General features: G+C 43.9%; 2 protein-coding genes and 1 non-coding gene across 3 annotated transcripts; 2 read left to right on the top strand and 1 right to left on the bottom strand.

Annotated features, from left to right (window-relative positions):
- The first annotated feature begins 29294 nt into the window (after window positions 1-29294).
- Window positions 29295-74331, top strand: Adamts7 (ADAM metallopeptidase with thrombospondin type 1 motif 7). The gene is made up of 24 exons (XM_041677284.1): window positions 29295-29364; window positions 38552-38907; window positions 40543-40708; window positions 41164-41342; window positions 43895-43978; window positions 44256-44380; window positions 45315-45464; window positions 46570-46716; window positions 60570-60714; window positions 61293-61385; window positions 61664-61809; window positions 62946-63115; window positions 63423-63556; window positions 64377-64497; window positions 65434-65678; window positions 65961-66096; window positions 66443-66569; window positions 67005-67218; window positions 67499-68875; window positions 69676-69828; window positions 70191-70364; window positions 70443-70589; window positions 71399-71561; window positions 74063-74331. Exons 1-24 carry the CDS (start codon window positions 29295-29297, stop codon window positions 74218-74220), a joined length of 4980 nt encoding a protein of 1659 aa, XP_041533218.1. The 3' UTR covers window positions 74221-74331.
- Window positions 74332-76230: 1899 nt separating this feature from the next.
- Window positions 76231-144280, bottom strand: Tbc1d2b (TBC1 domain family member 2B). The gene is made up of 13 exons (XM_041677272.1): window positions 143862-144280; window positions 122265-122418; window positions 112697-112865; window positions 102154-102317; window positions 100602-100837; window positions 99323-99706; window positions 95049-95159; window positions 93537-93730; window positions 90467-90961; window positions 87031-87148; window positions 83926-84111; window positions 81968-82089; window positions 76231-79362 (listed from the first exon to the last, which is right to left on the bottom strand). Exons 1-13 carry the CDS (start codon window positions 144222-144224, stop codon window positions 79167-79169), a joined length of 2892 nt encoding a protein of 963 aa, XP_041533206.1. The 5' UTR covers window positions 144225-144280; the 3' UTR covers window positions 76231-79166.
- LOC121464589 lies at window positions 131691-131794 on the top strand. The gene has a single exon (XR_005976533.1). It is a non-coding gene; the product is annotated as a U6 spliceosomal RNA (small nuclear RNA).
- Window positions 144281-259564: the final 115284 nt, after the last annotated feature.

Here is a 259564-nt window from a genome sequence, read left to right as displayed (position 1 = left end):
TCAGGAAGACAAGGGGTTATTGAGTCTGCTAAGTTGCTCTAAGGGCTGGAATTTTGAGAGCAGGTCTTTGTGGAGTTTTTGAGGGTATTGACATTAGTTTCAAGCACATTTGACTCATTTACATAGAAACATTTCTCCTCCAATGCCAAGCAAGTCCCTCTCTGTCAGCAGTTATTAGAGCCAGTGCTCTTCTGTTTTGGAGCACAGCCCCAGCAAGAGTTCATCTGTCCCTGGGGGGATTCAAAGCTGTCAGTAGGCGGATATCATTGCCTGATTGAGTTTGTCTATGAAGTCCTCAGCCAGATGAGGTGTCTGGACTACGGTCTTTATTGCAGGCCTGGCAGATTCAAGGGAGATGACAAGTCCTCTTCCTACCAGCAAAGGAAGGGATATCCCTCAGTCATCGATAGTTTGTAGCAGCAATGGTGCCTCTTCTTCCTCACGTAGATAAACCTGTGGAATAATCACAACATGGGTACAGAATCCTGGCAGCGGGTTGTCTATGCAGGGGGCTATCTTTCTCTTACACCAAAGGAAGAAAGGAGGTGGTGTACAGGTTAGACTGGTAATGGTTTGATTGACAGTAAATTGGTGGTCTGGAGGTATAAGCTGGAGAGAAAGATGGAGGGGTATAGTAGGTATTTGGTCAAAGAGGGGAATATCATGAAGGTTCAGGTGGATGCCATCTCTCTTGGCTGACATGGTTAGTGGTTTGTGGGTACTGCTGCAAGTAGGGGGCAGGCACTAGCGCAGAGGAGGCCTTGAGAGGTGTTTGGATGTTTGGTGAATGGGAGAAAATCAACAGTATATTGAATATATAGACCCCAGGATGTTGTTGGTATGTTTGTTTGTTTTTTCAGTTTTGCGAGACAGGATTTCTCTGTGTAGCTTTGGTGCCTGTCCTGGGAACTAGCTCTTGTAGACCAGGCTGGCCTCGAACTCACAGAGATCTGCCTGCCTCTGCCTCTTGAGTGCTGGGGATTAAAGGTGTGCGCCACCACCACCCGGTGATGTTAATCTTATTTGTTCCTCCATTTGCTTTTCCTGGAGAACAATGTTATGATGAATTAAAACAGGTTTAGTGGTGCTGGAGAGATGGCTCAATCCAGAGGACCCGAGTTCAATTCCTAGTACAGGTTTAGCTGCAGGTACAAGCTGTAAGGGGATGTGAAAATCAGCAGAGTGGTATCTAGTGAAGGGGAGGCCACCTTGATAGTATTTGTCACTTACCCTGTGCATCAGTCATGCAATGTGTATGCTGCATAGTTGGTGAGGAAGGTACTTAACCTTCATTATCTATTAGAACAATGGATCTGGCCTGGAGAGATGGCTCAGCAGTTAAGAGCACTGGTTGCTCTTCAGAGGGTTTTTTTTTTTGTTGTTGTTGTTTTGTTTTTTTGAGACTGAATTCAGTTCCTGGCATGGCACCTACATGGTGGCTTACAACCATCTATAATGAGATCTGGTGCCCTCTTCTGGCCCACGGGCATACATGCAGGCAGAACACTTTATACATAATAAATAAATAAACCTTTAAAAAAAGAAGAAAAATGGATTTTCCCTTTTTGTGATTAAAATGACCTCGGGCATACTTTCCCTCCCCCTAGTCAGCAAGTATAGTAGCGGCATCCCCCATAAGTATTGACATCTTTGGGACATGATGGCTCTGTCTATCGGAAAGGGAGACAAAGTCATCTGGGTGATTATATATATATATATATTTGTGTGTGTGTGTGTGTGTGTGTTTTGAGACATGGTTTCGCTTTGTAACACTGGCTGTCCAGGAATTCTTTCTCTAGACCAGGTTGACCTTGAATTCAGAGATTTGTCTGCCTCTGCCTCACCAATGCTGGGATTAAAGGTATGGACCATCACAACCCAGCTTGTCTTATTTATTTTTAAGATTATGTGGTCATTTGAATGAAAATGATCTCAAAACTCATATGTTTCAATACTTGTTTCCCAGCTGGTGGAATCTGTCGGGGTCTCGTGGCAGCCCAGACCATAAATTATTTCTCTGGACCGGACCCCAACATAAACTATCTCTCTGGACAGGCATGGAGGCATGGCTTTATCGGGAGGGAGATTCTCAGAGATCCCTCATGGAATCCTGAGCTCACATCCTGAAAAATTCCTTTCGTTTTATTCTCCAAACAGCCTTATATATCAAAACATAAACCGAGGGGGAAATTCATTAGCATTCTGTTTCTTAAGTAACAGGTAAAAGGCTCTTAGTCATGTCCACATTTACCTGTGTCTCCTCTGTCTCGTCTTCCTGGTCAGTATGCTAGCTCAGTCATGTAGGTTTGAATTAGCATCTCTATTCAGGCATCCTCCAAATTACAGAAAAGGAGCAGAACAACATCCCGATAGCGACAGCCTGTCTGAAAGGTTACATGACTACTTCAGGTACTATCTATGGCCTGAGACCCTGGCTGTAACACCAAGTAGAAATATGGGTCTACAGGAGTTGTTTAAGAAGGATTAGGAGGTGTGGCCTTGTTGAAGGAGGTATGTCATTGTAGGTGGGCTTTGAGGCTTCAAAAGTCAAATGCCATGCCCAGTACACTCTCTACTCCCAGCTTGTGGTTCAGTTGAGATATAAGCTCTCCTTTGTTCCTGCCACCTTGCCTTTGGTCCACTATTGTGAATTCTAACCACCTGGAACACTAAGTCCAGTTATATTCTTTTATAAGTTGCCTTAGTCATGGTGTTTTATCATAGCCACAGACAGGTAACTAATGCAGGCTACTTATTACATTCTAAATTATGTTTTTATTTTGTGTATGGGGAATGGTTGTGCCATGTGGCACTCAGAAGACAACATCTGAGAGTCAGTTCTGCCCTTTCATCATGTGGGTCCTGGAGCTCCAACTTGGATCATCAGGTTTGGAAGCAGGCAACTACCTACCTAACTTGTCCACCCTAAACTCATTATTTATTTGTTTAATTTGGTTTTTGAAAACCGGGTCACTGTGTAGACCAGGCTGGCCTTGAATTCACAGAGATCTACCTGCCTCTGCCTTCCGAGTGCTGGGATTAAAGGTGTGCACCACCACTACCCAGTTAAACCTGTTATTTTTATTTTTAAAGAAGATTTTTTTTTAAATTTATGCCTGTGTGTTTCTATGGGTTCATGTGTACCACACGTCTTCAGGAGCCTGAGGATGGCCAAAGAGGACATCAAATCCCCTGGAACTGGAGCTGTGGGAGGCTGTGAAGCACCTTATATGGGTACTGGAAACTGAAATGGAGTCCTCTGCAAGAGCAGGAAGTCTTCTTAACCACTGAATCATCTCTCCAGCCCCACATTGTTATTTTAAAAGAAAGAGGGCTGGGCAGTATTAATCCCAACACCGGGGAAGCAGAGGCAGGCAGATCCCCTAGTTTGAGGCCAACCTGGTCTACAGAGTGAGTTCCAGGACAGCCAGAGCTACACAAAACAAACCCTGTCTCAAAAAACAAAAAGCAAACGAAAATGGCCTCAACTATATTATAGGAGTTTAGATGTACCATAAATATTTAAGTTGTAAGATAAATATCTGCTTTTTTCATTTTGTTAAGCTATTCATTGCTAATATACACACCTTCCCTTGGATAAAAGGATAATTTTCTGATGTGTACATGTTTAAGATGTCCTTTGGGGATGTAAGCCCTGGTGTGAGTAGGTCACCACAGGAAGTTTGGGCTGCGGCCTCCACACCACCTTTAGTTGGCCCTAGAGGACCAGGCACGTCTCTTTCCCATTCTGAGCCCCCGAGTCTTCTATTTAAAAAGAAGATTTCTGTACAAGGATGCTTCAGGTTGGTCCCTCCTCTGTCCACCCTCAATTGACTGGCAGATGGAGTTCTGGGCTGGCTCCCAACGTCTTACCACCCAGGCCTGGAATGACATTCCTTCAGGTTGAAAGATCAGCAAGGAAATTATGAGCTGCATGGCTCACAAAGCTGCCATTGTGCCTGGCAAAATCTCTTTGTCTTTTCGATCAATATCCATGCCCCAGCCTTGGAAGGGGTGGGCAGCAAGCTTGAGAAGCTGTGGAAGCCAGGCAACAGCATCGAGCAATGCTTTAATGACTATTCTCTTGGAAGTCTCCACTATGCAGAGGCATTTCCAGTACTACAAGGGCCTCAGCATAGATGATTCAAAGGCTTTGTCCAGGAACTTGCAGTGAGCAAATGGCAGAGTTGGGCTTTCTCCACAGTCCTGGGTACATTCAAACCCTCCAGTTACCCACCGTCCTGTCTCCTATTACCCGCTTTTCATTGTCCACATCTTAGGTACCTCACTCATCACTGTTTTCATAGCAAGCGGTCTCATTGTAGTCCTGGGAGGAAGGTCATATTATCATTGGGAGGGTAAGGGAAGTCTGGGGCAGGCTATTAAGTGAATTGTTCTAGGTCACACGGCTAAGGTATGGCAGAAGCTACCCTGGGGAAGGCAATCTGGCATCCATCTCTCCACTCTGGTTATTATGTGCAGTCCAGGTACACGTTTTTCAATGCAACCTTCATTTTGGAGGCATTATGAAGTATTGCTTGGTTGATTGGAAGGGATTTTAAATGCAATTCTAAGAACTCTGATGTTCAGGTCTGCCTGATGGGCAGCCAGATGGGCAAGCGAGGAGGCCAGAGGAGCCTATGAGATTGGCTTCTGAGGAACAGCCATTGCTGGGCTCAGTCCTTTACTTAGAAAGGTATTAGAAATCTGAGTTTTAACTCAGACGGAGGAGGTAGCTTGTTGGTAGAGCGCTTACTCAGGAAGCTGAAGACTGTACTTCTGTATTGAATTGTTTGCAACCTGCAATCCCCCGCCGTGTGTGTGTGTGTGTGTGTGTGTGTGTGTGTGTGTGAATTCTTGCAATGTGACCAGCTGCTTCAGGCTTCTGCCATCATGACTTCCCATGATGCAAATGCCGTGACGTAGAAGCAATGTACGTTACTGTACAGCTAGTATAGTGTCAGGAATAGAAATCAAGACACAAAGAATTAACACAAAGTTGAGTTTAAAAAATAAATCACTGATTCTGACTTAGCTATCTCAGAGAGAGGGAGGCTCAGAGGAAAAAAAAGCCTCAATTCACATTACATGTTAAATAAGAAACAGAGGAGGTGAGGCGCTGTATCCTGATGCCTAGGCCTGTGACTTTTCTCTCAGTCCAGTTCCTTTCTGTGTGTACCACCTCCACCTGTCTTCGCCAGCCCCTGGAGCAATGCCTGGGGTCAGAGGTGGGGGTGGGGAGCGTTACAAAGACTTGAACGTCCTTCAGCACTCCGCCTGCCAGCTTTGGTCTCATTTTCTCACCTCCACCTGCCTGTGCTGCCCACTACCGTGATACTTCTGAACTGCAGGAACCGAAAGTTTGAGTGTCCTCCGGAGCTCCGGCGAGGTTCTCACCATTTCCTGAGAAAAGTGGCCCTAAAGCAATGCCTCTCCAAGGAAGCTCCTACATATTTATGAATTCAGTTGAGTTATAGGGTCAGGAGAGAGAAATCTTACATCTCCATCCACTGGCAAATCTGTGTCCCCATTGGCCTCTGGCTGACTTCCCCAGTCTTTGGAAGAAGGCGTAGACTAGACCCAGAGCCATCAGGGATGGCACATGACAACTTCTTCCTGAGCACTCGCTGTGTGCCAGAAGAATCTTCAGTGCTTTCTCTTTCAGATTCCAGAGCTAGTCTATGAAGCAGATTCTAGCACTTCCCATGTCATACATGGGTAAACCAAGGTACACGGATGTTTGCTCATGGTCACATAGACGGCTAGGGACAGAGCTGACTGGACCGTCCTAAACTGCAGAACAATCAGGAGGCATGCCAGCATATTGCTGAACAGACTCTTGAAACATACATCACGTGAGGGTCTGGTACTTATCAGAAGAAATGTTTGTAGAGATCAAAGTCAAACAACCCCAACAGAGCTTTGAAAATTGTGCCTTTGGTGTAAAGAAAGCAAAGCTGCAGAGGGGGAAGTGTCCACAGCAGGGTGGTGGAAGTGGCCTCGGCAGGGCGATGGCTGGCAGCCCGGTTCCCTGCCAGGCCAAGCCACAGCACTGATCCCAGGGGGTTCATCTGACGCCCACATCTGGGCCTCGGATAGTTTTTTTTTGTTTTTGTTTTTTTCATTTTCTTCTGAAGCTTGGCTGGAGGCTTTAGAGTTAGGGAGGAGAAAGGAGCCATGACCCACAGCAATAGGGTGACGCCACCGTGGTTTGCCTAGGACTTTCTCAGTTTTAGCACTGAGTGTGTGAGATGCTGAGAAACCTCTCAGTGCCAGAAAAACTAGGTGACTGGGCACCCTGCACCAGAGGCTAGGAAGTTGCCATCCTGCTAAGACTCTGCCGGAATGGTGGAGGCAGGTTGGAACATTCTGCTTGCATGATCTAGTGCTCTTCTCTAGACCTTAATGTTGACATCCCCGAGACAAGGCCACTGGCTTCAGAGCTCATACATTCCATGGTTTATGAGTCCATGTCTTGCTGACCTAATTAAGGGCAGTTTTGGTCCCCTGCCTATGTTGCTGCCTCCACAGGGGAAGTGCTGAAAATTCATTTGGGACAACTAGATCCCTGCAGAAGTGACCTCATAAAGACACCAACACACACACACACACACACACACACACACATTTCTCAGCTCACGAAATGTGTCACTTGGGAGATCCATGTCAACAGCAGAAGGGCCCCTTCCCAGCCCCCACCCCAGAGAACCGAGAGCTGGTTGGCAGCTCCCTGTTGACTTGACATCTTAATCAGGAAAGGAAGAGCAGAGACAGAATGTGGAAAGGTCAGAAGACACAGCCACACACATTTCCGTTTTCATGAGGAACCTTGGACGCTGCTTCAGGCCCAACAGTGCTGTGGAGGGGGCTACGAACAAATCAGATTGGACTAACAGAAGCTTCTACTCAATGAAGGAAGGTGAGCCTGCCCCTGAGAGAGAGAACCACTCAGTACCTGAGGGGAAAACAACTCCTGACCCCAGATGTGGGGGAAGTTCAGATGAACGACAGCTGGCCAGCACAGGCTGGAAACTCTTTTTTCAGTCAGACCTCTGAGTGTTTCATTTACTGGTTTATTTTTGAGGCAGGGTTTCACGTTTCTCAGGTTGACCTTGAAGTTGCTATGAGTCAACGATGGGGCTCACAAGCGTCCACCATCACACCCTTTTAAGCAGTGCTGGGGTCAAAACCAGAGCTTCAAACATGCTAGGCAACCACTCTAGCCACTGAGCTATACCCACAGTCTCTCTCAGGGAGCAAGACTTGCTTGGAGAGGCCGGAAAGAGGGAAGGGATTCTAAAATGTAGAGGCAAGGGATGGCCTGCAGGACAGAATACGCAAGAGGTCGTGGAGGCACAAGACATGCCCATTCTAACAGGATGTGGGTCTGGCACTCCAGGGAGATATAGCAGCATGAGTGGACATGTTTGGGGTACACGGCATGAGAGGGTTGGCTAGGAAGACTGAAGTCACACAGAGGCATGGGAGAAGCAAAGTATTCTGGGCTTTGTCCTGCAAGGTCTTGGTTATCAAGCAGCCAAACAGGGTGTAATAGATTAAATAAAAATGCTGCGGATCCCTGAGGGGCTCAGAGGCAGAAATGCTGCAGGTCCCCAAGCGGCAGTAGTGGGCAGCTGGTCCCGAGAGCAGCCAGTCCCAGGTAGAGATGGTGCAGTTCCCAAGCTGGCCTTGAATTCACAAGAGGTCGTCTGCCACTGCCTCCCGAGTGGCATTAAAAGCATACACCACCATGCCTCTGCCTTCCAAGTGCTGTGATTAAAGGTGCGTGCTCCCACTGCCTGGCATAAACTCTTATTTCTGATTTAAGAGCTTGCAGCTCCTAGACATATCAACTGTTCAGTTGGGAGGGAAGCCTTGATCTTAGGTCTTAAGGTAGGTCCTAACTCAGAGGATGGGTTGCAGAAAGATAAAGAAGTTTGGTTGGAACATGAATTTCATTGGCAGGTCTTTCGGTAGATTTTGGTCTAGCTCTCTGAGTCTCCCGAAGGGACATGTGTTGAAAATGCACAGGAATGGAGGTTCTGTTTTCGTATAAGAAGCAAGCCTTTCCTACCACAGAAAGGACTGAAGTTAGCTGTCCTCAGATGCACTTGGGGAGCAGGGGTGATACCTACTGCTGAGGCACACATTGTGCAGATAGATGCGAACTTTATGCTCCACTTGTTCCGTATCAGCTCCAAGGTCTCCAGGTTAAAAGGGATTGCTGAGTTAGTCACTCTACACCAGTGGTTCTCAGCCTTCCTAAATGGCTAATGTGGCCCTTCAATACAGTTCCTCGTGTTGTGGTGACCCCCAACTATAAAGTTATTTTTGTTGTTACTTCATAACTATAATGTTTGCTAGTATTACGAATCGTAATGTAAATAGCTGTTTTCCGATGGTGACCCTGTGAAAGAGTCCTTTGACCCCTAAAGGGGTCATGACCCATAGGTTGAGGACCACTGTTCTACATCCTGCCAGATGCATTAATTTAACCTTCAGCAATGCGTGTGACCAATCAGTCCCTGCTAGAATACATACTAGGACAGGAAACTTCCTTCCTCATGAGCCCCAGGTGTAGGAAATCCGGAAAGATCTTGCATAGTGCCATAGCTAGGGGCTGAAACCTGTTACTACCTGTCCCAGTTCCTGTCACCTGTGGCTTACTAAGCCACTGGTGCTCCACCCAGCCTGGAGACAAGATGACCAGTTCACCCCATTCTCCAAGCAGCAAGGCATCAAGACCTTTGATTGCTTTCATGGCTTCCTTTTCTGCAGCATTTAGCATGCTCAGGGATAGTGCTGATACTGTTTGGGATCAGCCATGCCTCAGGGATCTGGAGGAGATGAAAGGCAAACCGCCTTTAAAGATAACAGGGTCAAAATACAGTGTACAAAAAAAATGTAATTTAAAAAAAGATTAAAAATTCTGAAATCAGGGATGGAGAGGTGGTTCAGAGGTTAAGCACACTGGCTGCTCTTCCAGAGGTCCTGAGTTCAATTCCCAGCAACCACATGATGGCTCATAACCAGCTGTAATGAGATCTGGTACCTTCTTCTGGTATGGAGGCGTACATGCAGGAGGAACATTGTATACATAATAAATAAATCTTAAAGAGCAAAACAAACAAACAAGAAAAAACTCTGAAATCTTCAGCCATTCACAGGGCTTCTTGAGCCCATGGGTCCTCAACTCTAGTCTCTTAAATAGGGCTCAGACCTCTCCTTTTGCAGCTCCTTTGCGAAATTAAAGGGAATAGAGTAGGAGGCAGAACTAGGAAGGCAGTGAGTGAGCTCAGAGTTTCCAGAGGCTGTACCAGGAATTGATAGGGCCACGCATGCAAGTTCCCTTGGTTTTCTCATCCTCGCTGCTCTCTATAGGGAGTCAGGAAAGAAGGAATTCACCCTGCCTCACACAGAAGGCAGGAGGCAAAAACCCATTTTAAGTTATCTCCACCAACTAGCCATTCACATTTCTCCAAGAGACCCTAGAATACTGGTTCTGAAGTCACCCAACCCCAAATGGCGCTCTGATAATAGCAAGCATCTGGTAGGTCTTATTGCATTTCTGGCTTAGGCCTAGTTGGAGAACAACGGTACTGGGACCCAGCTGTCAGAGTCAACTTACAGGTTTCAGGGATTCCCTGGACTCACACACAATTCCCTCTGGCCCTAGCAAAAGTCGGGCATAGCAGGCAGTTCAAGGTAGCTCTAGGAAAACCAGGCAGAAGGAGACAAGAAAGAGGTGGGCCTGTGCTGGCAAGTAGCTTCAGACTCAAGGCTTGCCATTTAGTTGGTGAACACCGGCTTCTGGTCTGCCCCAGACCCTTGGTTAAGCAGGTAGCAGAGCACAGGGCCAGCGGCCAGCACGGAGTGATTCTGAATGGATCAAGGCAGGCCGCTTGACTGCCGGCAAGGAGGTCTAACAGCAGCCCTGAGCAGGTTTCAAGCAGGGCCAGAGGCAGCAGGAAGGCAATTGTCATCGTTTGCAGGTGACAGTATCTTTTGGCCAACCATTTGGGAACACCATTGTGGGAGCACAACAGATACAAAGGCCCACTCCCCACTTTAGTCAATGGTGATGTGCCCAGAATAAGCTAGCTGTGCTTGGCCTGGGTTTGGTGCACAAGTCACCATACAATAGAGAATCACATTCACTGTGCCGGCATGAAGCTCCCGGCACGCGTGTTGAGTACAACGATTCTAAGCAAAACCTTCTAAACGGATCTTCGGAAGGACCTGCTGAAGACCAGAAGGGCGGCATCAGTGTGAACTGCAGGCTGGTGGATGCCAGGTTGAGTAGGAAATAATTGAGCGGCTAGTGACATCGCTGCTACTGGAACTGCACCAGCCCTTGGCCCACTAGCCGAACAATGCAGAGGGTCTTCTAGGTCCTAGCGGTCAGCATCAGAACGACTAGGGCCTGCTACTGCTTCTAGGCTCTCTGAACTGCAGGGACTCCAGGTGCAGAGACAGCTGACAAGAGGAAGTAGCCTCCCATCCCCCAATATCTTCTAGCCCGCAGCATGTTAGTATGATCCTCAGGTTGCCTTTGGCGGATGTCATCGTCATTGGGATTCTGTTGCTGCCTGCTGGGGAGCGGTAACAAAATGAGTAGAGTCTGTATTACTTTGCCCCAGCTCATTTCAGGAGTTGGAAAGCGGCTCCCCTGCCCGCTGTGCACATAAGGACCACTCCAAGTGCCTTCAAGTGTGTCTCTGTCAGCTGATTCTTCGCTCCTTATCGTGCTGGGAACTGGGAAGCTTCTGCCGGTGAATTTGGGACCCAGAAAACCAGGCAGAGCAAACATTTGCGAGGCATGGCATGTTCAGCCTCATCTAGATTGACGTATTCCCAAGCAGCTGATCGGGAAGGGTCAAGGAATTCTGTCTTTGAAGGCAGGGACCCTTCCATCTCCATGACGGGCCTGAGAACCACAAAGATAGAGGGTAGCTGTTCAAGTTCAGACTCAAGGGGCTGGCAAGACCCTCTGCCTTCCAACTTTGCTTTCTTGTGCCTGCCTTTACCTGTTTCCCAGTCTAGATAGATACTCCTCTTCCTCTTCCCTAGCCATGGCACCTCCCACCATACTCTCCTCTTATTCCATTCTCCAAATATCTGTGAACACGATGTCTCGGAAGGAGACATCGGACAGTTCTAAGACTTCCTTCTAACTTCCACACCAGTTCCATTCCTGGCTTGATTCACACTGACTGGTCCTACTGACCCTCAAGTGAGCAGCTCAAGCATTTCCTATCCCCAGGAGATCTGTTGGAGATCTCTACTCAGAGGGCCTTCCTCCAGTTTACCCGAGGACTGACTTTTCTACTTCAACTCTGTGATCAAAAGTCTCCCTTGACCTTTCAACTATGTCACCTAACCATGAGTGTGATGTAATTTCCATCCATTCATGCGCACACAGTACAGTTGATAACCATAGCCCTTACTTCTAACGGTAGCCCCTGGTTGTGGTTCTGCTTTTCAGTATCTACTCCAAATGTGTGGAACTCATCAGGTCACGGTGTGTAGCAGGTCATCCTTCCTCATTACTGTGTCATTTCCCTCTTCCTCGTTTCCTTCTTCTCAGAGTGCTTGGGAATCAAGCCTAAAGCCTCACACATGCTAGGCAAATGCTCCTTCGTGGAGCCACATCTCCAGCCCTCATCCTGTGGTTTTTGTTATGACGCTCATCACAGAATCTGTGCATGGATTGGTATGTTTATTCTGCCTGTCCCCACTGGAACGTTAGACCCATGGAAGCAGGCCCTGCGTTCATCTGGTGCTCAGCGAGGAAGTGGTGGTGAAGGCCCGTAGGCTGTTCTACACATGACGTTTGATGGCATTGTGATGGAGACAGTCCTAGTTGGCTGTGGTTGCCAACTTGCCCACCCTAGAGTCACCTGGGAAGAGGGACTAGCAATTAAAAAAAAATAGCCTCCCTGAAATTGGTCCATGATCATGTCTCTGAGGCATTTTCTTAATTGCTAATTATTGATGTAGAAGGGTCCAGTTCTTTGTGGAAGGTACCATCCCTAGGTAGATGGGCCTGGACTGTACAAGAAAAGTAGCTAAGCAAGCCAGGGGAAGTGAGCCAGGAAGCAGCATCCTCATGGGTCCTGGTTCCATCTACCTTAAGTTCCTGCCTTTGTTTCCCTCAATGACAAACTAATCTGTAGATCCAAATAAACCCTTTCTCCTTGGAGTTGCTTTTGGTCATGGTGTTTATCATGGTAACAGAAGCAAACTGGATAGAAATTGGTACCAGGAAATGGGGTGTAATGTACATGTAGGTTGTTCTGAGGTTGGATTGTGTAAGTGATTGGAGCTTTGGGGGGGGGGGGGGAAGCTATTGATTGCTCAGGGTTTTAAGGGTTGTTCTGTGTGGACCTGGAAAAAATTGTTGAGAGACTGTGAAGTTTGAAAGTTCCTCAAAGAATCCACCAGGGCCATTTATGTCATATTTTGGATTAAGCACCCACAGAAGTGAAACCTTTGCTTCAATGGGATGATAGACACTGGTTAGCTGAGGCCGAAAAATCAGCTGTAATTAATAAGAGACCAGCATCATTCATTCATTCGTGAAATCTTCTGGGAAGTGTGTTTTCCCAGGATCAACACACAGAAGCTATGTTCCAGTGTGTATGTGCGGTGGTGGTGGTGGGGCTGCGTATCAAAATGGCAGAAGAACTTGGCAAATAATGTATGAGTACCATATGGTACTGGTTTTGAAGGCTGAAAGGGTCATAGAATGAAGCTGGGGCTTGGCACTCTGAAACAGGGTCAGAGCCTCCTTGAGGAGGCCCAGGAGAGGCCATTGCTGAAGGTGCAGCTTCAGGTATAGAAGAGATTTCTAGGAGACTAGAACAACGACCAAGGAGAGTGGTGGGTGCAGTGTAGAGCCCTCTTGAGCCTAGGAGACAAGCTGTGTGTGCTGTGGCTAGCAGACCTGGACAGGTTAGGTTGCCCAAGCCCTTTGAAGCCCAGAAGTTCATGAGTGAGTCTTGGAAGCCAGACACTCATGTAGTTACACCAAGGGATTTGGGTTTTGCTTTTCTCTGTAACTGTGTCCTGATTTTCCCCTCTTGGAATAAGAAAGTATATAATTTGTTTTTTCCCCTTCATTTTACAGTAGCCCACAGTTAAGAGACCTTGAATTATTTTTAAAAGATTTTTATTATTTTAAGTTATATGTAAGTAAGCCTGCCTACACATGAATGTGGGTGCCCTTGAAGACCTTGGATTCCCTTAGAGCTGGAGTTTAGATTGTTGTAAGCCACCTGGCCTGGATGCTGGGAACTGAACTTGGATCCTCTGGAAGGGCAGCAACTACTCTTAACCACTGAGACATTTCTCTGGCCTTGAGACTTTGGACTTTTTACATCGTTGAAAGTTCTTAAAGACTATGGAACTTTTAAAGTTGTGCTGCATTTTGTATTATTATATTAACAGGGAATTTGGGGAATAAGCAAGAAAGGAAAGGTTATGGTGTAAAGACATGTGTGTGTGTCAAAGTGGATAAAGGCGAAATGTCACAGTTAGCTTCAGCTGCCAATTTGACACAATCTAGAGTCCCCTGGGAACAGGGAACCTCAGCTGAAGTATTACCACGATCTGATTGGTTCGTGGCTATGTCTGTGAAGCATTTTCTTAATTGCTAATTGATGGGGGGGGGCTAGTCTCCCACTAGGCAGGTGGTCCTGCACTGTGTAAGAGAAGTAGCTAAGGAAGCTACTGGACGAGTCAGTAAGCAACATCCCTTTGTAGTTTTGGCTTCAATCTCCTGCCTTTAATTTCCTCGATTACTTTTTTTGGTGATCTCGAAGCCAAATAAATAAGCAAATAAATCCTCTCCTCCCTCAGGTTACTTTTGGTTGGGGTGCTTATGTCAGCAATGGAGGAGGAAACCAGGACAGAAATCAAGCTGGGCCAGTCGCATTCTTAGCCTCAGGACTTGACAGATCATAGAGAGCTCAGCAGGCGGTACTGGGACAGAGGCCAACTGGAAGAGTTTGAGGCTGGGCAGGGAAGATGTGTCCTGCAACACTTGTGGGTGAATCCTGGCTGTAAAGACAGAGGCTCTGGCTGGGACCCAGGAAGGTAGAGTCACTAGCTAGGGCACTGGACCTCACAAGGGCAGATGAGTCAAGGGATGTCATGGAGATAGTTGCTGGAGCCAAGGAAGGGGACAGCACTAAGGCTAACTAAAGTGCTGAGGGGCTTTAATGGAAGGCTGCCCCTCTCCCCAAGCAACGCATCCACAATACGCTAGGCTGCTCAGAATCACCATCTTTTCCAACACTCAGGGACACACAGTGAGCAGAGAATGTGATCCCCATGGACACGGGGAAACTGAGGCTCAGATAGTGTGCTTAGTGAGGATATAGCCCACTAGTACAATATTTCCTTAGTGTACTGAAAGGGCTTTGGGTTCAGGGGAGACAGAGACAGGCAGGGGCCAGGCAGGAGAGAGAACAAACAGGGATGTGCTAGTTCCCCTAGGGAGTCTGAATCTGACTACTGATCTCCCAAAGCTGAACAAGGGGATTCACCTAAGAAGAGGTGGCTCTAATGATGGAAAAGGGATGCAGGCTTTTTTTGTTTTATTTTTATTATTATCGTGCATGTGTGAATGTGTGTGTATGAAGGGCATGTAAGGACAACAGTCTATCACTAAGCCATATCCCAGCACAACCATTTTGGTTTAAATCTTTGCTTTTATTATTACACACCATAAAGCATTCCCACAAATAGCTCTGTGTATATCACGCAGCCAGTGCTGGGCTTTCCCTTGGGGATAATCTCTCCACTGTGAGATTACAAATGACTGTGTCAAAGGGCAGTAAGTTCTTTTGGGTTCATTCTGCATACCCCCGCCCCCTGTCCCTACTCTCCATTCCCTGTCCCAGTCTGGGCCTGTTCCTTGCTTTGCTGACCTTGAATGATTACAGACATCATCAAGACAGCATTTCCCAGAAGCCCTGAAGAACTCAAGGGTTGAAAGACAAAGGACAGTAGGCCAAGGCCATGGTGGAGAAGCTGGACTGGCTCAGGGGCTGTCTTCAGAGTGCACCCTATCTTCCTGAAGAGCAGTTTTGTAAGTGTGTGTGTGTGTGTGTGTGTGTGTGTGTGTGTGTGATGCTTTTCAGCTGATAGGTCTCAAAGACTCAGACTGTTCTTTTCCTGTTTAACTTATTTATTTATTTATTTATTTATTTTGAAGACAGGGTTTCTCTGTGTAGCTTTGGAGCCTGTCTTAGCAGGCTGTAGACCAGGCTGGCCTTGAACTCGCAGAGATCCACCTGCCTCTGATTCCCAAGTGCTGGGATTAAAGTGTGTGCCACTACCACCTGGTTCTATTTAACTTTCATTATATAAAATAATACAAAAAAGAGTTACATTGAAATCTTTTTTTTCTTTTAAAAATATGTCCATGTCTTTAAGGCACACACACATATACATTATACATATATACTATATATGCGTGTACATATATGTTTATGGGAGAGATGGTTCAATGGGTAATACCATTTTTGCAGAGGACTTGGGCTCGGTTCTCAGCACCCACATGGTGACTCAAAACTACCCGTAACTACACTTCCAAGGGATCCAATGCCTTCTTCTGACCTCTGTGGGCACCAGGCCAAACACTCATGTACATTACATAACCAAAAATGTATTTAAATAATATACTATATAAATTTTATGTGTGTGCTTATACATGGGTACATGTTCATGTGTGTGGGCATGCATGAAGATCCGAGGTTGGCTAGCTGTAAAGATCTTCCTGTCTCCTACCCCTACCCTGGTGCTGCAATCATAGTCATATGCCAACATGCCTGGCTTTTCGTGTTGGTACTGGAAATCTGAACCCCATGTTTACACAGCAAATACTTTGCAGGTTGAGCCATCTCTCCAGTCCATATTTTTAAATCGTGGTGTGTGTGTGTGTGTGTGTGTGTGTGTGTGTGTGTGTCCCCGTGTGTGTGTATGTACAGGAGCGTGTGCATATGTGTGTGGAGGCCAGAGGACAACCTTAGGAGTCATCCTTAGGAATGCAATTCACTTCTTTTGAGAAAGGGTTTCTCATTGGCCTGGAACTCACCAATTAGGCTAGAATAGCTGGCCAGAAAGCCCTTAGGATCCCTCTCTGCCTCTTCAGTGATGGGATTAAAAGTGCTTGTTATCAAATGGGATGCTGAGGCTCTTGTTTAGGTCCTCATGTTTGTGGGGCAACCACATGATTGACTGATTCATCTCCCCAGCCCCTTGGTGTTTTGAGATAGAGGTTCATGTAGTGGAGGCTGGTCCTGAAAATCTGATCCTGCTGTCCTGGGATTATAAGTGTGTGCGACTATACCTAGCTCACTCTGCTTCTGTTAACCATGAATATGTATTATTTTATGTAATTCAAGTTAAATAGCAGCAGCAGCAGAAGGAGAAGAAGAAGGAGAAGGAGAAGGAGAAGAAGAAGAAGAAGAAGAAGAAGAAGAAGAAGAAGAAGAAGACTTTTGCAAGCTAGATACAACAGAAAAGCTCCCTGACTGTTTGGCTTTGCATTCTTTCATTTCTGGCAAGAATATACATTTCTCAAATGTTTCTGCACCATCTGTGTTTTCTCGAAGCTCTCTAGCCAAAGAATAGGGTCATGGCTGTGAGCCTACGACCTGCAGGTTGTGAACTCTACCTTTAAGGTCCAGCCCTGCTGTTTATTAACAACTGACCAAATGACCAAATGACAATGCTTGTCTTTTTTCATTTATAGAGCAGAGGTAGTAACAGCCTCCCTCATAGAGGTAGACAATCCCCATGAAGAATCAGTCTTTTCATAAGCACACAAGTGACCGTGAAGGACTGAAGAACACTTCAATTAGACCTTGAGTAGCTAGAATGCGTGGACACAGAGGAACTCCGGGGCTGACAGGTTAAATAGCAGGAGTATGCTGCCCTAGTCTTTCACCAGGACTGCTACCCACAGAGTGCTCCAGCAGGCAAAACCCCAGGTATTGAGGTAGGTGTGGTAGTATGTTCCTTTAATCCCAGAATTTGGGAAGCAGAGGCAGAGGCAGGCAGATATCTGTGAATTCAAGGCCACCCTGGTCTGAAAAGCAAGTTCCAGATCACCTATTGCTACATAGAGAGACCTGTCTAAAAACAAAACAAAATCCAAGATAACAGAGCTTCCCTGTAAGTCTCCCCAGACTGAATTCTAACTATAAATGATTGTTTTCAGCAAATCACTGTGATTATATAGTTCCAACACTAAATTATTTTAAATATTTTAATATTTATTTTATGTGTACGAATGCTTGCCTGCTTGTATGTGTACTACATACACCCAGTGCTCACATAGGCCAGAGGAGGGTGTCAGATTCCCTGGGGTCTGGTTAACTGGAAGAGCATCCAAGTGCTCTTAACTGCTGAGCCATCTCTCCACCCTCTCGACTTGGTCTTAATGGAAACAATAACTCTGCTTTTGTGATTTGGGCTTACTTACTTAATTGAGTTTCATAATTATGATAATAGGAACCATTGTAGAAGCCAGTTTGGGAACAAACCAGGGAACTCTTAGAAAGTCTGCAATTCTTTTGGTGGGAAAGGAATGTAGAGGGCTTACATGCTTAAAGTGTTCACCAATCACCCCCAGATTTGAGCAAACACAGATTCGTTTTTTTAAAAAACAGATTCTTATTCTGTAGATTTTGAGAGGACCTAAGAACTATCTTATATTTTAAAAAACTCTTAGGTGATGTCCCAAGACCAAGACCAAATGGCCACAAGTAAGGACAGAACTAGTCCAGAATGCCACAGGTCCAGGGCAAAGGGCCAGCGGGGCTGTTGTCATGACGGCAGGTCTCTCGGTGGTCTCCGCGAGCGGGTGGCGAGGTCGCGGGTCCGGAGACTTCCTCCGGCTGCAGCTCAGTCCAGCTTGTAATGACCACTCTTTCTATAGCCAGAGTGTCTCCTTCTAGTACTGGCAAGTCAGCACACTGTGGATACTGGACCAGATATTTTGCCAGAAGTATGGTGAACGTATGGTGAATGGGGTTGCCAGGGCATCGTGAACTAAAAGCAGGAAACAGAGAGAGTGAACTCAAAACGGTGTGAAATCTCAAAGCCTGCCCCCAGACACACACTTGCTCCATCATGGTTGTACCCCCTAAGCCGCCCACACAGGGCCACATACTGGGGGCCAAACATTCAAATGCCTGGACTATGAGGGACATCTTATTAAACTATCACCACCCACCATGCTCAGCTAAGCAGACCTGGGTCTTGAACAAAACCACAACCTAAATTTTCCATGCATTCCACTATTCTATAGAGTTCATTTGAGAAAATACTGCTCATGAATCCAGCTCAGGAAAGCAGCTGGGATAGTCCAGGTTTTTGGAGTCTTTTCTCTATGATAATAAGGTATTACCATTGGTCATTCTAATGGTTCCCACTTAACCCTTTGTGGACTTCTTTATAGACTTCAAGTAATCTTCATTTCTTTTGTTTTTTGAAATACCCCCCGAGGAGCTCTGACTTCCTGTTCTAATCTGCACTGGTGGTCCCCTCAGCTGTAATCCTTGAACTTCCCTTGATTATTATAATAGAAACTCATTCTACCTTATGTTGTGTTGGATCATCCATTTCCTTTCCTTTTCCTTTCTTTTTCTTTTTCCTTTCTGGTTTTTTTGAGACAGGATTTCTTTGTGTAGCCTTGGTTATCCCAGAACCCGTCTGGCCTCGAACTCTTGGAGATCCGCCTGCCTTTGCCTCTAGAGTTAAAGGCGTGCCCCACGGCCAGCTGGTTCATCCATTTAACTTTTTAAATCTTACTTCTTCATTTTGGTAGAGTTCATGACCCCTTCGGTTTCTGAGAAGGGGTGCAGAGAAAACGAATGCTTTGAGATCTTTCGTGCCTTAAAATGACCTTATGCCACATTCCCACACTTGACTGAAGAATTAGAAGCCGGAAAACCACTGCTTCTCAAATTTGGAAGGCATTCTTTTTTTTTGTTGTTGAGTTTACATTTGTGTCATGGATGGAGTGGACTCTAGGGCCATTCTCATTACACTTTCCTTCCCTTTCTGAAAACTCTGAGAAAAAAATTCTCTAACGGTAAGAAAATCCATGAGCTTCTCCCTACAGATTTTACTGTTTATTTCATCTTTAAAATATTCTTCCTCGAGCCGGGTGGTGGTGGCGCACGCCTTTAATCCCAGCACTCGGGAGGCAGAGGCAGGCGGATCTCTGGGAGTTTGAGGCCAGCCTGGTCTAGTTCCGGGACAGGCACCAAAGCTACAGAGAAACCCTGTCTCCAAAACAAAACAAAACAAAACAAAACAACAAAAAAATATTCTTCCTCATCCCAGATTATAAAAGCAACTCCATCTGAAATGTTCAGACAGTAATTTCATAAGCAGTCTCATGCTATGTTTATTCATTTAAGCCCCAGTGCAGGCAGTACAAATGAGGATTTGTTAGATAGATGATGGAGCGAAATGACTTAGTGATTAAAAGAAAGAAAAAGAAAAATGGCCTATGCAACCCATTTATCCAGTCCTTTCTTACAAGCAATGACTGTGGCTTTCCAATGTCAAAACAAGCACTGTCATTATAAACATTAATACAATACACAAGACAATTGTTTCAAGGCTCTTTTACCAATGATTTATCCGTAACACTAAATAGTACAATAGAAAAGCGTAAAATGCTTTCAAACCATTTCCAGACATGAGCCCGTGGAACATCCATTGCTGAAACAATGGCATAAAAATGAAGAAAAACATAGCTTAAAACAGAAAAGTCGCTAAGGCAATAACTATCCTGGGGGACTAGGGGCAGTCAAAGTCTCAAAGACAGTCATGTCTGTACTGGTGTAGGCTCTGCAGGCAGGGTGTGCAGTCTCCCATCTGACCTAAGGTTTTTCTCTCAGACAATGTCCTGAGATCCTACTGAGTGGCAGTCCACCAGATACAGCTCCCAGCTTCTGAGAGTTCATTGGCCAGAGGCGAGGACAATATTTGACTGCATGATAGCCATTACTAAAGATTCCTTTGAAAGCCAGCATGGCTCTTAGCGATTGACACTTACACCATCAACCAAGACATTGCTTGATTCCTAGCGAAGGACAAGTGATCCACCTCCCGCACACCTTGCTGTCCGACAAAGTGAAAGGCTTTAAAAGGCAAACCCTTCAAGAAATAGATCTTCAAATGGCAGAGCAGTGGTGGAAACCTGAAGGGTAGCGGTGTGGAGTGGTTGGGATCTGGACACTGGGATTAGGGCAGTCCACTCTTTGAGACCAACAAAGATGGACATGAGACAAAGGACCCAGCCTCTCCATACGTCACTCCACCTCTAAGCCAAGGATAATAGTATCTACTTTATATTGAGAGGAATATTACTCGTAACGCTGCATGGAAGACACATGCAGGCACTTACTCATCATTCTTGGTGTCCAAGTGGCAACTGAAAGGCAGACCCCAGTCTCCAGCCTTTGTCCTCTCAGCTGACTGATGGCTTCAACATCTCAATGTGCACAGTAAGATAAGGCCCTGTCATTGGCATGGCCATTTACAGTAAAGCAGGCCATCCTTCTAGTCTGCAGTGGTAAGTGGGGCTGCTGCCCTAGCATCGGAAGGCTGCAGCCCTCTACAGGGTGGGAATAGATTGAGAACATCTGTGTCTCCAGGACTTCCAGAACAATGGCTAATTAGGCCCAAGGTGGCAGCTCATATCCTGTCCCAGGCCAGTCATCCTAAGCAATTCTAAGGCCAACTCTTACACATGTTCCTCTCCTGTCAGGGGCTTTTTTGGGGATGTCTTTGTTTAGCAATTGGAACTGAACCAACATTTCCAATGATTTTGCAAATTTCCAACAACAACAACAACATGCTATCTTAAATTTATCAATATCTGTCTATCAAAGCTAGAAATGCATACAACAGGGCTGGAGAAATGGCCCAGCAGTTAAGGGTATTGGCTGTGCCTGGAGGTTGTGGCCTTTAATCCCAGCATTCAGTAGGAAGAGGCAGGCAGATCTCTGTGAGATAGAGGCCAGCCTGGTCTATAAGAGCTAGTTTCAGGGTTTCAGGACAGGCCTCAAAGCTACAGAGAAACTCCATCTCAAATATATATATATATATATATATATATATATATATATATATATATATACTGCTATCTATAACTCCAGTTCCAGGGGATCAAATGTCCTATTCTCCTCTGTGGGCACTGTAAGCATGGTACAGAGACACACATGCAAGTAAAACACCCATACACATAAAACAAAAATAAATTCAATAAGGAAAAAAATGCATATGACCTATCTGACCATGACTGCATATGCCTGTAATTCCAGCATTCAGGAAGCAGAGACAGGAGATACAGGGGTTCGAGGTCAGTGTTGGCTACATATAGAATTCGTACGTAGCTAGCCTGGTTTACATAAGATCCTGTCTCAAAACACACACACACGCACACACACTCAAGCACGCACACACGCACATACACACTTCACGTATTCTTACCAGCAATTCTAGATCAAGCACTTCACCCTACACAAGCGCTCAGGTGAGTGAAGTGTACAATCACCCCAACAGATGGGAAGCAACCCAAGTACTCACCACTAGGAGGCAGGACTAGGGCATATACCCATATTGGCATGTCAATCATGCAACATTTATCTGTTTATTGAAAATCTCTCTTTAATACACACTATAAGTCAGCCATTGTTCTAGGTACTTAGCCATTATCATTGTGAATGAAACAATGATAGTTTGTTATCATGGAGCTTAGTCTGGTAAGCATGAGGAAAGTTGCAAAACTGTTCAAAGGTTGCAGCAGTCCTTAAGTAAGGAAACCAAACAATCTCTAAGTCACACACACACACACACACACACCAAACAATCTCTAAGTCACACACACACACACACACACACACACACACACACACCCTGCTAAGAATTGAACCTGGGCTCTCATGCATGCCAGATAAGCGTTCTACTACTGAACGACAAGCCTCCCCAGACCAAAAACCTATATTATCAAAGACAAGCCAGGTGGTAATTGCGCACGCCTTTAATCCCAGTACTTGGGAGGCAGAGGCAGGTGGATCTCTGTGAGTTTGAGGGCAACCTGGTCTACAGAGTGAGTTCCCAGACAGCCAGAGCTACACAGAGAAACCTTGTCTTGAAAAAAATAAAAAAATAAAAAACAACCAACCAACCAACCAAACAAACAAATGTCAGAGGGTGAGTGTAGTGGCATATACCTGGAATCCTAGCACTCTGAGGAAGAGGCAGGAGGATCTCAACTGAACTATGGAGTGAGACCCTATCACAGCAACAACACCAGACAGACAGTGTGTATAAAATGTATCTTTGGACTTGAATAGAATTTTTTTTCTGGAAGGAGTAATGTGAAACTAAACTAATGATGCCCCCTGGAAAAAGGGGGTGAAGGGTCACTTTAAGAAGAGAAGAATTGCTTTTTAGAATTAAGGATTTATTTTTTAAATTATGTTGATATATTTCTGGTCTCCAGACCTGTTGAGACCAACTATCTTATCACCCAGGATCTGGAGTTACAGAAACCAAGCTCAGGTCCTCTGGAAAAGTGGGAATTGCTCCTAACTGTGGGACCATCATCTCTGCAGCCCCAAGAGTTTCTTTTCAGTATGTGTAAAGTTTGAAATTTCTTCTGTCTTATCTCAAGAAATTTCTTGTCTTATCACAAAATACAAAATGAAATGTAAAACTCTGCCAGTTGCCTCCAAACTCTCTCTTTAACCTGGAGACCAGGATTTCTCAACCTTGATTCTTTAGACATTTGGAACTGGATCATTTTTGTTGCTGCTGACTGTCATTCAACAGCACCCCTGGCCTCTACCACTAGATGCCAGTAACGCCACTCCTTGGTTTTGGCAACCAAAAATGTCTTCCAACATTGTAAAGTTTCCATGGAGTCAAAAGCACCTCTAGAGAAGGACAGCTGCTTTAGAAGAGCTGGGGAGCCTGGGAGCGGGGATTACTGTCCTATTAGACAGGTAAGAAAATGAAGGCTCAAAGAGGCTACGTTGTTCTGTTTGTGTGTTTTGCTTTTTATTGTTATCTTTTTCAGGTATTATTTTATTCTCTTATTTATTTGTTTGCCTTTTCTTTTTGAGGGTGTGATGGTGGTGTGTGTGTGTGTGTTGCATGAATGTTTGGACACTCTTGCTTTTGCGTGCATATTTGGAGGCCCAGAGGTTGACGTTAGATGTCAGACTCTATTGCTCTCCCCCTTTCGTTTTTGAGGCAGGGTCTCTTAGTGATGTAGAAGCTTGTCATTTTGGCTAGATGGACTGGCCAGTAAGTATCTGCCTATCTTCGTCTCCTCCCATCCGGTACTAAGGCTAGGGAAAAACACCACCACATGACTTGATGTGTGTGTTAGGGATCCAAACTTAGACTTCATGTTTGTGCAGCAAACAGTTTATTCTCTGAGCCATCTTGCCAGTCTTTTTTTTTTTTTTTTTTCCGAGCAGGGTCTCTTGTATCTCAAGTTAGCCTAGAACTTGCTGTGTAGCTAGCTATCCAAGGATGACCTTGAACTTCCAATTCTTCTGCTTCTGTCTCCCAAGTGCAGGCATTACAGACTGTATCAGTTACTTTTCTGCTGCTATGATAAAAACACCGTGACCTAAACAACTTATAGAAGGGAGAAATTATTTCGGCTATGATTCCAGAGGGATAAGAGTCCATCGTGGCAGGGAGGCATAGCAGCAACGGTGAGCAATGGCATGATGAGGAAGCAAAGAGAGAGTGAACTGGAACTGGGGTGAGGCTGTATACTCTCATATGTCCCCAGTGACATGCTTCTCCAAGCTACACCTCCTAAATCTACCAACACAGGGCCACCAACCGGAAAACAGGTGTTCAAATATCTGAGCCTATGGGGGACATTTCTCATTCAATCTGCCACATTCCACTCCTTGGCCCTGTGGTCTCATGGTTACTTAATGCAAATGTACTTAGTTCAGCTACAAAGTTCTCATAGTCTTCAACATTTTTTTAAAACCCCGTTTAAAAGTACAAAGTCTTATTTGAGACTCAAAGCAATCTCTTAATTGTAACCCCTTGTAAAATCAAAAAGCAAATTACATACCTCTAACAAACAGTGGCAAAACTATGTATTACCCTTCCAAAAGGAAGGAATCAGGGCATAATGAGGAAATACTGACCAAAGCAAGACCAAAACTGAGCCTGGAACTCTCTCAATCATATAGCTCTATGTCCCTGTACCAGGGCTTAGACGGCTCTGCCCCTCCTGGCCTCTGAGACCCCTCATAAAGGGCTCTACCACACACTGTCTGGCCTCAGCAGGGTCTAAAACCACAGAGGAAGAATCCACAACCCCTTCACTCTTATGTCCTTCATGTTTCTAAAGACAGCACCATGTGAGTGACATTGCCAAGCTCAGTTGCAAGCATAGGGTGAACCCTGACCCTTTTGGATTACGTTAACACCAGGTTTTTTTTTTTTCTTCTTCTTCTTATTCAGCTGTTTTCTAGAAGCAGAAAACACCCCAGACTTTCAGAAGCTTAGCTGTGTGGGATCTTCCCCCTGAGGATACCCTTTCATTTGTTCCAGAGGAAAGCAGACCGCTCCTTAACGACACTAATCCTTTCAATAACCCCAGCCTCTTCCAGCATGTATCTTGGCTGTAACATTAAGCTTCCCAGTGTTCTTTTTCTTTCAAAACTGTACAATTATATTTCTTTCTGCCCTATTGCTCTTTTTCATTGCAAATCTGCATAAACATTATCATTTTAAAAAAAAAACACACAACATAGACCCAACATTATATAGCCTTCAAATTTCCTCCAAAGAAATTAGTCCATTGCTTTTAAACTTAATCCCAGGCAAGTTCTCAAGACATTGGCAGAAGGCTTTCAGATTCTTTGCCACAAAAGCACAGGAATAGCTTCTGAATAGCCCTTTGAACTCTGCTTTAAGCATCCAACCACTTTTAAATCTGAGATTTCAAAGTCTTCCACATTTCTCCCAAAAGCAACATGGTCAGATTTTTCACGGCAATAGTCTTCTTTCTGGTAGCATCTTAGTTACTTTCCGCTGCTGTGCTAATCCATCATGATGAACACAATTTATAGTAGGAAGAGTTTAACTGGCCTTTGACTCCAGAGGGATCAAGTTCATCATGGCAGGGAAGCATAACAGCAAGCGGCAGACGTGACGCAGAAGCAGGAAGCTGAGCAATCACATGTTTAAGTGCAATGCCTGTCCCCAAGGACACAACCCTTCCAGGAAAGCCATAGCTCATAAACATTCCCAAACAACATCACCAAATGGGGTTGAACTCTCAAAATGACTGAACGGGGGGGATGAGCTCATTCAAACCACCGCACAAGCATGTGCCATCCCATTCAGTTTACTGATGCATAATTTTAAATACATAGTGCTCCACTGTAATTTTCTACTTTTAACAATCTAGCAATATACAAATTTCTGTACAGAAGCAGGATAAATAGGTTTCTTTTGCAACTTGATCAATCATTGATAATGCTTTAGCAATGCCAAGCCATTTCAAAGGCATTGGGCTAGCCAACACACCAATCATTTAAGAGAACAAACAAAACCACCCCCTTTAAGACTTGAAGCAGGGGTTGGGGAGATGGCTCAGCTGGTTAAACACTTGTCGCACAAGCCCCAAATCCCAAGGTCTGTTCTCAGAACCCACAGCGAAGGAGAATACCAATCCACAGAAATCGTCCTCCGACTTTGACATGCTGCAGCAGCATGCAATACCCACCTGCAGCAGGAAGCTGAGAGATCACATCCTCAACTGCAATCATGAACTGAAGGAGGGCAGGGGAAGATGGAGAGCGTGGGAGTATTAGCAAACGGGGAGTGGGGTGAGATTATGAACCCTTAGACTATGAACACTTAGTCCCCAGGGATGTGCTTCCTCCAGTAAGGCCACACTGCCTAACCTTTCCAAAACAGTGCTACCAACTGGGGACTAAGTGTTCAAATGCCCAAGCCTGTAGATACACAACATACACAGAATAACAACAAAAAATAAATTAAATTAGAAAGAATTAAAAAGAAATTTACTAAATAGATGCATGGAGTCTGAACAATGCATCGAGCATGTTAGATGATCAAGTCTCTTGCTTTGTTCCGATATCCACTTTGCCCTCCAACACCTGGAGTTGGCTCAGCTTGCTTTTCCGGTTAGATTATCACTCGTCATTAGGGCATGACTCAGCCTTCTCATTCTTTTGCATTCCATTGTGCCCAGTGTAGTTCCCAAGGAGGTTTACAATGAAGGCACTCAGCAAGATATGGACAGAGAACAGTCTAGGAGCTGGGACACAGAAGGAAACAGGAGGGTACTATTGACATCCAAGGACTTTGAAGAGAAATTCAAACTTTAGGGGGCTGGAGAGATGGTTCAATGGTTAAGACCTCGGGCTGCTCTTTCAGAGGTATCAGGTTCAATTCCCAGTACCCACATGATGGCTCACAACCACCTATAACTCTAGTTCCAGGGGATCTGACTCTCTGGCGTCTGTGGGCACCAGGTACCCCATTGGTGCGTAGACATACATGCAGACAAAACACTCAGACACGTAAAATAAGAATGAAACAAACAAAGACAACAGATACAAACTTTAATGCGGCATTTCCTCCAATCCTCTAATATGTTATTGGCCTTGAAGGCTGTCCAAAGAAATAAGGGAGGCAGGTTATGTTGGCCAGGAAAGGCTCTGCTATGTCGGTGCAAGGATCACAAAGAGTAAGTAGTAAAGTCAGCCTTAGGCGCTCAGTGGTGGGACTGGCAGGTCCCTACCAGGCGGTGGCAGGTTAGTGTGATTGGTGCCATGATAAGGTATCCTGGAGCCCTAAAAGGGGTTGTAAAAACTTTCAGGAAAAGATGACATAAAAGCTAGGCCCAAAGGTTTGACAAGTTGGTGCCCATCTTTTTCCTCTCATGCAGGTGGCTCTGTCTAGTCACTGTGATACACAGATCGAATGGATATGTTGTTCTGACAGCTTTCCATGACCGACTCGTAGAAAATAACAGACCTCTGCTTTCACACAGTGTATTCTCTTCAATGTGCTTCTCAGGGGCAGATTCTATATTTCCCTATGTGCTTGTCAGTGTGGCCTTCTTCAGAGCCCTAGATGCCTCCATTTTTCACAGCTGCATCGCCTGGTCCTGCAGTGAAACCTAGCGCTTGCTAGCTGGCTTCAACAGCTTGCTAAGAAAAGGGCATGCCCAGGATGTAGTGGCTTACCAAAGTAGAGATCTCTAGCATTGACGCTTGGATGAGGGTCAACCATAAGGAGAACTAATATAAACGACCCCTCTGGAGAAGCTTGAGAAGAGGGCGGACAAGTAGGTAGGAGCTACAGGAAATACCTGTCCACAGAAGGGCATGTCAGTGTCTTTATCAGGAGCAGTGTGTTTTAGACTGAGAGGCAGGAGCTCTTGGAAACCACGGACAGAGGAGGATTTCTGGACTGAATCCCTTGGGGAAGAAGGAGGGAGAGGGTCACAGAGGGTCAGGGAAATCGCTGTTTTCCAACACTGCAAAGGGTCTACTCTACATGTCCTGGGGAAGAGAAAGCCATTGAATGGCAGTTATAGGCACCTTTGAACAGGGTGGGAGGTGTTCGGGAAGATGGAGTAGCCTTAGTTGTTTGGCCACTGAAGAGCAAAACTAGCAGATGTCAGAGGTGGCAAGAGAGATGAAAGGTGGAGCCAGAAGAGGCCAGAGGGTAGGGAGAAGGAAGATGACAAGGGGCTAGAGGGGAAAACAAAACAAAAAAACAGTGCAGAAGGTTAAAGGACAGCAGGATTCTCTTCTGTGGAGTTCAGCCCTAAAGGATGGCACTGCCTCTTGTGGTCCCATGACCTGGAGGAACTGAAGCAGTCACTGAATATGATTGTGGATGGTTACGCACTACACAGGTCCCCCTGGGGGTCAAGAGAGCTGCTGTGTGGAGAGATAGACGTGAGCTCTTAGGTATGTGAGAGACTGCAAATGAGCTGTGTGGACCCTTGTGTGCCCTGGTGGGCTACACAAAGAGTGACCAAGGGAGAAGCAGAACCAAGGAGCTGCAGCTGCGCCGACCCTTGTGTACTGTGGTGGGCTACACAAAGTGGCCAAGGGAGAATAGGACCACACAAGTCCATCACTTTCAGGGAAGAACCAGGCACAGTGAAGGCAGTAAAGTAAAGGTGTGTGTGTGTGTGTGTGTGTGTGTGTGTGTGTGGTGTGTTCTCCCGAGTCGCTCCTGGAAGTATATAGGCTAAGAGGGATGCAGAAGCCAGAGCCACGGTGGGGACCACCAAAGACAGAAGGCAGGCATTTGAGATGGTCTGGTTTTTGGGATATGAGGTAGGGCTGGCTGGCCTCCCGGCTCCTAGGGCCCCTTCTGAAAGTCTGGGGGTACTATCTTGGCCCACCAGAGTCTTCAGGCTATTGGCTGAACTCCGTGCTGATTCTAGAGGAACAGACATGGGAAAGCATCTGGAGACAAGGCATCAGAGGACTCTAGACCTTGAGTGGGAAACTGTTGTCCGGTCTAGGAGGGCCTAGGAGGGCCTAGGCTTCTCTCTTGAGTCAAACCCCCAGGCCCTGCTTCCTCGCTGTGCAATCTTGATCCCTTGGGAGGTTTCCAGGTTCTCTTTTCAGAAGGCCTGCTTATCCTGGGAAGCACACCCAAGGCCGTCTCCTGAAGCACAGATTAGTGACAAGGCAGAAACCTCAGTAACTCCAGATTCTCTCGGGGACCTCAGAGGGTACAAGCAGCCTGGGCTTGCTCCACCACCAGGGGACGCCTGCAGCCCTGTGGGAGGTCGGGAGCCTAAGTTGGTGGGGTGGGAACTGCGGGCCCGGTCCCCAGCTCGGCCTTGCAAGTGGTGGCCCGCCTGCAGGGCTCAGAGGCCCGGCGGGGGCGGGGCGAGGTCGGCGGGGGCGGGGGTAGGAGCTTGACGGGCGGGGCGGGGGTGGGCGCCTTGCTCCCCCTCCCTCCTTCCTTTTCTTTCTTTCTTTCTCCACTTCTCGCTCTCTTTCTTTGCCTGGGCAGCTGGCCGAGGGGGCGGTCCTAGCAGTCTTTGTTGCCGGAGGAGCGAGTGCAGCTGCCCGCCGGCTAGAGTTGGGACCTGGACCTTGGAAGCTGCATGCGGCCGGGCATATCCTGAGTGGGACCCCGGCCCCGGCTGGGACGCAAACGCGACTGACGAAGGCGTGAGCTAGGGGTCGTCGGGCGGCCACCCAACTCTGGCCATGCACCGTGGTACGAGTCTCCTCTTGATCCTGTGCGCTCTGGTGTCCGACGTCCCGGGACCTGCATCAGGTGGGTGGCTGAGCCTCTGGGACCCGCCTGACCCTGTCACCCTCCCCACATCCCCAGCCGCTACTCTGTGCACCCTGCCACCCTGCGCGAGACGGGTTCCGCCTGGGGTTAGGAACGGGCCAGGGTCGGGTAGACACGTGAGCGAAGCTGTACCCACCGGGGAGCCATCCCTCAGAACTCGACTCAGTTGTGTCCGGGACTTTCCCCTGGAGTGAGCTTGCACTCGTCGGACTCCCTCCTCCCAGCCGCGCAGGCAGCCTTGCGCGCACCTCTCCGTAGAGAGCGCTCATCTGACGGGACTGGACGGATCCTGAGGGACTTTTGCTTCTTGCCCTTTCCTTTGGGTGACTCTTCTGGAAAGCAAGCTGGCCGGGACGCTTTCGGGGATCACGCCAGGTCGCAGGTTTACTGGGGTGCGCCGCTGCGCCTCCCAACTTGGAGGCGCAGGGGTCCTAGCCTCCGCCGCCCTTGCATTTCCTGCCTCCCCCTCCCCCAAGTGTTGAAGGCACTAGGAGGAGAATGGGGAGCCGGAGCTTCTTCCTCCGCCCTGGGTTAACTCTCCCAGCCCCGCCCGGCCGGCCGGCCTCAGACGAGCCTCTGGCTAGCGTCCAGGTTCTTGTTTGGCGGCGACCTGCGTCGTAGCACGCTTCTGGAGAGTCCGGAGCTGCCCTCCTGGGAATATAAAAGTCAGGGATGTGGGAGACCCCAGGCCTATTTATTTATTTATTTACTTACTTATTTATTTATTTAGAAAACTCCAAGTCGACTGGGGACTGGTCAGGTATTAGGAAATATATCTGCAGGTAAGGGATTCAAGGATATTGCCGGCAAGGATGAACTGGAAGGATGGAAGAACCCTGGGTGGGTTGGACCAATATGGAGCGCACAGGAGTGACTTCGAGGAAAATCTGCCCAGGGCGGGATTAGGCTACTTGCCTTCCTAGTGAAGATACTGTAGCTGTGGCCACGAATGTCAGTAACATTTAAACCACTGAACAGAATGGCTGAGGAGAGCAGGCAGGGCGTGTAGGGTGCGTGTGTGTATATAAAGACATTTAGTGAGCACCTACTAGGACCTAGCCTTACTCATCCTTATTTTCCATCATCTCTTATTAAACCTGAAAGGAAGCCGACTCCTCGTCTATGAGAAAACAGGTTCAAAGACTAGTGTGATCTGCTGGTGAGCGCAGTGGAAAGAGAGGGCAGAAATAGGCCCTGTGCCTGGACCCTTGGGAAGTGTGTGTGGTCGGGGAGAGGTGCGCCTTTCAGGATTTTTATGAGTACGGAAATACTGAAAATCAGTTGCTTATTACTGGCAGTAAGTGCTGTATTGTCATTATTTTTATTACTCTGCTATACAAACTCCATAGGATTCTGTGAGGCTTTGATGACTTGCTATTTGGACTTGTTGCCTGGGGTACCAGCAGGCCATCCACCCTCCCTTTATTAAACTGGGGACACCACCAAGGCAGAGTGTGTCTCTGGAATCCCTCTAGATAGGCAGTGTGGGACCCTCCTGTTTCAGCTCTCAGGATTTCTGACTCTGTGAACTTTTTTGTCTTTTTTTTCTTTCTAAATCTGAACTCTTGCCACTGAATGGTACCTCAAAGAGCATGTCCTAGGCTCACTTTTAGAAAAATGCGTACTATTATTTTTTTCTCATGGACCCCAGGGTTGCCAGGCTGTATTTCCCTCTGCATTGCTGTGTGAGCCCTGTGTATATGAGTTGGCTGTGCTGCAGGTCATTTGAAGGGCTGGATCGTAATTTAGGTTCTTGATAGGGAGGTGAGGGTTAGCACAAGGTTGGCATTTCTCTGGCAGAGAGACTCTGAAGTGAGAGCTGTCACCTACCAGTGATATGAAGAGTTTTTAATCACAGGAGTGTGTGTGGTGTGGCAGGTGCTTAGTCCTAATGAGACAGACCTTCTGACCTGGCAGGACACTTGGCCGCGAGCCACTGGCATCCTGCTGGCTGGTGCCAGCTGCTATTCCAAGGGAATTTCAGCTCTGATGCTCTGCTCCTGTGTAGATCCAGGTCAGTGAGTGCATTTGAACCTGAATTATCTTTTATTGCCACTAGGTGCTGATGGTTTCAGCCACCAAAAGACCCTGGAAGCTACCAGGGTCTTCTGGTTGGCATTACTGAAAATTACTTTTCATTCACCGTGCTTATCTTTTGATACTGTTTAAGGCTGGGGAGATGGCTCAGTTCATAAGATGCATGCTGAGCATGCCTGAGGACCCGAGGTTTTCAATGGCAGTCTTTGACGAAGATTTCTTTATCACAACCAATCCCAGTATATGCAAGGGGCATCTCCTTCCCATGCTTGGACGTTCTCTATACTGTGTCAGGGTAGGTGTGCCCATAGAATGGAGGTGGGACTGTGAATGCCTTGTGCCAACCTCTCTATTTTGAGGGTAGGGTAGTGCTTTTTGCATTTCCCTGGGTTTTGGATCACCAAATGATTCCAAACAATTAGTAGCCGAGGGCACTGTGGCTACACCAGGCATTGTGAACCCAGCATTTCATAAGAGAAATGCGCGAACAAGGCTGGTGGAGAGATGTAGAGATATATTTGTTTATAAACAGTTCGTTCTCGGCCTGTTTATTGTTTTTTCCCAGTTTGGTTAGAGATGAAGTTTTTTACCGAATGAAGGAAAATACACACACGATGCAAACCGGCAGCCTATCTATACTCAGACTGAGTGTTGGGAACAATAGTCAGTCATAGGGACAGTGACAGATGGGGAACATGAGCCCTCTAAGACGGACTTGCTGCTTTCCTCCAGCCACTTTTGATAGGTAGGAATTTAGATCTGATATGTGTAGATGACAAGACTTCAAGGAAGGCTGGGATTGAAACGTTTGTGTAAGGATCATATAATTCTTAAACACTGGAAATTGACTTAACTCTTTTTTCAATATCTGTGCCAATAAATAGAATCAGGCCTGCAGTTTATGGTCAGGAGATAGTAGTCTCAAATACCTTTATTAGGATGCCAAGCTAGTAAGCATGCCAGCTCCTGCAACGACCCAGCGAGAATCCCTGGTAAGGTATGAAGCCATAGCATATGCATCTTGGGGCCCCAGAGCCCAAGACCTACAGAATAGCAGTCAGTGGGCTAGGTCCCAGGTGCCTCTAGCTTTTCAAAGCTCTGTAGGTACTGCTGATGGTCAGTTAGCCAAGATCACTCCCAGTGGGAGATTTCCACACTTCCTTCAAAGTCCAGTTCCCTGAGGATCTTGCTAAAAAAAAAATGAAGCTTCCTCATCCTCTTTCTTGGAGATGCTGATTCAGTGTGTCTGGGATGGGGCCTGGGAATTTGTTTTTAAGAAAGTCTTGTCCAGGAAGTCTGGGAACTCTTTGCACTTACCCCCCACCCCCTGAAGTTCATTGATTGGAAAGCCTTGCTCAGAGCTGCTACACAATCCTTCCCAGCTCACTTGTCCCATGACTCTGAGAAGCCACTTGCTGGCAGGGCAGGGTCTTGAGCAGAGGCACACCATTGGCATGTGAGGGGCACGCTGCGTGAGTTCTGGCAACAGATGGAGGGAGGATCTGGTTCTGTAACATGGCCACAGTCAAGCCTCTGAGTAGGCGTAGCCTTCCAACTTGGCAGGTGGCAGCAAAGAGAGCTCAGGATCTCTCTGCAGAATACTTGAACCAGAATATTTCTGTGGGCCTGTGAGGTCACTGCTGTGAACAGCCAGATATTTAAGGAGTAGCACCTGGACTGGATGAAACCTCGGTGAATCAGAGCAGTAAATTTTCTGGGTGTGCCTGGAGTCTAGGCCCTTCATAGAGGGGAGGGGCCGGAGGACAAGAGCAGGGGACCCAGAGCGCCAAGGTAGGCAGGTTTGCACAAGAGAGTTTTTTGTTGTTGTTTTGAGAGTCTAAAATAGCCCAGTCTGACCTCAAGCTCCCCGTGTACTTAGGGATGACCTTGGATTTCTGATCCTCGCCCCTCCCCTTCCTGAATGCTGGGATCTGTGTGCGCCACCAGGACAAGGTTTTGGCAAAGTTGGCGATTGCACTCCGGGCTTCCTACGGATGCTCCTCATCAGTCTACCATCCAAGCCGTCTCCTCAGCCCTCCGAGTTTTCTTCTGAAGTCTAGTTATTAACTTCTAGGAGACTTATCTAATCAAATGTCTCCATAGTGACGGCGGAGGAACAGGCAGGTCACTGAGAGCATAGAGTGATGTTACTGAAGAGAAGCCATTTGGGAAATGGGGTCAAGTCTCAACTCTCTCACTCTCAGTGTGCGGCTTTAGCCCACTTTACCGCTCTGAGCTTTTGTTTGCTTCCTTACCTGAAAGTTCTTGGTATGTCAGGCTACAGTCTTCAGCCCAAGGGACCCCTAATCCCAGGAAGCTATGAACCTGGATTGGAAAATATTACACCTACAGTTTTTATAACATCAAGTGATATTTAGCACTTTCTTTAATTATGAATATGGCCAACACATTTAACTTACGGAGTATGAGTATTTAATTAAGAACATTACCAGTGGATCTCAATATTAGCACATGTGTGTGGAGGCCTTGGGTGTCATCTTTAGGAATGCCATTCACCTCCACTGAGACACTGTTTATCATTTACTTTAGCTAGGAGGGCTGGCCAGCAAGACCCAGGGATCCTCCTGTTTCCACCTCTCCAGTGCTGGGATTACAAGTGTGCATCACCTGGCCTGGGTTTTTATGTGAGTTCTGGGGGTTGAACTCATGTTTGCAGGGCAGGCACTTTACTGACTGGGCTACCTTCCTCAGCTCCACAGTAGTTTAGTTGGGTGGTGGTGGCTTATGCCTTTAATCCCAGCACTTAGAAAGCAGAGACAAGGGGATCTCTGAGTTTGAGGCCAGTTGGTCTGCAAAGTGAGTTCCAGGACAGTCAGGGCTGTTACACAGAGGAAGCCTTGTCTCAAAAGGCAAAACAAAACATCAACAAAAGATTTATTTTATTTTGCATGTATTAAGTGTATGTATGTGTATTACACGTGTGTAGGAGTTGAGGAAGCCAGAAAAGGGTGTTGGATCCCCTGGAACTGGAGTTACAGGTAGTTGGGAGCTACTATGTGGGCTCTGGGAACTGAACCCAGGTCCTCTGCAATAGCAGTATAGGCTCTTAACTGCAGAATCTTCTCTCCAGTCTCACGAATAGATTTCTTTTTTTTTGGTTTTTCGAGACAGGGTTTCTCTGTAGCTTTAGAGCCTGTCCTGGAACTAGCTCTTGTAGACCAGGCTGGCCTCAAACTCACAGAGATCCATCTGCCTCTGCCTCCTGAGTGCTGGGATTAAAGGCATGCACCACCACTGCCCCGCTCCACAAATAGGTTTCTTGTGTCACTGATGCAGATGCTTTGAAATAAGCCTTGATGCTCACTGCTGCTTCAAAGTCACTATAGTTGCTAACACCATGGTTAGACCTTGCTTAACGAACCAATAAATGACCATGGAATTCTGTGCTCTGCTTTCTAAGGTTCTTTTGATAGCTGTGTCTCCCTCCCTACAGTAGACTTCCTTGGTCTTCCTTGTATCTTAGGCATTTACAAATGTTTTTCTGAGAAGGGATGCCTGAGAAACAAACAAACAAGCTAATAAGCAATATGAAGAATCTTTTTTCTCTCTGGGCAATGTAAGGGGACAGTGATAGAGAGAGAGAGATTTTCAAACCCCGAGGGCTTGAGCTGAGTGAGGTCTTTTGACATGGACTCTTTTCAAGACAGAGAGTCAAGGGTGTTCCACTGAGACAGGAGTAGAAAGGCACCAGATAGCCCCATCTAGGTGGCTGTCCTCCCCATCCCAGGAGGCCAGCAGACACTTGTGTACCCCACAGGCAGATGAAGACACATTTTCTAATCCATGAGGCTGGTAACAATCCTAACAATGTCTGCTGAGTCCAGTGGGTCAGACATTGCTGTGTGAGAGCTGAACGTACTGAACCACCCTACACACAGCCCCTGTAAGTTCTATTGTTATTCTGTTCTACACATTCATTCAACAAATATTTCCTAAAAAACAATGAAGTTCCAAACACTTCTAGCCCTTAAAAAAAGATTCCTCAGCAAACAATATAAAGATGCATACTTTGCTAGAAGTGATGACATTGGAAGGAGAGAGAGAACAAAGGGACGGATAAAAAAATGTTAAGTGATGGGGTGTATCATTGCTGTGGGGAAAATAAAGCAGGGAAGGCAGACAGAGAAACCCAGTGAGTCACAATATTAAAATAAAATGGCCAAGAGAGGCCTCACAGAGAGACGTTTGAGCAAGGACTTGAAGGAGGCTGTCTTGCGGGAACCATGTTAGACACAGACACAATGTAAGAGATGACATCAACTTTCTTGGCCATAATCCACCGAGTGTTCCATATTTCCCTTGGTATTCATGGTCATCAGCAAACAGGTTTGCTCTATGTGGGGTGGACATGTACTTGTTAATGTATGTGTGTATGGTTGTCTGTGTATTTGTGCATGTGGAGGTCACAGGTAGATATTGTCTTTCTTCGGTTGCTTTCCACCCTAAAAGACTGAGTGAGATTTTCACTGAACTTAAAGCTCATTGATACACCTAGTCTGGCTGGTCAGTGACTTTCAGGGACCTGTCTTCATACCCCTTTCCTCAGAGTTGGGGTTACGGGTGTCTGCTACTGCACCCACCTTCATATGTGGGTTCTGGGGATCCAAACCGAAGTTGACACTTTTGTGCAGTGGTTTCCTTACCAACTTAGCCTTCTCTCCAGCCTGCAAGAAACAGGTTATTTTATTCTTGTTATTTCTTTAAAAATATGTAGGTGTGTGTGTGTGTGGCATGTATGTACATGACCAGAGGTCAGAGGACAACCTCTGGTGTCATCTTAAGGATTGCTGTCCACCTCCTTTGAGGTGGGGTCTCTTGTTGTTGGCGTGGACCTCATGATTAAGCTAGGTCAGGAAGCCTGTTTGCCTGTCTGCCTGCAGTTCTGGGATTACAAGGACATGCAACCACACTTGGTTTTTTTAAATCTTAGTTTTGGAAATTGAACTCTTGCTTGCACGGTAAACACTTTACCAATGGAGCCATTCCTTCCAGCCCCTATTCTCATCTCAACTACCATATTAACTCTCTGCTGGTACATTGTACTTCACACAAAAATGTATACATGTCACAGAATACCTTAAAGAGGCAGCTACCTTTAAAGCGGGACCAAGTAAGTTTCATGAACGGCAAGACTACTAGCCACAGAGCTGTTCAGGCCTCAGAGTTAGGAAATGCAGGTCAAGGTGGCAGCGGTTTTGAGTGTCAGTTTGAATGTGCCATATGTCCCTGATAGAAAACAAACAAGACAACAAACAAACTTTTTGAACTGAAGCTCCAGGACAGGTGAAGATCCTTCATCATAGCAGTTTTCCTAGACAAGGCTCATGACCTACGTGGTGGTTGGTCAGTGTGCCTACTACATCTTAGTCTTAGGGCTCCTTTAAAGTTCCAATGAGAAGGATCCACCTGATCTGACAAGCTCCCAGGTCTGCTGTTTCTGGCATCATTTTGGTATAGTCACGTGCTTCTTTCTTTATTGGCACAAATAAGTTAGTTATCAGCTAGTCCTCAAGCTGTGCTGGCAACAGCAATTGCTCACTTGTATAAACAGGAGGTAGAGTCAGTCTATCTTGACATTTGTACTCAAAATGGTGTGAGTCATGGTGAAGACTGTTGGGCTAACGAAGACCGGGTTTGGCAGTTACTGTTCTGACAGCACAGTGTTGTAAGGAGGCCGCTTGTTCATTTCCCGGATGCCCAGACTCCTGAAATAACCACACAGAAACTATATTAATTAAATCACTGCTTGGCCAATTAGTTAAGCATATTGCTATCTAGCTCTTACATCTAGAATTAACCCATCTCCATTATTTTATATTTTACCACGAGGCTCGTGGCCTACCAGCAATGTTGCAGCATGTCTGTCTCTGGTGGCGGCTGCATGGGTTCTCCCTGACTCCGCCTTCCTTCTCCCAGCATTCAGTTTAGTTTTCCCTGCCTACCTAAGTTCTGCCCTGCTATAGGTCCAAAGCAGTTTCTTTATTCATTAATGGTAATCACAGCACACAGAGGGGACTCACACATCAACCCAGTACTTCAGAGCAGAGGTAAAAAATGATGGTAGAAGGCAGAAGGAAGACTATTCAGACACAGAGAACAAACAAAATCCTGAGGTGGGGACACATCTGGCCTGCTGAGGGACATCAAGGGACTGGGCAGTCCAGCAGAGGGAAGCAAGGAGTGGTTGAAGAAGGTCTCCTTGATGAGGGCCTTGTGCGCCACTGCGGTAACGTTATATTTTGTTTTAAGTGAGACGGGAGTAGCCACGGTAACAAGAGCGGAGTGAGATCATGAATCCTCTGGTTGCCGTATTGAAAATGAGTTGACAGAGTGCTCCTGAGGTGTAAACAGGGAGAGAGATGGGTTACCACAGGAATCTGGGCAGTAGTGCCTCATGCCTTTAATCCTAGCACTCGTGAGGCAGAGACAGTTAGATCTCTGTGAGTTCAAGGCCAGCATCGTCTACATACTGAGTTTCAGAACAGCCAGGACTGTTACACAAAGAAACTCTGTCTCCAAAACAAAACGAAACAAAACAGAAAATAAAAAGTTACTGTAAGAATTCAGATGGGGAAACTGAGGCACTGGGTGATGAAATAGCAAAGCTGGTAAAAAGCATGGAAAGGGGTTTGGTTTTGCTCTTCTGAGACAGGGTGCTGTTGTGTAGTGGGGACTGCCCTCCTATTTCCTATGTGGTCTCAGTCTCCTGAAACCCCTCAATGCTGGGACTACAAGCCTGCCTCATCAGGTTTAGCTGTGGTAGGGATTTAAGTCTAGGCATTTTGACCCCAGCTGCCATTTCTTAGCTGCCCCCTTCTCTAGTCTCTGGTGATCATCTAATATAGTGGTTCTCAGTCTGTGAGTTACAGCTCCTTTGGGGTTGAAGACAGGGGTTGCCTAAGACCGTTGAGAAACATAGATACTTACATTATGATTCATAACAACAGCAAAATTACAGTTACAAAGTAGCAATGAAAATAATTTTGTGGTTGGGGGTCGCCACCACATGAGGACCTGTATTCAAGGGTTGCAGCATTAGGAAGGCTGAGAACCACTGCTCTAGAACTTTGAGTCTGCCTCGGACCCGAATGTTGCTTTCTCTCTGCAGGTCTCGTAACCGAGGGCCGGTCGGCTTTGGATATTGTGCACCCTGTGCGAGTGGATGCTGGGGGCTCCTTCCTGTCCTATGAGCTCTGGCCACGGGTGCTGCGTAAGCGAGATGTGTCTGCCACCCAGGCCTCGTCTGCTTTCTATCAGCTGCAGTACCAAGGGCGGGAGCTGCTCTTCAACTTGACCACCAACCCTTATCTCCTGGCACCCGGCTTTGTGAGCGAGATCCGGCGTCGCAGCAGCCTAGGCCATATGCACATCCGAACCCGTGCCCCCACCTGCCACTTGCTTGGTGATGTGCAGGACCCTGAGCTGGAAGGTGGCTTTGCAGCCATCAGCGCCTGTGATGGCCTAGTGAGTTCTCTGGGATGCGTGTGGGGAGGGCCTGGGATTGGCGTGACACTGACTCTGCCTGGTGGCTTCGGTCAACATATCTTTCCTTTGCTAGCTTCTGTGTTCATGAAGGAGACAGAAATGACAGTGCAGACCTTCTTGTTCTGAAGGGCAGAAAGCTTGAAGTGAGTCAGATACCTGTTGGCCTTGGTTTTTGCCAAGGTTTAGACCCAATTCTTGAACTTCTGAAAATGTCCTGGGTAGGATAGAAGCTGCCCAGAGACCCCCATATGGAAGACAGATTGCAGAGGTCAAGTAAACACTGGGTGCTTACTTCTTGGGGGGGGGTCTGAAGACTCACTTAGGTACCCCTTGCCTTTACTTGGAGCCCAGACCAGAGGTCTCCTGCAATCCCTCTCTTCTCCCTTTGTCAGCCTCTAAGACAGTTTTGCCGTTGCTACAGCCTAATTGCCTGTGAGATTCCACTACCAGGGGCTAAAGCAGCTTCCATTCCAGGCAGTGTTCATCTGCTTTTTGTAACTTCAAGCACCCTAGTGTGTCTAGCAGGAGTGCAAGTGTGCACACACAGTCTTCCACTGCTTTCAAAGGGCTCTCAGGCAGAATGGCTCAGGTGAAAACTATGGGACCAGCAACAAGTGGCATGCACTATTGGGCTGCCTAGGCCTGAGAGCCCTCTCTGTGCAGTAATGTATTCTGCTTTAGGAGCCCATGCCTGCTTCTCAGGTGTAGTTCCTCTCATTGAGCCTGCATGGAGGCTGAGCAGAGATCACTTTCCCATTCTATAAATTAAGAAACAGGCTCTGAGAGGACCTTGCGCTGGTCACTAAATCCCAATCATTCAGGGAGGCTGATTCAAAACCCCATCTGTAGTCCCTAAAGCAGATGTACTTTCTAGTACTCTGTGTGACCCAAGGGGTCTAATTGGTGGTGCTAGTGGGAACGTCTTAAGGAGGTGACACCTTCTCTCTTGGAGTCCCACGCTTGCTCCAGAGATGGTGGGCTGCCTGGATGCTTCCCATAACCCTCTATTCTCTGAACTCTATGCCAGGCAGATGTACCCAAAGCGCTCTTGCCAGCTTCACTTCTCTGGCCAGCTATGAACCCATGAAGCAGGATATCTTGGTGGTCATGGCAACTGGGTGGCTTGGGTATGACAGAGCTGCCTTTGGAGTGATTCATTGCCTCAGGGAGACTGAAGAGGTTGATGAGAAGCAATGGCCAGCTGGGAGGGGACATGGTGGCTGGAGAAAACTGGCGGGCAAAGGAGATGCAAAGCATCCCGAGGGCCTCGCCATGGGCCACCCGACTCAGGAGGGCTGTCTGGGACTGTGTAAGACGTCATCTTGTCAGATTCTGATGCAGATCTCTTTCTCCCTTCTAATGGTGGTGAAGCAGAATCCTTGGAGATGTTTCAAGAGACTTCTAGTAAGGGCCAGAGCTTTGCTTTGAAGTCTTTGGCTGTGTGGAATGGCGAGGAAAGAATTAGCAATAGACCAGCAGGAGGGAGCCGCCCTGTGTGGCTGTGGTGGGTTCAGATTGGGGAGGTGGGGCCCAGCTGAGTAGGGCAGGCCTCTGGAGTCTGTGGAAAGGCAACCAGGTACCAGCCCTCCTGTGACCCTGGTGCATCTTCCCCAGAGAGGTGTGTTCCAGCTCTCCAATGAGGACTACTTCATTGAGCCTCTGCCTGGAGTTCCAGCTCAGACTGGACATGCCCAGCCCCACGTGGTATACAAGCACCAAGTCCCTGAACAGCGGGGCCAGCAGGATCACTCAAGGGCTCCAGGCACCTGTGGAGTACAAGGTATGTACCTCCCTATGAAGCTGTGGCTAGGGATGATCTTCAGATACACGTCCTTTCTAGAAGCCTCTCTTAATACCCTCATGGCCAGATTCCTTGGACTAGAGGCATGCAGCATTCAAACTGACATTTTATCATAGCCTTGGATGTCTCATTGACTTGTGGTATGGGCTTGACAGGTCCCCTGGAGTGTCCTTCCTGTTGCTACTCACCTCCTCTGTTCACTTTGACACTTCCTCTTCCTCCGCTCTCTCTACATATTGCTTAGGGTGTCTCTGACTCCATCAATCATTCCTCCTCAGCTGGCTGGGCTGTCCATAGCCAATCCCAGCAGGGATACTGGTGAGGAGCCTCCTGCCCCTCTTTCCTGCTTCTACTCTAGACTAACTAACCTGTGTTATTGGGGCCTTCTAGCTCAGTACCTGGGGGATCTCACCCACTCCATCTCTGCCCATCAGTGTCCCCAGAGCTGGAACATCGGCGAGAGCGTTGGGAACAGCGGCGGCAGAAGAGGAGGCAGCAGCGATCAATCAGCAAAGAGAAGTGGGTGGAGACCCTGGTGGTGGCAGATGCAAAAATGGTAGAATACCATGGGCAACCGCAAGTGGAGAGCTATGTGCTGACGATCATGAACATGGTGAGGTTACTACAGTTGCTACAAGGGAGGGGGGTGGCAAAGGAGGGGGCATTGAAATGGGACACAGAAGTAGATATGGGTAGGAATGCTGACAGGCTGGCTTCCAGATATTGGATCAGGTTTCAAGTGTGAAGGAGGTTTCCAGGCCCCAAGACTAGAGAGAAGACTGGGCCACTGCAGCCCTGTGCCTGCCCAAGAGCACATGGTCTGGTTGGTTTACACGCTCTGCCCAGGACAAACCCATTCCTGCTTTATGTCAGGATCTGTGCTAAGTGCTGGGGACAGACACACCTCACCAGAATAGCTCCACCCAAGACATATTCATGCCTTAGAGATGGGACTGTCTGCTTAGTTTTAGAGTGTCTTAGCTTAGCTGGTGACCTTGGGCAGCTCTATGAGCTGCGGAGGGCAGGAACACCTCGTGGGCTGGACAAACTGCTCTTGACTCCACCTGACAGTTGAGATGACAGAGACTTTGGGGTGCATGGGCTTAGCAAGTCAAAGTGAGGCGAGACAGAGGTAGGCAAGGCAGTCTAGGGTCTCCAAAGGGCTACCCGGTGGGCACTGTGGCTGATCTATCCACTCCCGTGGGGGCCATAGGGTCAGAACCTCCCTTCCTAGATCTCTCCTTGAGGGGCTACCACGCTGATCCTTGTTGCTTCCCAGGAGAAAAGATCTCCATACAGCTCTGTCTGTCCCCAAGGCCAGGGTTTGCTTGCTGCCACCGTAGAGGAAGTGCCTCTGAGGGCAGCTAGGATGTATGGCTGTGAAGTCGGGGCTCAGAAGAAGGGACTGCAGGCATGGCTGGTGTCCACCTGCTAACATCACAGTCCCACTGTGCGAATCCTCGTGAGCGAGTGTAGTTCTGAGGTAGCCTTTCCTGATTTGAATACCATCATCAGCTCCTTGTTCTTTAGGGATCAAAGGCTTCTGAGGCCTTTTGCTTCAGGGGCCTCATTCAAGCCTCATTTGCTGAACCTGGTCTGCCCAGGGAGGTGGCCACTGATCTGTCACTGCTGGGTGGGGGTGGTGTGAGTGCAGGGGTGGAGAAGTTCAGGTGTATAGATGTGCAGGTGTGGAGTCGGGCAGGTGTGGAGTCGGGCAGGTGTGGAGATGTGCAGGTGTGGAGTCGGGCAGGTGTGGAGTCGGGCAGGTGTGGAGATGTGCAAGTGTGGAGTCGGGCAGGTGTGGAGATGGGCAGGTGTGGAGATGTGCAGGTGTGGAGTCGGGCAGGTATGGAGATGGATAGGTGTGGAGAAGGGCATGTGTGGAGACGAGTAGGTGTGGAGATGTGCAGGTGTGGAGTCGGGCAGGTGTGGAGAAGGGCGTGTGTGGAGATGTGCAGGTGTAGAGACGTGCAGGTGTGGAGAAAGGCATGTGTGGAGATGTGCAGGTGTGGAGTCGGGCAGGTGTGGAGACGGGCATGTGTGGAGATGTGCATGTGTGGAGACGGGCAGGTGTGGAGATGGGCATGTGTGGAGATATGCAGGTGTGGAGTCGGGCAGGTGTGGAGTCGGGCAGGTGTGGAGATGTGCAGGTGTGGAGTCGGGCAGGTGTGGAGATGGGCAGGTGTGGAGATGTGCAGGTGTGGAGTCGGGCAGGTGTGGAGATGGATAGGTGTGGAGAAGGGCATGTGTGGAGACGAGTAGGTGTGGAGATGTGCAGGTGTGGAGTCGGGCAGGTGTGGAGAAGGGCGTGTGTGGAGATGTGCAGGTGTAGAGACGTGCAGGTGTGGAGAAAGGCATGTGTGGAGATGTGCAAGTGTGGAGTCGGGCAGGTGTGGAGACGGGCATGTGTGGAGATGTGCATGTGTGGAGACGGGCAGGTGTGGAGATGGGCATGTGTGGAGATGTGCAGGTGTGGAGTCGGGCAGGTGTGGAGACGAGTAGGTGTGGAGATGTGCAGGTGTGGAGTCGGGCAGGTGTGGAGACGGGCATGTGTGGAGATGTGCAGGTGTGGAGACGGGCAGGTGTGGAGAAGGGCGTGTGTGGAGATGTGCAGGTGTAGAGACGTGCAGGTGTGGAGAAAGGCATGTGTGGAGATGTGCAGGTGTGGAGTCGGGCAGGTGTGGAGACGGGCATGTGTGGAGATGTGCATGTGTGGAGACGGGCAGGTGTGGAGATGGGCATGTGTGGAGATGTGCAGGTGTGGAGATGTGCAGGTGTGGAGACGAGTAGGTGTGGAGATGTGCAGGTGTGGAGTCGGGCAGGTGTGGAGACGGGCATGTGTGGAGATGTGCAGGTGTGGAGACGGGCAGGTGTGGAGAAGGGCATGTGTGGAGATGTGCAGGTGTGGAGACGTGCAGGTGTGGAGATGTGCAGGTGTGGAGATGTGCAGGTGTGGGGATGTGCAGGTGTGTAGATGTGCAGGTATGGAGACGGGTAGGCACATATGTATATATATAACCGCAGTAATGTGAGCCGTTGGTGTGCCCCCGAGAGCGATCTTGTGTGTGATCAGATGTGCATGCTTCCTGGGTGGCTGGGGTAGGTACTGGGTTCCATATCCTATCCTGGTTGTGGTCTGATCCCCTCTCGCACCCTCTTGCATAGGTGGCTGGCCTGTTTCACGACCCCAGCATTGGGAACCCCATTCATATCACCATCGTGCGCCTCATCCTGCTGGAAGATGAGGAGGTGAGAAGTTATATAGTCCTAAGCTGTCCCCAGCAAGGGTCTGAGCTCTCCTGCCCTACATGGAAGGACAAGCATAGGCCTCCTTGACCTTGATAGTAACATGACACCTCTGGCCCTTGAGACACTTTTTCTCAGGTCACAGACAGAGGGGTGGAGGCTGGGGACCCTCGTTGCTCTGCCCCTTAGATATCTGACTCCTGTCTTGGTGTGGAGGCCAGTTGGGCTTGTCCCTCAGAGCTCAGTATGAGGCATGAGCCACCACTCTTTCCGTCTCCAGAAGGACTTAAAGATCACGCACCATGCAGACAACACTCTGAGGAGCTTCTGCAAATGGCAGAAGAGCATCAACACGAAGGGGGACGCTCACCCGCAGCACCATGATACTGCCATCCTGCTCACCAGGTACCTACCAAACCAGGAAGGGTGGAGGGCCTTAGGGTTGAGGAATCTCGTGTTATTGTCATAATTTATACAGAGACACCTTGTAGCCACCCAAACTCCCCATAGTAACTTGCCCAGTGAAGTTTAGATAACACAAGTAGGAAGTGGACAGACGTGTTCTACATGCATGTGTGTGTGTGTGTGTGTGTGTGTGTGCATGTGTGTGAATGATGTATGGTATATGTGTATATGCTGCATGTATGTGATATATATGTGTGTGTGGAGTATGTGTGGTGTGTACGGTATGTGTAGAGTGCGTGTGTAGTGTTGCACTATTCTGTTGTGTATGTTGGTGGCCAAGGGTCCGTTTACAGAGCACTGGTTTTCAAAGTCACTCTTATGCTGCTTGCTTTCAATTGCAGTTCCCTCCCTCTCTCCTACATTCTGGGGCTCTATTTTATTTTATTTTTCCCAACTTTTAAAGTTTATTTATTTGTGTGTGTGTATGCGTGTATGTGCACATGCATGCCACGGCACATGTGTGTAGAACTCAGAGGGCAACTTGTAGCCATTGTTTCTCACCTTCCATGATGTAGATTCCAGGGACCTAAGTCAGGACATCAGGGTGGCCACAAGTGCCCTTACCCACTGAGCTATCTCTTTGGCTCAGAGCCTGTGCTGTTGTAGTCTACCTGGAGTTACCTTTCCTCTACTGGGCTACAGTAGCTGGAGTGGTACCAATGTAGTTAGTTCTAGATACACATCCTTTCCAGGTCCCAGTGTGTTGGAAAGGTTGTGTGTGAGCAAAGTACCTGCTTCTAACATGGCCATTGTGGGTCCAACGTCAGAGTGATGAGAAGTGACACCCTCTCTCTCCGGACCTGGGGTGGCCCGGGGTTCCCCCGCCCTCTTGGCAGTAGACTAAGCCAGCCTGTGATCAACTCTTTCTTTGCAGGAAGGATTTGTGTGCAGCCATGAACCACCCCTGTGAAACCCTGGGCCTGTCTCACGTGGCTGGCATGTGCCATCCTCACCTCAGCTGTAGTGTCAGTGAGGACACTGGCCTGCCCCTGGCCTTCACCGTGGCCCACGAGCTAGGACACAGGTAACTCAACTGTCCCCACTGCCAGTTAGGAGCCCAACTTTACCTTTCTACTTTTGGGCACCAGCCAGGAAGGATCATGGGTCACAAAACCCTAGGGAACAATAGTGTCTGTGATGGCGGTCTTAACCACAAAGCCCCGGCACTGTCCCTGTTTTCCTCAACAAGACTGCCCTTCCGTAAGCAGGAGAGAGGCATGCTGGGGCATCACTGAGACCCAGCTGCAGCGTGTCATGGGAGAGGAGTGAGGATGGCTGGTCAGGGTACGGAGCCTTGGCCACCTCCGTTATTGCCTTTGGTGCTGGCATCTTTGATTCTTATCACTCTGCTTCCATGCTATGTCCTTTCTGGACTTCCGTGTGTCCCCATAGACAGAGGGGGCTGGATGTAGTAATGTCACCTGTCTGTGACTCCCGTGTAGCGTGGCCTGGACCTTTTGCTGCCTGTGCTAGGGTTGGTTAGCTTGTGAATCGGCTTCATGGCAGGTTCCCAGAGAGCTCTATAAGTAAGAGGATCTGGGCTACGTGACAGCCATGCCTGTGCTGGTGGCCCCAGTCCTTCTTTCTTGGCTGTGTTTTGCTGGTTAGTTCCTTGGCCTCTCTGAGGCTCTCTGGGGTGATGAGGGCTAAGTGAGTTAGTAGTTGGCACAGTTCCTGGTTCCCAGCTGGTGCTCAGGAATGTTTTCTTGGTCCCTTCCTAGGGATGGTTTCTTGAGACCTTCCTGGGAGGTGGTAGCACAGATATCTTAACTCAAGTTCACAGCCGGAAGTCATCTTGGGGTCAGGGAAGATGCAGGGCCACAAGAGACTCGCATCTGTGCCTCCTGGATTGCCATTTTTGGCTTGCTCTGGAGCAAGGATGGGGTTCTGAGGGTCTCAGAAAGTCATTTCAGGCCCAGCCTGGTACACGTAGAGGGAAAACCCAGGGAACACACTGTTGTCCCCGTGTTGTGCATCAGAGGGTGTGTGACTACCTCAAGGCCACACAGCCAGTGCATGACAGAGCTAGCCCTGGGAATTGGGACTGTACCCCTTGCAGGCCTCCATGGGAAGGAGGCCTGGTGGCCTCCTGCTGCTCACCTGCCCCTGGGGCCTGTGCTCTCACGCAGTTTTGGCATTCAGCATGACGGCACCGGCAATGACTGTGAGTCCATTGGGAAACGGCCTTTCATCATGTCTCCACAGCTCCTGTATGACGGAGGCATCCCGCTCACCTGGTCCCGCTGCAGCCGCCAGTACATCACCAGGTTCCTCGAGTAAGTCCTTTCCTGGGCCTGGTGGCCGGGCCCTGTCTGTGCTGTCATTGTTCCATGGTGGGGATGCAGGGCCAGGTCTCGGTAGACGGGGGCCTCAAGGGTCCCCTTGGGCAGTGCACCTGTGTGTGCAGCTGTGCTGTGCCTTAGAGGATGAGCAGGAGGAGAATTGCTCCAGAGCAGGGAGGGGTATCCACTGCAGACAGGGAGGGCTGTTTCTCTATGGAGTCAGGAAGATGCTGGCAGCTGAGGCTGGCCAGTGGGGATACTGGAGGATGGGTGGCCAGCTTCACAGCTCAGTGAGACCAGGCAAAGAGGAGCAAATATAGAAGGCTTTTTTTTTTCTTCAGTTTTTTACGTTGTTGAGCTATTTTGTATTCCTACTTAATATTCTAAATAAGAAGAAGTTTAAATCTAAACTTTTTTATGCTTATTTGTTTACTGGGGTAAGCATGTGTGGAGTCAGAGGACAAGTTGTGGGCATGGGTTTTCTAGATTCATCTTGTATGTATGTTCTGGGGTTCTAACGTAGGCTGTCAGACAAGTGTCTTTACCTGCTGAGCAATCTTACTGGCCCCAAATTCTTTCTTTCCCCCTTTCCTCTTCCTCCTCTTGTTTTTAAAGTTAAGGCCTCTCTCTTTCTCCCCCTCCTCCCTCTTTCGAGACAGGGTTTTCTCTGTATAGCTCTGACTGTCCTGGAACCCAGGCTGGCCTCGAACTCACAGAGATCCGTCTGCTTCTGCCTCCTGAGTGCTGGAATTAAAGGTGTGTGCTACCATTACCTAGCTCACACTCTTTTTAAAAATTATCAGTGTGTATATTTGTGTGTGTGTATGCATGCACGTGTGTGTGTGTATGTGTATGCGCATGCACGGGCTATGGTGTGTAAACGCAGGTCAGAGGACAGCTGTGTGTAGTCAGTTCTCCCCTTGCACCTTTACATGAGTTCTGGGTGTCCAGTTCAGGCTGGCAGGTCTGCATGGCAAGCCACTTAACCTGCTGAACCACCTTGCCGGGCCCCTGCCCAACTTCTCTGCACATATCCTACCATTCACTTTCATTTTGTACAGGCCAGGTATTGTGGTACTGCTCTTCAATCCCAGGGCCTCAAACATGGCCAGGCTTGTTCTTGGAAGCTTTGCTACATGTCCATCCCCTGGTGCCAGTTTTATTTTAAGGTCCGATGCCAGCTTTTAACATGCAGCGTGACCACAGCTGCACCACTGGCCTTTCTGAGTGATCTTCTCTTAGCAGTGGAAATAGTGAATGAAACTATCCCCACTGCTGAAACCACTCGGTTGCTTTCCGAATTGTTTCTGCAACATGCGTATTCATTCCCGATGGTCCACCGTCTGCTTATTGACAAGGAACAACCCCAAAGAAAAGATGGCTCGCTATGGGTCCTATCTTGTCTGTTTCTCTTGAGTCATCATTGTTTGCACAGTCATTGGCTGAGGCAGGGATGTAACCTGAGCGAGAAGGGACAGGGGAGCTCCTTAGTTGGTTCTGTTTCCAGGACCGGTGCTTCTTCCTTCTTCAGAAGCAAGATTGGGTTTGACTGACAGTACAGCCCCTAGAGCTGTCCATGCTCCTCTCTCGGTTGTAGGCATGGCCCTCTTATCTGCATGGATTTGCTTTCCCTTTTAGTGGGCTTCCAGACACGCAGTGGGGTCTATCAGGATTCTGTGCTCACGAAGAAGTGTGAATGCTACGTACAAGGAGGGTGACAAAGAACACTGGACTCAGACACTGTGTATCTCTCACGCACATGCTCCTGTGTCCTTCCAGAACTTGCTTACAGAGCTGAGGTTCAAAGACATGGAAAAATTTACGATGTTAACAGTAGAATGCTAAGTGGCCTATTCCTTTCTCTCGAGACAACTGCTTTCAACCCTAAATCATGCAGCTTCTTTCCCTAGCTCAAGGGTTCCCTAACATCTCCAAACAGTGCCCATGGGGGACAGTTCACATTCAAACCATAGCAAGAACATATTAAATGTTTTCATTATTATGGCTTTGTGCTTATCTTTTTTTCTGAATCAAGTATTATAGCAAGATAAAATTTTATTTTCAAGATGAAATTTTTCAAATAAAAATTTTTAAGATTATTTTATGTATATAAGGGTTTGTCTGCATGTGTATCTATGTATCATGTATGGCCTGCTGACTGTGGAGATCGGAAGGCATTGGAGCTGCTGCGGCTGCAGTTACAGATGGTTGTGAGGAACTGAACCCAGGCCCTCTGGAAGAGCAACCAGTGCTTTTAACCACAATGTCATCTCTCTAGCTCCTAGCTAACACGTTTTTTAAATTTGCCTGGTTTTCTCTCATCTCTTGGTCTTCCACATCTAATGATGCCTCTTTCTAGAATGTGACTCTTTGGAAGCTTATTCCTGTCACACTATTTATTTACTTGTCTATCTATCTATCTATCTATCTATCTATCTATCTATCTATCTATCCATCTATTTTCCAGATCTGTAACCTCTCCACCTGTCTTAGTTAGGGTTTCTAATACTGTGACAAAACACCATGACCAAAAAGCAAGTTGGGGAGGAAAGTGTTTATTTGGCTTATACTTCCTCATTGCTGTCCATCACTGAAGGAAGTCAGGACAGGATCTCGGACAGGGCAGGAACCTGGAGGCAGGAGTTGATGCAGAAGCCATGGAGGAGTCCTGCTTACTGGCTTGCTTCCCCTGGCTTGCTCAGCCTGCTTTCTTATGGAATCCAGGATCACCAGTCCACGGATGGCACCATCTACCCTTGGCTAGGCTCTTCCCATTGGTCACTAATTGAGAAAATGCCTTACAACTGGATCTCATGGAGGCCTTTCCTCAACGGAGGCTCCTCCTTTCTGACGGTTCTAGCTCCTGTCAAGTTGATACACAAAACCAGCCAGTGCACCACCATCAGCTTCTCTGGACACTGGATATTTTCCTAAGCTTTCCCTGAAGTTGTCATAGAGAGGCTTCCCGTTTCCTGAATTCCATGCTACTTTCTGAGGGATTATCTTTTGTTGTTGTTTTGATATGGCACACCCTCAAGAATCTTTCCAAAGTGGGCACATTGAGGTAAACTGTCTGTCTGAACCTGTTTTTACTCTTCCTTAACACAAGTTTGGTAGTGTGATTTGGTATTCAGTCACCCTTGGAATGTAGAAGGCATTTTCCCCATTGTCTACCAGTTTCCAACATTGCTGTTGAGACGCCCCATACCATCCCTTTCCTGACAGCTTTGAATGTGACCTTTTAAATAGTCTGGAAGTTTTTAGGAATCTGTTTCTTCTTTTATGGCAACTTTAAAATTCATAACTATGTGCCTTGGTCTCCTTTTATTTTGGGGAAATTCATTGGGTTGTATTCATCTAGAAACTCATGTTTTTCAGTTACTGGAAATGTTCTTGTATTATTTATTTTTGATAATCTATTTTTTTCTTTCTGGGACACTTTTAGTATTGAGTTGTTCTTCCCTTAATTTTTAGGCCTTTTCTATCTTTTCTTTTCAGAGAGGTGTTGCTTTGTCTTTCATATATTTCTTCTGTCAAAGATTATGTTTGTTTGTTTAGAGATGAATGCCTCATGCAGCCCAAGCTAGCCTCGAACTTGCTATCGAGCCAAAGTTGACTTTGAACTCCTGCTCCTCCTGCCTTCATCCACTAAGTGCTGGTATTATACATGTGTGTCCCCACCCTTGGCCCTGGTAAAATTTTGACATTTTGTTTATTGTACTTTTTATTCCCTTAGTTTTAATCTCTAAATGCTTGTTTTTTTAAAATTTTTATTGAGCTCTATATTTTTCTCTGCTCCCCTCCCTGCATATCCCCTCCTCTTCAACCCTCCCCCAAGGTCCACATGCTCCCAATTTACTCAGGAGAGCTTGTCTCTTTCTACTTCCCATGTAGAATAGATCTATGTATGTCTTTCCTAGTGTCCTCATTGTTGTCTAAGTTCTCTGGGATTGTGGTATGTAGTCTGGCTTTCTTTGCTTAAGTTTAAAAACCACCTTTGAGTGAGTACATGTGATAATTGTCTTTCTGTGTCTGAGTTACCACACTCAAAATAATGTTTTCTAGCTCCATCCATTTTCCTGCAAAATTCAAGATGCCATTATTTTTTTTTTCTGCTGTGTAGTACTTCATTGTGTAAATGTACCACATTTTCCTTATCCATTCTTCGATTGAGGGGGCATTTAGGTTGTTTCCAGGTTCTGACTATGACAAACAAAGCTGCTATGAAGATAGCTGAGCACATGTCCTTGTGGCACAATTGAGCATCTTTTGAATGTATACCCAAAAGTGGTATTACTGGGTTTTGAGGAAGGTTGTTTCCTAATTTTCTGAGAAATTGTCACAATGACATCCAAAGGAGCTGTATCAGCTTGCATTCTCACCAGCAATACAGAAGGGTTCCCCTTACCCTACAACCTCTCCAGCTTAAGTTGTCATCAGTGTTTTTGATCTTGGCCATTCTTACAGGTGTAAGATGGAATTTCAGAGTTGTTTTGATTTGCATTTCTCTGATGATAAGGATGTTGAACATTTCCTTAAGTGTCTTTCAGCCATTTTAGATTCCTCTGTTGAGAGTTCTCTGTTTAGATCTGTACTCCATTTTTTAAAATTGGATTATTTGTTCTATTGATGACCAATTTCTTGAGTTCTTTGTATATTTTGGAGATCAGACCTCTGTCTGATGTGGGGTTAGTGAAAATCTTTTCCCAATTTGTAGGCTGTCGTTTTGTCTTGTTGACCCTGTCCTTTGCTTTACAGAAGCTTTTCAGTTTCAGGAGGTCCCATTTATTAATTGTTTCTCTCAGTGTCTGTGCTACTGGGGTTATATTTAGGAAGTAGTCTCCTGTGCTGATGCATTCAAGTGTACGTCCCACTTTCTCCTATAAGGGTCAGTGTGCTGGCTTTATGTTGAGGTCTTTGATCCATTTGGACTTGAGTTTTGTTCATGGTGATAGATATGGGTCTATTTTTATTCTTCTATACATGTTGATATCCAGTTATGCTAGCACCATTTGTTAAATATGCTTTTTTTTTCCATTTGATTTTTTTTTTTTTGCTTCTTTGTCAAAAATCAGGTGTTCGAAGATGTGTGAATTAATATCCGGGTCTTCAATTCAGTTCCATTGGTCCTCCTGTCTGTTCTTATGCTAATACCTGGCTATTTTCAGTACTGTAGCTCTGTAGCAGATTTTGAAGTCAGGGATTGTCATGCCTCCAGAAGTTCTTTTATTGTCAAGATTGTTTTGGCTATTCTGAGTCTTTTGCTTTTCCATATGAAGTTGAGTACTGTTCTTTCGAGGTCTTTGCAGAATTTTGCTGGGATTTTGATGGGCATTGCATTGAATCTGTAGATTGTTTTTGGTAAGATTGCCATTTTCACTATGTTAATTCTCCCTACCCAAGAGCATGGGAGATCTTTCCACTTTCTGGTGTCTCCTTCAATTTCTTTCTTCAAAGATTTAAAGTTCTTGTCATACAAGTCTTCCACTTGTTTGGTTAGAGTTACTCCGAGATATTTTATGCTATTTGTGGCTATTGTGAAGGGTGATGTTTCTCTGATTTCTTTTCCAGCCCTTTTATCATTTGTGTACACGAGGGCTACTGATTTTTTTTTTTTTGAGTTAATCTTGTATCCTGCTACATTACTGAAAGTGTTTGTGAGTTGTAGAAGTTCCTTGGTAGAATTTTTGGGATCACTTATGTAAACTATCATATCATTAGCAAACAGTGTGAGTTTGACTTCTTTTCCGATTTGTATCCCCTTGATCTCCTTTTGGTGTCTTATTGCTCCAGGTAGGATTTCGAGAACTACACTGATTAGATATGGAGAGAGTGGACAACCTTGTCTTGTCCCATATTTCAGTGGAATCACTGGGAGTTTCTCTCCATTTAGTTTAATATTGACTGTTGGCTTGCTGTATATTGCCTTAATTATGTTTAGGTATGTTTCTTGTATCCCTGCTTTCTCCATGACCTTTATCATAAAGGGATGTTGTATTTTGTCAAAAGCTTTTTCAGCATCTAATGAGATGATCATGTGGTTTTTATTTTTCAGTTTGTTTATTTGGTGGATTATGTTGACAGATTTTCGTATGTTGAACCATCCCTGCATCTCTGGGATGAAGCCGACTTGACCATTGTGGATGATGGTTCTGATGTATTCTTGGATTCGTAAATACTTGTTTTGGTTTTTTTTTAAGTTGTCTTACTTCATTAAGTGTGTTGTCTGCTCTTTCTGAGGTTCAGATTTACATGAATTTATAAAATATTTTTCTTCTTCTTCTTCTTCTTCTTCTTCTTCTTCTTCTTCTTCTCCTTCTCCTCCTCCTCCTCCTCCTCCTCCTCCTCCTCCTCCTCCTCCTCCTCTCTCCCTCCTCTACTTCTTTTCTTTCTTCTCGTCTTCTTCTATTTTTTTAGAGACAGGGTTTTGTAGTCAGATTTTTCTTTGAGCCTCCAGGTCACAAATGATTACACAGAGACTTATTATTAATTATGAAAACTCGGTCTTAGCTTAGGCTTGTTCCACTAGCTTTTATAACTTAATTAACCTGCTTTTATTAATCTATATTTTACCATGTGGCTTTTTATCTTTCTTTTATTCTGTATTTCCAACTTCCTGCATCTCCATGGTATCTCCTGCCTGCCTCAATTCATCTCCTCTTCCCTTCTCTCCCTGGAAGTCCTGCTTATCTCTCCTGCCTAACTATTGACTGTTGAGCTTTTTGTTACACCAATCACAGCAATATACCTTCACATAGTGCACAAATATCTTACAACATTTTCCCCTTTTGCCTAAATAAAAAGGAAAGGTTTTCACTGTAATACGGTAAAATTATATACAATAAGAACAATTATCAAGTAACAATTACATTTATAATGTCCAGTTCATTTGAATTTGACAAATTCAGAGAAACTACTCTGTTATTTATCTTATTCTGATGAGTCCAAAGCTTTATACCTAATTTACTTTCTATCATAGCTTTTATTACCAACTCAAAATTACCATTTTAGATCTCAAAACATTTTCTTAGATAAACAATTTAAGCTTTTATGTTTCTCAACCTAATACACTTTATACCTCTTTTGTGAGTTTCTTTTCTGAATTTGGCTACAAGGAAAACTGTAACTATAACTATCTCATCTTCAACTCTATCAGAGAACTAAGAAGGATATAATGAGTAAATAGGAAGTACAGAGAAAACAACTTCCAAAACTATAGAAATGACAGAAGCAGCTGGCTGTCTGGACAGTCACATAAGGTTCCTCTGCAAGGCTGAGATATCCATCTTCAGCCTATGGGCTTAGAATATCTGACAGACTTTTCTGTAAAGCAGGAATTTTGAAGACCTTGTCTTGGCAAAGTTAAACAACTGCCTTCTTTTGTGTCCTGCTTGTCCAATTTGGACAGCATACTGTCAGCAGTAGAGTCAAGGGCAGTTTCTTGCCTAGTGATTAACTTTGACACAATAAAAGCAACCTCCATACAGAGTTACTTTGATGCCCATCATCTTCTCTAAAGTAGATTGGTCCTGCTAGATTCAGATATGTCTTATAGTCATGAAAAACCTTATGTTATTAAAACATCTTAAATGCTATATTCTGTAGGTCTCTGAAGTGTTTGAAGACCACCTATCTATGTAAAATATATCTTTGATTGACCTTGAAAACATATCTAAAATGACTACGACTTTGATTATTATAGATGACTAACTAACTACTAACCAGCTTTCAAGCCTAGAACTTTACATTACATTTTTAAATGAGCTGCATAGGTATAGTGCCTTAAACAAGAATAGAAACATATATGCAGTTTTACAAAAATAGCCTTAAATTTGTATCAATATACAAAAATACATTAATAAGAATAGAAACATACATAGAGTATGTTCTAGCAAAAACAACCTTTAATTTGTATCAGTATGCAAAAATCCATACCAATGTCAAATATTTGAGATTAATAGTTGCTTTTTAGGTAAAAATGGATTCAAAATCTATTCTTTTATCCTATCATTCCTATGTCATGTTTCCTGTGGAAACAAAGTTATGACCTCTCCCTCAATGGAACATATTTTCTGGCTTCCATTTGAAGTTAAAATATTCTTAAAATATATAGGTTGGCTTAACTTAGCAGTTTCCATAATCTAATGTCTCTCAGCAGCTATTGTTTTTTATACATCAGCATTTAAAAAAATTCAAAGTCAACAAAACAACATACTGGATTCAGGTACCGTGTGTATTTCCCATCTTTACATGCCATATTTTTATATTACTTTACTCTCTCTTTAAAGACTTTATTATTTTTAAACTAGTTTTTCTATGACTGTCTATACCCATTTTCTGTTCTTTCTTCAGCATCTAATCACATTTTTAAACACACTGTGCCTTTTTTTAGAGGTTTTCTGCATCTGGACTTGGCTTTACTAAGCACCTGTAGCATTCTCTGACTTCATGAGATGCATCTTAAACTGCTATGTGAGCTGCTGCACAACTTAGCTTCGTGCATGGCACTGGTGCACTGGTGCATGTGCTGGCAGCTGACCCCAGCCCTCTTCGAGGCAGTGAGGGCGGAGCCTCATGCCTTTGGGCCTTGGCTTGGTGCAGGTCTATTTGCCCCAGCTCCACTAGGCTTCTACTTAGTCTCCTGCCACTGGCTGAGTAGTGTGTTGCCCACTGCTCATAAACCCCATTCAAGTGCTCAGAGCAGGGCCTCTTAAAAGAGCCATGCCTGTGTACACTGCCAGCACCCAGCCTAGTCAGAACTCCACCTCCCCCAGCTTTCTCAGGCCCTATGTGGATGTCTATGCTTCGAGTTGGGCACTAAATGTAGTCAGATTTTTCTTTAGGCTGTCAGCTCACAAATAACAACACAGAGACTTATTAATTATGAAAGCTTGATCATAGCTTAGGCTTGCCCCACTAGCTCTTAAAACTTAACCTGCTTTTATCAATCTACATTTTGCCATGTGGCTCTTTGCTTTTTCTTTTCTTTTGTATGTCTGACTTCCAGTGTCTCCATGGCGTCTCCTGTGCACCTCAATCCATCTCCTCTTCCTTTCTCTCCCTGGAAGTCCCGCTTATACCTCCTGCTTAGCTGTTGGCTGCTCCGCTTTTTATTACACACCAATCACAGCAATACACCTTCGTACAGTGTACAAATATCTCACAACAGGGGTTCTCTGTGTAAACCTGACTGTCTTAAAACTCATTCTATAGACTAGTCTGTTCTTGAATTCAGAGATCCTCCTGCCTCTGCTTCTCGAGTGCTAGGATTTAAAAAAGGTGCAAACCACCACTGCCTGGCCTGAAATCTTTACTTTGTTTTTTTGTTTGTTTGTTTTAAAGATTGATTTTATTTATATTTATGTGTCTCTATATATGCACACAAGAGTTTAGTATCTGCAGAGGCCACGAGAGGCCATTGAATTTTTCTGGCACTAGAGTTAGAAGCTGCTGTGAGCCATGTGATATGGGTACTGGGAACTGAATTCTGATCCTCTGCAAGAGCAGTAAGTGCTCTTAACTGATAAGCCATCTCTCCAGGGCCTGGTTTATTCTTTCTAAACATATTTCTTTCATGTTAAAGCTTTTCTTAAAATGTGTTTGTATGTTTTCTATAGATAAGAAGAAACAGCTGTCTACTGGGAGATCTGTAGCCTTGGCTATAGCTTTCTGAGTCACTGATGAAGGGCTTATTGGGATTCAGCTTTTTTTTTTTTTTTTTTTGAGGGGGAGCAATTATCCTTAAATGCCCAGAAACTGAGGTTATGTTTCTGAGTGACTTGCGACACCCAGAGAAGACTCTAGTCTCCTGGGAGTGTCTCACATCTGTCTGCTGGCATCCGAAAGGGCAGGACTTACTGGTGTCTCAGCGTTTACTGTGCAGAATATTAGTGGTCCTTTCTCCATAGGTTCCTTTGCTGTGAGCCTTTGCCTGTGACTGGGATTCCTAGACCAAGTCCTGCTGGGTCTCTTTTCTTCTGGGCAGGGTGATGCCAATCCCCTGGCTACACAGGGTTGGCATGGAAACCTTCCAATTTGCTCTGTCCTCAGCTCTACTGGCCCCCAGACATCTGAGGGTCCCTGAGATCTAGAGTCCTGAATCTTCTAGGGTTCTGTTTCTCCATTGTGTCTCCTTGCGGCTTTAGCGCTCAGCCTCGGCCGCTTTACCAAGTCAGCTACTGGTCGGCCATCTGCTTTGCAGCTTCCAGAAGTTCTCTTGCCTCCGTTCATTTGCTGTCATCATGTCCTCTTACCCTCTGCCCGGGTGGAGTTATGCTTTGTTTACCCCTCAAATGTCAGTGTAGAAGGGCTTCAGCAGAGAGCTGAAGAGTTGTGCCTGCTTGCTCAGTGTGCTGTGGTTCTCTGGAAGTCCCTTCGCTATGGTGTCAGACGGCTGCATGCCTAGGGCGTCTGGGTTGCTGAGAGCATGGACACAGGTCTCTCCTGGAAGAGGGATTCGGATGAGGGGGTGAAAACTGGAAACTGAAGAGTTCCGTTCAGTGGTTAAAACCTGGCCTCTGGCCCAGGCTCCTCGTGTTGGCAGATGAGTTCCATTAGCCCTTAAGCCTCCAAAAATGGGGATCATGATGGACAGGCTTAGTGTTTGCTGTAAGGATTAACTGAGAAAGCAAGAGGCACAGTTAGCACGGTGCCTACCACATAGTACACAGTCAGTATGTGGCCACGGTTGCTATGACTCTTTCTACAGTGGTTAACCAAGTGGTTGACCTGTGGATTTGAACCAGAGAAGCTGCCTGGGTTGGGGAGGAGGTGAACTTCCCAGAGAGGGCAGAGGAAATCAGAAGAGTGGGTACCCTGAAACACCCACGGGGCTTGTTCCCAGCTGCCCCACCCAGAGTGCCACCCAGCACCCTGGCTCAGGGACAGAAAACTGAACAGGCAAGTCTCTGTGTTCTTTTCGCGGCTGGAATGTATGAGAGCCTTAGCTGGGGGCCTGGGCTCAGGGTAGGAGGAGGGGCAGAGAGCCCGAGCCTGAGGTTTGCTTTGCGGATGGACCTGGACTCCACCACCTGAGGGTGCTCAGGAGGGAGAGTCACCCTTCCCAGGTCAGGCCACACCTCTCTTGCTCCATCTGTGAGCCAGCAGTCAAGGGGTGCAGGGGAAAGGGGATAAGGGGAAAGCAGAGGAACCCTCCACAGCAGGCAGAGTGGCTGCTCCATCTCCCACCACTAGCTCCTTGCTGGGGTGGGACAGGAGACAGTCTCTGCCCAAACAGGGTGGGGATCCTCTGAACGAGTGGGTGCTGGATGGGTGGAGCAGCAGTCTTTCCATAGCTTGGGGAACTCTCAGCATCATGTACAGACCACCCACTATCCCTATATGGCCACGCCCCTCAGCTCCCAGCGAATATGTTTCCTGAGCTGCTTTACTGAGATGTGGCTTCCCCTCGCTGGGTCCACAAGCACACGTGTAATAGACCCCAGGGCCACGTCTAGAACCTGTCTGCAGACGCTCACCCTTACAAAGATGAAGGCATAATAACTCAAAGTGAGGACGGGGTGGCAGCAGTCCTTGGTGAGTGGGGGGGGGGGGGCGTGTAAGAAGGTGTAGAGGGACAGAGACATCTCTTGGAGGTAGGGACACACTCTCAGGGCTTTTAGAGCTGACACTGAAGTCGGGTAGGAGAGGAAGCTGAGCATAGGGAAAACCTGGCAAAGGAAGAACCTAGGAACCCGACGGGGTGAAGGATCAGGGGATGGTCTGCAGCAGGGAGGGATCAAGGGCGTCTGCAGCTAATCCAAGATAGCTGACCTAAAGAACTCCAGGAGTCTCTCTGGGCTGATAGGTGCTTATGTATAGTGGAGAGGTTGCAGCATCCATGCGTCTCTTCTGTTCAAGCAAGGATTTACCCTGGCCCCGAGACAGTGTTTCATGGTGTAACAACCCTGGCTGTCCTGGAACAAGCTCTTGTAGACCACACTGGCCTCGAACTCACGGAGACCTGCCTGTCTCTGCCTCCTGAGTGTTGGGATTAAAGGCATGTACCACCACCGCCCGGCTGTTCATGCCTGTTCTTGAAGTCAGGGTTTTGCAGAATGGGGATCAGGCCTGGGGGGGGGGGGTGGTGTGGGGTTCTTCATTTCTTTTCCAACAACCTCCTGTACAGAGACCCTATGACCAGAAACCAGGGCCAGAGAGGGAAATTGGCACACAGGCAGTCAGCTCTTCCCAATATCAAGGTGACAGTAAGACTTCCTACTGGAGTCACCCCAGGTCTACTCTGACCCTTTGTGGAGTGGCCCTGCCGTAATTAGCACAAGAAAAAGCCCCTAGGGGATGGCTGACGGGTGTGGGGACCTTGGTATGTGTCCAGCTGTTCGAGGAGCTTGGCTGTGAGCCAGCCAGAGGAAGGAAAGGCTGCCCCTGGCTTTTCCTAAGCAGACACTGCTCTGGGATACCTTGGTGCCTCCTACACTTGAGGATGTGAAGGTCGAGAGAGGCTAGGTAGTAGTCCAAGGTCATATAATATCCACAAGAGGAAGGGAAGGCCAGCTGCTTCTGTGACTTTGCAAGCAGACACTGCGGTGGATGCTTCTACAGCTTTGGATTGGTCCCTTAGACATGAGGCTGTGACAGTTCGGAGAGGATTGGGGGTAAACTGAGGCAACATAACATCCTCAGCCAAATTGAGAGGTAGGCTGCTATATCTCTAGCTGTCCAGCATCAAGCCCATAGGTGCCCCACTTCCTAGCAAGTTGGCATAGTGTCACAAGGGACTAGTGTCCCTTCTTCCTCCCTCTGTTAGATTCTACTTTGTTTTTTTTCCTGGGACTTCTGCCTGCTCCAACCAGACTCATGTTCATCCTGGCTCCCTGGCCTGGTACCTTCTGTCCTCAAGTCAACCTGGCTTCGGGTTGTACTGATCTCCCACTGACTGGACCTGTGTCCCACGGATTCTGCCTCCTATTATTTCCAACTAAGTCCTTTCTGTCTCGTCACCTAGTTGCCTATATTTGTAGCTCAAATCTCCTTGGACTCTAGGCTCTGGACCCTCCTCCCATCCCTAAGGGACCAAAATGAGCCCTTGGGGGCTGGCAGCACACTCCTACTCTCCTGCTTCCAGACAACCTCATAGAACATTTAGAGTTAATCAAGACAGAGGTGGTTGTGTGGACTAGGGATATCCCTGTTGCATCACTGCTCCCTGCCTGCTGCCTGCCTGCTGCTGCTGCTGCCACCACCACCGCCGCTGCCGCTGCTGCATGGCCATCTTTCTAGGCACCACATCTGAAGGAGCGTGTGATGCACATGGGCTGTGCCTGTTCATATTGTCCCATTCTCTTGTCACTGCCCTGGAATGCTTGCTAGAGGAAGGCAGGAAGGAACAGGGAGTAAGGAGCAGGGGGCAGGCCCTGGGGTCAGGGTGGGAGGTGGCCGGGCAGCTGTTCCCCCAGAGGCCTTTTGTTTTATCAGCTGTGGTGTGATGGTTTCCAGAGCTTGGCCCAATCCAGCCTGGCCCCAGGCTCCCAGCAGGGGTAGAGGCCGCAGGAGCTAAGAGCATAGCCACTTGAGGACTTGGTGGACCTGACCTTTGGAAGAAGGGTGCCAGAGTGTCTGTGGCGGGCCAGTGGCTTGTGCCAACGCCTGCAATAGGGGTGGGGTATTTGTTAGCTGGCTGGAGCTCCAGGCAGCTGAGAGAAGCCTACAGGACTGCCTTGCGAGGCTGGGGCCACATGATGGGCTGGCCAGGTGGAAGACTGTCATTTTCCCGCTGTTTCCATAAGTCCCACCAGCTCTGCTCTTCCAACCAGGCCTCTCTCATGGGTCTCAGGCTGCCCTCATGCCCTAAGGGACCTCACTTTACCCTTCCATCCCATTTTCTGCAGCCGTGGGTGGGGCCTGTGCTTGGATGACTCTCCAGCCAAAGACGTCATTGACTTCCCCTCGGTGCTGCCCGGTGTCCTGTATGATGTGAACCACCAGTGCCGCCTTCAGTATGGGGCTTACTCAGTCTTCTGTGAGGACATGGATGTGAGTAAGGGTGTGGGAGTCCCAGGCGATGGCCCTCACCAGCCTGAGAGTGACAGGTTCTGAGAACCTCTGCCTGCCTTGGGCTGGACTCTCAACGGACATGGTGATAGCTAATGTGACCTTCGGCAGAATCCTGGGGTTGGGTGGTCTCAGGCCCAGGTCTGGATTCTGTATCAACCCCCAGGGGACTTTGGATAAGACCCCTAGCCCTCTGGATTTGACTTAGAAGAGAAAAAAAAATCTGCCCTTTAGAGTCCAACAGAGAGTCTTGTAAAGATATGACAGACGCTTCTACCTTGAGTGTTTGAGGTGTAGCGGGGGCTGGAAGAAGGGGCCAGCTGGAGACAGAGCTCAGCTCCAACCTAGCCTGGAGGGTAGCCCCTCCCAAGGGCCCCATGATATGATGTGGTTGAGGGGAGGGGCCAGAGGAGGAGCAGACAGTGGACCCTCGCACTTACACACTCACTTGGTGTACTGCCCCTATGGAAAGTGTCCAGGGGGCTCTAGGGGGAAAATAGGGGCAGACTGGGTGGTCTCACTGGGGAGAGGATGAGGGTGATGCACATGTCTGTTTGCAGAATGTCTGCCACACACTGTGGTGCTCTGTGGGGACCACCTGTCACTCCAAGCTGGATGCAGCCGTGGATGGCACGAGATGTGGGAAGAACAAGGTAGGTGGGAAACCTCGACCCTGACTGAATGCGGGGTGGGGGAGGGCTGTCTGTTCTCTACCACGCCACGCCAGACTTCCCTGGGGCGGACTTCAGCTTCTGCTCTTAGTATCCATTTTGCTTCAGCATGGTGTCTGGGCTGTGGGTGACCATGAAGGCTGTCTTGCACCTTCCATCCTCCCGCCTCTGCGACTGTCTTGCTTGCTTTGTTCTCACTCGGATGAGGATGACTGAGAGGTGTCGGGGTTGGGTTGCTCTGCCTCCATCTGTCTCAGTAGTGGTGTCTCAGTGGAGAGTGCGTCCCTGAGGGCTTCCAGCCTGAGGCGGTGGACGGTGGCTGGTCCGGCTGGAGTGCCTGGTCTGTCTGCTCGAGGAGCTGTGGCGTGGGTGTACGGAGTGCTGAACGACAGTGCACACAACCTGTGTGAGTGCGGGGCCCAGGCTGGGATAAAGGACCTGAGCGGAGCGGATTGTGGAGACTGCCTGTGTTCCAGCATGCAGCTCTCAAATGTATCCTTAGAAGGGCCGAGTCCACTGTCTAAGTCACCACCGGCCACTTCCAGGGAGTGTTCTGGAAGCATTCCCCCAGAGCTGACACCGTTGCAGTCAGGGGAGTGCTCTCCAGAGCCTGGGGAGATGAACTAGAGACCTTGCAGCACAGGCAGGGACTGTGGGGAGGTCAGGACAGAGGTGAATGCTTAGCAACTGGGTCCTGGAATGCTCAGGGTTCAGGCCCTCCACCCTCACACAAGGGCATCCTTTTCCATTGCTCCTCTAGGCCTCAGTGTGCTCGACTCTATAATGGGATGCTAGCAGAGTCCTAGTTAACTTGCCATTGGATAAAGTCAGGCCACATGGGTGAGGCACTGAGTTCTCCCAGTGCTCTGGGAAATGCCCAGCACCAGCTTCTTCAGACCCCTGAGGAGACTGGCAGCAGTTGGGCAGCCCTGGTGGGGTGGCTGTGGCCTGGGTTGAGCCCCCTTAAGGGGGCTGTAGAGACTCCATGAAACAAGGGGTTGTCTGGCTCTTGGACAAACTTCTTTGCCTGTCTCCCAAGGAGGTAGAATTCACAGGCAATTCCATCTCAGGACTGGTGCTTCACCAGGCCGGTGGTCTGTACCCCTCTGCATGTCTCCTCCTCCAGCTCAGCCTGGCTGAGATGGGGGAGCATGTGAGATGCCAAGCCAAGGCAGTGTCTCACCTGGGTGGGGCCTGGAGGCTTCCTTCGAGCTGGCTCAGGGTGCTGTCCCCACGACAACCCAGCTCTCAGCATCCCCCTTAGAGGCAGTCCAACTCCGTTCTAGAGATGAGGAAACTGAGGCCTGCAGGATGGCGAGCATTTGCCCATGGTCATACAGCAGGTCTGGCTGAACCTAGGCTTCTTGCTGCCACTCTTCCGTAGATCCTTGGAAACAGGATGGAGGTGTATGGGTCAGAGAGTGGCTCAAGGGTAGGGCAGCATAGCGGAAGACAGCAGGGGACTCTGGGTGCGGAGGATACAGATGTTGCTTGGCATAGGGTACTAGTAGCATGCTCACACCCTGATGGCTCTCCTCGTAGGCCTAAGCACAGAGGCAAGTACTGTGTGGGGGAGCGGAAGCGGTTCCGACTCTGCAACCTTCCAGCCTGTCCTGCTGGCCGCCCCTCTTTCCGCCATACCCAGTGTAGCCAGTTTGATGCCATGCTCTACAAGGGCCAACTGCATACATGGGTGCCTGTGGTCAATGATGGTGAGTCCTGCTACCCATGTAGACACCGAGGCCAGGGATGGGGGACATAGGGGCCCCCGTGATATAGGCCCACGTATTGAGGTCCAGATATCACCCTCAGCCCTTGTCTGCTCCCTGCTATTGTTTGGGGTAGCTGTTCATTCCCAGCTCCTCGGTCTGCAACTCTGCAGATAGTTCTCAGTCCCGTCAGATGCCCTTGGCCTTACTACTCAAGCACATTATGGAGGATGAAGGGGATTTTCCTGATGGCCTCTGTAATGCCTGCTCTTTTGCTTTTGCCTCACGAGTCCTCTGCTTGTCCCCTTAGAGAACCCCTGTGAGCTGCACTGCCGGCCCTCCAAACACTCCAATACAGAGAAGCTGAGGGATGCCGTGGTGGATGGCACCCCTTGCTACCAAGGCCGGGTCAGTCGTGACATCTGCATCAACGGCATCTGCAAGGTGTGTGGGATAGCAAGAGACTCTCCTAGACTCACTGGCGGGCAAGGCACCCACCTCTAGGTCTTTCCTGGCTTCCTCCAGGCTGCACGCCCCTGTCCACTGACTCGAAGACAAAGCCTCTGTGCCCCGCTGTCTCTGGCATTGGACATCCCACAGTTGGCTCTAGGTTCTCAGCCACTACCATCGTACTACTTTGTCTCCACCAACTGCCTATTGCTCATCCCAGCACCTCCTGCCTATACAACCCCAGCCATGAAACCAGAGCTTGGATGAGTGTAGGCGCCCGCCTCCTCTCTGATAGGAAAGGGCTGACAAGGTGGTACTGGTGGTGTGCCAGGCTCTGGGCCTGCAGAAAGTGCTGTTTGGCAATAGTTCCTCTGGTTTCTAGTACTGGCTGCTCTTCTATGCCCAGGGCCCCAGCACCTTCCTTACCCTGCTTCTCACCTTCCAAGCTACTGTGTTAAAGGCATGGATTTAGAGGAAGCCTAGGAAAGAGGTGCTAACCCAGTGTCTTTGAAACTGAATCCTATTTCTGGAAAATTCCACCATGTGCTAGGAGCCATGCTTATCTGAAGCCTTCTATGAAAGAGACTTCCTGCCTTTTGTGTCATGTGATGCTCTCAACACTGTTGTAAGGCATGGACTGATGTCCCCTCTTCATCAGGGGAAGAGTAGCTCATGTGTGACAGGGACACTGGCTGTGATGAGACTGGACCCCAGGCAACGGCTCTTGACCTCCACCTAGGGCCTCCCTACTGAACCCTGGTGGATACCCAGAGGAGGCTGGCAGCCGGCACAAAGGGCCTCCTCTCTGTTACAGAATGTGGGCTGCGACTTTGAGATCGACTCTGGCGCCGTGGAGGACCACTGTGGTGTATGCCAGGGCAATGGCTCCACTTGCCACACCGTGAGCAGAACCTTCGAGGAGGCTGAGGGCCTGGGTATGGTTGGGACTGCTGGACTGCGGATGTGTGCCTGCCATCTTAGTCTCTGCCTAGACTAGACGTGACTGGCGGCGGTCTCCTTGTCTGGTCAGGATCCTCCCGGAAGTCAGTGAGACCCTGTCCCAAGTGAGACCTGTCCTAGTGGTCCTTCTATTCTAGGGACTGAGTGATCTGTCATCTCTTCAGAGAGCTGCTGTCTTCTGACCCTTCAGAGACCTTCCCAGGGCTGTGCCTCAATTTTGGGGTCTTAGTTACATAGGGCTTAAGTGCCAACCCTGTGCTCAACTGTGGGGGACACCTCAGGGAAGAGCTCACGGAGTGACAGAATCTTCGCTGTGATGAATGCAGTAGGCTGTGTACTTCAGGGAGGGAAGGAAACACCCATAAGAGGTGGATGATGATGGATTCAGGAGGCTGGGTGAGGAGAACCCCAGCTAGAGCCTGTGGACTGTGAGGCTATGACGCTGGGCTCCACAGCTTGAATTTCTTATCTCCCCCTCTGTAAAATGGGAATGGCAACAGTGCCTGTTACAGCATGGGGTGGTGCTGCGTAGACCCAAGCGCAGTGTTCCATAACTACAAAAGAGAAGTCAGGTTGACTGGAGAAAAGGAGAAGGGCCCAAGCATTTTGGCTTTCCATGATGGGAGAGATTATAGACAAGGCTGTGAAAAAGACTAGTTCAGTCATCCAGGAGAGTGACGCTGGGCCATGGGTCAGCGGGGAAAGATCTGTGGACCCTTTCTGAGGCCTCGGTGACCCAGAGTAGATATAATACCTGCCCTGTGTGGGAACTTAGAATCCCGAGCTGATGATAGAGTCTTTGGCTTCATCAGCATAGACAAAAGGAAGCAAGAAGGTGGTGGGGGTAGCGGGGGAGGTAACAACTGACTGCTTGTTCCGGAACCCAAACGCTGTCCAACCCTTGCCAACAGGGTACGTGGATATAGGGCTGATCCCAGCCGGAGCCCGAGAGATCCTCATTGAGGAGGTAGCTGAGGCTGCCAACTTCCTGGCCCTGCGGAGTGAGGACCCAGATAAGTACTTCCTCAATGGTGGCTGGACCATCCAATGGAATGGGGACTATCAGGTGGCAGGCACTACCTTCACCTATGCGCGCACAGGCAACTGGGAGAACCTCACGTCCCCTGGCCCCACCAGTGAGCCTGTTTGGATCCAGGTACCTGCCTCTCAAGGCCAGGATGGGAGGACTAAAACGGGGTGGTCCGCCAGGTAGGATATACGGGGAAACCTTAGGGCTGTCATAGGCTATGGTTCTGGGTTGGGCTCAGCTGATGGGGTCTCTGAACCTCTCTGTCTCAGTTTTCCCATCTCTAGAGTAGGTCTCCAATACAGCTCAGTTTACAGAGGTGGCTGGGGATGACCCTAGGTGCAGGTGCTGGGCAGATGAGGAAGGGCCCCTGGGCTCATAGCCGCCCCCCCCCCCATTTGATTGTTCCAGCTGCTGTTCCAAGAGAGCAATCCTGGAGTACACTACAAGTATACCATCCACAGGGACAGCCATGATGAAGTCCAGTTACCTGAGTTCTCTTGGCACTACGGGCCCTGGAGCAAGTGCACCGTCACTTGTGGCACAGGTGAGACTCACACCTGATGAACCCTTCAAGCTTATGTGTGATCACATGTAACACTCACCCCAGGGCTTTGAAGTGGGTCTTGTTATTGATTTCCAGTTTATAGAGCTGAAAGTCTTAAGCCAAGAAGCAGTGGTGTGGGCCACCTAGCCCGCTGCCCCCTTTATTGCCTCCAAGTGTAGGGTGTCATGGAGGGAAGCCTGGGAGGGCACTGAGGTCAAGGAGGCCTGTCTTCACCCCGACAGAGGCAGCAGAACCCTGTTCTGTGAGGGTCTGGACAGAGAGGGTGTGTTTACGTCCTTTGGGATACCCTGGTGCCAGGCCCAGGCTGAATCGCCATGGCTTCCAGGTGTGCAGAGACAGAGCTTGTATTGCATGGAGAGGCAGGCGGGACTTGTGGATGAGGAACACTGCGAACATCTCAATCGGCCCGATGACCGCCAGAGGAAATGCAGTGAGGAGCCCTGTCCTGCCAGGTAAGCATGCTGTCCCCCACCAGACTTCTAATTCCCAGGCGTCCTGCTCTTTCCTCTGCATCGGGACCCTGGTACCTCTGGGGAAGAGAGCAAGTAGCTTGTGGCCTCTTCTCCCCAAGTCAGAGGCATCAATCCATGGACCTGGCTTGACCCTTGAGTGTCCTTGGGCAGCCAGTGCCAGCCTAGATGTTCTTGATCACTCCTCTTTGTGTCACGGGTTATCTTGTCCAGGTCCCTGGGGTGACGGTGGTGGGAGTGAAGAGGGCTCCGCTACTGGGTTTCAGGGGCGGAGCGCACCAACTTGGGGTTTGGCTCTTGGGGATTATTCTCCATTCAGCCCTGTCTGCACCCCGATGGCCTGAAGCCATGCTGTGGCCACCTTTGCTCATGATAGGGGCTAATATCACACTATCATCACTGTGTGCTCCTTGCCAGGTGGTGGGCAGGGGAGTGGCAGCTGTGTTCCAGATCCTGCGGACTTGGAGGTCTCTCTCGCCGGACCGTGCTCTGCATACGCAGTGTAGGGCTGGATGAGCAGCGAGCCCTGGAACCACTCGCCTGTGCGCATCTTCCTCGTCCCTTGGCTGAAACCCCATGCAACCATCATGTACCCTGTCCTTCCACCTGGGGTGTGGGCAACTGGTCTCAGGTAAGCGTACGGAGGAAGGGGAACCCGGATCTGGTACCACCATTACCTCAGAAAACCTGTACAGAATCCTTACTGCTTGTTACCTGGGGTGGGAGGCGGCTTGGAGCGTTCCTAGGACAACACCGTTTACAAAGCCGTAGGGACCAGGAATTCCCTGGCATGTTGACTATCATCTTGAACCTTAAAAGCATGGCCACAAAGGACTGACTATGATACCAGCAGTAGGCAGGTTCTGCCACCATGCCCCGGGTTTTCCCAGAAGCCCCATCCTCTTTTGCAGTGCTCTGTGACCTGTGGAGCTGGCATTCGGCAGCGGAGTGTCCTCTGCATCAATGATACCGATGTTCCCTGCCATGAAGCTGAGCGACCGGTGACCGAGGTCACCTGTCTTCTGCCTCCCTGCCCACGCCCCATGTACATGACGGGCACAGATGGCTCTGGCAGTGGCTCCTCCAGCCCTGAGCTCTTCAATGAGGTTGACTTCATCCCACACCGGCCGGCCCCACGCCCTTCACCGGCATCCTCACCCAAGCCAGTGAGCATCAGCAATGCTATTGATGAGGAGGACCTGGAACTGGATCCGCCTGGGCCTGTGTTCGTGGATGACTTCTATTACGACTACAATTTTATTAACTTCCATGAAGACCTGTCTTATGGATCCTTTGAAGAACCCCATCCAGACCCGGTTGATGCAGGGGGTTGGACAGCATCACCCTACATCAGATCCACTGAACCCACCTCAGATGCTCCATTGCCTACTGCAGGGACTCCTGGAGTTAAGGAAGAGGGGGTCCTGGGAGCTTGGTCCCCTAGCCCTTCACTCAGCCAGGCTAGCCATTCCCCACCTGTATTCTTAGAGCTGACCCCTGTGAACCCCTTGGCCAATTTCTTATCCGAGGAAGATATTCCCATGGAAGTCCCTGAAGTTGGGCTCCCCAGCTTGCCCTGGCCCCCTGCTTCAGCTGATGGCATGGTGACACCTGTTGCCCCTGGAAACCCTGATGAGTTACTAGTGAGAGAAGACAGGCAGGACCAGTCACCCACACCGTGGTCTAATAGGAACAAGGTTTCCAAAGATGAGGATACCTTGGGCCATACATCACCAGCTCTGCCCCATAGTCCTACCTCCACACAGCCCTCTTCATCCTACATCAGCACCAATCAAGCATCTCCTGGTCCTGATACGGTGGAAGAGTGGACAGAAGGGCCTGTGGCCTGGGACCCAGTGTCAGAGGGTGACCTGAAGCCTGTGCATGGTGAGCAGTGGCCCACTGTGGAGGTGGCTCCTCCTCTTCTTCCTTCCCTGGCCACTGTACCAAGCATCTGGGACAGGGACAGTCCCATGGAGCCAGGGACTCCTACCTTTTCAGCCCCAGAACTGGGCTCACAGAACTCAAAAACTCTGGCATTGCCGGGAACTTCCCTTTGGACAGCACCAACTGATCTAAGTAGCCCAGGACCAGGCCAGCCACAGCCCCCTAACCCTGAAGGGACCCTGAGCTCTGTGCTGCTGCCTAGACCAGTTCAGGAGACTTACACTAACAGTAGCAAGGACCCTGAGGTCTGGCCTTTGCAGCCCAGCCCAGTGGAGGATGTGTCCCCTACAGATCCACTGCCTGCCAAGAATGGCACTTGGCAAGTGGGCAGCTGGAGCCAGGTGAGTTGTGTGGTACCAGGGATGGTGGGGAGTTTGAGCAGGACCCTGGGACTCAGTTTTAAGCAGAGAAAGACCTAGCCGTGTTCATCTTGCCTCCCTTGGAGAATAGTATGTGGTTCCTGGGATGAACTCACTGACGGCCATGGTGGGCTGAGGCTCCACGAAGCAGAAAGAGTATTATTCCAACTGTCGTATAGCCTTGAGGCTAGTCCGTCCCACTGAACCTCAGTTTCCCAACTGTGAAGTGGAAGCGGAGTGAGGGGCCCCATCTGCTTGAGTTTTGAGTCCTTAGCGGGTCATTCCTAGGCCACATGGGCTTCAGAAACATCAGTAACTATGAATTCAGTGCAGCTGGGAGGAGTGTCCTTATACTAACCCGTCTGCACAGGAAATGGAGATCGCCCCTTAGCCAGCTGGAAAGGTACGGAAGGCCTCTTTCCATGGCTTCCAGACCCAGCACTGCCTAGGTTAGCTCCTCCAGAGGCTTCACCCTCCTTTGTTAGCGATCCCATAATGTTCTGAGTTGTATGGAAAAAAAGACAACCTGTGCCCCTTCTCTAGATTGTCATTGGAAGAGATCTTGTCGGGGAGATTTACTCATTTAGCTGCTTGAATTAGGGCTCAGAGTTCCCTGGTGAGGGAGAAGCCACAGAATGGCAGGATAGGTAGTGGGGCCTACAGGGCTCACCGGAGCAGGGCTAGTTAACTGCAGGTGACATTTGACTTTTGAGTCTCCTTGGGTTGTGGGGCTGGGAGGGTGAGGGTCTGCTGGGCTTACAGACATCCTCTGTGGCCCACAGTGTTCCACCACTTGTGGTCTGGGCGCCACCTGGAGGCTGGTGCGCTGCAGCTCTGGCCGCGATGAGGACTGCCTCCCTTCTAGCCGGCCCCAGCCGGCCCGCCATTGTCACCTGAGGCCCTGTGCTGCCTGGCGCACTGGTAACTGGAGTAAGGTGAGTGAGGAGGGAGCCTTGAGTCTCATGGCCTTCAGTCAGAGACCAGCAGGGCAGGGTGGGCGCCTGTCTGTCCTCATCTCTCTGGGAGCCCTTTATTCGGCATGACCTGGCCTGGCCCTGCTCATGCTGCCGTCCTTCCTCTGTATCCCCACCACACGCCAGCCATTGGACTTCTTTTTCACCAGCTCACCCTAATTCCCTCTGTCCTGTCCCCTGGGGCTGTCACCTAGTGTCGAAGTCTTCTGGGGGCTCTTTGGCCCAGACTGGAAGGTCTAACCCTGCTGTACCATAAACTTCACTGGGTCATATTGCGTGCATGGGTTTAGAGTGTGTCTACATGTGTGCTCCTTGGTCTCCAGTGCTCCCGCAATTGTGGCGGAGGCTCCTCCACAAGGGATGTCCAGTGTGTGGACACACGGGACCTCCGGCCACTGCGGCCCTTCCACTGCCAGCCTGGGCCTACGAAGCCACCCACCCGACAGCTCTGTGGGACCCAGCCCTGCCTCAGCTGGTACACCTCTTCCTGGAGAGAGGTGAGACCTGGGCCTGGGGGTAGGGACTAGGGACCCCCTCAGGCCCTGGCTCTTCCTAATACCTCCTTGTTCCTCCAGTGTTCCGAGGCCTGTGGTGGTGGTGAACAGCAGCGTCTGGTGACATGCCCAGAGCCAGGTCTCTGTGAGGAGTCGCTGAGACCCAACAGCACCAGGCCCTGCAACACCCACCCCTGCACACAGTGGGTGGTGGGGCCTTGGGGTCAGGTGAGCAGGATTCCTTGGCAGGTCGCCCCTGGTCCTTAGGCTTTGAAGGATGAGTGGTCGGGTGTGTGTTGTGTGCTGGTCTCTCTGGGGTCATTAAATATGCAGGAGTGACCAGATGAAGTCCTTGTACTGTGCCAGGGAAAATCAGATAGAGGCAAAAAGGCTGTGTGTGTGGAATCCTCTGAGGAGGAGACTTCAGACTGATACCTAAAGGAATGGGTGAAGATGAAGAGAGGGATGAAGAGACTAGCAAGTGCTGAGCCCTGAGGCAGGAATGAAGAGGGGTACTCAGCGGATGGCACAAAGACAAGGGTGGCAGGAGGGGAGCGGAGGGGCCTCCACAGGCCTGTTGGGAGCTGATTGGCTCAGGAACCTCAGTGATTCCTCCATCTACTGGTTGATGAATGACTGGGCAGAGCTTTTCTTCACCTTTAAAATGGGGGCAGCATAGAGGAGGGATGGAAGATTAGGGGAAGAACACGGAGCCTGTGTGGTGTCAGCATAGATTAAACCTGAGAACAGTCTAACTCAGGGTGGGAACGCTGGCTGAGCCCCTCTGCCTCTCCCTCTGCTGCTCGTGGCTCGCAGCACATCTTCTGTGTCTTCCGGGCACTGTGGTCTCACCCCAGTGTGCAAGGTGCGTTTCGCATTTCTTCTTACTCTCGTCTTGCCCTCGCTGCCAGGGCAGATGCCTCCCGTGACAGCGGGGTCAGAGATGGCTTCCTGGAGAGGGTGGTACTGTGCAGTGCTAGCCGGTCACTGACTATGATGGCTGGTGCTGGGGACATTCTGTCCTCTCTCCTGTGCAGTGCTCAGCCCCCTGTGGTGGTGGTGTTCAGCGGCGCCTGGTCAAATGCGTGAACACTCAGACGGGTTTGGCAGAGGAAGACAATGACCAGTGTGGCCATGAGGCCTGGCCTGAGAGCTCACGGCCATGTGCCACTGAGGACTGTGAGCTGGTTGAGCCACCACGTGAGTGTCTCCCTACCCCTGGGGATGGTGGGGCAGGGGAAGAAGGGTGGCTGGGAATTAGAGAATCATCCAGATGTCAGTCCCAGAACAGCTGCTGTTCTATTTACAGGTCCCTCAAACCACATGGTCACCTTAACTGGGAGGCCACAGGGCGCTAAGGTTCAAAACTGGGAATCAGCCAAGGGGAATCCCAGCCACTCAGGCATTCTGCAGGCAGCTTCTGTAGCCTTGGGGAGTTGAAGGAGTCCCCTGCTCTCTCAGTTGTGACAAGCTTTTCCCCCTTGGGGTCTTAGTTCCCAGAGTGAGGCGAGGATGCCCTTGGGCTCTGGGCACTGCCATTCCTAGGAGGATCACAGCCTACAGTGAGCAGCAGGGCCACAGGAAGGACTCCTTCCCAGGGTCCTGCCGCCACTGCCGCCTATGGGCTTCCTAGCCAGCTGCGCCACTGTGGAGCAAAGTCCTGAGCCAGAGGTGGCTCTGGAAATCACCTCCTTCCTGAGGCTCCAGATGTCCCCAGCCGTGCTGAACACAGAAAACAATGTGGCCCCTGAGTCATATCTGGGCATCCGTTCCCCAGCCATGTAGTCTTGGGCTCTATTTCCCTATCTGGATTGTCATTTCCTCATACAGCCCTTATTCTAGTACAGTGGGGTCTGAGGATAAGGGCTCAGTACGGCTAGTGCCCTTGCTTAGCACAGGCTAGACCACTTTACCCTCCTCCCGTTCAGCAGCCCTTACTGTCCACCACTGCAAAGGCAGGGAAGTCTGAGGCCACCTCTGTGTTGAGGGAACACAGGAACTTGGCACTTACCTACTGGGTTGCCGGACCTGTTACCAGGATAGTTTGTGGGTGTCAGCCCCAATCCGCCTCCCCCTGCTCTGCACAGCCTTCACTACCAGCAGCTGGCTCCTGGGGGTACTGGCTCAGGACCAGAGCGGCTGCTGCTGTACCATTCTGCCCTGAATCCCATTGCCTCAAGGTGCCAAGAAAATGCCAACCTGGGTTTCTCAAGCCATTCCCGCTTGTCTTGCTCTCCTTGCTTCCCCGCATCTATCTGAACCAATGAGACACTTCAGCACGGCTAAGCTGAGTGCTGTACCACAGTGCTTGCCCTCAGGACTGATGGTGCCTATGGCTCTTCTGTCTCTCACACCGAGCTCAGGGTTGGCAGAGTCAGGGGTAGCTATGATCCCAGGTGGTGCACCTAGACAGGGCAGGAACTGAAGCTCCACCAGAAATAGCCTGGCTTAGGAGGCTTGTGGCCTTGCAAGGTCTCCCAGGGGAATGGGGAGGGTGGTCTCAGCAGGGACTTAAGGAAATGACTAGGCTGTTCCCCAGGGCTCACCCACATGAAGAGTTTCATGGCCCCAGCGAAGGGAGCCCATCAGGGAAGACTCTTGGACCCCAAGCCCCTGGAGCTTCCAGGATGTTTTGATGACGTGTGCAGTTGTGGGACAGGACATTTGGAAATCCTGGAAACTCTAGGGTGTGCGATCACCGTGGCCAAGCCGCCGGCACGCCTAGTTAGTTACATGGCCTTCCCTGTGGAGGTGGGGCGTGCCACCAAGAGGAAACCTTCACCCGGTGGTTAGGCCTGCCCGAGGTCACCCAGGGGAACTGCTGGGCAGGCAGACAGAGTTTGGAGTTGCTGCCTTGTGCCCTCTGCCACACCTGGGGATGCCGTAGACTAGGGCTCCAGGTTGCCCGCCTGTTCCTCCTCCCCAGGGAGTCTGCGGAAGTAAGTGGGGTCTCAGGCAGCTGCTGCCTCAGCAGCAGCCACAACAGAGCAGTAGCACTGGGAGGGAGGCCAAGGGTCTGGAAGCAAGCCATTTCCCCAAATAGCTTTCCCAGGAGAGCCAGCCAGGCCTTAGCCGCTGACAGGGCTTGGAGAGTCGCCCTCTCCTGTGCTGTGTCACCAGGGGCCTGCACCCAGCCGCAGGTGCCTTTGTGGTCCTGGCCAGGCCCAGTTTTCTGGGCCATAACCCAGTGAAACGGGTGAGGATGAAGGGGGCCCACATGAGCCTGGGGGTGGGGCAGCATGGTGCAGTGGTGGCAGCAGAGGCACATGGGACTTAAGGATGCAGACTGACACAAGCGCGGGAGGTAAAGCTGTGGGCTCGGTCCTGTCAGGTACCATGACTGAACAAGGATGGAAAGTGCTGGAAGGCTTGCAGCACTGCTGGCTAGGCTCTTGGGCATCTCATGGCCTCCTGAGGTGGTCAACGATGGGGTCTCAGAATCTTTCTTCCAGAAAGTTAAGTCAACGGTGTCAGTAGTTCAAGGGCAGATGAGTCAGGGACAACAGCTAAGGACTTGGGGTTCTGATTCTGGGGTCCTCCTTCAGAAACGGGGTCTCTTCCTGGCTCTGAAGTCTTCTTAAGAATACTGGGTGAGGTAAGGGGTCTTTCAATCCACTTACTGGATGATGAAGTGTGGTTCTCGGTGCCACGCCCACCGATTCTAACCATCCTACTCTCTTCTTATCTCTTCCCATTCCTAGGTTGTGAACGGGATCGCCTGTCTTTCAGTTTTTGTGAGACACTGCGCCTACTGGGCCGCTGCCAGCTACCCACCATCCGTGCTCAGTGCTGCCGCTCATGCCCCCCGCTCAGCCGTGGTGTCCCTTCCCGAGGTCACCAGCGGGTGGCTAGACGCTGAACAGAGGCCTGGCCTCCACCAATGCACACACAAACTGACCCATGACACACAGACCTCAGTGCCCCACCACAGGCTGCGGTGGAGCCCTGCTCCTCGTGCCCTAATGGTGCTAACCCCATCCCTGTGCAATGGCAGGCTGGGGACCTCTCTTCCTCTCAGAAAAAGTATTTTTTTATTCTGTTTGCACATTTGTTACTGTTTTACATAAATGAGTATCTACCCTTTCAAAGCAGCTTGGCCTTGTCTTGGGTTTAGAGACTCTCCAATATGACCCCCTACCTACCCACCTACCTACCTATCAAATGGCTATGACCCTGTTCCTTGTTAAGGCCTGGAGAGACAGCAGCGTCTCTGTTCCTGTGGGGGCAGATCAGCATGGGCAGCACCGAGGCCACCCAGAGATGCCTGATGCAGACATGGAAGATCCTGAAGTGGGTAGAGATGGCTTCGAGGGAAGGCGTATCTACAGAGGGTTACACAGCGGGAATGGGAGGGTCTTCTTTGTAGGGGGTTCAGGTTGTCAGCCGCCTAGGGAATCCTGTTCACTTTCCCACTCATTCCACACCCCTGCCCGCTACCTTCCATTAGGGGTGGAGCCACATGCCCTCATGCAGCTGAGGCTGTCTTGTCTCCCACAAGGGCTCCCTGTGGCATGACAGTAGGTACATGTGATCTGCTACGTGGGAGCAGCTGGGCATGCAGGTACTTTGAAGAAGGTTCTGTTTTACTCTTCCTTCTGGCTGTGAGTCATCCTTTGGATGTCTTGTGGAAGGTATTATGCCCCTCCTCCAAGTCTGAAGCCTGGGGTTCTAGAGGACGACACTGGTCACGGTTTATTCTCCAGAGTGAGGTGTATATGGAAACACGAAGGAATCTGATCACTGAGAATGTGGGTACACTGGAAGTCACTTCTTGAGACTGGGAAATGGGATCAGAGGATGGAGTCAGTCAGCACTGTGCCTGTCCCAGGATGTGCTCTACCTAGGAGTGGGGAGGGTGGATCAGGGGCTGTTCTTCTCAGGAGTAAAGGTTTTTGTCTAGCTCCAGGTTCCCTATTCTCGCACCATCTCATCAAACATTAGCAGGTGACGTTCACAGTGGAAGGAAGTGACTAGGAGGTACAGGCACAGTATAGCTCCGGAGCCCCTACCTCCTCTTCTGGGCTCCAGGCAGGCCTATATGTGGCTTGGTCAAGTACAGACAGTTGATCAGGTTACTCAGAAAAGCAAGTCACTGGTTGCGTGTGTGCATCCCAACACTTCCATGCTCAGGGTGGAGAAGATTTGCTTCCTGTCTATGTCTGCAGCTGCCCTGTGGGCCCCAAAAGGCCCTGGAGACCCACGCTCTGAGTAATGGCTTCCTACAACTTTGCCCAATCCACTCCCATGGCAGCTCCTCACTAAGACAGGAACAGAGCCGTTTCCTTGCTCCAGACCCACACACATCAGGGACTGGCACTGTGGCAGAGACCTGGGTTCCTGACCCAGCTTTGGCCTTGCTGAATAAACCCATGTCTCCCTAAGAGTAGCCGTTTACCAGGTCCAGGCCTGCACTGAGGAGCCCTGCCCCCACCTCCCGTGTGGAAAGACATTTGGTCCTAATCATTCTTGTTTTTCCAGAGATGGCTGGGGGAGTCCCCAGTGGCAGCTGGGCCTGAGCTGTCTGCCCAGACAGGAGGCAAACAAACGATGACTCAGGCTGGGCACGCACAGCTGGTACAGGAGGGTACCTGTCTCCCAAGGGGAGAGGTGGGGTGGCAAGGACTGTTCCAGACACAGGCAGCATCTCACTTTATGGCTCTGACCTCTGCCCTCAGCCCTTGGTCACAGTTCAGCCATGACACTCAGGCCTACCAGTGCTGAGAAAGGCATCCTGTTCCTCCTATCCCAGTGGAACACAAGACTCAGCAGGCTGGCAGACTGGATGCCAACCCCGCAACGCACACCCCATGCTCCAAGACCATGCAGAGGCTTCCATCACAAATGACTACAGCTACCTTTCCAGGCAGGATGTAATACAAATTAGTTTATTTCTCCCTTTATGAGTCTAACATTTAACTCAAAGATGAGCATAAAAGCTGCTGTGATACAAAAAGACAGTCGCTTGATGGTGTGCCCTCAAGTCCTCCAGCTGCCCACAGAAGAACCTCAGGCACTGGGCTTGCATCCAGCCTCTATCTTCAAGGACTTCCCTGAACAGGCCCACCCAGAGGTGGGTGGATCAGGAAGACAGCACTGTACAGAGAGTGAGAGGGGCTGTGCAGTAACAGATAACAAAACCTGACTGGGTGCCTAACTGCCTGTAACTAACTGCCTGTATCAACAGAGCACAGCTGACACCAGAGGCTACCTGGGTAAGCAGAAGTGAGGAATGGACAAGGCAAAGGGGAGAAGGTGGAACAGGAGGGAACTGCAGTTTGGGATGTTCAGGTCGATATAAATACATACAAGGGAGCTGTGCACACAAAATAGAACTTGTTATATAAAAGTCTTACAGAATCTAGAAAAACCTTAATAAAATAGTCTATAAAAATATAAAATGTAGTGAAAATATAAAAGTATTAACAGTTGAACTATTGGTAAATCCCACCAGAGGGGGCTCTGAGGGCAGGGAGCTCCCTGCACCATGGCACGTGCATTTGGACCCATATGCTGGAGGCTATGCTTTGGGTTTCTCAGCCCACAAGGTTCACCAGGAAGGAGGCACGTGTTGCATGCTGGGTAAAGGTTCAAATGAACGGCACCACAAGGCAGCCGCTGATGTTAGGGGTACCTGGCTGGTGGCTGGTTTAAGTCTGGAACCTCAGGGCACTGGAGGGTAAAGAGAGGTCTCAGTGATGAGGGAATGGGAGGTGATGACTCCAATCACTGGCTTTATGCCTCTGTGAGGAGCCTGTGTCATTCTGTCCCCAAACTGGAATGAAGGCAACCATGCCCTCTCAGCTCTGCAGGGAGGAGAGTCTGAGACCTTTTGAGACTTTACCTGGCCACTGAAACTGCTTGGAAAACTAATGCTGTCTCTCAGGGGATGGTAGAAGAGCATACTGGGGATTTTTTTTCCCTTTTGCATTGCTGGGATGGAACCCAGGCCATGACAGGTCACATATTCTACCACTAGGCCACGTCTCCAGAATCACCAGATACTTTCAAGATGCCTCTACTGGGCACACACTGCTAAAAGAGAATTTATGTCAAATACATTTTTGGACTGAACTGACTGCTTTCAGTGGGGAACTGACATGGCAACTGAGATCAGGCATCTGGAGCTGAGCCACGGGGCTCCAACCCCACCCTACTGCACCGCCTTAGCAGCTGTCCCCAAGGCTGACAGCCATCATTTCATAGGGGGTGGGCTTTCTTCCGGCATTTGGTTTCAGGGAGGCCCCGAGAATAGCAGTGAGACCATTGTCCAATTCAGACAGCTCCCTGAAGAAGCCAGGCCTCAAACCACCATCCTAAAGTCACAATGATGAGACTTCATACCTTAAATGAGACACAGGCTAGTGACTAAATATAGAGACCAGCTCCTTTTACACGGTAATAAAAAAAGCAACTTTTAGAGAAGCTGAGCACAGTCTAGATGCTGGAAAAGCGACTCAGCCATTCAAGTGCTAAAAAGTAGATAGCAAAAACAGGAAAACCAGTCCTGGAAAAAGCACTTCTTACAACTGCCTTGCTCCAGTTCTTAGTCTCACTGTTTATACTAGCTAAGGATTGTTTCCTATTTGTTTTCCAGGTAGTGTAAGATAGTCCATTTAAGGCTGTTTCCCTTGTGTTCCAATAATACTGTGTTAGAAAATGCTTTCGCATGACAGCCACCCATCGGGGATGCTTAGGTTGAGCAAAAATAACCTCCCTTGTTCAGACCCTTTCTAAGCTTCAAGAAGGAAGTGTTCCAAGTGCCCAGAATATGCTATGCCAGAGGCCACAGTGACCCCAGCTCCCTGCTGGGGACAAGGATGATCCAGGCAACATAAAGAGCTCATTACTCTTGTCCTCCGGCAAAGATGCTTCCGGGGCTAGGAGGCTGGCAGTCAGCCTCACTCCCCACCCAGTCGCTGGACATGATATCAGAGCCTTGGCCACTGCCATAAACAGGAGTCCGCAAGCCACAGCTCTGCCACATCTGAAAGTTTTTCCCATATTCCTTCACACAGAGGTGGGCCTACTACAAGGTTCATTTGGAACCCCAATCCAGTCACACTTAGAGAATGGCACCTCCAAGTCATCCACAGCTAGAAGAGATTTCCATAGCAGCTGCTGGAGGTGTGTCAATCCCCTGCAAGTCAGGATAGAGCAACGCTGGCAAAACAGCTGGCGATGAGAACGGTGGGGCTAGCTGCAGGGCAGGGTGAGTGCTACAGGCTATGTATGAGAGCAAAGGCTAGTCCAGATGGGGCTGTGGCTGGCAGTGTGAAGCCACCAGCAGAGGGCTCCCACGCCCTCTAGGAAGGCTGCTTCTGAATAAGAGTTGTGCTTGGTTTTTTAAGAGGTCCCTCTCCTTATGATGACCTTTTCCCCTGGAAGCAGCCACGCTGAAGCCCTGTAGGCATTTCTCCACAGTGCTGTCCAGGAATAAAAAGAAAGAGCACAGGGAGACGTGGAGCATAGTAAATTTTGCAGGGTGAAGCACTCACACAACTGGAAGATGCTGTAAACAGGCCCTTGGGAACAGTCAACTGGCGAGTCACCAGTCAGGCAGCAAGCATGGCAGTGATATATGTGACTGAATGCTGTGGCGTAGAAATGGCTCTAAAGCCATCAGACCTCTGCTCCCAAATGAGAGATGAGAAAGTGCAGCTTAGTTTTGGACATCTGCCCAGCAGATACCCAGTGGCCCCAGATGTTACATTCTGGCAGCTGAATGAACAGGGACATGCCTGGAGTTCTCTTTGCTACTTTTGGTTATAAAGGCAAGAAGAGCAGCATCCTAGGGTGGAGGTCCATTCAAGTGTCTTCCTCTTCATCGCTAACCAGCTCGCCTTTGTCTGGGCTAGTGTCCCGCTCACGCAGGAAATCCTCTCGGATGGCCTCCAGCTCTGTCAGCTCCAGCCGGACCTTCTCCAAGTGGTAGGCTCGCCGGTTCCGAATCTGGCGCAGGGGGAAGGGGTTCAGATCCCCAAAGGAGATGCTGATTAGCTTCCTGGTGGGACAAAGGGCAGAGGCATCAGGAGAGCACTGACTGGAGACCAGGAAAGGGAGCAAGAGACATGTACCATGCAGAGAGTCTGATGGGAATGCCATCCTGGGAGCCCAGGCCTATCTTATGCAGAGAGGCAAGAAGGTGCAGTGGCTAAGGGGACGACCCTAAACTCAGAATTGTTTTTGGCCTGATTCTTCATCTGCACACTGGGAATAAGAGAGGTGTCAGCCCATATGGTTCCCACATGGAGGCACTAATACCTGGTGCTCACCTGGAGGCAGCAGGTGTCAATGAGTATGACTCTTCAGGACCAGTGTTAGGCAGGGCATATTAAGTGCTTAGGAAAATTGTCCTGACACCAATGGATTAGGAATGATAATGACATCAGACCCTGTCTGCAGTGTGACACAGTTCAAAGAGGCACAGACAGTTTGTCAAGGAACCAACTAAAAACATGTCTTAAGTTTGTTACGTTAGCCACTGGTCAGTGTTTACTGAAGACAGAGCTAAGGACCATCTGGATGCCTGGCTTTGCTTTCCAGAACTCATGGGTCAGGTGCACTGCTTTGACTCTGCCAGACGCATGGCATGGCTTTGCTTCCTGACAGCAGGAGCTCATTCCCTTGTTGGCCATGGGCCCTATAAACTTGCAGCAACAGCATGTTGCCAGGACTTCCCCCGTTTCAAACCATTTGTTCTTCTGTTCTTTAGCTCTGTGAGCTACAGTTAGCATAGGTGTACAGAGGATATGCAAGGCGCCATGATTTTTCCTTTTTAAATTTAACCACCTTCTCTGGCAAGGGAGTGAAAAGGCTAGACTGGCCGGCTCTCTACACAGGCCAAGTTCCCCATGTGTTTTAGGACAGGCAATCACCAGAGGTTAAGGCAGACCTAACCATGCCCAGCTCTGTGATTTGGCTGGGGCGCATCACTGAGACTGGGAGCCAGGAGCCCACCACTGTCCTTCCTCTTATGCAAACTACAGGCACCATAAACCAGAACATTCATTCTTTACTATAGAAAGTGGAAAAGGGGTTGCTAAATTATTAATTTACTCCTCTAGCTGGAAAGAGCCAACTGCGGCAGGGTCCAGGCTGCAATCCTAGGGAACTCAGATACTGCCCTTGAATGCTCAGCCTCTCATGGACTCCAGAAGTCCTGCCACAGACACCAACCAGTCCCATCTTGCATCATCCAAAGTCTCCTGAATGCACCTGGTGATAGAAGTCCCTGTCCCTCTTTGTAATACCTATCAACTCTGCAAAACGGCCTCTCCTCAGACCACCAACACGGGCAGCTCCTTAAAATACTGGAACTTCAGTGTGGAGGTGGAGTCAAGGCACCTGCAGTCTCAGCAGCCTTGCTGGGGGTGGGGAGGTGCAGGAGAGAGGCCACTGGAACTGAGGCACACATTGAGAGCTTAGTCCAGTGACCTTGCCTTTATATAGCAAAGGGAAACTGTTTCAAGAGCCATTCACAAGGTGGCGCTGTAGGATCAGACAAGATGGGAGTGCCCACTTCTATCTATGGTGACAGGAAGTAGAGGGGGATTCATCTCCAGGAAGTCCTGACATTCCCCTTAAGACTGTTGGGGTGAGGCAGAATCTGTCTCTGGAACCAAAATACTCTCAACAGTGTCAGCTGTCATGTGGGAATTCATTGATCATTCTTAATCTTGACCAACGTGAGATGAACAAAATCCTCATTCTGAACTTTTCACCCATCTTTCACAGCAAGCACTCTCGGATACCCTTCCCACTGGGCACAAATCGGGTTATTTTTAGTGTTAGTACTAAGCCTGAAACTATCTTCTAAAGACAGAGACGACCTCCCAGAGGCCTGGTGTGGCTTCTGCCAACCACCCCAGCTGCCAGAGCAAACACCAATTGTGGCCTAGGAAAATGGCAGCCCAAACAGGAAATAACTATGTGGCTTGAGGTGTGTGTATGTGTGTGTAGGGAAATTATTCATGAATATTCCAGCTGTCCACGCTAGAAACCTAGGGTCCTTCCAAGTTCAAATCCCAAGTGTCTTCAATCTGTCCCACTTTTCTCCACCTCTCAGGACTCCTTTTTCCAGACTACCACCTCCTTTCCTGGTCCTTCTCCTGGGGCCAGTCCTGCCCTAATCTTCTCCTGCCTTTAGTAACTTTCTAATATGTCTAGAATGAAGCTCAAAGTCCCAAGCATAGCCTACAAGAGCCGGGTTAGGCTGTAGCCATGAGCCCCAGCACCCTGGCACGAGCTGAGTGGCCCCTCCCACTGTCTCTAAGTACACTTGTTCCCATGTCTGTGCTGGAAGCACAACTCTTGCTATTTCCCCCTAGCCTTGTTCTCTTCCAGCCTGGCTTCATCACTACACGGTCCAAGGGAGGATTCCTCCGCTGGGAGCTGTTTTTATCTACCATCCCATTCCTGGACAGATTACGTCCTATCACAGAGACAGAAATGCTTTAGGCATGGAACCACTGCTTTTAGTTACTGGGATTTATTTACTGAATAAAGAACAAAACCATATTCATCCCTATCTTCCCGACTGACTGGAAGGCCACAGCCCTTCTCATTTTTCTGGAGAGCTCTGAGTCTGAGGACTCCTGACGACTCACCTGGCATCAAGGATGGTCCGAGTGAAGTAACGGAGATATTTGAATATGGACATGGAGTCTTGCAATTTCAGGATCTCCTCTTCTTTGTATTTAAAAAGTGCCAGGGCGAAACGGAAAATAACCTACGGGAAAGCCAGGGAAACTGTAACTGAAGACACACACGATAGGAGTCCAGGCATGAGACTGGGGGCAGGAGCTAGGGGCAGGCTGGAGCAAGTATCCCAAGGGCCCTGCCCTCAGGCAAACACCTGAATTCAGGGTTGACTTCCAGGATTGGACAAAGCCCTTCGGTACAGAAAAACAAATACTTGTGGTTTCCAACAGTTCAGCCCAATTCAGAAACAAAACATTCCTAAGAGTGAGGAGCCCTATGTGGAATCCTTGCGCCTTTGGCTAACCTTTGCATTCGGCAAAGAATACTAACCTAGGAGCCAGTTTTCCCTAAGATCAAAACCCAGGCTTTTTTGACTGAAAAAGTGAAGCTGCAACTCCAGAGGCAGGCACAGTCTTGGCTCAGGGGTCTGATTGACTCTTCAATGCAGTGAAATAATCAGTCGATTTCGCTGATTTGTTTTTGGGGTACTCTGAGCCAGGCTGGGGAGAATGAACTGGTGGTCTTACAAGTCTAGGCAGCTTTGGAACAAACTGCTTTTCCACATCTAAGAGTCCCGACTAGCCTACGCCAGCCTACACTGTATTGAACTTAGAAAGTGATATTTACAGGGTCAAATTGTTCATGATTCTCTTCAGATACTCATTTATAGCCCAAGAGGAACAGTGTTGATGATCCTAGCTGAGAATTCTTCATATTAATGACAAATTAAGACTATAAAAATGGTAGCAATCTATGCTGGACACTGAATCTCCATACGGGATAATACACACACCTATACCTTGGGAGTGTATAGCCCTGGCTATCCAGGAACTTGCTCTGTAGATCAGGTTAGCCTCTAACTCACAGAGACCCACCTGCCTCTGCCTCCTGAGTGCTGGGATTAAAGGCGTGTGCCACCACCACTCAGTCCTCATAAGGCCCCTTTGAGGGGCAACCTGGTGCTACCCCAACACTACTGGTGGACTAACCTTGGATCCTGCAATTCTCGGCTAAATCTATAATGCACATGCCTTTGTGTGGAAAGATGAAAGTCACAGGAGAGCTGGGTGCATCTTGTTCTGAAGTGGCAAGAGATTGAAATCAATCAAAGCGGCCACCATCAGGGGCTGCTATGTACATTTCTGACTCCTGTACAAGGGAATGCCATCATGTTACAACATGATGTAGCAAGGTCCTGTATGTGCTGGTACAGAACTAGCTCCAAGATACAGTAAGTTAAAACAGCATCCTTCAGACAGGCTTAAGAAACACAGACGAGAATACAAAAATTGAGAAGAAAACAACAGAAAATAGGGAAAGAGATTGCTTTCCTACTATATATCCTTAGTTATGTTTTGCTTTTATTTTTACTTAATCAAAATTATTTATTTATTTGGTGTGTGTTTATGTGTGTGGGCACATGCTTGTGTCTAGAGGTCAGAGGAAAACTTGTAGAAGCTGGCTCTCTCCTGCCACCACGTAATTCCAGGAATTACACTCAGGCTGTGAGGTTGTTGTGCTGTCCCATCAGCCTTTTATTTATCTATGTTTGGTGTATTGTGGAGTGGTGTGTGGGGTGAGAGGAAGATGGACTGAACCCAGAGGCCTCATATGAGCAAAGCTAGTGCTGGAGCACTGAACTACCGAGCGTTTTGCTAGTTATTCTGAGACAGGATGTCCCTACGAGTGACTGTGCTCAGCTTCACACTGAGGTTTTTGATGGATGAGCAGTAACTGCTGTTTCCCAAGGCTTGCAGGAGCAATCACACTGGGAACTTTGGGGCTGTGGTAACTTCCTAAGTTCCAGGTGAACCAGCCATTGATGACATGGTCAAGCATATATAACTGGAGAGAGTACACTCACCTTTGGTCCCTCATAAAGGAAAGAGTCCCATATTTTAAAAAGGACATCGCTGACAACACTGTCCACAAATACCACCAGGAACCAGTTGAAGGTGATGAGGGTGTAGTCCACTTTGTACTGTTCAAAGTGGGTGTGCAACCGAGGCAGCTTCTCACTCATGAGGTCTCTGAACACGCGCTGATCTACCTGGAGAGGGAACAGAGGTGAGAAAGATCTGGGCTCTGCAAACCAGAACAGCTGCTCCACCTGAGAACAGAGCGTGGAACTCATGGGGACATACAACAACACAGCTGTTTCAGATGTTCATGGGAACACACAGAGCCAGGCTGCTCTGTGGTCCGGGGCAGCTGAGCACAAAAGCTGCAGGGCCCTACATGGCACTCTCCTCAGGGGACGGGGAGAAAGGAGCAGTCTGTAGCCTAAAAACAGCTCCCATACTCAACATCTCAGCTGAATACAGGCAGTCTTAGATGGGTGCATGAGAAAAGGTGAGTCACTGAACAAGAAATACACCGTGACTATCCACATCCATGCAATGAACACGCTTAACATGGCAGGGTGGGTAGAAAGAACATCAGCATCAAAATCAAAGGTATAAACTGCTAAAATGAACCTAATTTTCTGGAATAATAAAAAAAAAAAGTGCACATAAAAAGCTGTAGAGCCCACCTCACCTTTCACCCATGTCTGCCTGCCCTGTCAAACATCAATATTCTCAAAACCATTTCAAAAACTGCCAAACTATCCCACACTCCCACAAGTTGCCTAAGAGGTCAAGCTGGGGCTGATGTACATTCAGCAGGAAGCATTGCTCCCCTGCCCCAGGAGCACCATTCTTGACAGTCAGATCACACACTTTATCCTTCAACAATCAAACAATGACAAATTTGCCAGCACTTCTAGACCCTGGCATGGAAGAAGCTGGAAAGTAACAAGACTGATGGGCATCTGAGTATGAGACCAAGTGATGACACAGGATTTGTTCTGTCTGGGTGGGGGTCAGCTGAAGATGTCTGTAAGTGCAGGACAGCCATCTGACACTGAAGCGGGAGGGAAGAGAAGTGTACACATCTCTGCTTCCAACAGGATGGCAGACTGTGCCTTCTTGAGGCTGTCCAGGGGTTGGCAGAGGGCTGGGCATCAAGCAGGCTGCCAGGAAGTGCTTGCTGAGGCCTCTGTTTTAGCCTTCCTCCACTGAACACTGGAGGACATGGGATAAGTATGTCATTCATCGGTGTCTGCAGTGCCTGGTGAGGTCCTGGCACACAACATGCATTTCAAGGACGGCAAGAAAGGGAAACCTGGCCAGCAGTGGGGTCACAGCAGCAGCGGGCAGCGGGCTTGGGGCTCTGGCCAGCACTGGCACTGACGGCACACTCACTTGAAGAGCAGCCTGAACATAATAGTTGGGGACATCTGAGAGAAGAAAAGGCACCGATATCAGGGAAAAAAGCATCTGAGGACACCCCACCCAGAGTGGTAGGGACAGCAACGCTTCATCTTTTCTATTTCAAAACACTGGGGCACCTGAGGCTCTAAATTTGAGCTGACAGGGCTGTTTTCAGGTGCTCTGATTACACAAGCACTAGCCGCTCATTTTTAAAACCCCACCTGACTGATACTACTGCCTCATCCCCTTGTCCACGTCCTAGTTCACAAACTCATGTTGAGGGAAACAGCTCACAGGTAATCAGCAGGCGAAGGGACTGCAAGGCGAACAGGCAAGCTTCTCTAGTGTCCATGACATCAGTGCATCTGGGACAGGGACCTGGACTTGCAGCTGTGGGAAGGTCGGAGCTCAGCTTCTCACCAACTTCCAGTGGCAATGTGGAAGGAGCGCATAAGCTTAGGTGTGGGTGGGGCTACAAGGACCAAGTCCAGCCCTCAGCTCAGTCCCACAGCAACTGCACCTTTTTTGTTTCTATTTATCCATTTATTTTTTTATTTTAAATATTCATTTTTTGGGGGTGTGTACATGTACATGGTATGGAAATGAGAACATGAAGGAATTTGTTCTCTCCTTTCACCATGTAGGTTCTAGAGATTAAACTTAGATCATCAAGCTTGTTGGCCCAAGGGAATTAACTGGCCTACCTAGTTCAATGTCTTTGACTTTCCTTTTCTCCTGAGCCTAATGGGGGACAATAAGGTTGCTACATGGTATGACTTGACAGTGAAACTGGTAGTAATAAGGTCAGGCTCACTGAATACATATCTTTGGATGGTGCTGGACATCCTAAGATAACAGAGGTGTGGTCTGGATGGTACCACTGATTAGCTGGAGAATGAGGAGAATGAGCAGGCAGGCAAGAGTTAATCTAGCTGGGTAACAGCCATCATGGGGTGGCGTGAACTGAAGCACCCCTATAACTGCCCTGGGAATGCAGGATGGCAGTGTAAAAGGGAGGGTGTATGCTGCGACTTCTAGATGCAGGGATGTGTTCTTGAAGGAAAGCAAGGACGGGCTGTGTCAACAGGTATGCCAGGCTTGCGTGAACCTGGAGAGGCAGCTGTGGAGCAGCAATAGCTATGGTTGAGACAGGAAGAGCCGGAGAACAAGGTAGCCAGGAAACAGAGAAAACGGCCAGGACAGCAGAGACATTGGGGGGCACTAGGGTAGTCCTGGTCCCCAGAGAAGTGCCCAAGGCAAGACCAGGTGGAGACAGATGATCTGGCCTCTTTCAGGCCATGTCACCCTCCTCTGGTCTCTGATGTCATCATCCAGGTGTGAAGGGAACGCGTACCAGATCCTCTGATGGGGGAGGTCACTGACAATCCTACTGCAGCTCTTTAAACTAGGGTATGGCAGGGTAGGGCACCTTTAACAGTTAAGGCTCCTCCAGCTTCCTCAGCAGTCCTTCGCCCCCCACATCTCCTCCAGCCTGGTCCCTGCGTTCTGGAAGAACTGATTAAACATACCAGCATCTCTCCTGCCCCCATATCTTTGGTCTATGACAGACTGCCAGGGAGGGCGGTCTCTCTGAGGTGATCAGAGAGTGGAAGGAGCTGACCTATCCACTCAGATCGCCCCCACAGGGTTGACTTGGGTCAGACGACAACTGGAGTCCTAGAAGCCAGTGACCAAGGCATAGTATTTAGAAGTACCTGGGACCCCAACAGAGTCTTTGTGTAATAGTCTCGAGGCATGAAGACTTCCACGATGGTAACAAGACACCAGAAAGCATCTTCCTGTTCCAGGTAAAGGAGGGCCACTGCCACCAACCTATGGGCAGACAGGGACAAGGTCAGTGCGGGCTCCTGTTTCTGCCTTCATCAAGATGTCTGCCCAAGCCGTTTTCTCTAAGGGCCAGTGCGATTTCTACTTCTCTAATGAAGGATAAATGAGGATTTCTGTGTAAGTGATGGACCCTCTAAAACTTGAAGAGAAAAGCCACATTTCCTCTGATTCTGTCATTTGGATTTTGTTCAAAGTTGAAATTATTTCCCAATGAAATCGCCTCCCTGTGATCCATCAGCCTTGTGTAAAAAATGCTTCACTTGGGCTGAAGAGATGGCTCAGCCATTAAAGGTCAGATCCACAAACAAAACATGTTTCAGTCTAATATTCTGCTAAAGCAGCTAATTCTTTGAGTTCACTGCTTAAAATGTTTTGATTAGTCCTTTTATTTTTAAAAAATAATGTGAATGTAACAGAGTATGAGGTAGACTAAGACTCTGATTTCACCCACTATCCAGCTCTCTGGAGGGAGGAAGGCATGGCACAGAATCCCTAAAAGGGGCCCTTGGAGCTGCAGGAGGTGTGCACATGGGCAGGAAGGAGCTCCCCACACACCAACTGCTGTGCCACTCATAATGGAAACCTGGCTCCGCCCATTTGTCCACTGTCATAATCAAGAGGCTGCTGATAAAACATGACTGATCCAAGTTTCTGAGCAGGCTAGAGCAGGGGGAATCACAAGCTGAGGGTCATGTCTGGGCAAGTCGGCAAGACCCTGTCTCAAAATTTCAAATAAAAGTGTGTACGAGGAGAGGGTGCTGGGGATGCAGTTCAGTGGCAGAGCACTGGCCTGGCATGCCTCAGGCCTGGGATCCAATCCCCACACCACAAAACAAGGGTGGGGGATAAGGCTATACCAGAAAGAGGCAGAAGTGAGGAAAAGTCCCTCTCCACTAAGCTGAAATCCAGTAACTTCTGTCCCAAACAAAGTTTAAATGTGTCACTCACAGGAAAAATACCCTTGTTCAGAATTTGATCTTTTCTTTTTCTTTGATAAAACTGAAAGAAATCAGCAAATCTCAAATTAAAAAACAGGACCTGAGTGGGCGGCACTGGGATGGAGAGTGGGGAGGCGAGAGCTGGAGGACAGTTACAGAGAAAAGTTCCCACCGCGCAAACACAGCCAGCCAGGCCCAGCCCCCGGGACTCCAGGAGCCATCTGCAAGTCCCAACAGAACTGTCAGGACAGCACTTAGCTGAGGCTGAGCACGGTTAGCACAAGTTGGGCACGAGCTAGGGTTCTCACACTGAAGTACTAGGTTCTCAGGAGCCAGGAGCACGTACCAAGAGTTCCAAGGAAAAAAACTACCCCCACCCACCAATTAAGACTCAGAGCTTTAACAAGGCGGGGTGGGGGCGCGCCAGTGCTCCCAGTTCACTGAGGATCACAGAACTGGTTCCAGGAAAGCACCGTAAGTCTTCCGTGGGGCCCTGGCCTCAGGGGTTTCAGACTCAGTGTGGTGTGAGCTGTGGCTTTAAGTAAAACCAGGGCTGCTTTAGGCAGGTTTTAATTTTGAAATGGAGACTAAGAGAAGCTGAGGTGTCTCTAACCTCCTAAGGGCAGAGAGAAGTACCCTGTCCTGTTGACTGAAGTCATGGGTTCCTGGTAGCCACTGGGTTTCAGCTAGGGTTTGAGTGAGTGGTAGTCCAGCTTTACACCTCCCCTCCCATAATACTCACATGCAGACTCAGACAGCTTACCAGGAGGTCAGGGGCAAAGAAGCCTCTGAGCCGCCAGACTAAACACCAGCATCCAAAACTCAAGCACATGCACTGCTTAGGGGAGAACTTCTCAAGCACACACAAAGATCTTCATTCTCATTCTTTTCTCCCTCCCATTTGAGGCAGGGTCTCACTATGTAGCCTTTACTGGCCTAGAGCTTAGTATATAGACCAGGCTAGCCTCAAACTCACAGGGATCTACTTCTGCCTCCCAAGTGCTGGCATTAAAGGAGTGTTACGTGTGCAGTTTATCTTTCTGACGAGCTTGGAAGGGAACACAAACTGCAGTGACAGCAGACAGCAGAGAGACGACACAGGGTAAGACGAGACACGTCGGAAGACGCTGTCCCAGCACCCAGGGCCTGGTGCTGAGGGGGAGTTTGGTGGGCAGCAGACCTTGGTACCCACAAAGCCTTGTCCTGGCCCAACATGCAGCTCAGGGTGACAGCCTGGATCACCACTAAAAGGTGAGAGGTCCTCTGTGTTCTGTGCTTATGGAAACGCGGAAAACAGTCAAGACCTGTAAGAGGTTCTACTCAATGGCTACAAAGCAAAACAAACAGAGATGAATGTGAGAGAGATCTGTGGGGCGGAAGGAGGAAACGGGGATGGAGGGGGCGGGAGAGTACTGAATGACAGCAGTCGGGATGGACTACGTACACGAGTAAAATTGGTAAGAAAAAAAATCTAATTGAAAAAAAAAAAAGGCAAGCAAGTTTACGCCCTTTAAGAGCTGAGTTCTAATTAGCAGAAAAAGCCATCCAGGATCCTGCACAAATGACACAAGCTTCTACTCCGTCAATTATCAAATAATGCATATTTTTATGATTAAAACTGAAGTGTGAAGAGAAAAGCAAAGAAGAAAAAAGAAATGAGACTCCAAGATGCTCATCACATGACTTCTGTGCTTACCAATCCTGGCGCTGGGACTGAACCAGGGTCTCACTTAGGCCAAGGACACATAATATCACTGAGCCACATCCCAGGCAGCTTTTTACTCCTTAGACTTTCCAAAGCAGAACCTGCCTGAGTTACTCTAGAACTGTGTTGTGGGATATCTGTACACTGTGTGAAGATATATTGCTATGCTTGGTGTGATACAAAACTGAGTGACCAATAGCTAGGCAGGAGAGAGAGGCAACACTTCCAGGGAGAGAAAGGAAGAGGAGGAGGAATCTAGGCACGTGGATTATACCAGAGAGATGCCAATGAGACTCTGAAGAAGCTGGACATACAGTACAGAACAGAGTAACGCGAGCCACATGGCAGAACATAGATTAATAGAAACAGGTTAATTTGAGTTATAAGAGTTAGTTGGAGACAAGCCTAAGCTAAACGCTAAAGTTTCATAATTAATATTAAGTCTCCGGGTCATTATCTGTGGGCTGGCAATTCAAAGACCGTCGTCAAGAAAGCCTGCTACAGAGCTGGAGGTACTGCAACATGAAAACCTGCTGTCATCCCGGGATCCTTTCCCCACAGAATACAGGCTTTTCTTAGCTGGAAGGAGAGGGAGCTGCCAGGTAGTGCCTGGTGCCTGGAGGTTTTCTAAACCACAGGAGAGAGTAGTCTGACACCCACCTGTTGAGGCCTTGGCAGTAGCCAATATCTGGATTTCGCCAGGAGAAGGCGAGCAGGACACTGCGCAGCTTCTGGATGCCCTCTGATGTGGGACTGGAGTAATGTTTATTGTTGGGCAGAGTCCGCAGCAGGTCCAGCTCGATCTGCTTGGAGGCCGGATTCTGTTTCTCCAGTGCCTTCTGGAGCAAGCTCTGGAAGTAGCCGGGCTCCATGCTGTCCTTGAATTTCCTGGTGTGGCGGTCAACACACCACTTCCATACCTTGGAGCGGTGCTCGTGTGGAATGCCTGCTCGGATCAGGTTCTTCAGCTCCGGAGAACATACCATCTCCCTGTTCATTGTGCTTGCAAAATAGTTTTCCCACTTGACCCCAGTGGAAACTTCCTGATTTTCTGTGAGGTACAGAGTCTTCAGGTCCAATGCTCGGACCTTGGCGACCAACTTCTCTTCCTCGTCGTCATCAGGGACAGTCCTAAACCCGTAGATATCAAACTCACTGTGGACAAATAACAAGAGGGACAGTAGGAACGTCATGGTCTTGGCAAACAGTGCACTGAAACAGGAGACATTTCAGCCCATCAAGCACACAAGCGTCTGGATAAGCAGGGCCAGGACAACGGGCCTCTGCACAGAAAAGGTCTAATGAGATCAACTCTCCATTCATACAGAGAAAGAAATCACTGTCAGATGGGTTAAAACTCCCATAAAACCAGATAAAACCCATAAAAGCAGATCAAACTGGAAGGAAATACAAGCACTATCACCAAGCAAGACTGACCTAAGTGGGGCAGAGGGGCGTACACGGCTGATCTCAGTGTTCAGGAGGCTGGAGAGGGAGGATTCTAAGTTGAAGACAAGTCTGAGTGTAGCTACAAAGACACCGTCTCAGATAAAGGACCAAAGAAAATGAAAAAAAGGAGGCCCAATTATGTGGCTATGTCAATGTACATACACCCGGAACAACTTCATGCTTCAAAAGGTTTTGTTTTAATAAAAAAAGTATCTTGTGATGTTTGCCAGCCTAGACTCAAGTGCTCCTCCTGTCTCAGCTTTCCAAGTAGCTGGGATCACAGGTGTGTGCTACCATACCTACCCACAAGGCATCATTTTCAAAGGTGAAAAGACACGAAGAGGGTATACTTGTAAGATGTTGGGTATGAATATTAATTAAGGCTTTGGCGGACAGAATATGGTCCCACAGATGTCAACATCCTACTCCTGAAATCTGTGAAAACATTCAAGGAGAAGATGGTGGCAGATGGTCCTCATGTTACAGAATTAAGACAAGGACATTGTCTGGGCTACCAAGAGACCCAATAGCCACATGAACCCTTCAAAGAGAAAAGACCCAATAGCCACATGAACCCTTCAAAGAGAAAAAGGGAAAGCTGAAGAACAGATCAGAGGAAAAGAACAGAAGAGGCAGGAGGGACGGGTACCTTTGCAGGAACTGGGTCAGCCGCTGACACTTTAAAGAAGGAAGGGGCGATGAGCCATGGAATGCAGGGCTCGTTTTATATCTACCAGGAACCGTATCTACTAACATTTTTAATGATGGAAATGAACTGTTCCCCAGAAGATCCAAAAGGAGCCAGTCCTTGATTAAATTGTAATTTCAATCAGTAAGACCTTATGTTACCTTCTGACCCATGAACTTTATGACAGCAATGTTGCTGCTGAGTCTGTGATTAGTTGTGGCAGTATCAGAATCTAGTACAAAGTTTCTGACAGAATGCTTAGGAACTTTGGAAATCAAATCTAGTGCAGTTGAAGGTGTGCACTTCTTCCACATTAGGAATCGCGTTCCTTTTCTCTGTTCTGGATATACTCTTGCTGGGCACACAGAACATAGACCATGGTGTCTGTAACTACGGAAACTAAAAAGGTCTTAATTAAGTGCCCTTCATGAAGGGAAGCAATAATGCCTCTGTGGTCTGTTTATCTAGTGTAGTTCCTCAAAGCAGGGAAGGATGGAAAAAACTCCTAAATGCACACGGGAAGAACGCAACACACCTTCAGAACAGTTCCCGGAGGTCACTAACAACTATGAACGACATAACCACATGTGATGTGGAGGAAGCAGCCTTGAATGTGAGGTTCTGGCTGCCTGGGCTAGGGTTTCATCCATGTATCACAGGGTATCACTAGGATATGCTATTCCACCTCCTAACTCAGTCACCTCATAAAGTGAGGCAAAGCCCACCTGCACTGAGCATTTAATACAATTAATACACTTAGCAGTTCCTGTGCCCGGCACACTGGTACAGAAAAGTGTGCTGTAACAATGGTGCTGCTCATATTCTTAAAGTTTACTTCTGTCATTTGAATAGCAGTCAATGCTGGTAGGTTCTGTTAGCTTGGGGAGGGTCAGGCATATCAAAGGGCTTCATCTCAGGCTGGAGGAAAGGCAGTGAGGAGACCACTGAGCAAGGCCCAGAGACAGTGCTGTGTCTGAGTGACAGAGGCAGAAGGGAGGGTACACCAGGTGAGTCTGCAGCTTCCTAGTCCCAACACTCTGAGACTTGTCAGAAAATATACTGTATATGAGCTTTTAATCCAAGATCTGTCATATACTTCTAGGTTCTATGACCCTCACCCCTGCAAAAACAGTGCAGTATTTTACATGTATGTGTCTTAGTGCATCTTAGGGTGGGTCCATGGTTTGTTTCAGATCCTATGTGGGTCTTGGGCCGCTCAGTCGTTGTAGAAACGGCCTCCCCATACAGGGAAAACTGCTTCCCTTCACTGGCCCTTTGCTTTCGGTTCCCCTCGGATGGGATGCATGTGTGTCAGGAAAAGGTTCCCATTCCTCAGAAAACTGGCCCCGGCAGAAGAAGGTATGTATCGGAGGTGTGGCCTCTTTGACATGGTTTTGGAATAAACAGATGTGGACTGATTTCAGCTCTACCACTTATCTCTGAGGGAGAATGATGATATATGTCTCACTGGCCTGACAGCAGCTGTCACAGGCATCAGATCAGACACAGTGTAAGTGCCCCGTGAGTGTCTACTGCTGCGGAGAGGGAACTTTAGAAAGCGGTGGACTTCCCGACAGAATCAAACACATTTACCTGACCAGATGAGGCTTAATGAACGCTTGCTCTGGCTGTTCTTGGCTCTCAACCTGCAGAGCATCCTCCAACAACTGGGCTATGACATCCCTGGTAGGCCCCTGTTCTTCTGAGCAAACTGGTGTCTTCATTTCTTGAAGCAGTATCAAGTACTTACTTTCTACCTGGCAGAGCTTGGCTTCCAGACTAGAATACTGCAGAGAAAATAAGGTTAGGTAAGGTGTTACCCCCACCCAGAGAAAAACACAGGAAAAGCAAGCTTTGGGTAACTTGGCCAACAATGAGCTCAAGCCAGCATGCCCAGTAGATGAGGACGTGAGCCCGCTGCAGACTACAGCACAGGTGGAAGGCTAGTCATGCCACAGACCTTCTTAGGGCTAGAATAGCCTGCTACGGCAGCCCTCTTCTTCCTAAGGGTTTTGACGCAGAGGGAGTGCCGACAAGCACGGGTACCAGTCTTCAACATGGTTAGAGTGAGCAACAAAACTCATCGTGTGCCAGTTACTGAGGTCAAGTCTAATCCTAGTTGGTTACGTGGGCCATGAATCCCCCTACCCCATGTATACCAACTTTTTTAGGACATCATGTCCAGGCAGGACTAGTTCCCATTTGCTACCTGATCAGAAAAATCAACTTCACCCTGGCAAATATGCAGGAATACGGTTTAGAAATGTGCTCAGAAGGCTGTTGAAAAGATAGCACACACACCACAGCTGTGGAGAAGAGTCAGGTGCTTGTACCTCACCAGCACACAGCTGGAAAGCCCTCTGCCGCCGCTCTGCTGGATCTATGGAGATGGTAATATTCTCACCATTCCTGCTCCACAGATGTGAAACTAAATCTCAACAGCATAAATGAAAAGCTGGACAATCTTAATTTGGGAGAACCCCAAATTGCACTTCATTTTCACCTTAGAAAATTCCTTAAAAATGTATGAAGATCACATGTGCACATGTGAGAGTATTTCTTTGTTATCCACAACGAAAATGTACTGGACACACTTAACATTTATTTTGACGCCAGTAGCCATGTTTTTCCCAATGTGGTGGCTAGGTAGGTTCTAAAGCACATCCACTTAAATACAGTTTCTGGTGTAGGAGTTCATTCTGTTTGTGTTGCTTTCATTGGATAATGAATAAAGAAACTGCTTTGGCCTAGTTGATAGGACAAAACTTAGGTAGGCAGAGTAGACAGAACTGAATGCTGGGAAGAAGGACAGAGTGGCAGATGCCATGGATCTCCTGCCTGAGACAGATGCTGGTTAGAATCTTGTTAGTAAGCCACAGTCACATGGTGATACACAGATTAACAGAAATGGGTTAAATTAAAATGTAAGAATTAGCCAATAAGAAGTTAGAGATAATGGGCCAGCGGTGTTTAAATGAATACAGTTTCTGTGTGATTATTTCGGGTATAAGATAGCCAGGCAGCTGGGACAACAAGCAGTCCCCTCCTCCCGTTACAAGTTTTCTCTCTCTCACCAAGTGGTAAAATGTGTCTATCCTGACTTACCTTTGCCATCAGATCCCTCTCTCTCCTTTCCGCATTTCTTCGTAGAGCGGAGAGTTCCAAAATTTCCTTATTTAGAAATTTATTTTGGGTTTTGTACCCTTGCAGACTATCCTGTAGGGGGAAAATATTTATCAGTTCATGAGGATTGCATGTTGGTTAATTATCCTACCTAATTAGCATATCCGAGTCCTGCTAAGTGAGAGCAAGTTCTAAAAGAGAACTGAAGAAGTCTGAAGCTGTGTTCTGATGAATGTTCCAGTCATTGCTGAGCAGAAGGAGGTGGGAACTGCTGTTGCAATGAAGCAGATGAACAAAACATTTACTCAGCAGTAGAGATTTCAGGAGAAATAAGCAGGATGTATTTTCTAAATTCATTTATACCCATTAAGTTGGTGATGAGAAAAAAAAAAAAAAAGCAAAATTTAACCAAAAAAGCTACGGAGAAACCCTGCCTCGAAAATCCAAAAAAAAAAAAAAAAAAAAAAAAAAAGAAAAGAAAAAGAAAAATTTAACATTCCTTTCAACCAGAGAAATTGAACATATTCTTTGTAGGTTCTTGTTTTTACTCATATAGCTTCTATTTTAAAATGGCTATAAAAATGCAGAAAAGCCCTTAATTAAGAACGGCATGTAATGATAAATGCTACAATCTACAAAGCATCAGGGACTCTGGAGAACATTGCAAAGTTTCAAAGCTGGGGAAGAGCTGAAGGAAAAGCACAACAGGGCAGAGGTGGAGCTCAGTGGTAAAGCTCTCCTTTCCAGCACAACCAACTCCACAAATTACAAGAACAAAACGGGCCCTCTAGTGGGTGCCCACCTGTTCACTTCTGTGACATTTATTTTGTATTTGAGAGAACATAGCTAGTTGGAGACAAGGTTGTTTTGTAAAGACAAGGTCTCTCTACTATAGATCCTTGGTTGTCCTGGATGTATCTATGTATGAGTATGAAGTCAGAGTTCTGGCCTAGCTTCTGCCTTCCATGGTCACAAGGTTTGTTTGCCCTGCTCCACTTGAAGTGCAGCTGTGGGTGGGCAGGGAAGAGTTCTCACGCAGTCTCTGGAAGTAAGGTTTACTGATTCCTTTAGATGTTCCTCATGGTAAACTAAGGAAGCTTCTAAATAAAGATGAATCAGCAGCATCTTGAAGACTGTGGTTTCAAAAGACTACTTATAAATTCCATCTTTTGCAACCACAGCCTCATCTGCCCCTGACCATTTCTAAACAGTCCTCCACCCCCCACCCCCCCAGTCTCCCGATAGACTGTTCTATGAGATGCAGAGGAACTGGAAAGGTGCCCCTGGTGCCCCTGATTTGCTGGCACTCATGGAACACGTGCTATGGGTCACAGAACTCTGGGCAAGGCACATGAGCTTCTTGATCTCACTTAGACCTCTCGAGCCCCAGGAGCCATTCTTGACATTATTTCCCAGACAGACCCAGGCCAGGGAGGCTATGCATTCGCTGAATGCTGTGCTGGGAAGTCAGTTTCTAAGCTCGGAGGGCCAGGCTGAGTGCTTGAGCCTCCTCACCTGCAACCCAACCCTTGCACAGTACTGACGTCGCCCCAGCAACCCAAGTACGTAAGTGAAAATGTCAGGCCCCAAAGGTTAATGTGTCCTTTTCTAGCTCAAATGATGACATTTTCTCCTCTCTCCTGGCATCTTAAAAATACTGTATTTGGAAACAATGAATAAACACATCATTAAAGGCAGGTCAGTTAACAGGAGGTTGGTTGGAAAGAAGCTAAAGATACTGAACTGTGAGGAGAAAGACTAAATGACAGGTATTTGGTCTCTGCTGGCTGTGTAGTTTGTCTTTAGTATAAAATTTGTGCTCCAGTCTCAGTAAATTCTCACTATTTACCATCAGAATACTTTGTTGAGAATGTTGATATAACAATAACATCTGGCAGTAAACACTCAGCAAGGTGTCCGGTCCAGATGTGGACCACTTCCTTCAGCCCTCGTAACACCCCAGGGGTAGCACTGTTTGACAGATGAGGCCTAGACCTGAGGTCACTGCCAGAGTCAGAGTTCACTGTGGAAGGATGACTGAGCTCTGAGCAAGCCGCCTACACTCTTCTGGGAGCGCTGCATCTCACTGTAGTACAGGCTCAGGCAGAGCCAAGGCCAGCAACGTGAGGTCCTGACCTAGGCAGGCTGTCTCTGCCTGCTAAGAAGCTTCCCCACTAAGCCTCACCGTGTAGACTCTGGAGCCACAGCTTTAAAGCTGTTGAGAAATGTTGAGGAAAAAGATCCTTATGACTCATCAAAAGTCACCCCAGCTACAAAAGGACACAGGAGAGACAGTCCATGTTGGATGAGGTAAGTTAAGAGTCTCAAAGGTTCGGTGGTTATAGCAGCTACGTGGCCCATTCTAACACCCTCGCTTAGCTCCCTGGGAAAACGTGTGCCATATACTTCTCTTCTGCCAAGAACAAAAAACACCGTCTGGAAAACCCACATTACAAATGTAGACACTAAGTGTATCATCACTACTGTGGGGATGTGTAGGAAGGAACAAAACATTTACGGTTGAGCATATAAACAAAACTGACTTCTACAGGAAACACTAAGACTGCTTGTAAAAAGAAAAATGAAACAGAAACTAAAAACAGCCAAGCACAGCAGCTCACACCTGGTAATTTCAGCACCCTGGACATGGAGACAAAAATAACTTGAGTTTGAGGCAAACCTGGGCTACAGTGAGTTCTGGGTCAGTCTGAGCGACAGTATCAAACTTTGTCTTATAAATATAAAAATAAAATAATAAAGGCTGTTTTATAGTTGATATAATAAGAAGTGTTTTGGTTCCTCATTAATAATCCTGTTGGGAGCTGTGGCCAGGGCTTAGCCAGTCAAGTGTCTGCTGCACATGCAGGAGGACCTATATTTGGGTTTCTGACACCACATAAAAGCCGGTGTGATGGTGCTTCTATAACCCTAGTGCAGTGAGCATGGAGAAAGAGGATTGCTGGGGCTTCCAGACCAACTGGTTCAGACTTTGTCTCAAAAAAAGAAGGTGGGGAGGTATGGAGGGAGAATATCAACATGTAGCCTCTACATGTGAGCGCCCCTGGGCATGTGGACCTGCAAATACATGTGCATCTGTGCACATACACACACCAAAAATAAACCATGTTGGTCTTTCGAGTATCCGAAGGGAGTTGTCACTAAAACAGACCATCCACACGCTGCCGCTGTCTCAGTGTTCCTAACTCGGAAGTCCCCAGCCTGTCCAGCACTTGCTCAGCTCACTGCTGGCCAATGGAAGGCGCTGGAAGCCATGCCACTCACACTCTCTAACTATCTCAACAGTAACACACCTGGCCCTTCAAGGAGAAACTCCATTTGAAACTCAAACACCCAGAGTCAGTTTTTTTTTGCAAGAAGACAATGGCTGTGTGGAAACATGGGCTAGGAGTCACAGACCTACTGGGGGTCTGCTGGAGTCAGATCTATCTAATGCTCCTTGTCCCAGGGGATGTTTGTCTACCTAAAACTTCTCCAGCAGAGTCTCAGGAGCTGCTGACAGCAAAGATGTGCTGGTCTTCTCTACAGCCTTCCTCATAAGCGCCCGAACTGTTCAGCTCTCTGCTCTGGACCTGCAGGATTCTCAACAGGTATACGATGTAGGCTGCTCTGCTTTCCAAAGGGGGAGTACTCCCCCTCCTTCAACTGCTGCTTATCACCCCAGTTCCCTTCTGTTCAGGAGCCAGCCTCTCATCCTGGGCCATCTCAGAAGGTGGCACTGGGAAGACAGCTCTGTCCTCCCTTCCAAGAGCAGGACTTTTCATGTTAGGCACTGACCCTTGTCCGAGCAGGCTCCTTTCCCCACTTTCCCAGCTGGCCCTACTCTGACTACTGGGACAATATTCCTGCCCAGGCCTGTGGGAAGCTGTGCAAATTAAGTCTGTGTTTGCATTCATGTAACAGAAGAGGAAACTGACAACCTCCACATGTTCCAGGGTGCACTGAAGTCTTGAGAGGGGAATAAATAAGAGGGGAGGGGTGTTTCAGCTACTCCTAAGTCAGGGACAGGAGGAGCTGAAAGGGTTCCAGGCAGGCAATAGCAGCAATGGCAACAGTGCTGGAAGGGCTTCCAAGGAGTTTTTTAAATTGACTGCAAAGCCTGTTTCTGTGCCCCACCCCCAGCTCTGCTCCCTTACCAGACTAGCTCACTGACAATAGTACCTCTAAGGATCAAAACTGATGGAGCTAACGAAGTTTAGGATCTCTGTCCAAAAAGCAAGCCCACACCCTGCCCTTACTTTTAGCCTGTCCAGCTCCAGCTGGTCTCTGCTGGCTGGGGTGGCCAAAGGAGAGCTGGGCCCCAGGGTGGGCGAAGTCACGCTGCCCTCACACTCGCTGAGCTTGATGATGACCTCGTCCTTGGCCTGGATGGTCTCCATCAGCATCCCCAGGCGCTCGTTGAGCTCGCCCACCTTGCTCTTCAGCGTCCTCACTTCCTGCTGGAGACTCTCCTTCTCCAGGCCGTACCTCTCCAGCTGGCCGCTGAGGCCCAGGATCTGCTCGTCCTTTTGGTGGAGAAGCTCCAGAGTGTCCCTGGGGACCCCCTGGCTGATTTGGTGGCTCGTAAAATACTTGTCATATTGGGATGACCGGACTGTCTGCTGGAGCAGCCGAATAAGCTCCTAGGAACCAAGATGATGAGATGAAGGGTATGAGAGTCAGGGAGAAAAACAGGAATCATAACCATGTTACATAAGTAACCACTGGAATTTGAGGAAATGAGGAAACAAACTTTGTTGGAAACATTTTAATACCAAACTTCCTCTTGAAAGATCTCAAAAATAGAGAGGAAAGAAATTTAGTCCACAAATACGGTCTGAAGAGAACAATAATAGGAAGCTGGAAATAATGGACGTGCTGGCTGTAATTAGCAATGGTTCCTGGCACATATTTATCAGTACTAAGGGATCTGTGAAGTACCGTCGGGTGGCACATGCCTGTAATTCCTGTGCTGGAGGAGGATCAATTGTTCCATAGCCTACACCGTGAGATGCTGTCTCAAAAATAAATAGACGTGTGTGTGTGTGTGGGGGGGGTAGTTAGAAAGATGACTTAGCAGTTAAGAGCATATGATGTTCTTGCAGAGGTTCTGAGCTTGGCTCCCAGAACCAACATTGGGAGGCTCACTGGATTTGACACCCTTTTTGGATCTCCAAGGGTGCCTGCATTCACATACCCACACACATAATTAAAAATAAGATAAAACAGGGTGTGTGTGTGGGGAAATCCAGGCTCTAAGAATCACTGAACTGTCCAGCAATTAGGTAGAATGTCTGACCAGCTTAGAAAAGTTATACTGTCTGACAGGACGTAGAAACTTCAGATCTCTAGGCTGAGGAACTGGGTGTGGTGCAGACAGCAGCACCCTGCAACCTTCCTTTCCCTCCACATAGTCTGGGGTCTTGAATTAACGATGGGCATAGCTCAGGGCACAGGATGGAGGCTGCAGCAGCATGCATCAGGGAAAGGCCCCTGGGGAGGTCAGGTGAAGGGACACAAAACTCAAGAGACAGTTACCTTCTGACTGGACAGGTCCTTCTTGAGCTGCTCCAGCTCCTCCTGCTGGCTTTGAATCTGCAGCTGCATCTCAGAGACGGGCTTAGCGAGGCTTCCACCACCCGGTGACGTTCCCTCGATCAGAGGATCACCGCTGCTGTGGCGATTTTTGTATGACCCAATTATGTCTCTCAAGGGGCGCTTTCCTTTGTAAGGGTGCCGCCCCAACTCGAAGGGGAATCCCGAACTAGTGACTCCTATGTTAAAAAAAAAGTTTTTGAGCAAGTCCAACCTTCTTCTGGTATCCTTACAGACTGCCCTCTGAGGGGCTGTGGACTCATCAGCCTATGAAGAAAGCAGAGCGGCGGATGTCACTTTGTCCCACCTCATTCTAGAGGTAAAGCCAGCGGAGCTTCAGACCACTCTTTACAGAAGACTACTACTGGGCACTTTACAGAAAGATGAGGTACACTAGGAAATTCTTGGCTTCTTTTACTCATTTGTTTTTGGCTAAAACCAAAAACAAAAGGAATGTTTTTAAAAAGGATAGATACATTTTTAAAGTGTGATTTTACATATTAAATGATCCAAATAAATGTTTTTATGAATGACTTCAAATGCATCCTGAGGAATGCAAACAGGAGACACAAAAGCACCGCGGAGTTTTGATTATTTGAGGGTATGAGAGACAAAGGCACCTGCGCTGTTAGAAGCACACAGTGGCCCTGCAGTAGGTCAGGCAGAGACTGGGAGGGGCAACAGCATCAGGCACCTCGGTAGCACTGGATACCTGCTGTGCCTGGTTTCATGAAAAACAGAGGCGCACGCTTCTGACTTGGGGACTGTTCAGACTAGCATGTCTTCCCAAGTCTTCTTAGTGATGAAAACTGGGGTTTACCGGGAAGTCTTCCAGACAGTGGTACTCCAGCCCTTCTAGCTTTTCTGTTTCTTGACCACATGTCCCTATGATGATGCACCTCCTTAGGCCCAAAATGATGGGTTCAATTGGTCATAGACTAAGATCTCTGCAACTGTGAGCCAAAATAAACCTTTCCCTCTACATACTTTACCTCAGGCATTTGCTACAGTAGTGGGACTAAGACTAATTTAACCAGTTCTTCAGAATCTATGATACTATGTTTTGTTCCTTTTGAGTACATCTCAAATGTCTGAAAATAAAGGTGCTGTGTGTGTGTGTTTCTGAGACAGAGTCTTGCTACATGGCCCAGGCTGCCCTCAAATGTGCAATCCTCCTGCATCAGTCTCCCAGGTCTTAGAACTACAGGTATATGACATAATACCTGGCTTAATCAATACAAAGTTTCTTCAGTCAGCATTTCTGTGATGCACAGAAACATGACAGCTATTCTATCTCCTGGAAAAGGTTTGCAGTCACCGGGCTGGATGGACATTTATTCCTTGTAGCACTTTACAAACCTTTAGGAATGACTGCCCCCACCCCTGGCCATAACACTTCATGCTTCCAGGAACTCTGGCAGCCAAGTGTCTGTTACATCCCCAGAGGTGACAAATGGTAGCACAGAGAGCAACAGAGCACAGGTGCATTCTCTACCTTTGCTCCCCTCAGGCATTTGCTTCTTCCTCTCCTCCTGTATCAGGGACTCCTCTAGGTCCTTAGGAGGTGGGTCTAAAAGTTCCCACTCTTCATTGGTGTAAAACACGGTTCTGCGACTCTCACTATGTCCTCTCCCAGGACGGAAAGATGACATTGAATTTCTATTTTAAAAACAAGAAAAGACAAAACAAATACAACTGTATATAAGATTTCTAAAAATGAAGATTCGATAATACCGAATGTTTTTGAGAATATAGAAAACAAGAAAATACACATTGCTAGGAAGTACACACTGATCTAGTATCATGGAAAGCAAGAGAGACTGGAAAAGAGTCTTTCTTTCTTTCTTTCTTTCTCAAAACAACAATAACAACAACAAAACCCCTTTACTTAAAAGTCACACATCAAAATTAACCAGATCCAAGTCTATCCATCTCATTGAATTTCTGTACAGTTAGATTAGCTATTCTCAAATCGTGGAGCTTCACACTGGATTTTATACTTTCACCAACAAATATATTTTTATGAGAACTGCCTTTCTAAAGATGGTAGCATTTCCTAAATGAAATTCCTGTGCACAAATACAGGGAGACACTAAAGCACACACGGCTTTATTTATGTTAGCCACTCCTTACACTTATGGTGAGCTGACCTTCAACACGGATGTAAAAAAGTTCAAGGAGGAAAATGTGGTTATAAAAAGTGGTTATATATAGGAAACTTGAACCTTACCTCATACCACACATACAAATTAATTCAAAATATATGACAGACAGGTTGTTGTGGCTCACTTTGGAGACTGAGGCAGAAGGATCCTAAGTTCCAGGTCAGTCTGAGCTATATAGTGAGATTCTGTCTCAAAACAAAAACAAAAACACCCCACCCCCCAAACCTAATAAAAAAGTCCCCTAAAGGATCTAAATATAAAAAACTAAACACAAAACTTAATAAAAGGAGAAAAGTACTTTTCACACATATAAACGTGTTTTTTCTTTTCTGTATGCATGTGCACATATATCTTTGTATGTATGCAAGCGTGCATGTGTAGGCCAAAGGTCAACTCCAGTTGTCTTTCTCAATCACTTTCCAGTTCATTTTTTGAGGCAGAGTTTCTCTCTGAACCTGAGGCTCACCCATTTGGCTAGGCTAGCCAACAAACTCCAGAGATCTGCCCACCCCCAGCTCCCCAGTGCTGGGACTACAGGTAACATCTGGTTTTTACACGGGACTGGGGGTCCAAACTTGGGTCAAGTTTATTTCCTGACTAAGCCATCTCTGTAATCCCAGATGGGGCAGATTTTCTAAAGAGCACTCAGAAAGCACAATCTAAAAGATAAAAGGAGAAAAATCAAGTTTATTAAAACTTTTCCCCTTTGAAAAGTATTTGTCAATATATACCTGACAAAAGGCTCATATTCAGAACATTTAAGAACTCTTAAAGCCCAATAAGATGGATAAACAAGGGGCTGGAGAGATGGTTCAGTGGTTAAGAGCATTGCCTGCTCTTCCAAAGGTCCTGAGTTCAATTCCCAGCAACCACATGGTGGCTCACAACCATCTGTAATGAGATCTGGCGCCCTCTTCTGGTCTGTAGGCAAACAGACAGAACATTGTATACTAAATAAATAAATATTTAAAAAAAAAGATGGATAAACAATTCAATTTAAAAATGATCAAGAGTCGAGAAAAGCAAATTGAAAAAGAGAAAAGAAAAATACAGGCAGTTTCCTAACTTGTAAAGTTAAACTTAAGATTTTCTTTAAAACTTAATGATGGTTCCAAAGCAATACACATGCGAACCACACTTTGCAGAGGGATTTTCCTGGGCTAGTGATATGCAGTAAGACACTCTCGAGCCAGCCGGGAGTGGCTTCCAGTGAGCAGCACGAGTTCAAGGGTGCACAACAGGTACTCTACAGAATACGTGCACAACAGAATACATGCACAACAGGTACTCTACAGAATACGTGCACAACAGAATACATGCACAACAGGTACTCTACAGAATACGTGCACAACAGAATACATGCACAACAGGTACTCTACAGAATACGTGCACAACAGAATACATGCACAACAGGTACTCTACAGAATACGTGCACAACAGAATACATGCACAACAGGTACTCTACAGAATACGTGCAGCAACGCCACAGTGTTTGCTGGGCTAGGTGTATAAAATGCATGCTTGCCTTTCGGCATTTTCAACTGTTAGGCTTACTAGGACATAACCCTACAATGTAACCCATCCTTAGCCAAGGAGCCTCTGCCTAAGAATGGCTAGTAAGTGCTGAAAAAGAAAACACCAGTGGTTAAGGGCACTTGTTGCTCCTGTAGATGACCCTGGTTTGGTTTCCAACACACACAAGGCAGCTCAACTCTTAGTTCCAGGGCATACAACCACTTTTGGCCTCCACAGGCACTAGGCATGCATATGGCACACAAACATACATGTAGGCAACACACACACACAAAATAATCTAAAAAATATTTTTAAAAAAGCATTTAAAAAAGTACATGATAAAAAAGTTATCATATACTAGTTTAAAAAGGGTCACACCCACAACAGCTAAAGTTAAGAGCAACAGTAATTCCCAGTGTTCAGGAGGATGTGCGGCAACCGGGAGTGGCCTTGTAGTGTTGGTGGGAATGTGAACCACAGTCACTTTGAAGGGTGATGTCAAGTAAACGAATGTTAACAGGCTATAATGGCCCGAAAGAGTTCACTTATTTTAAATTCTTAAGAAGGACAGCTACAGTGAAAGAAAGCAGCTTGCAGGTTGCTCACGGCCATGGTTAGGGGAGGGCTCATGAGGAAACACACTTTTTCCCTCCTACAACCGCCATCTGAGACAGGGTCTCACTGTACAGCCCCACCTGGCACAGAACTGGATAGATAGACCATGCTGGCTTCAAACTTACTGAGGTTTGCTTGCCTCTGCCCCCAACAAGCTAGGATTGTGGGCTTGTGCCCTGACATGCAACTATAAATTCTGAGGTGTGATTTTTAACATGTGCCAGCCCATACTCCTAAAATAAGTGAGACTACAGGTAAACCACACTGCAATATGGCTGCTCAACAAGGACAACCTGTGCACCACCGGTGTTGCCCCAGGCAGACTACAGGCGGGAAGCGAAAGCTGATTCCATCTCCAGTTTGAGCTAGACGGATGACACTCTTGCACAAAGCAGCTATGTCTCAATATTTTAGTTTTGGTGTGTGTTGTGCAGTTGTGTTTTCCTGTGCATGCATGTGGAGGCCAAACGCCAGTATCAAGTATCTCTCCCTATTGCTCTCTACTTCTTTATTTAATTTTGCTTTAGTTTTGAGCTAGAGAGATAGCACGGTAGATAAGAACACTGGCTGTTTTTCCGGAGGACCTGGGTTCAATTCCCAGCAAGCACTCACATGGTACCTCACAACTGCCCATAACTGCAGTTCCAGGAGATATAAATCCCTCTTCTGGTCTCCATGGGCACTGGGCATGCATGTGGCACACAGGCATACATGTACACAAAATATTCATCCTCATAATAAGCTATGTATTTCCGGGGCAGGCATGTGCACCACAGTACATGTGCAGAGGAGGACAGTTTTCCAGACCTCAGGTAAGCAGGCTTGGTGGTGAACACTTTTCCTGGCTTGGCCCTCTCACCAGCCTTCCCACTTTATTTCTGACACAAGTCTCCTGAGCTGGAACTCACTATTTTACCTAGACTGGCTGGCCCCAAGCTTTCTGGAGCTCTTCCCCAGTACTGGGGTGACAGATGTGGACCCAATGAGTGGTTTTTACAAGGGGACTAAGGATCCCAAATCAGGTCCTCATGCGTGAGCTGCAAGCATTTTTTCATTGAGCCACCCGAGTCCCTTAATATTTGTGTTTTTAAAAGCATGATTTACCCCTTTTATTTGAATTTCACTAAAGTAATTTAAAAATTTAGAAGAACACAAAGAAATTATAAAGTACATGTAGGTTATCATACTGCTGGGAAAAGATGTGAAGGTATCACTTTATACACACACACACACACACACACACACACACACACACACACACACAGCTTTACCCTAAAACCTGGTGACTACACCTGTCTAACACCTGAAGGACTGAGACCAGATGGAAGTACACAGGGTAAGCATGTTGCATGTTACTCAAGCTTAATCTCTCCTGGTGCCTGGCTCTGGACATGCTGGAGCTCTGTCAATCCCCAGGGGAACCTAATGATCACGCTGCTGTCATGGTCAACTCTGGCTTCATAACACTCCAGAACTGTACAGAAAATGATTTCAAAATAGTTGCTCTGGAAGAAAAGGAAGTCTCACAAATGCTTTCCCTACCCCTGCACAGTCCCTGCACCTGTGATCCTGCCCCAACATTCTGTGACATTCTCCAGGCCAGAACTCCTTGTTCCTACTCTCCTACATGTTTCAGGAGGTAAAAAATCTCCTTGCCATTGGCCACAGCTTCAAACTGTGCTCCTGTTCTTTCTTGAAGAATGGCGTGTGCAGCAGCGAGCTGAGGCGCAACTGGAGCCCTGTCTGCCGCTCTCGTTCTTCAAGCCAACCCCGAAAGGAGAAATGAGAGCAGAGAAGACCCAAACTCAGCCTGTGCAGGAAGAAAGGCAGTTTCAATAACTAACTTCACGTCCTCTGCTCCCCCCACCAGAGTTTGTTTCCAGGCGGTCGCAAACCCCTGCCGCTGAGGGACAGCTCTGGAGTGCTGCCACAACTGCCAAGGCTTGGGTAAAGGGGAAATGAGACTGGCTTCAAAGTGAAGTCTCTTTCAGCTCAAGTACTTTTAGCCACACTCGGGGTGAGTGCGTTCTTGGCAGAATCCAAATCTTTATTGTGCAACACACTGTGCCACACTTTCCCAAACAAATAAATATAATTTAAAGTTATTCAAATAACACAGTAACTATGTACTCAATACTCACTGTAATCTCGACGAGCAAGTGGGCTTTAGAAGTTGAGAGAAGGGTTTGGAATGGCCCATCAAATCTCTCCTGAGCCTACAGTTCACATGCTGCCTGCACAGCACCCAGCCTTTTTCAGTGGTGAAAGGTGGGCTAAGGTGGAGGGTCTGGGTACTTAAAGAAGGCTGGGGACAGCAAGGAAGCAGGCTACCCAAGGGGCAGTACTCAGCTCTTTTCCCTCAGACCGTTTTCAGAAAACAAAACAGGAGGTACCCTCTCACTGGAGGTGACTCAGCATTTTTTCCTCTGAACTGATGAGCAGATACCCACAATTAGGAAACAGGTTAAACAAAGGGCACACCCACACTCCTGAATCTGTCTGTAGCCCCAGAAGAGCTACTGAGTGAGGCCATCCAGACCATACAGTGCTCAACCTCGGGATCCTGGAGCTGTCACTCACGCTCCATCACTGCCTAGCCTCTCACTCTGCAGGGAAGAGCACTGGAGCAGTGGACCTCGTGACTGGGATGTCACAGGGGAAACGTCAGAACATGAAGGCACTGAGAGAGTGTGTACTGCAGGGTCTCTTTCAACAGGCAGAGAGAATTCCAGAGCGCTTCCATCTATGACTCTATTTCTAGTAGTTACTTCTAGAATGTGGATTGAGAAAGGCCTCTGTTTTAGCTCCAAGCCCCTCAGCAGGAACAGGCCTCTTTCTTTGTAAGCATGTATGCCTTTCACTGTCAAGTAGAAACGCAGGACTAAGAAACGACAGGCTGAATGCAGCTGGTGGGTGGCAACATGCAAGCCAGGAGGCTCTGGGCTCATCGAGGCCAGAGCTTGGGGTCCAAAGTCTGAGTATTTCAGAGAAGATTGAGGGCCCAGGCTGTGCTTCCTACCACTTGTCCCACCGACCCCTATCACAATACCCGTATTCCAATGGGAGATGGAGAAGTGCTGGGGAGGCGAGAGAAAGCAGGAACCAGTGGAAAACGCCAACGTGATGGGATAAATAATACCCACTGCCCACAAGGGCCACATCTGAATCTCAGAAAAGCAACTCTGTTGTGATTACAGGAAGGCTCTTGAGTTGGGGAGGTCATGCTGGGTAATCTGAGGCACCGAGAGCAGAAAGAGTTGACTCAGGCTACTGAGAACTTGACTCTTGGAACAAGTGGGTCCATCAGGCCCAGCAGAAGATACCAACTGTTCCTTCTTATACAGCCCCCAGCTCTAATTAAAATTAGGAAATTTGGGCTAACTGCTTGATGGCCTTGGATAAGGCAGGGACTGACATTCTCTGGGGTCTGTTTTCCTATACTGTGTCAGATACCATTCCAGCCATGGCTAAGGTCTTTGTGTCTGCAAGGCACAACCATGACTTCTCTAAAGCTGTAGCAGTCCTGCCAATGAACGGGCCTCTGGAAGAGCATGGTTCCAATCAAGAGGGGAAGGACTGCTGGCGAGGAGGGCTAGCTAGGTGCAAACAATGCTATGTCCTAGGAAGCTTGTAGGAAAGACTGGGCATAGACAAGGCAGCATACACAGCCCGCCCTTCTTCAGCCCCATCCCTGTGCCTCCCCAAGAAGGCCTGGTTCTGCAAACACCCGTGAGGCAGCAACAGGACTACAATCCTCACTTTCTTGGCAAAGACTGATTTACACCTTAAAACAAGGAAAACATAAGCAAGTACCACATAGCCACAGACATAAATGACTTCCCCAAATGCACCAGATATCGGGGCACTGGTTTGGGCTGGGGTGACCTTCTCTTTGAAATGGGGCTCTGAAAGAGATGAGTCACCAGGCAAAGCCCTAAATGGCAAAACCAGTGGATTCCTAGGAATCTGAGTCACATAGACAAGTGACATTGCCACCAGGCTTGAAGGGTCATGAGGAAAAGAGAAACAAAGGGCCCAGGACACAGCCAGCAGCAGAATCAGTAGAAGACTCAGCAGAGACAACCTTGAAAGGTAAGCACACCTTCCCAGCAGGCTCCGACTTCCCATGCATTGGGGGGGGGGGAGGTGTTCTCCACCTGACATGAAGGGAAGGCCCACACTGTTTATGGCCTCAAAGACTGAGAGCAGTATCTGTAGCACTGTATCCTCTAGCCAGACCTGGCTGAGCACTACCAACCAGCCAGATTCTACGAGGCTGTGATTATTCATACAGACCACCTGGAATTTCTTACGGGGTCAAGCTCTGTTACCTGATGGATGGGGTAGGTTAAATGAGAAAGCCATTAAAGCAGGGAACTAAGTAAAGTAACTACACCTACAACAGAGGTGCCTATGCAGGAGTGAGCAAGAGGATTCGCCTGCCAGGGCTACTGGCTGCAGTCTGCCCTGCCTGGATAATCCACACTTGTAAGATGTCACCCGACTGCTGCTGCTGCTCTTAATGGAATAAAGAATACACTTACAATGTAGGCCTAGATTACAGGCTTTTGCAAGTTTTTCTTCTTGATTCCTCAAAACCATGCCATCCACATTGTCTCAACAATATTTTAGTGGCATAAACCTTTATCAACTTTTTTCCTAAGCATCTAACTTTCAATAGAAAAAAATATATTTTAAGAGATTACTAAGTGATTCAATCACACAATACAAGAATAGGTACAATGAACATCAGGATAGTATGAAGAAGAATGTTCCTCAGATATTTAAATACTTGGCCCCTAGCTAGTGGAACTCTTTGGGAAGGATTAGGAGGTATGGTCTTGTTGGAAGAGGTGTGTCACTAGGGGTGGGCTTTGAAGTTTCAAAAGCCCAGGTCATTCCCATTTAGTACCCCTGCTTCCTACTGGGAGATAGGGGTGCAAGCTCCTAGCTACTGCTTAGTGCCATGCCTGCCTGCCTGCTGGCCTGCTTCTACTATGATGGGGACTCTGCAACTATGAGCCCCAAACCAAACATTTATAACTTGCCTTGGCCATGGTACTCTGTCACCACAACTGAACAGTAACTAAAACAGCATCAGCTATTAGACTCCGGCAAATCCGAACCTCAGCTGTGGAAGCAGAGCATGGGCCCTCGGGTATTGTAGAAAAGTGTGGAATTTAAACTCTCAGCTCACCAGGTGATTCCAATGGAGGGCCCCAGCTGAACTAATGAACACAATGAAGCTACACACAAGTCATCTTCAAACCCTGACCACAATACGAGTTTGAATCCACTACAAAAATAGAACCTTTGAGCCATTCATTTTGGGGAAAAATAGCTTTACTATTTCTTTTTTTTTCAAAAATATTTATTATTATTATGTTTACAATATTCTGACTGTGTGTATGTCTGCAGGCCAGAAGAGGACATCAGACGTTATTACAGATGGTTGTGAGCCACCATGTGGTTGCCGGGAATTGAACTCAGGACCTTTGGAAGAGCAGGCAATGCTCTTAACCACTGAGCCATCTCTCCAGCCCTAGCTTTACTATTTCTAAGGTCATTAAGTTTTCTCCAGGTTGGGGTTGTAGCTGAGAGGGCATGAGCTTGCTTAGCATGTCCCAATCCCTGGAACTATAAAGGTTCTCCATTCACCCAGGTCATTTTGTTTTAACCTCCTACAGCATGCCCACAAGCTAAAAGAAAAGAAAAAACACAAGCACGTGAGCTCTGTCTGAGCATCCTCTTCTGCAGAGAGCAGTCGTCACAAGACCCAACATGATGACATTCACTTTCCTTCAAACTGAGTCCCAGGCTCTGTTCCATGTTGCTTGTTCGTATTAACTTATCATCATCCAGTCCATCCCATGAGGTATACAAGCTTACTTACAAATGAGAAACACAGGCACAGAATGGTAAGCAACTTGCGTGAGACAGTCGATTATGAAGCGGCACAGCTGAGAATTCTCTCAAGGAGTCTGCCTCTTACAGCATGCAATGCTACAACAGCACAGCTGGCATTGCTCCTGTTGACATTAACTCCAAACTTGCTTTAAGAGTTGTCACATACAAAAGTGACATATATTCTCTCTTCTGGGCTCATGCACAGAACACAAACCTTCCTACTAACTCTCATTTCTAACTTAAGCCAAGTCTCCTAAGAATCTGTGTCCACCAAACATATTGCTGCCAACATACATGAATTGTCTCCATATAATACATACAACTCAGTAATAAAAAGCCAATAGTATTTTAAACAGGCAAAGGATCTGTTATGTTGAACAGATCCAACACAGAAGGATGCACAAATGGCCACGTGGCAAAAGACGCTGTTAGTCATCATTGACATGCAAACCAATCCCACAGTAAGACACCAGTCGATTCACACTAGTAGGATGGCTAGGGTCACACAGATGACACTGGGGCTGTGGAGAGTGCTTGCAGGCCTGCGGGGACTGTCTTGATTACGTTAATCAAGGTGGGAAGAGCTGTTTGGGTCCTGGACTATGTATGAGGAGAAAGGGGGCTGAGCGCGACATGCATTCCTTCCTCCCTGCTCTTGCCTGGATTTGCCTCGCTGTTCCAGGTCCTTGCCACCTTAACTTTCGCACAACTGTAGAGCACACCTGGAACTGTAAGCCGGATAAATAAAGTCACTTTTGTCAGAGTGCCTTATCACAGTAACAGGAAACAAAACTAGGACAGTATACATGGACAGTATTTAGCCAGAAAAGAAAGTAAGATATTTAAACATTACTACCTTGATAAATCTTGACAACATTATGCTAAGTGCAGAAAGCCACATAAAGGGCTCATATTGTGCAATCCCATTTACATGAAAGGTTCAAAGCAAACAAATCCACACAGTCAGAAGCAGATTAGTGGTTGCCTGCGACTGAAGGTGGAGAGGGGGAAAGAAGGCAAGAGAGGCAGGAAAGGATTGCACAACTTCTGAGGGTGATGAAAACATTCTAAAACTGAGTCCGGCTCACCCATGCCTATAATCCCTGACCTGAGAAACTGAGACAGCAGGGCAGCTACAAGTTCAAGACTAGCCTGGCTAAACAAACAAACAAACCAAACAGTAACAACAACAAAATGTTCTATAATTGATTATATAACTCTGGATGTATGAAAACCCACAAAATACTATATTGTAAATGGATAAATTATATATAATTTCAACAAGGCCTTCCTTTAATTGTTTTTATTGGGCTATATATTTCCCCCCTGCACCTTCTACTATGATCCCCATACTCCCAATTTACTCAGGAGATCTCAACAAAGCCTTTCTTAAAAACAAACAAAAACGCACGTCCATTCTTACTGGCCCATGCACCTACAGAGCACAGAACTCTGGGCCAGTCCTGAGATTTGGGAACAGGGTGAAGTGGGAGGGGCAAAAAGCCCAGCCCTGCATCTTGAAGCCTTGTCAGCTCAGATCACCCCACTCCCCACTTCAGCTAGTTTCAGTCTCTGTAAAATGTCAGCCATTTGATCTACCAGACATAGTCAAGCAATCAGATGAAACCACGTGATGACTCTTGGCATGGTACCAGAAACACAGCAGGCATACTGTTTAAGAAAATGACCTATGTGTGAAAGTGCTGCAAAGCACAAAGACCCTTCATACATGTAAAGTGGCTTTATGATGTCACATATAAACATATAACCCACATTATAACTCATTATCAAAGGAAACCCATCTTCAATAGCATATGCTACTTCCCAAAGACTCACTTGAGCTCATTACCCCACTGCTTCAGAGAGTAAAAGTTAATGGAATTCGGAAGCCCTGGGGCTGGCTGGCGAGCAGCTCGGTCTCCCACCAGCTCTCCAGGGGCAGCTTCCACCGCGAGCACAGTTCTGGCTTTTTCCGCAGAAGGATTTGGGTGCTGGGAAATTATATCTGAAAGAAAGGTAAACAATTGTCAGTTACCCCAAACTTTCCCAGGAAACCTGTCATCCCACATAAAACACTGATTTGCCATACTACATAAGAATATCAGCCATATGTTAACAGCACATTTTGATGCATGCTATATAAAATCATAGTCTGTGGGTGGCTTGTGTGCTCATGTGCTATCTTCTAAAGTAGAGCCATGCTTCTCATAGTAAGGTGATGATGTGTTTCAAGGCTACCAAAATTAACTGTTGGTTCAGGGAGAGAGAAAAGGCACAATACCCCTCTAGTCTTATAGATCAGTAACGACATGACAGGATCCACTCACCTGTATTGATAAGGAACAATTTCCAGAGTTAAACTGCTATTTGAAAATAGGAAAGCAAGGATCAGCTTTGTACACTCTATTTACTCTGTTTCTTCTAGGGAAACGGAGAGATTACAGATATGAACATGTTTTCCAAACCGCAAACTGTGACAGTGAAAAAGTAAGTTTTATCACAGAACAGGATCTCAGCAAACTCACAGGCAAAAGCAATGACACCCAAACATGGTTCAAGTTCAAAACTTTTCCTTAAAATGTAAGCTTTGAGAATTGGAGAGTTGGCTCAGGGATAAAGAACACTGACTGCTCCTGTAGAGGGGATCTAAATTCAGTGTCCTTGCACCTACGCGGCAGTTTACTAGTCTGTAATTCCAGTTTCAGGAGATGTGATGCCCTCTTCTGGCCTCTACAGGTACTGTGGTCATGTGGAATACTTTCAAACATGACACACACACACTACACACACACACAGCCAAACACTCATACATACAAATAAAATAATTTAAAAAATGTAACTTCTGGAGATGTTGCAGCTTGAAATAATATGATGCTCAAGATTTATTTGGAAATAACAATATTTATAGCTTAAATAATATCTGCTTCAAGCAACATGTTAATTGTTTCAAAATTAGAAAAACAGGTAAGGGTAGGAAATAAAAATGTCATAAAGTAATAAAAATAGTAACTCAAGTCATCTAATAAACAGGAAGGTAACACTGTTACTTGTTTTACACCCTGATTAAAGAAATAATCCTAACAAGCCAAACATCTTGTATTCTTCCCAGTGGCAACATCTGAGAATAACGAATGTTTGTGAACAGAACTTCATGCTATTTCATTATAACCAACTCGGTCTACATGTCTTTTTAACAGTGTTCACAATATTACTATGAAAACACAGGTTGACTAGAACTGATAACTACTGATAGCCAAGAAGAAAATCAGTTTCTAATAGGACCAGCACTGCCCAGGGCTGCTTAGGACTGGTCTCCACAAAACGCTGGCCAAGAAAACAGGGCCCAAGAATCCTGGGCAGCGACTGCCCCTGGAGACGGATGTCCTGGTTGGGAATGTCTCCTCAGAGGCTCTCACTTTGTAGGCAGCTCACTGACTTGACTGCTGTCAGTGTCAGTGGGAAAGGCTCCAGAGTGCCCTGTAAAAGAGCCCCGAGGGTGACAGGAACAGGGGCTGCTGTCGGGAGAACAACACACAGCTTATATATACGCTGTCATGTCTCAAGCACCAAGTGCTGAGGGAATAGCACCCATGATACTGAGCTGCTACTCTAAAGGAAAACTAAGGAAGGTCAGCATGGCCAGCTCCCAGTCACCAGAGGATACATGGAGTTCTGGTGGCCAGACCCTTGCTCTGGGTCTTAGGGTTCCAGGAGATGCCTGGGGACTGATGGCGGGGGAGTAGGAAAAGCGCAGTGGCTGCTCTCTTCACTTAGATGTTGGGGTTCCCCTTAAGATTTCATTTGGAAAGGGGATCTAATAAGCAAAAGAAAAAAGTTCAGGCACCACGAATTCAGGCCACTCTCTAGCTACTGTGTCACGACACTAAATGCCCGAGCCAGGCATAAAAGAGTCACCTGTTTTGGCAGTAACACATACGGCTAAAAAGCAAAGAAGACATTGGTCAGCACCCGACAGTCAAAATATAGCAGGCACTTACCACCTGTTAGTACTCGCGTTAGTCCACGGGCACACAGGGATGGAAGGTCTACTCTTTACTTCAGGAAAGTCAGAGCTGTTCTATAGACTTCCTGAGGGCAGGCCTCTCACAGACCCAACTTGAGTGAGAGCATGGTTGTTCTAAGCCTAACCAGGAAACAAGCAACCAGCTGTATCCACAGCTACGCTCAGCAGGTGCAGTTCTTTTTCCTGTGTGGGCTGGCAGCGAGGTCATGAGGCCCCGCAGGAGCAAGCGCTATCATACTCTCGGATGTGACAAGGTACCTATTACCATGAAAACCAAGGGTTTGCGGCAAACCCCTGCCTACTCAAGGACTTTAGAGGAGCTGGAGGGTGCAGGGGCAGAAAAGGTCTACAGGGAGACCATGGAAGGCCATGCTGCAGAAATGATTTCTAGTGGGGTCTTGTGTAGAAATGATACTTTAAAGTCATCACTGTCTGAAAAAGAAGCGGCTTCCTGGCTGGGTATGCTTGCTTATTTATTTATTTGCTTATTAAATTTTACATGTTTGAGCACTTTGCCTACATATATATGTTTACCATGTACAGGCCTGATACCCATGGAGGTCAGAAAAGGGTGCCAGAACCCTGGGAACTGGAGTTATGAATGGTTGTGGATTGCCGTGTGGGTGTTGAGAAAATAACTCAGCAAGTGATCTTAATTGTTGAGCCACCTTTCCAGTCCTGAGTATATTTTTACAGCGACTGCAGCTTCAATTTACTTTTGCTTGTTTTTTGTTTGGTTTGGTTTTTAAAAACACTTCACCCAAAGTATAGCTGCTGGATTCTCTTCAGTATGTGCTCTGACAGCTGCATTCAGGAGGCCTCTAGAAGGAGAGCAGGGGACATGCCCTAACATTATTATACAGGGAGCCTAGGAAGAAACAGGGGGCTGGGAGCTGCTCGGAGCATGGCGCATGTTCTTTGGCAACTGCAGTGGGAAGAGAAAATCTGCCTGGAGGGTGTCTTCCATTCTTCTTAGGCATTTAGTGATAAACCTTGGAGAGCTGGACTACAGTACACTTCCTCGGGCCCTATTCTATGGCAACCCCTAGATTTCATTCCCTGCAATGTCCCAGTGTCCTGCCACAGCTCTCCCACAAAAGTGCTGATGCTCACCTGACCAGCCTGTGAGTCTGTTCCCTCCCTTCCTGCTCTCACCTTGCGAGAAACTTCTGCAGACAGCAAAGTGCATACATGTCCCAGGGAATCCTCACGGAGAGATGGCCATTTTCCCCACACCAGTGTGGGGGTGGGGGCAGGAACTGGCAACTCCACAGTAGGTGGGGGAGGACAGGATGTGCTGAATGAGGACTATGGGCTTGTGAGGCCAGCACTCCACCACGGAGCTACAATCCCAGTCCAGATTGGGGAGGAGTACGCGGTCAGGAACAGGGACACCTTCGTGAAGCTGTAGTTCCCATAGAGACGCAAAAAGTCAGGGTTCTGAGAGCCCCTGGGGAGGACCAGCCGATGTGACAAAGTTAAAGCTGATCCATCTGCTTATAATTCCCACCAAGAACACAGCCTGAAGCCTGGGGCTTTGTCTGATTCACTAAAAGCAAATAACACCGAGCAGCAGAGGGGTGCAGGTGAAATGGGTAACATGACCGGCCGAATGGCTAATGACAGTAAGTTGCTGTGAGGCGAGAACGGCTTCCTGTGGGCTGAGGAAATGACGCAGGAGGTGACAGAGGTTTCCACAGTTCTCAATGGACTGACACTCATGCTTTCTCCTGACTTTCCTCTTCCTGCCATTTCCTGGTAAGTTCCCTATAGTGATATTTATGTTTTAATAAATAAAAGCTTGCCTGAATATCAGAAGGGCAAAGCTAAGTCACAAGAGGTTAGGCAATGTGCCACACACCTTTAATCCCAGGATTTGGGAGACAGGCAGTTCAAGGCCGCCCTGGGTTACACAAGAACAAGGTAGAAAGAGATCCAGGTGGTGGTGGCTCACATATTTAATCCCAGTACTAGGGAGTCACGTGCCTTTAATCCCAGCACTAGGGGGGAATATATGATGGGAGGAGACAATGCTCAGGGCTCAGTCTGCAGTCGCCCAGCCTTGGTAGAAGTAAGACTTCTCTAGTGGCTTGGCTGTTTTGTTTTCTGGTCTTCAGCTTGAATCCCAATATCTGTCTCTGGGTTTTTATTAATTGTGCTACAGTTCTCTGAATTAGTAGGGGTGCACCAGACTCAGCTTTCCTCTCTCCTCCCCATCCATCCCTGATCTTCAGCAGTCTCAGGCCCAGCTGCCATTTATAGTACAGCACCCCTGTCTTCACTTGTACAGACTCAAACCCAGAGCCTGGCTCAGGACGCCTCCATGGGCCCAGACCCTGGCCAGCTGTGCACAGCCTCTTTTCACACCCCTCTCCTGGGTTTCCAGAGGCCTCTCCACACAGCTGAATTTTCACTCCATATCTCCCCCACAGCCTGACTTCCAAAGAACCTGGCTCTGAGAACGGCTCATTTCCCAGAAGGGGTTGCTGAGATGTGCTGAATCACAGTGATACACGCCTCTCAGAAACAGCGCTGCTATGACCATGGCTCATACGGGGAAACTGCAGGGTATTTTGTAGCATTTCACAAACAGGGTAATACAGACACACAACTGTGATCACTGCATAGGGCCGTGGCATTAGAAGACAACATGTGACTATTGTATGCTCCACCCACAGGCCTCCTTGCAGCCTAAAGGCCTAGTGCAGTGGTTCTCAACCTGTGAGTCACGATCCTGCATTCAGATATTTACATTACAGATCAGAATAGAAGGAAACTAGTTATGAAGTACCAATGAACATGACTTTAGGGGGGTCGCCACAACACGCAGCATTAGGAAGGTTGAGAACCACTGGTCTAGAGGAACCCCTGCCCACACTCACACAGACCTGCAGAAGGTGCGACAGTTACAGGAGGTGATGTCTTCTGCAGAGGAGGAAATGTGGTCGCCTCAAGCTGTTTTCACAACACAATTTTCTTAAGAAATACCAACCATGTGGAGGCACTCAGCACACTGAAACCGCGAGTCAGAGATAAGAGTCACCTGGCCCTGAAGTAAGATGTGGGGCTGGGAAGGAGAGAGGGCAGAGTAGGGTGAGGAATACCTCCATTGCCTGACGCTCAGGAAGTCTCACCAAGAGCAGGGTCCTGATGCCTCTGCTCTTTCTCTTAAGGTCTGTGGAGAATGCAGTGAACGAGTGGACTGGACATCTCCTTAAATCTGGATGCAGTGCTGTGCATTCTCAAGCACTATGGAAACCTGCAGGCAGACTCTTGGTTCCTAACGACCATGAAGATCTCTACATGTAGACAGTTGATTTTATCTTTCCAAAGCAGTAATTCAAAGCTAGGTCCTTATCCAACTGACTCTGGCAGACAATGGGTGGGGGTGGTGTCTAAGGCCCACCTCAGAAGCCAGGCTGTGAAGAGATGACAGAACACATAGAGGAAGAAGATCACCCCCCTTTCTAATACCTGACTGAAAAACTGAACAACCACACAAGAAACAAAAGTCTCTTTCGCCAAAGACAAGAAACACAGAAACAGAGGCAATTATGGGACAGAGCCAGTTCCCGACCAACTGTCCACGCTGCTTCCCGAGAGTCTGTGCGTCTTAGGATACACTCAGCTGAACTACTTGGCTCTCCTTATTTCCTTCTAACCATCTGATGTAGCCATGAGGAATGGCCACGTGAGAGTCACTGCTAATGAGAAGTGGAAGGTCTCTGTGAAAGCGTCCTCCTGTGATATGAGTGCCACCCCAGAGACAGTGAGCATGAGTCAGGAACTCAGTCCTATGCATGGGACAGTTAGACATGGCCGAGGAGTCAGCTCCAGCACCGAACTGTCCATAAGTTAGAAAAAGAAATAACGTTCTTGTTAATCCAGTTTCCTGTTAAATGCAGTGAAACATAATCCTCACCCATTTGAAGTCACATTACCAGGGGTACGTGTGTGAGCATGCCTGTGTGTGCAGGTACAGAATATCTCTACCCTCAGCCATGTGTTTTCCCTTCTAATCCCTGTGATGTGGAGAGTGGACAAATTTCATTTCCACGGCACAGTGTACACTCTTGCAGTCATGGGTAAGTGACCTGTTCAGAGCCTGATGATCAGAAAGCTTCCAGACAGGACCGCCTTCCAAGATAAATACTTAGCTCTGCGTGCGAAGTGTCAATTCCGTCTATGTTTCTCCACAGTGGCTTTAGGTGCCTGGAGAATCATGATGGATGGACACTCAAGACCACAAAGTGTTCAGCTGGGGGAGGTGACTAGACAGCAATAGGGCAAGTTTTTATGTTTCCTGGAAACCAGCGCTATGAAAAAGTCAAGCTAGTGTTAGCACAGTTAGCCACAGCTGACGACAGAAAATTAAAGGACATTGTCATATAACCACAAAATGTATCTTTTAACTTGTTTTTCCTTCTGATGATGAAACTAAAGGGCCTGGAATGCAGTTCTCTTTAAAATTTATGTGTATATGTCCACGTGCGTATATGCCATGTATGTACAGGTGCTCACAGGGACCAGAAATGGGCACTGGACCCTCTGGAACTGCGGTTACAAGCAGTTGTGAGCCGACCAACGTGGGTGCTGTTGTGAACCAAACTGAAGTCACCTGAAAGAGCAACAAGCATTCTCACCACCAAGCCATCCCTCCAGTCCCTGGTCTTCTTGGCTTTCTACTTGAGAATGTTTCACTTTCTGGATAGCTATGATTTTGAAAATGGCTCAGTGGTTCAAGGTTTCAATATTTGTTCTTCCTTATATTTCCTATCTAGAATTTAGAAGACATTTAAGGTTATTTCTATACAGATAATTTTCAAAACTCCACTGTGCTTTAGATTAAAAAAAAAACACCCCAATTTTTAAGGCCAACCAGCAAGCTCTCCCAGTCTGTTCCAGGTCTGGGTGGCCTCCGGGCATGGCTTTGCTGGCTCCTGCAGCCCTACTGACCTGTGACAATGCGGAAGGACCCTTCTCTGGCTCTTTCCTCTCCCTTTCTGTCTCTTTACTGACGGAGTCCCTGGCCATCTGTCCTTAGAGAGGCCCCGATAAGCCCGATGCTGAGCTCAGCCCAGCAAGGGCCCAGGCTGCCCTGTACTTCCCCCATTTGAACTTCTCGCTTTTCTCTGCACAAACACTCTAGCTCACAGAACACTTGAGGACGAGACTGAGGCCCACCTCAGGCACTTGCGGGATGAGCAAACAGCATGGCACAAACTCTAATTCCCATAGCTAGAGTACACAAACCAGGGGGGTACCAAATGAGACCTGGAGACGGCCACTCTGGCCCTCCAACCTCACCACTCGGGTTTGCAAGGAGCAGGACAGCCATGACAGGGGACTCAAGACTAGGTATGACCTCTTTGCCCTCCTTTCAGCTACACATCTAAGTCCTTGCTGGAGAGGAGTGATCTGTGTCCCCAGAGTGGAGGCAAGGGAGTCTGTTCAGTGCCAAAGGCATAAGCCACTAGCATGGAGGCTGCCCATGCCCCTACAGTTTCTTCCCAGTGTCCTGAGAGACCTTGAATATGATATAGAGCTTCTGTCTTGGAAAAGACATTAACAGTGACTTCCAAATACCTGTCTACAGGTTGAGAGCAGAGGCAGGAGGATTAGGAGTTCAAGGTCATTCTCAGCTACAGAGTGAGTTTGAAGCCAGCTTGGGCTATGTGAGACCCTGTTTCAGAAAAAAAAAAGAAACAAAACAAAAAGATAAAGATGCAGCTCAGTTGGCAGAATGCTTGCCCACCACACCCCAGGTCCCCATAAACCAACACAGTGGTACAAGCACATAGTTGAGGGGGGAGGATAGGAGTTCAAGGCTAGCCTAGATTACAGAGCCTGCCTCAAAACAATGAAAATAAAAATTAACTTATTAATCAAACCAAAAATAAGCCTCAGGCAACAGGAAGTCCTTTCTAAACTAGAGAGGGGCATGCACTTGAGCATAAAGAATTCCCTTCTGCTCCCAGGAGAACCAGACAAAGACTCCCAGGAAATCATCCACAGATACAAACACAGGCAGTATCAGGTAGGATCCTCTGACTCATATGGACAGTTGTTGAAAAATGCCCAACCAGGAAAAACACGGCAGGAAAATCCTAGTCTAACAGCTGCTAAGTGCCCAGAACTCAGATGCCACTGTCTTTGCTCTGCCGAGCAGAGGGTCCCACTTACTTTCCAGAGTGCAGACCACAGCTCTTCACAGAAATGCTAGAACAAACCCTGTACTGGTTTTAATTGTCATGTGCATTCCTTTGTAGTGTTAGTACAGGCCAGGCATGGTGTCATACACCTTTAACTCCAGAACCAGAGGCAGACATAGGTGATCTCTTGATTTAAATAGTGAGTTCCAGGCTAACCAAGGCTACATAGTGAGACCTTATCTCAGTAAGAAAGCCTAACTAAGAATGCTACTGCAGTGCTGGCAAGATAGCTCAGTGGGTCAACATGCTTGTTGCTGAGGTTCATGACCTGATTTGGATCCATCTCCAAGAACCACATAGTAGAGAGAGAAGTGACACCTGAAAATTGTCCTCTGACCTCCACATGCTCACTGTAGTACATACAGGTGCATGCACACACGTATACACACATACACACACATGTAAATATAATTTTTAAATTGTTAGTACAATGCCCTGGCCATTTTAGAGTTCACTTTAGAGCTCCAGGCTTGTTCTAACAAGCTAACAAAGAAAGCCACAAGAAACGGTCTCACATTATAGCCTTCAGAGGGGGAGAGGCAGGTTTGTAAGATGATCTACAAATAGTTGTCCCATTCTTTCTAGAGGGCTCAATACAATCAACAATCACGAGAAGATCATGGGGCTTAAGTTTTGCTTTTCAAGTACAAAATTACACCCCCTCTAGGGTGCAAATGACCAGGACAAACTAGGACCTATGAAAATGCCATGAATCTGAAATAAAATCAAATCAGTGCTTGGCTTTCAAGGCCTTCCTAAGAAATACTAGAAAACAACCAGTGGAATGCGGTTACTTTCTTGGCACATTCGAAATGCAATGTGTCAGGAAGTTGGCCCAAACATGAATACTTAGGTGAGTAGACGTTAGGCTAGCCTTGGAGCCAGACCAGAAGGTATATGCTGTGGGTCATGATTTCAGTTATACACAGGTGTTGCCCTCTACGATCTCTGCAATATGCTTGGTATTAGCCCTATCTGACACCCAGGCCAGCACTCGCTTGAAAATGGCTCTCTCACCTGGCATGGTAGACTGCAGTCCATTCATAAGGGATTATCATTATTTTCATTCTGAATTCACTTCCACTCATGCTAAAATGAAATGCTGTGTCAAATGGCTACTCTGAAAGAACACATGGAGCCCCCCCCCCCCCCCCCCCCCGTGTCTTACCTGTGTTATCTCTGGCTACCAGGCCCTTAGGAAAATCTCCAGGAGTTGGGGAAGTCCTGCTGTCCCATTTCACCATGTCAAGGCTGTTGCAATATTCCCATCTTTTCTGTTGAAGCTCCTGTAGCCAGTAAGTCATGAGCTCGCGATTAGGAGCCTAGAATGAGGGAAGGGAAACCTTGTTATAGCCACGAGTAACATAAAGACCTAAAAAGCATCTGTGTACTAACTGCACATATGGAAGAGAACAGCATTAAGAAGAGAGCAACTTGGTTGTCCAGGAGAACACTATGGTAAAGCCTTACTGCTGGAAAACTAACCACACACTTCAGATACAGAACACAGAGAAACAAACTGAACTGAGCGCAAGCATCCTTCCTGCTAATTAGCTTTTAGATTGCTAGGCTAGGCTGCTAGGGGAGAAAAGCCAACTGCAGTATTACAGATGTGAACCCCGAGAGGTACAACACCAACCACAATATGCGGACTGCTGCAAGGTTGGCAAGGTTATGATGGGAGGAACTGCAGAGGTTTGAGAAAATGGCCCCCAAAGGAGTAGCACTATTAGGAGGTTTGGCTTTGTTGGAGTGGGTGTGGCCTTGTTGGAAGATGTAAGTCACGGTGGAGGCAGGCTTTGGAATCTCGTATATGCTCAAGCAACACTCAGTGTCTCAGACCACTTCCTGTTGCCTGTATGTAATTCTACAGCATCATGTCTGCCTGAATGCCACCATACTCCCAGCCACCATGTCGCACCATGATGATAATGGACTAAACCTCTGAAATTATAAGCTGCTACCTCAATTAAATGCTTTCCTTTATAAATGCTGCCATGGTCATGATGTGTCTTCACTGCAATAGAAACTCTAAGACAGTAACCAAACACTTTTTGTTAGGATTTGAGGCCTGCTCCATAAGAGGAAAGCCATGCCTAGTACTATAAACCTAGTCAAGAGCCTCTGGCAGAGGCAGGCACAGGCTCTAGAAAGGAACCTTCTACTATTGTTTTGCCTGAAGCCCTAAGTTTGAACCCACATAAAGTGGAAAGAGAGAAGCAATTCCCATAATTTGCTCTCTGACTTCCACATTGCACCACTGCACAGTGCGCTCTCACAAGCACCAAGAATTCACAGATGCACAACAGCACTTTAGATACACAGATACAGACAGACAGACAGACAGGCAGAGGAAGACCTCAGTCAGTTACAGACGAGCAGCTCTTGCTTCATGACTGATCTGAACAAACAGCAATTCTAATGAAAGATTTTAGCCTAATGGATAAGAAATCGTTTTTAAGTCTAAAATTAGAGAATGATGAGATATAACAGTTTCCTCCAACATTTTTGGGAAGGACGGGCCCTGTTCTTTTACTCTAAACCTATTTGCTAAAAATTCACCTCAAGAAACCCAATTTAAGTATAAGTATGGGTGGTATACTTATGAATGGTGTGTTTGCCAAACAACAAGTCACATTAACTCTGCCACCATCCAGGAGTATAAAGAGAAAACTGCACACTGTAAGCCAGATGTTACACCCATTAAGATGGGTGTTAGTCACTTACTCAGTTTTTGAAACAGGGCTCTCTATGTAGCTCAGGTTGGTGTTGAACTTACTATGACCACAGTACCTCAGTCTCCTAAATTCTGAAATTACAGGTATGCTCACTGTACTCAGTTTAGAATGCAATGTTTTATCTTGTAGTATGGTATACTGACAAAGGTATAATGCAACTACAACTTTCATAAACTGTGGTGGACACACACAGTTCCTTATGAAGTCACACGTACAGTCATCGGGTGACACTACCGCCTCACTTCTCATACATGCCCAGGAGGAGTAAGAACTATGGTGACACAAAAGCTTGTATGTGAACATTCATAGAGCTTTATTCACAGCTGCTAAAAACTGTCAGCAAGCCAAAATATACACCATCTGGTGGATGGACAAACAGACTGTGGCATATCCACACAACAAAAGGGACAAACTATGGACTCAGAAAATATATGACTATCTATCATAAGCATACTGCCAAGAGGAAGAAGCCACATCACAAAGGTAACATGTCTCCAAACAATCAAAAAGGGCAAACTTATAAGGACATAAGCAAACCCCAAATGTGGGGTTTCTAGGCTTGAGGGTGAAATGGGAATTGACAAAAAGAGGCAAAACTAGAGAAACAGGGATGATGGAATTATCCCTATTATAACCATTATGGCAGTCATGATTCTATGCACTGATCCAAACCCATAGAACTGTATACCCAAAGAGTGGATTTCATTCTGTAACATGAGTACCTTAAAAAAAAGAAAAAGAAAAGATCAATCAAGAACTGAGGGGATGGATCAACGGGTAAAAGTTCTTTCTTCATTAACATGAGGACCTGAGTTCAAAACTCTAGAACCCATGTAAAAAGCCAGGAATAGTCATTTATAACTGCCTGTAACCCTAGCGGCATGACAGTAGGGACAGGAAACCAGGAGGGCTTGCTGGCTGCTAGTCTAGTTCAGAAAGAGACCTGTCTTCTCAAGTGAATAGGTTGGAGTGCGATAGAGAAGGACATTCAATGTCCTCCTCTGGTACATGTAAAAGCATGTGACCCACATACATCACAGACGTGAATATACTACACATTACACATATATATGTGCACATACAATGAACCAAGGTACAAGGGACCCAAACTATGAGCCACTGCAAATAGACAATGTTGGTCACAAAGCTCCAGGCTGACCCCTTGCAAGAATAAAAATGCTATGCCACCACGGTGGGAACTTTGCTGGTGAAATTGGGGGTATGTGTGCTAGAGAATAATCTTGGGGAGGAGAAGGAAATCAATTCGTCAGACCAGAGCTGACACTTGGGATACACCTGCTGATAGGGACTCTTCACTGACCTCTGTAGAATCCCCATGGGAAATCTGCTTTTCCTCAAGAAAACCTTTTCTTCAGTCTCTGAAGAGTAAATATAACTAGGAACAATTAGAAACACACTGGTCATCTCTCATTGAAGTCCTGGGGCAAAAGACCTTTACATTCCTTTGTGCTTGGCTTATTATCAGGTCGCAGAAATCCGGCCAATCAGGCGTCAAAACTACCTTGAGGCAGTGATTATCAAGGGTTTGTTGACTTTTTAAAAGAAATGTAGAACTCAGGGCCAGGGAGATGGTTCAAGGGTAAAGGGCGTGCTGTGTAAGCAAGAGGAGAGGGTTTGTGTCTCCAGAACCCAAATAAAATCCACGTAAAGAGCGTGGCAGCTGCTGTAATCCCAGCACTCGGGAGGCAGAGAGACAGAATCCTTTGCCAGAGAAGGCTGGCTCGCCAGACTCTCTGGAACCTGTGAGTTCAGGGCTCAGTGAGACATCCTGCCTCAATAAACAAAACAGAGTGATAAAGGAAGACAACCAGAGTGGATGTGATGTGAGAGACGAGGCAGACGAGGACTGTGTAGGCGCAACTGTCACATGGGAGCCAACTAATGCCTCAAAGAGCTGTGATAGAAAATTCCCGTTCTGAGGACAGAGCCTGGCATTTAGTGGAGGAGGAACTGCTCCTGACAGCTGCCTACCAAGTGCTGTGTGATGCTCCAGCTGTGCCTAGGCCACGACAGCATCGAATCCTGGAGGCCACTCACGCATGGATGAGTCAGGCCCTGGCCCTTTCTTCTCTTGGACCCCAAGGGCTGCTCTCTCTCCAACCTAGCCGGCTTCCAATGCAGTGCTCAAAATAATAGTACACCAAGTCATTTAACCCCAAGGTTGTTGGTTTCATCAGAAATTTCTTTTTTTAATTAAAAACAAAAAGGGAAGTTTCAAAAGAATTTACTGGCCATTTTGCATGCTGGCAGTCCAAATATAATGTATGTTGTATGAAACAGAAACTTATTGATCCTTTTGCCTGTCTTAGACTTTTATATCTGTAACTGCAAACCTTTTCGGCAGACCTTTTAAGGGCCCGCCACAGCAGGAAACATTACTGGGGAGCTTGGTGGTGATTTAGCAGCAAAGCCAGAGAGCTGGGTTTCACCAACTAGCACAGTCTCCATTATGACTGCCTCACCTCAGTTGTTCACTCCCTGGGACTCCAGCCCTCCAGTCCAGAATGTTCATCTATCAAAACTCAGTACAGGGACTGGGGAGATGGCTCTTTGGGAAAGTACTTGCTTTTTAAGTATGACGGCCTGCATTTGATCCCCAGAAGCCACATTACAAAAGAGAGGAAGGAAAAGAAAAAGGGGGAAGCAGCAGCAGCAACAGGGCAGCATGTTTGTAATCCCAGTGCTGGGGAGGCAGAGCAAAAAGATCCCTGAGGCTTGCCAGTCTACCCTACTTCAGGCCAAGGAGAAACCTGGTGTCAAAAACCAACACACACACACACACACACACACACACACACCCCTACAAAACCAAACAAACAAGCAAACAGGCCGGGCGGTGGTGGTGCACGCCTTTAATCCCAGCACTCGGGAGGCAGAGGCAGGCGGATCTCTGTGAGTTCAAGGCCAGCCTGGTCTACAAGAGCTAGTTCCAGGACAGGCTCCAAAACCACAGAGAAACCCTGTCTCAAAAAACCAAAAAAAAAAAAAAAAACAAAACAAAACAAAACAAAACCAAGCAAACAAAAAGAAAAGGTGGAAAGTACCCAAGAACAACAGCCAATATTGGCCTCTGTATGAATACACACACATACACCTCTGAAGATATGGTGCCAATGTCTGTTTCTCTGACCCCCCATACATACATACTCATACTCATTCAGTACATTTAGAAACCATAATACTTCTCTGAGTCATGACCCCATTCCTAGGAATTGATCCCAAGCACAGCCAAACAGGAAAAGGGGACAATGGCATGTGCATTAGAGACTGACAAGGACCACACCCTAGCAGTCAGCAAGGGACACAGGTCTTAAGGAGACCCCTTGATTCCTGTTGCCAAGTCACTCGGAAGGCAAATATTTTCTTCAACGCAGCAAATAATGAGGCACATGTTCATCACAGCCAACATAAAATGCTCAGGTGGTTGGAGGTAAGACAAAAGACAGATTTTTTTGCATATTAATTCACTGTCTTCTCAGATTGTTGACTTTCTAAATAAAGCAGTTTTAAAAATTAAAAGAAAAAGAAAATCCAGCTATATAACTGAGACATCCTTCATTCTATGGTCAGGAAAAAAAAAAAAACCAAAACAAAAAACTAGTCCAAATTCAAAGCATGACAAAGAGATGATAAAATTCATCTTAAGTTCAGTCTGAAACAATGGTCCTACCATAGTAAAGCATGTTATAAAGCCATAATAATTAAAGCAAGAGTATATACTACTAGCAAATCAAAATACATGGTTAAGTATGTAAAAGAGTACCTAAGTAACATTTCAAATCAAGCCATCGGACAAAGAATTAACTATTGAATGATGGCAGTGATAATCAAACATCTGGAAAGAAATAAAATCATCATGAATTATGATCTACATGAGAAACCTGTCACAGTGGAGACTTACCTCAAATTTGATTTAAGACTTAATAAACTGAATACAAATCGTTAGATTAACGATAGTGAACATGACAAATTAATGAATGGCATAAATCCCACTGTTACAAGAAAATGTTTACATAACTAAGATCGTCCCATTCTGCCTCTTGAGGCAAGAGATACTAAGATTTCTACTGCATTTTTAAGGACATGAAGGAATGGTTGGGCTTACAGAGCCACATAGCAGGGCAGAAATTCATGGGGAAGGGTTTGGCAGAAATCTTGGACAGCAAACAGTGAGGTCGGATCCTGGAGCACGATCCTGCCCAGATGGGAACTGTGGTGCAGGGCCTAAGAAAAACAAGCCACTCCTTTAGGACTGAGCCCTGAAATGACAGCTAGAAGGACAGATTTCAAATGACAAGCCACTAGCTGCTTCTCCCCTGCAACAACTCTAGAAGGCCAGCTCCAGGCTGACAGTTACAGGGTTGAGTCTCCCCCCCCCAGCAACATGGAAGAAATGTCCTCACATTTCTGTTTTCTTGGAACAGAAAGTCTTTCTAAAGCTACACTGTAAACAAGCAAAGAAAATGTCTATGTGACTAAAAATACTAGAAATAAAATGAAAAGCAATGAGAAACCGTGAAGAAGCCTGAAGATCTTCCACGTCTGAGCCTGGGATCTAGATGTGGAGTCTAGGCTATCACAGCTCTGCGGGGAATCTTCAGGGCAGGACCTAGAAAAGACCTCGTTTTTCTGTATTTTTATAAAAGTACATTTTAATCCCCTCTCCTTGGGACAGGGTCTCACTGTGTAGCCCTAGCAGTCCCAAAACTCTCTACATAGGCCAGCCTGGACTCAAACTTAGAGATCCACTTACCTCTGCCTCCCAAGTGCTTAGCCTAAAAGGACATTTTAGACTTTAGTCTTTTTAAGATGTATTTTGTGTTGCATGTGTCTGGTGCCTGTAGAGGTCAGAAGAAGGAGTCAGATCCCCTGGAACTGGAGTAACATGGTTATGAGCTGCCACGTGTGTGCTGGGAACCAAACCCAGTTCTCTGTGAAAGCCACAAGTGCTCTTAGCCACCAAGCTATCTCTCTGTGCCCAAATTTAGACTTCAATGCCAAGTAAGAACTACAACACACGCATAACTCCTGTGAAGAATTTGGAAAACAAAGAAAATAGAGTGAACATCACCACATCACTGGAAATGATACCTCCCAAAACCTTGATGTACTTATTTCTCAACATTTTTCTACCCACAAATATATCATCATTTTTCTTTAAAAAACTGAAATGAAGTATAGGCTCTCCAGGAAGCCATATTTGCATGCTAGTATGTGACCCCTGTCAAACAATTATTAGGCACTGAACTTTTGTCCAAAAAGTCATTTCACCCTCACAATATTCTCCTCGAACAGAATCATCTGCCTACACATGGCACCTAAGCATCTGAGCTCACATCTCTGCTCTTCCACCTGATAGCCGGTGAGGCAAGCACCTCATTTACCCAAGCCTTGGATGCGCCTTCGGGAAATGGACGTCACACCAGGATGCTGCTCCAGGCTGGTGGTCTAAGCTGACAGGTGCTATACTCAGTTTCTAAGGCGTTGTGCTTACCTAGCTCTCACAGCGGCCAGCTTCATGGTCAAGTCTGCATACCCCACCCCTGAAGGAGGACTAGAGTATGCCCAAGACAAATGCCTTTCTCAGTGCCTCAGCAGGAAACAGAAGTTCCTCTACGGCTTTTCCCGAATGCTGAAAGGCTGATGACCTCACATAACACTGCAGATCAATCTAAAACTCCACGAGGGTGCTGGTGTCAGGGGCACACCAGAGGCCATGCATGCTCATGCTCATCAGTGTGCAGGGCCTCAATTCTGAGGCACCAGTGTGGTCCCCTAAGACTGAGAGAGCAAGACTATCAACCAGTCCATAATGCGCTGTCACTGGATGTTCACACCAATTCTACTCTAAGGACAGTGTTCAGAAATAAAAAGCAGCAGGGATGTCGTTAAGAGTGCTCGTTGTTCTTATAGAAGACATGAGTTCGATTCCCAGCACCCCACGTGGCAGCACGAAGTCATTCATAACTCCAGCTCTAGGGAATCCAACATCCTCTTCTGACATCTGAGGGCACCAGGCATGTATGTGGTACACAGATATACAAGCAGGCAAAATACTCATACTCATAAAATAAAGTAAACAAATGTTTAAAAATAAAACTGGAAGAAACGGGAAGCAGTAAGCAGTCATGAGGCCACATTTAAACAGACACAGAGAAGATATAGCAGCTTCCAGGCAGAGCAGGCCCACCAGGTCTGCTGTTCTTGGACTGATGCCCTGACCAAGCTCTCAAACTCATTCTATCCAGGCCTCTGCAGCAGGCCCTCTGACTGGACAGCTATCCCTAGTCTTTGCTCTCCAAATCCTCTTCTGACCCCTAGTCAATGAAGTTATACCCACCCCATGTCTAAAACCCTTAAATGTTTTCAAATGCCAAGTCATCTGGCTGAGTATAGGGCCCACAGTGCCACCCTCCACAGAACAACGACTTTCTTCTCACACAGAAGAACAAGGCCAGTTCTGCTGCTTTACACGCCTCCCCCACAACTACCTCCAGAGTTAGTTATCCATTTATGAGGCCATTCATATCCCTGCAGAGCCCACAGTAACACAGGAGCCCACAGATAGGAGAACACACATCCAGACGGGTTAAGTTTGCATACCCCATAAGAAGCTGCATAAACCACATGGAAGGTTTTACCCACAGTTCTTAAAAGCTGTTCATCTATCTATCTATCTATCTATCTATCTATCTATCTATCTATCTATCTATCTTCAGCTTTTTGAGATAGGGTTTCTCTGTGTGACTGGCTCTGACTGTCCTGGAACTCGCCTTGTAGTAGATCAGGCTGACCTTGAAGTCAGAGGAATCTGCCTGCTTCTACCTCTCGAGTGCTGGGATTAAAGGGTGTGCCACCATCACCCAGCTCAATTCTTAAACTCAAGAAAGGATATACTTATTTCTAAGGAATATCTAAGGTACTTTGCCCATAAGCAATAAAAACTGTACGAAGTCTGATAAAATAAAACAAAGCTCAGGTGGAGGGCGGACTACAACCCAAATCTAACAAGCTTCAGTTTCCAATTTTCCTTTGGAGTGTTTCAAAATCATGCACGAGTCTAGAGACAATCTCAAAGGATTATACTTCATACTAATGGAAAAATGTGTGTTTTTCCTTTGGAAGATTTTTTGAAATCTTCTATTTGAGCCCAATTGAGTGGCCAAGGACCTCCTGCTCCTCAGAAGACAGGGTACAATTTCACAAACTCCATGCAACTAGGGAACATGGTAAACTCTCATTCACCGAGTCTTTAAATTGCTAATTAAAATTGGCATTTTCATATATTTTATAAAAATACCACCAGAACTCCAACCCAATTCCTTTCTGAGGTCTGGATGGTTCCTGCGCTTTTCACCTGCTGGGTGGCCAGCGTGCTGCCATCTCTAGCACTGGTGAGCGCTGCCATCTCTAGCACTGGTGAGTGCTGCCATCTCTAGCACTGGTGAGTGCTGCCATCTCTAGCACTGGTGAGCGCTGCCATCTCTAGCACTGGTGAGCGCTGTCATCTCTAGCACTGGTGAGCGCTGTCATCTCTAGCACTGGTGAGCGCTGCCATCTCTCTCTAGCACTGGTGAGCGCTGTCATCTCTAGCACTGGTGAGTGCTGTCATCTCTAGCACTGGTGAGCGCTGCCATCTCTAGCACTGGTGAGCGCTGCCATGTCTAGCACTGGTGAGCGCTGCCATCTCTCTCTAGCACTGGTGAGCGCTGCCATCTCTCTCTAGCACTGGTGTGTGCTGCCATCTCTAGCACTGGGGAGCGCTGTCATCTCTAGCACTGGTGTGCGCTGCCATCTCTAGCACTTGAGCAGTTCACTTTTAAAAGCAAATACGTGTGCTCGCTTGGGCAGCACATTTACTGAAACTGGACGGACACAGAGATTAGTATGGACCTGTGAAAGGATGACTAAGTCAATTTGTGCAGTATTCCATATTTTACAAAAAAAAAAAAAATCCTGAGCGAAAAAGCCACTTCTTAATTCCACAACAGATGGCAGCCAGGGGTAGAGGCCAAACTGCTGGGAGTCTGAGGCCAATGTGGACTACACAATGGGTTTCAGGTCAGCCTGGGCTGCAGTGGGACCCTGCGTGAGAAGGAGATGCCAAGGGCTGGTGATGGACTTTGAATAAGGCCCATGAGCAGATCAGAGAAGATCTAGAAAGTACAAAGGCATGGGAGCAGCAGACACGACTGGCCTGTGAGGGACTGACTGAACCGCAGTCTCTCAACCTAGACTGACCACACAGACAAGGTTCATCAGGATGCAGGCAAGAAGGACAAGGCCATTCTCTGGGCCTGCTCTTCCTCTCAGGAAATGGCGAAGTCTGCTAAATGCTTTCTGTTTTAGAGAATGGGAGCATTGGAGGCCTTCAAGTGACCAGAGAGCTACATTCCAATGGCTCTGCCACTGCGAAGTCAGCAGGACAAATAAGAACTCTGGCCTCAGTCAGGAGCCTGCCAGACAGCTCTGCACCAACACTGCCTCCTCCTAGAGCATAGAAACCCAGAATGCAAAGTTAATTGAGGCTACAAACCACAGAGTGCGAACCTGAGAGTAAAGGGCTCGCACTCCACTGGTTTCCACCCACACAGTTGTTATTTCTGTTCTGCTGTCAGAGAGTAGGCGACTTAAGGTCCATCCCCGGAACCCACACAGTAGGAGAGTACCGACTCTCCAAAGCTTTCCTGTGACCTCTATGCATGCATCATGGCCACCATCAAACAGTACCAACAAGAACAGTCACTCATGACCCAGGGAGCAGAGGGGAGAGGAAGGGCAGGGATGCCCACTGGAAATGTAGGCTCTTGAAGCCCACAGTGGCCCACTGAGATGGCAGCATCTCCAGAGCAGGAACCCTACCACTGCACTCCGACAGTACCTAGTCTTCTCCTACGCAGCCTCTTCCAGAACCACTGTTCTGAGGAAGCCACATTTCTTCAAAGGACAGGAAAAGTCTTACTAGTTTGTTACCTCTGGAACAGCATCCACGTGAGAGCTGGGTGAACGATAAAGTTCCCTACTGAAGGGAACTCTATGGCCAAAGGCGGGCTTCCTTGGGTGAGTACTATACAATGAAGGCCCTGAGAGGAATGAGGATGGAGACACCACTGCTTCTGTTTCCTACTGGAAATTTATAATCTATGCTGTCCATGTTCAAACTTCATGCAATTAAATGTCTTCAACTTCATGCCTTTAATCCTAGCACTTGGGAGGCAGATGGAGGCAGATCTCTGTGAATTCGAGGACAGCCTGTTCTACAGAGCTAGTTCCAGGACAGCTAGGGCTGTCACACAGAGAAACCCTGTCTTGAAACCACACCCCCTCAAAAAATGTCTTCAAATTATGCCCAACATAAAATAGTTACATGTACAATTGTGTGTCTATGTAAAACCATGATAGCATAGGATGCTTTTCAATAATGAACATGAACAGACACATGGAACACGTATTATCTAACAGCCTGACTATGTGTCTGGAGATGATTTTAGTTCTAAGCCTAATAGTGGGAATCAATTTCTTCAATGTGTTATATGCAGGGGAAGGTCAGGCTGATCTCTGGGGGCCTTTCTAGTTCTCACTTTGGGGTAATGGGCAGAACACCAACAACAAAAAATGACTTCCTCCAGATCACAGAACAATTAATTTAAACGACAGTGCCCTGATCACACTCCAGTAACAGGACGATCTCCCGGGGCCAGAGGTGATAGTCGACTCCAGCTGGATACCCATCATGGCCTTGCCCTACAAGGCCAGCTGGGTAAGTGACTGCTGCAGCCACATTTAAAAAGTCAGGTCACCTCCCCTATAAGCAGTCTTCCTGAACACCAGAGAGCTGGAAAGGGAACTAAAACTGGGCTGGCTGCCTAGAAGTAATTCCTTTAATCCAAGATCAACATCCTGATAAGACTGGCCGGCTCTCCCCCAGCCAAGGAACACTCAGCCGCAGGGCTGGCTTGGAGCAGTCTGCTGGAAGAAAGGCTGCTCTTCCCAGTGGACTGGCCCAAGACAGCAGAGGAAGAAGCAGCCAACAGATCCACCTCCCCAAACCACTTTCCCCTAGTTCCAATTCTCCACACAATCCCAGCAAAAGTTGACCAAAATGCAGGGTGAAAACCCATTAAAAAGTGCAGATTCTCGTTTTCCTGGGGACATTTCTACAAATTCTCTTTCTGGGAACAATCCTGCAGGCCCAAGAGGTACTAAGTCTTTGAGTAGCTCTGCAATTATACCAGAGCCGAATTCCCCTGGTTGCTCCTCTTCTCCAGGGATTTTTCTTGATGAAATGAGACACAGGCTGGGGAAATGGCTCAGCGTTAGGTAAGCGCTTGCTGTGCAAGCACAAGGATTCCAGTTTAGATCCTAGAACACGAGTAAAGCCAGCTGTGACATGTACGCCTGCAACCCCGGTGCTGGGAGACAGACTCGGGCAGATCCCAGGGATTCCCCTCATCTACCATGGAGAAAACGCCAGAGCTCCATGCAAACATTTGGTATTTACCTCCCAGAACTGGCATACGCAGAAAATTAAGGCCTCTTTCCAATGTTCTTGCAATTCTTGGATCGTAATAGGTGCAAATTACTTTTAAAACTCTAACACTATATTTTCTTAAATCAACAGAAAGTTCTCACTGATATATTTGCATCAAGATGCGCAACACTGGGCCTGGAGAGATGGCTCAGTGGTTAAGAGCACAGGCTGCTCTTCCAGAGGACTTGAGTTCAGTTCCCAGTACTCACATGACAGCTCACAATCAACTGAACCTCTATTCTAGGGGATCTGGTACTCTCTTCTGGCCTTAGCAGGCACACACGTGGTGCACATATATAAATGCAGGCAAAATAGTCATACATATAAATATATTTAAAAATGGTGCACAATGCTTAGAACATGATAATGTATACAAGAACATTTGCTAAATAAATGTCCATTACAAACTTCCGTTTGCCATGGAAGTAAAAGCATATCACCTACCATCACACCCATACCCACTCTCTACAGGAGAAGCTGAGGGCTCGGTGAAGTCCTTTAGATAACAAACATAGCCTGGACATCATCTACAGAGTGCCTGGCACCCCTAAAAAGCATTAGAAACACAATGACAACTACACAGGAACCTCTTGTACTCCTGCAGGACTCAGTGTAGGTGTTTCCAAAACTAGGAGAGGATCTGACATCATTAGGGGTAAACCATCTGAATCTCCAGTCCACCCAGAGCTTCTTGTGCTTATAATTAGGTCACAAACACTGTGGTCTCCCCGGGGCCCTCTCAGCTTCTTGCCCTCTGATGGCCTCATACATACCAGTCCCAGGACACGAGCTAAACTGAGTACCTTTGGTAGAGGGGATTTACAGAAAACTGGCTAGATGGATTGCCATTTCCCAGCTCCCATTCCCATACTGTAGTGTAGGCTAAGAAAGCAAAGCAAACTCAGCAGAGTCCTAGCCTATGAGGATTTAGGGAAGATCCCACTCGGATGTCTCTGGATAGCAGAACCCCAAATTCTTAATCAAAATCTCTTTCCCTCTCCCAGTCTGAAAGTAATTTCTACAACAGCAGGGTCCTTTTCTCTCCTTTTTGGAGAAAGAGAGTTACTATTTACATTCTGCTGACTAGAGACAGGAAGGCCACAACCAGTAGCTGATCATTAAATCCTTCAACCAAGAGACCTGTCTTCCCCTCAGATCCTTGGCCAGGTGGGAAATCAGTACTAAGTACACTTGGTGCTTGTCTTAGTTAATTTTCTATTTTATAATTACTGTAACAAAATATCATGACTAAGGCAACTTAAAAAAGAAAGCATTTAATTTAGGGCTCAGGGTTCCAGAAGGCAGTAGAGTCCATGACCATGATGGAGGGGAGCATGGTAGCAGACAGGCAGGCATGGCACTGGAGCAGTAATTGAGAGCTTACATGTTGCGTTAACAATCATGATGCAGCGAGTTAACTGGGAACGGCATAGGCTTTTGAAACCCCAAAGCTCACTCCCAGTTACACATCTCCTCCAACAAGGCCACACATCCTCAACCTTTCCAAACAGTTCCACCAACTGGGGATCAAGCATTCAAATATATGAGCCTATGGGGGACACACTCACGCCAACTACCGCAGCGGCCCCTCTGTGTCTCAGAAAACAGTTATGTTGGAAGGGGAAATGAATTGGTAGTGTACACAGAAGGAAAACAAGGACCCAGTTAGTGAAGGTGGCCTTCAGGAATGTCCTGGGAGGGGAAATTTGGAGGCCATGGTAGAACAGGTCCTTCAAAGCCATCGTAACAGGTAGCAGCACTCCTAGCCATGCCAATACAAAGATTCTCCAACTTTGCATTTATCTACTTAAAAAAATTACATTTTCTATATTAGCGTATATTTATTGTATCATAAAAACAATGGGCTTTATTATGACATTTCAGACATATAGAACATGTATTCCCATCATCCTACTCCTTTTTGTCCCCCTCCATGATTCCCTTCCTCTTCCCAAGCAGTTCCTTTTCTACTTCCATGTTTCATATGCATCTTTCTCTCAAGACACACACACACACACACACACACACACACACACACACACACACACTCTTTTCATTCTGGATTCCACAGGAAAGAGAACCATACACTTGGCATGGTATTCTCTATTAACCCATTTTCCTGCAAATGACATAATTTAGTTCTTCATGACTGAACAACCCCTGCTCCCCAGTCTGTGACACATTTTCTTTATGCATTCATGCACTTAACACTTTATTTTATAATAACGACAGTAATGCCCCAGGTCCTGTCCAAACACTTCCCAAAGTTAACTTATCCGACCTTCAATGACAGTTTATGAAGTCACTATCTTGCTCAACAGCACACAGCAAGCAGGTGAGGCAGGAATTCACCCAGAGGAGGCCTGACTCCAGGGCCCAAGCTCTTAACAGATTCCTTATTCTAGGAGTATTCCCCAACAACAAAACAACTAAGTCCAAGCATCCTATGGCTGGCAGTGGTCAGGGAAACTCACTTATCCAGCAGGTGGAAAACTGCCTTTCCTCCAATGATCCTGGGGAATTAAAGAACAAACTGAACTGAACCTAGAACATAGGTTTCCTAATGCTTGATCTATTGTACTCTCCCCTTCTGCAACAAGGCTTGTTGCAAAGTCAGACTATAGCAACTTTAAATCATCAGAAAAGGTCCCATCAGGCTACTGGCAACAGAAGAGAAACAGACAGGCTTTGGTTGGTAGTACTGTCATCTTCCTGGCTTGAGAGGTATTTGGGTGTTGACACAAGGCTACCTTATTATCCAGAAATACCCTTCTGGATAATACCCTGTATCCCCAGGCTCCACCATGTTTACAGATTGTGGCAGGCCATTTCACAGGCGCAAATGGACTACTACATATGGTGAGGTTCAGCAAACGGCCCCAAGGACTAGGATGTGCCTGGCTCCATCTCCAACTTCAGCTGCTTCTCAGGCACTCAAGAAATACTTTCGTCTTTGTTGTTGTTATGCCTGTGGGCATGGACTCATGTCTACCTTTCTGGAATAAAGAATTCCTTCAAGGGAAGCTCCATGCTGGAAATAGTACACCAATTCTGAAGGAACCAAGAATGTGCTTTCTCATGAGAATGGAATCTTCATACATCACACATCTCCCTGCTCCCAGTACTGTCCTGCCTTCCCCTCTCCACTCGGATCCATCAAGCAGGTTTTGAAGAATCGAATTCCCTTGTCATTAAGAGACAAACAGGGCTTAGTTGGTAGACGCTACCGCTTGGAAGAGGGTGACACAGGAGCAGCCTAGGCTACATGAAACCCTATCTCAAGTTAAAGAACGAGGGAGTAAGGTGAGTTAAAGTGGGATTGTTTTGAAATAATGTAGCGGGGGATGGTTAGTAAACTCTGCCAGTGAGGTTCAGGAAGAAGGCATCGTCTGCAAAACAGAATGAGTTCTCAGCAGAGCACATCTGCTGGTACCTTGGACTTGACTTCCCAGCCTCTAGAACCATGAGCAATATATTTCCGGTATTTATAAGCTGTGCAGTCTATGGATGTTGTTGCAGCTGTCCAAATGGATTAAGACAACCAGCTGGTTTCCCCTTATTCAGTGACTTCTTCAGCTCTTAGACACAAAGACCAAAATCTTGCCATAAACCCAAGGACCACTGTACAGGTTCAAGTTAAGGAGACAAGGCTGGGTCTTAGTATGGCCCTGTACTACCTGAGTCCTCCTACCCAAGGACCAGCTGCTGTTTATTTTTGCATTGCCTAAGAGCAACAAGCTTAACATTTTAAATGGTTGGGAAAAATCAGAAGAGAAGTCTTTTATGACATAAGATTATTTGAAATTCAAATTTGGGAACCCAGCTATACCTGGCAAATGATTCTTTTTGGACTACTACAGCAGAATACAGCAGTGACAGAGATGGCGTGGCCAGTGCAACCTCAAGTATTTACTATATGGCCCTTTCCATAAAAAGTGTCTCTGCTGGAACAGGGTTCTTAGAGTACAAACCACGAGCAAGCAGCACTCCACATACAGGATCGACAGCAAACTCTCACCTCTGGGGAAGGCTGAATCAAAACCTTCTTTTGGCTTCCTGATGCCTGTGAAATGAACTGATGGCAACCACTTTCATGAAGTGGCAAAATGTCGTTTTTTGTTGTTGTTTTTATAACATCTATACATTTTAGAGTTCTAGATAATCACTTCTAAAGGGCCAGAGGTCATACTAAAATCATGCTTACTGGTGATGACTTCCTATTCCTATTCTTTCATTTAATGAAGGTCTGTTTGGGTTCCTTGTCTTAGTGTAGGTACCAGAAAAAAAAAAAAATCATACACCAGGGCTGCAGAGATGGCTCAGTGTGTGCTGTGCAATTCTCAGCACCCACATAAAAAAGTGGGCACGGATGTATGTCTGCAACCTATGTGTGCCCATGCACGCATGCTGGGGTAGGATGGGGTGGCACAAAAAGGCACATCCTACAAACTTACTGGCTGCCCTCTCTCAAGGGAACAGGCAGACTGCAACAAAGGAAGATGTTCAATGTCCTCTGCCTGCCGCTTGCATAATCACTCACACGCACGTGCCATTCACACGTATACACCGCACATAATCACTCACACGCATGTGCCATTCACACGTATACACCACACATATCAAGGATGATGATGACGATGACAATGATGTCACAGACTGAGTGGCTTAAACAGAAACTTATTCTTCACAGTTCTGAATGCCAAGACATCCAAAATCAAGATGCTGGCCAATGTAGTTCCTGGCAAGGGCCCGTGAATCTGAGATCTGGCACTACCTGGTTCTAACACACAATGAGTTCTCACTAAATGCTTGAGGAAGGGAACGTTTATGCTATGACCTCTCTCTGGAATCTTATTCTCATTCATGCAGGTCCCACCTTCCAAATCCATGACACTCTTGAGTCAGGGATTCAGCACAGAGACTTTGAGAGACAGTGACTATTCACTCAGTCTACAGCACACCTACTTTATGCCAGGCAGAGTTCTGAGAAATCCTCAGAGAGCTAGACTGGGCACCGCATGGCAGAGACTCCCCAGGGCAATGAGTGTGTGAGAGGCCGTGGGGCGGAAAGCAACTGTATTAGGAACCTGAGCAGGTATACTCACCTTTAAGGAACTGACTGCCTGAGAAACCATAACAAATCTATGAAAAGCCAGGTTCCCACAACTTAAGATTTAAATAATGCTTCAAGACCCTACACAGAAGCCTTAGTGCAGAACAGCTTGGCAGAGCCACTCACCAAGGAAGGCTGGTTTACCACATCTATTCCGTGTCGTGCACACTATCATTATCCACACTAACAAATGTTTTGTCGTTAAGCTGAAAGCCGCTTGACACGAGGGAATGGGCCTTTCCCCACAAAATAGGGTTAAGAATAGGGATGCATAGTTGTTCAGTTACGTGTGATTTGGAAACCAACAGGCAACAGACATGTTCATGTGAGTACCACATGCCTCCAAGAGAGGGGGAGGGGAATTCATTTGCGGCCAGTCTGATGATGTATCTTGCTCCAAGAACTGCGAAGCATGGGTCATTCAAACTTTACCGACATTCAGTCACATGCTTTCTTATCCCCAAGTACCAGCTCAATCCAGAAATAACTCCATGCCTCTGGTCCCAGGGAAGTTGGGAAAGAAGCCTCCAGCAGCACATTGTATACACTGCACAGGAAGCATCTCCCTCCTCCAGGCCTTTGCAGCCGTTTCCAAATGTCTCCTCAACGTAATGCACACCCATCCTAGTAAAACCAGGCAGGACAATGTTCCCGGACATAAAAGGACTGACCGAAAAGCAGCGAAGGGGAAAAGGCCCCTACACCTTACCTAATCCAAAACAAACAGTACCAGAGTCTGGAGAGAGAGATTTGCCAAAACAGATAACGCAACTGGGACACTCCCTGTTTCCAGAGACTCTGCTCTCAGACAGTCTGAGTCCAGCCTTGTGATCTCAGGCAAATCACAGCCCCTTCTTGGGCCTCTTTCCCCTCATCTGTAAAATAGGGCTCTGGACCAGATCCCTGACTTTAAGAACTGAGGAGTTTACCAAGAAATTCCAGTATCAGCTTTCATTAAGACTTAAGCAGTAAGGCATTCTGAAAACCCCGACAAAGCCACAGCTTCTCCCTAGAAGACTGAAAAGACACTTAAAATAAGAAACACATGATAATATAATAAGCGAATCACTGATTCTCTCCTCTTTTTAACCCATTCCTTTTCAGAAGAAATGGCATCTGCACAGTTATTCCTGAACTGAAACAGATATAAATCCTCTCCAGCTCTTTGGAAGCCAGGGTCTCCCCTGCGGGCAGCCCTTGAGAGGAAGCATCCACGCTCAAGGGAGTCAGATCTCGTGAGAAGATGACTGCTACTTTCCAGTCTCCCACCGCAACCACTTTATTCCAAAAGCTCAAAAGGGGTTACTGTGCTCTTACATGTACACACACACACACACACACACACACACACACACACACACACACACAAGTGTAGGCTGGAGATCAATGAGCCTGGAGCTCACTAGATGACTAGACAGGCTAGCCTGAGAGCCCCAGGGATCCACCCGGTTCTCTTGGCAGACTTATAGGTATGTTAATACCATGCCCAGCTTTTGCTTGGGTGCTGGGGATCAAATTCAGGTCCTCTTCCCTCCAAGCAAACACTTCATCCAACTGAGCCACCTTCCCAGCCTCTTAACTGAAAAGACAAAACACCCTGATTCTGAAACCCTACATCTCAGTTGATCTTTTCCTTTGGAAAGCCTTTCCCTTTTCCATCCCCACCATTTCTATCAAGCCAACACTCAGACATCCGGTCTCTGTTCTCTAATTTTACATATACAAAACTGTCTAGCCCGAGGCCTGGAGAAATGGTTCAGTGGTTAAAAGCATTTGCTGCTCTTGCAAGAGGACCTAAGTTCAATTCCCAGCAACTATGTGGTGCTTCCCAACTGTAACTCTGCTTCCAGGAGATCTGATTAATTTTTCAGGTCTCCATGGGCACAGCACACACATGACACACAAAAATGTAGGCATAAAATAAAAATAAGTTAAAAAACCATGCATGAATATTCATGAAGTCTGCGAAATTCTGAAAGAGAATCAGGTGGGTCAGTAACTCATGCAAAGGTGTACCCTTCCCCCACCTTTTTAAAAAATGCAAAACAAGAGTCGCAGGGGCCAAAGAGATGGCTAATCACTTATGGGCACTTGCTCTTACAGAGGACCCTGGTTCGGTTCCCAGCACCCACATGGCAGTTCACACCCATAAGTAACTCCAGTTTTCACGTATCCTCCTCAGGTCCCTACAAGGAACCAGGCACATATCCATACACTCACACATGTAAAAAAAAAAAAAAGGTTTAACTCTGAGCTGGGTGTCGTGGTGCATACCCTTAATCTCAGCTTCCAAGAGGCAGAGGCAGCTGAATCTCTGTGAGTTTAAGGCCAGTCAGGGCTACAAAAGGGTAAGCAGAACAATAGAACAAACCCTGGTATAGCTATGACCTAGGCTAAGATGAAGAACACTGCAAAACAGAAGAAGATGCCCCAGGATGTCCATCCCCTTCCACAATCCTCTTCCTATCAGTTATCTACCACCCTGAAGCCAGGGCTTGTCACTTCAACATAGCTTCCCAACCCCCTGTGGGGCACAGCACAGATCCTCTCGGGGCATAATACTTCTACAAACTTAATCGTCACATAAAAGGTATCATTCTTGAAGCTTTTTATTTCTTGCTCAGTTTTATGTTTGCGACAGGCACACAGAGCGACACACACAACTCTAATTCCTCTGTATTCACTACCCAGAACATGCCACTATATGAATATAATGACTATATCACAGGGTTGATTAAAGATAGTGCCGCATGTTCTATATGTCAGCCAGGCAGGGCTTACAATGTACCGGCCTCTTTCCATGTTTTCTAGAGCCCCCACAGCCACTCAAGGAGCAAAGTAAAATTCACATGAGATCAAAGCAGGAAGTAGACAGAGAGGGATCAAATGTGTCCAACACACATGATGGATGACTCAGGCTGCAAGTTCAAATCCATCCAGGTCTAAAGCCGTACTCCTAACATTAGGCACTGGAATTGCACTTAGGCAGATACTGCCATTATTTAGATGTTTTCAAAATGAAAGAGCTGGTGGGGAGAGGATTCTAAAGTTATCTGAGAAAATCTGAAACAGGAAGCTCAGTTTTCTTTCTTAACAAACAATTCCACCGGAAATTCACCAGTGTCCACATGTACACAGAGGACAAGCGCTGGCCTCTGACAAAAGTCCCTGTGGACACTCTGGAGTCAGTCCCAAGTTCACACAGACACTAAGTTACCTCAAGCTGAACTGCAGGCCTGCCTGGCTTCCTTCAGAGAAACATTTTATGCACCTACCCAAGAGAGTGGAGAAAGGGGCCCAGGAAACCCTGGGGATCAGACCCTGCTGAGGAGACAAGAACCAGCTCCAGGGAGCAGCTCCAGCTGCTGCACGCTCTGCAGATTACCAGGCCACTCAGCTCTCCACTTGGCCAGCTTCGAGAGAGTTGCTGCTTCAAGCCCAGCCCTGTTGCTCTGGAGAAAGCCCAGCTTGCAATACGGAAGAGAAGCCAGAAAGAGAGAGGGTGGAGACTCAGGGAATCAAGCAGGCAGCTTGGGTTAGAAGGTGGGGGGGAGGGGGGGGCGGCGCCCAGTTCTAGGCCGGGGCCCAAACCCTGGGTGCTCTCATCAGGGCAATCCCTAGGAAATGTTAAGGTATTGGTCTCTAGAACTCTCAGCAACAGGAAAAGCTGCCCCAGGACTGGTGACTATTATCAAGCCTGTAACGCTCAATCTCTGTGGGGAAGCCTAAGAAAGACCCCTCCCCCCCATAAGCTGAAGCAACCCCTCCCACCTTTCCCTGCCAAAATAAGGAGCAAGAGGCTGGGGCATCCCCGACCTCTCTGGAGGGGCTGTGGTAAATTATCTCTAGGGGCCCTGCCATCACTTGCCTTTGGCTAGAGCACTAACATTTACAGAGCACTTTAGAGTGGAAATCACTTAATCCCAGAACCCCTATGAGACCGCTATTACCGCTGTTCCCACTTTACAGGGCAGGCAGCTAAAGCCCAAAGGGCATGACCAAGGTCACAGGCAGACTTGTAAAAGGCAGGGTGAAGGGTGGAAGCCTACAACTGTGGGAGGGATACCCTGAGCATCCACTGGACGGGGAGGGTGGGCACGGGAAGGAACCGAGGGCATAGAAGGAGATAAAGGGTCAAAGTGTCAAAGACCTGACTGAATAATCCCCCAAGCCTGCCCCAGCCTCAACGTTTAAGCACAGGTAAAGAGCAAAAGATAAGAATGAGGAAGGAATCAGAGTGGACAGAGGCGAAGGGAGGCTTGAGCAGGATAGGAGGAGGCCATTGGGGCAAGGAAGGAAGGAAGGTGGAGAGGGAAATCTGCAGGCGGAACACGAGTGGGCACCGGGGCGCGATTGTCCCACCTTGAGCACCGTGACTGCACCAGCGCTGTGCACCTGGAAGTGCGTGGGCGGCTCGGCTCCGGGCTCCGCAGCCTCATCCCGGCCCTGGTAGCTGAAGCAGGCGTCGGCGATGTCCAGGTGACCGAGCGGCAGAGCGTCCTGCGGGCTCTTGAAGTAGTAGAGGTAGCAGCGACGCGAGTCAAACACGAACCAGCGGCTGCGGTAGCCGCGCAGCGGGCCCTTGCCTGAGAGCTTCTGCAGGTAGCCGCACAGCCGCGAGGGTTCCCGCCCCGCCACCGCCCCGGCCTCCGAGCCGGTTACCGGCACCGTTTCCTCGCCGCCACCACCACCGCCCTCCTCCGCGTGTGTCCCGGCCCCCGGCATGCCCCGCCGACGGCGCCCGCGCCCCGCGCCTCCGGGCCGCCGCTGCAGCGCCCACCTCCCCGCGCCGCGCCCTCCGCAGGGCCGCGGCGCGCTGAGCAGCCTGGGACTTGTAGTCCCGCCCCCGCCGCGCCCCCGCTGCGTGGGGAGGAGAAGAGGTTCCCTAGCGACCCGGGATTGCTCAACCCGAGTTTCGGCTCATCTTGGAGGCGCCAAGGTTCTCCCTATCCCGGGAAGCAAAGTTCTGTTTCTTTATGCGAGCGTGGGTTCCGCTAGAGGGTTTTTCAAAACCTGTGGTGGGTCCACTTAACACTGCCCGGAACTCTAAATAAGCTTTAAATTTAAAATCTTTGCCCAGCCAGTAGTCATAGATGATAGTTAGAGGGCCTGGTAGAGAGTGGGTGCTCGGTAAATATTTGTAGAGTTTGTGAATGGAAGCCAAAGTATTTACTGCCTCTCCACATCCTGGTTTGTTCACTGAATAAAATATTTATGGAGGGCGTTTTGTGTAGGATTCAAATGCTGGCAGACTCAGCAGTGACAAGCCAATGGACTTCCTGGCCTCATGTTATATTCTAATAAAGCAGAACAACAATGCACACATTTTAAAAAGCAGATACATAGAACAACTGCTTTGCTGTGTGAGTGTTGTTATGACCTGCAAATGATGATTGTTGCTTAAGATAATACCACTGTGCTGGTTAGTGTTTTGTTGACTTGACACAAGTTTCAATCCTTAGGGAAAAAGAAATATTAATTGAGAAAATGCTTCCATAGGACTGGCCCATAGACAAGTATGTGGGGCGTTTTCTTGGTTGATGATTGTGGGAGGTATGACCACTGTGACGACCCTGGGCAGGTGGTCCTGGACGGCATGAGAAAGCAGGTTGGGGAAACCAGGAAGAGCAAGTCAAACCGCGAGGAGCGTGGTCCTCCGTGGCCGCTGCTTCAGTTCCTGCTTCCAGGTTCCTGCCCCAAATTTCTGCTCTGATTTCCCTCCATGGTGGATTATAATCTGTAAAGTGAAATAAGCCCTTTCCTTTCCAAGCCGCTTCTGGTCATGGTGCTTTATTAACTAAAATGTCACTTACCAGTGATGGGTGGGAATGCAGGATTGAGACAGTTTCTCACTGTGTGACCTTGGCTGGTAATCGTCTGGAGATCTTCCTGTCTCCACCTCCAAAGTGCAGGGATTACAGGAGTGTGCTACTCCACCCAACTTCCCAGTACTTCCTGTATTTAGTCATTTCAACCCTCATTAACAACCTCACAAGGTATTCATTTTATTTTATGTGATTTGATGTTTTGCCTGCGTGCTTGTTTTTGTGAGGGTGTCGGGCCACCTAGAATGGGAGTTACAGGCAGATGTGAGCCACTAACTGGGTGCTGGGAATTGAACCTGGGTCCTCCAGAAGAACAGTCAGTGCTTTTAACTGCAGAACCCTCTCTCCAGCTCCATGCCCACCACCACCTTCTCATATTTTACACACACGTGCCCTCTCTCTCTAGTACACACGCGCATGTGCACACACACACACACTTGCACACACACTTGCACACACACACACACACACACACACATCCTATTTAGAGCCTGGACCAGGCTATTAACCTCTTTTTGCCTCAGTCTTTTATTTACTGCCATTGCTATTATTGTGTTTACTGTGCCATTAGCCTTGCTTCTTCTTCAGTAAGCAGATTCTGAGAGGAAAATCTATCCGTCAGACTGGCCTACATGTACAGTAGCCCAAGAGACCTTGGTGCTTTGTGCCAGCTGGGCTTCCCTGGGGAGAAGGAGTGAGGGGAACCAAGTTCAGTTTGAGCCTCACTCTGTGTATATGAGAGCCTGTGACTAACTGGCTTGTGGAGAAGGCAGTCAGGATGGGGTGTGATTTCGAAATGCTATGGAAAAGAGAAGACCTGGGCGAAGCCGATCTGTTCAGCTGAGGTGTGAGAAACAGAAAGATACAGCCCACCTCAGCTCAGTCAGTGGGCTGCAAGAAAGTGGGGTTGGCCACAAACTATGGTCTCAGAGGACAGAGTCAAGTTTTGTAGATAGCACTTGGAAATAGATGTCTGGTAAAAATAAAGATGCCATCCTTATTGGTTAGAGGGAGAGAGCCTCCGCCTTGGGAGAAAGTCTGGGCTGGCAGACTGGAGCAGGTAGATGGACAATACTGGACAAGGGATCCCTGGAGCAAGTAGATAGTACTGGACAAGGGATCCCAAGCTGATCCTGGCCTTACTCTGCTGCATCTGAGTTCTCTGAACACTCACATTGGATGAGAGGGGGGAACCCACTGCAGTGCTGCAGGGCCCTGCCTTCTTCCTTTGGAGACCACACCTTATGTCATAGTAAGCAAACTGAAATGCTCTCTTGTTCCACAGTAAATAACAACAGAATTTGTATATAAAAGTGTTCAAAGATTGGGCTCGGAGAGTTTGCTTAGAACAGCGGTTCTCTGTCGTGAACCATGTTTTTGGGGAGACTTCTGCTGTGATCCTAGCCGCGGTGGATTTGTATGTTCCAGGGTAGGGGCATGAGGATCAGAAACAATTGGTAGGAGGAATAGAAATAAGAAAGGAACACAGAGGCAGAGGATAGCAACAGGAAGGTTGCTGAATTATGAGTTCTGAGTTCACCCATGTTTAATTTCCATACACTTTTATATTCCAATATAAAAGGGGGAGGACAGCAGAAGACTGCTTCAACATGACACAAAAGACAGCCAGAACAGTTACTTGCCTTAATATTTGAGATATCAAGCCATTAATTTTTGAGAAAAGTATTTGCTGTCTGGAGCAGTGAAAATACCCTAGACCTAACCTCCTGCAGGCATCCACTCCCTAAGTCAAACCTCCTATTTCAAAAGAAGGAGCAGAAGTATGCTTGAATCCTGTGACCTCTGGTCAGGGTGGAGTCAATCAACCTCTGCGGGACATCTTAAGGTCCAAAACATCAAGTAACCACACCCTAGGCCAGGATATCTTGTTTTGTAGCCACACCTGTTGTTAACAACTTTGAAAGAGCAAAAATAAGCTCAAACTCTCTGGTTTTCAGACTAGGTGGAATAGGCTCACATTTTTGGGTCCTGACAGCTCCCAACCTTCCTAATGCTAAGATCCTTTAAAATAGTTCTTCATGTTGTGGTGATCTCCAACTATAAAACATTTTGTTGCTACTTCATAACTGTAATTTTGCTACTGTTATGAATTGTAATGTAAATATTCTATATGCATGATATCTGATAGGTGATGCATGTGAAAGGGTTGGTAGACCCCCCCAAAGGGGTTTTGACCTATAGGTCGAGAACCACTGACTTACTGATTAAGAGTACTTGCTGCTATTACAGAAGTCCTGAGTTTGATTCCCAGCACCCACATGGCTCACAACCATCTGTAACTTCAGCTTCAGGGGATATGACCCCCCCAACACACACTCTGTAGGTATGCATGTACATGGTTCACTGTAATCGGAGGTTTTTCTCTCACCTGCCAGTTCCTGAATAACCACTCAGAAGCTTAATATTACTTACAAATGCTAGGCTGATGGCTCAGGCTTATTATTAGCTAGCTCTTACATTTACATTAACCTGTAATTTTTATCTCTGCTTTGCCACATGATTTGTGTTTGTGGGTTGTTGCCTCATCTTTTAAAAGTATTGCTTCCTTGGCAATACTTGGCATCTCTTAGATTCTGCCCTTCTTCTGTATCTCTGCTTGGATGTTCCACCTGACTCTATCCTGCCTTGCCATAGGCCAAAGTAGCTTTATTTATCAATCAATGAGAGCAACACATATTCACAGTGTACAGAAAGATCATTCCACAGCAGTTCTCATAGATACACCCAGGAAAACATTCATACACATAACTAAAAAAAATTTAAGTCATATGATGCATCCATAATTGTGCTCTTGATATTATTTAATGATGAGTTGTTCATTTTAATTTCCTTTTTAATTTTTAAAAAGAGATTTGTTTATTTCATTTTATGTGTATGAGCGTTTTGCTTGCATGCATGTATATGTTCATTTTATGTGTATGAGCGTTTTGCTTGCATGCATGTATATGTACCATAAGTGTGCCTGGTGTCTGTGGAAGTCAGAAGAGGGTTGAATCCCCTGGAGATGGAGTTACAAATGGTTGTGAGCCACCATATGGGTGCTGGAACAGAATCCTGGTTTTCTGAAAGAGCATCAGCTTCTATTAACCATTGATCTATCTCTCCAGTCCCTGGCTATAAATTCCTGAGAATTAACAAATCTACATGGCAATTCTGGCCAATTGAAAAAAAGTCTACAGGGTCTTTTCCAGGGTATGAGCATGTTTATGATTCCTAGCAAGTGGACATAATGTAATACTTTATAGATATTTAAGAAAATGCTTTTTAATTTTGATTTTGTTCTACTTTGTAGATTTCAAAGTCAATACATTCCTGTTTTATTTTTGTAGGGCAGAGCAGGTTCTATGAAGTCCAGGTTATCCTAGAACTTAAACTTTTACCTCTGCCTCTCAAGTGCTTTAATCATAGGCACCTTACCAACACACAGAGCTGCAATTTTTCTTATACAACAGTTATTTCACTGGTTTCTCAAAAGCCAGCATACCTGAACACTGAACCTATAGTCTCTAAAGGATAAACCCCTGCCTGGCTCTGGCCAACCCCAAAATGTGGCTCTTTCTGGAGTCTGAAACCACAGGCCTGAGATTCCCCAGTGACAAAGTAAAGCACCATCTTGGTAGGGATCCATAGAAAGTCTGGTTCTCCCTGAGTCTTGGGAGGTGTCCAAGCCTTTGTAATCAACTCCAAATTCAAGTTGACCTCTACCTATTTGCTAAGGCTACTCTAGGATGTGACTGATTTCATGATTTCTTGTCTCCTCTAGGATACTAGTTTTATTTCATCCCTGCACTGCCTTTTACCTTCAGTTTGGATACTTTTTACAGTTTATGCAGAGTGCAACCAAACAAATGTAGCTTCAGCCTCTCATCTGTGCCATGTGAGCCTCTGCCAGCTTCTTGTAACCCAGTGACCAGGAGGAAGTAGCCGCCCAGAAGGAAGTAGCCACTGCTTACCGAAAAGAGGAAATTTGGGAAATGAACTTACTCACACAAGGCTAGTTCCTGGGCAAACCCCAGAGAACAAATATCCAGGGGTTCATCCCCAGTCAGTCTTTCCAGCAAAGGGACAGTGTGCCCAGAGTCCCTGGGCAAAGCCCAGAGAACAAACATTCAGGGGTTCATCCCCAGTCAGTCTTTCCAGCAAAGGCACAGCGTGCCCAAAGGCTCTAGGGAAGCCTCAAAGCACATACAGCCTTTGCACCTATCGGATTGCAGGGAGCCTGAGCTGGTCAAGATGTTCACCTGTAATGAAGAGGAGTTTTTAGTCATGTATACGTCTCCTGCACAGGACCCTAGTTTCATGTGTATAACAAGTCCTCTGAATAGGACCCCAGTTCCCATCTGTATAGCAAGTCCCCTGCATAGGACCCCAGTTCCCACTGATCTCCTAGAAATGGATGAGTGAATATTCTTCTAGGCCTTACTCTGCTTGCTCTGCAACCTAACATTGGCAGGAGGCCTAGCTGGGGGTAGAGGATAGGTGGTCGTGGTCACCCTTCTGCAACTCCCCAGTTCAGTTCAAGTCTTTGTGCTTAAGGTATTTTTTTTTTTTTTTTTTTGATTTTCGAGTCAGGGTTTCTCTGTAGCTTTTGGTTCCTGTCCTGGAACTAGCTCTTCTAGACCAGGCTGGCCTCGAACTCACAGAGATCCGCCTGCCTCTACCTCCCGAGTGCTGGGATTAAAGGCGTGCGCCACCACTGCCCGGCTGTGCTTAAGGTCTTATTGGTTTCCGGTGGCCTTGCTGCCCACTGGTTGGGACGACCCTGACTACTCTGTGGTAACATGCTGGCACCTTCCCTGTGTCCTGCTTGGGAGGAGGTCATCCTTACTTTCATCCCACCAGGGCCACAATTAAGGCCTATGTTCTTGAAGCAGAAAGAGACAGAGATGGCTTAGCTTGGTAGCTGGGGCACAGTATGAGGAAACTGTCCTGGTGAGGAGGGGTCAGAAGTAGGGGAGGAGGCTGGGAGATTGGAAGGGTGGTAGGGTGTGAGGAAGAAGGCCATTTTGAGTGTAATGGCTCCTTGGCTGCAATAAGTGACTTCCTAAGCTTTCCACACTGTCTGCGTTGTTCTAAAGGAGCATTCTACAAGATGCCTATCGCCCAACTAGGAGGTTGGTAGAGAAACTGAGAAAGATGGGTGGAGGGCAGTGCCAAAATAAGAGAAGGCATCTCCTGGTGCTTTGGCTTCCTCATCTGAATGGACTGAGGAGAGTGAATTCAGTGGCCTTCTGGAGCTGTCCTAAAGTTACCTGAGTTAATGAATGCAAACATGGGCAGGTCCCTGACACCCAGTTAAATGTCAACACAGTGGCTAAGATATTCCACAAATCTTTCCAGTCCCTGTTCTGTGCCTCTGGCTGGGGTGGGCCGGCTCCAGTGCTGGCTCTGGGCCTGTTCCCTGTTTTAAGACACCACAGCATGTAGGACCTTCTGGGGAGGGCTCCGAGCACTTCATTCTGCTCTCCAAAGGGTCTTGTTTTCCCTAGAAAACCAGTAGGCAAATCTCTATACCCTTGGTTCTCTTTCTGAAGGAGGAGGCATTGGATGACCCTACTTCCTAGGGCTGGGGAACCAAGTTGTGGTAGGCAGAGGCCTGCAAGTCCTTGGAGCTGATGAGGGTGGAAGTTGACCATTATTACCCCAACACCTAGTGAAGAACATCCCTACAGGAGGTAGGAAGAGACATGCAAACTAGAGAGCAGGGAAGATGGACTCCGGAGTGGGGGGCAATAGGACTGCAGCAGCAGAAGCTCTAGGTTCTGTTCGTTCATCACTTTGTCCCCAGGGTCTAGCACCATGTCCTTACTGTCTTCACCACATCCCTCCCTGTCCCCGCACCACTCAGCCAACCCTGATCTCCAATTCTCTAGGTTCAAACCCAGGGCGTCGTGAATGCTCAGTGAGCGCTCAACACTGAGCTTACTCTCAGACCCTTCCTTCCCTTCTCAGACCCTTCCTTCCCTTCGCACGCAAGATTAAGGAGTGAGCACCCTCTGTGTCCACGTGGGGAGGAGGGAACATTGAACCGAAAGCTTGAAGAGATCTGCTGTGCTGGTGGAGGAAGTACAGGCATCTCTGGGTTCAAAAAGAGTCCATGGAAGGACTTTAAGAGAATGTGCTTATGTAAGCAAAGTAACATGACCAGACCCCAGTAGGCCAGAGTTGCTAAAAAGGAGCTCAGACAAGACCTTGAAGAAGCTGAATGCTGGAGTGGAGGGGGCAAATGTTTGTAAATTTGGCTTCTATTTTGCAGTCCAACTAGTTGGAGGAAACATTAATTGTTTCATTACATTTTAAAAGTACTTCCAGCTGGGTGTGGTAGTACCTGCTTTAATTCCAGCACTGGAGAGGGGTAGGCAGGCAGATCTCTGTAAATTCAAGGCCAGCCTAGTCAATGTAGAGAGGTCTGCATAACTAAACCTTAACTCAACACAACAACAAATAGATAGATGAAGGTACTTCAGAATCTTAAGTCAGGTTGGAGTGGGGTGGGGTCAAAGCAATGAGAGGTTGTTTGGTATAAGTACAGCGAAGGGGCTGGGGTGATTCTATGTCTTTAGTAGGCCATTTCTAGTACCGAGTCCCAGTTTACCTGTTTCATAATGAGAACTGGTGAACAGTGATATTAAATGTGTACCTGTTATAAAGACAGTGGAAAATCTTATGTGTTGATATTTCACACACTTGGCACATGATCAGAGCATAAAACTTCGCAATACCAGCTGATAAGGTTGCTGGGCCAAAAAGGCTGCAAGTCCAAGGGAAGCCTGTGCTACATAGTGAAACTTTCACCCCGGAAAACAAACAATTAAAAGCAATTAGAGATTTACTGGGGGGGCCTCTATTTTCTCAGCAATGAAGTGAAGGGAAGAGTGTCCCAGCCAGAGTAAGAGGAGCAGCGACTCAGGGGCCCCCACCCTGTAATCTGCCAGACGTACCAGCCTACCTTCCTGGGCCCCTTGGCAGCTACCTGGCCTCCAAGAAGCTGTCGAACAGGTTTCTTCAAGGTCTGATCCTTGGCCTTCTTTTCCTAATGAGTCCTAATCAGATCCTAAATGCCCATCCTTTCTTTAGCTGTGGTAAACAGATTGTTCTGTTAGAAGATCACGATTTCCTTCTTGCACGTGATCTAGCGAAGCTGGGGCTCTCTTTAGAGACATTCATGTGGGTGCTTTGACGGAGGAATAGGGGAAGCTCTTTCTGAGGGAGGTTTCCCTTCTTCTAAGGTGGTCAGGAGCCCACAGACCCAGAGCAGGCAGAATGATAGCTTCATGGGTCAGGTGGGGCTGATGGCGACCTTAAGATGACGAAGGTCCAAGGCTCTCTTACTGTTGTAGTTCTCCTCTAACCGCACATCACTATAGTCATTCTTCAGTATCCCCAGGGCACCTTTGAGTATCAAAAAGCCTTGGATGCTCAATTCCACCATATACAATACAAATATATATAGTATACATGTCTATATATACATATGCTATTTGCATATAGCCTACACATACCATCTCAGATCATATTCATTTATTTTAAATCATCTCTACTTACAATACTTTTGTTTTCGAGACAAGGTCTCATCTAGCTAAGTCTGGCCTTGAACTCCTGATCCTCCTGCCTCCACCTCTCATTGTGCTGAGATTATGGGCATGTGCCACTGTACTGGCCTTATTTGTAACTTAATCTGATGTGAATGCTATGCTAATAGTCGCTATGCTGTATCGTTAGGAAATGGTGACGAGAAAAAGTATCTGGCCGGGTGGTGGTGGCGCACGCCTTTAATCCCAGCACTCGGGAGGCAGAGGCAGGCGGATCTCTGTGAGTTCGAGACCAGCCTGGTCTACAAGAGCTAGTTCCAGACAGGCTCCAAAACCACAGAGAAACCCTGTCTCGAAAAACCAAAAAAAAAAAAAAAAAAAAAAGAGAAAAAGTATCTGCACATGTTCAAACAGATGTAATTTTTTTTTAACCTAGTATCTCCATCAGTGATTGGTTGAATTCACTGATGTGGAACTGTCCCACACAGAAGGATAGCTGTTTAAATTAAATGATATGGCCACCTTGCTCATTAAAAGTACGTGGAGGGACAGGAGAGATGGTTCAGCAGTTAAGATCCCTTGCTGGTCTTGCAGAAGACCTAGGTTTATTTCTTATCATCTATCTAGTTACAGGGGATATGATGCCCTCTTCTGGCCTCCTTGTGAGCCAGGCATGTACATGGTGCACAGACACAAAATCAGGCAAAGACTCATACTCGTAAATACACTTCAAATACAAATCAGTGAAAATATTTTCAATACTATGTGCAAATTGCAGAGATTGCTTGGTTGTTTGAGCATTAAGAGCTAAATTTGGGCCTCCACAATACATATAAAAGCCAGGTATAGTGATCTGGGGCATGGGGTATGGTGGCAGAGACAGGCAGAAGTCTGGAGCTCAATGGCCATCTAGAATAGCCAAAACAGCGATCTTTAAATTCACTGAGAAACTCTGCGTCAAAAACTAAGGTAGATAGACCTGGATGGAGGTGGGTGGTCCTTGGACTTCCCACAGGTCAGGGAACCCTGATTGCTCTTCGGGCTGATGAGGGAGGGGGACTTGATCGGGGGAGGGGGAGGGAAATGGGAGGCAGTGGTGGGGAGGAGGCAGAAATCTTTAATAAATAAATAAATAAAAACAAAACAAAAAAAACTAAGGTAGACAGTGATAAGAAAGACACCAAATATGGATCTCTGGCCTCTACAGGCACATATGGGGTTAAGCAAACTAGTACACACATCTGTACTCACACAAGTGTGCTTCTTTTCACTGTTTGTTGTAAATTTTTTGAAAGGGTTATTTTTATGATTTTGCTTTTGGAATGACTTGGCTTTGAGGTAGCCATTGGATTTGCAATTGGCAAGGATTTCCTGGCTATCTTTCTCCATATTTAAGGATTCCTTAGAGGTAAGACATTCTTGCCTTTGAGCCATTTCACATGGGAGGAAGCTCTTAGGACTACTGGATGAAGCTGACGCAACTGTTCTCTGTCCTGACATTGACATACATTTACTCATTGTGATTCTATCCTTTTTGTCCTTTGGGGTTTTAGAGACAGTGCTCTTTTTGCTTTGTTTTCCAAGGTTTTAGACTTTTATAGGAGTTCTCAGAAAAGCAATGTAAATTATGAAGTTCAAGAAGTTTCGGAGAAGAATATTAGTAAATGGTCTAGAGACTGTTGTGATATTTTGGCAAAGAATGTGACTGCTTTCTGTTCTTGTTTAAAACATCTACTGGAAGAAGTTTGAGTTAATGGCGTTGGTAGAGGAGATTTAAAGGCAGCCTCTCATTGACTCTGTTGTGTGGCTATTAGCAGATCTGTAATGAAAAGGAGCAAGCTGAGAAAGGAAAAATACAAAATTTACAGTTTTAGGAGCAAAGAAACTTGAGGAAGTGTAATGGAGCTAAGTCCATTGCTCAAGGAGATGATGGGTTTAAAGAAAAGCTTGATGCTAAACGGAATAAAGGGAGTGGTGACCTTAGGGCATGACCCCGCCCAGTTAAGCTTCCAACAAGTGGAAAGGAATTTAAAAAAACCACAATCCACAGATTGCTGCTGAGAATTTATTTGAATGGGGGGGGGGATCAAGTTACAGCTTGGCAATAGATTTTTTTTCTAATATAAACAAATCCTGGGTTATTTGGAATCCTAGGTTTTTTAAAGTTATTGTTAGCCATTACTGTACCAGTGGAGCCAAGACTGCTCCAACTGTTCCTAACTCTACGTGTGAAGGGTATAAGGAAGGGAATTGCACATTTTTCCCTAAAAATGAAGTCTGGAAGGGCCTGGGTCCGTGAGTACATGTGTTCTCTCTTTACTAGGCCATCATAAACATACATCAAGGGGAACAGGGATACCTAGATACAGAATTTTGGGGAGGGATTCACCTGCCAATAGGTAAGCAAGGGTGCAATGTTGAACAAGGACAGTTAAAAGAAATCCCACACTAGCTCAGAATTGAGAACAATAAAGGGTTATTTATTTAGGGATAGACTCAGAGATCACAATCCTTTGGAACAGGGAACATCAACAGAATCCCACAGCCAGAAAAGAGTCCAGGCACACTTTATAATGGCATAAATAATATAAGAGGCCTGCCCAAGCGGGCAGGTAACTTAAAGGCTACTGGTGGCAGGAATTCCTACAGCACCTCCCCCTTTTGTTTGAATAAGAGAGTTCTAAGCCTAATACAAAATTACATCAATAAGAACAAATATATCAAGCAAGAAATGTGATAAATGTTTCAATAATTATTTTATCCTAATGAGTTTAAGTCTTGCATAATAAATAACTTGGCCAAGTCATGAGAGAAAAGTAACTACAACTATCTAGTTTTCAACCCCATCCAAGATCCAAGAAGGGAAATAATATTACTTGAGTATGCAGGAAGTGCAATCAAGCAACTTCTAAAAATGTACAACAAATGACAGAGACAACTGCCTACCTGGACAATCACCCAAAGTCTCATTTTCAATGTTGGAGCAACCAACTTTGGCTAAGGCCTAGAGTAACTGACAGACCATTTTCAGAGACAAGAAATTTTTCAAAACTGTCTTACCCTGTCTTGGCAAGATTTGACAGTCTTTTTTCTTGTATCCTGCTTGTCCCGTCTGGACATCATGCATTTTGTCATTGGTTGTTGCATGGGCAGTTCCTTGCCCAAAGGCCAGTTTTGCCAAGAAGAAAACAAGCTCCAAGTGGAGTGTCTTCAGTACGCAACATTCTCTTGGGAATAGATTGGTGCTGCCAGGAGCAATCGCATCTCACTTCAATAGAGTCCTAAGTTATTTAAATACCACATTCTACAGTTCTTTGAAGTGGCTGAAGATTACCTATCTATGCAGAATATAATCTCTTTTTATCTAAAGAACCTGATTAGTCTACTATGACAAACGTAGATGACTATTGATCTATAATTCTTAATACCTACATAACTTAAAGACTAAGACTTCATATTAGAATATATACAATGAACAACTGTGTAGCAAATGAAGACAATAACCTCAAAATGTAAACAATGTATAAGTATCTTGATCAGAGGTAGAAATATACATTGCAATATGATAAATATATCCTAAAATTCTATCAATATACAAAATGTTTTAAGCAGAGGTAGAACCATGCATGCATATAATATGACAAAATAACTTTGCCTAGGTATACAAATATTATAGATGAAAATAGGAACATATTCAATATAATTTAAGTTTGTTTCGATATACAAGAATCTATACCAATGTAAATTGCCTATAAATAATAGCTCACAACTGTTCACTCTATTACTTACTATTATTATTAGTGTGAGTAAGCTCACACTAATCTATTATCCCATCCAATTTCCCCCCTCTTTTTTTTCCCAAAGAGATCCCTGAGCCTACATAATTTCCCCACAACCTTCAACCCTCAACCCTATATCAATTATAATCAACCTCTAAATGATGTCCCTAACCCTGAGAACAAACTTTGTTGGGAGAGGGGACATCGTCTTCTAGAATTACTTCCAGCTGTCATGGGGGTGATGTTCTTTCTATGGGATCCTGTGAAAGTAAAATGATGGTTAAGTTCCAAGATTACTGTTTGGTATAATTGCAAATAGTCTCTGAGTATTCTGTAAGGTTTTTCTGAGGTTCCTATTTGGAGTTCTAGCCAGAACATTGTAAGAAAGTGTACCATTTCAGCTTACCAAGTTGAAACCATCTTAAGCAGCTGGTACCCAAAACAGGTCTTTAGTAGCGTTATCAGCATCATGACGTCATATCAACCAGGTGGAGTTGTTGTGGGGCCCATCTTTTTCCTGGAAACTTCAAAGATTACTGCAGGACAATTTATTGTTTATTGTAGAAAACTTACACATTATTTATATAGACATATACAGACATATATATTCAATGAAAGGTATGATAGAGACAAAAATAGGTATGAAGAAAAGTAAAATTTTTTTCTAAATTCTTTCTTCTTTCTGTCCCATATCAGATGGCTCTTGACATGAGACAGAAACTCTGAATTTTTCTTTTAGCAACATGCTTGGATTTAGAGGACAGATCCATTGTCCAACTCCAAAGCCAGCTCTATATATTCATAAATATATATATTTAAATGTATATGTTTTGATCACCTGTCCTTACAAGTCATAGTCCTTTTTCTTGATGATCCTTATTGGATAGTTAATTTTCTTTCTGTCAGCATCCAAACATCCAGGGTCTCTTTGAATAGGAAGTGCAAAACAAAAGACCCTTCTATTGATTAAAATGACAGAGACTTACCACTACCTGGACGATTACCACAGGCTCTTCCTTGGCAATCTCGGTAATCTCCATGGAGGCAGAGTGATTTTAGTTTCCACTGTTCACACAGGATAGCATCAACTCTCTGACCACCACACAGGGCAGCATCGGCCTTCTGCTGCCAGACCCAAAAAAGATCTGAGAGACTTCCTTTGTTTTTCTTATTTATTTATTTATACTTAAAAATTTCCACCTCCTCTTCTCCTCTCATTTCCCTTCTCTTCTCTCCCTCCCCTCCCTTTCTCATCGGTGAGGAATTTGAGAGACTGGCCTACCTAGGCGAGATAAAGGAGGGCAGTCAATTCTCCAGTTTCCTGCTTGGCCACAATCTTGGTGGAGTTCTGGAGATTGGTGAGGTGTGGGGCAATGGTTTAGCATTACCACACTCCGGGTGGAGTCATCTTCTGTGAAGGAGACTGTAGGGCTACCCCCAGAAGGTAGACTTTTTATCATATCTCATGACATCAAATATTTTTTAAGTTATATTTTTAATAAAAAGATCCAATTAGGGATGCTGGTCCCTGGGTGACTGTGACTGTCAGGTTGGCATCTAAACCTGCCCAGAGGCCAGAAGCCCTCAGCTAGGAGGTGACCTGGGATGATTTCTAAAGACAGCTTCTTTTCTGGAGTTTTCCTATTTGGTTCTGCTCTGGCAGCATTTCTGTCTTGGCCCCTTTAAACAGATGTCTTAAGCCTACATCTGGGTCCTGAGGCTGGTGTATCCTATTAGTTTGGGTTTGTATCTGACTGTAGCACTCTATTTAAAGTGAAAACTAGGGGCTGGAGAGATGGCTCAGAGGTTAAGAGCACTGATTGTTCTTCCAGAGGTCCTGAGTTCAATTCCCAGCAGCCACATGATGGCTCACAACCATCTGCATCTGATGCCCTCTTCTGGCCTGCAGGCACACATGAAGACAGAACACTCTAAACAAAATAAATAAATAAATCTTTAAAAAAAAAATAAAAAAGAAATAAAAAAAATAAAAAAAAATAAGTAAAGTGAAAACTAGAACTGGAAAAATTACTAGAAGAATCTTTACATATGTCAAATCACTGATGTTTGAAAACTCAATGAACTTTGAGAACATTCAAGGAAAAACATTTTGGTTTAACCCATGACATTATTCTGAGATAAAGTTGATATCTAGAAGGCCAGTTACTTAGCCATTTTTATGAAAAGAGTAAAGAGTTATTGAACACAGTAAACAAAATCTTATTTATATTACCTTGGTTGAGGAACAAAAATTATTAATTTTTTAATCATCACAGCCTATTTAGTGTTATTTTACACACACACACACACACACACACACACACACACACACGTATATATACCTTGTTTTATGGTTTTTGTCCTCATCTGTTTTTCTTATTCTCAGGACAGGAATCACTACACAAAAATTCATCCCAATCCAAACTATCTTGGAGACCTGCTGTTATTTAAAAACATTCATTTCTTTTAAAACAAGAAGTTGTACATAAGCAGGGCACAATAGCTGTTCATCTTTCAAAGGTACCAACTGCCCTACCTTTAGAATGTTTAACTGACAAACCTGTCTGTGTGAATAATAGCGTTTGACATCAGAAAAATTAGAGGACTATTGGTACAGGAGCACCAAATGTTCAACATATTAAGGAATCGACCAGTCTTTGGAATTCTCCTGTATTTGTCATTAAAAAGAAAGCTGGAAAATGAAGAATGTTAACAGATTTGAAAGCCATCAATAAAGTAATTCAGCTGATGGGCTCTCTACAGCCTGGAATTCCCCTGCCTTCTCTATAACCTAAAGGATGGTCTACTACAGTGATTGATTTAAAAGACCGTTTCTTCGTTATACCTTTACAAGAAGAGGGTAGAGAAAAGTTTGTCTTCATGGTGCCTACCTATAGTAATTCATGATCTGTCAAAAGATATCAGTGGAAAGTTCTTCCACAAGGAATGTTAAACAGCGCCACCCTGTGCCAATTTTTTGTATAACAGCTATTGAAAATAAATCATAAACAGTTTTCTCAATCTATAATTTGCCATTATATGGATGGTATCTTACTAGATGATTCAAATATAGATACCTTAGAGAAAATTTTTGAAGAGGTAAAGAAAATTTTGCCTTGTAGGGGATTTCAAATTGTTCCTGAAAAAATATAGAAAGAAGAGTCTATTCATTACATAAGATATAGATTTACAAAAAATTGAACCCCAAAAGATACGAATCAGGAGAGATCAATTGCAGACTCTAAGTGACTTTTGAAAATTGCTGGGAGATATTAGCTGGCTGTGACCCACAATTGGATTTACAACTCAAGAACTAAGTAATTTATTTCAAACCTTACAAGATGATAAAGACTTAAATAGTCCAAGAAAATTATCAGTTGGAGCTGAGAGAGAATTAGATTTGGTAGAAAAGAAATTACAGGATGCACATGTGGATTATTTGGATCTAGAACTTGATCATATTCTAGTGCCTTACCTTCTATGCATTTCCCTACAGGGATTCTAAGGCAGAGAGAAGATAATATCTTAGAATTGATATTTTTACTACACAAACAGAAAAAAAATTAAAGAGCTATGTAGAAAATGTTTTTTTTTTTTTTTTGTTTTTCGAGACAGGGTTTCTCTGTGGTTTTGGAGCCTGTCCTGGAACTAGCTCTTGTAGACCAGGCTGGTCTCGAACTCACAGAGATCCGCCTGCCTCTGCCTCCCGAGTGCTGGGATTAAAGGCGTGCGCAAAAAAAAAAAAAGAAAATGTTTTTGAGTTGATTCTAAAAGGAAAATTGAGGCTTCATCAATTAGCAGAAATGAACCCAACAGAAACTATAGTACCTTTTACTAATGCTGAATTTTACTCTTTATGGGCAAAAAATGAACATTGGCAAAGAGCTTTCAGTAATCTTTTGGGAGTGATTAGCAACAAATATCCTATACGCAGGAGAATTCAGTTTATAAAGAGAACTAACTGGATTGTACAGGGAGAATCAATTTCTGGAGCCCCTACATTCTATACTGATGCAAACAAATCAGGAAAGACAGGTTATAAATCAGGACGTTTAAGTAAAGTGGCTCAAAGCCCTTATGATTGTCTTAAAAAATCAGAATTATTTGTTATTCTCATGATATTACTAGATTTTCTAGAACCTTTTAATAGAGTTACTGACTCTCAGTATGCAGGAAGAGTTGTTTTACAAATTGACACTGTTGAATTTATTCCAGATGATTCAGAATTGACTTTATTATTTATTCAATTACAAGAAATAATCAGAAATAGAAATCATCCATTGTATATAACACATATCAGAACCCATACTGGTATACCAGTTCCTCTAGCCCAAGGTAAAGATGAAATTGATCAGCTATTGGTAGGAAATGTGCTAGAAGCCTCAGAGTTTCATAAGAAGCACCATGTTAATAACAAGGATTTGAAAAAAGACTTTTCCATCACTTGGCAACAAGCCAAGGAAATTCCCTACTTGTTCTTTGTATAACCAAACTCCACTTCCTTCAGGAAATAACACAAAGGATACTCAAAGATATGAAATTTGACAAATGGGTATGTTTAATTTTGCAGAGTTCAGAAAATTAAAATATGTACACCACAGCATAGATACATATTCAGGATTTCAGTAGGCAATTGCTTTGAATTCTGAAAAGGCTGATTCTGTAATTTCATGTTTGTTAGAAGTTATGGTCATCATGGGGATACCTGTACAAATTAAGACTGACAATGCTCCAGTGTAATGTCTCTAGTAAAATTAAACAGTTTTTTGCATATTATAAGTTTTTCACACAATCCTACATGGCAGGCAATTATAGAAAGTGCTAATTGAACTTTAACCTCATCTTTTAGGTTCTTACCCCGATATCTGACTCCTGACTTTTTTATTGATAAAGATTAATTATATTAATGCTTCATTTTGTACAGGGTGAGAGATAGGGATCTAGTTTCATTGTTTTGTATATGGATATAATTTTCCAGCACCATCAGTTGAAGAGGGTCTTGTCTCTAATGCTTGTTTTTTTAGCATATTTATTAAAAAAATCAGAAGACAAGGATGACTATTCTCTCCATACCTATTAAATATAATATCCAAAGTCTTTGGTAGAGCAATAAGAAGCTGATGGAGATCAAAGGAATACAAAGAGGAAAGGAAGAAGTTGAAGTATCCTTATTTGCACATGTTATGGTTTTATATGTAAAAGACTCTATGAAGACTCTACCAAGAAAGTTTTACAGCTGATATTTCAGCAAAACAATAGGATACAAAATTAATACATAAACATCAGTAGCTTCCCTACATGCAAATGAAAAACAGTGGAAAGGAATCAGAACTCTAGAATTGACTGGACAGTCACCCACAGTTCTTCTATAATGTTGGGGCATCCAATCTTCAGCCTACAGGCCCACAGTATCTGACAAACTTATCCATGAAGCAGGAAATTTGAAGATCTGTTCTGTCTTGTAATGGCAAAGTCCACCAATTGCTTTATTCTGTATCCTGCAGAATGTTTGGCAGACTCTTTCATGAAACAGGAACCCTGAAGGACTGTCTCATCTTCCATAGGCAACTTCAGCAGCCATTTCTCTGTGGGTCCTGCATGTCCAGTTCATACAGCATAACATCAAGCAGTCCAAGGACAAGCAATTTCTTGCCCAAATAGCTAGAAATCTTCATAAGGAGCCTTTTTGTGCCCATCTTCCTCTTGAAGTAGATTGGTGCTGCCAGGAGTAGAGGTGCCTCATTATCATGGAAAGTCTTAAGTTAATAACTTACACATTTTAAATGCAACTTCTGTAGGTTTTTGAAAGGTTTCAAGGTTATTTATCTAACTGAAATATATCTTTATATATCTAGAAAACCTAACAAGCATGACTATAAGTTTGACTATTATGGATGATTATCTATTAACCTGTATTTCTTAATTATATATTACAGTTTTAAATGAGTGGCACAAACACAATACTATAATCAAAAGCAGAAATATACATATAACAAAATTAATCTAAAATTTGTATTAATAAACCAGGATCCATAACAATGCAAATCTCTATAGTATATTTCTCTTTAAATGTAAACAAATGTTTATAGACAATATTTGGGAATATGGACATTGTTCTCTCCAAACTGCTTCCTGGTTTTGGGTAGGTGAAGTAATTTTTAGGGGTGTTCATAGTGACCTTTCAGGGGATCTTGGTCCATCAAACCACAGTAGTCTGGAAGGAATCCATAAGTTTTCATCTTCTGTGGAAACCAAAGATGAACCTCTTTTCCAAAGCAAAATATCCTTAGACCCATATTTTGAAGTCAAGAGATCTTTAAGATGTATATGTTGGTTTAGCTTAGCAGTCTGTACAATGAGCTGTTTCTCTGTACTTAGCTCCTTTACAGTCAAAATATTCAAAGAAAACACAATAATATATATATATATATTCCAGACTCTGTGTATTTTCCATAGCTTATTTTTCTTTACTTTTTTATTATTGATATTTATTGAACTCTACATTTTTCTCTGCTCCCTTCCTTGCCTCTCCCCTCCCCCTTCATTCCTCCTCCAAGGTCCCCATGCTCCCAATTTACTCAGAGAGCTTGTCTTTTTCTACTTTTTACTTCCCAGGTAGATTAGATCTATGTAAGTCTCTCTTAGTATCTGCATTGTTGTCTAAGTTCTCTGGGATTGTGGTTTGTAGGCTGGCTTTCTTTGCTTCATGTTTAAAACCCACCTATGAGTAACTACATGTGATAATTGTCTTTTTGTGTCTGGGTTATCTCACTCAAAATGATGTTTTCTAGCTCCATCCATTTTCCTGCAAAATTCAAGATGTCATTATTTTTTTCTGCTGCATAGTATTCCATTGTGTAAATGAACCACATGTTCCTTATCCATTCTTTGATCGAGGGGCATTTAGGTTGTTTCCAGGTTCTGGCTGTGACAAACAAATCTGCTATGAACATAGTTGAGCACATGTCTTTGTGGCACGATTAAGCCTCCTTTGGATATATACCCAAAGGTGTTATTACTGGGTCTTGAGGAAGGTTGTTTCCTAATTTTCTGAGAAATCACGACACTGACATCCAAAGGGGTTGTACCAGCTTGCATTCCACCAGCAATGCAGAAGTGTTCCCTTTTCCCCACAACCTCTCCAGCATCAGTTGTCATCAGTGTTTTTGATCTTGGTCATTCTTACAGGTGTAAGATGGAATCTCAGAGTTGTTTTGATTTGCATTTCTCTGATGACTAAGAATCAATGAACATTTCCTTAAGTGTCTTTCAGCCATTTTAGTTTCCTCTGTTGAGAGTTCTCTGTTTAGGTCTTTACTCCATTTTTAAAAATTATGTGTTTTGGGGCTGGAGAGATGGCTCAGTGGTTAAGAGCATTGCCTGCTCTTCCAAAGGTCCTGAGTTCAATTCCCAGCAACCACATGGTGGCTCACAACCATCTGTAAAGACGTCTGGCGCCCTCTTCTGGCCTTCAGGCATACAGACAGAATATTGTATATACATAATAAATAAATAAATATTTAAAAAAAATTATGTGTTTTTTTTGGTGTCCAATTTCTTGAGTTCTTTATATATTTTGGAGATCAGACCTCTGCCTGATATGGAATTAGCGAAGATCTTTCCCATTCTGTAGGCTGTCACTTTCTTTTGTTGATTGTGTCCTTAGCTTTACAAAAGCTTTTCAGTTTCAGAAGGTCACATTTATTGTTTCTCTCAGTGTCTGTGCTGCTAAGGTTCTATTTAGGAAGTGGTTCCCTGTGCCAATGTGTTCAAGTGTACTTCCCATTTTCTCTTCTATAAGGTTCAGTGTGGCTGGCTTTTTGTTGAGTTCTTTGATTTGGATTTGAGTTTTGTGCATGATGATAGATATGGGTCTATTTTCATTTTTCTACATGTTGATATCCAGTTATGCCAGCACCACTTGTTAAATATGATTTCTTTTTTTCCATTTGATATTTTTTGCTTCTTTGTCAAAAATCAGGTGTTCAAAGATGTGTGGATTGATATCTGGGTCTTCTATTCGGTTCCCTTTGTCCTCCTGTCTGTTCTTATGCCAATACCAGGCTGTTTTCAGTACTGTAGCTCTGTAGTAGAGTTTGAAGTCAGGGATTGTGATGCCTCCAGAAGTTCTTTTATTGTACAGGATTTTTTGGCTCTCCTGGGTTTTTTGCTTTTCCATATGAAGTTGAGTACTGTTCTTTTGAGGACTTTGAAGAATTTTGCTTGGCATTGCATTGAATATGCAGATTGCTTTTGGTAAGACTGCCATTTTTACTATGTTAATTCTGCCTACCCAAGAGCATGGGAGATCTTTCCACTTTCTGGTGTCTTCTTCAATTTCTTTCTTTAAAGATTTGAAGTTCTTGTCATAATTTTATTTATTTTGTATATGTGCATCCATGCCATAAAATGTATGTGTAGGACAGAGGATGGCTCAGGGGATTTAGTCCTCTTATTTCACTGTGTGATTTTGGGCATCAAAATCAAAACATGAAGCTTGGCAGCTGGCACCTTAACCTGTTGAGCCATCTTGTCTGCCCTCTAGGTGCTCCTAAGTATTTTTATTTCAATATCATCATGAAAGTCAAATATTTGGGTATTTGATAATTCTATTTTTCTCAAGAAAATGACCTTCTTTTAGAGATTTATTTTATTGGTCTATATTTTATTTACCTTTATAGCTTTTAGTATGATTCCTTCAGCTTCTACATAATTTTTTTATCACTTTTTACCATCCATCCGTCATCTATCTATCTATCTATCTATCTATTATCTATCTATCTATCTATCTATCTATCTATCTATCTATCTATCATCTATCATCTCTCACCTATCTTCTAACCACATACTATCTATATTTGCATATATATGTATATAAATATCTATAGTCTATCTTTTTAATTATAAAATCTTATTAAGAAAGTCTGGTTCTTTAACAGACTCTTAAGGCTTTTTCATTTGTTTTCACAGATCCTAATCCTTGCTCTGTAAATCCTTGTTTCTCTGACATTTTTATTCATTTGTTTATGTAAATATGTTTTTCCTACTATTTACAAGGTTTAATGTTCCATTTTGTGTTGGATGCACATGTTTGTTAGATTCCATGGTAGTTGTCAATGCATAAAAGTGTACAGTTTGTCTGAAAAGAATTGAGTCTTCACCTTTCAGCTTAAGAAAAAAAATTAAAAACAGAGAAACACTAGAAGGGTCATCAGTGTCCACAGCCTGGTCTAGAATTGTTACTTTTGGTCTGAGTTAGACAACTGACAAGAGGTAAAGGCATGAAAAAAAAATGTGTGAATAAAATAGGGAGACATTCTTAGTTTATTGGTCCAAATCCTGGAAGTCAACGAGGACGCTCATGCCACCCTCAGAAACCCCAATCCCATCAAGATAATCAATAAAGGAGCCAATGTAAAGGTGTTAATTGGCGAAGGTAACTTAACAAAATCTGTTTAAAATTTCCTGTGTAAGAATTGACACAAATTCAATGATCATTCCTTGTGGCTGCCTTTAATGATGCTTGATTAAAATATTAATTGGTTAAGTCACACTGGGTTTATTTCTTAAATAATAAAACCACAAACAAACTAAGCCATTTTTAAATAGAAAAGCCATCTGTTTAATTATTTTATATCTCTTAGTAGAAGTTGATTTTTGCAGTGATTTAGATACTGCTTGTAGTAATGGAACTACTTCATATGTTATTGTTTTTTAAAACTATTTCTTTGTTCCTATTAATAGAAAATTCCAATACCATAATGTTTTAAAAAATATAACTAAAGATTTTAATCTTAAGCTGTAACTAGGTAGAAGAAACATTTCTGTTTTGTATTTTTATTGTTTTAGCAACATTTATGACAGAACCAATTTATTGTAAATGTAAAGATCACCGACACTTTTTAGATCCCCTCAACAACTGTTGTTATAGAATGGATATTTCTTATCTATTTGAGACTTGTTTAAATTTTCCTAGTTCATAAATGAATTAAACTTATGATCCTTGAACTTTTCAGCTCTTTCTCTAGAAGACAATTTACATAAATTACAGAATTTAATGGTTTTGATTGTCTATGAATCACCAATTAGACTTTCAATATTTTCCAAGCAGTTATTTTTCTGAAAAAAAAAAAGGGTGGGGGCTGCCCAAGTCAGTTTATCCTAAATGCAAACTCCCAAAGAGAACAGGAAATCTTATACTCCATATCTAGAGAAGATGGATATGAACTGAAAACTAGAAGCCAAACACTGAAAAACATTTCATTGACAAATGTCACAGTTTAAAAACATAGTACCCATATGCCTTTGTATTTCACTAATTGAGATTTGATGTCTATGTCCTGTCCCTCTTTGGAATTTGAGCTTTGATACTGCTTGCCCAATGGAGCATACAACAAATTGTCATTAATCCAGGTTCTAGAAATTTAGAAAATCTTGTAATTCTGGTTCTGTGGCTTTGAGTATTCATCTTTGTAGCCCTGAGGTGCAACATAAGAAATCTACACACGTCTGCTGTGGAGAAGTAAGCACCGAGGGAGGGGTTGGTGTTCTGTTCGGCTAAATCCTGAGTGATGGCTAGCATGACATCAAACACCATACCTATGAATAAAGGAGACCTTGAGCTGAGGCCAGCCTCCCACTTTCAGGCTGATGATACAAGTTCAAGAGAAAATATGCTTCACTATGATCTATTCTTTTTTTAAAGATTTTATTTATATTATATATAGAAAGTCTGCCTCCATGTATGCCTGCAGGCCAGAGGGTGCCAGATCTTATTACAGATGGTTGTGAGCCACCATGTGGTTGCTGGGAATTGAACTCAGGTCCTCTGGAAGAACAGTCAGTGCTCTTAATAGATCAGCCCTATGATCTATTCTTGTCATATGCTTGAAACACAATTCAGTAAATCCAGTGAAATGGTCAGACATGTATGAAGAATCTGATCTAACAGAGGAAGTGATGCAGAAGAGCCCCAGAGAGGGAGAATGGTTGGAGCCTACACTGGACCTCTTTGACGCTTTGCTGAGAATAGCTTTGGGCTATAATGCATAGCCTTACTTTAGAACAGATGCTGTAGTTGATCTTTTTTTTAAATAAAAATAGATCTTTAAACACAGTGATTAAACCCTGTGGGTCTACTTCCTGTCTTTTTAGACTTCACTAGGCTTAATAGTTATATCTATAAAATGATTATAACTTGACAGAAAATTTATACAACTATATTTATTTTTGATGTGTGCATAAGGATATGACAGAAAAAATAATTCTTCTAAAACTAGTGATATTTGAGAACATATGATTAACCTTAATTGGAGAAGTTGAGGGACACTTAGACAGTAAATAATTTTAATGGAAGCTATGTAAATCCTTAGAAGAAGAGATGAAATAGCTTGTCACCGTCTGTTGCTCATCACTTACACTATCTGTTTTGAATTAGAATCGGCCTTCTTTGTAGAAAAACTTCCTTCAGAAAGAGTTTATGACAACCGAGCTGTTTTTCCAGCATGTATATTTACATTTTTGTGCTGACTTGACACAGTCACAGGTAGGTACACACACATATATGTTAGCTATCCTTTTCACTAGTGTGACAAACCCCTGAGAAAATTCACCTAATGATGAAAATTTTATTTTGGTTTATGGTTTCAGATCACTGTCAGCTAGTTCCATTGTTTTGGGACTGAGGTTAGAAGAGCACCATGATGGAGATGGTGTGATGGGCAAGGCTGCTCACCTTAGGGGACGAGAGAGGGGACAGGGAAAGATGAAGACAAAGTACCATCTTCAAAGGCATGCTCACAGTGACATATTTACTTTATCCAGTACCTCCAATGGCCCATCACCTATGAACTCCTCAAAGGATTGATTCACTCATGAAATCAGTGCCCTTATGATACAATGATCTTTTGATAATGTCACTAATTTGAGAGCAAGTGTTCAACAGTTAAACTTCTGGCTTATTCACAGCTAAACACTTCATATCAAACACGACATCATTAGTTTCTTTATTGGTTAACTTCCTGCATTTCATATGCCTTCCTAAGGAGACTTCTACTCTTTCTTATTCTTTTTTTTTTAAAAGATTTATTTATTATGTATACAACATTCCTTCCATGTATGCTCGCATGCCAGAAGAGGGCACCAGATCTCATTAGAGATGGTGGTGAACCACCATGTGGTTGCTGGAAATTGAACTCAGGACCTTTGGAAGAGCAGTCAGTGTTTTTAACCTCTGAGCCATCTCTCCAGCCCCTCATTCTTATTCTTGAAATCCATTGTGGCTATGATTAGGACCAAAAGTTGAAAAGGCTGTTGCTGTGGGAGCTCCTTCAGTTCCTTCATCTCCTTCAGCCAATATCCTTTAAGAGACTGTGCCCAAGCGTGAAGATAAATACAGAAGAACAAACTGAAAAAAACGAATGTACATTTAATATACTGCGTGGCCCTAGGGAATAACCACAAGCTCACTGTAGGAATGCGTGTGCGTGTGTGTGTGTGTGTGTGTGTGTGTGTGTGTGAGAGAGAGAGAGAGAGAGAGAGAGAGAGAGAGAGAGAGAAAGAGAGAGAAAGAGAAAGAGAGAGAACCTAAAAATACATATTGCTGTAATATCAAACTTGCTCCATTGTTAGGAAGTTTCCTACTAAAGTCTAACATTTTATACAGTCTTCTAGATGTGATCAATGAAACAGTGTAAAAGAATTAAAATATATGCTATTTCTCATGAGCATTACAGTTTGTTTTCTTTCTTTCCTTTTTTTTTTTTTCGAGACAGGGTTTCTCTGTGGCTTTGGAGCCTGTCCTGGAACTAGCTCTGTATACCAGGCTGGTCTCGAACTCACAGAGATCCGCCTGCCTCTGCCTCCTGAGTGCTGGGATTAAAGGCGTGCGCCACCATCGCCCAGCTTACAGTTTGTTTTCTAAGTGTCTTAGTATTTTCTCTTTTTCTTTTCTATGAAAAGACATCATGACCCCAGTAAGTCTTATAAAGAAAACATTTAATTGGTGTGATTTGCTTATAGTTTCAGAGGTTTGGTCCATTATCATCATGATGGAGAGCCTGGTGGCATGCAGTCATATTTGATGCAGGAGCTAGGAGTCCTATATCTTGACCAGAAGACAGCAGGAAGTCAGTTGAGACACTAGGTGGTACTCTGAGCACAGGAAGCTTTGAAGCTTGGCTCCACAGTGTCACACAAGGCCATACCCACCCCAACAAAGCCACACTCCCTTATAGTGCCATTCCCATTGAGATTATGGGAGTCAATTATATTTGAACTGCCATGTTGTAGGATATTTGAATACTGTGTGAAGATGTGTTATTGTGATTAGCTTAATAAAAAGCTGAACAGTCAATAGGTAGGCAGAATAGGTTAGGTGGGACTTCTGGGCAGACCGAGAAAGACAGGGGATGAATCTAGGTGCGGGGCATTTGCCAGCAAGACATGAGAGAGTTGGATGTACACAATGGAGGAGAGGTAAAGAGCCAGGTGACAGAGTGTAGATTAACATAAATGGATTAATTCAAGTTATAAAAGCTAGTTGGAAAAAAGCCTAAGCTAAGGCTAAGCTTTCATAATTAATAGTAAGTCTTTGTGTCAGTATTTGGGTTGTCTAAAGAAAGTTCTACAAGAAAGACTAGCTACACTACCACACTGGATATCAGGATGAAATGTAATCTAAAGTGATACAAACTACTTGCAGATTGAGGACGGAAATAACACACTGTATAACACTGTATATAATTTTCCAAGTTCCTGCTTAAGATAATTTAAACATTATAAGATAGGAAGTCTTTGAGCTTGGGTTCTGAATAACTTCAGTAAGCCTTAGCTGCCAAGTTACTCTTCTCTACTGTAATCTGAGCAATAATACATTTTCATGTTAAGCTGTAGGCAGAGTTTTCCTGTCTCAGCTACTTGCTCCCAAATAACCAATAGCTGCTTCCCAAAAAACTGATGTGGAGACTTAATATAAATTATAAATGCTTGGCCAATAGCTCAGGCACATTATTAACTAGCTCTTACAACTTAATCCATTTCTCTTAATCTGTGTGCTGCTCTGAGGCTCATGGTTTTTACCTCTATTCCATTTTATGTGCCCGACTCATTATCTGTCTAGCTGGTGACTCCTCTGCCCTTCCTCATTCTCAGTTTGTCTTTCCCACCTAACTTTACCCTGTTCAGCTATTGGCCAGTCAGCTTGTTTATTAAACCAAACATAGCAGCATATATTCACACAATGTACAGAAGGATTATTATACAGCATTAAGCCATTGGTGGATATCTGTTACTGCAGCAAACCTTATTTAAATAAGCTCATGGGCTCTTCCTGTCTTAAATGTGAGCTTCTGAGATATTCTACTGTGAATGTATTATATGAGCAATAACTGATTGATTGACTCATAAAAAATCTTTTTTCAAAAAATTTACAAGTTTTCCTTTCTACTCATGAATTTGAAATATTCTTATATTTCAACCACCTTAATGTTCTTTAACAAGAAAATATTACCCCAAATTATTTTAAAGTTTATATGAACTATTTATCTACACACATTTCTCTCTATCTCTATATTTAAAGAATCATAATTTCTTGATTTTCTTTCAATGATGTGGCTATGGTGCTTTCAATCATTGACCTATATCAGTGGTTGCACAATTACAAAAGGAACACAAACAATGACAATTTTTATTTTTTATTTTTATTTATTTATTTATTTATTTATTAAAGATTTCTGTCTCTTCCCAGCCACCGCCTCCCATTTCCCTCCCCCTCCCCTAATTAAGTCCCCTCCCCTCAGCCCGAAAAGCAATCAGGGTTCCCTGCCTGTGGGAAGTCCAAGGAACCCCCCACCTCCATCCAGGTCTAGTACGTTGAGCATCCAAACTGCCTAGGCTCCCACAAAGCCAGTACGTGCAGTAGGATCAGAAACCCAGTGCCATTGTTCTTGAGTTCTCAGTAGTCCTCATTGTCCGTTATGTTCAGAGAGTCCGGTTTTATCCCAGGCTTTTCCAGACCCAGGCCAGCTGGTCTTGGTGAGTTCCCAGTAGAACATCCCCATTGTCTCAGTGTGTGGGTGCACCCCTCATGGTCCTGAGTTCCTTGCTCGTGCTCTCTCTCCTTCTGCTCCTGATTTGGACCTTGAGAATTCAGTCCTGTGCTCCAATGTGGGTCTCTGTCTCTGTCTCCTTTCATCGCTTGCTGAAGAAACAACGACAATTTTGAAATGCATTACAATGCCAAGGTTTATATGCTCTCATTAAGCATTAATTGGTAGTTGATGGCTATTGCTATTTTTATCACCATTAGTTCATAGCTGTATAATTAGTAATGCTAAGTACAGGAACCACATTAATAGCCTTACTAATTGTAAATCTGGAGATAGAAGCACAACATGACTGGTTAATTTCTAGGCAATATCTCATGATAATTAGCTAAAAGTATTTGTGTTGAACTAGAAAAGTAAATAATTTAAACTTTCCTACAGTTTTCCTCTGTGTGTGTATATGTGATCCTTTAATGTCTAGATTATGTTATACCATCTGATATTAACATGTTTTCTTTTACATTCCATATAGTGTATGGTAAGCAATGATTCATTTATTTCTTTCAGAAAAAAATGTGAACTCACTTTAAAATAAATTTTATTATTCTACTTCCAAACTTCTAAAAGAATCCATCTGAAATTATGTGCTTCTTTTACTATATCATAATTGGTTCTCAGTGTTTTATGAACAACCCCCTGAACATCTTTTAGAAGCCCACTGTCATTCTTAATGTTTTTAGCAGCAATCTGGCCAACTTAAGAAACCTTTTTGACTAACGTGTCATAATAATACAATTAAGGATAAAATAATCTTAAACTGCAATAAATAAAACGTGAACATTCTGTATGTTACATTTATATTTGATGTCCTATTTTCTTTTTGCAGTGGTATTATATGACTGTTAATAGTCTATAGGAAAAATAAAAACATGGAATGTTTGTTTTGTTGTCTCACATGTCTACTAAAGGACAGACTTTAAATTATAATTTGCTAAATTTTGCTTTCTTTGGTTTACAGAGGAATTTTGGTGAAGTACGTGTTAAGCAAATTAAGAACAATAAAACAAAAAGAAGTCATATATAAAACTTTGCGTGGTGGTGTAAGAGCTTACAAAGCAGATTTAATTTTATATCTACTCTTCTACTCGTTTTCATTTAACCTGTGGAGCTCTTTAGAGACAATATTGAAACGGTACCACTTCAGGCAGGAATTTATGCTTGTTTCTGAGCTTCTAATGAATGAGTTTATATCTGAAAACACCAGTTTTCCTCTCTAGACTTGGTTTTCTTTATTCTTTTCATACCTGATTGTCACCATATATGTTTTTCTACCTTATTGGTAAGGAAATGGCCAGCTTAATGATTTTAGCATGTTAAAACTAAGAAACTCAATATATTCTGTCTTAGCAGTTTGGCAAAATCAGTAAAAATGAGCTTAACTTGTTTAGAATGTTAATAACTTTGCATTGTTTTTGTTTGGTGGTGCAACAGTTAAGAAAAAGAAAGACACGTGGTAACAATCCTGAAAGAGTTTATTTTCCTTATTGACATTCAAGATTCTTATGAGTACCAATTTTGATGGAGGAAGGTCATTGGCTAATAAAAGAACTGCCTTGGCCCATTTTATTGGTTAGAGGATAGGTGGGAGGAGTAAACAGAACAGGATACTGGGAGGAAGAGGAAGTGAGCTCAGAGTCTCCACAGCTCTCCTCTCTGGAGCAGACGCCTGAGAGAGACGCCATGCTCCTGGCTCCTAGGCAGACGCATTCTATGAAGCTCCGACCCAGGATGGACATAGGCTAGAATCTTGCCGGTAAGACCGGTGCTACAGTTTATTAGAAATGGGTTAATCGGGATATCAGAATTAGCCAGTAAGGGCTAGATAGAAATGGGTCAAGCAGTGATTAAATGAATACAGTTTGTGTGTTGTTATTTCGGAGCATAAGCTAGCCGGGCAGGCGGCCGGGGTGCTGGGAACGCAGCCCCGCCGCCCTTATTACTACAGATATGATATAGATATGAATAATTTACATTAGTATAGATTTTGCTTTATTGATAGAGATTTAAGGTCAATTTTGTTATATATATAAGTGTTTCTGATTTTGATTAAGGTATTGTGATTGTGTAGTTCATTTAAATATGTACTGTATAATTAAGAAATATAGGTTTTTACTTGATAACTGTTTTGTTATATGTAATTTTGCTATGTTAAAGTTAAAGCCTTTTCTTTTTGTTTAAACCGCAAAAGGGGAAATGATGGAGGAAGGTCATTGGCTAATAAAGGAACTGCCTTGGCCCATTTTATTGGTTAGAGGATAGGTGGGAGGAGTATCCAGAACAGGATACTGGGAGGAAGAGGAAGTGAGCTCAGAGTCTCAACAGCTCTCCTCTCAGGAGCAGACGCCTGAGAGAGACACCATGCCCCGCTCCCGGGATGAAGCTCCGACCCAGGATGGACATAGGCTAGAATCTTCCTGGTAAGCGCACCTTGGGGTGCCATACACAGATGATTAGAAATGGGCTAAATTAATATGTGAGAATTAGCCTAGAAGAGAATGGGCCAAGCAGTGTTTAAATGAATACAGTTTGTGTGTTGTTATTTCGGGCATAAGCTAGCCGTGCGGGTGGCTGGGGTGCTGGGGAAGCAGCCCCGCCGCCCTTATTACTACACAGTTTTATCATTCTTCCTTGAGTGTCTAATTCTTAACAAGTTGCTTGTTAACCTGTCAAAATGTGCAGGGCTCTTCTTGCTGCAATTAATGATTGCACCGTCTTTCAGCAGGTAACACCTCAGCTGATGGGCTTCTTCTATTGTCTTTAAAAGTTACATATATAAATTATAGGAAACAAAAGCATATGATGATTATTTTACACCATATTAACCCACTAATATATGGTGTGCTTAAAGAACTGGCATGAACAAGCTGTTCGTTATATTGTGGGTAGTATTAGCTTATTCCAGTATTACTTTTTCAAAAACAGAATATGAAGGTGACTCTTGTTCAATCAAACAAGAAAAGACATTCAAAGACAAAAATGATTAAAAAAGATAAAATAATCAAAAGATTATATTGTTATTTTAGCCTTTTTGTGATGGCTAACTAATGGTTTCTTTATTTCTATTAAGTACTCACTTTAAAAGTGAAAACTGTAGTTGGCTACAACTAATTATCCCTGACCTAAGAAACACTGGCACTCAAAACGGTATAATGTTTAGAACTTTGACAGTCATAACAGTGTGAAGCAGATACGTGTGGGGCGGCTGAACTTTGCCCAGCCTGAGAACCCTGTATCCTGTTCCCTAGACCTTTTTGTTACCTGCCAGCAGATGTCCCTATAAGGCAATAGTATCTAGCAGTTAGAGTAGCTGGTTATGAAAATCAGAAGCTGAATCACTGAAATCACTCATCGTACTTCCATAGATTAATGGGGTTAAACCCACTAGGCACGTCACAAGGTTTCCAAAGGTTGCTAAAGTGCAGTTTACCGTAAAGTAGTTTACTTCTGATAACCAAATAGAACGACATTCAGTTTGTTCTTAAATTTGTTTCCTACATCTATCAGCAATAAGTCCCCTCTCTACAACAAAATAAAACTCTCAGTTTAGTGTGTGTGATCCAGTTCTTTTTCTCATTTTTTTTTAGCTTCTTGAGAATTTCATACAATGCATTGTGATTATATCCACTCCTTCCCACAATTCCTGCCAGATCCACACCTATTGTCTATCCACCTAACTCTGCGTCCTCTTTTATCCCGTTTTCTTTTTTATTTACTCATCTTTTTATAGTATCAGAAATTAGACTCAGGACATATGCTTGCTAAGCAAGCACTCTACCACTGAGTCAAATTCCACCCCTAATCCCTGCCTAAAATCCATCAAGTAGAGTTTGTGCTATCCCTAAATTTTTGGATTTGTGGCCCTCAGTGGAATCCTACTAGGGTAATGCACCTTTAAAGAAACAAAACAAAAACCAGCCAATCAAGCAAAACTTCCTCTTTTCCAGAAGTTGTCAATAGCCCATAGCCCCTGAGTCAGAGGTGAGACTGTGCCTTCTACCTCTCTCTCTGTTGGAGCTATGCCTGGCCTGAGTCTACATAGTTCCTATGCATCCTTTCTCCACGACTACCAATTCACAATGAAATCAATTAATTCCGCTTTTGCTTGGCTCACAGGCTTTCCTGATATTTTGCGTGTACTTCCTCTGATTTGCTCATCTTTCATTTTCTTTTTGTTTTTCCCTGATTTTTGCCTTCAATGTCTCTGGAAGAACTGCAGGTGAAGACACAGAGGTTTCTAAGGAGTCAGGCTCCAGCCTATTCTGAGCTCAGTGTTTTCCTAGCATGAAGCCAGTCCGTGGCATCACCGGTGGCTTGTGTTCAACAGTCCATCTTTGGAAATAAAGGTTGTAGCATTCCTCATCAAAGAACTGTTCAGTATTGTGCATCTCACCTGCTTTAATGACTGCGTAAGAACCAAAGCATGCTGCTCTTTAATTTACTTTAAGCAAATGCAAAGTGTTTCTCCTTAAAATAATCTGTATTCTCCTGGTAGGTTAAACAGGGTTTTGTTTCTTTTTAATTAAAATGGCAAAGCTTCCCACATTCTTATTTAATTTAATTCTCAGAATAGCCTGGTAAGTAGGAAGCTTCCAGTTCTGCAAGCGAGAAGATGCAGGAACAGTGAGGTAGATAGTAGAGGATAAAGTCACACAGATAGCAAGTAAGGGGTCATGCTTACATCCTGGTACACTGATATCCAGGGGCCAATCTCAGCTCCACTCTGGTGCTCATCTCCTGTATCAAAACATATTAGATAAAATTTCATAGCAGTGAAATAGAAATTGTTACATTGGCAGCATTTAGATTACGTTCGACTTTACAGTGGTAAACTGGTGTGTGTCACAGGTACCATGTGCACATTATTTAACTTAGAGTCGTAGTATTTAACATATATTTCAGTAACAAATGTTCAAAACCCTTCCCTGTGTGTACATGACAGAGAGATGGGGTGGGGGAGGGAGGGAGGGAGAGAGGGCTTTTTGTTTTCTCTTTGGGCTGATACACTTGAATTCTAGCCTGAGAAATTTTCAGTGTATAAAAGTCTGGTACCTTTGGTAGTATACTTCAAACATCAGCGCAGGCACATGGTGAGGGCAAACGATGATTTTTTTTCTATTTTGTTCTTTCTTTCTTTCTTTAAAATAAAAACTGTACTTTCCATTTAAAGTGTCAGAGTTTAGTTAGGAATACACTGTAGGGTTATAATAACAAAAATTTCCAATCCCTGCTCTCTATAAAACTACCTAAAGAAATGCCACTTTATTATGAAATAGTTGTTTTCATTATAATATATCCTCAGTGAAACTTATAGAACAACTAGATGAAGCAAGACCACGCTTGCTTTCCCTAACACCTCCTGTCTGTTACTAGGAGAAGAACATCTGCTTAAAAGTACTTAGGGCTAGCTGAGCAGTGGTGGCGCACGCCTTTAATCCCGTCACTTGGGAGGCAGAGGCAGGGGGATCTCCGTTAGTTTGAGGCCAGCCTGGTCTACAAGAGCTAGTTCCAGGACAGGCTCCAAAGCTACAGAGAAACCCTGTCTTGAAAAACAACAACAACACAACACAAAACAAAGCAATACTTAGGGCTGTGAAGGTTTCATTCATCAGGGCAGCTTACAGTTTATAAATGCAATAATGTATTTGCTATCTTAGGAAAATATTTTGACAAAGGATCCTCAAACCCTGTATAATATATATATGTATACATACACACACATATATGTTATATGTCATATAGAACACATATATGATATATATGATATGTATATACATTCCTCCAAACCTAAAATCGCTATTTAGAGATGGTTGTACATATTTTGGGGAAATTAGCGAATTTTCACTTCTTTCGTTGTATGTATTATATAAATTTTGCATTAATAAATGAGTAAATTAGGAGTATCTTGCCACAGAGATGGTTACAATTCCCTTGGTTGTTTGAAGATATAAAATGAAATCTGAGGCAATATCATAATTTAAAAAGTATGATCAATATTTTTAATGGCCAAATGTTATCAATTTCCTAGATAACATGAAAATTTAAATTATAAAGGGTAAAGTTTCCAGAAAGAGATGCCACTGGAGAAGAAAAGGTTTTATTTCTCCACCCATGGCTAAAATCTTGGTTGAGAACCCTCTAATAAAATATACATTAACAAGGAAAAATGAAGATAAATGCATTAATGTAAATTTTATACAACACAGGAGCCCTCAAACTAAATACCCAAAGGGGGAAAAGATGTAATTTTTGTGTTTTAATTTGTTTTGAAATTATAATTATAACATTTCTCCCTTTCTGTTCCTCCCTCCAAACCCTTCTGTATACCCCTCCTTCATCTCTTTCAAATTCGTGGCCTCTTTTTTTTTATAATTAAATTTATTTATTTATTTATGCCCCTCCACCTTCTACAACTCCAACCCCCCTCCTTTCTTCAGAGAGGATAAGGCCTCTCCTGAGAAGTCATTTAAGTCTGCCCCATCACTTCTTTGAGGCAGGACCAAGCCCTCCCTCTGCCTCCCACCCCCTACCCCGATCCCGTGTCATGACTTCTTTTTTTTTTAATTAACTTTGCTTAGGTATCTGAACAAATGATGTGTTTTCTTATGTGGTAACAGACAAGAAACTCCTTGGAAGAGTCTCAGACTGTTCTCAATATTTCTCAGTGGCATTTATTATCAGGTGTAGGACAGGACACTTGTCACATGAAGACCTTAACAGAAAAAATTCAGAGAATGCTCTCCCTAGCCCTTTTGTCCTGCTCCAGAGAGGATGGGAGAAAGATGAAAGTATTTTTCTTGTCTCTAGTGTTTCCTCAGTTTCTAGGGTATGATATCTATATCTATATCTATATTTATACACACACACACATATATATATACACACACATATATATATTGTGGGGGAACATCTTCCCATATTATATCACCAGTATGTTTATGAATTGTATGTATAAGAAAGTTAATATTTGACAAAAGGGAGTTGGTTTAACAAATGATGCCAATAAATTGCCATCTGTCTAGAAAAAAAAGGTCTTTGTCCTATACAAGTAACAAAGATGAACACAAACTCTTAAAGGGATCTTGATAAAATTATTTACAATGTAGGAGAAACTTTTTTGTCAAGGCAGATGATACAGAGGTGTATACGAGAGACTTATTTCATGGAACTAAATCTTGGCCAGATATCTTTTGCAAGTTAGTAAATAACTAACATAATTTTGTTAGAAAAAACATAGAAACTGCATTTTGTGGAACAAATTAATTTTATCCATAGTAATATAGACATGGATGTAACATATAATAAGAAAAGCAATTTGATAGAGAATGAACAATAACTAAGTCAGTGTGACCCCCAAAACTTGTTACGTGGCCTAAAATGCCTACTATCAAAGGCATAAACTCTGAATTAGCAATGGCATAGCATTTTTTTTGCCACCAACATGTTAATGATTAAAACAGCTGTTGAAGCAGGGAGTACAGAGGTGAGAGGGCCTTGGTGACCTGCAGTTGACAATGTGAACAGTTCCATACTTCTTGGATAGCAATATGAAAAACAACTTGACTTTAGGACCGTGTGCATTTCCTGTGATTCCTGATGGGCTCTTCCATAGAAATAGAAAATTCTTTCATAGAAATAAAAACACTAGCAAGGAAAACTGCATCTCCCACATGGATAATTGTTACTACATCAGAAAACGTGGTGCAAACAATATAAAACTGATACATCAGAGAATGCATTCGTTATCTTGGAGGTTTTTGCACCTGATGCTATTAAGTGAGAAAAGCAGGATGGAGAAATGCCAGCTCCACATGACGCGGTATTTGCAAAAGAAAGACATACCATCCTTTGCTGGTAAATGAACAGTGGTGTTCACGGTTCTTTGTGTTCCATCTTGCAATATGAGAAAGGGAAATATAGACAATACCCACTAAATTACTAACAAGAAAGATGGTTCCCTAGGGAGAATATGAAAGAGAAGTATATAAAAAACTTTCACCTCAAAAGCCAACAATATACTCTGAAAGCTGGGTCTGGTGGATTGCAAGTTCCAGGCTAGCATGGGTTAGATAACAAGACTGGGGGAAAAAGATGAAGTATGTCCCTGTATGAACTAATCATTCTTCATCCTTGTCATTAGGAGAAAGAAAGCAAAGAACTCAGCCAGGTTTTTGCTTGTTTATTATGTCTTCATATGATAGCAAACTCCATATATTGCTTGTGGGGAGTTTGTTCTATTTTCTTGTATTTTCTGTTTTCTTCTACTCTTACAGATAGTTCCCCTTTTTGTTTTGCAAGACAGTATCTCAAATATCCCAGGCTGACTTTCAAAATGTATAACAGGAGAAATAACTTGAACACAAGCCCCCTAAAAACAAATTATAGAGCAGAAATAACCTAGGCCCCGAGTTCAGATGTATTGCGGGGCAAAGCCCTTTTCAGTTATTATTTGAGTGACTTTGGACAATATTTCTTGCCGTTAGCTTATTCATCTACAGAATGGGAAGAAACAAAACTACTTGGGATGGACTGTTAGAGAGCTATTAAATTAAATTAATTTACTTAACTTTTTCTTGATTCTGTGTGGTTTTCATATCATGCATCTCGATCCCACTCATTTCAACCTTGCTTCACGTTCACCCTCGGCCCTCCAGCCTCCTCCTCAAGATAAAACAAAATAAAACGTAAGAGGAAAGAGAGAAAAAGAAGAGAAAATCTCATCATGGAAGCTGAAGTGTGACTAGTGAGTCACACAGTATACCTTTTAGTCTATACATCTTACTTGTAAGTGTTCATTGCAATGAGTCAGCTCTCATGCCCTTAGGGCCAGCTCTACTGAGTTGCTGAGGGTGAGGTGCAGGGGCCTTTCTGTTGAGTGCTTTAGTTGGCGAGAAGGAGGGCCAGATAGAGACCTATTTTATAATGTGTGTAGCCATCTTGTTTGGCACCAGGTGAGACTGATATATTGCTTCCATGCTCAGAATGCTCGGCAGAAACTAGAGTTAGATCCATGGAGCACTGAATTTAATGGACATTTTTTTCGAAGTGGAATACACCGTGGAGATTATGCATAATTAGTTGCCTTCATTCCCTGTAATACCAAGGTGCAATAAATAATCCTGGAGTTGTCTGCGTGGGATTCGGGCTTGCACAGTGGGATCTCGCCTTGCCTTGGCTGACTTGCAGGCTATTTGGAATTGTGTTTATGTATTATACGAACAAAGCATGCTTTTAGATACAATAACTTGTTCTCCGTAAAGGAAGAATTTATGAAGTCTTATGGTTTTCATTTCATGAAAAGTGGATGTAATTTTTTTTTAGATTATTCAGCTAAGATTTTAGGTGGCTTTTCCCTAATAGAATTTTCCTGATATGTATTGGTTTCACTTCTTAGAAAATAGGTTTACTTATATACTAAATCCACCCAGGCAAGCTGGAGAACTGGCTATGTAAGAATCAGCAAATAATTGAATATTGTTGGTATTTTTATATAGAAAATTCAACATTACAGAATTTTATATAGTCACTTTTGAAAGAGAACATTCATATTGGCTTAAACTATAAAAGGTAAAATTTGAGGACACTAAATGCCTTATTCTGAAGTTTAACTTCTTTGAATTCTAGAAGCCTGTTAGAATTTTTACTTATGTAGCTCATCAGATTTTAACTTATTCTAATATATCAACATTTTAAACCACAATTTATTGACTAAACATCTTTTTTTACTCTCTGCTTTCCACTTATAAAAAATGGTAGCCAAGCCGGGCGATGGTGGCGCACGCCTTTAATCCCAGCACTTGGGAGGCAGAGGCAGGCGGATCTCTGTGAGTTCGAGACCAGCCTGGTCTACAGAGCTAGTTCCAGGACAGGCTCCAAAGCCACAGAGAAACCCTGTCTCGAAAAACCAAAAAAAAAAAAAAAAAAAAAAAAAAAAAAAAAATGGTAGCCACTTGTGATTACTTCAAAAGAATTTTACTAATAATCATCTAGTCTTTTAAATCAGTTCATACGACAGTCTTTTCTTTTTACACTACTGATTATAATTTCCCTCCTCAGTTACCAATCTCATTTGAAAAAGTACATTCATATTTTCTTACTAACCTCCATTGTCTTAAAATCTTTAAGCAACCCTGTAAAGCAATACTTACTGGACCAAAGAACTGAATGGTGTGAAATAAAAAAAAATAACGTTTTGTGTCAGAACTAACTCTGGCATATCATGAAGTTGGTCTTTATTTCTTTTTGTCATTTTAATACTGTTGGTAAAAAACAAACAAACAGACAAACAAACAAAAAAACCCCTTTACCTGCGATGGATAGCCCCATGTGTGTAAGGCAGAGTGATGAGCTGAGATCATGGCCAGTTCAGCATTTGGTACTGCATATGCAGAGCCCTGGGTTTCACACACTCATTTCTGTTCATCAAGCACTTGAGAGGTTTTTCATTTTTTTCTAAATCTCTTCCATGTTTTATTTTAAAAAACTGTGCTAAAATTCAACTTACAGAATCCAAGTTCATGATTATTCTATTTTTGCATCTTCATAAGTTTCTTTATAGGTTGTTTCCCCATTTACACAAGGGATTAATTTCTTGTCATTTAAAAATACAGCAAAAAGTTATAGATGCAAATTATCACCCATTTTCTACCTCCATTTTCATTAGATTACTTGCTTACTAAATGAGCAGAAAAAGATGATTGCAAAGAACAAGATGAGAGAGAAGTAGTTTCTGTTTGTTGGTTATTTCATTTTCATATCAGCAGCATATTCTTTATATCTCTTTTGGCTCATTTTTGCTTTGGGAGGGACTATGGTCCAAGGATGCTCTTCATGAGAAAGGCGCTCTCATAGGCTACTTCATCCCTGAGGTTCTCACTCACAGTGGTGATTATGATAGTCTGAATGAGAGTGACTCCCATAGGTTCCTATATTTGAACGCTTGGTCGGTAGTTCGTAGAACTGTTTGGGAAGGATTAAGAGGCATGGTCTTGTTGGAGGAGTTGTGTCATTGTGGTTGGCTTTAAGGTTTCAAAAGCCTATGCCATTCCTGGTTAGCGCCCTTTCTCCCTTTGCCTAGTGCTTCTGGGTCAGATTGATGCTCTCAGCTACTTCTTCAGCATCATGCCTGCCTGCCTGCTGTCATGCTCCCTACCATGATGGTCATGGACTCTGTCTCTGAAGTCAGCCCCCAATTAAATGCTTTCTACAGGTTGCCTTGGTCATGGTGTCTTTTCACAGCAATAGGACAGCAACTATGGCAGTGTAACATTGAGGATTATGTTTAAACATGAGCTTGGTAGCAAACAGATTTGGACTAGTGTAGAGTTTGTATAGGTATATCTTTTTCCTATGTGTCGTTCAAGGTGACATTTCAAAGGGTGATGATTTTTATGATTCAGTATGCATCTCTAGATGAAGACACAAAACTGGATCAACATGTGGCAGTAATTAATGGTAAATATTTTTCTTGTTTTAAAGTACTAAGGTTATTTCTTGAGAGCGCTCACCATCACACTCTATCTTTTGTGATACAGGTTTTTCTTTTTCTTTTTTTTTTTTTTATTTTGCTTTGTTTTGTTTTTTGAGACACGGTTTCTCTGTAGCTTTGGAGCCTGTCCTGGAAATAGTTCTTGTAGATCAGGCTGTCCTCAAAGTTACAGAGATCCACTTGCCTCTGCCTCATTAGTACTGGGATTAAAGGTGTGCTCCACCACCGGTCAGTGTAATTCAGGTTCTTAATTAACAGTAAGTATAACATTGAATTTTTCAAGTTGATAATTCAAATCTTGTATCTCATTCTGGCTCAGTTTACTGAGACTGTCTATTCCTTTCTTCCTAAATGGACTCTATTTCTAGTTAATCTGATCTCTTTGTTTCTCTATCTAATTCATTTAGATCCTTGCTTTCGCAACCTCTCTCTCTTCTCTCCCCCTCCCCTTTTTAAAATCTTGTTCTTTATTGTGTTTTTTGAGACTGATCCTAAGTCAATGATATCAGTATTTCTGCCTCAGCCTCCCTGGTGTCAATATTACAGAGTTACTTCTGATCCTGGGTTCCCAGCAGATTTTCCCTTCCCATTTAAATTATTTGTTTCCATGGGGGAAAACTTAATCTTAATTTTTAATCAAGTTTTATTTTTAATACTCTAAGGGCCACAAATTTTGAAGTAATGGCAACTTCTAGAATTAAGTGAACTCAAAGGAACTATTCATGCTACTTAATGTGTATCTCCAAGTGTCTGTCTCAGTATATCGTTATACCTGTCCCTGCCCCTCAGAAAGCAGTTATTATTCTGTTCTATAATAGGGTTTCAAAATTACCTCAATCTTTTATAACTCTTCACTAGGAAATGAAGTGCTCATTCTTTTATCTCAAAGTATCAGTAAATAATTCCTACACAAACGCTAATGCTAGCTAAAGACATGTAATTAGCATTATATATGTGATATATTTTAATATTTACAATTTTAATACTGTGTATTTAACTGAATTGCAGCTTTTTATAGTATGCTAAAGCACCCATACCTCTATCAACAATTTCTAAATTATACGTACAATGTTATTGCTTTAGGAACCAAGTCTATTTCCTTTAGAATTTTTCTCTAATTTTAGCCATCCAACACTTTTATACTTGTATTTGTAGATATTAACTTTTCCATGTTTTTTTTTGAAACAGGGCTTCTCTGTGTATCCTTGGCTGCCCCAGAACTTTTTCTGTAGATCAGCCTGGCCTCGAACTCACAGAGGTCCACCTGACTCTGCCTCCAAAATTCTGAGATTAAAGGTGTGTGCCATTACCACCTGACTGATATTAATATTCTTTTAATGTTTTCTATGTGCAAACAAAATCTTAATCTTATAGTATTTGTGTTAAAGGTATCCAATTTATTTTCTTTTTTTTTAAATTTTTTTTATTAAGAAAAGAAGAAAAAAAACATAAACAAAAAACAAGTTTCCACCTCCTCCCAGCCTCCCATTTCCCTCCCCCTCCTCCCACCCTTCTCCCCCTCCTCCCACCCTTCTACCCCTCCCCCCACTCCTCTCCCCCTCCCTCTCCAGTCCAGAGCAGTCCGGGTTCCCTGCCCTGTGGTAAGTCCTAGGTCCTCCCCCCTCCGTCCATATCTAGGAAGGTGAACATCCAAACTGGCTAGGCTTCCACAAAGCCAGCACATTAAGTAGGATCAAAACCCCGTGCCATTGTCCTTGGCGTCTCATCAGCCCTCATTGTTCGCCATGTTCAGAGAGTCCGGTTTTATCCCATGCTTTTTCGGTCACAGTCCAGCTGGCCTTGGTGAGCTCCCAGTAGATCAGCTCCACTGTCTCAGTGGGTGGGTGCACGCCTCGTGGTCCCGACTTCTTTGCTCATGTTCTCCCTCCTTCTGCTCCTCATTGGGACCTTGGGAGCTCAGTCCAGTGCTCCAGTGTGGGTCTCTGTCTCTATCTCCATCCATCACCAGATGAAGGTTCGGCAATTTGGTCTCCTTCCCTTAGCCAAGAGGATAACTATATGTTTTTCCTTGGGTTCACCTTCTTACTTAGCTTCTTTAGGTTCACCTATTGTAGACTCCGTGGCCCTAATTTGTGGCTAGAAACCAATTATGAGCGAGTACATCCCATGTTCATCTTTTTGGGTCTGGGACACCTCACTCAGGATAGTGTTTTCTATTTCCATCCATTTGCATGCAAAATTCGAGAAGTCATTGTTTTTTAACGCAGCGTAGTACTCTAGCGTGTATATATTCCATACTTTCTTCATCCATTCTTCCATTGAAGGGCATCTAGGTTGTTTCCAGGTTCTGGCTATTACAAATAATACTGCTATGAACATAGTTGAACAAATGCTTTTGTCATATGATAGAGCATCTCTTGGGTATATTCCCAGGAGTGGTATTGCTGGGTCCAGGGGTAAGTTGATCCCGAATTTCCTGAGAAACCGAAACACTGACTTCCACAGTGGTTGCACAAGATTGCATTCCCACCAGCAATGGATGAGGGTACCCGTTCCTCCACAGCCTCTCCAGCAAAGGTTATCCTTGGTGTTTTTGACTTTAGCCATTCTGACAGGTGTAAGATGATATCTCAAAGTTGTTTTGATTTGCATTTCCCTGATTGCTAAGGAAGTTGAGCACGACTTTAAGTGTCTTTTGGCCATTTGAACTTCCTCTGCTGAGAATTCTCTGTTCAGTTCAGTGCCCCATTTTTTAATTGGGTTAATTAGCATTTTAAATTCTAGTTTCTTGAGTTCTTTATATATTTTGGAGATCAGACCTTTGTCTGTTGTGGGGTTGGTGAAGATCTTCTCCCAATCAGTAGGTTGCCTTTGTGTCTTATTGACTATGTCCTTTGCTTTACAGAAGCTTCTCAGTTTCAGTAGGTCCCATTTATTCAATGTTGCCCTTAATGTCTGTGCTTCTGGGGTTATACATAGGAAGCGATCTCCTGTGCCCAGCTCCTGTAGGGTACTTCCCACTTTCTCTTCTATCAGGTTCAGTGTGTTCGGGCTGATATTGAGGTCTTTAATCCATTTGGACTTGAGTTTTGTGCACGGTGATAGATAAGGGTCTATTTTCATTCTTCTACAAGATGACATCCAGTTGTGCCAGCACCATTTGTTGAAGATGCTTTCTTTCTTCCATTGTATACTTTTAGCTCCTTTATTGAAAATCAGGTGTTCATAGGTTTGTGGGATAAAATCCGGGTCTTCTATACGATTCCATTGGTCGACTTCTCTGTTTTTATGCCAGTACCACACTGTTTTCATTACTGTAGCTCTGTAATAGAGTTTGAAGTCAGGGATGGTAATGCCTCCAGAAGATCCTTTATTGTATAGGATTGTTTTGGCTATCCTGGGTTTTTTGTTTTTCCATATAAAGTTGATTATTGTCCTCTCCAGATCTGTGAAGAATTTTGATGGGATCTTGATGGGGATTGCATTGAATCTATAAATAGCCTTTGGTAGAATTGCCATTTTTACTATGTTGATCCTCCCAATCCAAGAGCAAGGGAGGTCCATCCATTTTTTGGTATCCTCTTCAATTTCTTTCTTCAATGCCTTAAAGTTCTTGTCAAATAGATCTTTCACTTCCTTGGTTAGATGTACCCCAAGATATTTTATGCTGTTATTGGCTATTGTGAATGGTGAAGCTTCTCTGATTTCCCTCTCTGCTTCCATATCCTTTGTGTATAAGAGGGCGACTGATTTTTTGGAGTTGATCTTGTATCCTGCCACATTACTAAAGGTGTTTATCAGCTGTAGGAGTTCTTTGGTGGAGTTTTTGGGGTCGCTTATGTACACTATCATATCATCTGCAAATAACGAAAGTTTAACTTCTTCCTTTCCAATTCGAATCCCCTTGATTCCATTATGTTGTCTTATTGCTATTGCTAGAACTTCAAGCACTATATTGAAGAGGTATGGGGAGAGTGGACAGCCTTGTCGTGTTCCTGAGTTAAGTGGGATGGCTTTGAGTTTCTCTCCGTTTAATTTGATGTTAGCTGTCGGCTTGCTGTATATAGCTTTTATTATATTTAGGTATGACCCTTGTATCCCTAATCTCTCCAAGACTTTTAACATAAATGGATGTTGAATTTTGTCAAATGCTTTTTCAGCATCTAATGAAATGATCATATGGTTTTTTTCTTTCAGTTTATTTATATGCTGGATTACATTGATAGATTTTCGTATGTTGAACCAGCCCTGCATCTCAGGAATGAAGCCTACTTGATCATAATGGATAATTTTTCTAATGTGTTCTTGGATTCGGTTTGCCAGTATTTTGTTGAGGATTTTTGCGTCGATATTCAGGAGTGAGATTGGCCTGTAGTTCTCTTTCCTGGTTGAGTCTTTGAGTGGTTTTGGTATCAGAGTAATTGTGGCTTCATAAAAGGAGTTTGGTAATGACCCTTCTGTTTCTATCTTGTGGAATACATTAAGGAGTATAGGTATTAGATCTTCTTGGAAGATCTGGTAGAATTCTGCATTGAAACCATCTGGTCCTGGGCTTTTTTTGGTAGGGAGGTTTTTGATAACCTCTTCTAATTCTTCGCGACTAACAGGTCTATTTAGATTGTTCACCAGGTCCTGATTTAACTTTGGTATATGATATTTATCTAAAAAAGTATCCATTTCCTTTACATTTTCCAATTTTGTGGCATATAGGCTTTTGTAGTAAGATCTAATGATTCTCTGAATTTCCTCTGTGTCTGTGGTTATGTCCCCCTTTTCATTTCTGATCTTATTAATTTGCAAATTCTCTCTCTGCCGTTTGATTAGCTTGGATAGTGGTTTGTCAATCTTGTTGATTTTCTCCAGGAACCAGCTTTTTGTTTCATTGATTTTTTGTCTTGTTTTCTGTGTTTCTATTTTGTTGATTTCAGCCCTCATTTTGATTATTTCCAGTCTTCTACTCCTCCTAGGTGAGTCTGCTTCTTTTTTTTCTAGAGCTTTCAGGTGGGCTGTTAAGTCTCCAATGTGAGCTTTCTCTGTTTTCTTTAAGTGGGCACTTAGTGCTATGAACTTTCCTCTTAGGACTGCTTTCATAGTGTCCCATAAGTTCGAGTATGTTGTTTCTTTATTTTCATTGAATTCCAGGAAGACTTTAATTTCTTTCTTTATTTCTTCCTTAATCCAGGTACGGTTCAATAGTTGACTGTTCAGTTTCCATGACTTTGTATGCTTTCTGGGGGTAGCATTATTGTTGAATTCTAACTTTAATCCATGGTGATCTGATAAGACACAGGTGGTTACTAATATTTTTTTGTAACTGTGGATGTTTGCTTTGTTACCGACTATGTGGTCGATTTTCGAGAAGGTTCCATGAGCTGCAGAGAAGAAGGTATATTCTTTCCTATTTGGATGGAATGTTCTATAGATGTCTGTTAAGTCCATTTGATTCATTACCTCCATTAATTCTCTTATTTCTCTGTTAGGTTCCTGTCTGATTGACCTGTCCATTGGTGAGAGAGGAGTGTTGAAGTCTCCTACTATTAGTGTGTGCAGTTTGATGGCTGCCTTGAATTTTAGCAATGTTTCTTTTATGTACGTGGGTGCTTTTATATTAGGGGCATAGATGTTCAGGATTGAGACTTCATCCTGATGAACTGTTCCTGTTATGAGTATAAAATGCCCCTCTCCATCTCTTCTGATTGATTTAAGTTTAAAGTCAACTTTGTTAGAGATTAGTATGGCCACACCTGCCTGTTTCTTAGGTCCATTTGCTTGATAGGCCTTTTCCCAGCCCTTTACTCTGAGTAGGTGCCTGTCTTTGTGGTTGAGGTGTGTTTCTTGTAAACAGCAGAATGTTGGATCCTGTTTTCTTATCCAATCTCTTAGCCTGTGTCTTTTTATAGGTGAGTTGAGTCCATTGACATTAAGTGATATTAATGACCAGTGGTTGTTAACTCCGGTCATTTTTTTTTAGTCGTAGAGTTTGTGTGTTTCCCTTCTTTGAGTTGTGTTGGTGAAGGGTCTCTAGATGTCTGAGTTATTGTGGTCATTGTTGGACTCCTTGGTTAGTGATTTTCCTTCAATTACTTTCTGTAAGGCTGGATTTGTGGCTGCGTATTGTTTAAATTTGTTTTTATCCTGGAAAATTTTATTTTCTCCATTTATAGTGAATGAAAGCTTGGCTGGGTATAGTAATCTGGGCTTGCACCCATGGTCTCTCAGTTTCTGCAGTACATCTATCCAGGACCTTCTGGCTTTCATGGTTTCCATGGAGAAGTCAGGTGTAAGTCTGATAGGTTTACCTTTATAAGTAATTTGGCCTTTTTCCTTTGCAGCTCTTAATATTCTTTCCTTATTCTGTATGCTTTGTGTTTTGATAATGATATGGCGAGGGGATGTTTTTTTTTGATCCAGCCTATTCGGTGTTCTGTATGCTTCTTGCACCTTCATAGGAAAATCTTTCCTTAGGTTGGGAAAGTTTTCTTCTATAATTTTATTAAATATATTTTCTGGACCATTGAGCTGCCCTTCTTCTCCTTCTTCTACTCCTATTATTCTTAGGTTTGGTCTTTTTATTGTGTCCCATATTTCCTGAATGTTTTGTGATGAGAGTTTGTTGGACTTGCTGTTTTCTTTGATCAGTGCGTTTATTTTCTCTATGGTATCTTCAGAATCCGAGAGTCTTTCTTCTATCTCTTGTATTCTGCTGGTTATGCTTGTTTCTGTAGTCTCTATTCGTTTACCTAGATTTTCCATGTCCAGACGGCCCTCTGATTGTGTTTTCTTCTTTGCCTCCATTTCAGTTTTCAGGTCTTGAACTGTTTCCATTATCTGTTTGATTGTTTTTCCTTGGTTTTCTAGGGTATCATTCACTGATTTATTCAATTCTTCAAACTTTCTGTTATATTTCTCATCCATTTCTATAAGGGCGTTTTTTACATGCTGTTTAAGGGTGTCAATCACTTTCATGAAGTCAATCTTTTCTCCTTCCTCTTGATTAAGGGGTTCTTGTCCTCCCGTTGTGAGGTCGCTTGTTTCTGGTAGCTTCATGTTGCTTTTCAGCTTGTTGGGCGAATTCTTGCCTTGACGTCGGCCCATCTCTTCTTCCAAATGCTCCCTATGGATTTTCTTTTACCGGATTAGGTCTCCTAGCCTACCAAACGCTGTCTCTCCCCAATGTTGGCTCTCCCAATGCTGGGTCTCCTGGCGCCGAAAGATCAGGCCTCCGTGCTGGTTGGGCAGCTCGCAGACAAAGCGCCTACCCCGCTTGGTGCAGGCAGGCCACAGAAACAAAGGAACTGCTGCCCGCCCGGGAGCCCCGGATACTCGGACCCAGCGCCCAGATAGGCTGCGCTGGGCGATGCCACGCGCCAAAAGAGGGCAGTGGGGGCGAAGTGGGGAGGGCTCTGGACGGAAGCTGGGTGGGCCAGGAAGAAAGAGGCAGCACCCGGGGAGTAGAGGCCCTGCAGAGAGCCCAAGCAGGACAGGGGGCCAAGAAACCCCCGCGCTCCCCCCAATTTATTTTCTTAACTGAAATATAAGGGAAATTTTATAAGCAAGCTATACTGATAAAATGCATAATCTATGAAATAATTTGAAGACTATTGTTTCATAATCCCCTTACATTAAGTTATATCATTTTATATAGCTTAGTTTTAATTTATATGTATATTTGCATTAGGAAGAGAGACAGAGAGAAAATACATAGAGCTTCTATTTTTTGCTCAAGTTCTTTTGCTACTTTAAGTGTTTATAATATTTCTTTATGATTATTAATTTCTATTGAAAAGTTTAGAGGTTTTCTTAGATATTGTTGTTGTCTCATTTGTAACTTTTGTTAAATTACTAAAACTGATTTACTTTAGAGTTCTCAAATATTTATTTGACAAACATGTATTGAACACCTAATAAATTTCAATCATAACTTTAAGCCACTGGAGCATAATGATGAATAAAATGTAGGCTTTGGCTTCAAAGTCTTCACAAGTTAATGAGCTCATTAGTGCCCAAATTAATTTAACCCTTTTCTCTGTCATGTGATTTCTGGGGTACTTCTCAAGTTTAGAAATTTCAATACTATCTTCATCTTCACTTATTTGGACAATTGGGTTAAAATAGAAACAGTAGTGATCATGAAGTTCAAAGTTAGAAGTTTGTATTCTGGCTTAATGACCCCCATAATCTGTCAACTTTTGTAAAATAATTAAACTCTGAGCAATTTTCACTATTAAAGTTGATGTGTCATTTATCTCATAGGCTATATAGATGATTAAATGCTAAAATCTATCGTTATAGTTACTTTTCCAGTGCTGTGCCACATTATGGCCAAGAGAACGCATAATAAAGTGTTTCATTTGGGGCTCACAGTTCCAGAAGGTTAGTGTCATGACCATCATGCACAGAAGCAGACAGCCACAGCTCTGGAGCTGTAACTGAGAGCTAATTTCATTTACAAAGCTTAAATGAAGCAGAGGGAGCTAGTTGGCAGTGATGCCCTCCTTTGCAGTCTCAAAGACTTCCCCCAGGGGTATGACTCCCCCAAGAAGTCCACCCTTAATCTTTCCCAAACTATTCCACCAACTGGGGACCAAACATTCAAATATATGAACCTATGTAGGACATTCTTTTTTTTTTATTTATTTTTTATTGAAAAAAAATTTCCGCCTCCTCCCAGCCTCCCATTTCCCTCCCCCTCCTCCCACTCCTCTCCCCCTCCCCTACTCCTCTCCCCCTCTCTCCAGTCCAAAGAGCAGTCAGGGTTCCCAGCCCTGTGGAAAGTCCAAGGTCCTCCCCGCTCTATTCAGGTCTAGGAAGGTGAGCATCCAAACTGGCTAGGCTCCCACAAAGCCAGGACATGAAGTAGGGTCAAAACCCAGTGCCACTGTTCTTGGCTTCTCATCAGCCCTCATTGTCCACCATGTTCAGAGAGTCCGGTTTTATCCCATGCTTTTTCAGTCCCAGTCCAGCTGGCCTTGGTGAGCTCCCCGTAGATCAGCTCCACTGTCTCAGTGGATGGGTGCGCCCCTCGCGGTCCTGACTTCCTTGCTCATGTTCTCTATGGAGGACATTCTTATTTCAAATTTAGTTTTTAACTAATCTTCAAGTAATTTATATATTGAAATCTGTAGAAGGAAGATCATATTGGGTTGCTTTTGTTGGCTGAGTTATCACTATTTTTATGATTATCAAGCTAATTACAAATGTATCATACTATTCTTTAGACTATGTAATAGGCTAAATTACATGTTAAGATCAGTATTTCTCAACCTTAGAAGCACGTTACAATCACATGACTAACATTAAAAGCCAGTAAACAGATTATATTTCATACTAATTTCATTGAGATCTCAAGGCGATAGACTCAGCCATCAGTACTATATAAAACTCCCCAGATGATTCCAATTAATTTGAGAATAAATGTTTTGATTCATTATCTCTTTATAACTTCATAGAAAGTACACAAGTTGAGATGTCTATTCTATGTTTTTCACAGAGGAATTTTTCACTCAACAAAGTGGGAGTCTTTTCTCTATGTCAAATACTTCAGTCAGGAGCTAGGATTCAGATCCAGGTCCTTCTCATGTTAGAGACTCTGTCCTTCCTATGCTCTTTAATGTACTGTCAGTCCTTTTGTGTGTAATGTAGACAGGACTGCTAAGATGGCAATGTTATGGTGGGCTTAATTTCAGGTTTGTAGGAGTCTGCTCTCTTTTTGGAGTTGGGATTGAATCCAAGGCTTTGTGAATATTAAGTATACTGTAATACTCAGGTAAACTGCAAGTCTTGGGAGTTTCCTTTCTCAGTATGATACGTTTTCTGTGCAGAGAGATTGGTATGTTATATTACCTGAAGTGTTAGGGACGTTTGGAAATTAAGTCTAGTAACAAAACAAGGAGGACCTTCATTACTAACTGCAAATAAAATGGGTGATGGTTCCATGTGTGGTGACAAAAGGAGAGGCAGGAGGAATCGGAAGAAAGTTTAATAATTGCTTTTAAAAGGGATGTTGAAGTGCTGAACTTTATAATTTTCGGAATCATATTTTTCCATTTCTTTATCTTCAAAGCTTACCTATTATTTTGTGTTTTGTTGACTATCATAAATAAAAATAGCTTAAAGTTCAACTTTAAAAAATTGGTATGGACCAAAGACCGCCAGAGGTCAGTCAAGGTGCCACTATAATGAGCAAGTATGTGGTGGAGAGATGGGAGAAGAAAAGAAGGAGGGTAGTTTGTGTGCTATGAAGAGAGAGATGGCAGGCTGTGAGGAACCGCTTAATGTGAGAGGCCTGAGCTGCCACCTGAAGTCATAGCAGTGTTCGTGCCTGTGCTGCCCTAGAGTTCCATCTATGTCTGGGTCGGTGGTCCTACCGCAGCCAGGGTTTGTTGATATCTGTGGCTCCTGTTACCATCAAAGTCTATGAGAAGTTCCATGGTCTGGGCTGCTGCCAGAAGCCACGTTGTTGTCAGAGTCCCCGCCCCATGCTGCGCTAGCTCCGCCCCTCACCCACACTGCATGGTGGTACCAGAGTAACTTGGCAGGAGCTGGTCCTGCCCCTTGCCTGGGTGGTGCATGAGAGTTGACCCTGATGCATGAGTGCAAGAGTGCTGGCCTCACCCCTTGCCAGGTGGGAAGGGTGCTGGAGAGCCGCTCCCACCTCTCGGTGAAGTGTGAGAGCTGGTCCCAAGGACGTGGGTGCAGGAGAGCTGACAGGTTGACTAACTCAGCTGTCACCCAGGGCTTTGTGTTGGCCAACTCCAACATCTACTCCATCTATGTGCTACTGGAGCATCTGAAGGGGACTGGTCCCGCAGAACCGTAGCCACAGCATCTCCATGACACAGGGCAACAAACAGCAGGCTATCTGAAGTCCTGATGAGGGTCCAGCGTTGATGATGTAGCAGAAGCCAGAGGCTTTGAACTACACTAATGGCTCATTGCAATGAACATTTGCAATAAAAGCTGTTTGGGTAAAAGGGTATGTTGCATGATGCATCACAGCTTCCAATGCCACTACAATGAATGAATATGCCATGGAGAAGGCATCAAAGATGGAAGGGTGGGATGATACATGTCCAGAAGGCTGTGGTTGATAGAGGAGCAGGTCATTGCCTGGAGGGGTTAGCAAGTTTTTTTTTTCCTTTTTCTTTTCTAGTTTTATTTTTTGGAGGAGGAGGTTACAGAGTGGAGAGTAGATATGGAAAGACTATGACATGAGCGGGATTGGGTGCATGATGTGACATTCTCAAATGCTCAACAAAAGTTATGTTAAAAATCATGTGAAACTTTAATTTTTTAAGTCATAAACCTTTAATAACTAAGTTTAACCTTGTGGCATTACTGTGCTTACTGATATGTTTGAACATATTTCCATCTCTAGATATTACTCTCTGTATTGCTTATTTTATTTACTGTTATTTGAGATCCTTTAAGTTTTGTTCTATCCTTTGTTTTTTCCTTTACAGTTTTTGGAGTTGTACTAGAAATTTTTACTTATAAGGAGCATAAACAAATTCTACTAGGAGCAAAAGGCATTAATGAAAGTTATATCAAGACACTTTAAAAAGTTTTGCCAACTAAGATATGAAAGGGGTAAGACAAAGAAGACTGGTGACCTAAGACTGTAGACTTAGAAACTGAAGGCTAAGCTAAGATTATTAGCTGTAATACAGCTCAGCCTCATTCCCTCTCAGGCATTCCTGTTAGCAGAAGTGTTAGGGCCAGATACTGGAAATCCTAATGATCCGGACTTGCTCATTCGTTCTCAATAGGTCAATTATAGAAACAATCGCAAAAGCAGATAGAAGAAATATATTAAATATGACCACATTTATAAGGGAAATAAAGAGATCCAGTGCCCCCAAAGTCCATTTTGAGAGTCCTGAAGATATTGAAGATAAATAGAAAGCAACAGATTGTTGTAAGGAGGTGGCTAGTTAGTTCCCGGAAGCTTAGTTCTAAAATAATCACACAGAAACGATATTATTTGAAACATTGCCTGGCTCATTGCCTCTAGCTTCTTATTGGCTAACTTACACCTTAATTTAACCTATTTCTATTAATCTGTGTATCACCACGTGGCTGTGGCTTACTGGCTAAAGTTCCGTCCAGGTCCAGCAGGGCTACATGGCTTATTCCTTGCTCTGCCTCCTTTCTCCCAGCAGACCATTTAGTTTTCCCCGCCTACCTAAGTTCTGCCCTATCAACAGGCCAAGGCAGTTTCTTTACTCAATGGTAATCACAGCATACAGAGAAAAATCCCACATCAACAGATAGTATACCTAGTGGTTTTGGTCGAGGTGTAGTCTCCCCATCATCTTTTGCGAAGCTTCACTCTCTCCTGAATGGTACTCTGGCAAGAACTCACAATTGTGTGAAGCACTTTTTCATTAGACAAAGTCTCCCTCTGGCTGGTACCAGACTCCCGTCTATTTTCCTTCTTCCATAGGCAATTCGTAGGGAAATTCTAATGTCTTGGGGTCCGTTGTTTCAATAGCTTGAGAGCTAGTGAGAGGGACACAAGCTTCTCTTCCAAGCATGTTTATCTCTGATAGGACAGTGACATCTCCACCATTTCGTTGCTACAGTTTGCACCTTCACAGTCAATAAACTCAATTCTGAATGCTTCTACTCACGTTGTAGTCACTGCTGTCCTAGGAAACTCACATTGTTCCATTGTGCAGATTTCTATATGTTCAAAAGACGTGGATAAGGTTATATATTTTGCAGGCCTAAATCTTGTTCCTGTGTACTAGTGGCTGCAGGCCCAGGAAGAGAAGTTTTATGACCATTGTAACTTCTATAGTATTGATGAGAACAAGGGACTGAAACTGGCTAGGCAGTTTTAAGATAACAAACTCCATAAGCAGACAGTTTATCCTTGAGAAAAGTCAGAGATGTTTCTGATCCTGACAGTAATTTTTGTTTTTGCCAAAGGCCAGAGATGTAAGAAATATTTAAGCCAAAATGTTCTGCCATGGCTGGAGGCAGGAAGTATAATTTTCTTTTTTCCTATATGGTCATCCTTGCCTAGAATCTGTATGTGAGGACATGACCAAAACTGAGAGGAAGCTCCTGGAAGTGGACCACTGGGTGATCAGCTCATTCTCTTCCCCATGCCTCATTCCAGTTTCTGACACAAGATTTATACAAAATTCCTGGTACCCAGAAGGTGGGGCCCATATTTTGTGACCCACTACTGCTGTATAGGAGATCTGCCCTCGCTCTATTTCTTAAAGTCTCATCTCATAATAAATCAATTTCTCAGGATCCTCCTCTCCTGCTACTTTGCCAAAGCCAACTAAATTCTGTTTTTTAAAAAGCATACTCTTTATCGTCTTTGAAATTCATGATTTAGGTTTACAAGAAGAGGACCTGGAGGCCATTGATGCAGTGTGAGTTTTGTGTGACTATGAACATCCGGCACCCTAACTCCCCAAGTAAAACCTATCTGAAGGGACATAGAAGTCATCTGTTGAATTCTAAACATCCCATTTTTCTTTGTTCGTATAAAGGGAGGTCTGCCTCTCTCAAAGACATGTAGCGAGGAATCTGTTAGAGGGAAGCATTGCTACATTAGCGAATAGCAAGAGTAATAGCAAAGAAGGCGGCAAGAGAAAGAGAAGTACACACATACACGAGAGGAGGGAGGGAGAGGTCGGGAGGGGGGAGAGTGACCTAAATGCATCTTATGTTTCATTAGTTTTATTTTTAAAAAATTTTAAAATTTTAAAGAAGAAAAAGACAAGATCTCCTGAGTAAATTGGGAGCATGGAGACCTTGGGAGAGGGTTGAAGCAGGGAGGGGGAGAGCCAGGGAGGGAAGCAGAGAAAAAGGTAGAGCTCAATAAAAATAAAAAAAAATCCCTAACTTGTATCCAAAATATTTTTAAATAAAATATAAAAATGATAGTTTTAAAGATGCAGTCAAAGTTAACCATATCTGCATACTCCTTCACTCATGGCTGTTTATTCCTTCCCCTGATAAGACACACTTTTCCTACTTCCCTTATTTGTTTATCCATATTCTCCCTGGCCCATCCAGTTACCATGTTTTAATTTTCTTGAGTTTTACTGAAATTTTATGAGAAATCTTGTTGTATTACTAGTTATCATGCTATTACTAATGTTTATTCCTAATTATTATTGTTTTTTCTATGATTCATAGTTACTGAGCAGGAAGACAGTTCAATCTGGTTAAAGACAAATGCTACATAAATAAAATACCTTTATTTCTTATTCATTCTACACTATCGCTGGCTGTGTAAGTTTGATTAAGTTTTTGAACTCTTCACATTTTGATTTCCACATCTAAAATATGGTTAATAGTTTATGGATCTTAGGATGATATACACATTGAATTATGTCTTACTTAGTTGTTTATGCCTATGACAAAATAAAAAAGCTTTGAATGCATCAGCTTATTTAAAATGCTTGGAAAATTGAAAGTTGTATATACTCAAATTCTTGCTACAACTATAAGTTTTCATACATATATTGATTTCCTTAAATAGCCTTCTTTATATCTTTTCATTTTTTCCTCTCTTAGGTTCAGTTTCTATTTAAAGAGTTATTTTATTTTTATATTCTTAGTCTGTCTTCTCCAGTTCTTCTTTTTCAGCAATTCTTAGACTTATGAAGTATCTGAGTATGTATATTTTTATTTTGTAGATTTTACATGGTGATGTGTAGCTTCAGAGTCAACCATCCCTCACTGAATTTCAAAATATGACACCAATCTTTGTGAGTTCGAGACCAGCCTGGTCTATAAGAGCTAGTTCCAGGACAGGCTCCAAAACCACAGAGAAACCCTGTCTCAAAAAACAACAACAACAAAAAATATGACACCAGTATTTTCCCTTATCTAATGCTGATTAGGAGGTACTACCAGAAGCTACATCCACAGAGTCTAACTAACATGAGTGCCCAAATGTGAACTGAACAAGGATGACACCAATGTCATGTTACAAGGACAGGAAAAGCCATGAGGTTTAGCCATTATACAAAGAACTATAGGTAACTGAGAAAAACTAGGAGTAGGAGAGGCTGTCTTTCCCAGGGAAGAGTACGCCAATTGGTTGTCTAGTGCCAAAAGGCCGCCATTCTGAAAACATAATACAAGCAACATTATATGGACTGAGCAGGTTATATTTAAGAATACAAACCCACCCACCCACATACACACACAGACGTATGTATGCAATGGCAAGTAGTGAAAAAATGAGGCCAAGAATTTGAAGTAAAATGGGGAAGGGGAGATGGGACGGTTTGGAGGGAGAAAAGGGAAGGGAGAAATGTAACTATATTATAATCCCCCAAATAAAATCAAATGAAAAGATGGTGTCGTTCTTTCCCCCCTTGGCAAGTGACAGTTTTTCTTTTTTCTTTTGATGTTCTGAGGTTTCACTATTATGTGTTTCAGTACAGATATTCTTGGCTTCTTAGTATTTGGAGACAGTTGTTTTTTCAAAGAGCTGATGTTTTGAATGTGTGAGAATTCAAAACTACAGTGAGATTTTGTTCCCAGTGTTCTCAAGTTCCTTGCCTAGTAGCAACAAGTATGACAAAGGTATACAGAGTGGAGAAAAATGTGGTCACTGCCATAACGGTCTTGTTTTCATCATTGCTGATTCAAAAAATGGCACCTGAGAGTAAATTAATGCATTTTTAGCATTTTAGGTTTTACATTGAGGTCACTGATAAATTTGGAGTTGATTTTTGTACAGTACGATGGATGTAGGTCTGAATAGATTTCTCAAGAGAAAAAAATAGCTAAAAAATGTCCTTAAAAATGTCTAATACCCTTAGCAATGAGGAAAATTAAATTTAAAACTACTTTGAGATTTCATCTCCCCTCATTCAGAATTGCTAAAATCAAGACAACAGACATCAAATCCTTACGATTTGAGAAAAGGTGACCCCCAATTCACTGTTGAGATTGTAAACTGGAACAACCATTCTAGAAATCAGTATGGAAAATCTCCTGTAAGACCCAGCGTTCTCATTTTTTTTGCAAAGGCCCAAAGGACTTGTCAGGTTCTCAATCAGCCATGATAATTGTCATTGTGGTCACAATAGCTAGGAAATGGATCACTCTAAATGTTCATCAACTGGTGAATAGATAATGAAAATGTAGCTCACACACACAATGGAAATCTACTTTGATGTAAAGAAAAATAAAATTTTTAGGTAAATGGATGGAACTAGAAAATACACTGTTAGGCAACTGATTCAGAAAGACAAATGCTGTGTGTTCTCATTTATTTGTGAGTCGTAGCTCCAAATCTTGAGATATGATTATATAACCTGGAGTAATTACAGAAACTATGAAAGTAAAAAGGAAACACAGAAGGGGCGGGCTAGAGAGGGAGAGCAGAGCGCGAGTGCTATGAGGGGAATAGGAAAAAGAGATGAGACTAACTGGAGGTGGGAGGATAATACAGAAGATGGGGGACGGGGTGGAGGAGAGGTACATAACATCAGGGAAATCGGAAAATCCTTATGGAAACATTATTTAATGTTTACTTTAAGATGCATATATAATATATAAGTTACACACATACACACACAATGAAGCTGTGCTACTTATGCTGATAATGCTCACCCAAAGAACCATAAACTAGCTAGGAAAACCTCCCATTGAATTGTTGGTTTGGGACATTCAGGGACTCCCAAAACAATTTGAGATGTTGATGTTGGCTTTGATTTCCTCATAGAACTAAAGCGAGGATACCACCACAAACTTTGGACACAGGACTTGGAAAAATCTAGCAGCAATCACACGGAATCCTCCTCCCTGAGGGCTAGTACTGTCCTCTGAAAGTACCTGAAGGTGCTATCAAAGCTGACAAAGGAGAAAATCAATCAACAGTCCTATCTATTTGTAAATCATGAAAACCACAAAAATGACCAGCCTATTAAAGCATTATAATTCTACAATAGTGATATTATTATATTGCGGTAACCAAGAGCTTTCTAATGGGACTTAAGGCGCAGAAAAGTGGAAGGAAATTTGCATCTCATACTGTAAATATAGCCAAATATTTCTGCCAGTGAGGTCATAAACCCCAGAGGAGAAGGTATTACTGATACCTTTCTAAACAAGTATAATTTCTAACTCTATTTAAAATGTTAATCCTGATGCTCACCAATAATTGTAGCTCTCACCCTTTATCAAAGAAGCTTCTTTTTGCAGCAGATGGAGACTATTAGAGAAATTCACAACTGGTCAAATATAAACTAAGTCACCATTTGGTGTCTAGTCCCAGTTGATACATCTACAACACAGCCCCTAGACCTAAGGTTCAGGGAACATCTCAAAAGAAGGCACAGAGAGCTTGTAAAAGCTAGACGACCAGGATGTGTGCTGCAAGGTTGTGTTTTCTACAGAAGAAAGGGAGTTGCTATCATGAAATCTTAAGTATATGGTTGTCTAAATAAGACTTGCACAAAGACAACTCTAATTGACATTCCAAGGTGGATGTAGGAAATCTCATAAGCTGCTACCTGTGATGAAGAACTACATGTAATCCATGGCTGCTATGAGAGGGAGAATCAGTTTCCTAGTCTCAAGTAGTCATCCTTAAGCACATAAAGGCACACATACACACACACAAAATCACTCATACACTCACACATACTCACACACATATAGTCACACATTCTCCTGCACATACACACACAAACATAGTCTCATGTACACACACTCACACACAGTCACATAGATATACTCTGTCTCTCACACACACTCACAAACAGTGCATCAGGTCACAAATTTGAGAAAGAGTAGGGGCAGCAAGAAGAGTTTGAAGGGTAGAGGGAGAAGTGGAAATGATATAAGCATTTATAGTATTTATGAAATTCTCAAAAAGCATTCAATTAAACATAAAAAGAATTAATTGAGAGTTTTTGTTTGTTGTGGACCTAAAAAAAATCTATAGATATACAGATTTATAAATCTGATGTCCCCAAATGGCTGTCTTTTATCTCTTTACAATTTAAAACTTAAATCCATTAATTGATAATGTTGGATCATTTTGTATTTGTTTAGGAAAGCTTGTCTGTCTTTAATACCAATTTAGATCAAGGCTAAAAAAATGTAACAGAGAAGTCAATATCTCACTTAAATTATAAAAACTCCACATAGAGCTAATATAAGATTCATCACTAAGAATTAAAAAAAATTGTTAGTGTTCTAATATGGAGATCAATCTAGGACTAGAACCCAATCCCTGAGTTGAAAGCAATCAGATGTTCTTAAAGAGGTTGTTTTGCTTTTTATGGTAAACCAAGACAAGATCTCAAAAATTGTTTCATATTTTCTGCTGTTTGTGTTTCAGCCGTTTGACTACTCAGGAAATTGTCTTAACAAAGTCATGGTTCACTTCTGTGTTTATCTGTGTTGATGTCTCTTAAATATCACTTTGCAAACAATTATTTCAAATTGGTTTTAGTATATTTAGTGCTCTATGAGCAACTGGACACGTTATCTGCATATCTAAACTTAATATATTATGAAACATTTACAAAGATAAAAGCATATAACATTTGCTGATGCAGAAACCAAGCAAAATAAAACAAAACAAACATAGTTTTCATCTTAAAGGGAATAAGAGTCATTTTGAGTGACCATTGCGCTAGAACACTGATTTTGGTAACTCCAAATTCTGTGTCCCAATAGTTTTATAGTTTTGCAGAACACAGAAATTAATAAATCAAGGCTAGTCAAGTTCATTGGTGAGTGCATCAGAGAGGAACTTAGAGTAAGATGGGTGATGGAGGAAGGTCATTGGCTAATAAAGGAACTGCCTTGGCCCATTTTATTGGTTAGGACATAGGTAGGTGGAGTAAACAGAACAGAATGCCGGGAGGAAGAGGAAGTGAGGTCAGTCTCGACAGCTCTCGGGAGCAAATGCCTGAGAGAGACGCCATGCCCCGCTCCCGGGATGAAGCTCCGACCAAGGATGGACATAGGCTAGAATCTTCCCGGTAAGCGCACCTTGGGGTGCTACACACAGATGATTAGAAATGGGCTAAATTAATATGTGAGAATTAGCCTAAAAGAGAATGGGCCAAGCAGTGATTAAATGAATACAGTGTCCGTGTAATTATTTCGGGGCATAAGCTAGCTGGGCAGGCGGCTGGGGTGTTGGGGACGCAGCCCCGCGCCTCCCTTATTACTTCAGATGGGATGTAGTAATAAGAGCGGCGGGGCTGCGTCCCCAACACCCCAGCTGCCTGCTCGGCTAGCTTAACCCGAAATAATTACACGGACACTGTATTCATTTAAACACTGTTGGCCCTTTAGCTCTAGCCCTTACAGGCTAATTCTCACATCCCGATCAACCCATCTCTAATAATCTGTGAGAACCGGTCTTACCAGGAAGATTCTAGCCTAGTCCATCCTGGGTCGGAGCTTCATGGCGTGTGTCTGCCCGGGAGTGGGGCATGGTGTCTCTCTCAGGCGTCTGCTCCCAAGAGGAGAGCTGTGGAGTCTGACCTCACTTCCTGTTCCTCCCAGCGTTCTGTTCTGTTTTCTCCTCCCACCTATCTTCTAACCAATAAAATGGGCCAAGGCAGTTCCTTTATTAGCCAATGACCTTCCTCCATCTATGGGAGAAGCTTTTCTATTGCTCTCAAGTGCTGATGGCATCTTTAGTTTTTGGTTTAATGGAAGTGAGTCTGCTAAGTTAATAGATTCCAAAGGATTTTATCTATTAGTCCCAGTATTAGTCACAGAAGTGGGTGAGGAATAGCTGTTCTTGGGGCCAAAGATAGCTCAAGAAAAGGTAATTAGCCTTTGAACTCACAGCACTCCATTTTCTCCACATAGTGCGTTTCTAGTCAGTCTCTGCAGATGCAACTTCTTTCTAGGTGTTATCCTCCACCGGTTAATAAATGCAAAATAACCAATAAGTGCTGCTAGTCAGCTCAGCTCTGTCTCAACAACAAGGTGTGGCTAAAGGAGAAACAATAACAGACTACAGTCAGTCCAAACCAGCATGAACAATTGGTACAATGGGCCAGGAATGTGACCCTGCTTCCCTTTGGCCCTGACTGGGCTCAATAGCTGAATCAACCCCACTGAAGAAAGAAAGTGTTGGAAGAAGGGTCACCTGGCTAACTTAGACCCAAAATAATCACACAGAAACTGTATTAATTAAATCACTGCTTGGCCCTTTAGCTCTAGCTTCTTATTGGCTAACTCATATTAATTTAACACATTTCTATTAATCTTTGTATCTCCACGTGGCAGTGGCTTACTGGCAAAGATTCGGCATGTCTGACTCTGGCAGTGGCTCCATGGTATCTCTCTGACTCTGCCCTTCTTCCTCCCAGCATTCAGCCTTGCTTTCCCTGCCTACCTAAGTTCTGCCTTGCTATAGGTTCAGAGCAGTTTCTTTATTCATTAATGGTAATCACAGAACACAGAGGGGACTCCCACATCACATACGAAAGCTCTAAGAAGATACCCTGGATGCAAGTGACAACTCATAGAGATCATGAATTATGGAGGAGTAACAAGAAAACTCTTCCCTTCCACACAGTTGTACCTAACTTTGCTTTCTTAGAGAACAGCCGATAGGTATAATGAAATCTTTTATGCTCCATTGGGTCTGGCTAACATTTTTCTTTAGTTCTGTTACCTACTGACTACTGAAACCATCTGGCACCCTTTTAAAATGGACAATCTGTGGTTGTTTGGAGATATTCCAACGTGGTATAAAATAGATTCCATTACATGTATAGGATAATGATGACTCCTTAGTGTCTTACAAACTTAAAAAGGCATCTCAAAATTTCCATCCAGTTACTTGCTATTTAATACCTCAATAAATATGTGCTTAGTTTGATAAAATAACTATTTTTCCTACAGAGTGTATGAAATATATGATGTATGATCTCTTGTAATAACTAGCATTGTTCCCTAAATCTGTAAGAAGTTAAAAAAATTAATTGTCATTGTCACAGGCTTAATACATAAAACAAAAGACTCTAAATTTTGCTTTAGTTATAGCTTGTATATAGTCCTATGTAATGATGCTAATATTTATTGTTCTTTTGGATTTATTGAGCATTACTTAAACTATTCAAGCCTTCTAAAGACTGATATTGTTAGGGCTTAGTCAGTGACTACGTCCAGAAATGATAATCTTGGCTCAATTCAAGCTAGACTATAGGAGGATTGCTAAAAATTTACAGTGAGCATTCCTCAGGAGCCGGGTGAAATGAGCTTTCTGACTGCCAGGAAGGGACAGATGGCTCTCCAGTAACATATACTTTTTGTTGCTTATCAAAACCCATGCTGATCTCCAGGTTCACTCAGTCCCTATTCACAAGTACTTATTATGCATCTCAGAGTCCCCACACTATCCTCTTCACCCTTCTCATCTCCCCTGTTTCTCCTCCACTATGCTAGCCCTTAGGCTGTTCTAGATCCCAACCCCACTATTCTCTATTATTCTCTTTCTTGTCCTCACTATTCTCTCTCCCACTTTCCTCGCCCCAGGCATGTCCAATCTGCTTCTTTTTCTCTCAGCACTGGACTCTTACAGATGCCTCTGGATGTTGTTTCTCTTACCTACAATAAAAATTCCCCTCCTAATCAAACAGCCATCTCAATGTTTTTCTTTTTACTCCTCCCTTGCATACAGACATGTATTAGGTATTTGTAAAACCGTACCCAATTACATAGTTTTCAAATTGGTTTTACACTTGCTGGTTGTGTTTTTGTAAATCTTGACAGACATCTATTGTCTGTTACTTGATAGTTGGGTCTTGTAAACCCTTGTGACGAACTCCTTTTTAACCTTCTATAGAAGTAGAGTTTCTGATGAAATAACCAGAGCAATAGTTTTGAGATGTTATGACATTATCCACACCATAAGCAGACAGGACTTCAGGAATGCCTCACCTAGGAGCTATTTCTGTCACAGCTCAGTTTTAATTGGCCCTAAGTATTTATTGGCATAATACCTTGGGTGTCACTTACTTCCCCAACATGAGATCAAGTCAGACCAATAGGATGACTCTTTTTCTGGCATCGTGACACAATGGATAACGCACCATGTGATGGTTAATCAGCACTGTCATATGAGAAAACGATTCAGAGACAATAGAGGGTGCTGTCAGAAATAAAATACAGTTATGTTGAGTATGTTAGCATTTCTCTGCTATCACAGCACATGGGAAGCTGAAGTAGGAGGGTCATAAATGTGAGACCAGCCTAGGCTTCATGGCAGGACCTTGTCTTAAACTGAACAAGATGGAGTTTACTTGGTCCAGCCTTTCTGACAGCAACTAAAACTAAGAGGTTATGAAAATGGTTCTATAGAAACAAATTTCTCAATTTTACTATCAGATGATTGGAACAATGGACTGCAAAGAAATAGAAATTTCCCTAGTAGTCTGATGCTGGGAGGAGAGACAGAGGGGAAACTTGTTTTCCAGAAATATTTCACTGAGTTCTAGCAACTTGTTAGACAACTTTACAAGCTGAGACTAAAGCCCAGATGACAAAATGTCAGTGGTGGTTGGGACCAACCTTGGCTGAGTCTGCTTAGATGTGTGTGTTCTTGGACCTTTATGTAAAATTTAATCTTATTTCAGGACAGATGCACTAGAACAACTATATAGCAGAAGATACACTAGGACGAGGCAGTTACCAAGTATCTTTCTCCCTCTTCCAGTGTATGCACACTGGATAATCCTTTCTATTTTTTTATTATTTAAAACATGTTACGGAAAAGAAATGTGAATAAGTCATTGTGGATTTCATATTCTATGCATAGGAATTTAATATATATGGCTAGAGAATCATTAAAATCCTATTTAGGAAGATGCACTGTTTAGGGAGCACATTATGTAGGAAAATATAATTGAATTTCTAGTTGGTATATATATATGTATACATATATATATATATATATATATATAAATGCTAAGATATGTGATTAAAGACTGGCATTGGATACGATATTATAAAGCAAATTAATGAATGAAATGCACTGTAGAAGAATATCTGGAGCCGAGAAATGCTTTTTTAAAAATACACAGTGCTCAAAGTATTAAAGTGAGAATTGATATTTTATTTAGTGTCTTTTTTTTGCTTTTTTTTTTATTGAGAAAAGGAAAAGTTCCTCCTCCCCGCCTCCCATTTCCCTCCCCCTCCTCCCACCCTTCTCCCCCTCCTCCCACCCTTCTCCCCCTCCTCCCACCCTTCTCCCCCTCCCCACACTCCTCTCCCCCTCCCTCTCAAGTCCAAAGAGCATTCAGGGTTCCCTGCCCTGTGATAAGTCCTAGGTCCTCCCCCCTCCGTCCATATCTAGGAAGGTGAACATTCAAACTGGATAGGCTCCCACAAAGCCAGCACATTAAGTAGGATCAAATCCCCGTGCCATTGTCCTTGGCTTCTCATCAGCCCTCATCGCTCGCCATGTTCAGAGAGTCCGGTTTTATCCCCTGCTTTTTCAGTCATAGTCCAGCTGGCCTTGGTGAGCTCCCAATAGATCAGCTCCACTGTCTCAGTGGGTGGGTGCCCCCCTCGTGGTCCCGACTTCTTTGCTCATGTTCTCCCTCCTTCTGCTCCTCATTGGGACCTTGGGAGCTCAGTCCAGTGCTCCAGTGTGGGTCTCTGTCTCTGTCTCCATCCATCACCAGATGAAGGTTCTATGATGATATGCAAGATATTCGTCAGTATTGCTCTAGGATAGGGTCATTTCAGGTTCCCTATCCTCAGCTGCCCAAGGAACTAACTGGGGGCCTCGGCTTCTGGCCAACCCTAAGGTGGCTCCCTTAACTAAGAATTGTGCTTCCATGCTCCCCTATCCAACCTTCCTTTATCCCAATCATCCTTTTTCACCAAGTTCCCCCCATCCTCCCCTTCTCCCCTTTCTCTCCCCATCTCCCCTTACCCCCATCCCACACCACCCCCAAGATCCCAATTTTCTCCCCGGCAATTTTGTTTACTTCCCATAGCCAAGAGGATAACTATATGTTTTTCCTTGGGTTCACTTTCTTACTTAGCTTCTTTAGGTTCACCAATGTAGACTCCGTGACCCTTATTTATGGCTAGAAACCAATTATGAGTGAATACATCACATGTTCATCTTTTTGGATATGGGTTACCTCACTCAGGATAGTGTTTTCTATTTCCATCCATTTGCATGCAAAATTCGAGAAGTCATTGTTTTTTTACCGCAGCGTAGTACTCTAATGTGTATATATTCCACACTCTCTTCATCCATTCTTCCATTGAAGGGCATCTAGGTTGTTTCCAGGTTCTGGCTATTACAAATAATACTGCTATGAACATAGTTGAACAAATGCTCGTGTCATATGATAGGGCATCTCTTGGGTATATTCCCAGGAGTGGTAGTGCTGGGTCCAGGGGTAGGTTGATCCCGAATTTTCTGAGAAACCGAAACACTGCTTTCCAAAGTGGTTGCACAAGATTGCATTCCCACCAGCAATGGATGAGGGTACCCCTTCCTCCACAGCCTCTCCAGAGAAGGCTATCATTGGAGCTTTTTATTTTAGCCATTCTGACAGGTGTAGGATGATATCTCAAAGTTGTTTTGATTTGCATTTCCCTGATCGATAAGGAGGTTGAGCATGACCTTAAGTGTCTTTCAGCCATTTGAACTTCTTCTGTTGAGAATTCTGTGTTCAGTTCAGTGCCCCATTTTTTAATTGGGTTAATTAGCATTTTAAAGTCTAGTTTCCTGAGTTCTCTATATATTTTGAAGATCAGACCTTTGTCTGTTGCGGGGTTGGTGAAGATCTTCTCCCAGTCAGTAGGTTTCCTTTTTGTCTTAGTGACAGTGTCCTTTGCTTTACAGAAGCTTCTCAGTTTTAGTAGGTCCCATTTATTCAACGTTGCCCTTAATGTCTGTGCTGCTGGGGTTACACATAGGAAGCGATCTCCTGTGCCCATCTGTTGTAGGGTACTTCCCACTTTCTCTTCTATCAGGTTCAGTGTGTTCTGACTGATATTGAGGTCTTTAATCCATTTGGACTTGAGTTTTGTGCATGGTGATAGATATGGGTCTATTTTCATTCTTCTACATGTTGACATCCAGTTATGCCAGCACCATTTGTTGAAGATGCTTTCTTTCTTCCATTGTATACTTTTGGCTCCTTTATCAAAAATGAGGTGTTCATCGGTTTGTGGGTTAAAATTCGAGTCTTCTATACAATTCCATTGGTCGACTTCTTTGTTTTTATGCCAGTACCACACTGTTTTCATCACTGTAGCTCTGTAATAGAGTTTGAAGTCAGGGATGGTAATGCCTCCAGAAGATCCTTTATTGTATAGGATTATTTTGGCTATCCTGGGTTTTTTGTTTTTACATATAAAGTTGATTATTGTCCTCTCCAGATCTGTGAAGAATTTTGATGGGACCTTGATGGGGATTGCATTGAATCTATAAATTGCCTTTGGTAGAATTGCCATTTTTACTATGTTGATCCTCCCAATCCAAGAGCAAGGGAGGTCCTTCCATTTTTTGGTATCCTCCTCAATTTCTGTCTTCAATGCCTTAAAGTTCTTGTCAAATAGATCTTTCACTTCCTTGGTTAGAGTTACCCCAAGATATTTTATGCTGTTTGTGGCTATCGTGAAAGGTGAAACTTCTCTGCTTTCCCTCTCTGCTTCCATGTCCTTTGTGTATAAGAGGGCGACTGATATTTTTGGAGTTGATCTTGTATCCTGCCACATTACTAAAGGTGTTTATCAGCTGTAAAAGTTCTTTGGTGGAGTTTTGGGGGTCGCTTATGTACACTATCATATCATCTGCAAATAACGAAAGTTTAACTTCTTCCTTTCCAATTAGAATCCCCTTGATCACCTTATGTTGTCTTATTGCTATTGCTAGAACTTCAAGCACTATATTGAAGAGGTATGGCGAGAGTGGACAGCCTTGTCGTGTTCCTGAGTTTAGTGGGATGGCTTTGAGTTTCTCTCCGTTTAATTTGGTGTTAGCTGTCGGCTTGCTGTATATAGCTTTTATTATATTTAGGTATGACCCTTGTATCCCTAATCTCTCCAATACTTTTATCATAAAGGGATGTTGAATTTTGTCAAATGCTTTTTCAGCATCTAATGAAATGATCATATTGTTTTTTTTCTTTCAGTTTATTTATATGATGGATTACATTGATAGATTTTCATATGTTGAACCAGCCCTGCATCTCTGGGATGAAGCCTACTTGATCATAATGGATAATTTTTCTAATGTGTTCTTGGATTCGGTTTGCCAGTATTTTGTTGAGGATTTTTGCGTCGATGTTCAGGAGTGAGATTGGCCTATAATTCTCTTTCTTGGTTGAGTCTTTGTGCAGTTTTGGTATCAGAGTAACGGTAGCTTCATAAAAGGAATTTGGCAATGCCTCTTCTGTTTCTATATTGTGAAATACATTAAGGAGTATAGGTATTAGGTCTTCTTGGAAGTTCTGGTAGAATTCCGCATTGAAACCATCTGGTCCTGGGCCTTTTTGGTAGGGAGGTTTTTGATTACCGCTTCTTGTTCTTCGCGACTAACAGGTCTATTTAGATTGTTCACCTGGTCCTGGTTTAACTTTGGTATATGGTATTTATCTAAAAAAGTGTCCATTTCCTTTACATTTTCCAGTTTTGTGGCATATAGGCTTTTGTAGTAAGATCTAATGATTCTCTGAATTTCCTCTGTGTCTGTGGTTATGTCCCCCTTTTCATTTCTGATCTTATTAATTTGCAAATTCTCTCTCTGCTGTTTGATTAGTTTGGATAAGGCTTTGTCAATCTTGTTGATTTTCTCCAGGAATCAGCTTTTGGTTTCATTGATTCTTTGGATTGTTTTCTGTGTTTCTCTTTTGTTGATTTCAGCCCTCAGTTTGATTATTTCCAGTCTTCTACTCCTCCTAGGTGAGTCTGCTTCTTTTTTTTCTAGAGCTTTCAGGTGGGCTGTTAAGTCTCCAATGTGAGCTTTCTCTGTTTTCTTTAAGTGGGCACTTAGTGCTATGAACTTTCCTCTTAGGACTGCTTTCATAGTGTCCCATAAGTTTGAGTATGTTGTTTCTTTATTTTCATTGAATTCCAGGAAGACTTTAATTTCTTTCTTTATTTCTTCCTTAATCCAGGTATGGTTCAGTAGTTGACTGTTCAGTTTCCATGAATTTGTAGGCTTTCTGGGGGTAGCACTGTTGTTGAATTCTAACTTTAATCCATGGTGATCTGATAAGACACAGGTGGTTACTAATATTTTTTTGTACCTGTGGATGTTTCCTTTGTTACTGACTATGTGGTTGATTTTCGAGAAGGTTCCATGAGCTGCAGAGAAGAAGGTATATTCTTTCCTATTTTGGGTGGAATGTTCTATAGATGTCTGTTAAGTCCATTTGCTTCATTACCTCCATTAATTCTCTTATTTCTCTGTTAGGTTTCTGTCTGATTGACCTGTCCATTGGTGAGAGAGGAGTGTTGAAGTATTCTACTATTAGTGTGTGCGTTTTCATGGCTGTCTTGAGTTTTAGCAATGTTTCTTTTATGTACGTGGGTGCTTTTACATTAGGGGCATAGATGTTCAGGATTGAGACTTCATCCTGATGAACTGTTCCTGTTATGAGTATAAAATGCCCCTCTCCATCTCTTCTGATTGATTTAAGTTTGAAGTCAACTTTGTTAGAAATTAGTATGGCCACACCTGCTTGTTTCTTAGGTCCATTTGCTTGATAAGCCTTTTCCCATCCCTTTACTATGAGTAGGTGCCTGTCTTTGTGGTTGAGGTGTGTTTCTTGTAAACAGTAGAATGTTGGATCCTGTTTTCTTATCCAATCTCTTAGCCTGTGCCTTTTTATAGGTGAGTTGAGTCCATTGACATTAAGTGATATTAATGACTAGTGGTTGTTAACTCCGGTCACTTTTTTAGTAGTAGAGTATGTGTGTTTCCCTTCTTTGATTTGTGTTGGTGAAGGGTCTCTAGATGTCTGAGTTATTGTGGTCATTGTTGTACTCCTTGGTTAGTGATTTTCCTTCTATTACTTTCTGTAAGGCTGGATTTGTGGCTGCGTATTGTTTAAATTTGTTTTTATCCTGGAAAATTTTATTTTCTTCATTTATAGTGAATGAAAGCTTGGCTGGGTATAGTAGTCTGGGCTTGTATCCATGGTCTCTCAGTTTCTGCAGTACATCTATCCAGGACCTTCTGGCTTTCATGGTTTCCATGGAGAAGTCAGGTGTAAGTCTGATGGGTTTACCTTTATAAGTGACTTGACCTTTTTCCTTTGCAGCTCTTAAAATTCTTTCCTTATTCTGTATGGTTTGTGTTTTGATAATGATATGGCGAGGGGATGTTTTTTTTTTTTGATCCAGCCTATTCGGTGTTCTGTATGCTTCTTGAACCTCCATAGGTATATCTTTCTTTAGGTTGGGAAAGCTTTCTTCTATAATTTTATTAAATATATTTTCTGGACCATTGAGCTGCACTTCTTCTTCTTCTTCTACTCCTATTATTCTTAGGTTTGGTCTTTTTTATTGTGTCCCATATTTCCTGAATGTTTTGTGATGAGAGTTTGTTGGACTTGCTGTTTTCTTTCATCAGTGTGTTTATTTTCTCTATGGTATCTTCAGAATCTGAGATTCTTTCTTCTAACTCTTGTATTCTGTTGGTTATGCTTGTTTCTGTAGACTCTGTTTACTTAAATTTTCCATGTTCAGCCGGCCCTCTGTTTGTGTTTTCTTCTTTGCCTCCATTTCAGTTTTCAAGTCTTGAACTGTTTCCATTATCTGTTTGATTCTTTTTCCTTGGTTTTCCTGTGTATCATTCAATTCTTCAAACTTTCTGTTATATCTCTCATCCATTTCTATAAGGGCATTTTTTACATGCTGTTTAAGGGCGTCAATCTCTTTCATGAAGTCAATCTTTTCTACTTCTTCTTGATTAAGTTGTTCATGTCCTCCCGTTGTGAGGTCACTGTTTTCTGGTGGCTTCATGTTGCTTTTCAGCTTGTTGGGTGAATTCTTGCATTGGCGTCTGCCCATCTCTTCTTCCAAATGCTCCCTTATGGATCTTCTTTTACCAGATCAGGTCTCCTTGCCTACTGATGTACCTTCCCAGTGATGGCTCTCCCCAGTGATGGCTCTCCTGGCACCCAGATCAGGTCTCAGTGCTGGTTGGGTAGCTCATAAACAAAGTGCCTGCCTTGCTTGGTGCAGGTAGGCTATAGAAACAAAGGAACTCCCGCCCGCTTGGGTGCCCTGAGGATTAGGACCCAGTGCCCAGACAGTTTGGGCTGGGTGAGTTATGTGCCGAAATAGGGCAGTGGGGCCGAAGTGGGGAGGGTTCTGGATGCAAGCTGGGTGGGATAGGAAGAAAGAGGCAGTATGCAGGGAGTAGAGGCCCTGCAGAGAGCCCAAGAAGGATAGGGGGCTGAGGAAACCCTGAGTTCCCTGTCCTGGGCTGGCGCCGAGAGGTCAGAAACTCACCCCAATGTTGGCTCTCCTGGTGCCGAGAGATCAGGTCTCCGAGCTGGTTGTGCAGCTCACAAACAAAGCACCTACCCTGCTTGGTGCAGGCAGGCCATAGAAACAAAGGAACTCCCGCCCGTTTGGGTGCCCCAAGGATTCAGACCCAGTGCCCAGACAGGCTGGGCTGGGTGAGTTATGTGCCGAAAGAGGGCGGTGGGGCCGAAGTGGGGAGGGGTCTGGATGCAAGCTGGGTGGGATAGGAAGAAAGAGGCAGCATGCAGGGAGTAGAGGCCCTGCAGAGAGCCCAAGAAGGATAGCGAGAATTGATATCTTTATCACATAAAGTTAAAGAAGTTTTAGTTTGTCAAAGTACATCAAGAGTAAAGACATAGATTTGGAAAACAGAAAACCAGTAAGAAGGGCTGGAGAGATGGCTCAGAGGTTAAGAGCACTGCCTGCTCTTCCAAAGGTCCTGAGTTCAATCCCCAGCAACCACATGGTGGCTCACAACCATCTGTAATGAAGTCTGGTGCCCTCTTCTGGCCTGCAGGCATACACACAACAGAATATTGTATACATAATAAATAAATAAATATTAAAAAAAGAAAACCAGTAAGAAGCAATAAGTAAATAATAAAGCCTCTTCAAACATGCAAAATTTAAACATCAAAAATTTGTATTGAATTATATGAAATAAGATATGTCAAATTGATGTAACTTATTGGGAAACAGTTTGATATTACTGTTACATTAATGAAAGGTTGACATTCATTAAATCATGATTAGTTGATTCTATGCCTCAGGTAAATAACCAAGAGAACTCTAGGACTTGTGTGGATATTTAAACAGAGGCATTTAAATGATCCACAGCAATACTACCCACTTGACAAAAAGAGAAAAGCATGCCGGGTGGTGGTGGCACACACCTTTAATCCCAGCACTCAGAAGGCAGAGGCAGGTGGATCTCTATGAGTTTGAGGCCAGCCTGGTCTACAGAGCAAGTTCCAGAACAGGTTCCAAAGCTACAGAGAAATCCTGTCTTGATAAACACCAACACCAACAAACAAAAAACAAAAAAAAGCACAATATAAGAGTGGAGTGTTCAAACAGTCACATCAATTAGTCTGACATATGGTCAAAATGAAGTATTTACATTTATTACATTTGTATCTTTGTTGAATATTAGTATCATAATAAAACATTAGATAAGAAAATGTATTACTTAAGAATTTGTGATACATAACATCTTTATTAAAACAAAAACATTAAAAATAAAATTTTAAGTAATTATATGAAAAGTATGTAATGTAAATGTGACAAAACATCTGTAATCCTACTAGAAATAGCAGGACAATGACTAGAAAGATTCTGGATGATTGCTCTCTGGATGAGGTGAATGGCAGTGGGTACTATAATATTTTGGTCATCTGCATGTAGGATTTTTTTTGAGGGTCTTGTTTTTCTAGTCATTTATTTTGTTATTTATGTTACTTTGTTATGGCTACATTAGTGTTGTTCCTCAGGCACTGTCCAGTTTCGTCTCCCAGGGTTTCTTATTGGACAGTGTGAAGTAGGTTAGGCTAGCTGCCCAGCAAGCCTTGGGGCTCCATCTGCTCTGGCTTCTCCATTGCTAGGAATATATGCATGAGGCACCATGCCTGGCTTTTCAACTTACTTTTTTGTGATAATGTTGTACAAGACTATCCTCAGACTTAAACAAACACCATCTTGGGGCATTCAGCTGTGCTAGATTACAAAAGACTATTCTCACCCGGCTTGTTGATGGTTTACATTCTCTTAGAGGAGTAGGAGGTGTCATGAAACCCTCACCTTAGCAGTCAGCCACTCTCTATCACCTATTGGGTAGAATTTTGGCCCAATTGCCCACTTCCTCAGAGAGGAGTCAGAGTGGATAGCCCAGGGAAGCTAGGGGAAAGGGGACTCCATCTTTGCCGCTATTGGAAAGTCATTATCCCTGCTGGGGAAGGACTTTCCAGTGAGGTTTATGCTCCAATAAGTAGCCCTTCATCTATGTTCTGTAAGTAAGCCTAATAAAACCATGATTGGTGATATTGTAATGTGGTTTGTCATTGGGAGAAAAAGGGGTAGATATTGCTTATTGCTCCCCCAGGGAAGGAATTTTAGCAATACTTGGCTAGTATACATAGTTGGTAAAATATTACACAACGAGGAGAAATTTAGGAAGGGCAATAACACTCCAGAAAGAACAATCCTCACGTGGGGGAGTGAAGCAAACTAGTGAAGCAAAGTTTCATGAGGCATGGGAGTTTGCGAAGATTTGGACATGATGGTCTGCTCCTTTAGTGTTTCTCTGGAAGTTGCGATAGGAAGATGGATAGTGAGCTATGTAACTAGGACAAGACCACATGGGCAGGGGGCTTCTTTGGAGGAAAGCCTCTTCTTCTCGGTGGTATGGAGCAGCATGCCTTCTTCATGTGTTCCATCACCTCAGGGTGTGTGATGATGCTCTGAGAACAGCCAAAGGTCGGAAACAGACATTATAAGCTCTGGGAGTTGCGCACCAGGGTTGAAGCAATCACTGAGCAGCTGCAGAGGTGGCTTGGTCATTGCTCTAAGTAGTAAGGAATCTATCCAAGGCTAAGGTGGCAAGGCTGCGAGAGTGAAGGAGACAGTGCAGTGATAAAGGAATAGGAGGCTGACATCCTCAGTAGCTAAACCTCCAGTTTAGTTTAGCAGGCAGATTAGGTAAAAGGGAAGGAGAAATAGACATATGTTTCTCCGAATGGCATTATTTTTATGTCTGGATCCTCTAAGGAGGAAGGTTTAGACTGGTATAGGAGGTCCTTCTGTATTTGTGTTGCTTTCATTGGTTGAATAAAGAAACTGTCTTAGACTTTTGATAGGGAAGAGCTGAGGTAGGTGGGGAGGACAGAACTGAATTCTGAGAGGAAGAATCAATCAAGGTCACAGAAAGAGAGAGCCTAGATGCCATGAATCTCCTGCCTGAGACAGACGTAGGCTAGAATCTTGCCAGTAGGCCACAGTCATGTGGTGATACACAGACTTAATAGAAATGGGTTAATCAAGATGTAAGAGTTAGCCAATAAGAGGCTAGAAATAATGGGCCAGGCAATAATTTAATTAATACAATTTCTGTGTGGTTATTTCAAGTATAAGCTAGCCGGACGGGATGGAACAAAGGGGCCCTGTGCTCATACTATATTAGACCATAGTACAGTCTCACCAGGACCCCCCAAACCTAGAACCCATGAAAGGTATCAGGTAGTGATGAGGAAGGCAGTGACCTAGAAGCAACAAAAGATCCCCCTCAAATCTAACCTTTTGTACACAGAAAGGAAAGACCTATGAGTTGGCATGCTGGGGGCGGGGGGTCTTAGCAGTGGTCATGTGGGAGAGACCGTGGAGGTCAAATATCTTCAACCAGTGGAGTTGCTGGAATTAGATAAAAGCTTTAATTGAACAATGAAATAATATCTCATAATCTGACTTGTGAGACTGTAGGAGATGGGGCATATGGGATCAGACAATGCTTCCAAAGGAGAAACTGAGAAGTGCATCCACACATCCTCTCTTGAGGCACAAACTGCACAACCTGAGGTGGTACAAGGAAGTAGTACGAGGTGGTACAAGCCTGAAGGGCATGCTCATAGGAGCCAATAGAAAATACTCCTTTATCACCAGTGGAGGTTCCCATGGATATCAGGGTCTGGAGGACAATAGAGGAACGATAGGCACTACTGAGGGGATGCCCAGTTCACAGGATCTGATGGGACCGTGTTCACCCGGAGCTTAAGGGAGAACTGCATTCATCAAATGCTTGGTGTGCAGCTTCAGTTAGCGTCGCTGAGACCTTGGTGTGGCAGTATGTCCATGAAGTAGGAAAAAGATTTGTCTAGTCTAGATGACTAAGACGCGGATGTAGAGAGTGTCTATATAGTGAGAGAGCAAACTAGACAAGACTCGAGAAAAGCAAAGTGGGAAAAGAAATCTACCTGAGGGACTCACGGGCAAATGTGGAAAGATTTTGCATTGAGTTACTCAGGACCAAATTGACAGAGAGCCACATTCTGTGCCAATGGACAGGCTTGAGAGTAGTTCACAGGAGGCGTGTATGACAAAGCAATGCAGGTGGAATAATAGCTTGAGTTATTGCTAGGACCTTTGGAGACCAGGAAGCCATTGTTTACTTCTCTTCCTGGGAAGGAATTTTAGTAAAAGATGATTAGGCAATTCATATACCTATTTTGTAAAAATCAGACCTCAGCACTCCATTCTGCTTTACACAACTAACCTTTTCTGTTATTCTACCTCAAGTTAAAAAGGAGGACCCTTAGAGGGACATGCAAGGAGGGTCCCAGAAAGAGGATATAGTTAAGATCTCCTGAGGAAACTGGGAGGGGGTAGAAAGGAGGGGATCGCGGATGGGAACATGAGGGATGGAGATGCCCAAGTTGGGGGAGGGACAGAGAGGGAGAACAATGAAAGAGATATCTGGATAGAGGGGGCCATTATGGTGTTAGGGAGAAACCTGGTGCTAGGGAAACTCCAGGAATCCACAAGGATGACCCCAGCTAAGACTCCTAGCAATAGTGGAGGGGTTGCCTGAACCTGTCTTCCCCTGTAATCAGATTGATAACTACCCTAACTCTCATCATAGAATCTACATCCAGTAACTGATGGAAGAAGCCAAGCCTTGGGCTGAGCTCCTGGAGTTCGGTTGAAGAGAGGAAGAAGAGATCATATGAGCAAGTGGTGGTGGTGGGGTGTCAAGATTATGGTGGGGAAAACCACAGACAGCTGACCCGAACTAGTAGTAGCTCACTGACTTTGATTTATTTATTTATTTATTTATTTGTTTGTTTGTTTATTGAGACAGGGTTTCTCTGTAGCTTTGGAGCTTATCTTGAAACTAGCTCTTGTAGACCAGGCTGGCCTCGAACCAACAGAGATCCATCTGCCTCTGCCTCCTCAGTGCTGGGATAAAAGATGTGTGCCACCACCTCCCTGCCGACTCTGAGCTGACACCTGGTGAACCTGCATGGGACCTAACTAGGCCCTCTGAATGTGGGTGACGATTTATGTGGCTTGATCTAAAGGGCGGAGAGGGGGCTGTCAGTGGGACCAGGAATTATCCTGGGTGTATGAACTGGCCACTTGGAGCTTACTGCCTATGGTGAGATACCTTGCCCAACCTGATTTGAGGGGAGGGTCCTGGTCCTGCCTCAACTTGGTATGCCAGACTTTGTTGACTTCCCAAGGGAGACCTTACCTCCCTGAGGAGTGCATGGGAGGGTGGGATGGAAAGGAGAGGAGGCAGGTAAAGAGAGGGAGGGAGAATTGGGGTTAAAATGTAAAATTAAAAAATTTAAATTAATTAAATTAATAAAAAAATTTAAATTAATAAAAAACCCAACAAGAAGCCGGGCCGTGGTGGTGCATGCCTTTAATCCCAGCACTCGGGAGGCAGAGGCAGGCGGATCTCTGTGAGTTCGAGACCAGCCTGGTCTACAAGAGCTAGTTCCAGGACAGGCTCCAAAACCACAGAGAAACCCTGTCTCGAAAAACCAAAAAAAAAAAAAAACCAAAAAAAACAAAAAAAACAAACCCAACAAGAACAAAAAATTAACTTACTGAAGATTTTTGAATTCTGTTATTTCAGCTTGACTATCACATGGAAAACCTTCCTACCCTGCTTACCACCCACCTCTACCTGGATTACATTTCTCTCTCAATGTTCTCAAGTCTACATGCTCCTAATATTTTTTTTTCTCATTAAGCTCCCGGAAGGCTAAAGTTTGTGCTTCCCTCATTTTTCTATCTATTTGATTTGACTCCATATCTATGTTTTCATTGTTTGCAAGTGGGTTTCTTTACTTAGGAGACAAGGAGAAGAAATATTCCACTATCTGAGTTTCGTAAATGTTGGAAGTTATGTTTATCCCATGATCTTTAAGTGCTATAAATTGCTTGTTTATGAAGCTGTTTGCCATCTCTCCGTAGAGACAAACGTTATAAAAGTGGCTACTGTTTTGTCTTTTCATCACTGGAAAGGAACTTGTTTTACAGTAAGTCATAGTAAGTCCTTAAGGAAGCACTGCATTTGAAAAACATTATCATTATTTTAAATTATGTGTCTAAGTGTTATCTGTGCTTGGGTATGTGTATGAAAATGCACATGCCCTCAGAGGCCAGAGGCGTCAGATCCCCTGGAGCTCAAGTCAGAGGCAGCTGTGAGCCACCATGAGTGGAGGGTGCTGGTTGCTGAACTCAGATCCTCTGAGCCACCTGTCTAGTCCCCCTCCTCCTTACCACAGGGGGAAAATTTGTTCCAAGGAGTTTATATATTGATCTAAGAATTACTGAGATACTTCCTCATTCTGTTGTCAATGTGTGATATTCTGCTTAATCTTTCTGCAAATGCCTTTTAGAATTTCTTTGCAATATTAACCAATTAAATATACTTTATTGACAAACCCGTATATGGTCTTTACCCAAAACTACCAAAATAAGTCAGTAGTTTTAGAGTTTGTCTCCCTTTGTTCCAACAGATTATGAATGATGGTAGTGTAAGAAGCTTATACATTTTTAGCCTGGATGGCAGCACACACCTTTAATCTCAGCACTGCCAGAGGCAGATAGATTTCCATGCGTTTGAGTACAGACTGATGTATGTAGCAAGTACTAGGCCAGTCAGCACTTCATAGTGGATACTTTTTCTCCAAATGGACAGACAAATGACAATAAACCTAGGCAATCCATCATACTTAAAAAAGTCTTTGAACTTATTTCTTATTGTTCTTAGAGGACACACTTCTACAGTGCTGACACTATTTAGAAAGACACTGTCGTTATTGAAAATGAAAGAGGATTTAATCTGAGATGCAAAAGAGCAAAAATCTGGCATAGCCTCTCAATCGAGTTGACTTACTGATGTGATCGATCCTTAGTTTCCCCAGTCTATCAGACGGACACAATGGTAGCTTTGCTGTGTGATACTGTTAAGTGTACACTGTATTTGATATTTGAGTGGAGTATGAATCCAACAACTAACCGCCTTTATTACTAGGAACAGATGACCAATTGCCTAAGTTCCTGTAATTTCTTTGTTTGTTATTGTGTGGGTTCAGGTTTAGAGCTGTAGCGGTTTCCTGTTTCATAGGGAGCCTTTGTGAGGACGAGCGATCAGTTAGGGGAAGTAGCCAGTGTAAGCTATGGGTCCTTTCTGCTCCTCCGACTAGCAGTTTGTAACTGTTCAGATGGCCAGCAGTGTATTCAGTGTCTACAAATGGCAGCCTGATCAGTAGAGAAAATGCTGGGGGTAGAAATATGCCCCTTAATACCTGGAACACTCGTGTTCAGGCTACTGAATGAGAGAACCTGCTCATTTTATTCAGAATTGAACCCAGCAAACCATACACACACAAAACAATTCTAGATTTAACCTCATTTTTAAAAATTATGTTTGTTTAGAGATAAATATCTTTATTTATGAGTCTAGAAGTGAAACTTCTGCTCTGTGGTAACTGTAATGTAACAGTAATGGGAAATGGGCTGGATACCGTTATGGCCTTCTCTGGCCCATGATGTGTTTGTCTCTTCGTGTAGATCTAATTTCTCAAGTCTTAGAATTTCCAGTCCCAAACAACTCCTCAAGTATTATTTGTTTCCCATCTAATAACTTCAAATATGTAGGTGTTTTTTCTACTTCAACAACAAAAACATTTTTTTTTTCTGATTCTGAATGAGATTTAGTTAAATGCCTGTTTAAGAATTGATGAGTAATTTAGCGGATTTAGGAGAACATTCTGTGTTATTATGTGCAAATTCATCCCATGCCTGGCTCCCTATGTCATTAACCTGGCAGTCATTTCATGCATGACTCCCCATCTTATTAAACTAGCAGTATGGAATATTTGATTTTACTAAACTGATATGAACAACTTCGTATGTTAATATAGGATACAATTTTAAGCTTCTTTGGAATAACTATCTTTGAAGGAGATTCTCGAAAATGATAACATTATTTCGACAGCTGTGCTCAGTTTTTAAAAGTATAATTTGGGAGGCTTCTTCTAACAGGAGGAAATGTGCCTGGATGACTTTATTATTGACCTATATAAAAACTAAAAGATGAACGCCACAAAAAAGAAGTTTTTAGTATTCTCTAGCAAGAATTCTTACAATACAGGTAAATAAATTTAGCAGAAGCATTTCCTTCTTGGCAGGATATGCATAACAGTGTGGAGCTGCTCGATAGTCTTCCAGCAGCTCCCCAGTGACCACGATGTCCTGAAGTCTGGTTCCCCCAACACACTCTTCTCCAGCTTTGGTTGCCATAGCAGCATTCACTGTCCATTGAATCTACAGTGGAAAGATGATGAGGAAGGAGATGCATGTTTGCGAAGTTGGTGCAGTGCCAAATGTAGCAGGCATTATGAATTCAGGATGCTGGAGTCTTCTTTTAGTGTCCATTTCAGCTGGCACCTAATGTTGCTCACATAATCACAAACCACTCTGTCATAATTCACACCAGCTGGATAAAATGAGACAAAAGGAAATTTGGCAGCAACGGAGGGGATGGTAATTTAAAAAGGTTTTTAATTATGTTTTCTGTGTTTTTCAATCAACAATATTGTAAAGCCTTTAGTTTTTCTTCTAATAGGATTTCTGTATTGTTAGTTGGCTTGGTTGTTAAGGTATTAGCACGAAGTTTTCTACCAGAATTTTCAAACACTAAACATGATAACAAATCTATAAATCCAAAGAGAATGGAAAGAAAGCATTATAATGATCATCACTTTGGTTAGAAAGTTTGCATTTAAAGTATATAGGTAAATTGCCTTTACACTTACAAAAGGTGTAATTTTGATTTGAATAGTTAGTGATTACTAGATATATCCCTCAAGAAATTCTTCCAGATTTGTGATATTTTGTTCATCATCTTTTCCCCCAATCCTGACTTTATACCAGAGTTCCCAAGGCAGCGGGGAAAAAGAAAAGCTGTTAATGGAGCAAGAAAACCAAGTAAATAATAACCCAGGAAATTTGGTGAACTGCAACGTGTCATAGGATCATGGAACCATGACTACGTAAGAGAAACTGACTGGATAAGGAGGAGAGGAGCACTAGGAAGAAAGAAATGCTTTTCAAGAGAAAGGAGACCTACGATGTGTTTGCTGGAAGCATTTCCATAATTTTTTTTTCTGGGATAAACACATAGATGAAATAATCTGTTAATAATGTTAGTGGTGAGATGATTACAAATAGAGAAATTTATTGTGAAAATAACATTAATGTCTGACTGAATCTTAGTGAGAAATTTTATTTTTTTATTTTATTTTATTTTTGAGACAGTGTCTCTATACAGAGTTCTTAACCTGGAGCTGACGATGTAGAGCAGAATGGCCTTAAACTCAGAAATCTTCCAGCCCCTGCCTCCCCAGTTCGGGGATTAAAGATGTGTATTACCACATCTGGCATGTGTTTTTTTTTTTTAAAGAAAATTTATTTTTTGTTAATTTCACAAAATGTATTTTGATCATGTTTTCCCCTTTACCAAACACTTTCCTTATCTGTCCCCACTTCCCACCCAACTTTATGTTTGTTCTATCTCTTAAAAAATAAATAACAAACAAAGCCCTGTACTTTGACTTGTGTTTGTCAGCTATTTGTGAGCTCCAGAGTGTGGCTAACAAACCTATTGTCACCATATTGAAGAAAACTGATTTTTCCTCTCCCCAGGAACTATCATTTGCAGACAGCATCCTGGCCAGGAGTGGTACCTGGTGACCCTCTTCCCTTCTGGAAAGTCATCCATCTGTTTTAGATTTTCCAGTTTGGTTGAATAAAGATTTTTAAAAATATGTCCTTATTATTCTCTTGGTTTCCTCAGTATCTACTAGGGCATCTTTTTTCATTCTCTATGAATCCCTTCTCTCTTCCTTTTGGTTAGCTTAGCTAGCGGTACCCAATCGTGTTAGTTTTTTCAAAGAACAAGTGTTTTGTTTTATTATTTATATTCCCTCCATTCATTTTTATTTCATTATTTTAGCTCTGATTTTGATGATCTCTTTTCACCTACTTATTGGGTCATTGTTTGTTCTTGTATTTTTTCCCCTAAGTTTTCAGGTATATCAAGTTATTGATTTGAGATACTTCAAGTTTTTTTTATTACATATTCTTCATATATTTCAATCATATTCTTTACCTTTCTCCACCTCCTCCCAGATCCTCACTACTTTATTGCCTACTTAGCTTCATATTCTTTCTATTTCTTAAAAGATAACAAAAATGAAAATTAAATAAACAAAAAACCAATAAGACAAAAACAAAGTGTTTTCAAACAGTCTTAATGTGAGCAGTTGGTCAAAGTCTTAGGCCTGCTTTCATTGCCTGTAGATTTTGATCTGTGTTTTTATTTTCAGTCAATTCTAGGAATTTAAAAATTTCCTTCTTGACTCAGTTATCAATCAGTAACATGCTACTTTCTTTTGTTCTTTCTGTAGTTTCTATTATGGTTGATATCCAGCCTTAATCCGTTGTGGTCAGTTAGAATGGAGGATGCTATTTCAAATTTTCTGTATTTGTTGAGATGTTCTTTATGTCCTAACATAACTCTGGAGACGGTTCTATGGACTGCTGAAAGAATGTGTATTCTTTAGTCTTTAGACAATGTTAGGTCTATACGGTTTACTGTGTCATTTAACACCACAGTTTCTCTGTTAAGTTTTTATTTTCCCATAATACCTATCTATTGATGAGAACAGGATATTGAAATCACCTACTATCACCGTATTTGGGCCAATCTGTGGTTTTATATTTAACACTGCTTCTTTTAGGAAATTGGTTAACCCTATGTTTAGGATCATTATATGTATTAGATGAAGTTTCCCTTTAAATGAGCATTGATTCCCTCTTTCTTTCTGACTGATTTTGTTTGAAGTCTGTCTTGTCAGGTATAAAAAATAGTGACACCTGCTTGCTTCTTTGTTCCCTTCACTTGGAGCAACCTTTTCTGTTCTTTTGCCCCAAGGTATGTCTGTCTTTGGTGGGGAGGTGTGTTTCTTGAACGCAATAAAGAGATGGATCTTGTTTTCTATCCAGTTTATTAGTCTGTGTCTTTTTATTGGGGCATTGGGACTACTAGTACTTAGAGTCATTGTTGAAAGATGTGTATTAATTCCTGTCATTTTTGTGTTTTCTCTTCTGAAAATCTTTTATCTGTTCTGATACTGTTTATTTGTTCTTGTGATCCCTTGAGTATGTTTATTCTTCTCTTGAGATTGTTCCTTTTAGTATCCCTTGTAGAGATGGCTTAGTAACCACAAATCCCTCTATTCTGTTTTTACCATAAAAAGTTTATATCCTTTCACCATAGTAATGCTCCACACTGTGGTTTGCTTACTTTTTTTTTGTCCTATTACTCTCTCAGAGTTAGTGGATTCTATATTCTCTTTTGTTCCAGCATGCAGAAATCAGCATAGACAGCAGTGCAAGGCCAGGAAGAAGGCACACATCAGAGTCTATTATGGCAGCCTACAAACTCATGGAACTATTGAATCACACATGGGTCAAAGAATAAATAAGGAAAGAAAATAAAGATTTCCTAGAATTCAACAAAAATGAAGGTACACCATACCCAAACCTACAGGACACTATGAAAGCAGTGCTAAGAGGAAAGTTCATAGCACTAAGTGGAGAAATCTCACACTAGTGATTTAACAACACACCTGAAAGCTCTAGAACAAAAAAAAAGCAGACTCACCCAGGTGGAGTAGATGGCTGGAAGTAATCAAATTGAGGGCTGAAATCAATAAAATAGGAACAAAGAAAACAATACAAAGAATTAATGAAACAAAGAGCTAGTTTTCTGAGAAAATCAATAAGATAGACAAACCCTTATCCAAACCAATCAAGTTCAGAAATAAAAAGGGGGTACATAACAACAGACACTGAGGAAATTCAGAGAAACATTAGGCCATACTACAAAAACCTGTACTCCGTAAAATTGAAAAATGTAAAAGAAATGGACAATTTTCTAGATAAGTACCACATACCAAAATTAAATCAAGACCAGGTGAACAATTTAAATAGCCCTGTACCCTGCAAAAAAAATAGAAGAAGTCATCAAAAACCTTCCAACCAAAAATATCCCAGGGTTGGTTGGTTTCAGGGCAGAATTCTACCAGAAATTCAAAGAAGACATAATAAAAAGAGTTTGGCAATATCCCAAACTCTTTTTATGACTCTAAGTTACCTTGATACTGAAACCACACAAAGACTCAACCAAGAAAGAGAATTACAGACCAATCTCACTCATGAACATGAATGCAAAAATACTCAATAAAATACTGGCAAACCAAATCCAAGAACACATAAAAAATTATCCATTATGATCAAGTAGGCTTCATCCAAGAGTTGCAGGTGTGGTTCAACATACGAAAATCTATCAATATAATCCACCATACAAATTAACAGAAAGAAAAAAAAAACATATGATAATCTCATTCAATGCTGAAAAAGCATTTGACAAAATTCAATACCTCTTCATGATAAAGGTCTTGAAGAGATCAGGGATACAAGCAATATTTCTAAACAAAGTAAAAGTAATATACAGCAAGCCAACAGCCAACATCAAATTAAATGGGGAGAAATTCAAAGCAATTCCACTAAAATCAGGAACAAGACAAGGCTGTCCACTCTCTCCATACCTAGTCAATATAGTTCTTGAAGTTCTGGCTATAGCAATAAGACAACAAAAGGAGATCAGGGGGATTCAAATCAGAAAGGAAGAAGTCAAACTTTCACTATTTGCAGGTGATATGATAGTATATATAAGTGACCCCATGCTGGCTAATTTTATGTCAACTTGACACAAGCCAGAGTCATTTTGGAAAAAGAAAAACTCAGTTGAGAAAATGTGCCCCCTAGATGGCCTATGGGCAAGCTTTTGGTGCATTTTCTTAATTGATGATTGATGTAGGAGGACCCATCTGCTACCCCTGGTCTGGTCCTCCTGGGTGTAAACAGGCTAAGCAAGTCATGAGGAGCAAGCTAGTAAGTAGCTTCCTCCATGACTTTGGCTTCAGTTCCTGCCTCCAAGAGTTCCTTCCTGACCAAACTCAGGACTGTTATTTGGAACTGTAAAATGAAATAAACTTTTCCTTCCCAGGTTGCTTTAGTTATGGTGTTTTATCACAGCAACTGAAACCTGAATTAAGACAAGAGGTGAATAGTATTCCATTTTGTATATGTACCAGATTTTCAGTATCTATTCATCTGCTGATAAATACTTCAGTTGGTTCCATTTCTTGCTGTGGTGAACAAAGCAGCAATAAACATGAGGTGAAAATATCTCTGTGGCAGGATACGGAGTTCTCCAGGTTTATGTATAGGAATTAAATAGCTGAGTCATGTGGTAATTATGTTTTTTTATTTTTGAGGAATATGATCTTCATATTGGCTGTATTAACTTCCACCCCCAGCAGCTATGAATAAGGGTTCCTCTTGCTCCACTTTTCCCCGAGCAGCAGTAAATAAGGTTCTTCTTTCTCTACTCCCCATCCCAACAGCAGTGAATAAGGGTTCCTCTTGCTCCACTTTTCCCCGAGCAGCAGTGAATAAGGGTTCTTCTTTCTCTACTCCCCATCCCAGCAGCAGTGAATAAGGGTTCCTCTTTCTCCACTTCTGCCCCAACATTTGCTGTCAGATTTTTTATTTTGATGTTAGATGATGTGGGATTCCCCTCTGTATGCTGTGAATACCATTGTTTAAAAAAGAATCTGTTTTGGCCAGTGGCTTAGTAGAACAGAGGTAGGTGGGGAAAACTAAACTGAATGCTGGGAGGAAGAAGGTGGAGTCAGAGAGAAGCCATGTAGCCCTGCTGGAGACAGATGCTGGGAACTTTACCCAGTAAGCCACAACCACATGACAATACATGGACTACTAGAATTGGTTTAATTAACATGTAAGAGTTAGCCAATAAGAAGCTAAAGCTAATGGACCAAGCAGTGTTTTAAATGATACAGTTTCTGTATGATTATTTTGGGTCTAAGTTACCAGGAACACACTAGCAGCTTCTTGCAACAGGTAGTCATTCTGATTTTGGTAAGACAGTGTCTCAAGTAGTTATATTTACATTTATCTGGTGGATAGAGATAGTAAATGACTTTAAAAAAGTTATTGGTCATTTATGTTTCTTTTTTGAAAATTGTTCAGTTCATTAACACATTTGTTGATTAACAGTTTTATATATTTGGCGCTTAATTTCTGCAATCATTTGTAAATCCTGGATATTCGCTCTCTGTGTGAAATATATCTGGTAAAGATTTTCCCCATTCTGTGGGATATTTATTTGCCCTGCTGATAGTTTCTTTTGCTTCATAGAGACTTTATTTTCATGTAGTCCCATCTCTTGGTACTCAGAGATGAGCCTCTTGTGTTTGATGTTCTATTAATTGTCTATATCAATATTTTGGAGAGTATTCCCTATAATTTCTGGTAGATGTCAGCATTTCAGGTTTTAAATTAAGGTCCCTGATCTATTTCAAGTTGATTTTTGTCTAAGAAAGATATGACTTTTACATTATTTCTTTGAAGGTAGATATTTGTTTTTGCCAGCACTCTGTTGAATAGGTTCTTGCCTCTTTTGTCAAAAATTAAGTGAACGTAGTTTTTAAATTTTGTGTCTGACCCTTATGTTCTATTTTATTAGTCTACCTATTTTTATGACAGTCCCAGGCTGTTTTATCGCTATAGTATGTAGTATAATTTGAGGTTGGCTATTGTCATGCCTCCAGCAATGCTTTTAGTCTTTGGGTTGCTTTGACTATGTATGGTTTTTTTGTGGTTCCATATGGTTTTCTAAATTGAGTTTTTAAATTTGTGTAAGGTATAACATGCTTGATTCATATTTATTTATTTTCAGACCTTTAAGCATTTCACTTCATGATCTTTGGACTTTTACTATATCTGAAATAAGCGTGGGAGGGGAAATTCTGATATTTCTGCCTTTGCATGTGAGTTGAATTTTTTGTCTTACTGTGTTTAGGGTTATTGCCTTACTCTACATTTTGACTTCATGACTACACTGTTTAATGGAGAGTTTCTTTTTTGCTTATATCTATTTGGGGTGTTTTATATTTCTTGTGTTTGACTGACTAATTCTTTGAGAGAATTTCAGGAGTTTTTTGCTGCAGTTTCACTAAAGAGTCTGTCTATTCCATTTTTCTTTTATCTCTGTTCTTTCCTTTGCACCATGAATTCCCAAGTTTGGTTTTTTGAGTACATCCCAAACTTTTTGAAATTATTGCTCACATTATTTGCCTTTTCCCCCTATAAATATCTGTTTGTATAACTCTCTCAACCTTGTCCTCCGTTCATGAAATTTGCTCATCTGCCTAGTCTTGTCCGTTAATGGTGGTGTTTGTTGTGGTTTTTATTTGATTGACTATACTAGCAGTTCTAAACTACATTGGGCATTAAATGACCCTTTCACAGAGTTCATATAATGAGATATCCTGAATATCATATATTTACATTACGATTCATAACAATGACAGAATTACAGTTATGAAGTATCAATGAAAATAATTTTATTGTTGGGTGGTCACCACCACATGAAGGACTGTATTAAAAGGTCACAGCATTGGGAAGATTGAGAACAACTGGACTATTTCTTTGCTATCTAGTATTTATGTTGAATTCTTTTTTCAAGCTTATAATCTTCTTGCTGAATTTTACCTCTATATGTGTAACTTCTGGTTCCTGTTGCAGTTAAAGTTTATATTGCCGTGAAAAAACTGCATGACCAAAAGTAACTTGGAGGAGTAAAGTGCTTATATCAGCTTAAATATCCACCTCACGTCCATCAATGAGGAAAGTAAGGGCAGGAACCCAAAATAGGGAGGAGACATGGAAGCAGGAGCTGATGTAGAGGCTGTGGAGGAGGCTTTTTGCAGGGCTTGCTCAGCAGGTTTTCTTAAATACCCAGGACCACCTACCGAGGGATGGCATTGCCTACAATGGCCAGGCCCATATATATCATCAATCAAAAAAATGCCCTACAAGCTTGCCTACAGGCCATTCTTATGAGGGGCATTTTATCAATTAAGATTTGTTCTTCCCAGATGACCCTACTTTGTATCAAGTTGATATAAAAACTAGCCAGCACACTTCAAATGTACTGTTTCATTCACTTTTGAGACTGTCTTGTCAAGGTCTTAGCTAGATTTCCTTAATTCATACATTTATCTGTTTGAATTGTTCTGTTATCATTGATTCTTTCAAAAAGTAAGCCTGTATTCTTTCTCAGACACTTCATCTTTCTCTTTACCTTTGGGTTCCCATATAGGGAGATGGTCAGTTGGGATGGGTCAGACGGTGGCTGTGTGAACCTCATTGTGTTTCTTTGTTGTGCTTTGTGCATTGGTTGGAGTGGGATTCTCTTTCAGCTTTTGGTCCCCCTTTTTCCTAGTCTATTTGGGTGTTTTGTTTTCTGTGACTCTTCTTAGATTAATATCTGCCTAAAGTTCTGCTATGTGGAGTACTGAAACTTGCTACTGATTGTCAAATGGAGTCACTGACATGATCTTGGGTTGATGATATGCAAACAGAACCTTGGATTGTTCTGCAAACAAAGCATCAATGGAACGGTGTAGTCAAAACCTTGGTTACCCCAAGCATCTAAGGCATTAGGGGTAGAATACCAATTTTCAGACTTACTGATGTTTGTATACGGCCCTCAGCTATGACTATATCCTTATTATCATTTAATAATCTGTTGTCATTCTCCATAAATATTTACATTTTTAATAGTTTTCCCTATTACTGATTACTAGTTGCATTTTATTGTAATTGTGTGTGTGTTTCTTTGTTTATCCCACTGACACTTTGCCAGGACAGAATCATCTTCACCACTCCATCTGACAATCAATACTAAGTTTCACCAGTCCACATAGCTGAATTTTATGCATATATCTATTTAAGAAGAATAAAAGATAACAAAATAAGAAGTCAAAACTGAAAGATAACCCCACTCCATCAGAACTGCAAAACACAACATAGACATACACACACAAATGACACAATCATCCACAGATAGCATGATGTCATCTCTGGCCTCTTGGATACCTGCACTCACACTCTCTCACACACACATGCAAATGCACACACAGCATAAAAAGAAACTGTCTTTAAAATAAAAATATTAGGAAGTTTCTAAGAATTCAGTCATTAGTATATAATATACCAAAATCAAGCCTATTTCCCCAAAGATATGTATATATTCTGTATTGCTTTTTTATTCTTTTTGTTAGCATTTGAGAAAGCCAGCAGCTTTTATATATGATTCTTTCAGTTTCTCTTCTTTATAAAATAAAGAGAAATTTTAAATGACACATTGTTCATGATTCAACTTATCAGATATCTGGAAGACAAATAATAAGAGGAGTAATTTTTCACAATTATGAAAGCATTTTGGATGAACAAAAGAAAAACTAGGTTTTCATGATGACTGTTCTTTTGTCTTTAATGAAATACACAGTGCCATCTGTCTCTGTTTTTGTGCCCATGGTTAGATGCCGGTCCTCCTGTCCAGAATAGGTAATTTGTGAGTCATAGCTGTGTTTCTATGGAGTTTACCATTTACTTAGCAATTAGCCTTTTTTTTCCTTTGTGATCTGACCTCAGGATAAAAAACCATTTTCAAATATGCATCGTTTCAAAGTCTCTATTTTGACTGTGTTGTAGGATATCAGCTTCCAATACCCGAAGGCATTGATTTCATTCCCTCTTTATCTCAGCTCTTCATTTCTAACATCATGTATAGTTATTGTTAAGATAAACCACTAACTACTCTCTGTCTCTAGGCTCTTGGGATCAATTTCAAATTCTCATAACTGACCCAAAGATTGTGATGAAAGTGAGGTCCCTCTCATGAATAGAGAGGGCCCACTTTAATGCCAGAGTTCTGAATGTGATCCTGGAACAGAGACGGATGAGGGCTGCAAAATTTTGAAATGACAATTTTCATTCAGAAGTATCTAAGTCACATCATCTAACACTGATTTTAAAAAATGAGAATTACATCTTCTAAATAATAGAAATTTTGTACCCTATAATTTCATGACATATTAAAGATTTTTTTAGAAGATAATGATTAGAAAGATGAAAAAGTACCGATTTTATCTAGAAAGCTGTCTATGGTGGTACACATCTTCAATCTCAGCTCTGGGGAAAGGGAAGCAGAAGCATTGAGTTCAACCTCACATTTCATTGCATAATAGTAGGCTAGCGTGGGCTATAGGAAACTGATTCAAAAACTAACAAAACCTGTAACATGAAGGGGCCTGCTTGTTGGGGTTTCTGTCCCACCCGGTACCCCATAGCTAGCAAGCCCCAAAGAAAATCACACAAAGAGTTTACATTACTTATAAACTGATTGGCCCATTAGCTCAGGCTTCTTATTTGCTCTTGTAGCTTATATTAACCCATTATTCTTATCTATGTTAGTCACATGGCTCGGTACCTTTCTCAGCTGGGTAGATTACATGCTGCTTCTTCGGTGGTCTGGGCAGGAGAGTAGAAATGGGCTTCCTCCTTCCTAGAATTCTCCTGTTCTCATTGCTCCGCCTCTACTTCCTGTCTGGTTGACCCACCTATACTTCCTGTCTGGACAATCAGCATTTATTTAAAACATAATTGACAGAATACAGACAATTCTCCAGCACCAAAAACCTTACCTAAACAATTCAAGAGAAATAGCTTTCAGGTTGCCTGTAGGTCAGAGGGTTCAAGCCCAACATGACCAAAATTGTGTGTGTGGTATGTGTCTGTGTGTGTCTGTGTGTGTTATGTGTCTGTGTGCATTTGTGTGTCTGTCTGTATATGTGTATGGTGTGTGTGTCTGTATGTAGGTGACAGATCAAATCAGAGAGATAGAGAGGCAAAGACAGAGACAGAGAAAGAGAGGCACAGACAGACACAAAACGAAATCTTCTCAAATAAATGAACTGAATTTTGAAGAGCAGGTTTAAAATCTATTTTCTTCATAGTCAATGGACAGATATAATGGTACAATAAAAATTTTCATTTGTAATAATTTCTAAAAGTTCAGAAAATTTGAATCATTTCATAAATGTAATATATGCATAACTATGTGTATAATATCTTTATTGAGAAAGAATGGAACAATTTAAAAATAATTTGGCAGCATGCACACAGTATGTTTATTAAAAGATTGATATATACTGTTATTCTAATTATCTACACATTGAATTTACAAATATGAATATGATCTAAAGAAGCAAAGTAATTTATTTTAGTAATTTCCATTTAAATATTCTCACTTTAAAAAATTTGTATATAAAACATATTTTATAATATGAATAAAATTTTGAAGGCAATTTTTTGAGATTTTCCTGAAATATATATATATATAAATTGAAAGTTATTTTGTGAGTAAGTTCCAGGACAGACAAGCCTACACATAAAAACTTCTGTTTTGAATTCCCACCCCTCAAAAAAAATAACTTTGTATTTGGGTCTTCAAACAATGATTAATCAATATGCATTTACTTATGATTTAGAATATCATTTATTAATACCTAATCACCATGGGATTCACATATTTTCTGAGGATGTAGTCATGCGTTCTAACAGTCTCTCTTGTATGCTCTTTTGTGTGGCTGTTAGGCATCCTAGAATAACGCTTTCATAAAGTTTTAGTTTCCTGGAAAATTGTGACATATTACTGCTGATAAATTTTCATACTTGTTTCTTCTCCATGTGTGGAAGGCTTATTCTCTGCCTGCTGGTGCTGTCTCAGGAAGCTGTGGATATCTAAGGAGATAGGACTATCAGAAGTAGGTCAATACTTATGAAAATTACAGTCTGGACTCTGATTTTCATTACTATCTGCATTCTGATCTGCCGTGATGTGAATTGTCTTCATTGCTTTGTCCCATTGCAATTAAGCTGCTGTACCTCTGCTATTACAATTCACTGAGGCCCTTTAAAGCCATCATCCAAATAAATTTTGCATCTTTAAAGTTGTTTCTGTCAATTACTCTAATTACATTTTAAAGTAATTAATATAATCTATCTATCTATCTATCTATCTATCTATCTATCTATCTATCATCTGTCTATCTATTATCTATCTATCATCTATCATCTATCTATCTATCTATCTATCTATCTATCTATCTATCTATCTATCTATCTATCATCTATATCTATCTATCTATCTATCTATCTATCTATCTATCTATCTATCTATCTATCTTCTATCTATCTATCATCTATCTATCTATCTATCTATCTATCTATCTATCTATCTATTCATCTATCATCTATCTATCATCTATCTATCTATCTATCTATCTATCTATCTATCTATCTATCTTCTATCATCTCTGCTTGTATATGCATAAGGACAGATATAAATTGAAAATTTACATATTGTTACATATAATAGTGAATAGGGAATGTAATATACCTTTGAGGTAGATATATACCATGCATAGGGCGTTCAAATATGTCTCTCTAAAAGATATGTTGAAATTCTAATCACCAATACTTGAGAAAGTGAGCTCACTTAGTAATAGGGTCTTCATAGAGAGAAGAAAGCTAAAATGAACTCATTACATATATACATTACAACTAGAAAATAATTATAACAAAAGAGAGAGATTCATAATCCCATTTGAGCAGATATGCAGAGATTGTCATGCTGAGGTTATAAGTTATGCTATGACATTCTTGCCTATGAAATGTCAATAAGAGACAAGAAAGAAGTTTTTCCTAAAAGTCCTTGAGAGAACAGGGTCTTGCAGATACCTTGACTTCTAACTTCCATTCTTTAGGATAATGATGCATGTTTCTTTAAAAGATCATGTACTTTTTTATTACAAAATCTTTTGAAAACTAACAAACATACATATCTCTCAAATATCTAGAAAGAATACTAATGGATCCTGTTAACTTGAAGCCTGATGTGGTTGTCTAAATAGGAATGGCTTTGCCATAGACTAGTGTTTTTGAATGCTTGGCCTATAGGTAGTGGTACTATAAGGAGATGTGGCCTTGTTGGAGTAGGTGTGGCTTTATTGGAGGAAGTGTGTCACTGTGGATATGGGTTTTTAGGTCCCATATGCTCAAACTACTCCCAATGATTTGGGACACTGCAGCTTCCAGAACTGTAAAAATTACAGCTCTATTTATGAATTACTGTGTGGTAGTCTGTTATAACAATGCACCAACGAAGAAAACCATGAAGCAATAAAGAAGGCTTTTCTGTAGAAAGTAATAAAGGACCACACAAAATTACATGTTGTTACTGCTAAATTTCAAAGTCACTTTCATGCATAAAAGTGTGTGTAGTATGAATAATAAAAACCCAGAGACAGAAATTGGGCTTCAACTTGAAGGTCAGAAAAGCAAGGTAGTGAGCCATTGGCTGTCACTTCTACCTCAGTCTGAAATGGCAATTCAGCCTCCAGGAATCACAGAATGAGATTATGTCTGTGAGCTGTCTCCTTCCATTTTATATTCCTCTCCAGGGCTACAATTAAAGGTATGTACTACTGGGATTAAAGACATGTACTGCCTGGTCTATTAGGCTGATCAGTGTGACTGTTTTACTCTCTGATCTTTAGGCAAGCTTTATTTATTAAAATAAAAAATCACTACAGGTGTTCTTTTTTTTGGAATGAGGTAATATTAATTGGAGAATGGCCACTTGAAAAGGTGCAGTTGACATATGATTGCTGATTTATGCCTGGTGCAAAACAGTTTACAGCTTTTAAAATATGTTTTCACATTTTATTGTATTGAGTTCTTAAAATAATTCTGTAAAGCCATAAGTGTGGTAATTCTCATTTTATTATGTGGGAATTGAGGTCTCCAAAGACCATGTGGCTTAGAAAGATCTAGCTAGTGGGTAGCAGGTCTTCTTCATCTATAGGCCTTCTGGTTTTGACTACAGGGTTCTAAACTTTTACATGCTTGGATGCCCTGGTTTATTACAATAAGCCTAAATGGAAGCCATTCATTAAAAATGTCATTGGCAGACCTAACCATGACATCCAGGAAAAAGCATTGCCCGCTTATTAAAAACATCTTTGGTAGATCTAACCATGACATTCAGAAAAGAGCATTGTTCACTTATTATAAATGTCATTGGTAGACCTAACCATGACATTCAGGAGAGAACTGAAGCATTTACTTCAGAATTTAAATTTACTTTAGAATTCAAGAGAAAAATAATGCATGTAGAGATGTCTAGTAAAGGTAAAATAGTAGAAGCTTTATTTAGTAGGGAAAAAAGTGTTTCTGAAACATTCTTTTTAATTTTTTAATTTATTTATTTATTAAAGATTTCTGTCTCTTCCCCGCCACCGCCTCCCATTTCCCTCCCCCTCTCCCAATTAAGTCCCCCCCCCCTCAGCCCGAAAAGCAATCAGGGTTCCCTGTCCTGTGGGAAGTCCAAGGAACCCCCACCTCCATCCAGGTCTGGTAAGTTGAGCATCCAAACTGCCTAGGCTCCCACAAAGTCAGTGTGTGCAGTAGGATCAGAAACCCATTGCCATTGTTCTTGAGTTCTCAGTAGTCCTCATTGTCCGCTATGTTCAGAGAGTCCGGTTTTATCCCAGGCTTTTCCAGACCCAGGCCAGCTGGTCTTGGTGAGTTCCCAGTAGAACATCCCCATTGTCTAAGAGTGTGGGTGCACCCCTCCCGGTCCTGAGTTCCTTGCTCGTGCTCTCTCTCCTTCTGCTCCTGATTTGGACCTTGAGATTTCAGTCCTGTGCTCCAATGTGGGTCTCTGTCTCTGTCTCCTTTCATCGCTTGCTGAAGGTTAATATTCAGGAGGATGCCTATATGTTTTTCTTTGGGTTCTCCTTATTTAGCTTCTTTAGGATCACTAATTATAGGCTCAATGTCCTTGGTTTATGGCTAGAAACCAAATATGAGTGAGTACATCCCATGTTCCTCTTTTTGGGTCTGGCTTACCTCACTCAGGATAGTGTTTTCTATTTCCATCCATTTGTATGCAAAATTCAAGAAGTCCTTGTTTCTTACTGCTGAGTAATACTCTAATATGTATATATTCCATACTTTCTTCATCCATTCTTCCATTGAAGGGCATCTAGGTTGTTTCCAGGTTCTGGCTATCACAAACAATGCTGCTATGAACATCGTAGAGCATATACTTTTGTTGTAGGATAAGGCCTCTCTTGGGTATATTCCCAAGAGTGGTATTGCGGGGTCCAGGGGTAAGTTGATCCCGAATTTCCTGAGAAACCACCATACTGCTTTCCAAAGTGGTTGCACAAGTTTGCATTCCCACCAGCAATGGATGAGTGTACCCCTTTCTCCACAACCTCTCCAACAAAGGCTATCATTGGTGTTTTTTATTTTAGCCATTCTGACAGGTGTAAGATGGTATCTTAAAGTTGTCTTGATTTGCATTTCCCTGATCGCTAAGGAAGTTGAGCATGACCTTAAGTGTCTTTTGGCCATTTGAAGTTCTTCTATTGAGAATTCTCTGTTCAGCTCAATGCCCCATTTTATAATTGGGTTGAATAGAGTTTTACGGTCTAGTTTCTTGAGTTCTTTATATATTTTGGAGATCAGACCTTTGTCAGTTGCGGGGTTGGTGAAGATCTTCTCCCAGTCAGTGGGTTGCCTTTGTGTCTTAGTGACAGTGTCCTTTGCTTTAGAGAAGCTTCTCAGTCTCAGGAGGTCCCATTTATTCAATGAGGTCCTTAATTTCTGTGCTGTTGGGGTTGTATGTAAGAAGTGGTCTCCTGTGCCCATGTGTTGTAGAGTACTTCCCACTTTCTCTTCTATCAGGTTCAGTGTGTTTGGACTGATATTGAGGTCTTTAATCCATTTGGACTTGAGTTTTGTGCATGGTGATAGATATGGATCTATTTTCATTCTTCTACAGGTTGACATCCAGTTATGCCAGCACAATTTGTTGAAGATGCTCTCTTTTTTCCATTGTATACTTTTAGCTCCTTTATCGAAAATCAGGTGTTCATATGTTTGTGGGTTAATGTCAGGGTCTTCTATTCGATTCCATTGGTCGACTTCTCTGTTTTTAATCCAATACCAAGCTGTTTTCAATACTGTAGCTCTGTAGTAGAGTTTGAAGTTAGGGATGGTAATGCCTCCAGACGATCCTTTGTTGTATAAGATTGTTTTGGCTATCCTGGGTTTTTTGTTTTTCCATATAAAGTTGTTTATTGTCTTCTCCAGATCTGTGAAGAATTTTGATGGGATTTTGATGGGGATTGCATTGAATCTATAGATTGCTTTTGGTAGAATTGCCATTTTTACTATGTTGATCCTCCCAATCCAGGCGCAAGGGAGATCCTTCCATTTTCTGGTGTCCTCTTCAATTTCTTTCTTCAAAGTCTTAAAGTTCTTGTCAAATAGATCTTTCACATCCTTGGTCAGTCTGATGCATTCTTAAACAAATTAGTGGAAATATGTTCAAAATTCATTAAATTTGTCTCAGGAGCTGTGGCGTATATTGCAATCTCAGCATCTCAATCATAATGTGATTTCAATAACCTTAACCTTATCAAGAGATAAGGTGAGAGAAATGGTTTCTCTATATCGAGATTTGATGTGGAATTCCCCTCTATATGCTGTGAATATCATTGGTTAATAAAGAAACTGGCATGGCCTGATAGGGTAGAGTAGAGCTAGGCAGGGAAAACTAAACTGAGTGCTGGGAGAAAGAGGGGGTGGAGTCAGAAGAAGCCATGGAATGGCTGCCAGAGACAGACATGCTGAAACTTTGCAGGTAAGCCACAGCCATGTGGTGATACACTGATTAATACAAATGAGCTAAATTAAGATGTAAGAGTTAGCCAATTAGAAGCTAGAGTTAATGGGCCAAACAGTGATTTAATTAATACAGTTTCTGTGTGATTATTTTGGGGCTGAGCAGCCAGGAACAAACAAGCAGCCTTCTTACTACAGAGATTGAAGTTTTGGTTGACAGGTCAAATATAACTGTTTGTTACACCAGACGCCTACATATGGGATGAATGCCTGGAAACTTTACAAGAGAAGTCATCTAAAGTTGTGGTACAACCAGAAATGAGTGTCCCAGTGACAATCTAAGTAACAAAGACAATTAATTGCACTAGATCCATGAGCACTATGCAGGTAATTTGAATAATTCCACCCTAACCTGTGAGTTTGACATCAGATTACCTGGTCGCTTCATTTAATGTGGGAACATGGATGGTTAAGGCATAGACTGGTCTATTGCAACTGTGAAAAGTAATCTTCCAGAGAGAGGAGTATGCGTGTTCCATAGTTGGAACACACTTAGCATTGGCTTCAACATTAAGAGGGTGGGCCTAGTTTTCTTGGATTCAGTGAGGTACTTCAGTGTTGAATTGAGACATGGTCATGATGTCCTATATCTGGGCAGTGTTTTCCTTATCAAGAAGAAAATTAAGCCAGCAGTGGTGGCACACGCATTTAATCCCAGCACTCAGGAGGCAGAGGCAGGTGGATCTCTGTGAGTTCAAGACCAGCCTTGTCTACAAGAGCTAGTTCCAGGACAGGCTCCAAAACTACAGAGAAACCTTGTCTCGAAAAACCAAAAAAAGAAGAAAATCAATACTGAGAAATAGTTGTCTATATCACACCAATATTAAATTTAATATTTGAGAAGTGCAGTCTCTTGAGCTGTGAAATGTATCTGTGATTTGAATTTTTTTACTAAATTTTTCTGTTGATTATTTAAAAGATATACAGGAAGTTACAGTAAACCAACTTTTTAATGTTTAGGCAAATTGAAGACCTATTCTTCAGGCATCAGCTGGGCTTGAGGGGAGCCTCTGGCTCCTTTGTTTTTCTTTTACCAGTTGTTCCATCTATGCTTTTTTATTTATTTAATTTAGACCATTACTTTACTAGGAAGAATGAAGAAAACTTTTCCTCTGTATTGATCCTCCTCTTTGTAAACTAGTCACTGATTACAGCTCATGTAGATGAATCTCCATGGCCTCACTGAACAAGAGGACAGGCTCATTAGGGCTCTAAGGCAGTTTGAGATATATCCCACAGTCTATTAGGACCAAGTTGACCTTAAAGGGCAAGTGTCAAAATATTATCACTTTTAATTGTTTTGTCCACATTAATTTAGATCTCAAATATGCTTATTACACATTCAGAAGGACAGTTACATGGGTCTGGTACTTTTAAATACTGTGTAAGATTTGGACAAAGCTTGGGCAGAAATCAAATACTTTTAAATAAACCTTAATTGGCATACATTTCTATTCTTTTAATTCAGTGTTTGCCTTAACAAAAGCAGACTAACAACTTAAGATAACTCCATTAGTTTAAATGGAAGTTTGATGTTAATGAATTGGAATTATGACCTTGGAAATCTTAACAACATAATTTATTTGAACCTCAATAATTTGTTTAGGCTTTTAAGCTTCCTTTCCCATTTTGGAAGAAACAACCATCATCTTAATCTTGATACACAGACCCTTTACTAAAGATATATCCGTCTTTCATGATAGCCACAAATAGCATAAAGTATCTTGGGGTAACACTAACCAAGGAAGTGAAAGATCTATTTGACAAGAACTTTAAGGCTTTGAAGAAAGAAATTGAAGAGGACACCAGAAAACGGAAGGAACTCCCTTGCTCTTGGATTGGGAGGATCAACATAGTAAAAATGGCAATTCTACCAAAAGCAATCTATAGATTCAATGCAATCCCCATCAAAATCCCAACAAGATTCTTCACAGACATTGAGAGAACAATAATCAACTTTACATGGAAAAACAAAAAAAAACCCAGGATAGCAAAAACAATCCTATACAATTGATGGAGGAAGGTCATTGGTTAAGCAATAAAGAAACTGCTTGGCCTCATAGGTTAAAACATAGGTGGGAGGAGTAAACAGAACAGAATGCTGGGAGGAAGAGGAAGTGAGCTCAGAGAGACGCCATGCTCCCCTCTCCCGGGCAGATGCGATAGCTCTGCTCTGAGGCACACACGATGAAGCTCCGACCCAGGATGGACGTAGGCTAGAATCTTTCCTGGTAAGACTGATGCTACACAGATTATTAGAGATGGGTTGATCGGGATATGAGAATTAGCCTGTAAGGGCTAGAGTTAATGGGCCAAGCAGTGTTTAAAAGAATACAGTGTCAGTGTAATTATTTCGAGGCATAAGCTAGCCAGGCGGCCGGGGTGCCGGGGATGCAGCCCCGCCGCTCCTATTACAACATACAATAAAAGTACTTCTGGAGGCATTACCATCCCTGACTTCTTGAAAAATCAGGTTGTGCGTCATGCAAATGGAAATGAAAACTTAATAAGGACAAGTACACACTTCCTATTTTTTTTAAAAGGGCTGTTTTCTTGAAGCTCTGAAGACCTAATTTTCTTTCTCCAGTTCTTTAAGAAGCAGGCCATCTGCATGCAAAATTTGTTTTTTAACGCAGCATAGTACTCTAATGTGTAGATATTCCACACTTTCTTCATCCATTCTTCCATTGAAGGGCATCTAGGTTGTTTCCAGGTTCTGGCTATTACAAATAATACTGCTATGAACATAGTTGAACAAGTGCTCTTGTCATGTGATAGGGCATCTCTTGGGTATATTCCCAGGAGTGGTATTGCTGGGTCCAGGGGTAAGTTGATCCCGAATTTCCTGAAAAACCGAAACACCGATTTCCAAAGTGGTTGCACAAGATTGCATTCACTGGAGCACTGGACTGAGCTCCCAAGGTCCCCATGAGGAGCAGAAGGAGGGAGAACATGAGCAAAGAAGTCGGGACCACGAGGGGAGCACCCACCCACTGAGACAGTGGAGCTGATCTATTGGGAGCTCACCAAGGCCAGCTGAACTGTGACGGAAAAAGCATGGGATAAAACTGGACTCTCTGAGCATGGCGAACAATGAGGGCTGATGAGAACCCAAGGACAATGGCACGGGGTTTTGAACCTACGTAATGTGCTGGCTTTGTGGGAGCCTAGCCAGTTTGGATGTTCACCTTCCTAGAAATGCACGGAGGGGGGAGGACCTAGGACTTACCACAGGGCAGGGAAATCTGACTGCTCTTTGGGCTGGAGAGGGAGGGGTAGAGGAGGGGGGAGAGGGAGAGAAGGGTGGGAGGAGGGGGAGGGAAATGGGAGGCTGGGAGGAGGAGGAAATTTGTTTTTTTTTCTTTTCTCAATAAAAAAAAGTTAAAAAAAACATTTGAAAAAAAAAAAAAGAAGCAGGCCATCTTAGGGACAATTGTGAAAGCGTGGGTTCCCACTTTTAGGAAAAAGAAAGTGAGAGAATTTGGTAGAGTGTCCTTTTATCTTCCTACTTCTAAGCCCATTATCAAGAAAGGCATTTTTGGCCACAGGAGAGGGAGGTCTCTCAGCATGGCCTCAAGTGATCTAACCCTCTGGTACTTGGTCTCACTATGCTCAGGTGACAAAAAGGGTCCATGCTAACCTATGACCCACAACAGTGGTCTTAATAGCTTTGCTTATACCCCAGATATCTCTGATTCCTTAAACAGAACTGAACACAATAATGGAGGCTCACCTATCAACCGTGTGATCTAGAAGCTCTGTGTGCAGCTCCAGTTTTCTGGAGGACAATAAACACTATTAAATGTCCCTGGGATTGGTCCCTCGGATGGGGGTACCTTATGCTTATGGAAGCGCATGATCCCAGACTGTTATTTTCTCTTTTGACCTAGGTATCTCTTATGCCTCCATTCCTGTAGGTATATTAACTCCCTTCTAACCTCTTTTAAGGGACAGATCAAAGTAAGGAGAGACTGACGCTTGAGAGACAGACCTTCTTCTCTTCTTTGGGAATAATCTTCATGGTGGCTTAGAGTTCTGTAATTTGAGGTGATGTAGATTAAAGTAACCTCCCATATCATGCAGAGGGGAGTGGGGGACCCAGCACATTTCAAGTAGTATCCTGAACAAGAAATTAGCTAATAATAGAGTACCACATCTCTTGGGAAGACATACATTCTGAGAGGACTCTACTGATCTATAGGGATAGGGAGGTCGTGCCATGTCACAAGTGAAAGAGAAATGGGAGAGATTCTTCTGCACTAGTGTTTCATGATCTCATCCTGCTCTTTCAGGGCTGCAGGAGAAATGGGATGGATGGCAGGTACAGGCAGTTTAAAAAAGCTCAACATTTGTCTCTAGGCTGAGAGTAACTTTCTTTTTCTTTTTTAAATTGTTTTTATTGAGCTATATATTTTTCTCCACTTCCCTTCCTTTTTCTCTCCTCACCTTATACCCTCTTCCATGGTCCCTATGCTCCCAATTTACTCAGGAGATCTTGTCTTTTTCTATGTCCCATGTAGTTTAGATCCATGTCTGTCTCTCTTAGGGTCCTCACTGATGTCTAGATTATCTGAGATTGTGAATTGTAGATTGCTTTTTCTTTGCTTTATGTCCAGAAGCTACTTATGAGTGAGTACATATGATATTTGTCTTTCTGGGTCTGGGTTACTGAGAGTATCTTTCTACATGTCCCTAAAGTACGTGGCCCAAAGCTGCTGGGAGCAATATGGACTATCATTCATTTGATAAATTCCTCCTGATCAATTATTATGACTTGAGACCTGGCATGGTGTCAACAATGTGCCTTCTCCATCCACCAGCCTTTAGTCTTTGATCAAAATGGAATGGAGACTTCACTCCTTCCAGACCTCAAGTCAGGACTGACCCTAAACAGTATGATGTTATTCAGCAACATGAGCTTGGCCTTAGGATAATAATGTGAGTTTTAGTTTCAAAGTCTTTGGTATGGGTGATTCTATCAATATCAGTAACGAAAATTTCTCACATTCTAAATCCCTTGTTGTGGTGGTGTCACATTAAAGAAAAATCGCCTTTTGGGATTTTTTTTTAGACCAAGTGCAGTCAGACCTGACTACTTCTCACTGTGCCTTCCACCTGCCCTCTAGCAAGGGTTGTGCTCTTTATCCATTGAACAGCACCTAGAACAAGGAAAGGAATGAGGAATCTATTTTTTTTTTTTTGACCGGTGGTGGAAGCAAAAAGTGGAAGTTGATTGATTGGGCTTAGTAAAGAGCTGGTTGGGAATGGAAGGGGAAAGAAGGATTCTGAGGTGTAAAAGGCTCCCCATGCCTGTGGATAGCTCACTACCAAGATTATTAAATTTCCCATGTCTTTTTTCTGTCACTGACTATCTATGAGCTCAGGAAAGAGTCGTTCCTCACACTGGGCATCAAACATGTGGTGCTACCTGAAGCAAAACTTCCTCGTGGGTCACTAAATCTGAGAGTAAGCCAACTCTGATCTAACCAACTCTGTGTGTTCTGTGTGTACAAGGGTCTTACTTGTGTACTGAACAACAGCACATAAAACATTGTACAGGAAAGAATAGGAATGCTTGCATGATTTTAACTAGTTTTATAAGATAAGAAGTGATTTTACTGACCCCTGATGACCCAGAGCAGCACACACAACTGCAAACTGATGTGGGGTTCAACCTGAAGATCTGAAAAGTAAAACATCCAGTCACAGGCTCTTACTCAGTCCAAAAACGGCGATCTTGCCTCCAGGAATCTCAGAAGGAGACTGTCTCAGAGCTGTCTCATCCTGTTTTCTAATCCTCTCTAGGTCTGGGATTATAGGTGTGCGCCACTACTGCCTGGTTTCTATAGCAAACTAGTGTGGTTACCGGGATTAAAGGTTTGTGTTATTTCTGCTTGGTCTGTAAGACTGACCCGTGGAACTGTTTTACTCTCTGATATTCAGGTAAGTTTTATTTATTAAAATACAAATGAAATGCCAATACAAGCAATTCATTATTTCAAGGTTGTTTTCAGCCAATGACTTATCTAACCACCACATCACACACATATCACAAAAGAGAGAGGAAAAAGAAGATTAAAGCTATGCATTCAATTTATCTCATAAAGGAGGGTTATGTGAGGAGCAGAAGGCAGAGTAAGAATATTTACACTGTTTTCTTTAAAATCAAGTTAAATTTAAACAGGGCGAGTGCATGGTGCAAAAGAAGATTGAATACACAGTTTTAAATGGTGTATCGTAACCATATTATTAATTCAATTTCAAGGCAACACAAAAGTTCAGTTTCTGAAAGCAAGAGGTATTTCCACAGAAATATTGTTTCACCTTGTTAATGGTCCTTTTCATTTTCAATTAGTGTGTGATGTGAAAACTGGGGAGGAAGATACAAGACTTCACTAGATAATGAGAAAAGATTATGATTACAAGGATAAAAGTATGACATTTAATCTCATCCCTGGAGCCAACTGTCAGTGATTAACTCCACAAGTCATCAATCCGAGCCTCAAGGACTGAGTGCAAGTAGGATATTTTAGTGAGGACTGTCTGAAAGAGTTCATTTGTCCTCCCTCCAGACACAATCATTAGAGTTAGAAGACAGGTGTCTAGGAAGACTTCCGCTTGCTATCTTTACAAAGAGAAGAGAAAAAAACGAACAAACAAAAATGAGAGGGTCTATGGGATATGCTTGACTAATGACTCAATAAGATGCAACCCATTCTTGGCACTGGAAGTTTTACTTGACAACGTAAGATATCTAATTGAGGCATTGTCTCCCCCATTATATGTTGTTTCTATTTGAATTTCTTCCATATATGTATATGTTTTATGAAGTTTCTAGAGTAGTAGGCTTCCATTAGTCTTTTCAAAGGCTTTTAGTGTTAGTTGTCCCACCCCACAGACCCTCCTTTACTCTGCCCTTCCATGCCCATCCCATATAATTCTCCTAGTCTAGTTTCTCCATTATCTCTGTAACACTATAAACATTATTTTTTTTCATCTTGTTTTGTTACCATACCTTTGCTTGCTTCGACGTTAAGCTTTTTTCTTTTTTACATTCAATCATTTATTTTCGGGGATGAAAAGAGCATGCCATTGGGTATGTGCTAGAAGAAATCTTGCTGGAAATTGTTTATTTTCTACCATGTTGGCATCAGTGAACAAATTCAGGTCATCAGGGTTGGCTAAACATTCCCTTACTCACTAAGACTTCTCTAAGTTTCATGTAGTTTTTGAGCAAAGGATCCCTGTAACTGCTATATCATTATTATTTTAAATTTCTAGTTTTTAGTATTTCATACATGAGTTAAACATTTACAATTTATCAGTCTTCCCTTTTCCCTTTTTATTCTTCTTATAGGCCTTAGTCTGTCTCAAATTTCTGATTCACCCTTTAATTATTGCCAAAAACTGTAGTTTTTGAAATTGTTTTTATTGAGCTATACATTTTTTCTCTGCTCCTCTTTTTTTCCTCCCCTCAAAACTGTAGTTTTAAATCATTAATATTTAAAAAATTTATATGTATGGGTATTTTGCCTGCAAATACGTCTGTGTACCACTTGTTTTTCTGGTAACTAAAGAGGCCAGAGGAAGGCATCAGAGTCCTTGGAATCACCTTTACAGATAACTGTGAGTCACCAGATAGGCTCTGGGATTCAAATCCTGGTTCTCCAGAAGAGCAGCTAATGTTCTTAACTGCTGAGCTGTCTTTATGGCCCCTCATACAAAGTTTTAAAATCCTATGTGGTTAATTTTAACCACACAAGTGTTTAAAAATTCCCAATTTTTTATTGCTAAAGTGCTGATTTAGGTTTGTTTTATTCTTGACTATTACTTCCCCCCAGTCTTCTAATCATAGAGTATAAAGAATTAATCCAACATTTAAATTTTCCAGAACAAAATCCATCATCCTTATCAGCTAAGGCGTTTAGCTTTAAGTGTCAGACTCTACTCTGGTCAATCTAAACGGAAAAGGCTTATTAAATGATGCTATTTCAAAGAGTCTTCAAATGGGTAGAAAGATAACTCATTGAGAAATTATTTCCAAGACACAGTGCACATGCCAACACTAGGAATCCAATGAAGCAGCGACAGAAAAGCAAGTCCAGAACTGTTATATTTCTGAGATCAAAAATGCCAAACAATATATGTATTTTATGTTTTAGGATTTCAACTTGGCTGAACATGTTGATACCAATAATACCAATGAAACTGAAGTTCTCTGCAGCACAGGCATTGTATCTATACGCAGAAGAATCTTACATGGGTTTGTCTGATTGAATGAGTGAGGTCATACTCCTGAGTGATAGATATAGAAGAACTAGAAAATGTGGGTTCTGCTTCTGGTTTGTGTGTGAGTTTCTAACTCTGAGAATTACAAATATGCGTAAAAACTATTCAAAGCCTTATTTATAGTCACAAAATAATTAATATATAAAAATGCTATAGAATAAAATGTGAAGTTACAATAAACACTAATCATCTATTTAAATAAAAGTAAATATATGATAATCAAAGGCTAATCAAAATAAAAACTTGAAGGCAAGTTGTAAGAAACATAGCAAGTTATCACTACTCTATAAAACATACTTTATTATTAAGAAAAATTATATTTATATATATTTTATACTCTTTTTTTTATTGAGAAAAGGAAAAAAAAACAAGTTTCCGCCTCCTCCCAGCCTCCCATTTCCCTCCCCCTCCTCTCACCCTTCTCCCCCTCCTCCCATTCTTCTTCCCCTCCCTCTCCAGTCCAAAGAGCAGTCAGGGTTCCCTGCCCTGTGATAAGTCCTAGGTCCTCCCTCCTCCGTCCATATCTAAAAAGGTGAACATCCAAACTGGCTAGGCTCCCACAAAGCCAGCACATAAAGTAGGATCAAAACCCCGTGCCATTGTCCTTGGCCTCTCATCAGCCCTCATTGTTCGCCATGTTCAGAGAGTCCGGTTTTATCCCATGCTTTTTCAGTCACAGTCCAGCTGGCCTTGGTGAGCTCCCAATAGATCAGCTCCACTGTCTCAGTGGGTGGGTGCCCCCCTCGTGGTCCCGACTTCTTTGCTCATGTTCTCCCTCCTTCTGTTCCTCATTGGGACCTTGGGAGCTCAGTCCAGTGCTCCAGTGTGGGTCTCTGTCTCTATCTCCATCCATCACCAGATGAAGGTTCTATGGTGATATGCAAGATATTCGTCAGTATTGCTATAGGATAGGGTCATTTCAGGTTCCCGATCCTCAGCTGCCCAAGGAACTAACTGGGGACATCGCCTTGAGCTCCTGGGAGCCACTCTAGGTTCAAGACTCTTGCCTACCCTAAGGTGGCTCCCTTAACTAAGAATTGTGCTTCCGTGCTCCCCTATCCAACCTTCCTTTATCTCAATCATCCTTTTTCCCCAAGTTCCCACCATCCTCCCCTTCTCCCTTTTCTCTCCCCATCTCCCCTTACCTCCATCCCACACCACCCCCAAGATCCCAATTTTCTCCCCAGCAATTTTGTCTACTTCCCATAGCCAAGAGGATAACTATATGTTTTTCCTTGGGTTCGCCTTCTTACTTAGCTTCTTTAGGTTCACCAATTGTAGACTCTGTGACCCTTATTTATAGCTAGAAACGAATTATGAGTGAGTACATACCATGTTCATCTTTTTGGGTCTGGGTTACCTCACTCAGTATAGTGTTTTCTATTTCCATCCATTTGCATGCAAAATTCGAGAAGTCATTGTTTTTTTACCGCAGCGTAGTACTCTAATGTGTATATATTCCACACTTCCTTCATCCATTCTTCCATTGAAGGGCATCTAGGTTGTTTCCAGGTTCTGGCTATTACAAATAATACTGCTATGAACATAGTTGAACAAATGCTCTTGTCATTTGATAGGGCATCTCTTGGGTATATTCCCAGGAGTGGTAGTGCTGGGTCCAGGGGTAGGTTGATCCCGAATTTTCTGAGAAACCGAAACACTGCTTTCCAAAGTGGTTGCACAAGATTGCATTCCCACCAGCAATGGATGAGGGTACCCCTTCCTCCACAGCCTCTCCAGCAAAGGATATCATTAAGTTTTTTATTTTAGCCATTCTGACAGGTGTAAGATGATATCTCAAAGTTGTTTTGATTTGCATTTCCCTGATCGCTAAGGAGGTTGAGCATGACCTTAAGTGTCTTTTGGCCATTTGAACTTCTTCTGTTGAGAATTCTCTGTTCAGTTCAGTGCCCCATTTTTTAATTGGGTTAATTAGCATTTTAAAGTCTAGTTTCCTGAGTTCTCTATACATTTTGGAGATCAGACCTTTGTCTGTTGTGGGATTGGTGAAGATCTTCTCCCAGTCAGTAGGTTGCCTATTTGTCTTAGTGACAGTGTCCTTTGCTTTACAGAAGCTTCTCAATTTTAGTAGGTTCCATTTATTCAATGTTGCCCTTAATGTCTGTGCTGCTGGGGTTACACATAGGAAGCGATCTCCTGTGCCCATCTGTTGTATGGTACTTCCCACTTTCTCTTCTATCAGGTTCAATGTGTTCTGACTGATATTGAGGTCTTTAATCCATTTGGACTTGAGTTTTGTGCATGGTGATAGATATGGGTCTATTTTCATTCTTCTACAGGTTGACATCCAGTTATACCAGCACCATTTGTTGAAGATGCTTTCTTTCTTCCATTGTATGCTTTTAGCTCCTTTATCGAAAATGAGGTGTTTATAGGTTTGTGGGTTAAAATTGGGGTCTTCTATACGATTCCATAGGTCGACTTCTCTGTTTTTATGCCAGTACCACACTGTTTTCATCACTGTAGCTCTGTAATATAGTTTGAAGTCAGGGATGGTAATGCCTCCAGAAGATCCTTTATTGTATAGGATTGTTTTGGCTATCCTGGGTTTTTTGTTTTTCCATATAAAGTTGATTATTGTCCTCTCAAGATCTGTTAAGAATTTTGATGGGACCTTGATGGGGATTGCATTGAATCTATAAATTGCCTTTGGTAGAATTGCCATTTTTACTATGTTGATCCTCCCAATCCAAGAGCAAGGGAGGTCCTTCCATTTTTTGGTATCCTCCTCAATTTCTTTCTTCAATGCCTTAAAGTTCTTGTCAAATAGATCTTTCACTTCCTTGGTTAGCGATACCCCAAGATATTTTATGCTGTTTGTGGCTATCGTGAAAGGTGAAGCTTCTCTGATTTCCCTCTGCTTCCATATCCTTTGTGTATAAGAGGGCAACTGATTTTTTGGAGTTGATCTTGTATCCTGCGACATTACTAAAGGTGTTTATCAGCTGTAAAAGTTCTTTGGTGGAGTTTTGGGGGTCGCTTATGTACATTATCATATCATCTGCAAATAACGAAAGTTTAACTTTTTCCTTTCCAATTTGAATCCCCTTGATCTCTTTATGTTGTCTTATTGCTATTGCTAGAACTTCAAGCACTATATTGAAGAGATCTGGCGAGAGTGGACAGCCTTGTCGTGTTCCTGAGTTTAGTGGGATGGCTTTGAGTTTCTCTCCGTTTAATTTGATGTTAGCTGTCAGCTTGCTCTATATAGCTTTTATTATATTTATGTATGACCCTTGTATCCCTAATCTCTCCAATACTTTTATCATAAAGGGATGTTGAATTTTGTCAAATGCTTTTTCAGTATCTAATGAAATGATCATATGATTTTTTTCTTTCAGTTTATTTATATGATGGATTACATTGATAGATTTTCGTATGTTGAACCAGCCCTGCATCTCTGGGATGAAGCCTACTTGATCATAATGGATAATTTTTCTAATGTGTTCTTGGATTCTGTTTGCCAGTATTTTGTTGAGGATTTTTGCGTCGATGTTCATGAGTGAGTTGGCCTATAATTCTCTTTCTTGGTTGAGTCTTTGTGCGGTTTTGGTATCAGAGTAACGGTAGCTTCATAAAAGGAATTTGGCAATGCCTCTTCTGTTTCTATATTGTGAAATACATTAAGGAGTATAGGTATTAGGTCTTCTTGGAAGTTCTGGTAGAATTCCGCATTGAAACCATCTGGTCCTGGGCCTTTTTTGATAGGGAGGTTTTTGATAATCACTTCTAATTCTTCGCGACTAACAGGTCTATTTAGATTGTTCACCTGGTCCTGGTTTAACTTTGGTATATGGTATTTATCTAACAAAGTGTCCATTTCCTTTACATTTTCCAGTTTTGTGGCATATAGGCTTTTGTAGTAAGATCTAATGATTCTCTGAATTTCCTCTGTGTCTGTGGTTATGTCCCCCTTTTCATTTCTGATCTTATTAATTTGCGTGTTCTCTCTCTGCCGTTTGATTAGTTTGGATAGGGGTTTATCAATCTTGTTGATTTTCTCCAGGAACCAGCTTTTTGTTTCATTGATTCTTTGGATTATTTTCTGTGTTTCTATTTTGTTGATTTCAGCCCTCAGTTTGATTATTTCCAGTCTTCTACTCCTCCTAGGTGAGTCTGCTTCTTTTTTTTCTTGAGCTTTCAGGTGGGCTGTTAAGTCTCCAATGTGAGCTTTCTCTGTTTTCTTTAAGTGGGCACTTAGTGCTATGAACTTTCCTCTTAGGACTGCTTTCATAGTGTCCCATAAGTTTGAGTATGTTGTTTCTTTACTTTCATTGAATTCCAGAAAGACTTTAATTTCTTTCTTTATTTCTTCCTTAATCCAGGTATGGTTCAGTAGTTGACTGTTCAGTTTCCATGAGTTTGTAGGCTTTCTGGGGGTAGCACTGTTGTTGAATTCTAACTTTAATCCATGGTGATCTGATAAGACACAGGTGGTTTCTAATATTTTTTTGTAACTGTGGATGTTTGCTTTGTTACCAACTATGTGGTTGATTTTTGAGAAGGTTCCATGAGCTGCAGAGAAGAAGATATATTCTTTCCTATTTTGGGTGGAATGTTCTATAGATGTCTGTTAAGTCCATTCGCTTCATTACCTCCTTTAATTCTCTTATTTCTCTGTTAGGTTTCTCTCTGATTGACCTGTCCATTGGTGAGAGAGGAGTGTTGAAGTCTCCTACTATTAGTGTGTGCGGTTTGATGGCTGCCTTGAGTTTTAGCAATGTTTCTTTTATGTACGTGGGTGCTTTTATATTAGGGGCATAGATGTTCAGGATTGAGACTTCATCCTGATGAACTGTTCCTGTTATGAGTATAATATGCCCCTCTCCATCTCTTCTGATTAATTTAAGTTTGAAGTCAACTTTTTTAGAAATTAGTATGGCCACACCTGCTTGTTTCTTAGGTCCATTTGCTTGATAAGTCTTTTCCCAGCCCTTTACTCTGAGTAGGTGCCTGTCTTTGTGGTTGAGGTGTGTTTCTTGTAAACGGCAGCATGTTGGATCCTGTTTTCTTATCCAATCTCTTAGCCTGTGCCTTTTTATAGGTGAGTTGAGTCCATTGACATTAAGTGATATTAATGACCAGTGGTTGTTAACTCCGGTCATTTTTTTAGTAGTAGCCTTTGTGTGTTTCCCTTCTTTGATTTATGGTGGTGAAGGGTCTCTAGATGTCTGAGTTATTGTGGTCATTGTTGTACTCCTTGGTTAGTGATTTTCCTTCTATTACTTTCTGTAAGGCTGGATTTGTGTCTGCGTATTGTTTAAATTTGTTTTTATCCTGGAAAATTTTATTTTCTTCATTTATAGTGAATGAAAGCTTGGCTGGGTATAGTAATCTGGGCTTGCATCCATGGTCTCTCAGTTTCTGCAGTACATCTATCCAGGACCTTCTGGCTTTCATGGTTTCCATGGAGAAGTCAGGTGTAAGTCTGGTGGGTTTACCTATATAAGTGACTTGGCCTTTTTCCTTCGCAGCTCTTAAAATTCTTTCCTTATTCTGTATGCTTTGTGTTTTGATTATTATATGGCGAGGAGATGTTTTTTTTTTTTTTTGATCCAGCCTATTCGGTGTTCTGTATGCTTCTTGAACCTTCATAGGTATATCTTTCTTTAGGTTGGGAAAGTTTTCTTCTATAATTTTATTAAATATATTTTCTGGACCATTGAGCTGCACTTCTTCTTCTTCTTCTACTCCTATTATTCTTAGGTTTGGTCTTTTTATTGTGTCCCAGATTTCCTGAATGTTTTGTGATGAGAGTTTGTTGGACTTGCTGTTTTCTTTGATCAGTGTGTTTATTTTCTCTATGGTATCTTCAGAATCTGAGATTCTTTCCTCTAACTCTTGTATTCTGTTGGTTATGCTTGTTTCTGTAGATTCTGTTTGTTTACTTAAATTTTCCATGTCCAGCCGGCCCTCTGTTTGTGTTTTCTTCCTTGCCTCCAGTTCAGTTTTCAAGTCTTGAACTGTTTCCATTATCTGTTTGATTGTTTTTCCTTGGTTTTCTAGGGTATCATTCACTGATTTATTCAATTCTTCAAAGTTTCTGTTATATCTCTCATCTATTTCTATAAGGGCGTTTTTTACATGCTGTTTAAGGGCGTCAATCACTTTCATGAAGTCAATTTTTTCTACTTCTTCTTGATTAAGGTGTTCATGTCCTCCCATGTTGAGGTCGCTGGTTTCTGGTGGCTTCATGTTGCTTTTCAGGTTGCTGGGTGAATTATTGCCTTGGCGTCTGCCCATCTCTTCTTCCAAATGCTCCCTTATGGATCATCTTTTACCGGATCAGGTCTCCTTGCCTACTGATGTACCTTCCCAGTGATGGCTCTCCCCAATGATGGCTCTCCTGGTGCCAAGATCATATCTCCGTGCCCAATGATGGCTCTCCCCAATGCTGGCTCTCCTGGCACCCAGATCAGGTCTCAGTGCTGGTTGGGTAGCTCGTAAACAAGGCGCCTACCTTGCTTGGTGCAGGCAGGTTACAGAAACAATGGAACTCCCACCCGCTTGGGTGCCCTGAGGATTCGGACCTAGTACCCAGACAGGCTGGGCTGGGTGATGTTATGTGTTGAAAGAGGGCAGTGGGGCCGAAGTGGGGAGGGTTCTGGATGCAAGCTGGGTGGGATAGGAAGAAGGAGGCAGTATGCAGGGAGTAGAGGCCATGCAGGGAGTAGAGGCCCTGCAGAGGGCCCAAGAAGGATAGGGGGCTGAGGAACCCCTGAGTTCCCTGTCCCGGGCTGGTGCCGCGGGATCAGAAACTCACCCCAATGTTGGCTCTCCTGGTGCCTAGAGATCAGGTCTCTGTGCTGGTTGAGCAGCTCGCAAACAAAGCGCCTGCCCTGCTTGGTACAGGCAGGCCATAGAAACAAAGGAACTCCCGCCCGTTTGGGTGCCCCGAGGAATCGGACCCATTGCCCAGACATGCTAGGCTGGGTGATGTTATGTGTCAAAAGAGGGCAGTGGGGCCAAAGTTGGTAGGGTTCTGGATGCAAGCTGGGTGGGATAGGAAGAAAGAGGCAGTATGCAGGGAGTAGAGGCCCTGCAGAGAACCCTAGAAGGATAGGGGACTGAGGAACCCCTGAGTTCCCTGTCCTGGGCTGGCGCCGCGGGGTCAGAAACTCACCCCAATGTTCTTATATTTATATTTTAAGTTATCTTTTGTAGTATAATTTTCTCTCATATTTATTGTAAAAATTGTTTCTGATCCCAATACTTCCCAGGAATGTGCATTTATTAGAGGAAAGTCCACATGTAAATTATTATAGAAAAATCAGGATGACATGGTGAATAGCTACCGAGATATTTATTAGAAATAGTAATGATGTCATATGGATATAGGTCACATGATTAAATTCAGACTCAGTCTTTAGTTTTGTATTCATGTGGAAGGCTTTTTAAGTCCTATTTAGTATTCACTTTGAATACATATTTCATAAGCAAGTACATAGTAGAAAAGTAATATGATGAACTTGAATGTCTTCATTATCATTGCCTTAGAAATTGGAAGCTAAAGAAGGATCACTTTTGAGGATTTCTGTAAATTGAATGAAACAAAATCCTCTCATCCATGGGAGAGCTATGCCATAGTGATGGTTTCAGCTAATAACGTGGGCAGCAGTGGGAGCATTTGTACACAAGGAACAATGAGGGCTAAGATTGCATAGGACACACTGGCCTTTTAATGGATGCCTTTTATATAGCTAATGGCAGCAACTCTGTGAGCGAAAGAACAACAAACAAAGCAGTGAAGAGGAGAACATGCAGGTACTTATGTTTCTAAAAGCATCACTTAATAAATTATAAGAAGACTTAAAAGGAAGTCAAGTGACTGAAGAGGGAAGCTTGGGTTTATTCCCCAGATAGCCCTAAAAGGACTGGAAGACAAGGAAGCTGGATATAGATTATGAATGAAATATTTACAAAACAAACCCCAGAGGCAATAATAATTGAATATTTTATGGTTTGACTTATTCAACTTTTATGATTTAATTTTGTTCTTTATTGAGTTTAATTATCTTATCCCTAGGGTCACATGTTTCAAAAACTTTGAAAAAAAAGTTATTTTGATTACTAGGCAGGATTTCCCAGCTCTCTTTAAACTGAAATAAGTATTTTATTGAACTTTTTCCCATTGGTTTCCATTCATTATTTTAAAGATGTCTCTTGTTCCACAAAAAATATCCCTAATACTTTAGCAAAGACAGGACCTTCTAAAATAAATATTTCAAAAATCTCTGAACCACATGGCTACCTTTTTCTTATCAAACATGGGTAACATCTTCAATATCAATGCATAGGAAATACAATTATTATTCTGAATATTTTATAATTTAAAGGCGTTTGCCACCATCCACCTGGCTACCAATCTTAAAATTTATATGGAAACACAAAAATCTCAGAATTGTTAAAATAATCTTAAACAATAAAATAACTGCTGGAAATACCACTCTTCCTGATTTTAAATTATGCTACAGAGTTATAGTGATTAGAATGTATGATGCTGGCATAAAAATAGCTGTTGGTCAATAGAACAGAGTAGGGTCAGGATATAATCACACTATAGACACCTGACTTTTAAAAAATATTTATTTTATGTATATGGGTGCTCTACCTGCATATAAACCTTTTATGTTAGAAGAGGGCATCAGATCCCACTATACATGCATGGTTGTGAGCCACCATGTAATTGCTGGGAATTGAATTCAGGACCTCTGGAGGAACAGCAGCTAGTGTTCTTAATCACTGAGCCATCTCTCTAGCCCCCAGACACCTGACTTTTTTTAAGTTGTTTTTTATTGAGCTATATATTTTTTCTCCAGTCCCCTCTCTATCTTTCCCCTACCCTTCAACCCTCTCCCAAGGTTTCCATGTTTCCAGTTTGCTCAGGAGATCTTGTCGTTTTCTTCTTCCCATATAGATTAAATCCATGGGTGTCTCTCTTAGGGTTCTCTTTGTTCAAACACCTGACTTTTGACAAAGACTTCAACATAACACTTGATAGCCTGGATCTGATAGAGGAGGAAGGAGAGAATATGTGCGAACTCATTGGCATAGGAAAAGACTTTCTGAACAGACTGCTGAGCGCACAGACAGACAGTTGTCAAGTGAGACCACATGAAACTTAAAAGCTTCTGTGTACAGCAAATGATACCATCACTCCAGTGAAGAGGCAGTGGATAGAATGGGGGAAAAAGCTGTACCTTTGACAGAGGATTGATATCTATAGTATAAACCAATTAAAAGTGGGGCAAGCCACTGAACAGGGAGTTCTCAAACGGCGAAACACAAATGGCTGAGAAACATGTAAACATGTTTAATATCCTTTGCCATTAGGGAAATGCGAATTAAAGCTACTCTGAGTCAAAATGACCAAGATCAGAAAAAACAAAAACATAAACAAATGACAACAAATGCTGGCAAGGGATGTGGAGACAGGGGGATGCTCATTTTCTACTGGTGAGAGTGCAAATTGGTGCAGCTACTGTGGAAATCTGTGTGGAGGTTCCCCCCCAAAACTAAAAATAGATATAGCAAAAGCTTCAGCTATACAATTCTCAGTCATATATCTAAAGTACTGTTTATCTTCTATAGGGATACCCGCTCTTTCATGATCATTGCTGCTTACTTCATAATAGCCAGAAGTGGAAACAGCTTTTCTTTTGACTATCAGCTGATGAGTGGATAATGAAAATGTGGTACATTTATACAATAGAATATTATTGTTAAGAAAAATAAAAATTCCAGGTATATGGAAGGGACTCAAAACAGTCACGCTGCACGAGCTAACCCATACCGAGAAAGACAAACATTGCACAAGTTCTATCATATCTGGATGTTAGTTTCTAAGCTTTAGATACATGTGCTTCAACTGGAATACTCCAAGAGTTTAGGTAACTAGTAAGAAATCATGGGATGAGGGGGCCTTCCAAGGAAGGGGAAATATAATATAGTGTTGTTATAAAGGAGGAAAAAATGTGCAACAGTAATGGTTAAATGGGGGTGGGGATGAAATATCAGGACAATGGAAAGAATATGGAGAGGGATAAATAACATAAAGGTAGAATATGGGGAAAGATAACTAACATTAAGGGTCTTATGAAAAACCTTATGGAAACCTATTACTATAGAACAGCAGTTCTCAACCTGTGTGGGTTGCATATCAGATACTTTGCATATCAGATTACATTTTATTACATTACAGTTCATAACAGTAGCAAAATTACAGTTACAAAGTAGTATTGAAATAATTTTATGGTTGGGAATCACCACAGCATGAGGAACTGTATTGAAGGGTCAAGGCATTTAGGGAGGTTGAACCACTGCTGTGGACGATTCCTAAAATATATTCATACACATACATAAAAAGAGCTCACAAGGAGTTTTCTTATAGTGGGGTTACAATACCCCAATTAGACACAATGCCCTATCAAATAAGAAGTCCCACTAGTAGGAATGGGTTACCAGTCTTTGAGTTGTGGGCCTATGGAATTCCATGCCTTTCAAACATTACAGAGTATTGACCATGATATTGATTATCCTTTGGAACAAGATGGTAAGAACCTGTTGCTGAAGACACCAGATCCTTTAGCAATATAACATGGAGAGATAAAGCTGGTACTGGAGAATTACCCCCACTAGCTAGCTTTCATAGTCATGCAGGGGTTATGCAAGCTGCCAGAGCAGAAAAGTAATCACCAGTCTCACCCAGGAACCCTGAGAGCAGCTTTAACAGTCTTCCTGGCAAGGTCTGTGCACTGGTGCCACAGTGGCATGAATGTTATGGGAATAATGAACCATGCTTTGATTGGGTTTAAGGCCTCCTCCACGAGATGGAACCTATGCAGGCACTGTCAACAAGGCCAAGAACCCAAGGTTAGACAGGCCATGGGCACTAGGAAAGCCTATTACTATGACTCTGCAAAAGGGACATACCATTAAAATAACTCTGAATGACTTACTGCTATGCCCATAGATCAGTGCATCTCTCATTCCTTATCAGAGAAGCTTCTTGCAGTAGAGGGAGATTAACATAGAGACTCACAACTGGTCAGCATACAGAGAATGAGAGCCTTGAGGTGCTTAGCCTTAAATGGGAAATATATCACACTCTTCCCTGAAAAGCTCAGGTGTCTATACAGAAGAGGGAGAAGAAAAATGGAAAGAGCCAGAGGCAGAGGGTGACTTCAAGGAAATGGTACTCTGTTTTTCAGACAACAGAGTAGATGTCCTTGTGAACTTACTGGGGTTGTGACAACCCCCACAAGTTCAAGCCAGACAAAATCCTAGCATCGAGGAGGGATTGGCATTTCATTGCAGCGGGGAGAGGGAAAGTCAGTTTTCTTTAATGGAGCAATATGTAATATACAGTCTTCTCACCTAGGTACAGAAGGCCAACACAAATTGGATTGGATGGGAGAAGACAGAGAGAGGGAGAAGAGGGAAAGAGAAGAAGGAGGAGGGAGATGGAGAGTAGAGGGAGATGGAGGGGGAAAGAAGAAAGGAGGGAAGGTTGGAGTGGGAGGAGGAGGAGAGAGCAAGCAACATGAAAGTTGTGAATAGGAAGAGATGAGAACCTGGGAGGTGTTGATGCATGTAAATGTGGAGGCCGCAATTGTCAACTTCTGGTGTAATTCTTTGGGAGCCATCTACCTTGTTTTTGAAACAGGGTCTCTCAGAGGGACTTGGGCTAACATGTGGCAACATGCTTGCCTGGAGATAAAGCTCGGTTATTCACGCTTGCAAATGACAAGTGTGCTACCAACTGGACCTATCTTGCAGTCCTATCTTTCCTCAGTTACTAATAAATATATTATGATGCGTTAGCTTCTCACAACTGTCTGCTTGCTATACTTTATTTGTGCAGAATGTTTCCCAATAGATGCTTGTCCTTACTTACTCTCCATCCATAACTGTCTTTTTGTTAAAAGGAAAAAAGAAGAAATTAGGGCTGGAGGGAGGCCTCAGTGGGTAAAGCATCCACCACACAAGCTTGAGGATCAAGATTGAGAGCCCCAGAACCCATGTAAAAATGGGCAGACATGGTGGCTGCCTGCAATCACATCGCTTTGGAGGCACAGAGAGGGGACGTCTGGAGAAAATAGGACAGCTATACTAGCCAAAAGGATGGTCGCTGGATTTCACAAAAGACAATACCTCTAAAGAGTGGAGAGCGATTGGGGAAAACACCTAAGTCAGACCCCCATACAGGCATGCACCACCCCACCCCATACTCTTACACACAGTAAAATGCATATATATATATACATCAACACATACAAAAACAGTATTAATTAATCTACTAGTTAATACTTGGACAAAGGCAATTCCCTGGAAAGAGGTGTTTAAAGCCTTGACACTGTTATAAATGTTATACCAAGGGGTTTATATTTTATAGTCATGCAATACACATGTGCATAAATAGAGGAAGCGCCTGGATGAGAAATGCACAAGTACTTTACACAAGTGTTTCTATTTTGTCTTTTGGCTCTCCTAACCCATCCTCTCCTGTAACCTACTTATTGAACTCTGAAAATACACCACTGCAAATAAAACATTACAGTTGTCTTGGAGTCTCGGTTCCTTTTTTCCTTTCTTTTTTTTTTTTAGTTTTGTCTTAAACATTTATTGCTATTTTATATTTGTGTGTGTGTAAGTCAGAAGAGGGGTTAGCAGATCGACTGGAGCTGGAGGCACAGTCACCTAACCGATGTGGGCACTGGGAACTGAACGCAGGTCTTCTGGAAGTACTCTTAAACAATGACCTAGGAGGAGCAGAAGACTGGAAATAATCAAACTGAGGGCTGAAATCAACAAAATAGAAACACAGAAAACAATCCAAAGAATCAATGAAACAAAAAGCTGGTTCCTGGAGAAAATCAACAAGACTGATAAACCCCTATCCAAACTAATCAAACGGCAGAGAGAGAATACGCAAATTAATAAGATCAGAAATGAAAAGGGGGACATAACCACAGACACAGAGGAAATTCAGAGAATCATTAGATCTTACTACAAAGGCCTGTATAACACAGAACTGGAAAATGTAAAAGAAATGGACACTTTGTTAGATAAATACCATATACCAAAGTTATACCAGGACCAGATGAACAATCTAAACAGACCTGTTGGTCGCGAAGAATTAGAAGAGGTTATCAAAAACCTCCCTACCAAAAAAAGCCCAGGACCAGATGGTTTCAATGCGGAATTCTACCAGAACTTCCAAGAAGAGCTAATACCTATACTCCTTAAGGTATTACACAATATAGAAACAGAAGGGTCATTACCTAATTCCTTTTATGAAGCTACAGTTACTCTGATACCAAAACCACACAAAGACTCAACCAGGAAAGAGAATTACAGTCCAATCTCACTCCTGAACATCGACGCAAAAATCCTCAACAAAATACTGGCAAACCGAATCCAAGAACACATGCGAAAAATTATCCATTATGATCAAGTAGGCTTCATTCCTGAGATGCAGGGCTGGTTCAACATACGAAAATCTATCAATGTAATCCATCATATAAATAAACTGAAAGAAAAAAAACCATATGATCATTTCATTAGATGCTGAAAAAGCATTCGACAAAATTCAACATCCATTTATGTTAAAAGTCTTGGAGAGATTAGGGATACAAGGGTCATACCTAAATATAATAAAAGCTATATACAGCAAGCCGACAGCTAACATCCTTTTTTTCTTAAAAGCCAGTCAGCCTCTGTCTGTAGAAACAGCTCCACGGCCTTGTACT

This window comes from Microtus oregoni, unplaced genomic scaffold (genome assembly GCF_018167655.1).
Source record: "Microtus oregoni isolate MIOR12 unplaced genomic scaffold, Mior012 000028F_ref0000031, whole genome shotgun sequence".
Lineage (NCBI taxonomy): Eukaryota > Metazoa > Chordata > Mammalia > Rodentia > Cricetidae > Microtus > Microtus oregoni.
Note: the sequence above shows the minus strand (reverse complement) of the source record. Positions and strands in the feature narration are given on the sequence as shown.

What these genes read in the sequence shown, in the direction of transcription:
- Tbc1d2b (XM_041677272.1), bottom strand. Translation starts at nt 144,224, where the DNA reads ATGCCGGGGGCCGGGACACACGCGGAGGAGGGCGGTGGTGGTGGCGGC. An exon ending in AGGACCTGTCCAGTCAGAAG is followed by an intron (nt 99,707 to 100,601) that starts GTAACTGTCTCT and finishes CTTGGTTCCTAG; the next exon opens with GAGCTTATTCGGCTGCTCCA. An exon ending in TACTGCCAAGGCCTCAACAG is followed by an intron (nt 87,149 to 90,466) that starts GTGGGTGTCAGA and finishes GTCTGCCCATAG; the next exon opens with GTTGGTGGCAGTGGCCCTCC.
- Adamts7 (XM_041677284.1), top strand. Translation starts at nt 29,295, where the DNA reads ATGCACCGTGGTACGAGTCTCCTCTTGATCCTGTGCGCTCTGGTGTCC. An exon ending in TGCTGACGATCATGAACATG is followed by an intron (nt 41,343 to 43,894) that starts GTGAGGTTACTA and finishes CCTCTTGCATAG; the next exon opens with GTGGCTGGCCTGTTTCACGA. An exon ending in ACACCTCTTCCTGGAGAGAG is followed by an intron (nt 70,365 to 70,442) that starts GTGAGACCTGGG and finishes TTGTTCCTCCAG; the next exon opens with TGTTCCGAGGCCTGTGGTGG.